This window comes from Rissa tridactyla, chromosome 14, assembly GCF_028500815.1.
Source record: "Rissa tridactyla isolate bRisTri1 chromosome 14, bRisTri1.patW.cur.20221130, whole genome shotgun sequence".
NCBI classification, from domain to species: Eukaryota; Metazoa; Chordata; class Aves; order Charadriiformes; family Laridae; genus Rissa; species Rissa tridactyla.
The window spans coordinates 6893263-7131794 of NC_071479.1; the positions used below are offsets into that span (position 1 = coordinate 6893263).

At 44.5% G+C, this 238532-nt stretch overlaps 15 protein-coding genes and 1 long non-coding RNA gene across 42 annotated transcripts; 7 read left to right on the forward strand and 9 right to left on the reverse strand.

Annotated features, from left to right (window-relative positions):
- Positions 1 to 248: 248 nt before the first annotated feature.
- Positions 249 to 11769, forward strand: KYAT1 (kynurenine aminotransferase 1). Of its 4 annotated transcripts, XM_054220309.1 has the most exons (15): positions 279 to 398; positions 520 to 655; positions 2394 to 2515; positions 4918 to 4976; positions 5736 to 5886; positions 6184 to 6333; positions 6705 to 6791; positions 6906 to 7034; positions 7377 to 7497; positions 8173 to 8249; positions 8496 to 8585; positions 8967 to 9153; positions 9379 to 9455; positions 9758 to 9844; positions 10247 to 11768. In XM_054220309.1, the coding sequence occupies exons 3-15, from the start codon at positions 2432 to 2434 to the stop codon at positions 10313 to 10315; spliced, it is 1368 nt and encodes a 455-aa protein (XP_054076284.1). In that variant the 5' UTR covers positions 279 to 398; positions 520 to 655; positions 2394 to 2431; the 3' UTR covers positions 10316 to 11768. The 4 variants fall into 4 exon arrangements, with proteins under 4 accessions (XP_054076283.1, XP_054076284.1, XP_054076285.1 ...); XM_054220308.1 differs by lacking the exon at positions 520 to 655 and having other exon boundaries at positions 249 to 398; XM_054220310.1 differs by lacking the exons at positions 279 to 398; positions 520 to 655 and adding an exon at positions 4652 to 4770.
- Positions 11770 to 12130: 361 nt separating this feature from the next.
- SPOUT1 (SPOUT domain containing methyltransferase 1) lies at positions 12131 to 17648 on the forward strand. The gene is made up of 12 exons (XM_054220315.1): positions 12131 to 12195; positions 12287 to 12329; positions 12541 to 12660; positions 13003 to 13162; positions 13802 to 13891; positions 14191 to 14240; positions 14495 to 14625; positions 15038 to 15110; positions 15480 to 15578; positions 16262 to 16364; positions 16929 to 17076; positions 17270 to 17648. Exons 1-12 carry the CDS (start codon positions 12154 to 12156, stop codon positions 17342 to 17344), a joined length of 1134 nt encoding a protein of 377 aa, XP_054076290.1. The 5' UTR covers positions 12131 to 12153; the 3' UTR covers positions 17345 to 17648.
- Positions 17649 to 18041: 393 nt separating this feature from the next.
- Positions 18042 to 21023, reverse strand: ENDOG (endonuclease G). Its single transcript, XM_054220317.1, has 3 exons — positions 20386 to 21023; positions 19476 to 19585; positions 18042 to 18775 (listed from the first exon to the last, which is right to left on the reverse strand). The coding sequence occupies exons 1-3, from the start codon at positions 20875 to 20877 to the stop codon at positions 18490 to 18492; spliced, it is 888 nt and encodes a 295-aa protein (XP_054076292.1). The 5' UTR covers positions 20878 to 21023; the 3' UTR covers positions 18042 to 18489.
- Positions 21024 to 21043: 20 nt separating this feature from the next.
- On the reverse strand, positions 21044 to 34226 carry TBC1D13 (TBC1 domain family member 13). Of its 2 annotated transcripts, XM_054220313.1 has the most exons (12): positions 33253 to 34226; positions 33062 to 33135; positions 32514 to 32554; positions 31974 to 32035; positions 31583 to 31682; positions 30177 to 30259; positions 29859 to 30018; positions 28843 to 29050; positions 28001 to 28164; positions 26283 to 26443; positions 26015 to 26072; positions 21044 to 25298 (listed from the first exon to the last, which is right to left on the reverse strand). In XM_054220313.1, exons 1-12 carry the CDS (start codon positions 33273 to 33275, stop codon positions 25233 to 25235), a joined length of 1200 nt encoding a protein of 399 aa, XP_054076288.1. In that variant the 5' UTR covers positions 33276 to 34226; the 3' UTR covers positions 21044 to 25232. The 2 variants fall into 2 exon arrangements, with proteins under 2 accessions (XP_054076288.1, XP_054076289.1); XM_054220314.1 differs by lacking the exon at positions 26283 to 26443.
- Positions 34227 to 34362: 136 nt separating this feature from the next.
- Positions 34363 to 55174, forward strand: ZER1 (zyg-11 related cell cycle regulator). 4 transcript variants are annotated; one of them, XM_054220306.1, is made up of 17 exons: positions 34364 to 34509; positions 37846 to 38004; positions 39235 to 39498; positions 40362 to 40512; positions 40803 to 41239; positions 42802 to 42978; positions 43435 to 43549; positions 44032 to 44178; positions 44444 to 44617; positions 45298 to 45513; positions 46200 to 46241; positions 46581 to 46700; positions 47144 to 47259; positions 47391 to 47579; positions 48544 to 48641; positions 49046 to 49148; positions 50239 to 55174. In XM_054220306.1, exons 3-17 carry the CDS (start codon positions 39341 to 39343, stop codon positions 50294 to 50296), a joined length of 2301 nt encoding a protein of 766 aa, XP_054076281.1. In that variant the 5' UTR covers positions 34364 to 34509; positions 37846 to 38004; positions 39235 to 39340; the 3' UTR covers positions 50297 to 55174. The 4 variants fall into 4 exon arrangements, 3 of the variants coding, with proteins under 3 accessions (XP_054076280.1, XP_054076281.1, XP_054076282.1); XM_054220305.1 differs by lacking the exon at positions 37846 to 38004 and having other exon boundaries at positions 34363 to 34509; XM_054220307.1 differs by lacking the exons at positions 34364 to 34509; positions 37846 to 38004 and adding an exon at positions 34568 to 34700.
- A 2398-nt stretch (positions 55175 to 57572) lies between these two features.
- On the forward strand, positions 57573 to 62942 carry ZDHHC12 (zinc finger DHHC-type palmitoyltransferase 12). Its single transcript, XM_054220318.1, has 5 exons — positions 57573 to 57708; positions 58015 to 58151; positions 59145 to 59231; positions 60679 to 60845; positions 61455 to 62942. Exons 1-5 carry the CDS (start codon positions 57624 to 57626, stop codon positions 61762 to 61764), a joined length of 786 nt encoding a protein of 261 aa, XP_054076293.1. The 5' UTR covers positions 57573 to 57623; the 3' UTR covers positions 61765 to 62942.
- Positions 62943 to 64640: 1698 nt separating this feature from the next.
- PKN3 (protein kinase N3) lies at positions 64641 to 84330 on the reverse strand. Of its 2 annotated transcripts, none has more exons than XM_054220304.1 (22): positions 84118 to 84330; positions 80410 to 80687; positions 79694 to 79842; positions 78057 to 78186; positions 77792 to 77943; positions 77213 to 77408; positions 76710 to 76901; positions 76354 to 76463; positions 75722 to 75865; positions 74581 to 74656; positions 73431 to 73617; positions 72290 to 72401; positions 71314 to 71390; positions 69911 to 69977; positions 69231 to 69322; positions 68680 to 68856; positions 68528 to 68590; positions 67883 to 67959; positions 67174 to 67316; positions 66823 to 66930; positions 66164 to 66244; positions 64641 to 65329 (listed from the first exon to the last, which is right to left on the reverse strand). In XM_054220304.1, exons 2-22 carry the CDS (start codon positions 80651 to 80653, stop codon positions 65117 to 65119), a joined length of 2790 nt encoding a protein of 929 aa, XP_054076279.1. In that variant the 5' UTR covers positions 80654 to 80687; positions 84118 to 84330; the 3' UTR covers positions 64641 to 65116. The 2 variants fall into 2 exon arrangements, with proteins under 2 accessions (XP_054076279.1, XP_054076278.1); XM_054220303.1 differs by having other exon boundaries at positions 80410 to 80692.
- Positions 84331 to 89606: 5276 nt separating this feature from the next.
- Positions 89607 to 97471, reverse strand: SET (SET nuclear proto-oncogene). Its single transcript, XM_054220316.1, has 8 exons — positions 97101 to 97471; positions 95722 to 95779; positions 94555 to 94697; positions 93748 to 93851; positions 93449 to 93562; positions 91700 to 91870; positions 91452 to 91598; positions 89607 to 90515 (listed from the first exon to the last, which is right to left on the reverse strand). The coding sequence occupies exons 1-8, from the start codon at positions 97468 to 97470 to the stop codon at positions 90492 to 90494; spliced, it is 1131 nt and encodes a 376-aa protein (XP_054076291.1). The 5' UTR covers position 97471; the 3' UTR covers positions 89607 to 90491.
- A 394-nt stretch (positions 97472 to 97865) lies between these two features.
- On the forward strand, positions 97866 to 100331 carry LOC128917389 (uncharacterized). The gene is made up of 3 exons (XR_008469263.1): positions 97866 to 97998; positions 98824 to 98995; positions 99295 to 100331. It is a non-coding gene; the product is annotated as an uncharacterized LOC128917389 (long non-coding RNA).
- A 12259-nt stretch (positions 100332 to 112590) lies between these two features.
- DYNC2I2 (dynein 2 intermediate chain 2) lies at positions 112591 to 120850 on the forward strand. 2 transcript variants are annotated; one of them, XM_054220944.1, is made up of 9 exons: positions 112591 to 112782; positions 113761 to 114015; positions 114775 to 114884; positions 116624 to 116781; positions 117312 to 117421; positions 118182 to 118349; positions 118789 to 119021; positions 119833 to 119990; positions 120579 to 120850. In XM_054220944.1, exons 1-9 carry the CDS (start codon positions 112705 to 112707, stop codon positions 120815 to 120817), a joined length of 1509 nt encoding a protein of 502 aa, XP_054076919.1. In that variant the 5' UTR covers positions 112591 to 112704; the 3' UTR covers positions 120818 to 120850. The 2 variants fall into 2 exon arrangements, with proteins under 2 accessions (XP_054076919.1, XP_054076918.1); XM_054220943.1 differs by having other exon boundaries at positions 113764 to 114015.
- A 139-nt stretch (positions 120851 to 120989) lies between these two features.
- Positions 120990 to 173441, reverse strand: SPTAN1 (spectrin alpha, non-erythrocytic 1). 11 transcript variants are annotated; one of them, XM_054220938.1, is made up of 58 exons: positions 173310 to 173441; positions 164460 to 164699; positions 163708 to 163833; positions 161242 to 161382; positions 159945 to 160091; positions 159188 to 159321; positions 158259 to 158403; positions 158010 to 158164; positions 156619 to 156754; positions 155972 to 156073; positions 155063 to 155200; positions 154499 to 154609; positions 153960 to 154037; positions 153637 to 153792; positions 153077 to 153281; positions 152766 to 152947; positions 151916 to 152159; positions 151476 to 151598; positions 150481 to 150698; positions 149649 to 149741; positions 149142 to 149276; positions 148503 to 148651; positions 147100 to 147159; positions 144635 to 144833; positions 143258 to 143362; positions 142474 to 142497; positions 142091 to 142126; positions 140200 to 140247; positions 139490 to 139581; positions 138952 to 139096; positions 138656 to 138837; positions 138382 to 138481; positions 138044 to 138241; positions 137773 to 137919; positions 137096 to 137199; positions 136796 to 136958; positions 136307 to 136321; positions 134441 to 134572; positions 133947 to 134084; positions 133481 to 133585; positions 133051 to 133259; positions 132110 to 132230; positions 131830 to 131951; positions 131145 to 131277; positions 130595 to 130693; positions 130133 to 130292; positions 129828 to 129904; positions 129454 to 129663; positions 128879 to 129175; positions 128286 to 128398; positions 127367 to 127384; positions 125510 to 125572; positions 124194 to 124248; positions 123509 to 123705; positions 123141 to 123194; positions 122508 to 122654; positions 122032 to 122179; positions 120990 to 121314 (listed from the first exon to the last, which is right to left on the reverse strand). In XM_054220938.1, exons 2-58 carry the CDS (start codon positions 164694 to 164696, stop codon positions 121189 to 121191), a joined length of 7497 nt encoding a protein of 2498 aa, XP_054076913.1. In that variant the 5' UTR covers positions 164697 to 164699; positions 173310 to 173441; the 3' UTR covers positions 120990 to 121188. The 11 variants fall into 11 exon arrangements, with proteins under 11 accessions (XP_054076913.1, XP_054076908.1, XP_054076906.1 ...); XM_054220933.1 differs by lacking the exon at positions 173310 to 173441 and adding an exon at positions 170158 to 170205; XM_054220931.1 differs by lacking the exon at positions 173310 to 173441 and adding an exon at positions 165437 to 165457.
- Positions 173442 to 175510: 2069 nt separating this feature from the next.
- Positions 175511 to 186245, reverse strand: GLE1 (GLE1 RNA export mediator). Of its 2 annotated transcripts, none has more exons than XM_054220892.1 (16): positions 186094 to 186245; positions 185357 to 185581; positions 184175 to 184300; positions 183824 to 183972; positions 183437 to 183497; positions 182941 to 183195; positions 181933 to 182161; positions 181456 to 181571; positions 181182 to 181251; positions 180691 to 180833; positions 179647 to 179837; positions 179047 to 179176; positions 178603 to 178707; positions 177543 to 177625; positions 177305 to 177368; positions 175511 to 176609 (listed from the first exon to the last, which is right to left on the reverse strand). In XM_054220892.1, exons 1-16 carry the CDS (start codon positions 186187 to 186189, stop codon positions 176541 to 176543), a joined length of 2112 nt encoding a protein of 703 aa, XP_054076867.1. In that variant the 5' UTR covers positions 186190 to 186245; the 3' UTR covers positions 175511 to 176540. The 2 variants fall into 2 exon arrangements, with proteins under 2 accessions (XP_054076867.1, XP_054076865.1); XM_054220890.1 differs by having other exon boundaries at positions 185357 to 185599; positions 186094 to 186241.
- A 512-nt stretch (positions 186246 to 186757) lies between these two features.
- ODF2 (outer dense fiber of sperm tails 2) lies at positions 186758 to 204858 on the reverse strand. Of its 6 annotated transcripts, none has more exons than XM_054220631.1 (21): positions 204644 to 204695; positions 202981 to 203065; positions 202144 to 202297; positions 200647 to 200772; positions 200255 to 200425; positions 199929 to 200095; positions 198792 to 198921; positions 198374 to 198505; positions 197432 to 197506; positions 196388 to 196459; positions 195694 to 195810; positions 194614 to 194799; positions 193691 to 193800; positions 192837 to 192972; positions 192044 to 192154; positions 191740 to 191844; positions 191006 to 191164; positions 190028 to 190128; positions 189359 to 189521; positions 188876 to 189001; positions 186758 to 188103 (listed from the first exon to the last, which is right to left on the reverse strand). In XM_054220631.1, exons 3-21 carry the CDS (start codon positions 202249 to 202251, stop codon positions 187930 to 187932), a joined length of 2469 nt encoding a protein of 822 aa, XP_054076606.1. In that variant the 5' UTR covers positions 202252 to 202297; positions 202981 to 203065; positions 204644 to 204695; the 3' UTR covers positions 186758 to 187929. The 6 variants fall into 6 exon arrangements, 5 of the variants coding, with proteins under 5 accessions (XP_054076606.1, XP_054076608.1, XP_054076605.1 ...); XM_054220633.1 differs by having other exon boundaries at positions 202144 to 202255; positions 204644 to 204667; XM_054220630.1 differs by lacking the exon at positions 202144 to 202297 and having other exon boundaries at positions 204644 to 204858.
- Positions 204859 to 206263: 1405 nt separating this feature from the next.
- Positions 206264 to 211997, reverse strand: PTGES2 (prostaglandin E synthase 2). The gene is made up of 7 exons (XM_054220636.1): positions 211762 to 211997; positions 210499 to 210693; positions 209776 to 209831; positions 208988 to 209140; positions 208226 to 208426; positions 207786 to 207903; positions 206264 to 207063 (listed from the first exon to the last, which is right to left on the reverse strand). The coding sequence occupies exons 1-7, from the start codon at positions 211981 to 211983 to the stop codon at positions 206935 to 206937; spliced, it is 1074 nt and encodes a 357-aa protein (XP_054076611.1). The 5' UTR covers positions 211984 to 211997; the 3' UTR covers positions 206264 to 206934.
- A 1204-nt stretch (positions 211998 to 213201) lies between these two features.
- Positions 213202 to 217609, forward strand: BBLN (bublin coiled coil protein). Its single transcript, XM_054220829.1, has 2 exons — positions 213202 to 213339; positions 216496 to 217609. The coding sequence occupies exons 1-2, from the start codon at positions 213255 to 213257 to the stop codon at positions 216687 to 216689; spliced, it is 279 nt and encodes a 92-aa protein (XP_054076804.1). The 5' UTR covers positions 213202 to 213254; the 3' UTR covers positions 216690 to 217609.
- A 376-nt stretch (positions 217610 to 217985) lies between these two features.
- On the reverse strand, positions 217986 to 237667 carry CIZ1 (CDKN1A interacting zinc finger protein 1). 2 transcript variants are annotated; one of them, XM_054220827.1, is made up of 16 exons: positions 237494 to 237667; positions 237054 to 237181; positions 235009 to 235124; positions 232359 to 232525; positions 231197 to 231332; positions 230213 to 230273; positions 227292 to 227371; positions 226840 to 226919; positions 225600 to 225782; positions 225116 to 225246; positions 224620 to 224704; positions 223900 to 224013; positions 223383 to 223562; positions 222659 to 222728; positions 221458 to 221579; positions 217986 to 218733 (listed from the first exon to the last, which is right to left on the reverse strand). In XM_054220827.1, the coding sequence occupies exons 2-16, from the start codon at positions 237152 to 237154 to the stop codon at positions 218128 to 218130; spliced, it is 2232 nt and encodes a 743-aa protein (XP_054076802.1). In that variant the 5' UTR covers positions 237155 to 237181; positions 237494 to 237667; the 3' UTR covers positions 217986 to 218127. The 2 variants fall into 2 exon arrangements, with proteins under 2 accessions (XP_054076802.1, XP_054076803.1); XM_054220828.1 differs by having other exon boundaries at positions 237054 to 237232.
- Between the last annotated feature and the right edge of the window lie 865 nt (positions 237668 to 238532).

The following is a 238532-nucleotide window of genomic DNA, read 5'->3' on the forward strand; positions in this document are numbered from 1 at the left end:
ATTATAGCCATACCACAAAAATTATGCCGCAATAATTATGCCGGTATGAGCCTCCATCTGAACAATACGCTGAGAAATTTTTCCCAGGCAGCCAAAATCCTCCAGCAGCTGTGGCTCCAAGCCGTGGGGAGGAAGGGACCTGCTCCCCAAAAGCTCTCTGCTCCCTCACCCTGGTGCTTTAGAGAAGGAACCGAGCTCTCCTGTTCCCCGGTACGATTTTCCCCATCTGAGTGTTGTAGCTCGACTCCTGCCTCCCTGCAGCCTCTCCGACTCCTCCCAGGAAGTCCCAGCTGCAGATGAAGCATTTCAGAGGCAGGGAGAGGGCGGCATGTTTGCAAACGCAGCCTGGGCGGTTGTGCCAGACTTTCGCAGCGTAAGGCAGTGTGGCCCAGCTTGATGTAAGTTGGTTTTACCCCCCATCATCCCTTCCAGCAGCTGCCTTGCGCCTATGTGTGTGTGCTTGCTCGCTGTTACTGCTGCATTCGCCCGTGCTCCCACTGTCGTGTTGGACCCCCACAGTGTGACGGGATCAGGAACACCCTTGTCCCCAAAGCCCTTTGGGGGACCTGCGAGCAGACAGGCTAGCCAGCACCGTGGAGGTGCTTGGGGAGCACCGGGACGGAGGAGAAAGGCTGGTGCCTGCAGGCTGGAGGTGGTGAGTGACCGGTCCCCGTGGTGACCTTTCAGCTGTCACCTCCAAAATCCTCAGTGTGTTCAAAACCATGCACCCCGCCAGAGCGAGAGGTGCCCCAGCTCCCAGCTGGGACCATGCCTACAGCACAGCCTGCAGCACCCAAAAATGTGAGATCGAGCCCTCCGCAGGCTTCTTGACTCTCTGGTGGCTGCCCCCGCTCCAAAACGTTGTCCAGGGCTGGGAGGTGAGGCAGAGCCCTCTCTCTAGCCCTGGTCGGCTGCGCCCACTGGGAGCAGCACCCCGACCCCAATATTGCCTTTAGCTCTTTGCAGGCACCTTGTGCGCAGCTCTTCCACCAGCTCTGTAGTTTTCTGTAATCCAGTGAAGCCCTTTTTACTGCCACACTTTCGTTTTGTCACCTGCAGCGTTACTCCCCCTCCTTCCGGCGCTCATTTGCTTCGCATCCCAAAGCACTGTCCCCCACATCTCAGCGCCTGTTCCTGACACACAGCTGTCCTGTGTGTCAGGGACAAAGTGGGTATTTTGCAGTCCTGAGCAATATTATGCTGTGGTTTCCTGTTTTTCCATAAATTGTGCTGGTTTTTCCCACCTGGGCAAGTGATGTAAAATCCCACTGGTCTCACCTGGCAGCCGCTTTGCACTTGTGTCAGAAATAACACAAAATGCAAACAGTGGGGACTCACATCCTGCATGTAAGGATGGGAAGTGCACCGAGCAGTACCGAGAACTCACCTGTGGGCTGGCCAGCTTCAAACCTGTTTTAATTTATTTTTCGGCAGCTGGGTAAATTAGTCCATGGCTGGTCAAAATAAAGGTGAGTGCATCCTCCAGACTCACAGCTTTTATCTCAAGTACCTGACAAAACATTAATTTATTTTAGCTTAAATACCATATGTTTAATCAGTGCTGTAGAATAGTTAAGGGGATCCAAGATGAAGGAGCAGGCTAAATCAGGCACAGAAATTAATTTGTTTGGGGCCTTGAAGGAAAAGTAAACACCAAAGTCACTTTGGAGATGGAAGCTGACATCTTGTTAATCAGAATAAAACTTGCGACTTTATTCTATTAATCAAAATAAAAAGAGCTTGGAGCTACAGCATCTGAGAGGACAGAAATTCTCAAAAATAGCAGCACTCTTGCTTTGATTTTTTTTTGTAACCTTAAGAACATGAAGGAAGAGGAAGGGGTGGGTTTGTGTGGAGTAGGTTTGCCCCATGAACATCAGTAAGGCCCCTAGTTTCACTGGCCAGCCCCAAGAGGCGGGGTGGCCAAACAGCCCTGCCAAGGCACAGCCCCATCGGCGAGGAAGGCGAAGGTGCTGCAGGGGAGGAAGGGCAGAGGCAAGAGATACCCAGGATCAATGAAACTGCATGGGAAGCTGATGTTGATACCGAATTCCCAGAGAATGTCCTCTTGCTGGTGTCTGCACTGCTCCCCCCAGTGCAGAGGAAGGCAGGGGGAGCCTGAAATTGGGGATAGAGGAGGCAGAAGCCATGGTTGCCCTTGTGATCCTGACTTTGTGTGTGTCATGGGCACAAAGTACAATCCTGGCACTGTTTGACATTGCAGTGACAACACACAAAGTGGCTCGCTCCCTCTTTTCCTTTCTGTGGCAGAATAACCACAGCTTCGGGTCTGGACCTGCGCTGCGTCCCCAGGTACACGGAGCGTTTGCTTTGCCCCTGCAGCCATGGAGTGATTAACTCACCCCTCTGCTTTGTGTCTGGGGGAAATGCAGGTCCGTGCCCACAGGAGTGAGACAGCAGGAGCCGTGGCATGCTCAGGAGAGCCGGACCGTCTCTGCGTCAGTTCTTGCTGGAGAGGAAGAGCAGCGCTGGATATAGCTCGTACTCCAGTGAGGTATTGAATGCCCAGCATGACTGTTTCTGGCCGGCAGCCTGGTCCCTGGCTCAGGCTGCAGCGGTGCGGAGCCCAGGGGAGCTCACTGCCCAGGACCCAGCCTTGGCAGCGATGGCAGATAGGGCACGTCAGGAAAAGCCACACTGGTCCAATCTCCTCTGTACCCACTTATTTCCAGGTAGCCTGTTTAAAGTGAACTTCTCGTAAGTGAGATTATACCTTTCATACAGGAAGAAAGCTCATTGTATGTGGGGTTGCCTTGTCTGATGGTCTCTTCTGCTAGAGCCTTTTGGGTTGCAAAGTACTTGGGAAATATCAGCATCCCTCTTGGAGATACAAACACGCAGAGCAAGGAAATCACATGTGTCAGGGAGTCAGTGGTGGAAGGCTGTGGCCGCTGTCTTCTACATTTGCAGTCAACTACACTGTCTGGCTGACAGGCAAATTGCAACTGGAGAAACACATCATTCCATTTGGGGAGCAGAACAGGCTGAATCAGATTTGGGGGCTGCGTGGCTCTGTGTTGCTCTCCAGCCTGGTGGGCAGCCGCCCATAGCAGCATCATGCAGGCTGGGGATAGGATGCGGGGGGGACATCAAAAAAAGAAAATATTTGTCATTTCCCTTCCTGAAAGGGCTGGAGCAGACAAGGCCTTTCCTCAGAACCCAGAATATCTAGGCTTAAATCACCTCATTCCCACTGACCCCCATCACATTTGCTCTTAAATTCCCTGAACTGTGGCCAGCAGCAGCCCCATCACAAGAGAGCAGCACTGGAGCTGTTAATACTTCACCTCCAGCTATCTTTTACTTCCCAAGCCATGAACCCTTCTACTCCCACCAAAATCAGCTCAGGCACCAGGTCTTGCTGACCATAATATTCACGAGCTTGTGCAGAAAGAGCAAAGCAGGAGGCTGAAGGAGAGGAGTGGGGCTCCCCTACACCCAGGGAACAGCAACTTCTGCTCGCCCTTGGCTACCTGCCCGGTACCACGGGGGAGCACAGAGTCCACCGGGTGCCCTCTGAAACACTGGGCTCCTCAGCAAGTGATTCGCAAAGATCCTGAGTGAGGGCTGAAGCTGTATAAAAATCCGGAGACCTCAATGCAAAATATCATTGGGGCACTTTTCAACTTGTGGTGCAGCCCTCAGGGAACAGCAGAGGTGAGGAGGTGAGTAGGGGGTTACTGCTGCAGCTGAGCCTGGGGAGGGGGGGCTGATCTGGTATCCCCCCCGCACCATCCCAGCCTGGCAGAGCACAGACCCTGTCTCCTTGCATCGCAGCTCTGCATCTCATATCTCAGCTGCTTTCACGTGCCCTCTTCATCCCTCTTCAAAAGTATTTCATTTGCCATGGGGATTATGATTTGCTTCTCTCATTCCTTCTGAAACAACCTCCTCACATCCCCACACTGGCTTTTCTTGGTGCACTGGGCATCATTTGTCTCCAGTTTCCAGTCCCTTCACTGACTGGTTACCTTTTCCCTGTGCTGTCGAGTTATTAAATTCTGTCTCTGCTGCTTTTCATCATCCTCAATGCTAAGTTTCCCGTCAAGCACAACTGACTTTCTCCCTGTGCTTATCCAACTGGAAGGAGGATTTTGCTCTGAATGTTTCCTACTGTCCTTCTTCCTACCCCCCCAGCCATGATGCACGTGGAAATTAGATATCAGTCAGGCAAGTGGTACCTTGGTGTCTCTGTACATCAGACTGACCTCTGTGCTACGGCCCCCCCCTTGCCTGTACCCAGCTGCTGCCTGGTTTTGCCGTGAACTTTAGGTGTAAAAAACAGCATTTTGTTTAGGATCTAGAGCAACTCCCTTCACCAAGGGCTCCAGTAGGAGAAAGGAGCAAATAGTGCTTCTGCTACTCCTTAGAGCAGCGTGGAATGAAAAAGTTTGTTCTTCTAGGAAAAGGGGATATATTCTGGCCTGTAGACAGCAAGGAGGTTCTTCTGATGGAGGACAAGAGAGGCTATGAAGGCAGAAGCCTGAGATCTGGGATCATTGGCCTGGCTGTTACAGCTTGGCTGAGCTCATTTGACCCCATGATTTATTCCAACAGAAAATGAGGTTTAAGGCATTGCCAACTCCCCAGTGAGTGTATGCACACTTCTTTTGTTCATCTGTTTTCTCAGTTCTTGTTGAAACTTGTAAATGAAACATCCTCCTGTGCCATCTCTCATCTGTTTGATCTTTCACAAAAAGTGTGTGAAACCTCTTCCAGAAGCCACTGCATCAGCATTACTGCTCTAAGGTTGGTCAGCAACAACCCGTGAAGCAATACAGAAGGGCACACCTTCTATTGGGAAACACATACCTGGGGAGGCCACGTCCCCATCACATGTGGCCCCATTGCCATTAGTGAAATCTTCAAACTCACTTTGTTTCTCTCTCTTTGCAGGCAAAGATGTCAAGGCCAGTGCAAGCTCGGAGGCTGGAGGGAACAGATAAGAATATCTGGTGAGTTAAGAAAATATCTTGTTTACCCTGGTGGTAGATGTGGTTTTAAGCAGACTAACGCCAGATAGAAACCATTGCAGCCACACAGCAGTCTCCCTCAGCTGCTTTGCATTTGTTCAAGAAGCACATCAAGGCAGGTTTGTCCCAGGAGACTTAACCCTGGCTCAGCTCTGTGCCTGCTGCTCACACTTTGTGCCCTACCAGGTGTCCTGCACCATCCTGCGGGAAGGCAGGTGGCAGCACCTTGTAGTGCATTGCACTCCATCAGATCCACCTGAATGATCCCAGCGGCACCCAAATCTGAGCCATTCACAGCACACCGGCTTCAGCCCTGTGTCTGCTTCGAGCCCAACCTAGGGCATTGCAAGCAGAGAGACAGGTGAAGGGATGCTGCAAATACCGTTCCCTGGTTTGAGCTTGAACTTGAGCTTGAAAACCTGCGAGTCCTCTCCTGCCTGGTTTGGTCTGATCAGAAGTGATGTGTGGCTTCACCTGTGACCACACAACCAGACAGCACAATGGCTGTTTCTTTCAAAAACAAATTAAAATCACTCGCCAGTGCCTCATCCTTGGTTTGATTGAAACAGGTCTGAAATGACCCATGCTTGGTCCTGTCCACCTGCGAGCAGCAGGATGGCTCTGCGGGAGGGACACCAACCTCACTCACTTCCAAAGGGATGCTGGCAAGCAGAGACAGTGCCAGCACGCTGCCCAGACCCTCTGTAAATGCTTCTCTTTCTCTCCCTTTCTTCTCTCCAGGGTGGAATTTGTAAAACTGGCTGCCACCTACTCCAAGGTGAACCTGGGCCAGGGCTTTCCTGACTTCCCCCCACCAGACTTTCTGAAGGAGTCATTCGTGAGAGCCCTCAGCGGGGAGAACCACATGCTGCACCAGTACACCCGTGCCTTTGTGCGTGGACAGACGCCCTGCTCCTCAGCAATACTCCCCTCATTCCCTGTTAGCCTTGGCCGCTTCAGGGCCCACCAGGCAGCAATAAACAGGGAAAAATACACGTCCAGGCTCAATGCAGGCCCCCCATGCTCAGGGCTGTAACACCCTGCTTTACCAGGGCATTTGAAGCAGCTGGGCTGGAAGATGCCCCACACGCTCAGTCACAGGGCACTTGGCTGCCCAGGCCCCTTCCGAGGGCTCATCTGTGCTTTTGGAGGCTTCTGCAACCCACCCACCTCTCCTCTCACCCCACAGGGCCACCCACCTCTGGTGAAGATCCTAGCCCAGTTTTTTGGGAAGCTGCTTGGACGAGACTTGGATCCTATGACCAATGTGATGGTGACTGTGGGCGCATACCAGGCTCTCTTCTGCTGCTTCCAGGCTCTCGTTGATGAAGGCGATGAGGTAAGCCAAGATTTGGACTTGTTGCACAGGCAGCCTTCCTCCGGCAGAGCCCTTCTTGGCTGTGGGTCTGCCAGGAGCAGGTTTTCATAGTCCTTTTGTAAAGCAGAAAAGTTTTTATCCCCATTCTCCAGTATTTGAGCTCCCAAAGGAAAAAAATTCTCTGCTACAAGGTACTGACTTATTTCTGCATAAGGCAAAATAACCTTTGTGCCCTGAGTGATGTTTTTCCCTGACACTGCTCACTGGCAGCGCATGTTCTCCATGACAGTAATCCAAGGATTAAAATTTCCTGTCCTTCCCATTGCTCTCTGCACCCATCAGGGAAGGTCTGAGCTGGGCCAGGAGTGTGCTGACATGTCCCTTTCTTCCAGGTGATAATCATTGAGCCCTTCTTTGACTGCTATGAGCCGATGGTGAAAATGGCTGGTGGGATGCCCGTGTTTGTCCCGCTGAGACCGGTGAGTGGGTGGGAGCAAAGCCATTGAGGAGGGGAGAGTCATAGCCAAGAGGTGAGTGATAAGCGAAGTGCAGAGGTAGCAGAGCAAGCTGAGATTCCCCTCTGTTCTCTCTAGAAAGCTCCAAAAGATGGCAAATTGATGTCTAGTGCAGACTGGCAGCTGGACCCAGCTGAACTGGCTTCTAAATTCAGTGAACGGACAAAAGCCATCGTCCTGAACTCACCCAACAACCCTCTGGGCAAGGTAACACTTCTGGCCTTGCTTTGGCTGGCCCTGAAAGCAGCTGGGGTGCTACCGCTCACCCAGCCACATTTGCAGCGTAGCAGTGACTCCATCTTCCTTGCACACAAGGGAAATGGGTGTTGTGGCAGCACCACATGCTGCGCTCACTCATCTGGCGTTTTTAAGCCTGGTCTTTGGTGCCAGCAGTGGCTTTGCCCTGCTAGACCATTGCAGGCAGCTCCTGCCCACCCTGGCTTGGGAGGTGTTGATGGCAGGACGTGGAGCCTTTGCAGAGAGACAGGGACAGGCAGGGGGTCAGAAATGCTGGTGCAGCATCTCTGCTCCATTCCCTGCCTGCTGCAGGTATTCAGCCGAGAGGAGCTGGAGCTCATTGCAGACCTGTGTGTGAAGCATGACGTCCTGTGCCTCAGCGATGAAGTGTACGAGTGGCTGGTCTACGATGGGAAGGAGCACATCCGCATCGGTACAGAGAATGGCTTGGCTGAGCTTGGGTGTCTTCTCTGGGTACAGCATCTTCAGGGAAGGAAATGGTGTTTTAACTGGGGTCCCCTGGAAATTACATGGGCTGCTCGCACGTGCAGCTCTACCAGGCACGTATCCCCATTAGAGGTATTTTGCTGCACTTCAGCCTCAGCCTCCAAATCAGGTCTTAAACTGGAGCCCTGACTTCCAGAGCCAGTCAGAGGAAACAGAGAGTTGGCTTCACAGTGTGAGATCCAGAGCAAAGAGCCCTTGGCTCCAGAGGAACTGTATTTTTTCCCCATGCTTTATAAAACCAGAGTTTTCTGGTGTCTCTAGTTTTAGGACATCCATTTCAACATGATTTTAGAGGTCTGCTCTTTCTGTTGCAGTAACATGCAATCACCTTGTTGCAAGGTGATGGTGCTTGGCACCTCTGGGACCCTCCGGGCTGGATACATTCGTATGAAAACGCTTAATTACAAAGAGATGTTCTTGAGAAACCTGGCTGCCTGGTTGGGATGTGCCTTGAGGCTCATCCAGGTGAAAGATGTGCTGTGAATACAAGAGGCCACCATGGGTTATGTTGGGCAAAGAGCTCCCACCATGTTATTAATGCAGCCCAGGAGCAAGCACACTGAGCTCTGCCATCAGCGTTTCTCTCTTGTTTCGTTGCCAGCCAGCTTGCGAGGCATGTGGGACCGCACGGTGATCATTGGGAGTGCTGGAAAAACTTTCAGTGCCACTGGATGGAAGGTGAATTCTCCTGTGTGGCATCTCATGTTCTCCCTGTCCCTGTCCCTTTGCTCCAGGGCACGGGTCCCATGGCGCTGGGGACACTGCTGCCGCACACTCAGCTTTGAACCTCAGGGTCTGAAAGTGCCAAAGCTGCTTTACAATATCTCTGTCTGGAAATACAATGAAGCCAGCACAGACAAACAAAGGGGAGCCCAAGCAGGCACACAGAAATTTACCACCTTCCTCTTCCTCTCCTGAACACAGGTGGGCTGGACCGTGGGACCCAACCGGCTGCTGCAGCACCTCCGTACCGTGCACCAAAACTCAGTGTACCACTGTGCCACCATTGCCCAGGTAAGGCAGCTCCCTGCAACTGTCCCCACAATTCCCAAACAAACCCCTGAAGCAGGGGCGAGAGAAGGTCCTTCTGCCCACAGCTGCCCTGAAAGGCACAGACAGGGTGAGGCATAGTGCCCTGGAGAGGCTCCTTCCCCTCTCCCTGCGGTCACCCCGTGCCTGGGAGGAAGGGAGAGTCCAGCCTGCCTGAGCTGTGCTCCTTATTTTGCACAGACAAATCTATTTGGCCATTTGGAGGGGCTGGAGGCAGAGAGCTCAGCTTGGTGCAGCGAGAAATCACCCCTGCTCCCTACTCACCTGTGAACTGCATCAGAGCAAACACTCTGGTTCTTAAGCAAGCCTTTACCATCTCCCCACCGGGCACCTCTCTCCTTGCAGGAAGCCGTGGCTCAGGGTTTCCAGAGGGAGCTCGAGCTCTATGGGAAACCAGACAGCTACTTTGTCCAACTGCCCAAGGAGCTGCAGCAGAAGCGAGACTGGCTGGTCCAGAGCCTGGATGCTGTGGGGATGAAACCCATCATCCCCGAGGGCACCTACTTCTTGGTGGCAGACATCTCCAAGTTCAGTGAGTCACGCAGCTGCGGTTTTGCGCAGGCAGGGCTGAGTGTGGGAGACCAGCTCAGAGTGGTACCACTAAGCAGGGACAGGAACCTGCATAAACCACCACCAAAGCAGGGACGGACAATAGTGTGTTCCCCATCCAAGCTCCCAGAGAACCCCGTGGGTTTGGGGCTTGGCTGAGGCACCCGGCAGCGGCCCCCACCTCCGCGCTGCTGTGCTTCTCCTGCAGAATCCGACGTCCCTGATGTCCCCGACTCTGATGAGCCGTACGACTCCAGATTTGCAAAGTGGATGGTCAAGAATAAGGTAAACGCACCTGGCTCTTTCTGCTGCGTCTGCCCTGAGTGGGTTTGTGTCCTCCCTGCTGGCTGCGCTCACGGGAGCTGGCAGCACACCACCACCACCGGGTCTGGCAGCTCCTCTGGGGAGCGCCCGGGGTGTCTGTCAGCAGTTGGCCCCAACCCTGGTAGCCTGAGCTCAAGCAGAGTGAGCAGACAGGGCACCAAGGGCATCTACAAGCCCATCCGTGAGACTCGTGAGCAATAAGTGGATGGCTTCATGCCAGCCCCGAAAGAGTAACCTCAGCTCCACCTGTTTCCCCTTCCTAGGGACTTGCTGCCATCCCGCTCTCCGCTTTCTACTCTGGGGCCCACAAGAACAACTACAACCATTTCATCCGGTTCTGCTTCGCAAAGGTGAGATGTGTGGCAGCACGAAGGACGGGGATGTTGAGGGCAGTAATCAGGGATGGTCTAATGAGACAAATGCTAAGAAGAAATGCAGAGCGCCTCGGGCATTAGAGCCTGAGCATGGCATCACAGATGATTCAACCCCTTCCTCCAGACATGCAAGCCGAGCTGGGGGCAGGAGGTGTGCTGGTGCCATTCCCAGCTTTGTCCCATCAGCATCGCACATTCTTGGTCAAGGCAGGGAGTCCTCTGGGTACGTGCTGAACCGCCCAGTGGCTATGCCTGCCTGAACACAGGGCGTTCGCCATGTTCCAGAATGAGATCAGGATTTTATATAAACGATGACTGCAGTGAAGGGAAAGGGGATTTGGCTGGAAGCCACTGACTGAACCTGCAATATTTGTTTAGGAGGAAGCTACACTGAAGGCAGCAAATGACATTTTGCAAAAATGGAAACAGGAGAAAACCAGTCCCTGAGCACACTGGAGACAAAACCACTCTTCTTGGTCCTCACCTGCCACGACTGCTCTTCCTCCTCTTCCTTTGTTTGGCTACAAACTTTGATAAGTCCTTATTTTTGTGCTTTCAACCACATTTTCTGTCGGATAAATGGGTAAGAGGTTTGCCAGGCCCAGGGTCTGGGAGACACCGTCTGTCACTGTGAAGTCGTTGCACTGCTCACTGCAAAAAGGGAGTCTTCCCATGCACTGACAGTATTCAGTGTTTCTTCTTATTATGTTTAAAGACTTTGATAATCAGTTCTGAGGTGCATCCAGCAAGACACAAGGTAAGGATGGCTCCTGGGGTCTTTTCCACCACCAAATTCTGAAAAGGTGTTTCAGGACTTACCTTTAAGGCCATGATGGGGTTTTAGTGTGGCTTCGCTTGCTCCACATACCCACTTGTGTACCGCAATGCATAGGATAGTGTTTCCACCAGCACTCATGTTCTCACGGGACTGCGCAGCATCACCACCCGTCAGTAGGTTGATTCCTATAGTCCTGAAATTTTTAAACGCAGTGAAATGCTGTTTCCCATAATTAACAGTTTTTCTGTTGGGTTTTTTTTTCCTGTGCATCTCTGGGGAAAGCAACCGCAGAATTGGTTACTGGCTCCGCCAAGGAAATGGGCTTTGATAAATAGCCCAGTTATTGCCGAACCTTCCCCCAGATCAGCCCTGGCACTTTGTCAGGGCCTGGCAGCATCGCCCACGCTGCAAAGCAAAACCTTAAGGCCCTTGACAAGCGCTCGCAGTGGATGGGGAGGAAGGGCATGGCAGCCTCAGGCTGCTCCTGCCGTTGGTGGCCCCCGCAGCCTCCCACCTGCTGCGCTGGTGGGTGGTGGGGTAACACAAGCAGCGTTTTGAAAGGTAATTCTTGCACCATTTTCGATTTCCACCTGGATAAGAATGTAAACCAGCATCATCAATCACACAGGGGTTACGCACAACAGACTGTGCGATAAGTATTTGTGACGGTTAAATTATTAAAGATGAATTACTGCAATTATTGAAGAATAAATGTCTCTCTAATGATTACAGGGCTGATGTAGCTCTCCTGGAGAGCTGCCCTCACGCATGCAGCACCTGCACAGTCCCGCAGCGGTGGCTGCTCACCCCACCCAGGCCGGTGGGTAGCGGCTCTGCAGGTTTTCTGTGTGGGGCTACAGTGGGTGGTACCGATCCCTGCGGAGCCAGAGCTGCGCCGACCCCCGGAGCGAGGGGGGAGGCAGACACCCACCTCCTGCCTTCGCCCGTGAGGCGAGATGCGTCCCATCTCACCTGCCTGCACAGCCTCGGTGGGCGAGGGTGCTGCTGAAGGCCATTTTGCACCCACATACGTGCCAAGTGCTGGGAGAGCTGCGATCACCGAAACAGATAAACGACTGTGAGATTAGATTATAGGAATAAAGATTACTTGCAACATCTCCACGTGTGTGGGCTCTTGCTCTAAGCCACGACACACCCTACAAGGGGCAGGATGCATCTCCCCATCCTCCACCATTCACCCAGCACTTGTGGAGAGGCCGAGCTGCGCCAGGGCTCCCACACGGCTCCCACACGGCTCCCACACGGCTCCCACACGGCTCCCACACGGCTCCCACACGGCTCCCACACGGCTCCCACACGGCTCCCACACGGCTCCCCCTAGGTCACCCATTCACCTGTAGAACGAAGCAACCCCTGCTTAGCTTGACATCCCGCCCCGGTGACTTAAACACTAGCCCCCGCCCCCCTGCCTGGCCATTGGCTCACGTGACGCCGGCCTCCGCCAATCCCCACCGCGGAGGGGCGGGCCGGGGAGCGCACGCGGAAGATGGCGGACGGCGGCGCGGCCAAGCGGCTCAAGGGGGTGCAGGTGTGTGTGTGGGGGGGGGGGTTGTCGCTCGGCCGTTACCGGGGGCGGCCCCTGAAGGAATCCCGGCGGTAACGGTCGCTGTCTCCCGCAGGTTGAGGAGAGGAAGGTAGACTGGCGGCGCTGGAAGCAGGAGAGTAAGGCCGGGCCCGCCGCGGGGGCTGGGGGCGGGCAGGCGGACCGGGCCGCAGCCGCGGGGGCGCCCGGCGGGGCCCTCGGACCGGGAGGAGCCGTCCCCGAGCGCTCCGTGCTCCGCACCGCGGGCTCCGGGCCCTGGTACTGCCCCCCCGCGCTGCTCTGAGCCGTCACGGCTCGTTGTTTCAAGCCAGATGCTGTTGTGCGTTCCAGGAAAAGCGGAGAAGAAAAAATGGAAGGAAATGAAGCTACTGAAGAAACTGGAAAAACAGCGGATGCGGGAGCTGGCAGAAAAACAAGCTGAGAAGCAGGAGGAGCAGAAGGAAGACAAAGGTGATGCCGCTGTGGCTGGATGGGGAGGCCTGGGCTGAAAGAGCCGGAACAACTTGGTCATTAACAGTCAGGCAGTTTTATGTATCGATAGGAAAGGTGACACTCAGCTTCATCGATCTGCTATAGATCAATCCACATGAATAACAGGTGTGAAAACAATGCAGCGAGCACTCCATGAGACCTTTATTTAAGACAAAACCTGTGGTTAAAAATCTAAGAAATACAGGTTGCTTTTTTCCCCCACCACAGCTGCAGTTGACGTAGTAAATAAACCGCTGTACGTGCAGCTGTCACTGTGGCCCTCTTCTGATCGTGCTCTTCTGATCGCACTCCCTTCCCCAGGGCGTCACTACACGCTGAGTGTGGCCCTGCCAGGCTCCATCTTGAACAACGCTCAGTCACTGGAGCTGCGGACATACCTCGCCGGACAGATTGCTCGGGCCTGTGCCATCTTCTGCGTGGATGAGATCATAGTGTTTGACGAGCATGGAGAAGATGTAAAGTAAGGAGGAGACATCTTGCTCTGCAGAAAGTGTTTCCTCTCTAGTTTCTGTTTCTTCCGTCTTTTATTATGCTAAGACTAGCAAAGAACTGCGTACATTGAGCAAATATTAGAACCTCGCTCAAATGCCAGGATTACAGGGACCCCTATACCACTGGGCAAAGATGTTGACTTAACTGCCCTGGTAACTAGGATCATTTATCCCAGCATGGGGGTGACAAAGCAGCAGGAGGTCAGGTTCTCCTGTACTCTTAAATCTTGCCGTGGAGGGACAGGGCATCCCTATATCTTTACAGAAGAGGAATTCCCATCCTTCAGCTTTTCAGCCTGGGCCTGCATCTGTGTTAATTGTCCAGGCCGTGCAATGCTGTAGCATTGGTTGTGTCAATACACAAAGATCAAAAACAAAACTAAAAAAAGATACTTGCCTTACAGAGAGAGTTCCAAGTATGATTTGTTAACAGTCTCTATGTCTGGAGTAGCCCTTCTATAATGTGGCCCATTTATTGCTTGGTGGTGTAAGCAGAGGGCTGCTGCTGTTTTCAGATAAAGGAGCAAGGCTTGGTCTGCTGGAGACTTGGCCGTTTGGGGGTGTGCAGTCTCACGCTGAGTTCACAAACTGATTTCTTTCTCTTTCAGGACTGTGGAGGGGGACTTCGAAGGAATTGGGAGGAAAGGCAAGGCTTGCGTGCAGCTGGCTCGGATCCTGCAGTACTTGGAGTGCCCTCAGTAAGTCCATCGTGGTCAGACCATGCATCAGAACTGACCACCATGGGTATCGCATGCCAGAGGCTACAGGAACAGGAGCCAAACTCTGTTTATGTTGCACGATTATGTAGATTATGTTTCATGTCTGGTTCAGCAGTTTAACTGAAAGAACCACAGTGAATGCAGGATACAACCGGCATGCCACATTAGAGGTAGATCAGGGACTTGGAGGAGCGCCTTTGATTCAATATGGGGATAGAATTGAGACTTGGATTCTATAGGAACAACTGTTTTCACATTTCAACCTTCTCTAATAACAGGTACTTGAGGAAATCCTTTTTTCCGAAACATGAGGATCTGCAGTTTGCAGGTAATAATTCAGTTGTCTCTGTCCCAAGCTGTTGGCTCCCCGCGCCCCCCCCGCCCTTCCTGAGCTCTGGCTCGTGTTTTGCATGGAATGTGCATGGAATGGAGTAACTTTTCTCCACTTCAGAGTGCAGGTGAGGTGCTGTGCTATGGTGTACTGGACCAGATAGGGAGGGCAGCAGAGCAGTTGTACTTACACCCGTATTCCCACAGTTTGTGTCCTCTCCTTAGCGGTTGCTTTCCTCTATGCTCTTCTAGGGCTCCTCAACCCCCTGGACAGCCCTCACCACATGCGGGTGGATGAGGATTCAGAGTACCGAGAAGGTGTAGTGTTGGACCGGCCAACTAAGCCAGGCAGAGGCTCTTTTGTTAACTGCGGGATGAGGAAGGTATGTCTGTTATCCACAGATCCCAAAACGGTTTCTTCTGGTGGATTTGAAGCAGGCAGGGTGGGTACTGCAGGGTTTCTGAAGGCCGTAACGGGCTGGCATGGGGTTTACTGCTGTTGATACCTTGTCCCTTTTGGCTCGTTAATGGTTGTAGCTTCCTGAGTCCTAGTGGGCCTGCCCATTGCAGCACATCACTGCTTTGCTGCGGGAGTCGAACCTTTGGGCAGCAAAATAAGTCTCAGACTGCTGACCTGAGCCACCCTGAGCCTGCTCTGCACTGTACGCACCACACGGGAGCACAGAGCTCCTCATTCCAGCTCCAGGCCAGGACAGACCCCCGCTTCCTCAGAGGGTTCCCCTCCTTCCCCAGTACTTCCAGAACGTCTGATGCTGATGGTGACTTTCACTGCAGGAGGTGCAGATTGACAAACAGCTGAACGCTGGTCTGCGAGTCACTGTGCGCCTGGAGGAACCCCAGAAGCCAGGTAATGCACTGCTCTGTTAGCATCAGTAAACCAGTCCTGCAGGAGCTGGTCCTTCCATATAACAGGCCTTCAGATTGCTAAGGTTTGAAAGTACCCAACGTCTCATACCCAACCCTTCACTCCGCACACAATTTTAATAACAGCCTTACCATACCTCCCTAGTTAACTGGAAAGAACTACCAGCTCTTTGACCAACAATAAACAGCCCAAACATACTTGCGTGCTTTCCAGAATGCGTTCAAAAGGGAGGTTCTTGGTTGTAGACCAAGTCGGTGCCCTGACCCAGGAGAAACTGCTGTATGTGGCTGGTCAAATCCAGCTCTTCCTGGGAGATCCCAGGGGTTATTAATCTCTTTGCTTCCCTTTCAGAAGCTAAAGTGCGGAAGGGCATTGTGGTGTCCTCACACCACCCTCGGACAGTCTCAGGCTTGTACTGGGGTTACAGCGTCCGCCTCGCCTCCTGCCTCAGTAAGTATTTGCAGGGGTTCTCTGCTTTTTGCCATGGCTTTGCCTGGGCTTCCACACCAATTTCAGGCCTACTGGCTGCACATCTGCAGCGTACATTAACTTCTCTGTCTGAGAAATCTCTTCTGTCTCAAAGGCAGCTTACACGTGCAGCTAGCAGCCATGCAGCAGTCAAACTGAAGGATTAAAGCTAGGGGTGTGAATCACCTCAGTCACCCACCAGTACTCTGCCCTGTACTGCCACTCACCCTTGTGCCAAATGTCCACGTTGTAGCAGGAGATGAGTTGGTGCTCTCCAACTCCAGCCAGTACATCTCCATTTCCATAACTACCTCCCGCTTATTCACATCAAAGCCAGCAGTGACATTTATGCTCGAGCTCTGCAAAATCTTTTTCCTGTTTTCCGATTGATTTGTCCTCCTAGGAAAATCCTAAGATATTAGTCAAGGAATGGCTCCTGGCACCTGTTTGAGCTTTGAGGAGATGGTGTTGCAGTTCGGATGGGTGCCAGAGACTCCCGCAGCAAGGGAATTATGTAGGAAAGAGGAATCATTCTTGTCCCCTGCACCGAAAAGCAATTCCTTCTGCTGCTGACACTTACCTGTGGAGTGTTTCAGCCTGTCCAGAAGGCACACCGCACGGGCGAGGGCACCACGTGAATAACCCCACGTTGTGTTTGTTCCCAGGTGCTGTCTTTTCAGAGTGCCCATTCAAGGAAGGCTACGATCTCTCTATTGGGACCTCAGAGCGGGGCAGCTCCGTGGACCAGGCCACTCTCCCCTCCTTCAGGTTTGTGTTGTCTCTGCTTTGTCCCACTCAGAGCCCCGAGGGAGGCCTGGTGCAGGCAGCGGGGCTGCACTGTGGTCTTGGTGTTCTCCCAGGCAGAAATTCTAGATAAAAGTGCAAGACTTGGCCTGCAGGCTCCCTCCTGTGCTCTGCTGCTCCCTTTTGCACCAAGGCACATTCCTCTGCATGACAGACGCTGGGGGAAGTACCCCAGGACAAGGCCAATTCCTTTCCTGATTCTCTGGAGTGGGTCCTCCCAATTCAGTTGGTAGCAGGGACTGTCACTTTGGCCAAGTGCTGTGGGGCTTTATTAGGGAGGCAGCTGCATTGGGCATTGTCAGCAGGGGACACAGCTCCCCTCTTCAGTGGCACAGAGGAGCTTGGAACACAGACCCAGATACCTGAACAAAAGAAATTAGTCAGCTTCTTGCAGATCAAGTTAAGAGAATTGTTTATGTGAAGCCAATTCTTAATCCACTTGAAGGCTCAGGGCACATGAGCAGCTCTCCTGTCTAAAGTTTGTAAGACCCGATCTCCCCCTCAGCCTGTCCCTGTGCTCTCCCCTAGGCATGCCCTTGTTGTGTTTGGAGGTCTTGAGGGCTTGGAAGCTGGACTTGATGTGGACCCAAAGCTGGAGGTCACCGACCCAAGCGTCTTGTTTGACTTCTACCTGAACACTTGTCCCAGCCAAGGCAGCAGAACTATCCGGACAGAGGTAGGGCAGGTGGCTAATGGTGTGGTGGGGCGCGATGCCTGTGTGCACAGAGCAGCGCTGTGTTTCTGCCTGTGGCAGCGACACATACAGCCCACGTGTTGTTCCCCATGGTGTCACCTCAGCAAAGGGTGGCTGGGTTGCCTGGTGCTCCTCAGAGAGCAGCGGTTCTGACTGCCACCTGGGTCTGTTCCAGGAGGCGCTGCTGATCTCTCTGTCTGCGCTGAGACCCCACATTGATGAGGCTGTGAAGACGCCCAGCGACAGCTGAGGGAAGGAAAGCCACTGACCTTGCCATCAGCTGAGGACTGCCTCAGGCAAGCGGCTGTTCAAACGCAGGCTGCTGGGCAAATCACTCCCAAGAGCCTGGCGGGGCCACGACACAGCGTGACTAAAGCTGGCATCGCTGCTTGAGCAAGTGTCTGGCTGCTGCTGGGACCAGCAAGTCTGCGCCCTCCTGCCTGCGTGGTGCAGCCAAGGGCTGGTTGCTGCCTCAGCAGCTGGGACAAGCCTCACAGCAGACTGTGTCCCAGGAATTCCCCCCTGGGTGGGGAATAAAGCAGTATGGAACCTCAGCTGCCTTGAAGTCCATATGCAAGTGTCTTGGTGTAGAGGATGGGCACTCTGTGTCCAGAGATCAGGCATGCTTGGTGCCTTGTGGTCTTCAGACGCAAAGGAAGTTGAAACTTAATCTTTATGCCAAGAAGCTGTTCCTGACTTCCCCCAGCCCCCCCTTCAACTCCAAGGCTTCATCCTTCCCAACAGCAGGAAGAGCTGGAGTTTCAGTTGAGCCTCATCACTAAAGCAAATCAGCATAGCTCGTTACAGTTTGGCTTCATCTGTGATGCCTTAAGCTCTGCCTACAGTGAGCTCAAACAGGAAAGCAGCTGGAAAAGTTGGCTCTGTCCTCTCCCCTCCTGCTGAGATATTCAGGGCTTTGGTATGAGCAGATAAGAAACAACCAATACTGTGGGTGTTCAAAGCTTTACTGCTAAAATCATCTTTTGAAAGAAAGCAATCATACAATCCTTTGGCCACACAAAGGCAGGAACCTCTCCTCTCCTCCCCACTGCACCCATCTTGCTCCTGTCCTTTCCTGCTAAAAGGCAGCAATTAAGTGACTTCCCTTTGTGTTTTAATGAGCCACACACAACTCCAAGGGGGCAATTACATGAGCACCTCTACTGCAGATTAGGGCAAATTCTAGAGACCTGCTACAATGTTAAGTACCTGGGAGCCTTCTGCAGGGCCTGCCCTTGGGACTTGCGTGTGCGTGTTTCACTGTCATGTGAAGTGAGGGGAAGGGTAAAGAGCATTGGTTTGATTCTTATTTCCCACATTAAAATTGCCCAATTCAGCAGGCGACTGCTGACAGTCCCTGAATCCAGAGGATACCTGGATTTGTCTCGTCAGAGTTCAACGCTTGCTTCCAGCTGTGATGGCTTTCAAGTTACTTGTTCTCTTCAAGATGTTTGGGACAAAGAGGAGCCCCGAGGCTCGCTCAATGCTCTCGATGGGAACCAGGAACCGCTCCAGCGGGATTTTCTCATCCACAGGGCTGTTGGGCATCACATAAGAGCGCAACTCGATCTCCCCGCTCTCCTTTTCCAGGATGAGCACCTTGAAGAAATGGGTGGGGACGGCCACGTTGTTCTTCCCAATCACCTGGTACTTGACGTACATCTTCCCATCGGCCTCCATCCTGCACCAACAGCAACATCCCACGTTACCTCCTAATCTGGTGCCATATCCATCCCCTCAGCCTTCCACCACCACCCCGGAGTGAGCCCCCACCCCACAGCATGGCAGGGAGCAGCCCTACTTCTGTGCTAGGGCTGTAAAAATGGTGCTGACACGGGGGCTACGGGACATGGTGAGGCTGAGCTGTGTATTGGGTCTGCTCCCCCCGCAAATCCCTTCCCCGCTGTCTCTCTTTAACAGCCTTTCCAAGCTATTTCCTGCTGCTGAAGAGATCTCAACATGAGACAGCTGCTCTTTGGCACCACATGAACATCTTTGCAAATAAAGTCATGGTCTTAAGAGGAGAAATAGTCCATGAAATAAAACCTAGCAGCGATACTCTGCAGGGAAGGGGTCTGCAGTCTAGTAATTTACTACCACTAGACTGTTAAGGACTACAAACAAAAGTGACTTCGTTATGCTGTAGCTCAAGAAAGCCGCCTTTACTCACGAAATAATCAACTGAATGGGAAACGCACAAACGAATCCTGATCCTAAGAACGTACCTTTCCACAGAACCCCTGCGCACAGCTGGTCTCACCTGCCTTAAGCAGATCCCTCCCATTTGGGAGCAGCCAGGTGGCCGCATGCCCTCAGCCTGCTTTCCTTTCCCAGCACGACACCTCTTTCGAGCACAGTCCCAGCTTGGCCCTCATGTTTACCTGGGCAGGTAAAGGGGTCCTGTGCAGACATAGACGTTCTTGTTGTTCCTTGCCAGGCTTCTGCTGTACTTCTCAAGGTTATTCCAGGCATTCTGGTTTAAATGAGGAACCTAGAAACACAACCAGGGTGATGCAGGCAGCAAAGTCAGTAGGGAATTTCTTCGCTGTTCAGAGTAATAACACACGCTTTTTCTGTAACACGTCTCACAGCCTTCCGGGCACCTTCCAGAAGAGATCTGCACTATCACCTCCGCTCTGGACGCTGCCTACAGCGAGGTCCTGGTTTGCACACCCAGGAACAGAACCCACTCGCTTCGGCCTGCGGTTTTTGCAGGTGTCTGTTGGCCTGTTTATCTTCGCTCCTGCAACAGGCTGCACTGAACGGTGTCTCTCACAGCTTCAGAGGAGCACACAGGCAGGTGCATTTACAGCATTGCTGTTGTTTAGCAGGAAATACAGCACCCCTGAGGGACTTTGGCCACTTTGGACCCTCTCTGCCTGAACCACTATAGGGACAATTTTTTTACAAAGGCATATAGTGATAGGATGAAGAGTAATGGCTTCAAACTGGAAAAGGGTAGACTTAGATTAGCTATCAGGAAGAAATTTTTCACTCTGAGAGTGGTGGGACACTGGAACAGAGAAGCTGTGGCTGCCCCATCCCTGGGGGCGTTCAAGGCCAGGTTGGACGGGGCTTGGAGCAACCTGGGCTGGTGGGAGGTGTCCCTGCCCGGGGCAGGGGGGTGGAACTTTAAGGTCCTTTCCAGCTCTAACCATTCTATGATTCCGTGATAAACACACGGAAGAGCCCCGAGGTGGTTTCCAGCGGGGAGCGGCGTCTGCCCTTGAACAGGGGCAGCTCCGCCTTCCCCCCTCGGCCCGGGGCCGGCCCCCCCGCGGCGGGTCCTACCTGCGGGGCGACGTTGCTGAGGTAGAAGGTGTCCCTCATGGCCTTCTGGCTCCACTTGTGGTTGGCGGCGGCGGCCAGGTGCCCGCGGTCGAAGCCGCTGCCGCGGTAGTCGGCGTTGGTGGCTCGGTGGTACTCGTGAACCGAATCGTCCTCCAGGAAGTCGCAGGCGGCGCGGTCGGAGGTGCCGCTGAGGGTCTCCCGGTTGAGCTGCTCGATGACCCACAGGGCGCTGCGGCTCCGCGGGTCGTAGCACAGCACGTAGGACTCGCGGCTCCGCAGCTGCGCCAGCCCGGGCAGCCCGTACTTGGTCAGCTCGCTGGAGCCCGGCAGCGCCGGCGGACCGGCGGCCGCCACGGCGGGCACCACGGGCAGGCGGGCCAGCAGCCCCTCCGCCGCATCGCCCCGGGGCCGGCGGCGGGCGGTGAGGGCCGCCCCCAGCCCCGCGCCCAGGGCCAGCGAGGCGCCGGGCAGCAGCCAGCGGCCCCGCAGCATGGCCGTGCGCTGCGCCGCGCCGGCGGCCGCCGCTTAAAAGGGCCGCGGCCTTCCCGCAGCGGGGCCCCTCCACTGCAGCGGGAGCATCGCCCCTTTAAGGGCCAGAGGGCGCTCCCCGGACAGGCTGAGGGGACGCCGCCGTCCCCCGGCGGAGAGCGAGGCGGCCTCGTGCGAAGAAACCATTTTATTCGGAGAAATGAGAGAACAGCGTGAGCCCGGGGATCCGGAACGTACGAAAATACAGAGCGGGAGCGGTCAGCGAGGCGGCGGGGACCCGCGGCTGCCCCCGGCCCCGGCTGCCCCCCTCCACCCGAGGGCGGCCGCAGCGGCACCTCCGCGGCGTTTTCCTCCAGGAAAGCGCCCCCGGCTCCCCCCATCCCGGACAAGGCAAAGCAAAACCACCTCGGAGAGGAGGAGGCGGCGGCGATGGAGACGGGCGAGCCCGCTCCAGGGCTCTGCTTGCCCCGGCTCCCCGGGCTCCCCCCAGCCGCTGCCGCAGAGGACATTGAGAAGACCGTGGTCAGCAGCAGCACTAACTCATCACCAACAGAGGTTTGCACAAAGCCACCCGTTTAGTTAAAGGAAACGTTATAAAAATAGTGTTTAAAAAGAAGCATAAAAGGAGTTTGAGAGTGATTAAGTGTTCTCTATACCCTGTTCTGGCAATTCTTTCTAGACAAGGTAAAAAAATAAAAAAAAAAAAAAAGAAAAAAGTGTTATTTGTTCCTCTTTTGGGGGAAATGGCATTTTTAGAAGAGTGCTCCAAACGGTTAAAACAAAGTCACTGACACTCATTAAGGGAAAACAACCTCTGCTTTCCCAAACACCCCAGACTCCCCCAAAGCAACTTTTCTCCATCATTCTGCTCACTGCCAAAGTGCGAATAATTCTAGGTTAGGTCACAAAATTCAAACTCAAAATCAGTGTTCTGAGTAGCCACCATCAACTTCATCCCTAGTATCCTGCTGCTTCTATCTCATTGGCAAAGCCACAAAGTTTCCCAAAGGCTGAATTACAGCAAGGCGCAGGCAGAGCAGACCTCGTCCTCCCAGGGAAAGCTCGTCTCTCCCAGCATCCTCCACAGTGTCCTGCTTTTCCTCCCAGATGAAGATGGGTCCCCCTTCCCCTGCCTGGCAGTAATTCTGTGTGCAAGGAATCCACTGTAAGAGCCATTTAAACATCCCCTTTTAGGCCCCTGTGAAAACTAGGGGTCCCCCAAGGCACCCCAGACTAACACCTCCCAACCCAACAAAGTGCCACTTCAGCCAACCTCGCTGCTCCTGCATCAGATTAGGATTGAAAGAAATCAGAGGTGGAAACGTCTCAAGGGTGGAGCAGTTGTTACTTGGCCACACAAGCAAGGAACCACTAGTTAAATACCATCTGACCTCCACAACAACAAAACCACCACCAAAAGCCTTTGAGGAATGAAGCCAAGGAAACTCACGAGGAGATTTCAAAAGCTGGTTACAAGTTAAGACTTTCTTTTCTCCCCTCAGAAAATCTGGTTTTGCTCTTAAAGAAAAGAGAAAGTCTTGGAATAAAGAACTGGATATCCCAAGTCATTGAAAAGTACAACTTCTTTCAACAGCCCTTTTCAACGGCAGGACAGAAGTCCTACCACATGGCAGGGGATAAAGAGGAATATAAAACAGCTTTTCATGTAAGAACCATACTGTCTGGGTGTATCAAAGTTGTTACAAGTTCTCCCCAAAGAACTCCTCAATCATTTTAAAGAATTTATCCCAGCGAATCCTTCCAGCAAAAGCTCTCATTGCATTCCACTAAACCACTGCAGACTCCTTTTTAAAAAGCATTTACCGTCACCCCCTAAAGAGAAGTAAGATGGCATAACGTAAGCCCTTCTCCCTATGAAGGGAGAAGACAGCATGACACCCGTACCCAGACAGCAACCTGCACTGCTACCTGAGTAGCCACCTCCTGTGTCTTCCTCGAGCGTCTGCAATGCTACAGATCAGTGCCTGGCTCCGAGCTGGGCAACGCCACTGCAGGAGGTCAACCTCAGGGCCCAAACGCTACTCTGAAAACAAGCAGAAGTTCATCTACAGTTAATGCTTTACTGCTCTCTCAGGTTATTTTAAGGAGACTTCTAGCTGTTCAGAGCAGGAACCCTCATGGATGCCCCTGTTACCAGTGAGAAAAGCATTAACAGAACCTTGCACTTGCCAGGGAGACCCAAAATGGACAGCCCAGGTATTCGGGGAGGTGCGAGCAGAGCTTGTGCATGGAATGTAAGAGAGCTACAGCAATATTTAGAGCAGCTCTGAGGCAGAAGTGTTTGGCAGACCATCTGGTTCTACATTTGTGCTACCAGCTAGCCGTTTGGCCATACAAGGTCTGACTACTGGCTTCTCTAGTGCAGGGTATCCAAGAGCTGAGACCGTGAGACCACCTGGAATAGGTCAGCGATACAAGGCAGGAAGAACACCCATCCAGTGGTTATAGCAGACAGGATGTTTCATCACACAGCTGTCCTGGTCTATTGATTCCATATTTCTTGGAGGAAAACACTACCCTCTAGAAAGGATTGCAGCAGAGAGGGATACTGTTAGCCACAGGTATTAATTACAGATTGTTTTAAGTCTTCAGTTGCTCTTGCTCCACCACAGCAGCAACACCCGGCTGCACCAGTGGTACTCGAGCATCTTCTGAAGAGACAGAGATTGCTTGGGATTGCCAAAAAGAAGGTAGGTACATGCATCAACCTGTCCTCTGATGTCCCCGCCTACCTTTGTGAGAATTACAGTAGCCTGTGAAGAACTGGCCTTCAGTGAAGGAACTAACACTAGTAAAAAAGCTGAAGGCTGACAACATCCCTCCTGCTAGGGTGATTCTAGGCCATCAGCAGCTTAAGCGGATCTTACAAAGAACACTGACCTTTAACAAATCAATACCCATAAATACCAAAAACTGCAGTGTCAAACAGCTATGCAGAGGTGAGCCAGCACAGCACAGAAAGAAAGGGAAAAGCACGCTGGATTAGTGTTCACTCAAGAGCTTCTGCACCACCCAAGCACCTGGGTGCTGGCGGTTTCTCCCTCTGAGGATTACGGTTTCTGCTCAGCCCGACACTGACAGCAGGTTAGCAGTTCTCTCCGTAGTTTGTCTTAGTTGACATTCACCTGAGCCTGCTCCACCGTATTTGAAATGCAGCAGTTCCCCTCTCAGGAGGGACGAGTGTCCAACTCAGGATTGTGACTCCAACAGGACCGGTACACAGAAAAGTGGATCAGCCCCAGCAGTCACCTAATGACTGAAATGCTTGTATGCCCACTGGTATAGACCAGAAAAGGACTCTTAATTGTAGGTTGGACCTGTACTATGTCTTCTTCAAGGTTACTGTGACCAGAGCTTACGCAGGGCGATATTATGCAAGCTACTGAGGCAGAAAACCCTGGTGCCATGCCTGTACAAGCCCCTAAATACGGCTGTCTTCATTGCACACAACTAGATGCCCATTTCTTGTATTTCAGAATCCTGATTGTAGCTGGATGTGCTCCAGTCCAGAGCCAGGAAAGCAGCTCGAGGCCTCCCTGCAGAAACAAGCTCCTGCTCTAAGGCTGTGCGTAGTAAGGCTTGCCTTCAAGCTACACTTCACTCATTGATTTAAAACCACCACAGTCTTGCTTTCAGGGAGACCTTGCTGATAAGGCAAATCTGGATTCAGGCAGTTTCAGTGCACAGAGCCACCAGCTGCAATAGTGTCCTCCCATCTCAGCTTCTCAAGATCTCTTTCCCAGGCAAAGGGGTCCAAACTGCCGGATGTCAGATGGCAATCACCAGAAGCTGATGCTGTCTTCTTTGCACACCCCAGGGATGGCCAAGTGCAGACACGAGGAAGAATAATCCAGAAGCTACTTGAACGGCAGGATGTGTGACTTCATTGGAATACATTCTATTCACAGGAAAAAGATCCTTCTATACTCACACACCAAAATCCACTGGACTCAGCCTGTCCCTTCCTCAGCAGAAGTTACTCCATGTGTTACATCCATGATGCAGCAGTACATCCCTTCAGGGATATGCAGACAGATGGTTTCTTTCTCCCCAAACTTAAAGTCATTAAAAAAGATACAAAGAACTGCTTTTAGCAGCAGAGAGGCATTTGAGATTTGAAAAATCTGGAGTGCAGGACCCAAGTGGATGGGGAAGTAGTCAGTCCTTGACCTAATAAATAGAGTAGAAGGAAGTCTTTGAAGTGGCCAGTAGCCCAAACATGAAACCTGAAGTCCTGCAGAGACCACTAGGAACTTTAATGCACCACACTGCATGGGGGCATCTCCTAGGATCCGCTGCCATACAGTTTCTCTGGCTCCTTTTGTTAGGCTCGTGCACTATTTGGAATCTTGAAGTTCCTTTGCCTTCTTCAAAATCAGATGGACATCAGAGATAGGATAATCCTGTGTCAATGAAACAAAGTGATATAAGTGACTGCCTAGCGTTTCTTGTACACACTGTTTCACTTAAGCAAGGCAAACCTTGACAGCAGCATTCCTTGCCTATTATAACATACTGCTGTGTTCAGTTACTCCCTCAACAGTTTCCTGTTTTGTAACTGATCAAGCCTCAATACCCTTCAAGAAGGTTTTTGTTGTTTGGTTGTTGGTTTTTTTTAATTTGTCCTCTAAGGGTACAGTAAGCTGGCCTGCTATAAGGGCTGTCTTCGTGCCAGAAAGCCTTATCAAAGCCAGTATCTTGCACAGCCCAAAGCAGGAACTGGCAGAATCAGAGACATCCTACTGTGCAGCGCAGGTGTTTCCAACCTTGGTCTCTCACAGATCTCAGAACTAAACAAAAGCCTCTGGCCAACAAATTTAACTTGTTACATAGGGTTTCACATCTTTGCTCAAAATTATTCTAATTTTTTGCAAACCAAATGAACATTACAAGCTTCTAGTCTATGACAATTTCTCTGTAGGCTAGAATGGGTGCACAAGCAGAAGATGCACACTTCCAGTAGTAAGCATACTGTAATATCCCTTAAGACTTTTCTGCACACAAACATCAGATATCTGGTACTTCTTTTCAGCCGGGCATAACCTCTCTCATTTGCTCTCACAGTACTATTTTAAGACTCTCCAAATTGCTCCCTATGCCAACCAAATTTAATCCTTACCTGTAGCAGCCTCATGTTCAGAGTGAAGTCTCCTTCCAGCAACTGATCCCGGATTAGTCTGAAAGATAGAAGTGATTCCAGCTACTTTTTACTCTTTAAAGAGGAACTTTAAAAGCAGGCTACACTGTGGCCTTTTAGAGACTTCCGTGAACAGTGACTACAACCTATTCACCAGATGCCTTAACACATGCCTACAGAAGACTCCTGGATTCACGTATTTAGGTAAAGGATGGAAAGAGAAGAGCAAGAAGGCTACCTATGTACTTACGTCAACATGGCACAACAGACGAGCAGAAGAAAATCAAAGCGCTTATCATCAGCAAAGAGGGAGTCCCAGATGCGGATGACGTCTGGCAGCAGAAACTCTTGGGACAAGAGCAGCGTCAGCCAGCGGAAGGCAAAGAACTGGGGTTTGATGTTCTGTTCTTGCTGTCAGACATGCACCAGGCAAAGAATGAATACATGCTCTCAGCCAGTTCCCTACAAGTAAGAGATGCACCCCATGTTTCCATCCCCATCTCCACCCCGACATTGCTCTAAGCTGCCAACTCATGCTGGAACATCAGCAAACCCATCGCCTCCTTTGAAGACTCTCACATTCAAGCTAGACAGAGGTTTCCAGTGCAGCCATGCACCACATCTACAGACAAGCCAGAAAATACTCCTCTGTCCACAACATGGACCAAAGGAAGCTTTTCTTCCTAAAGGCACTATTTGTGTTAGTTCCGTTAAACTTGCCAAGTAATTTTAATGTTCCCATTTGAACAACACTTTATCTCCAAAGCCGCAGCCCTCCCTCTCTAGCAGAGGCACTGTTTTGTCAGGATTTCCTCTCCTTTCCAGAAGCCCTGTTTTTATCAAAAAGTTTACTGTTCACAAAAAGAAACAAAGATGGAACAGAGTTCACACTGATGGTCAGTAAAACACACAAAAAAAGCACTTCTAGCCTGAAGCTTTCTTGTTTTCTGCTGTTAAATCCAAGGGACCATAAGTTTAATCAAGGTCAAACGAGTTCAGGATCCTGCTGATATTCTTAAGGACCAGCTGCTGCATGGCCATGACCATTTCCTGCCAGCCAAACAGTAAGCAGTTTTATTTTCTCCCCACTGAATCAGCCACCAGCCAATACTGTGGGTCATGTCACTGTGCAGACAAACCATCTTTTGGATCATAAAAGAAATATATCCTCATTTTTCTAAACACAAAAAAAAAAAATCTCAGTGTGATTTGGTGAATGTTGGAGTAACAAGAACAGCTTTCCCTTCCAAATTCTCCTTGGACTTTCGCACCAAATAGACTATAAGACCTGAAGATGTTTTCAACAAAAGTTGCCTTCTACGTGTTCTACAAAACCCACACCGACCCAAGGCACTCAGAGACCCTTGGATGAAGGAGAATGGTAGAATTAGGTGGGTGGGATGGTCCAGCCTGCTGGATTTCACTTTACTTGTGGAGTGATCTCCATGCAGTTTAAGTTCCTGTTGTCAGGGCAGCCAGTGGCAACTGAAGCATGTGTGCGTGGAGGGGGGGCTGTTTTTTGTTTTGTTCTTAAAGACAGAGACAAAATTCCTGTAATCTCAAATTCAAAGGAACTCTATACCAAAACTCATGTTTTGCCTGATGACTAAAAGAGAGTGAAGACTTCAGCTCCAACTAAGCCTCAGCCCAGCTGACATGGGATCGTGGCCAAGTCACTTCGGACTCACAGCTGGCAGCTTTGCAACAAATATTGTTTACTTTCACGGTCAGGCAGGGGAGGAAAGCCTTGCTGTGTCAGCTTGCTCTAGGTTTACGCCAAGGAGCAGTTGTTTCAGTTCACAGATAAGAAAGCCTCTATGCTGTACAGGCAAAGCCCTTTATTCGCTCTCTCAACCTTTCTATTCAAGCATAGTAACAATTTAACAAAATTGGCTGACGTTTAAATACATTATTAAGCTCCACTCCTCGCATTCCAACCGAGACTCAAAGAAACACATAGCTCCTCACCAGTTTCAAATACAGCTCCACATCTTTTTCCTTCAGGGTAGAGTAGACCTTCTCCATTTTGTAGGTAATGCCACACTGAGAATCATCCAGGCTCTTAATGAAGTTGTCCCGAATTTCAGCCATTAGATTGGTAAAGCAGAAAAACGTGTCTGCTTCAGCGTGTTCTGGGGGGGGGGGGGGGGAATAAATGGTATGGGAATAGAGGAAGCATCACTGACAGAAGCACAGAGACTGTTCTTGCTCCATAATCTGGTTGCTGTACTAGATGCAAGTAGTGGATCACACAAGATCTTGGCTTGCTTGTTGTGGGACAAGACTAGCCTCTTTTTTTAAAGCTAAAAATGTCTACTGAGTCACTGCAAATACAGACCCTGTGTGCAACACAAGGTCTTCGTGACACTGGGTCACACACCAGTTATCGATGCCCAAGAACACCATCTGCTCTTCCCGCCATCAGCGCGCGCCCTCAGAGCTCCCATGAAGTAGAAGCAACACGCAAAGTACTCCCATTCCATTCTTTTCTTACCAGGTATATATAGTACAAGTAAACAAGAGCTTCTAAACAGATTTTAAGTTTCATAAAGTGCAGCTTAGATCCATGCAAAGCAAACAGGAAACCCCTTGAAAACCCTCACTTCCCATATGTTCTCACCACTCACAGCCCATTCAGTTTCTATCAATCTGCTGCGGTCCCCAAAACTCCTCATCTCTTGCTGTATTTGCTTTTTGGCCCCGATCAGTCAGAACAGAGTTATTTAAAGAGAATCTCACTCCTTAAACAGCTTTACGCAGAGAACATGCGGTACGACAGCCGTTACTGAGCGGCCAAAAGAGTCTCTCACCTTTCCATTCGCTGTTAGGATCTGTAGCAAAGGTGTAATAAAGCGGCCCTACGATTTCGTTCATCCCCTGAACATACGCTATCCCAGGGTTCAGCTTGGCGTAGATGAACAAGATTCGCTCCACCACTTCCCAGTGAGCTTCACAGCCATTGGGCAGAACTTCGTACTCGTTTAGAGCATTCGGTGTCGTTTTAAGAGGGGAGCTCACCTGAAACGCAAGGAAAGATTAGGGCTGATTCAGGATAACCAACTGGCACAGATTATTTTGTACGTGTGACAAGCTTGGCTTTTAATACACATAGACTTCCAAAAGATTTGGGCAGCTTATACCAAGCAGGTAGGTTTTCACATAAAAAAGTAATTCGGGAGGCCCAAAGGCAGTGAAGTCCTAGTGCTGGCTATCCCTGAAGAACAAAGCAGTCTGTGCAGCAACAGAGAGATCCCCTGAATCATTACATGACCTGATCCCATGCAGTAAGAAACCACAGCAGTTCCACTTCTTTATTAGTAGTATGAGGAAAAGTATAGATCTGTTGTGGTAGCAAGCCACCTTCCCCAACAGCACATGGCACTTGTACTGTAACACTCGTGAAAGAGGAAAGAGACAACACACATTTCAGCAGATACTCAGCTCCTTTCCTAATTGCAGGTTTATGAGATCCCAGTTCTGGAAGATTATGTAAATTCAACTTGAATAAATTAACCCTTCAGTGTTTTGTTCCCATACAGAAAGGCACATGTCAAGCACAAAATAACTGAATCTTCCTCCAACTTCTGCCAAAAGTCAGTAAAAAAATAACCCTTAGAATTAAATACACCTATAATTCCCTACCAACCATCAGGCACATCAACTAATTCTACAAAGCTGTCCAGCCACCAGAATGCACAGTACCTGCTGGAGTATGTGTCCAATTTCACCATACAAGCAGAGAGAAATAGCAAAAAGCCTGAGAAATACCCTTCCCTTTATCAGCTAAGATGCCTTGCCCCATGGGCAGCCCCCATCTAGGTCTCACATTTGTAACCCCACTGCGGTTTCGTGCCACCGTCTGTGACTTGAGTGTGGTCTGCTCCACCCGCTTGCGCAGCGTCTCAAACTCATTTTGGGGGTCCAGGATTAAAAGGCAGGGGTAGTCTGTTGGGCGCTGGAAGAATGCCATGTCAGGGTACAGCCTCCTAGAATGGATACAGAAGGAAATCAGGCATAAGAAGAAGGAAGTACATGGCCCATGTTGAATGGGAGATTCAGTTTAATATTAAACTTAGTTTTCAAAGTACAAAGTGTTAACCAAACCACTTGGGTTCAGAAACCTGAGTCATTACGCCTCACACACCTGACATCTTTGTCTATCTGGAGAAGCACTTCGTTATCCTTGAAGTAAGTATTCCATCGACTGTCTGGATTTGGATTGAGGGGCTAAAGAAATAAACAACAGAAACAGAACAAGCGTGTTTCACATGTATCAAAATTCTCAGTAAATAAAGACTGATTTAACACATTTAGTGCTGCTCCTTCACAGTGTGCAGGAAGTGTATCAGAGCTCATGAAAACAAGCGAGCATGCAGGTTCACTTAGAGAGGCAGAAGGCAACATTTCCAATCTCTTTTCACCTGCCTCTTAATGACTTTGTTCCCAGATCAGGTATCCTGTCCCGTGTCAACAAGATTCCTGATTGCAGCTCCAACCTGTACAACAGAGACGGTCTTTGCACTTAGGGTAAGAGTTACCCACCCACACAGTACTTAGGCGCTGTGGTTATTAGTTACAAGTATCCCCCTCTATCTCAGCTCCGAGAAGGCTGATTAAGCACCACCATTGTGCCCAGGAAAAAGGAAATACGTATTACTATGAACAACCTATCATGTATCTGACCAGTTTTCCAATATGATAAACTTAACACCCCCTCCACACACACGCTTTCCTCTCTCCACATCAAGATCCATGCAAAGTTAACAAATAACCAAGGAAAAAAAAAGGGGGGGGGAACCCACGATGTTCCAAGAGATTCAAAGATCACTGTAACCTGACAACTTGTGGAGTTTTACAAGCACGCAAGTTTTACAGCACCAAAGCCTCCAGAGATCACGGCGGCACAGGTGACTGCACACTAGTAGAGAAGTTAACGTTCGGGACCAGTCATGGACGCAGTTGTATCATTTTACAGTCTCTTCTGATCAGTTACTTCACTCCCTCCCCTAACATATATACTCTTAACAGTGCTTTCAGAGAAGGAAAAAGCCAAGGGATGCAGGAAATAGTCAACTAAAAAAAAAAAAAAAGCCAGCATCAGAACTAGAAATGAGCAAATTTTCTGCCTTCCATGCCATAGTCTAACTTGACTCTCCTGCCTTTTTTATATCCTCTGTTCATATTAGCCAGCTCTGAGTCCACCACAGACCTCACGTCTCAGGAGAGCATCTCTTTGCTAGAGGTACCTCCCGTGAGCCTCTCCCTTTCCCTAGGCGACCCATAGCCTGGGCAGCTGGCCCCAAAGGAGGGGAAAAGGGATATGCATAGCTGAAAATAAGCTCTCTTCAGAACCATTGGTGCTTTGCCAATAATTCACACTGAAAGCTATTAAGACCCAAGTGCCAGGCTGGTACCTAGGAACCGTCCCTCCTGCTAGCAGGGAAAAAGAGTTGAGAACAGAGCCAAGAGCAGGCCAGGGGTCCAGACTCCAGAACAACGGTTTATAGCTCTGGGGAATTTTCTGGAGCCCAAAGGTTTAACAACACTTACATGATCTTCTAAGGTCACATCTTCCCTTGAAACACCCAGGTTGGCTTTGGCGATCCCAGGCTGGATAATCATTTCCTTTAGGAACTGGGAATACAGATCCCTTAAGGAAGAAAAGAGGAATTAACATTGAAGCAGAAGATTAAGTCAACACAAGCACCCAGACTGAGTTCAAATAGATCTCTCTGTACCACCCTGCTCAGCCAGAAGGCATTTGATTTCCTCTTGAGTTCAGCTGAAAAGGTCAATTCACCAGACCCAGGAGACAGCCTACAGAACACTGCATTCCACACAAGAGCAATTTATTTTATGAAGGTACTTAATTATTTAAGGAACTATTCTCCTTCTCTGCAGATATCATTAGAAATAAAGGAGAAAGCACCCGTGTCCTCACCTCTGTTTCTTCAGCAAAGGGCTCCATAAGGCTTTCTCTAAAGGGAGGTAGTTCAGGAGTATCTGTACAGAAGACAGATGCGCATAAATTAGGATTGGGAGAACGATCTGTTATACCTGTAAGAGGAGCAAACCAAACACAGTGGCTCTCTGAAAATACTGGGACCTTTCTCCAGAAAGCCTACTACTTTGCCAAGTGACAGTCAGGAATATTTCGGGGACTGGTTTTTAACACAGACCTATTTGTAGGATTGCTCAATAGCACACCTGACTGAAACGCACTGGTAGCTTAATACTGAGGGCTGTTCTCATGCAAAGAGCAAACAGCCACTTTCTATCATCCAAAATGATGGCCATCCTGTGCCGGTAAATGCTATTGCATCTATGCCAGAGCTGATCTCCACAAATTACTGTCAAGTTTGAGCAGCTTTTAAGCTCTGGATATTTTGTTTGTTTGTTTACAGTTTTAAGTGCCCCAAAATAGCATGCACTTTAGCAAAGCATCAACACAAGAAACAAAAGCGCCCCAAGCAAAACCCACCTTCCAGCACAGGCAGCGCAGCCCACCATCAAAGGGAATTCCTGTGGAACATCAGGCAGAGAGATAACTCCGTTAGCCCCAGCCTCCGCACCGCGCTTTGCTCACCACACCGACAGGCAGCGCTTTTCCTCCCCCGGGGGCAGGGAGCGTTCACAGGGACGCTCCGGGGGTTACAGACGGTGCCTCCCACGGGGATGGTGCCTGCGGCCGGGCCTGGGCAGCGGAGAGCTGGGGACGGCGCAGGTGAGGGACAGGACACGGCAGAAGCAATGGGACCCGCAAGGCTCTCGGGGAAGGGGAGAGAAGGCTTTGTGGCTGTGCTCAAAGGCCGGGTGGGGACCGCTGCGGCCTGGCAGAGCCTGGGCTTCCAAACACCCCCGCCCGCCTCGGCTTCCCCGCCGCCTCACAGCGGCTCCGGCAGGTGATCGCTTCGCAGCGGCCGAGGTGGCCTTCAGCCGCCGGACAGCCTGCGGCCTGGAACTCCGGGCCACCGCCGGGGCCGTGCCCAGCGCCCTCCTCCACCCCCCACGCCTCCCCGGGCCGCTCACCGCTGAAGCAGAGGTCGCGGAGCTTGGCCAGAGCCACCGTGGGTTCGCCGAGCACCTCCTGGAAGTCCGCGATCCTGAGGGGGAGCGGAGCCGCGGCCGTTATAACGTTTGTTACCGGCAATCCCCCGCACGCACGCACAAACCCCGCCGAGCAGAGCCCGCCGCGGCGGGGGACGGGCCCCGACACCCACCTGCTCTGGTGCAGCCGCGACATGGCGGCCCCCGCGCGCCCCTACCCCGCGCGCCGCCGAACCGCTCCGGCTGGAAACCCTGCCCGCGGGGGTGGGCGGGGCTGGAGGCCACGCCCCTCACGAGGCCTTGCCCACTCGTCGGGCATTGCCCCGCCCCTCCGGCCGCCTTCACGGAGCCATAGAGTGGTTTGGGTTGGAAGGGACCTTAAAGCCCATCCAGTCCCACCCCTGCCCTGGGCAGGGACACCCCCCACCAGCCCAGGTTGCTCCAAGCCCCGTCCAACCTGGCCTTGAACCCCTCCAGGGATGGGGCAGCCACAGCTTCTCTGGGCAACCTGGGCCAGGGGCTCGCCACCCTCACAGGCAAGGACTTCTTCCCAATATCCAATCTAAATCTTCCCTCTTCCAGTTTTAAGGCATCACCCCTCGTCCTATCGCTGCATGCCCTTGTAAATAGCCCCTCCCCAGTTTTCCTGGAGCCCCTTTAGGGACTGGAAGAGGCTCTAAGGTCTCCCCGGAGCCTTCTCTTCTCCAGGCTGAACCCCCCCAGCTCTCTCAGCCTGTCCCCACAGCAGAGGGGCTCCAGCCCTCCCAGCATCTCCGGGGCCTCCTCTGGACCGGCCTCGGAGCGCCCTCCCGGTGCGCTGAGCTGCCCGGGGGTTCTGCTGCACACCACGGCGTGCCCTGTCACGGCACCGCCATCCCGGCCGGGGCTGGGACACTCCTCTCTCCGGGCACCCAGCGCCAGCTGTGTCGTCCCACCTCAGAAGAGACTCCACAGCCGCCCCCGCCGGGGCTCCCCTGCCCGCTCGGCACCAGCCCTCACAGCACGGAGGGAAGCCCAGATGTGGTCACACTCGCCCGGGCGAGCTCTGGTGCCCGCAGAGATGGCAGCAGCCATGACCGTGTGGAGACGCGGGGACCGGGCGAGGCGAGGGGCCGCAGGGAGGCCGCTGCCGCCCTCGCGCGCTGCGTGCCTCGCGCCGTGACATCACGCAGCAGCACAACGACGTCACGGCCGCGAGCCCCAGCGTTCCGGGCCGGCCGGTGTTTCCGGGAGGGAAGCGGCGGCGCTTCCGGTGCGGGCGGCCCGGCTGGCGGAAGTGACGGCGGGGTTTGTTGACAGCGGAGGCCGCGGCGGGGGGAGCGGGCCCGAGGAGGACGCCGAGCCCCTGCCCGCCCCGGGGAGCGGCGCCGGGACCAGCCGGGACTCCCGCCGCCCCCCATCCGCCTCGCCGGGCGGGGGCCTGGCGCCAGGTGAGTGCCGGCGTCCCCCTCCCCAGTCCCACCCGCGGGGATCGCCCTCCTCGGGGGCACCGGGCCTGGACGCCGAGGCCGGGGGAGGAACCGGTGCCCCCCGGCGGAGCCCCCATCCCCTCCTCGGGACTACCGGGAGCAGCCGGGCCGCAGCAGCCGGGCCGGGAGGAGACCCAGCGTTGCCGGGCGAGGTGACCTCCGGGACCGGGAAGGGAAAGTCGCCCCGTGTCGGGGGAGCGATGGCGGGTTGGGGTTTGTGGCAGACTTGCCCGCAGGGCGGTGGAGCGGCTAACGGGGCTGTCAGAGACTGGGAGACCATCGCGGTCTGGTGGTGGCGGATCCCCAGTGCCTGGGGAATAGGAACCCTGGGGCTGCTGAGGGTGTCCTCTTGGGCAGGTGACCTTTTGGAAAGAAAATCCGTGATATAATTCAGTCATCCAAAGGAGCATCTTTACTGCGGGCAGGTACAAAGATCAGTGTGTTCCCCAGCGAGCACAAGTCGTCTCATTTACGATGTCGGTCTCGGCAGGCTGACAAGTTTGGCAATTGCAAGCTTTGCCAGGCCACAATCTCACACTACTTCAGTTTCCCTGCTGTAAGGCAGGGATGGTGTTTCCCTGCACAAGCAGCGATGACCCATCAATTAATAAAAACAGTGTTGTGCAGCTGCAAGATGCCAGCTAAAATGACAGTGCAGTTTTTCTTCAGAATGTAACCTGTGCCAAACTGTGCATTTACATTACATTTGTTATTCTGAAGTTGTTGTAATCAGGTCATGCCAGCGTATATTGTTTGCCCTCTCCTTGGACAAGCCCCTGATGCTGGAAAAGTCAGCTTTGCCAGTCATTTTTGTAGCAACAGCATCAACGTTATGTCGTTGGCGTGGAGCCACGGTGAGTCAGGCTTGGCTTGGGGCAGCTGCCTGGAGAGACTGGGAGAGAAGATCGATCTGAAGTCCAAGGTAGAGCGTATTGGCACGGGCAGCCCCAGGAGTGCCAAGAGCGGTCCCAGGCTTTGCATGCCAATGCAGCATGAAATGCCGTAACAATACGCATGTAGCCTACGTGCAAATGAGCTCCAAATGAGCAGTATTTGCCAAAGAGGCCGGACCTGGAAGGCTGGTGATGGGAGAGAGTGAAGCTGCATACTGGGGCTTCCCTCAGGTCCGTGGATGGTGGGAGGGTGCTGTTAGTTCACGGTGAGGGCTACTTCTAGGGGTAATTGGGTATACAGGCTTTTATATGCCTGCTCCTGTCTCTCCAAGGGACTCGATTCCTTCGTGCATTAAGATGGAAGCAAATCTATTAGAGGAAATAAACTGGAAAAAATATTGGGAGCTGTAATTCTAGTCACTTCTCAATTCCTGCACTTGAATTTTCGGCATGTTTCACATATCTGTCTTTGACCTTTCAAAAAGCACACATGCACTAGACAGCTCATTGCCCATCGTTGGGAAGCGCTGGTGACAGTCTGCCAGGCAGGCAACTTGCTGATCTATTGCCTGTGGAAAGCTGCCTGAGGATAATGATTAGGCATATGTTAATGATTTGTCAGCATCTCTCCTTCATTTACTTTTATCAACACACTGAGCTTATAACTGGAGACAATATTGATCGATGCAGCTGTTGACACTCCTGCTTCCATCCCCCTCTGCCCACACGTCATGTCTTGAGTCTGACGGAGGAGGGAGAGGCTGGCCTGGATCGTATCCTGTACAAAAGGTCGCACCAGCAGCTCTGGGTGCCACTCAGATATCCCTAATAAATCAGGAGGTTGAATGCTTTGCTTTGGTGCTGTTTTACTGTGACGGTTTAACCACTTTCCTCTGTAATAGCCTTCTGCATGGGATTTTGTTGGTGGATCACGGGGAGCTCAGAAGTTAGAGGGCAGCTGATTTCTCCAGGGCTGGCATCAACTAGCTACATTGTGCTGGTCTCAGCAGAGGGGGAACAGAGGATTGTCAGAGCCACAGGAAGGCAGTCCTTGCCCTTTAGTGCTCTAAGCTGCTTGGACAAGTCCCAAGCACTGGCCGTTTCCAGCTGCACGTGATAATAGATTGTCAATGGGAATTTGTTTTCGAGTTCTCTTGCCATCAGTAGTAAACAGTGGAAGAACACTGGCTGCGGGGACCTCCTGTCTGATGGCACAGGGGAACTGGTAGGGATAGCAGAACATGTTTCCCAACTGGTTCAGATCTTCCTGTTGATCTTGCCTTTCTGGAAAGATTTTCTCAAGCAAGCTTCAGGCAAAATCTGCGAGAGGGACTCGTTCTGGAGGTGAAGCAGATTAGTCTCCAAAGCAGACACAGTGCAGAGCGCAGGACAGCTTCCTCCCACCTGCATTCCCTTAGCTGGGACCTCAGAGCCAGTGAGACGATACTCTGCTCAGTGGCTCATTTCATCCTTGACTTCGCTCCTGATTTAACTGCAAAGGAGAGGGCTGGGGATTATGGATTTCCTTCTTTTTCAAAATTGAATACCTGCCATCTTACTCATTTTCGTTGTTTGTAGCACATGCATCTCAAAGGTCTCTGAGATATCGTGGCACCCTTGAGGAGTTGTAGTTTTGTGTTATTATGACCCCAGCTCAGGACTCAGTGACCCAGAAGAGCAAGTTACACCCTTTGAACTGTTTCTGATCAGGATGTTAAGTACAATTTTTGTGATTGCTGAGTTTTTGGGTTTGTTTTTTACCTCAGCATCTGCTTTTGCTTGAAGACCTTTTGCCTCTTGAGCCAAAACCAGCAGAGAACCTGTCTGAGATCCCCACTAGAAAGGCTGTTGAAAGCTGTAGATCAGAACACAGTGGGTCAGAAGGAGTTTGGGGTTGGGGCATGATCCTGCAGGTATAGTTCCCAAAGATGCTTATAGGAAGGAGAAACTATTGACCAAATTCAACTAAAGCCAAGAGACAAATCAAGTTTGTTATCTGTGCCTACCTCTGCCAGTAAGGTTTTGTCCACTGACACTAGAATGAGATTTGGGCCAGGGAGATGAGACCTGGGGTGGGTGTACTGCAGGAGCGATCCAACACGGCTGTTCCTCCATTGCTGAGCAAGAGCAGTTCTGCTTATCCGAGGTTTTTGAGAGGCTTCTTTCCGCCTTGGGTTGATTCCTTGGCCAACTCTTTGTCCCTGGCACTGAAGCACACCCTCAGAAGAAGAATTAACAAAACACAGAAGGAAGGAAGGAAGAAAAGAGTTTTGATTTCCAACTTGTGCTGCCTTTGTGTTTGCGTTGAAGTCCATTCTGCAGCACAGGCATCTGGCATCAGAAGGCCAGGAGCCCAGGCTGCCGGGCAGGCTCAGTCACAGCTGTGCTTCTGTCTCCCACACAGACCATTTGGTGCCTGAATTTGAAAGGTTACCTCGTCCACAGCCTTAACTGATCCTTCATAGGGGTGTCATCGCCCAGGCAGTGGCTGAACAGAACACGTGAAAGGTGCCTGATCCACCCTGGTGCCGTTGTGGACAGTGATTAAGATGTGGAAATGGAGGTAAAACTCTTCCATCTTGTACTGATGCTGCAGCAAGGAAGGAAAGAGAGATCACTGGAGACACAGACAAGTGTCCTGATCTTCACAGCTGCAGGATAAAGATCAGAAACGGAATATAGTTAAGGACATTTTGCAACAACTTCCCCAGCAATGGCTGCTCAGCTGTGTTGCAGGGGAGAATAACTGACTCCACAGCACCAGTGTTCTCACTCCAGCAGAGACATACTAATTGATAAGACACAGGTTTTACGTTAAAAAAAAACCACGTTTCCACGCAATTTTTTTGTGCCCATGGAAATATATAGAAGGGTTCACATAGGGTTGCTTCTAATGTGATATCATCTTTTGAAAGTGAAATGGCACTGTTGGTCTTCAGTCACTTCTGCTAAATGCTTCCGAGACTCCAGCGAGTCTCAATGCTAGAGCCATGAGATTTTTCAAATAAGAAAATAGACAGGAATAGCATCCCCTAATTATCTGCCTGGCCCATCCTTCTTTACCCTGTACTAAAAATTAAGAAGGACAAAGCATCTTGCCTTTTTCCAGGTCAGTCACTCATACTTTTTTGTGATAGATTTGAAATGGTTTGGGTGAGTGTGTCCCAGGGAGCTGCAGGTACAGATGTCCAGCATGTGCTTTACACTGCGCTCAAAGGGAAGCCAAACCAGTCTGTGTGTTTCCCTCTGGCTTCTGATCCACTTCACGGTCTAGTTCAAGGACTTGTGTGAAGCTTCTGCGTTGGCGCTACAGAAAAACATTTAGCTTGAAGATGAAATTTCACTTGGAACGATGGCAAGCAGAATTACAGGCACGAGATACGGGGCCACCAGATCCCACTGGGGCTATCCAAAGGATCATCCCAACAGTAAATTTTCTGGTGGCTTATCCAACCCGCCCTGAAGGAAACCAAGCGGTGTGGTTTCTGCCACTTCCCTTTCCAAGGGCCTTTGTCAGCCAGATAAGTCCTGAATGAGGAAGCATTTTCTTGCTGTGTAGCCTCACTTCCAAATACATTTCGTGTTAACTCATTCCCACAGTGTCCCCTGGGGGTGGGGATACCGGGGAATTAAGGGCATACTGCCAGAGAGGCCAAAATGCTGCAGGGTCTTTTGAGGTCAACAAGTGATGGGCTGTAAATACAACTCTCAGCATCCTGCTGTGCAGCAGCTTTGCAGGACACTTGCCAACGGACCTTTCTCAATGCATCTTTTTTCCCCCCACTGCTTATAGGTGTCCTGATGTCACTGTAAATTCATCCTGGAACTCCATTTGAGGAAAGAATCTACTGAACCAAAAGCTTCCTTCTGCTCTTCCCCTTCCCATAACTTCCCTCAAGATGGCATCTGACAGCCCCGAGTCGCTAATGACCTTGTGCACAGATTATTGTCTTCGCAATTTGGAGGGGACTCTCTGCTACCTACTGGACAATGAAACACTCCGGCTCCATCCCGACATCTTCTTGCCAAGCGAGATTTGTGACAAACTTGTCAATGAGTACGTTTCAGGCCTGTGAAGAAGCTGTTGTGTGGTTTGGGAAGGAGCTGGGAGCTCAGGGAAGGGAGAGTGTAGTTCTCTAAAATAGAGTGATGGGAAAGGGGGGAAAAATGGGGAAGAATTCGTAGGGCTGTGTTGTTGGTTTTTTCCAATTGATCTTCGTATTTGAAATAAGGATTTGCATTGCCTTCAGAAGGAAGTGTCCCCAGGAGGTATTGTACTGCTATGAATCATTCTAGTTTCTGCGGAAATCACCATTTCCACATAGGTAAACCCGAACTGAAACAGTCAGTCACTGCGTCTTCCAAGAACATCAATAAGCAACAAAGGAACCTTCCCATTTCCCGCCATTGAAGCATTACAACTCTCAAACCGTAGAACTAAGAGCGCAAAGTGCTAACAAATGTTAAATTTTAAGACTGCTGCTCCCATAGCTTTACAAAGCAACCTGTTTCCAGGGATTTGTAATTCAGCTATCACAGTCTCTCTTGGCTGAACTCCTGCCCGCAAAGTCTGGCGGAGAACCTTGGCCAGCTAATTTTCTGAAAATGAAAAATCAAATTACTAGCTTTAAACAGCTAGGGGGGGAAAAATCCCGGAGTCTGTGCTTGCCAGAATCCAGTTTGCTTACACACACACAACCTTGCACAAATCTTTGCCTGAGATTTTCCTGAGGATTGTTAGTTCTGCACAATAAGAGATAGTAGGGCAGTTCCTATTATCCCAAAGGCTATTCTGGATGATCAGGAGGGAGTCTGCATGTGCTTACACGCTTGGTCATGTTTTCTTATAACCAGTGAGGGCGCTAGAGCTGTAGTTGAGCCTTTGTACCATGCTGTGCTAATGCCATTGCTCCAATACAGGTACGTGGAGTTGGTGAAGACGGACAGTGTCTTTGAACCCCATGAAAGCTTCTTCACCCTGTTCTCAGACCCCCGGAGCACCAGGCTGGCTCGGATCCACTTGCGGGAACAGATTGTGCAGGACCAGGACCTGGAAGCCATCAGGAAGCAGGTGGTATTGCACTGACTGCCACTTCACATAGCAGCACTGCTGCACGGGCACCAGGTAGAATCCCAGGCACCCAGATATTCCCAAGACTCCATCCTTCACCAGCCAAATTTTCTTTGGGAGAACCTCAGCTTCTCCCTTCTCAGCTCATAAAGCCACAGTAGAGAACATAATGGGGACATTGGTCAAGTTGGGTGATATGTGGTCTCAAGCTGTCCCAGTGGGAGGTGGTGAAGCAAACAGGGTGGGAACTACCTGTGAAATATTTCTAACTTTGATTTCCCATCTTCCAGGATCTTGTTGAGCTCTACTTGACTAACTGTGAGAAGCTGACAGCCAAGAGTCTGCAAACGTTGGTGAGCTTCAGTCACACACTTATCTCCCTTAGCCTCTTTGGCTGTTGTAATATCTTCTATGAGGAGGAGAACCCTGGAGGCTGTGAAGATGACTGTTTGGTGAACCCCACTCGCCAGGTCTTGGTCAAGGACTTTACTTTTGAAGGCTTTAGCCGCTTGCGCTTCCTGAACCTGGGCCGCTTGATCGAAGGGGTAAATGTGGAGACGTTGCTTCGGCCTTTGGCCTCCCTTGCAGCTCTAGATCTCTCTGGGATCCAGCTGAACGATGTGGGATTTCTGACCCAGTGGAAGGACAGTCTGGTTTCCTTAGTGCTTTACAACATGGACCTTTCAGAGGAGCATATCCAAGTGATCGCACAGCTTCGCAAGCTCAGGTCAGCAGATCTGTTCTTCCTTGTTTATCCTTTTCCCACTGATAGGGAAAGATCTTTTAAGAGTGCTCTACTCGCCTGCTAATAGAGAGCCACCCACTGTTAGTTTCAAGTTACAAACCTTCTCATGAACAGGCTCACTCATTGACTGATGATATATATCTGACATGCCTAAAGCCAGCCTGCATTTTGCTTGCAAAAGGACACTGCTTAGCAGAAACTCCTTCTTGAAAAAACAAAAACCAAAACCCACGCACCACAACTGCACACAGCAAAGAAAGAAAAAAAAAAACCAACAAACCAACCACCCCTCTGCAGCCAAACAAAAAAGAATAGCTGAATACCCGGGAGATGGCAAAAAAAAAATACTACAGATGTGTACATACACTAATGTAGCAATAATCACACTGTGAAACTCAGTCCTCCAAACCACTTATCGAACAGGAATGTCCAAAGTTTAAGCCTGGCTCTGAGATAAAACTAGGAAAAACTCTGAGCTGAGACCATCTGCTCGCTGTGCTCTGTGGCAGCACACTGTGCATGGATGGTGCAACCAAGGGAACGAGCAGCGTAAATAAATAGGCACTCCTGACCTAACAGTGTTGACAGTGAAATGACTTCCTGAAACAGAGTTGAGACAATTGCTATTCAAACTGCACAGTGGTATCAGGAAAGGGATCCAGGACTTTCCTAACCAAAGAGCCTTACCATTCACACGAAGGCTGCTTTGCAATGGCTTTAGTATAATCTCTACTGGCTGCGGACACTAGGGGGTACCATGTTAACATATGAGCTGGGAGTCTCAGGGAATGTCCTGGATAACATTTTCTAAACCCAAGTACTTTAACTCCCAGGGACTTGCAGTGAAACTTGGTCTACAACAGGTGGAAGACACTTTTGTGAGCGGGATGCTGGCTCCTGTCTTAGGCAGTTTAGAAAAGTCTCTCTCAAGGGTCTTAGCTGCTGCTCGGCAGGCAAGAGCAGCCCCTGTCCTGTAAGGGACCCCACCTGCACACAATGGCTGGTCAGCGTGTCCCACCACTCCCGTAGTATCAGGGTTTCCCCAAAGCTTAAGCATTTAAATACCTGAATGAAATCAGGGCAGCGTGATAGCCTGGGGTGGAAAAAAAAAAAGGTAAGATGTAAGCAGACAAAAACTTGTGTGAGTTAATTTGTGGGATGAGGTAACATTTGTTTCTGGAGATGCAAAGATCCTCTGGTGCATCTTAATCACCAGGCAGAAATGTCCAGGTGGCTGCTGTGATGGAGCTTGGGAAAGGCAGTTCCTGAGCCTGGAGCAATTTCCTTTGTGATGTGTGGCCAAATGAGTCATTGTGCTCCATTCTAAATAGACCTCTACCAGATATCTGTGCTTCGGTTAGACACAGGGCCAGATTCTGCTGCCAGATCCTACAGAACCACATTCCTGTATCTTGTGAAGGAAATAATAACAATAATAAAAATAAAAAAAATAATCACACTTAGCTCATCATCTTTCTCTGGTAGGAAGGCAGAAGCCCCAGCTAATGTTTTCCAGGCTCTGAGCTGCCCTCTGTCATTTGCAGGCACTTGGATATCTCCCGAGACCATCTGTCCAGTTATTACAAATTCAAGCTGACCCGGCGGGTTCTAAACCTGTTTGTGGAAAACTTGGTAAACCTCACTTCGCTCGATATCTCAGGGCACACCATGCTGGAGAACTGCACTATCCCAAGCATGGAGGAGAAGATGGGCCAGACAAGGTAAGGAAACAGCAATTACTGAGGTTTTGGCAATAAAACTAGTGTTCTTGCATGATCACAGAAGTGGACTGGCACATCCATCAGATGACATACAGTCAAGTTTGCAAATACTTTGGATCAGTGAAATCCACAGCCCTTTTCTAAAAGGAAATGTTCACTCCAGCTAGCGAATTTCCAGGGCAAATTCTACCAGGGAAAGCTGCGCTCTGCCTGTGTGAGTTCTTACTGCTGTTTCAGTTGAACGCATTTAGTCCTTCACTCCGGATCGCCTGGGATGAACATCTAGTGTTACGTTTAGAAGCTAACTGGTGTAGGACTGAAGTGTAGCTGTTACTCTGGTTATGGAGCGGTACAGTCATAGTGAATGGAGAGCTGTTAGATGTCTCTGTGGCAGAAGACACCTGAAGAAACACGGTACCAACATGAGTGATCTCTTTCTTTTTTTTCCCCACTCAGTATTGAGCCAGCAAAGAGCAGTATTGCTCCCTTCCGGGGTCTGAAACGACCACTCCAGTTCTTGGGCCTTTTTGAAACATCTCTCTGCCGCCTGATGCATATTCCAGCCTACAAGGTAATGAAGCCGAAGAACATTGGCAGTAGGCACTTGGTAGAAGTTAAAAGACCATGAAAATTACTGTCTGCCAGTAGAGTAGGTTCTTAGGGTCTTGGGTGTGACAACTGAGCTCTGAACTTTCAATAGCTGTTTGATAATGCAGGAAAACTACCAGAAGGCAAGACCTGTGCCTCACATAGTTTTTACAAGCGTTAAAAAACATGCCTCTTAGAGAAGGATCCAGAAAAAACATCCTGGCTGAAGGATCAGGATGTAAAGGATTTAAGGAGAGAAAAGGAGTCTTACTTGTTAATAACATCCTCCTGCCCCAAAGATGCCATTTCTTGTCCCTGTGGGCTGAGAAGTGACTCTTTGCCCTGCTAGTAGGATTAGGCCCAGGATGAGAGCAGAGGGAAGTTGTACCCTTCTGAGTTCCCTTCTCATGTTGTTTTTTCTCCTTCGTAATTTATTCCCTGACTCTTTTTGTTCCCCCATGCCAGGTGAGTGGAGACAAGAATGAAGAGCAAGTCCTGAACGCTATTGAGGCTTACACTGAACACCGGCCAGAAATCACTTCCCGGGCCATCAATCTCCTTTTTGACATTGCCCGTATCGAACGTTGCAGCCAGCTGCTGCGAGCCCTTCAGGTAAGCCCCATGTTAGCATTTACCTCACCCTTACCAGGGAAATTTTGCAGTCCCAGTCTTTTCTTCACCCTGGGACACCATATCGGGCGATTCTGGAGAAAGTTCCAGTAGTGGGTACCTTCATTCCACAAGCACGTTCCTGCAACGCCAGGGCCACGCGTTCCTTGCAGGCCTGTAACAGTCTTTGCCCCACACAGCCATAACAGTCACTCCAAGACTCAACAGCAAGTCAGTGGCACTGAAGCTTCATGTTGCTTCTCTGCAGCTGGTGATCACAGCCCTCAAGTGCCACAAGGATGACAAAAACATCCAGGTGACAGGCAGCGCCGCACTGTTCTACTTGACCAACTCCGAGTACCGCATGGAGCAGAGTGTAAAGCTGCGGCGCCAGGTCATCCAGGTGGTGCTGAATGGCATGGAGTCCTACCAGGAAGTCACAGTAAGAGCAGCCCAGTTTCCTTCGGTTCCCATAGTCCTCCTTCCCCATATTAAGTTTTTAGCCTGGTGGTAGCATCTGGGCCTTCTAAGCCTCCAGCGTGTGAGCCAAGGGAGACACCAGAGGAGCTATTGACCAGATTTGCTCCTTGTCTTCACTCAGTGATGGGGATTACATGTTCTCCAGACGTTCTCCAGAACAAGGGGAAGAAAGTGATGTAGTAAGGCTCCTTTTTATCTGATGCTAGTGGTCAAAGGGTGTATATGACACACAACATGGATGTCCAGCACCAACTGTGGTGCGAAAAGGGTGCGGGCGTTGAGTCAACAGAAAGAAACATTATCCCAATGCACTGCACTGGAAGCTAGCTGACACTGTGATGCCTCTGGGCTGCAGAACAGCAACTGCTGCATAGAGAACTTAGCTTTCCCACTGGCTTGGAAAGCGATGGGCACTGGGTAATTGCGTAGCCCTGTGAGACTAGAGTGACAGGGAGAGAGAAGAGGGTACTGATAGAGCACGGCTAATGTGCAGTGCTAGATAGGAGGAGGGTAACAGGAATTTTAGTGGTCGTAGTCAAGCAAGAAGATGGTTTCAGTACAGAGCAGCAAGGGAACACGAGGTGATGGGCGTCCATGATTTTTGTAGCCACGTGATCCAGCGTTTACTTCCTTTTGACCCAGGTACAGCGAAACTGCTGCCTGACACTGTGTAACTTCAGCATTCCTGAGGAGCTGGAGTTCCAGTACCGCCGAGTCAACGAGCTGCTGCTGAACATCCTCAACCAGAGCCGGCAGGATGAGTCTATCCAGCGCATTGCTGTGCACCTCTGTAATGCTCTGGTCTGCCAGGTGGACAACGATCATAAAGAAGCTGTGGGCAAGATGGGGTTTGTCATGGTTGGTATGGTCCCAGGGTGTCTACTTATCCTTAACCCAGGCTAGCACAATTCCATTGCAGCAGTGCACCAATTGCATCCAGCCAGTGATCCAACTTTGCAGCATCACAGGAGGGAACTAGTGTCCTAGCAATGTCAGCCTTTCCTGGAACCTCCCCCTCCATGTGACATCTTTTACTGGCTTGCCAGCACTGGAAGTCATGATCTCAGAGAGACAGGTCTGCGAGAGCAGGGAAGCAGCGTAACCTTATACCTTACCCCTTCACCACACTATATCATTTCCAGAACCGGTACCACCTTGTGACTAGCTCCTTCTGATCTCCCCGAGTTTGCATCAGCTTCCCAACTCACGTCAACCCATACCCCTCACCTTTTTAAAGAGCTACAGAGGGCACCGCTTTGGTGTAGTTGTACCACATTCCAGACTTTGTCATACAGATAAGAACTGACTTGACTGCAAAATCACCAGCTTGGGGACTGTGACATAGTTCAGCTCTGTGAATACAGCATTAAGCATAACCCAGTCCCACTGGTTTAGAGAAAGAGATACCAAATAGGTTCTTTACAAAGGCTCAAAACTGCATATGCCTGCAAATTGGCTGTAGCAGCCCTGCAGTACTACAGCAGTTAGTTTTAGCTCTGTGGTTCTTGAACTGTTTCTCACTCTTCCCCTTCCTCTGCCCACAGACAATGCTAAAGTTGATTCAGAAGAAGTTGGCTGATAAAACGGTGAGTGTTTCCCCCAAAAACATATGCATAGAGCATTTTCTCTTCAGTCTGTCTTAGGCATGGACATCAGTACAGAGTGCCAGTTCAGCTTCTCTAACAAACACAAGACATCTCAGCAGATGCTGCAGAATTTCCCACCCCAGAGTGAGGGCAGGGGAACGTGACAGGGAGGCAAAAATATTAAACAAAAAAAACCACTTGCTGACAAGTTGAAAGCGAGTAACAAGTTTTTCTTACCTCTGGGGCCATTTAGGGTGATATCAGAGAGGAAACACAAGCAGTTGGTTTGCACTGGGCTCCCACATTAGCAAAGCTCTGTTTGTCTCTTTGGCTCTGTAGTGTGATCAGGTGATGGAGTTCTCCTGGAGTGCCCTCTGGAACATCACTGATGAGACCCCCGATAACTGCGAGATGTTCCTTAACTACAGTGGCATGAAATTGTTCTTGGAGTGCTTGAAAGTGAGTACGCCTGGTTTCCACTAGAGAAGTGCTGATATTAGCAATGGAGGTGCAGGATCCCTGGCTATGCTAATCCATAAGCAGTACTTCCTGTGTTGCACAAACAGAAACAAAAAAAGCTTGCACTTTTTCTCCTTTTTATCATCCACCCACCCAACCAGTAGAAGAACAGAGAAACTTACACTCAACTCCTCTTTCCACGTTTTGCATGCAGTCCCCCTTAAGTAAAGCAGCACTGAACAGTGCACCCTGGCCCCGAGTCTCTCATTTCACGCGCATCTTGAGCACTAGAGATCCCATTTGGTATCTGCTCAAGAACCATTAATGACTACTCAAAAATACCCAGCCTTTCTAGATGCGCGGTATGATCTTCGTCCAGGGTTGCTTGTTCTCAGCGTCACCACAGCCCTACTCTTCTATAATCCTGTTCTTTGCTTGCTTAGGAGTTCCCCGAGAAACAGGAGCTGCATCGCAATATGCTGGGCCTCTTGGGCAATGTAGCAGAGGTGAAGGAGCTCCGCCCACAGCTCATGACCTCCCAGTTCATCAGTGTGTTCAGGTGAGCACCTGGCTAACGAACAGCTGGGCTGGAGCAGGGTGAGTGCTCTGGAGCTCTGCTCCTGAGTCACCTGGAGACTTTCAAACCTTTAGTGCATCAGCATCTCTAAATGACCTCTTCTTTCTTGGCAGCAACCTGCTGGAGAGCAAAGCAGATGGGATTGAGGTATCCTATAATGCCTGTGGTGTGCTCTCCCATATCATGTTCGATGGTCCAGAGGCTTGGGGTATATGTGAGCCCCACCGAGAGGAAGTTGTAAAGAGGATGTGGGCGGCCATCCAGAGCTGGGATATCAACTCCAGGAGAAATATCAATTACAGGTGAGGAATAGAAGAGTTTGGTCTGCCCACCTAGGATCCAGGATTGTCACAGGAAGAAAGCACCAAGAGAGAGAACGGAAGAGGTATAGCCGAGCGCGGAGGCTCTGTTCAGAGTGAAGGAGAAGCACCCTCAGGGACGTACCCTTTAGTGAGGGTTTTACATCTTCCTTTGAAACATGTTACGTAGGCTGCTGAAGTTGCCTGGCAATTCCTATGGGAGAGGTGTGGGAGCCCAACAGAATTTCTCCTACGTGTTTCTGGTGAAATTGCATAGTTCAGGAAACCCACAATCTGACTATGTAGGACATGCCTAAGCATTTTCCTCTGAGGCTGCTGTCCTTTGCATCTCCTTAAGACTGTTTGCTTCTGAAAGTCACATGGATTGCTGTAGCTTTCACTGTCCTCTGGGGGATATTTACACACAGTTCCCAGAAATCCCTTCAAGGGTTAATGTAACTGGTGGAATCCTCCAAAGCCCTTCCTGTAAGAGGGTATCTGGTACTCTGTATTCCCATAGTGCCTGGCAGGGATCCAGAAAGAATGGCATTCCAATGCCTGACACATTATTGTTGTCAGAGGAAACACCGCGATCGTTGCACATGAGCAGCCAACTTTGGCTGAGTATAATTTTGCTTTGGCCCCTCTACAGAAAGATTGGTGCTGCCGGGTTTCAGCTGTTGTGAGGAAGTGACTGGCAGAGGATGGAAGTTGATTCCTGGACTCGGTTGCATTCGTTGCAGCTATTCATCTGGGCAGCATGTTTATGCTAAAGTGGCAGGGCTGGTAAGCCTGCCAGTACTGCCATGTGACACAGACGTAGTCTTTGATGTGCCGATCTTTGACATGCCAATGGATTTACTGCTACGGTATCTGTGAGCACAGAGTTTGTATTGCTTTGAGTGGCAAATGTGCTGAAAGAAGCAGCTCTTGGATTTTTAACAGCTTCTGCAATATTTCTTTGCAGGTCATTTGAACCAATCCTTCGACTTCTTCCACAAGGGATCTCCCCAGTCAGCCAGCACTGGGCTACCTGGGCACTGTATAACCTGGTCTCTGTCTACCGTAAGTTTCCTTTTTGAAATCACACCCGTGAAAACTGTAAAAGCTGAGGGCATGGATCTGAGCATGTTAGCAGAAAAAGTCTTCTCAGCTTAGCTGTGTAGGTAGAGAGAACCTTCTTTGACTGATGCAGGAAACGTCCAGGCAGCACAGCCAAACAAAAACCAATGAGGCTTAGCATGTAGGAAATCCCTTCGATGTTTTGATCCTTCTGGCCTTGTTCTTATGTTCTCAGCCATTTCGTGTCTGTTGTTTTCACAGCCAGGGCACCCCTAGCACGCTGGCTCCATAAAAAAGGAAAGTTTTGTGGCTTCTCGAGCCACAGGCTTCTCCTTCCCCTCCTGCCCCCACCTTTATACCATTCCTGTGAAGGTTCACAAGGACCTGCTTTTTTCTTTTCTCTGCAGCTGACAAATACTGCCCACTGCTGATCAAAGAAGGTGGGATTCCCCTTCTGAAGGACATGATTAAAATGGCCTCAGCACGGCAAGAGACCAAGGAAATGGCCCGGTAGGAAACCAATGCACTATCATCAAACATTCTATTTAGCTTCAGTTTAGTTTTTATTCTACTACATCAAGTAAGGCTACCAAAGAAAGGCCTGTACTGATGTGTATGATGGGTGAGAAGCAAACACCAGAGAAGAGCAGGAAAAAGAGGATGAAAACAGAAGACTAGAGAGGTGTTTACAGCTGGGCAATACACACAGATCATTCAGGGATGATGGATGCTGGGCACAAGTTGATTATAGAAGTGGGTGGTTGGACAGGGGAGCCATGTTGCTCATTGCGTCTCATGCCAACAGTTGCCAGTCATCACTATTCTCCATACTTGTGTGGGCTCCCTGTCCAGAATTATACTGGCCTGTCCCTAAAATTCCGGACCGCACGGTTACAATGAGAGGATTTTTCAAAAGGTGGAGAGACTCCATCGCCTTTGTGAGCTTCCCCAACTTACTCTGTGGCCTTTCTTTGGAGTCATTCTTTCAGAGTTTTAAAAGCCAGCTGCAGTTTCTAATCATTGGCAAGCTGAGGGCTGTGATTTCATACCTGCAGGATGAATATAAAAGAGAGGTAGAGACTGGCTGGGAATAGGTCCCTTGTGGGTGGGCAGCAGGCATTCCCCACAGCTGAAGGTGGCTAAATGCTGGAGGTGACAAGCCTGCGGAAGACTCTCACAGTTAGACAGGTTGCGTATGATAATGGGACGGCACAAGAATGGTAAACGGAGAGAACAGGAAAAGCAGGGAGAGATGACAGCAGAGCGAAGGACAAACATCTGTATGCAGGTGTTTGCTGATGTGATCCAAAGTTACGGGATGATTTGGATATGGCGGTGATGAATGAACAGTCACATATGGATCTGGTTGTATACTAACATGAAATTGCGAGTGGATGAACTGTGAGCTCTAAGCTGCTTTTGGGGAGAATACTGGTTTTGACACAAATATCGGTTGATGCGTATCTCAGAAGAGACTGCCTGCTGCAAATAGTGTACGTTTACATAGAGCTCAAGCTGTTGGACAGTTCTTACGCTACTGTCCCACAACTGTCATGCAAAAAGCTTTAAACTAAACCCTCTCTCCTTGTTTTATCCATAGGAAAGTTATAGAGCACTGCAGTAACTTTAAGGAGGAGAACATGGACACTTCCAGATAGAGGCAATCATCTAATGCCTCTTGCCAGCACTGTATCCAGCTTCTCTCTAATTCACTGTATATAGGGAGGACTCTTTCTTACCAACTCGCCTGTTGGAAGGAAACTTTATGTGTGTGTGTGAGACCCTCAGTAGATGAAGGTGAACAGGGGAGGGGGGAGGGACTTTTTGCACAACAAAATGCTTTCCTTAAATTAGTGGACTTTTTTGTTATGAAGTTTCAGGTTGAAGTTCTGTGTGTATGATTTCTGTATAAAAAGAAAACAAAAAACAAAGACAACTACATTATGTATCTTTTAACCTTTTTATTTTAGACCACACAGAGAGCCTCAAATGATCATGAGCTTGAAGACCTAGTTGTGTGATCGCTAGTGTGACATTTTTATTTCCCACTTTTTAGAAAATTCCCTTTTGCTGTATTGCATGAGGTCCTGTAATGTCTGCAAGAACACCAGTCCTGAATTGGTATTGGCTGCTCAATGGGGTTACAGGCAGCAACAAGTTATTTATTTGGTTAGAGAGGCTGCGGGACACGATACCAGAAAGTTAGACTGACCTTTTTAGTGATATTTTTAAATGGAGGAAACGGAAAAGAAAGATCCTTCAAGTCAATTCACTCCCGTAAGGTTTTTTTATGGAAGACTCACATTAATGGAAGCATTGCTAACTGTATGTGGGTCATTTGGAAGTAAGACGTTCCCAATAAAGTCAAGAGGTCTGTTTTGTCCCCTTTGGCGGTAAGGTAGGATCTGCCGTCCCACCCAGCCTCGTAAGGTCAGGGATGACCAGTAAAACCAGTTACACATACTTGCTAACACAGAGCCTGTCTCTCTAAGGGAGTCTGTGCAAAAAGGAACAAGGTTTGTTTACAAAGGGCTACACATCTTCATTCCAGTCCTTCACCACCTTTTTAGTTGTGTTCTATTTATGCGGAAGGACTACAAATGCCAGAGCGCATATTTCCCCTCTGCGTAATAAGCTCTACCAGGCCCCAGTCCAGAGCAGCTTCTACCCCTTGTGCAAGTCCCAGTAATGGACTGGAGCTGTTCTGCTCTTTTTTATTCTGTATCAGTGCAAACCACGCTTGGTGGCAAAGTAATCTCCCTTTATAGGAAGCTCACTGCAGCACAAATGCTGTAATTGGAAGTGCTAAAGTCCTCTTCTGAGACTGGGGAGTCTCCAGGAACCGTTTGGAGGGCGATCACATAAAATAGCACCTCTTATTCCACCACAACATCTTCCCCCTCTTCTGGGAAGCAAAAGACCCTGGTTTTATCTGACTCCCACTGGCACTTACAGTGCAGTCCTGCTCACATCAGCAGCATTGCTCCACTTTGCATGATGGAGTGAGAGTCCCACTGAGGTGGTCTTCCCCTATAAGACTCCAAACCTCTAAAGGCTCAAGAAGCCAAAGGCCAAGGTTTGCCTCACAGCCAGGCACTCAACAATATGGCGCACGGTCCATCCTGAGCCCTCTGCTTGCCACGGTTCTTTCACAATTCACAAATCTTCCCTTAGAAGGGATTTAGAAAAGATTTTATGTCTGGTAGCAGTAAGAGGAGACCATGGCTGTGTGAGCTGCGACATTTCAGGCCTCTGAGCACAGTAACTCTCGCTGCTCTCCCCTTGTATACATTGCTCTCAGATTTGACTCGCTGCTATGAGGTTCTTCTAATGCTCAGAGCTAATGTTGTCATTGCTGAGCACATTATAGACAGATCCTAGATACACAAACTGACACTTTAAATGACAGAACACAGCTGCCCTGGAGAGGTTTACTTTTTCTGCCAATATGGTGTTACTCAATGTCTTTTTTTTTTCTTTTTAACCATACGTCATCTGTTTTGATATTGTGAGATCTGTACTTTTTTCTTTAAGTATTTTTCAAACTTATATATATTTTTGTGTCACTTTTGAATTGTTTTCATACAGTTTGCAAAACTTGACGAATTATACTTTTTTGCAGTTGTTTGATTGAAATGTATTTTTCTCTCCCTTACTCCTGTTCCCCAAGAATTTGCGTCCCTATGAGCTTTGAGACGGGGAAGCTTATTTCAAGATCTGTTTTCTGTATAACATTTGCTACTCTTCCTTCTAGATGCAAAACTAAGAGAGGCTGTAAATACTGCCAACCAGCCTCGGAGCATTAGGGGAGTCAGGCTTTGCTTGTTTAGTTCTCCATTTAGTGCTGCTATCCCTTTGAGGTTGTTTCACGTGACAGTGCCACACACTAGGCTTTCTTCCTTTCTACTGCCCGTATAGTGAAAGCCCCTACCGCTAAAATCTTGAATCACATGACAAAGGCCACTCAAGATTCTGATTATGGTGGCAAGGTGGGGGTGAAGCAGAAGGGGACACATCACAGATGTGAGAGGTATCAGAAATCCGTGTTGGGGAGACAGCTGGAGCTCAGGATCTCCCGTCTCAGCTACAGCAGACCTCAGGCTTGCACTGTAATCAGAGCCAAACAATCAGGCTTTATGCTGAGATTTTGGCACAACTACATCAAAGTTAACGGACAACTGATGGCTTGGTTCCATCTGCCTCAAGACACCAAAGGTTTGGGTTTTTCAAACCCTGTAAGTTCAGCTGTTACTGAGGTCTCACCCGCTGCAAGCTGGACCATGGTATCCCAAACAAACAAGATCCAAGCTGCATCAAACCTTTGTTTCACACTGTAAAGATAAGCCCTGTCCTCATCGCTCACATATCCTCATCAAGCTGTACCTGAGCCTGAACCAGAATAAAAAGATTTCAAATTCCCAGCAACATGTAGATTACTGGAGACAGGCCAGCCGGCCACAAAAGCTTAACTTTCTGAAATCTGTGACTGATCCCAGGGGGAGGGGGAGCTATAACTGCCCTGTTACAGCTAGCTACACAGAAGATTTTGAGACAGGCCACCAGAAAGGTAAATTCCTGAGACAGCATTTTAAAAGAAATAGCATCCCTGCTAGAGTAACATGAGCTTTGGCTACAAGCTTCAATGTCTTCAAGCCAGCAAACTTTGTGAGCTGAAAAATAGCATTTCCCTTTCAGTAAGGGGCAAAAAAAGAGAAAGTTACCCTCTGAGCACCTGAGTGTAATCCAGGAATTCCTGTAATCGAGAGTTTGAAACTAGTTTGTACCTCAGTTTCCCTAACTGAAACAACAGGCATTGTTGCACCCTACGCAAAACGCATGTACCATGACCTGAAAGCACCTTCTGGAGGCAAAGGGGAGTTAATGAATTGCTGCTGTAGATCCAATGCTCAGGACAGAACAGGATAGCTGACTGCAGCCATCATACCAATATTCTGCAAAGGAGGGGTGAGGGAAGTAGCTGATTTTCTATGAAGGTCTAATGTAAAAGGGGAAGTTGGATATCCTGAAATGCTTGACTCTTACAGAGAAGCTTCTCAGGCCTTCCAGCTTTGCTGGAGCAAAGGAATGAACTGGGAGACCTCAACTCAGAACTGTAGAGCTAACGACCAATTCTGCCCAGAAAACTAGAACAGGGTTCTATCTGCCAAATGAAAGCCCACATGGGGAGAAGTTCGTAGTATGTAAAGATATGACAGAGGGGCTTGTTGTGCTCCCTAGCTGTTGCCCCATTCAGATTCTTATTTGTGTTTTCACTACTACATTTCCTTTAACATTCACAAGCTCGGCAAGCAGAGCACGAGCACAAGTCAGTAGTTCTCTGCAGAGACTGGGACACCAAAGGAACCCTCTACCTTGATTGTATGTAGTTTCCTTCCTGACTGGAGGATGTGTCCTGGTTCGGTGGCCCGTCAATGATACAGCAGTCCTCAGCATGCAGGCTGTCAGGTGTCTGCCGTTTTCTCTGGAATAGATAAGAGAGCAAATTGGTGGGCAACTTTCCACAAGTGCTTCCATTTGACAAGATCTGTGGGAGGAATTGCTTATAATAATTGGCATCTACTTGTGTGATGTTTAACACCCAGCAGCACCAGACTTTCTCATCTAGACCAAGCCAAGAAAGTTTAGCGCTGATATTTGTGTCAATTAGTAACACTGCAGATAATTCGTCTGCCCCATCTGCATGATGGCTGCTATTATCCTGCACCTACGTACTGGCTGAAATGATATCTGTTCAGTGCTGAATCCTACCCAGCTTGTCAGCTTGGTTGGGCTTCTGCTGCAGTCACTCTGGTCTCTGCAAAAGATGAGTGGGAAGAAAAGTCTTGGAGCTGTGAGCCTATTTCCCTCTCATCACTTGAAAATGGCAATTAATTACCAGTAGGACAAGAGCTATAGGGGCACTGCATTCAGGCACTACTCCATAGAAAATACATTTTCTTGAGACTGTTTAGGGAGGAGCCTGCCACAGCTCAGGTGTTGGAGGGTAGCTTGTGCTGGGAAAAAAGAGAATTAAAAGTAGGGAAACAGCTGGTCTCCATGACAACCATGTGTATGAAGCACAGAGGGTAATGGTCATCAGGAATGGATGAAAAGCAACATGGGGGCTGGATGAGAAGACAGCACTTAAAAAAAAAAAAAAAAAAGGAATGAGGGAGACTTCCTGCTGAACTGAAGCACTTCTGCTTTAGCAGACTATATTTTGATTTCATATAATTGTCACTGATTCTCTCTGTAATTCTTTTCTTGTTTAAAAAAAGTTTTTAAGCTAACTAAATATGTATTTCCTTGTTTTGCTTAAAGAAAATAACCTCAGTTATAATGAGCAAGCGTCTGCTTTTACTCTGTTCATTGACCTGCCTAATGTTGAGAGGCCTGGTTCAAATGTTAGTACATGGTGAAACCAAGCAAAAAAATAATAATGCACAACTGTTGCTTCCTTACAATTCTGAATGAATTAACTTTTCTGTTGTATCCATTGGATACCCGCTGTGTATTAAACCTAGTGCTTAACAATGTCTTCTTCCTTTGGTCTATGAATGTGGTTTATTTAGATACATTACTGGTCCATTTGCTGTCATATATTTCATTAAAAATGAAAGGAACTGCCATGTGTTGACGATGCAGTTCAGTGGCTTTTCCTTTCATCACTCCAAGGGATACAATACTGTTTGTCAATAGAAAAGAGGCGTGGAGGAAGAGAGTATTGTTATGAAATTATGTGAGAGGAGAAAAAAAATCCCAGAACAATATTTGACTGTACAGCTTGTCTCTGAACTCTGTAACGGATCTGCGGCTTGCATTCCACAGCCTAAGCTTTGTAAGCGGTCAGAAGCTGAGTACTCAAGAAAAGACTCTAGCTTAAAACAGTCAATCTGCTTTAAGGCCAGCGTCACTTTCTTCTTAAGACCCTGCTCCTGCGAGGGTTCAACTGCCAGTTAATTCAGTGGTCATTGTAAATTCTCTAAAGGATCAGACTCTAGGTGGCTGATGTAGGAGGAGGAATCATGTGAAACTGAACTGCCTCTAGGGAGCTGAAGATGTACCACATTGTAAGAGTACAGAGGGATACCTCAGGCTTCCAGCAGCATGAAATTCCTAGCTGGAATGCCATAAGAATCTAGATTCTCCGCTCAGAAACTTGCTAGTAGAGACTTTCTGGAACTAATCCTAATTTCAACCAGTCATTTAGGTTGAAACCCTTGAGACAAAGATGAACTCTGATCTCTGTAAAACAAGTTTCAAAGCTGTAAGAAAAGATAAAAACCGTAACATGCACCAAATTATTCTAATCACAGAGAGAGTGAGAATACATTCCTTAGGACAGATTATTCTAGAATACCAAAATGTTTCTACTTTGAAGTGGGTAATATTGTTACTACTCAAATTGCCTTAATTAAGCATTAAAATCTACACCCAGAATGGAAAGACACTACCCACCTTTTTTTTTTTTTCTGTTTGTAGACAGAGCCTGATGTTACTGTTCTGAGGTTCCTACTGTTATGAAAGGCTTCCTTTATAAGTCAAGGAACAGAACAATTTTCAGGATATTTAAAGCAGGCAGAGAGTAGCTGGCCCATCTTGCATATGTGAGCTTTGACAAGCACTGACGCAGTCTATGAGGTATCTGAGGGAGGATTTCTGTAGGTTTTGCATTTACCTGTAACAAAAAAAAAAAGAAAACAAAAGGATTTGAACGACTGTTGGAAATTTAGACTACAATTTTTATTAACATTTCAACACAGCTGCCTCAGGTAAACAATTTCAGTGACATGTGCAGCCAGGTGCTTTCCTGGAATCAGCAGGTGGCCACTAACACTTAACAGAGACTGAAATAAACAAGAACACCCCATTTGTGGTCAAACAATACCAAGGAATCTGCTACTTTTCAGGTGCTGGAGGATAAATTTGCAAAGAATGTGTTTTTTCTTTCAAGTTTTTACTGGGAAGGAAGGTAACAAAAGCAGCAAGATATATCTATGTTAAAACTGAAAAGGGATTAAAGAGAAAACACTGATTTAATAACTTTTACAGGCCTACAGTGAGATTCATCTCCCCTAAATAGACAGACACTCAAAGCGTAAATGCATACATCTAAGCTAGACTTCTTGGCTTTTTTTATTGTTAGCAAGAGACAAAAACACATCTAGGGTGCAATTCAACTCCTTTTAGATGTCTGCTTTCAGATGAGCAGGCCCATTCTCCAGACATGCCGGTTTCCCCTCTGCTGCTGCTGGGGAGTCTAATGGCCTGGCTCCGACACCAATGCCTTCGCTGCCACATCCCAAGTTCGATCAAATCCCACACCGCCGGCGGCTCCTACTGAAGTGATGTCAGACATTTTACAAGCTCCATTTGCACTAATAAGGCTGTCTGCATGCGCTCAGCCAGGCACAACCTCTGCGTTTCTCCCTGGGTGGGGGGTGTAAATCAACAGGTGAAACAACCAAATTGGCGAGATCAGCATTAACGCACGGCGGCCTCGCCCAGCCACCACCGTGAACCCTCGCTTTCCAACGGCGAGACCCCTTCCGTTCCTCACACGGACACTTAGTGCCATTTGCCTCGGGTGTAGAGGAGTTTTACCTCAGCCCTGCGCTCCTCACAATACCCACCGAAATGAGAAATGGCTGACGGCCCGGGGGACTCAGGGTGAGGGGACAAGCCGGGATGGGAGGCTGCAGGAAAGGCCTCTCTCCTGGGGAAGGCCAGCGTGCAGGGCAAAACACGGCTGGCGGCATGAGGGAAGGAAGGGGCCCGCGGGCCGCACCCAGGCAGGGAGGGAAGAAAACCCGGTTCCCACTCGGGGAAGCCGACTCTGAGGGGTCAGCACCCGCCCCGGCCCCCCTGGGCGGGCCGGGCCACCCGGGGCCGCGCTGAGGAGTGCAACGGGCCCTGTCGCCCCGCCGAGCCGCCACCCGCCGCGCCCGGCCCCGCCTCCGGGCGCCGCCCGCCCTTCCGGGCGCCATGGGGGCCGGCGGGCTGTGGGTGCGGACGGCGCACACCGCCCTCAGCGGGGCCCTGGCGCTGGGACTCTTCCTGCACCGCACAGGTGAGCCCCCGCCGGGGGAGGCGGCCCGTCCCTGAGGAGAGGCGGCAACCACCCAGGCTCGGGCTGTGCCGGCCGCCTGTGCCCGGGCAGCAGGGGGGAAACGCGGGTGGTCTCCCTGCCCCGGCGGTGGGGCGCTCGGGAGCCCCTTCCATGGCCTGCGTCTCCCCTTCTCACCCCACTCCCTCTCGCCGCCCGGTTTCTCCCCATTTTCTCCCCTTCCCCTTAACCCCTTGGTTAAGGCCAGAGAGAAAAATCCCAAAGGCTTCACCGGGAACTGCTGCGCTCTTTTTTTGGGGTACCTTTCAGATCTGCAAAAGCAAGAGGAGCGTGGAGAGCTGTTGCAGCCGCTGATCTTCGTCTTACTGGTGCTGTGCTCTGTCCTGCTGTACTTTAAGGTGTCTCTCATGGATCCGGGTTTTGTTAAGTCTGAAGAGGAAGTGGAGGTATTTCACTTCATGAATGGGAGAAAGTGGTGAGGCTGTAAAATCTATAGGCTTTTTTTCTTTTTCCCTACTCTGCTAGATAAACAAACAATCTGAAACAGTTTTTGTTGCACTTGGCATAAAGGAAGCGCACACAGACCCTTGGGGGTTAGGCCAGACAGTCTCTGATTCATATTCTGTAACTGCAGTAGGGTTCACAGACTTTAACTGTGTATTTTATACCATGCTCCTGTTGGAAGTGCACTGTGCCCTTTGAGCACAAATCCTCTCTGGCATCAGAGGCTGCAGTACCCTATGGAACGTGTACATGACCTATTTTATGCTAACCACCACTAAGTGCAAAAAACCTGAATTGAATGGCAAGCTTGGAAGAAAGTGCTCTCTGCAACTCTATTTATCGGACTGTTTATAGATTTAGTTGCCCTCTCAGAGGACAGATACGCAAACAACAGAGTGAGGTAAATGGAGATGGGGAGTTACAGTAACCGAGAGGTAAGCTACTTCAGGCCTTACAGATTGCATAGGACAAAAGAAACAGCACATTATCAATGTTAATCATCCACCATTAATGTAAATGTTGGCTGTGTTCTGAATAAGTAGCACTGCTTATACTGAAAAGACATTGTTGTGTTTGGAAGTGAAGTCTAACCTTGTTTATTTTTGTCCTAAAGCATAGCACTGGGATCAGTGTGGTATCTTGTCCACACTTATTTCTGCCCCTGTGTAAACGTTCTTTCAATGGTTACAGTAGCCTGTTCTCTCTCACTGTACCTTAACTGTCTGCAGTGGCATTTCATGCCACAGTATTTATATAGCAGGTTCTGTAGGAATTCTAAGGAATTATTTTAACTTTCCTAATGATAGAAATAGACAGCACTGTGTAACTGTAAAAGGATCCAGACAGTGCAGCCATGCCAAGTGGGCTAAAAGCTACCGTACTTCAGATGGCAGGACACAAAACCTTCTTAGTCACTTCCTTTCTCTATTTTACAGGCAGGCAATAGTGAAGAACAAAGCATGGTGATACCCCAAGTTCCAAGTAATATTAAGATGCGTCGTTGTGGTTACTGCATGGTGAAGGTGGGCATTCATAACACACTAGAAGGGAATGGGATGTGCGATTTGCAAGCTTACGTTTTTTGGCAACATCTTTGTTCAGCTGCTGTTGGCTTTGTTTTTCTGCTCTGTCACTGCTGCTCACTGCTCAGTGGTTCGGAGGCATGGCAAATCTGATTAATTCTGTCAAAGGGTCACCCTCCCGCTGAAAAACTCACAGAAAAAGTAAACACAACTAGCAAATTGAATTCAGATACAGTCCTGAATTGAAAGGTGATCCAAACGAATTGTGTAGCTAGAGATGTAGTAGTGATGGACATTGGCATGTACCTTAGTTTTCCAAGGTTGAAACAAGTCCTTGCTGATTCATAGAAAAAGTAATCATCTTTGCCATGGGAAAATGGTATTCTACATTCTTACTGCCACGTCAGTCAGACCTTACAGTATTGTCAAAAAGCTTATTTTGAAGATATCTTGATAGAGAGTTAGAAAATCAGTTGAGCATGACAAAGAAGAACTGCTAGTAGCTGTGAGCTTGTTCAGAGACCTGAAAACAACAAAACATTAGCCTGAATTGTAAAAGATAGCCTGAAAGAAAAATTAAAGCAATTAATTTAGCTCTTGAAACAGTTTGCCTAAAGCCTAGAAGTGCCTGTTTTCAGAGCAATCCTTATCAGTTTAATAAAATCCAGCATTATCCCGGCTTCCATAAATTCCCAAAGAATACCTATGAGGAGAAGTGAGCTTATTGCAAGAGGAAAAGCTGGCAAAACATAGATGCTTCAGGGAACAAATCCTAGGAGGCACACTCATACTACTTTGCTCAGCCAGGTCTTTCATCTTCTCTGCTCCTGGTACCTGAGCTGCTTTCCTGTGCAAGTGTCTTGTATTCCCACAGAAGTAGAGACACTTCCCTCCTCCGTGCAGTCCCCTGAAGACATCCCATCCCTGCCCACTTTCTTCGATAGCTGTGGTTCTAGTTTTTCACCTCAGCGCTCCACTCGTGGTTTACTTGCTAGACTGATTGGCTCTATCTCCCTTCTTTGCACACTGGGCTTCTTATAAATAGATAGATAATAAAGAAAATGTATAGATGGAAGTCGAGTGGGAGACTCATTTAATTTGAATCTCACTCATTTGGGTCTCTACCAGGGGAATCATGATCCCCTTTTAGTTGTCTTTAGAGTGTTTATGTTGTGCTGTTATCTCAATGTAAGATAGACTAACATAACAATAGAGACTGGATTGAGCAACCTGGTGTACTGGGAGGTGTCCCTGCCCACGGCAGGGGGGTTGGAACAAGGTGATCTTTAAGGTCCCTTCCAACCCAAACCATTCTATGAATATGGAGTGCTTTTGGGACAGTACTGCTGTGGAGGAAGACAGTATTGCATGGTGCTCTTTTCTACCAAAAAGGGAGTCGAACAGCAGTGCACTTTGCTAGTGTTTGTTTGCTTTTTCTGTTTTGCAGCAACCAATGCGAGCCAGGCACTGCCAGCTGTGCCAACACTGCGTACGGCGTTACGACCATCACTGTCCCTGGATTGAGAACTGTGTAGGAGAGAAGAATCACCCCCTCTTCATTGCCTACTTGAGCGTGCAGCTTGTGGTTCTGCTGTGGGGAGGTCACGCTGCTTGGTAAGGCCTGGAGTCAGCACTTTGACCTCTGAGATTGCTAAAAGTTTGGTGCTCCTAGAGCCCCACTGAAGGGTTTATAGCAGTGAGTGGACTGGCTTTGTATCTTCACCCTCTTTTGCACCCTGGAGATCAGCTCTTCTGAGCGCCCTGACCTGCTGAGGGACAACATAGCTGATCAGTAGTTGAGCAGAATCCCATAGTTTAGGTTTCATTGTTCATCTTTGTATTAAGCTTAAATTAACAGAATTAGCAATAGTAAAAAAGCTAACTAATTTTGCTTCAGTTAGTGTAATACGATCTTTGTTTACAAATTTAAGTACTGGAAGCTCCCATGGGGTTTCAGCTGTATGCCTGTGCAGGAGAGGAGTTAACTGAAGACGATTGTCTCTCTCAGCTGTCAGGGGAACCAGCATCTTTTAAACTTCTTAGATTTTAAGTCACTACTGGTGCAGTCTTTCAAGAGTTTATAGTATATTAATCCTAGTAAATGACTATCAATCAGAAGATCACTAGTGATGAATCAAACTTAAATATGCCATAAAGTTTGCTTGGCTTAAATAACTAGTTCTACATTTTAAACCATGAATTTATTTCTCTTTGAATTGAAAGGTCAGGCCTCTACTTTGAACAGTCCTGGGACTGGCTGCGGCACAACATTTTCCTCCTCATGTCCTTCCTCCTGATAGTCATATTCACCATTGTTGTCCTGCTGCTGCTTATTTCACACCTCTATCTGATCTCATACAACACCACCACCTGGGAATTCATGTCACACCATCGTATCTCCTACCTGCGACGCTCTGAGTTGGAGAATCCCTTTGACCAAGGGGTAATCCTCAATCTCTGGAGATTCTTCTGTTCAAGTCACCTCACTGCATGGGAGAACATCTACTTCCAGAGGAACAATGAGGTTGTCTAGTCCCAGTAGTCCCTACCTGGTAGAGTGCCAACACAGCTGCAGGTTGCTGGGTAAAGCTTTGCTAATGCAACTGCTGCTGTTGCCTTGCATGGAACTTTAGTACCTCACGAACTATGCAACCTGTTCCGTAGTCCTGCAAATTACATATTAAGGACAGTCAGGGTTATTTTTTATATATGAATAACACTATTAAAGGGGAGACACTGGTTCTGGGAAGGCCAGCGGGGCTGATTTCTGGACTGAGCAAAGGTATCTCTAAATTTACTTCCTTTTGCTAACTGCATTCACATTTCTCCAGAAGAGATGCAAGAGTAGTGTGAACATCCATGTTCACTTCTCTTCCACAAAGTTTCCCCCTCCGTTTGCTGCTAGAGAACAGCAGGTATTACAGACAAAACCAGTCAGAATCAATATAATTCCTGTGGCCTTTCTTCAACATAGTTCTCACTGTGAGAACCGCAGTGCCTTGTCAGTAGTGTTGGGCACGTAACAGAAATATTTGAGTAAATATTTGGACAGTCAAAAGCAAATTTCATTTTGACCCCATGCCTCAATGCTTTTCACAAATATTTGAGTGTTAATAGCGTTAACATGCATGAGAAACAGCTCTAAGGCACCAAATTCAGCTTATGAGATAATTAGCCTGTACTTTGTGATGCCCTGACCAGCTTTCTAACAGTTTTTTCTTTAAGTTGACGGTGCTGTTAACAGTTCACAGACTATTTTGAACAAACTCAGCAAAGAATGATACCACCCACTTTTCTTTGGACAGAAGAGTAATACTTGCCTGCCGAATTACTTCTGCAGATAGCTTCATGCTCAGTCCTTTCCGGTAGCTTGTGGTGATAGAACCAGTAGCAGAGGTTGGTCCTTTTGGCCTAGCTCAAGTAACACTGTTGGTCATACTGCTACCTCAACAGACTAGTAAAAGTTTAATAGAAGAATACAAAGTTTCAGTGCAAGAGGAAAGAGTCTAGGTCCTGTTTCATTGTGATCAGGGGGTGCCAATAGCTTTCCAGGATAGCAGCAAGCTTGTTTACCATTCTAATAAAAGGTCATACTTCCAAGTTTCCATGAGGAACTAAAAGGAAATTTGGGATGACCAATTCTAGCTTTAAAAACAGAAAAGGCTGTGGTGTGAATTTTAGTTCTGACACTTTAAAAAAAAAACAAACAAACACATAGATCAGCACCACAACAAAATCTTAGTTAAAATTATTTTGTGCCTTAATTGCCTTGGCTCGGGAATTAACACCAGCTCAAGAGCACATCTGGCTGGTAGGATGCACTCAGGGATTAAAGTTGATGGGCACTTATGAAAGGACAGTGTAGACACTAATACAGCACCATAGTCCAAAAACAGTTTAAAAAACATCAGAAGGATCCCTTTTTTGAACAACGCCAGAGTTTGTAATCTGTGTCCAGTCTGGTTTGTTCAGGGCAGAAACTCCTATCAGAGGGATATAAGAACACTAAGAATGGTTTTCATAAATGTTATACCATCCAGAAAGGATTCTGCAGTTTGTGTCAGCATGGTGCCTGCTAAAGTATGGCTCATCTGCCACTTAGCAATTTCTGATTCTTCATGTATCAGTCAAATAAAAATTTGTCAGCAGGTACTACAGCTCAAAACACAGTTTTGCTCTGTTTGGTAATTCTTTTTTAGAGGCATGAGGATGGTAATTTACAGTCTTTTTACTTTACTATAAACCTTAAATTAAAAGATTAAACATGCATTTTTAGTTCTTTATGCTTCTCTCTTTGAACCCAAGTTCTAGGTTTCACCTGTGCTAACAATCCACTGTGCTACTTACCACTTTACAGAGGCCTTGACCTTAAGAAAAGTCACAAAACGCACTAGGGGCCAAGAGCGAGCCAACCGTTACTGTTCAAACAAAGGTGAGGAAAATGTGTATCCTGCTTTAAATGGGGCATTACACGGCAAGGCAGAACAGGAGGTTGAAAGGATATTTGTATGTGGAAGTTTTCATAAGCAGTTCTACTTGGCTCTAAAAATAGGAAATCTAGGTTTAGTGTGAATTATTTCTGTTTTGCACGCACACAAAAAAAGTTCTTACCTCTCTGAATTCTGAAGCGCTTAGACCAGCCTTGATTTAATAATGATGACTCACTAGCTGCACTCAAACCTTATCTCCTGATTCGGCACAACTGTGTTAGTTCAACTTCTGTCTACCTCTGTTAAAGACAAACTGAAAGAGTAACAGCTGTGCGTCCCTATTTGTCATCGGTGTGATGCTTCATTTCTACATACCCTTCCTTTTTTTGCCCAACAAGCTAACATGAATTTAAGAGAAGAAAATATATCTTATCAAGTATAATTACAAAGTATGTTACCAGGCAAATGAAATCACCTTTAACTTACTGATTTTCCAGTATTAACACTGTCATTATTTAGCTATGCCAAAAAAGATACAGGATATACATGTTGATAAAATTTGTGGAGAGGCAACTTGACTGGAATCATTTGTACGTGACAGCTGATGACACCACGCAATATGTACGCAGACAACGTCAATGAGAAGGAATGAAGAAAAAAATATTTCTATTGACATTTACAAAGAAAAAAGAAAATCCTGCCTGTTGAGCAGAACATGGTCATTCCTGATCTAAAACATTCAGCCAACACCAAGGAGATGAAAAGCTGAAATTTAATTATATGAAAAGGTATCTTTATTTTCAAAAACCGAGCATGTGCAAAGCTGTGACTTCTTCATATCATTAAAAACAATAGCTAAGATTTAGCATCCTCGAACAATTAGAAAGAGACTCCTTTTCCTTAAGATATATCACTTGGGTCATTATCAAACCCAGACATCATTATCTTGGTTGTGTTAAAATACACTTCTTCTCTGGCATACACAATTATGAGTGGGAATGGGCATAAAATCATTACAAAGAGGGAATGCTGCATATCTTTTCTAGAGACTAGGTGAAAAGCAGCCATTCCCCCTGCTACTATTCAACTTTAAAAAGCTGTGCTACTTACTTAGGCTTTTTGCAAAGAGTGGCCTGGGTTGCAGAGATCATTTGATTTCATTAAATTAGGTCCAGCTTAAATTCCAAATTTCCATCTGTATTCAATGGCAGCAGAAGATACATCCAGTCAAACATTAATTACTCCATAAAAATAACTGACATCCAGTATCCCTCCAACAAATGAGGCTGAATAAAACCACAGTAGTTTAACTCAGCTTGCAGGGCACTCTCTTCCTGGGGTCATCAGCGCTACCAGTGCTATGAATTCTGTTGACTTTTCCATTGCCTGTGCGAAGTCCTCTCTACACTCTCTCAAGGTGGTAACAATCTGTTCATGTTTCTTATAGCACAGGAATCAAACATTTAAAAGGTGTCTGGAGACAAAGTCAAAGTCCTTGAAGACAGTCTGCTCCTTACGGGTTAGGAGAGCAACCTCTTCTGGAGGAGTAAGGATTGGCTTTTGTGATGTAAACTCTTCATCAAAGTTGCTAATGTCGGTGGGATCTCTTAAAGTGGGCACAAAAGGGGGCTTCAGAGTCCTGGCAAACAAGGCATCCCAATCAATTTCCTATAAGAGAAGGACATGAACAGATTGACATTAAGATTATTTATGAAATGTGAAAGGAAGAGGAAAGATTGCAGCCTCCCTTGCAACATGCCTTGTTTCTACTGAGAGAGAATTGAAAAAAGGCTAGCATAGTGGGTACGGGCCAGGTAGTACAGAGATTCCACAGAGCCTAAGGCCAAGAACACCAAGAAACAAAGTTACAGCTCAAACTATATTTAGGAGGGACAAAACTAAAGCGCAGCTGTGGCCAGGTGCTTCTGTGGACTTGCCAGCAATTTCTGCTGACATCCAAGTTCTTTTCTTACTCCAGTGCAAAGGCAGCCAGGGGCTCTAAGGCTAATAACTTCTGTCAGATGGGTAAGGACAAGGAGGAATGGTAACACCTTTGTCTGGAACCTTTGACATGAAGCAACTATGTCTTTAACCTCAGTTTCTCTTAGGATTCATGTATATCCTGCAAGTGCAGGTGCCATCAAATAGACTGACTGGCAATCACTGTCACCACTAGACAGCATCTTTCACTGCTGCAGTTTGATTTAAAAGGGATGTCTGTTGATGGCTCAGAAGGTAGGTATATTTGTACATAGAAGCAGCACAATCAGAAATAGCAAACTGGCTTTGGAAGCTTACAGATCCCAGGAAAACACACTTGGGGGATGTCATTTCAAACATGAATTGAAATCCATATTCCTGGATACAGCAATGAGATGCAACAGAAGCTACCACTAAGATCTCACTGATAACTAGTGGAAATATGCCTCAATACCAACAGAAAGCAAATCACTCTCAGCTCAAGCACAAGAGATGAGGGGGAGGGATAAGGCGAGTTCCTACCTTAAAAAAGGCCTGAATTTTTATCTCTTCTGCATCTTTTTCCCCTGCTCCCAGTCTACGCTCTGGACATTTCCGAAGAAGCTGCAGGAAATATCAGCTCAAAATTAAACAACTGAAACAAGGAAGGACAGAAATAATGTTCCAGAGAGAAAAATAAAAGGAAGGAGATGGACTGACCCCCCAGTATCTTCTCATTCTCACTTTGCAGCAAGGTCGTAATCTGATAGTAACAGCTCAGACCTATAGTTCCTTGTAAAAAACTTGCCAACATCAATACGATACCTGCTATAAACTGCATGAAGCATCTCATCTGAATTGTGCACCTGTGACTACTGGGTCACATTCAAAAACTGGATCAAGCCATCTCTGCTGAATGACTCTGAAATTCTTGCCTTCAAATAAACACTTCTTCATTTCAGAGTTACCAGCAACAAGCCTCAGTAAGAAGCCTGCTTAGTCATCCTTAGACAGAAGAACAGCATTCGTGTAAAGAGAGAGAAAGGAAAAATATGTGTAAATTGTAAATGTTTCCTTAGTCTGTGTAGGCAGCTCCAGATTACACACACAGATGCTATCCTGTCCTAATAGAGTCCCTCTGGATGCACTTACACAGTAAATGCAAATTCCTCAGGCTCCCAGAGACCCATCAAGCCCATTACCTTACGGATTATAGAAAGTGCCTCCGATGAAAGGAATCGTGGATACCGGACTTCATCATTGACAATACTGTCAAAGACTTCTTCCTCATCATCTCCAGGGAATGGTGACTGCAATTATAACATTTTATTATTTAATCCACATAGTGCCCATTCCTCACTATTAAATAGGGATGAGAATAGCAGGGAGTTGTGTGGATTAATTAGTGTTTGGCAAGCACTATCAATACGAAAAATGTAATTTAAGTGCTAAAAAACACTTGGCTACATTCAGCAAAATTTTATCTCTGGTGGTCAGGTACTACTCTCCCCAAGACTGCTTAGTCAGATCCTCTGAGAGGAAAGTGGTCTTACCTCACCAACAAGCATCTCATAAATGAGTACACCCAGTCCCCACCAGTCCACTGCCCGGGTGTACGAGATGTCCGTCAGGACTTCTGGAGCCAGAAATTCAGGAGTGCCACAGAAGGTGTTTGTGCGGTCTCCAAAACCTATTCCTGTAGGAAAAGAACACTTGCAAAATCCAGCACACATTACTAAATGGATCACATGCAATCTCACCTTCTGAAAGCCATAGATTATCATTTGATAGTTAATGTTTTCAACTGGGCAAGGGCCCTCATCAATGCTTGTAAATGCCAACAAGGAAGTGTGAAACCTGAGGCCTCTAAAAAACTCCAAATAAGAAATATACAGACAATACTTAAATAACCAGCAAAACCATGGAAACTTCCTGGAGATTCCATTGCTCATTTACTCAAGTATGTGTTTTGCAGTATCCTGTATTCTGGCTTCTTTGAGCAAACAAGCATGTTATAAATGCTTTTGTAAATTTCCTGAAGATTAAAGGACAAAGTACTCTTTCCAAGTTCACCGTGGCCAGACAGGTGAGGTTTCTTTGTTGTTTTGTTTGTTGGGGGGGTGTTTTGTTTTATTTTTAAGATGGGGACAAATACAAGTTACACACGGTCAACTCAGTAACGGTATTCGTGAATACATTACTAAAGCCCAGATCCTAAACCGGTTCTGATGGTTCAATTTTGGCTTCAACAAAGTCACTCACCTTCCTTACACAACCCAAAATCTGCAATCTTCACAAATCCTTCAGCATCTAAAAGTAGATTATCCAATTTCAAGTCTCTGCAGGCAAAGGAGAGTGAAGAAAATGGTGGATGAAGCCTGAGGACTGCCATCCAACATCTTTTTTTGCAAGAGGCAGAAACTGAATGTTCATAAAGATAACAAAATCTAAATTGAGTAAAGTTTACACTTGGTTTAAATAATGTATTATTTGGAAGATTCCCCTTAATTTATTGATATTTTTCTCTTAATGTAAGGCTCACAAAGCAGCTTTGAGCTGGGTGGAGCTTATTCCTCTGGAAAAGAGCATCCCACAACAGCATGGCTAATTACTTGACTATCACTGTAAAAAAAATAATAAATAGAACAGTGACTTACAGGTGTCCCCCCCCCGAATGCATTGACATGTCACAGAGGATTAATCACCTGCAACATGTCAGAAGAATAGCTTCTAGATGACTTTCTTTACTATAAGCATGATGAACATGATGATAGCAACAGGCGATGAGGAAAACAGACAGAAAGATTAGAAACCCCAACAAGATAGTGAGCTACAGACATATAGCTACAGGAAAAATAAACTTTCAAGTTGCTGAACTATCTTATACTTGATTCTTTGCTGCATTACCTATAAACAATTTTCTTCTCGTGCAAGAACTGGAGCCCCAAGACTACGCAGGCTGCATAAAATCTAAAAGAGAGAAATAGTTATCAGGAAATATCTATGATAATCAAGTTAAAAATTTATAATGCCTGGAAACTAGACTAATTCTAACTCACCGTGCCGTGTGCTCCGGAAAGACATCTTCATGTATGCGCATCATAAGATCACCACCCGGAGTATATTCCATCACAAAACAAGCATGATGAGGTGTCTGGAAACATGCAAACATGTTCACAAGGAACGGATGATCAGAAGAATTGACCACTTCAAATATTCTCTTCTCACAGTTCAAGCTGCCAGGATTCAAAGAAAGAAAACATCAATGTTAAAATTTGGCAGAAAAGCCTCTTTTTGAGAAAGACAGGATGGAAAAGAAAATCTTTACATCTTAAGTTAGAGAAATAAAAAGTGAGGGCTAATACATACTTATCTTACACGCTTCCAAACCTTGAGTTTTAGAGTGCTCTTCAGGTGTTATTCCACCAGAAGCTAGAAAGCAGTGCTGTTACAAGTTTCCTTATTCCTGATTTTAGTTACCCAAGCCTTAAGGTCACATTTTACCTTAGTAGTACCATAACCAGTACACGTCATACCTACTAATATTTGATTACAGGTGGGTTAATGTAGCCTCTGGCAATAGATGGTACCATCTCTAAACAAAGCTCACCTATCAATTTCATCTCTCCTAATAATATCTTTTTTCTTCAAGGCTTTGATAGCATACAGCTTCCCAGTTGCCTTGTATTGGGCCAGCAGTACCTGAAAGACAACAGAAAAGCTGTACTTCAAACAGATCTGTTATTTTCTTATTGGATTACTTTGACTCCCATTGACAAACTATTTCCATCCACTCCAGACAGTCATTCTCAAAACTAAGCTCAAGTAACTCCAGAAATGGAGAACATTTTTTCTGCTCCTTGTACTGCAGCAGTCCTGAAGGATGTCAGTGTAAGTTATATTCTTTTCACGAACAGTAGTATCGCAGCTGGCTGAGTGCTTTATGAGCACCTCGGAGCTCTCACAGCAGGCAACTATGCACACAGTTTTTGAGAATGGAACTATTCCACTAGTGATCACAATGACAATGGAAGGAATGGTAATGATGTGCTTTATGAAATGACTTAGCACTCCCTGGATAGTTTTTTCCAGGCTTTGATGCCACAAATCTTCAGGAGTTTTGACTGTTAACAGTAGTTAGCAGCTGCTTATGTCATTGGGTTTGTGTATCTGCACTACAACAAATCTCTTCCATACTGCAATGGTTTTATTCAGACTCTGAGGCAGAGGCCCATCTTCACAACCACAGTCCTACTGCCCTCCTCCACAAAGTGTACACTTATACACTACCTTCCCAAAGTGGCCACGTCCCAGCATGGCTATGCAGTGAAAATCCTCAAGCTGAACTGTCCTTTTCCTGCAAGCAAACAAAGAAGAATTGCTGAGACAATACCCAAAAGATCCTGAAAACTTACGCTTGCTGCTGCTGTTCTGCCACTGAAGAAAGCAGCAGGTAACAATAAGGTGAGGAAACTGCTTCCAGTGGCAGCAGTCTGACTTCCACCTGTACTGGCAACAGGAGTAACAATTCTGACTCTCCAAGGCTTGCTTGCTCTCTCTGTTGCTTCCTATAATAGGATTAGTTCCCCTCCAACCCTATCCTTGGGGTAGTAAAATTCATTTTTGCCTACACTCAGCAGGCTCAACAGCAATTGTGTTAATCCAGCATGAACGTGTATAGTGCTAGTAGGACAAGGGCATAAGGAGAAGTTCTTAAACAGGAATTGGAAATGAAACATGGGGAGACAACAGACATAACATGTTGCTCGAAAATAAGTAGCTGAATAAAGAGATGCTATAGAACATTGTGTCAGCCACAAGGTGTTACCAAGGAAACTAAGGCTGCAGAATTGCTTGGAAAGAATTTAAAAAAAAAAACCCAACAACCCACACCCTAAATGCTTTAAAAGAGAGCAGACACTCTGTACTCCTCCACTGAGTGAAATGAAGGGCTAAGTATCTACTCATGAAGGACTCAACGCCCTCCTTGGCCTTCTCAGAGAGAAGGTGGGAAGGTGCCTGACTACAGGGGTTTGAACATGGAACCCCTCAAAAACGATGATGAAGTTATGAACATAATTCTATGATCTGGCCTGCAAGATCAGCTTAGATAGATTTTGCTATTCATGCTTTTTTGGTCAGTATTAGTTCAATAGTATTATTATTTTTTTTTAAACTTGTCCTGTTTTTGTATACTTACTACTGTATACCCTTGCTACATACAAATTGTGTATATACAACTGTCATAGGCTATAAACAGCCTACTGTTTTATGCCTCCCTACGTAATGAAAGACAGTGTATCTTGCATATCAATAGAAATAGAAGAGTATGAGGGATGCCAAAAGTGTTACTTAGAATGCAGGCACGTCTAAATATACTACACCATAAAACTTCAAACACAAGGAAGCACTTGAAGACAGTTAAATGACTTTACCTTTTACTAAAGTCATCTATTACATTGTAGTGTACAGCCTATCAACAGGCTAAGTATTGGGGTTAATAAGCAGATAAGGCACAGCAGACATTTGGACAAGCGAAGTTCAGAGCAGACTTTTCATGGTATTGTCTACACGCAGCACTAAAAGTCTGCTGCTGAGAAACTTGAGCAGAATTTTAGACTGCATGCTCAAAAATTTCAGCCCAGTGCCTCTTCAATCTGTGACCCAAGACAGCCCATGCCATCCATAGTTACCTTGGAGATGCTGGGATTGGTAATTCTGTTAGCACAGAGCCGCAAGACTTCTCCTCAACATGCAGCCTCTTCAGACACTAGGAACAGAAAGAAAATTACAGTGTGTTATCCTCTGGAATCACCAAGTCAGATCTGAACTGACTGGCATCCAAATTTTCTCCTATGTCATGATCCAGCATAACCACAGACAACTTCTTGCAGTTGGTCATTGCCTCTGCTTGGAGGGAAACAGCCTGAAAACAGATTCTCTATGGTCACACAGAACTATTCCCATGTACAATATTTTTTTGATACAGTCAAATCCTTTAAAATAAAGGCTTTTAAAAATCTAGGATAAAACATTTCTTTTCTAGAAAAAAGGCATCTCATGTCCCAAAAAGAGTCACAATGATCAAAGAATGCAGTTTCCTCTATCACCAAAGCCAAATGAGAACGGGTAAGATGTGGTAGAACACAGGCCATTAACCATTATACCACTGAAAACAATTTTCCTGCTCCTTCCTGTCAGAAAAGTAGAGCTCTTCTTCGCTTTGCCCAGTTTCTTTAATAACAGAGAACTTCATCTGGTCCTAAAAGCGAGCCGACCCTCCTTCCCTGCTTTCTCTATGCAATCATCTGTTCTGTACTCTTGGCCTGAACTCCCAATGCTGACCTACCTCCCATTTTGCTTCTCCAAGAAAAGGAACTTATAATTTAAAAAAGGAAGGGGGAAAAAAGGGAAAAAAAAAAGAGGGGGAAAAGAAAAAAAAAAGAAAAGAAAAGAAAAGGGAAAAAAAAGAGGTGCAACACTGTCATAAAGACTCCATGCCAAACTAGCTCACTGGATTCTGAATCCCTGGAGATCAGCTAGCTAACGAGGAGGCACCTGCCTATAGTATAGTTAATTTATCCAGTAATAAACAAATAAGAAGAACAGGGCTTGAAAGAATATCAACAAAGAAAAGTCTCCCTATTAGCCCATTAGTTTCCCTGTTACCGGAGAATCTGCAGGAGACGGTGTTGATTCCTTGGAGTTGGCCATCAAAAAAAGTCGTGGAGGCTTGGGTGGTGCTTCATCAGCAAATGTAAGCTTAGCCACGGGAAAGTCGCTGCATTTGTAAGACAAAATTGAAAGAGATTGCCTTAGGGCAGAACATTGTACACAGACACCTTTGGATCACCTTTGCTATATAAGCAAAGTCCAGTCCACTGGACAACAGAACTCCCTGATTCACACCACAAGTCTGAAGTATCAACATGACATATGCTCTCCAAAATGAATGAAAAGAAAATGTGCTATTAAGTTGTTGATGGTTAGAGTCATGCTTCAACACTAGCTCTGAAACGTAGGTTTGTAGAAATAAGTCACTATGATCAAGAATTTAAAGGAAGTCTTGATTTTAATAGCAACACAGTAGTTGACTTGATTTTTTTTTCCCTAGGGCTTGTAAATCAGTGGGAATACTCTCTTTTAGAGAATGACTAATTCTCTAAAAATTAATTCTGACAACTTTAGAAAATCATTATCTAGAGAATTTTCTTCTACAGCAGATTTAAAAGCTTAGCTACGTACCTTCTGAACGCTACATTATGCTAGTGGTTGGGGGTACATGTAACCTCAGGAAAGAAGAGTCATTTTTACAACAATCACATTGTGACCTTGCATAGAGCTCGGTTAGTGAAGACATTTAATGAGTGGAATTTTCTTTCCTTTATAGTGTAGGACCAGTACATCTTTTTGTGTATATAAAATAACATTTGAAAATCTGCTTTTGTTTTTTTTTCTATATCATGGTGTTTACTTATCACCACTTTTATGCCCATAGTTCTCACTGCAGAGGAAAAGAAAGCTGCTGAAGTTCCCCTGACTCTGGAACACATTGCTCGTTAGGCCAGCAATTCCAGAAATCAGTCCAACTGCTAACAATAAATCAGAGCTAGCACAGCATATTGAACACCCCACTACAACCACATCGTTTCAGGCAGCATTGGCTTTTCTTAAAATCCTGAATTAAGTTCCACAGATACAATTTTCACATCAATATCTTCCTCCACTTTAGTAAGGTGCAACTTAATTTTAAGATCTATCCTACGCCCGTTCCACAGTGCCATCCAGCAACGCTCAGAACATGACTTACCGACTCAGTTTGGACATTGAATCAACATGACTTTGTGGGGGAACTGGAGAGAAGTCTGTGTGAACGGGATCATGAAGTGGGGGACTCAGAGTGCTCATGGAACTACACGGAGGAAGGAAACTCATCATCAGGCGACCCCAAGCAGCAACATTTATGTTCATTTGAGGAGCTCGGAGAAATTCCTTCCCTGGAGGAGTTAGAGTCAAAACACCAGTGAGATTACAATGCATAAATTACAATCTAATATACTGTAAAATTATCATTTTCACCCAAACACCCATGGGTTACTCAAAAAGGTAGGCCACCCTAGGGAGAATGTTGTTTTTTCAGGGAAGAAAGTTTAATAATGATGATGATGAAACAGACCTACTACTTTGCCTACATTCAGCTCTGTATAATAACAATCCTCAAACAGAAATTGCATAAAACATTAAAAATTTATTTTATTCTAAGTCAGGTTTTCCTCTATTTCAACACTGCATTTTAATCATGCAGCCTGTTAACAGAAAAGTTTCTGTTTAACAGAAAGTTTCTGAAAATATCTTTAAAAAGAGTAAAACATTTGGGATGTTTTCATTATTTTTACTACTTCCTGAAGAATATAAATACAAAAATCTCATTTATTCCTCCTCATTTACAGACCCCTCAGTGTGTAAAGTCCTACCTTATTCAGCTTCACAAGAAAGAATTTGCAGACAAAAAAAGAAAGTATGCAAGTTATTCCAGTCCCTAAACTATTAATCTGAGATGCCAACTCTAAAGACTTGACAGACAATCTGAAGCCTGTTCATGCTACAGTCTTCTGTAATTCAGAGTTTTCCAGAAAACCTTCCAATAGCTGGTTAAACCAATTGCTGGTTAAATTAGTACAGCTTGAGTCCTGGATCTTGCTGAGAAGTCTGTTAAATAACTAGTAATTATATCTTCCTAACAATGTTTATTGTGAATAGAAACACCGCAACAATATCACATTACACACCATGCTGCGGAAAGGCTGCCTGCACTCTTTGTGACTGAACAAACACTCACGTTCTAATAAAGCCCACCTACTTCCAGTAATTAGCAAGCATTTGTCTCACAAATTTGATGGGATAGGAGTGCCCTCACCTACACATGCTAGATAGCGAGCGTCAGTTCTCTAGCAGATTACCTTTCTGTTTGGGGAAAATGCGTTTCTGTCGCTGCAGTCTTGGCTTTCTCTCAATGACAGGATTACAGAACATCACCTGTCAGAGAAGCAAAGAGGATTTGTCAGGATACTTTGTTTACACCGTGAACACAAAAACTTTCACACGTGCCTGTTCTCTCATCAAATTCTCCATTCATATCTGTTTGGTAAGTTAGGAGTCACTGCCACAGACAGACTCCAGACTGCGTTATTCTAGCTTCAACCTCTAAACACCTGTTACTTCAACTGTGGTTTTAGATGTTGGAATTTTCTGCTACCTGAAATGCAGAAAACCCCCAAATTATGACCAATTCATATCCCAAACAAAATGAATCTAATTTGTAAAACCATACATAAAGAACATAGCCATTTATAGGGTAAAAAAAAAAGTAATGAACATAGCCATTTACAGAGTAAAAAAAAGTAGTAGTCCATGGCACAGAAGTAAAAAAAAACCAACAAAACAAAACAAACACCAACCTCACAAAAAACCCAAAACCAAAAAGCAACCCACACCATCCCCAACAAAACCAAACCACAAAAAAACCAAGAAGGCAGGGAGAGGAGGCAACTTTGGGTACATGAGGTCAAGATCCTACTTCTGGAAAGATAACCACAGGAACTTTCATCACAACACAAAGAAGAAAGTGCTGAGGCTTTTAAGGGATTATCTGGATGATCTCTTCATTGATGGTACTTCAAATTCTTTTTTATTAGCCTCAGAAAGATGATAAAATAAGCATACCCAAAGGGAATTTGGATCTCTGATTCTACATTCTCTGTGATTCAAATCTGACCATTAAGCCATACGCTTAATTAAAGTATCATCGATGAGTCATAATGAAAGCAAATAAAAACCAACGGATTTCACAGCACACACACATATAATTACAGAGGAGGAGCTGAAGAGTCACTCTGGGCTATGGCATGTGCACATCTACTGTATCATGTTGTTCCTTATTCTTATATGTGATTTTGATGCAAAAGGATTTCAGGTGTCATTCTACCCTTCTAGATTATCGTTCCTTCCATTCCTTGTATCCTGGGTTGAACAACTGCTTTCAGGGCAGGCACCCTAAACAGAAAGAGTTCTCTGAAAAAGAAACAAAGCTGACATTTATACCTCTGCAAAAAGCATTCCTTGGGGTTCGAGAGAGAGGCACATCCCGTGACGTTCGTTATCAAGGAAATCATCCAAACGTAAAAACTTCACTGCACATAGTTCTCTCCAGTCTCTCCAATAAATTGCAATTTCTAGCTCACGAGACTGGTGGGATGCATGAGTGGTGGGGGAGGAAAAAAGAAAACAGAAGAGTTACATACTGCCCCCATGCTCTGGAAATGGCGCACACATTGTAAAAAAATAAATCAGTAAACTAAACAGTATGCATAAGAAACTTCTTTAATCCTTCTGTTCCTGCTTTCTCTGGTGTTTTCTGATTTTCTTAGTTACTGACCCTCTTGGAGATGGCTGTCTTGGCTCCTCATTTCAGAAATCCCTGAGAGAGCCACTTTGCTGGTAAGATGAAATAAAACTGCTCAGATAAGGAGAGAAGGACAACAGATGCTGTTCAGGCTGAATCTTTGCCAGAGATGCACTGCCTTCAGGGGAAGACTAAGATAACTGGCACATAAAAGGACACAAGGACAGCAGCAATACACAGTTGAATCAAGTGGAATGGCAGCTAAGTGAGCAAATCAGGTAAGATGACATGAAAAACCAAAAACAACACAGGGAATCTGGGGCAGACTTACCCGGTCCAGCTCAATGACAAAGCTCTGGTCCCATGCCTGGTTATTAACTGGTCCCCAGTTTGTTTGGCCAACCACTTTATTGTCCACTTTGAGCACAGCAAGGACCTCATCTGGACAAAGGAGAAAACACGGATTATAATCTTTTACCAAAGAAAATCTCTCACGCTGAAGGTGAATACCCCAATCAAACGTAATTTCCAGGACAGTATTAGGAGGATGAGGTGTAATGCAATCCATTCTCTCTCTTCATTCTGCAGAAACTAGGTTTCTTATAATTACACTCATACCAAGCTAACCTAGTACCTTGATGAAAAACCACCGTGCTCCCATACGCCACTCACAAACCCCATACTCACTACATGGCTCTTCATTCCGCAGGTACTTTCCTGCAACACTACGGCCATGGATGCTCAGGCCAACTCGTGTTCGGGAAAGAGACTTCAAATCACTTGGGCTGCCACAGACAGGAGAAGAACTAGTCATTCGGGAACGTCCTGGAACATTTTCCAATAGGTCCTGACACCCCATCAGTCTCACTTCCAATGTTCCTGAGGAATTTGAGGAGAGTAAAGAATATTCTTACGTGAAAGATAAAGTGATTCCAGTCTGCTTGTCCTCACAGGTGTCCAAGAATTTCTCAGATTCGTGATTGCTTGGTTAATAGGTCAAATCTACCCTAGATTAATAGACTACAAATCCATATGATCAGAAAGCTCTGACTGGCCTAGAAGAAGTAAGTCCAATCCATAGAAAATCAAATGTCCATATAACAAGGGGCGTTACAACAATGAGAAGAAATGCAACTCATTTTTTCCCCTTTGTACTCCTCACAACAACATGCCATGCAGGATTTACGTACCTGTAAGGGCTGTAGGTTTGATGACTGAAGTGGGATGGATGCTGCCATGCTGAGCTCCCAGGGAGGAAGTATTTACTAGTTCCTGCTTGATGAGTGCTCTTTTTGGGTGATCAGGAGAAAGCTCACGAAGTTGACATTCCAAGGACAAGCGCAACAGGTCAATCTTCTGAGAGGACTCTTGTAAACGACCCTGAGCCTAGCAATAAGAAGCAAAACAGAAAGCAGGCAGAAATTTTCAGCGTACAGCCCCAGCCAGGCACTACTAATCCTTTATGAACTACTACAGTGAGCTTCAAAAAAAAAAAAAAAAAAAAAATAGACCAGATAACATCTTACTAATAAAGGAACAAGACAAAATACTTTCCCATAGATTCCGACCACTTCTGACATTCCCGAGAAATTTCACCAAAGCAAGGAATGTTATCCCTAGAAGGGACAGTAATTCCAATCAGTCTGTCCTCACAAAGAGACAGGACCTTCACAAATTAATAACTCTCGGTTAACTTTACTCATTCATGCTAAATCACTAATGTTGAGGCATGAAACGACCCTCTCAAAAAGGCCTGAGTAAGTGCTTACCTCAGCCAAAACCTTGCGATCCTGTACACGACTCCCTCCTAGGATCTTCAGAACATTTTTTGCCCCCTCAGCAACAGCAGCTTCAATGCGCAGGTGATGTCTCAGCTCCTCAATATGCAGCTCCAAAGCACTAATGGTGGTCCCCATCCTCACTGGCCATTTTGGAGAAAAAATATGGCAAGGATAAAAATTGGCTGAGTATTCTGGATCTTGGCGCTTTGGCCACATCTGTTCCAGGCTGTATCAGTTACTTAAAACACCTTACCTGTTGGATCTACTGTATCTTCCATCCCTCCTGCTGACTGAGATACTTTAACAATGTGCATGCGGATTATTTCAATCTTTGTCTTGCTGTCCTGAAGCATCTGCTGAGCTGTAGCCAGCAGTTTCCGCTCCTGCCAAAAAGAAAGCATGTGCAGAGAGAGAACTGTGCTCATTAAAAATGGATTACAATGATGTGTTCACATATGAAGATGAGGTGGTATCTGCAAAAAGGGTCATAAATGATTCTGAAGTGGCATAAATAAGCAGTTCTGTAAAGGAGACACGGCTGAGGCTCAAGGACTTTGAGATCACAATCTCCATCTGTAGAGGGAACGGGCAGGTCAAGGACATGTCCAGTTAATACCAAACCTTACAGTCACTGAAACTTGTGGTGCGCTGGTCAACCGTACTCACAGTGTTTGTGAGGAGAGGTTTTGAACAAATAAAAATATCACAACCCTCTACACTGCTGGTCTTACTGAATTAAGCTTCATAATAAGCTTGGATTTTTTTTCAATTATCCTTTGACTTTTAAATTTGATTATGCCAAACTCAAAAAGTGGGATGACTATGAAACCAGTAAACCTCTGAAACTTTTTTTCACATGAAGATACCACATGCTGTGCTCTATCCTAAAAAACATAGTGATATCAAAACATCACACCAACTCAGTGTACAATACCAACGCTTTTTTAACTTTCTTTCCTCAAGTCAGTGATTGAATGTACCTCTTCTACCACCCTCACTACCTTCCCAGGCTTACAACAGTTCTTCTAGAGATAGCACTTCTATCATGCCACTTCCTACAAGATACTTTCCTCTGGCTCGAATCTGTCTCTAGAGTCACTATGAGCATTGAGGTTAGATGCATTAACGCCTCTATGTTGTCATTCAGCCAGCTAAGTTAAGCATCTAGACCAAAGAAATGATGTAGAGTCTGTAGCTGGTAGGGAGAGGTTGGTCCTTCCAAAGGCCCATTCATCTGTTCAAGAACGATAACACAAGCTACTCTGTACGTACCTAGCACTTTCCACTGAGACTACAAAAGGATTTACATGGTTAAGTTAAAACAACTTGATTCCCAACTCTCTCACTAATACCACTAAGCAACAATCAAGAGAAGAAGCACAATCAGCATCTGCCAAGTAAGAACTGCCAAAAGGATCAAAACTGCCAGACTATGCCCATCTGTCTGGTCTAATAACTCCCCTCTAACACCAATCACCACCAGATGCTTCAGAAAAGGACATAGGCAACCACATCATGGGCCAAAGTGGAATAAACTACACTTTCAGAAAAGCCTTTTCCTAACATCCAGTAATTATAGATTGGCTTACGCTCTTGGCAAATGAAACGTGCGCCATCCACTCCTTTTTGATTCCTGATAAATTCCTGGAATCTGTAACAAGTTGCAGTAAGTAAAACGCACAATCACAATATTACTTGTCCTGTGCAGTAGCAAGACATGCTGTCACTACGCTGAGCATGAAAATGCACAGCTAGGATTCATTCAAGTAAGCTTTGTAAATGAATTTCTTTCACACACCGATTACCAGAGAGATTTTTTGTGTATGGACTTTAAATACAAATTTTGATCCACGAATACATGTTTCCAAATGGTTGCTTATTCTTGGTTACCTTGGATGTTGAATACATTTGGATCATGTTCTCAGCTCCTTGTTTCACTTTCATTTCAACATGCAGCTGCTTTTTCAGAGCTTCAATCTTCCTTGCCATGGGGTTTGGGTCTCTTTCCCAGAGACAAGGATCTGGAGATACAGATCCATCTGCACAAACAATACAATCAAAACCATCAGTCATCTTTTCTTGTGTCATTTCACTGGGTCATAGATGGGTGACTCTATAAAAGAAGGTTAGGCTATAAAATAAGGTACAAAAAGGTCTTGTCTATGAAACTGACTGCAAAAGACTTTCAAATGAAGCTCAAGCTCATAGCCATGAATATTTCTTAGTTTATCAGTGAAACATCCTAACAAGCACTCTGCCAATTTTACACTCATTCATCCTGTAAAATACCTGGATGTTCAACTGCCCAGAAACTCTATTCAAATCTCTTAAATTCACCTACAGCCTGCTCCTGAATACTGTCCACACCCAGCACTCTCAGCTGGTCTTCTCCCTCCACTGATCTCTCCTCTTGCCTCTTTTCACCTTTATTGTCCCATTCTCAACTGTTTGCTGCACAGATCATTTCATCAGCTAAATACCAACAGAAGAAACTCCCACTACTTGTAAGCCCTCAACGGAAAAATACACTCATATCAACTCAATATATATAAACACATTGAAGCACTATAACACAATTCTCCTGTCAATCATGACCTAAGACCTACCTGTCTTACTTTCCTCTTTGTCTGTTATTACAATCCTTGCATTAAGCTCCTGAAGTTCCCAATGCAGTTGCTCCAGTTTTCGGTTGGAAGATTTCAGCACATGCTCTATATGAACAAGATTCTTTCTGTCTGTTGTCGCTTTGCGCAGGTTTTCTGCTCCCTCTTTAATCTTCAGTTCTTTCTGTATTGCACGGCGAAGTAGTTCCTTCTCACCCTCCAGCTTTTGCTGGAAGCTTGGATCCATTAAGTTCACACCATTGCCCAGCTGCAAGAGACAGCTGCCCTGCAAACAAGCAGTGTTGGTCAAGAGGATTTCAGAGATAATGCAGTTCAACCATTTTTATTATATAGCCATAAGATTCCACTCCTTCATTTCATTTAGAAACTGCTTCACACAAATTCTGAAGCCAACCTTTTCACCAAATTTTCAAGAAGATGAGACACACACTTAAATTGCAGAATACAACTTTGATCTTAACATGCCTTAATTTGGTTTCAAACCATAATGGAGAAAAACCTTCGTCCTATTTGTCTCCTTGATATTTAATGTCTACACACATCTTTGTTCTCCAAGTATCAAAGTCCAGCCAGTATTTGCCCTTGTTGTGATCAACACTAACTTTTACTAGTATGATGTAGTAGATATAGATTTTTATCTGCATATGTCTTGATGCTGACTGTTCAAAGACACAACTAACTGTTAGGGCTTACGCATCTCAACTAACCGTCAGAGCTTTTTAGGAACGTCACAAGCATGCATTAACTCTCAGCTGTTACCCCTGAAGAAGAAAAATGTAAAACCTACAGCTGTTTCTACAAATGAACAAGCAAAAGAGGAAGCTTAACTTTCTGCTGTATCTGAAAAGGGAACCAAGCTGTTGACTCAATCTCTATTCCACTTGTGATTTACAGGATATAAGGCTGTTTTAAAGCACTGATTATTTTGAGTTGCATTAATAGCATTCAAGCTTGTTCTGGGCTTTGTTTTACACTTTGTTTTACACATTTGCAATATTACTTGTTCTAGTGATGTACGCCTCATCAGTAGCTCTGGACAGAGATGATCTGTTTATAGACTCTGGACATACACAGTATAGGCAGTAGCAGCAGAGGTATATCTCACTGATCAAACAAGCACTGAACTCAGACAGGAGCTGGGAAAGCTTTATCCATGAGGATGCTACCTAACACCGTAACTAACAGACCCAAGCAAGAGGTTATGCTTTTCTCTTCAACAGGCAGAGTGGCTTTAAGGCATTCAGAGCAATTAATATATTAATAATCTAACATTAACAACTCATCATACTCCCTTCTTAAATGCAAAAGAAACGGTTCACAGTCAAACTCCGCTACACTAACCAACTTAATGTCATACAGCACGGCAGTGACTAAAGACAGAACTCAGGAATCCCAACTTGTTTTCACACTCTTTCATCAGTTGACCACATTTCCAACAATAAACCACACTGGTTTTGTGTTACTTGTGTACGTTATTGCACTTTAAGAGCGTGCTGTGCATCCAAAGCCTATGTCACTCACACAGAAACAATTATTTAATCATATTAGTATATTTTGTTACACACCTCAAACATCTGAAAGACCCAACCAAACATCCTCAATCAGTTTTTGCTATGATTTTAGTCTAATAGCAAAATAAGTAAAAAAGAAGAAAAAAAGTATGTTAAAGTTGGCCTAAAACCAAGTTGGGTCTGCAACAGATACGCAATAACCAAAATAGGAGCTGTTCAGATCGGTAACAAAACAAAGAGGTTCAGATTAACATCCTGGTTCCAGGAAGTTCTCGCCCAATTAGTAAAGCCAGGAACTAAGCCAGAGCTTTGAAAAACATCCCAAGTTTTCTGAGGAAGAACTTGAATCATGGAGTTCCTGAGTCACAGGCAACCTTTACTAGCTGTAAGTTGGAAAATCAGAAAGCTCTTTATCCAGTCTGCAACAAGTGACTAAAAGCAGTTTGCTCTTGCAATTCTCACTTAAATAATTAGAAAAAAAGCATACAGATACATATCCAAACTATGCAAATGGATGCAAGCAATCCACCCCCTGGATCCACCCAGAGCAACGGAATGAGTAGTGATGCAACAGTAATACCAATAAAAAATGCTGAATATGGAGGCCTGGGTTTTGATTCAGAGAACAGGTACAGTCTGGGCAGTTCTCAGGTCAATTGTTCTACACATTACTCTCTGCTAAAAGCTAGTCTGAATGCTAGTTAATGCACCATGCTAATTTTCTAAATATATTTAGAATGTGAGCATGGTGTGCTTTATCAGATTCTTCTCCTCTGTGGATGAGAGCATGCCATAAGATTAACATTTTTGCAGCACCAGGAACATAAAATATTCTATTACTGAGGAGGATGGGAAAGCTGAATTTGCATTTGGGTTTTTGCATTTTGCATTCTGACCCAGGAATTTCAATAGGGTGTGGGGATACTGCCACAGTCCATGCTGCAGCTGTTCTTGGGTTCCCAAGGAAGGTCATTCCTTCAGGGTATACCTCCAACACAATCTCAAAACATGCTTACAGCTTGCAGAGACATACCCAAGAGATCTTAAATTAGCTTGCTTTTGGTACTTATAGTGGGGCTGCCAGAACTCACCCAGGGCTTCTGCCAGACTCATGTTGTACCAAAGTGTCTAGACTGCTTCCTAACTAGCAAAAGTTTCAGTAGTATCAAAGTTGTGCTTAGTCTTTTGGATTGCAGCCCAGGGAGGTCCCGTCCCATCCCCTCATTATACCCAGCCTGGCAACGAGCTTCACCTGCACAAAGCCCAGAGCAGAGCTGACCCTTATGGTTTCACCACTGACACAGAAATTGATTTACAATTTAATTTAATGAGCTAGCCATGAGAAGGCCATCCCCCCACAGCCCACACATGTTCACCAGGGCGTTTTAAATCACGTATTTCACAGCAACTTTGTGCTGTAGGGACGAGGCCTGCGTCGGACAGACTCACACTAGCCACATTCACGCTTTATGAGAAAAAGCCACTGCAAGGTTTGGAAAAAGGCAATTGCAATCCTGTCTGGAGCCAGATCCCGTTTCCAACTGGCATAAGGGCTGGTAAGGGCGGATAGCAGCGAGCCCAGGAGAGCCACAGGGCTGGCAGCGAGTGCTCTTTGTGCTGGTCTCTCCATCCCTTCTTTCCCAGATTAGGCTTGAAACGCCTCAAGGAAAGAGGGCAGGGCATCTCCTCCACTCCGGGGAGCTTATTCCAGAAATGAATGTTTTTCCCAGCACGGAGGCTGGCTGCCCTCCCCCGGCTCCCGTCTGCCAGCCCCGCCAGCCGCCTCGCCTCCCACACCCCCTCGGTACCGAGAGGGGATTTCCTCAGCGGGCACCAACTCGGCCCGAACCCCATTTCCCCGGAGGCGAGGAGGGACATTCTGAGGGGATCCCACCTGCTTCGCACAGCCTCTCCCACCTCCCCGGGGCGCGGCCACGGCGGGAGGCGGAGGAGACAACGGGAAGCCCCGCTCCCCCCGCCGCCCTCCTCTCCCTCCCCGGGGCCGGGGGCTACCGGCGGAGCAGGGAGCTGTGCTTTCCCGGCGGGAGAACGGAGGGGGCCCCCAAAAGGGCGGAGGGGGCCACCCAAGAGGGCCACCCAGGAGCCCGCTCGCCTGAGGAGAGGCTCGTCCCCGCCCGCCATGCTGGCGGACCCTCCGAGCCCTTGGCGTGGCGCTCACCTGCGGGGTCCCCGCCGCCATTGCTCCGTACGGCACCGCCAGCAACCGGCACTTTTTTCAAACTTCAGCCTTCCCGGGAAGCGGCCCGCCACCGCCAGCGCCCTCTCGCGGGGTGCGGGGCCGCGAGAGCTGCCGGCGGGCGGCCCTGAGGGAGCGGGCAGCCTCCCTTCCCCACACGCCGCCCGGCCCTGCCCCGCGGGGTCCTGGGCCAGCCGCGGCTCCCGCCCCCTCCTGGGAGGTCGTCCCGCTGCCTTCGCCCGCCCTGAGGGGAAATGCGCAGCCGAGAGCTGGCGGCGAGGTCTCGCAGCCCGCCCGGGATGGCGGCGGGAAGGAGAGAGGCGCGACAGGCCGGACGCTGAGGAGACTGAGGTACCTCCCGCTTCCCAGCGTGGACATCGCCCTCCGCCTTGGGCTTTAGGGGGTGATTGTCCGCTATGGGCATAAAAATTGTGGGTTCGTGCCAAAGGGATGGTGCGGGGACAAACACAGTAGCAGATCGCCGTAAGTCGGGCCCCACTCGGTTCCTGACACCTCCTGAGGGAGCTGAGCGCTGTGAGGAGAAATCCCTGCGGCTGGCCCCGGCCTGGGCTCAGTTTGCTGCGGTGGGTCGATCAGGTGGTTTCCAATTTTAGTTCTCCAGATTGACTCCTAACTGGCGTTTTTTCGAAAGGGAACGAGCAAGCTGCAACTTCCATTTAGGCAGTATGCTTCCCTGGAACGGGGGCCATGCCCGTCTCCAGTGCTGGTTTCTGACTAACTTCTTCTCTGCAGAACTGCCCCTCTACATGTAGGATCTGGGGTTTCAGCTGAATATTTGAGTGAAAAAATAACCCAAATGCATTGGCAAGGCTGGCAGTAATCCCCCAGCTATCATGAGTGAAAAAACACGATGCTGCTGTACTGCCGTCGTGTCATGCAAAACTGATATGCAGTGTGCCATAGGCCCAGTGTTTAAAACAAGTGAAAAAGATCCTGTTGCTTATTTCTTGGTGAAGACCGCTGCTTGTAAGACCTCTCTCAGAAATATTACATAATATTATTATCTCACTAATATGCTTTTTCAGTCCTGGAGCAATATACAGCTTTGAGTCAGAAGGCATGCAGAGGTAATAATAGTCTTCCCGCATACAAATTTAGAACTATACTAATAAACGGAAATGTTTTCCTTTTATTTAATTAGAACAGTTGGGTTTTTTCCTAGCATAAGCATTTTGTAAACGATCTGCAACTGAATAATTAGTAAAAGGAAATCACCAGAAAATGTAAAATTTAAATCTAGCTTCACTGAGTTGAAGTAATAAAACCTTAAACTTCTCTAAAACCTTTGAACATGCTTTTGTTGTTAATAAAGTAAGCGCATTAGATTTATACAAACTCTTAATATAAAGCTGTTGCTGTTTGTAACATGGTCCAGGACCTGTTTAGTGTTTAAGGAATTATTTTAATTAGCCTGATTGTTCAGTGGAAATACTGGAAGGGGGGAAAGTCAAAGCAGTAGGTGTGGATTGAGTTTCGGAGGAGCAGGGACACCATGGAACCTGCAGCGGGCACAGCCCGGTCCAGCAGATGGGGATCAGGGCTCCGTCAGCTGGAGAGGGGTTTGGTGGGAGACCTTGGCAGAGCTGGGTTTGTCCCTGCGGGGTTCACACAGCGGGTCTGCCTCTTTCCTCCAGGTCTGGTACCTTCCAGGTGAGGCAGGGGGAGGGTTGGGGGGACAGTTTGGGGAGCCAGAGTGGTTGGCTGAGGACCTTCTCGTTGAAGGAGCTCCCTCAGCCTGGGGAGGGGATCAGAGTGATCCCGAAGGCGAGGAGGATGCATCCTCTGGATTGGCAGCCCCCTGTCCCCTGGTCAGAGATGTCCCTGGCCTCCAGCATCCCAGCTAGGGCCTCAGCCCATCCCACGGGCATGGTTCAGCTGTCCCCTGCGGATAGAGGGGGGGGCCAGAGCGTGGGATCAGCAGTTCTTGCCCACCCGGCAACCTCTGTCCCACGGGAAAATGGGCGTCACAGCTGGGAGCACACGACGTGCCTGTCTAGCTCTTCCCGGATCCCACAGGGCACGACTCCTCCGGGTGCCGGGGACACTGCGGGGCCTGGGCCAGCCCCCCAGGTGCGGCGGTGCTGTCGCCGGGAAGGGGGAGGGTGTGAGCGGCCTCGGGGGCGGGCAGGACGCGGTTTCCCAGCCCCCCGGGATCGAGCCGTGCGGTCTCTTTCGGGCGCCTCCCGGAGGGGGTGCCGGGGGTGAGACATGCCCTGCCGGTGAACCGTCAGCCTCCGCCCTCCGCGAAACCCAAGGAGAAGGGACTTGTGAACGAATTACAGTTCCAGGAAAGCCTCTCGCCGTTTTGCCTGCGGGTATGCGAGCGCTTGAAATGGGAGGGAGAAAAAAGAGCAGGGTAAGGACGCCCCTCGCTTCCCAGGGCCCTCCGCCTTTCACCGTGGCCAGCTCTCACGTTTTACGCTCCTTACAACCCTCCCGGGTCAGCAGGCAGGAACACCTGGGGGGAAGCGCTGCTACAGCCCGTGTCGGGGGCTGCAGGAACCCTGCCGGTAGCTCCCGGGCGGCACGGTGCCGCGGGGAGCCGGCCCCAGCGGGCACGGCTCTGCCCCGGGGGAGAGCGAAGCCCCCCCGGCTGCGCTAAGCAAAGCTAAGGCTACTTAGCAGGCACCGGGAGTTATGTGTCTTACAGGACTCCCTTCACTAGAGTACCTTCACTCAGAGAAGGTGATGATCAAGAGAAAAAGTCTTAGAAGTTTCCATTTTTAATCTAGGAGAGGGAGGGCAAGAGATTAACCATAAATCTGTTCCCCGGAGGAAGCAAGCGTCTTGTTTCAGAGTCACTTGTGACCTCCTGTCATTCTTATCGCACTGGGCACCTGATATCCATAAGAGAAGTGAGCACTATCAACCTCACCCATCAAAGACGATGCTGAGTTTGGGACTAATAACTGCTTCTTTTGACAAAGACTCTTAGAAATGGTAACATCAAGTAACAGTTAAATGTACTTTAATTCCTTCAAACAGAAGGATATTGTGAAGGTACATCAGAGAAATTATTTCATTGAGTTCAGTCTCTTAAAAAAAAAAAACAAAACTCATGGCTTCAAAATTGAGGAACAGTATCCAATAAACAAAAGTAGTATCGTTATGCACCTGTTTTAGTGTGGTACAAAGAGAAGCTTACAGATTCAAATGAATGGCATTAAATGACTGAGAAATCGATTCAGAGAATGCTTGTTTACAGGGACAAAAACTATGTTGACAAATATGAATAAGCACACAGATAATCTGTTTTAAAAAACCAAACCTAACTGTATTTACACACACATGTACTTGCTCTCCTTCTGCACCAGAAATTACAGACAAAAGATTCCATTTTATAGCAATTAAACTTCAAACAAAATAAAAAAAAGCCTTTGAGTCATTTAAGTGATACAGCCCCAGCACAGTAGCTTCACCTTTATTAAACTGCTGCCAAGTCTACACTCTAACCCTGGAAATTCAGGCTGCAAAGCCTGAATTCAGCTTCCACCTCTTGGCAAATTTCACTTGGCAGGATTAACTGGACGCAAGGAGATCAAGCAGCTGTGGGGAATTAATGAGAGATACAGGATACAGATAGATATTTAATAAGAATGAATCTCCCATTCTTATCCAAGGTGGATGTCTACCTTTAAATGCTCTTTATGTGCATATACAAATTAAATCAAGTAAAAATGGACACCCATTAAATATATCAGCCAAATTAGAGACATTAAGTGAACAGTCAGAGCACATGATGGCCATCTGCAGTATTTCTTCAGTGTTGCAGAGAGATGTGTTACTCCCTACTCATTTTCACTGCTAGGAAAAAAAAAAATAGGATTACACTTAACAAATATGGTTTATTCTTTTAGCACATTAATTTACTCTTTAGCTGTTGCCAGGAGTAAGCCCTTAAGTTTCACAGGAAATTCAGTATTATCAGTACAGTAGCAAGAGTGTTTTGGCACCCTGTAAAATCCTAAAGAATGTGCAAAAATCTCAGAAGTAGCATTTCATTATCCAACTTCTCATTTCTTGTTCATGGTATTTTACTTTACAGAATGTGAAGCTTTGATTACTTTCAAAACAGTTTTTATAGGTTTTCTGCTAGTAACCAACAAGAGTGTAACAATGGCACAATATTTTTCCTAAAGCATTAAAGCCTAGGAAAATACTATTTTCCTTGAAGAACTACAATCAATTAGGACTACATAAAAATTAAGTAATGAGGCATCATGGCAAGTAATAGCACATCGACCCTCTACCACAACAGGAAGCGGTTTTCAATCTTAGAACAAAATGGAATCAAATGAAAAAGAATCTAAAATTTGTAGACTTCATAGGTTTTGTTCCTTCTCTCTCTAGATGGTAAGAAACCATTACCAATTAACATTTTACTTTGCCCTGCAAGCAGGATCAGGGTAGAAGCTTTTGTTGAGATGGAATAAAGTAAATGGTTGTCTTATTTTTGCATTGATCACATGCAGACTGGACATTGTATTGTCTCTGATAACTGGATTGAATCCAAGCTGGACCAGACACTAAAGAGAATGTTCACCCCACACGTTATTTGGGCATGTCTCAAATAGAGATTAATCTTGTTCTGCTAAGTGTATTCTTAAGCATCAAAAAAAGCTGAATTTGACTATAGCAAATTCTGTGAGGAAAAGGAATCAGCGAATATAACAGCAAGTCTTCCCAGAAGACAGTCTTTTCTACACATCCAAAGAGAACTAGCTGTTTGAATTTTAGATTAGCTGATACAACATTTTCTTAAATATTTCAAAAGCACAGCATGTTAAAACAACTTTCATTACACTTTGTGGAATACCAGTACCAACAACCTCTATGTGAAATTGTTACAAGCTACTCAGTCTCTTAAAGAGTACAGTATATCTAAAGCATATATACATGCTGCTACTGAGGAAAGAAAGCAGTGAAGTAGCAACTTTTTATACACGAGCTTTGCTAAGAATCTTGCTCTTTGAAATAGCCCAAAAATTAGCTTGCACTAAGATTTATTTTCAACTGAAAAGACTTACAAAAACACCCAAATCTTATTATAAGACCCCTTGGTCTTTTTATTTTGAGCTTGCATGATATTGTCATGCAAACTGATTTATTTGAGATACAGTACTGCACGTTATTACTTAAAAAAAATAATCTAAGAACGAAGTGATTTTTCTTTTTGCAAAACATGAATATAAACCTCTGTCTTCACACAAGGCATATGCACCCTACAGCCCTGTCTTACAGAGTTAGGTAATTCAAGAAATGGAGTGTGCAGTAGGAACTACCAAATGAAACGTGGAAAGTAAATGAACTGATTATCAGTCCATGCAACTACAAGGTTGCATTGCACTACATAAATACTGACCAATTGCCCACAAAAATGCCAAGAAGCTGCAGTCAAGTTCAAAAGAGGATATTAAAGCTGTTTCTTTCAGTGAAGACCAACCAGTCCCTTTGTGTACACATTTAGTTTTATTGTAACAAAGCAACTTGTACACTTTAACGTTTAAAACTGAGCATCTTTCTTTCCTTTCCAGTGAAACAAAAAAAAAAAAAAAGAATTTAAAAATAAACAAGAACAAAATTACAATAGAGAATGTCAATTCCAAATAAGATCCTACAGGCTCTGCTGATTCCCCATCAAGTGGCAGGGCTCAAAGTCATCATTAGGAGAAGATTTTATTTTAAAAGTGTCATCTTAAACTGCAAGGATGTTTGTTAAACATCACAATTAAACATGCCAAAGGAGAAGAAGCCATGTTGTCAAAATGCCCACTTAACCCACCCAAACATCTGAAACCCACCCCGGCTGACCTTCTATAACCCCATTTATTATTTTTTTTTTTTAGTTTTTTTTCTTTTTTTTAAACAAGAGAAAGTAGACAGATACATGTTGGTAAATGCTAACTGTCCATATTCACATAGAGACACAGTGTAATCTCTGAGCCCAATATACAGAGAAAGAAGGAAAAAAGCTAGATTCTATGCACTACTACACAGGGGCCTAGCACTCTTCAGCTTCCAGCAGAGTGAAGGGAGCAGAAGGTTTTCTTTTTTCCCACAGAACATGGTGTGTTGATTCCATAAACAGTTTTTGTTTTGAGACAGAAAGGGATAAAAATGAACTTGAAACAGAAACTGGTAGATTCTTTTCCACTGTATTCTGCTCAAGGTATTTCCCCCAAAATAAATTGTGAACCATGGTGTAGAGGAGAGAAAAAGAGACCTCAAGAGACCAAGGCGACTGAGCACAAGAAAAAAAAGACGGCAACTTGCTCCCAGGGACTGGAGAAAAATTAAAAAGGTAAAAAGGGGGTTTGGAATCCATCAGTGTTCAATTAGTCATCTTCTCCTTCATCCTCCTGTTGAAAGATAAGCAACAATTAAAAAAAAAAATCTAATCACTAAACTTCAGATAGCTGCAGACTACAGCCATACAGTGTTACTTGTAGCACGCTCTGTGACGGCCTCTCTCTCCCTCTTCACTAAGGAGTAGTAACACTCCCCATGAGTACCTATCTACATAGAAATCATTTAATAATCAGATGTCCCAATGAAAAAGCTTCAGGTTTGAAAAACTACCGTGACTCAGAATCACCTACAAACATTGACATAACTTTAACATTTAGAAAATGAAGGGGTCATCTTTCTTTTCTTTCTTTTCCCTCATTTTAAACTCTGAAGAGCAACATAGTAATTTCTAGATTACATAATAGATCCCAGTACTCTGGTGCCCACAACAGCCCTACCTCAATACAATTAATTTTTTGCTGCTGAAATTCAGACACACCACGCCCAATTACCAGAAACAAAGACAGCCGAAACTTTAAGTTACCAACACCCTGCATGCTGTCCTTGGAATCCCACTTCCTACTAAAGGAAATTTATAATTCCTGAGCCTTAGCTAAGCTGGCCATAAGCAGAAGTAAACCAACAGGTGCGAGGATAACAGAACTGGATGCATCAACAGAAGTAAAGCCTTGCTAGAATGTTCACTAATTAAGTCAGAATTTTGTTATGCTATATATATCTCCAAGTTCTTCTAGAGCAATTCTTACAAATTTACTAAAACTACTTATTTGTACTGTTTCTCATATACACAAACATACTTATTCCTACACTGAAACCACTCTACAAGTTAAGGTAGTAACAGTTCTGCTTCTCCCCTCCAAACGCTTTGTCAGAAAAGAATTATTTTACCTTTGTAACAATGGCTCAGTATTCTTACAAGATCCCTCTTAGAAATTTCTTTTGATTCTCCTACACCAGAGATGGAAGGGGTAAGTAAGATTACTCACCTCTCCTTCCTCTCCCTCATCGTCATCTTCATCTTCCTCCCCCTCATCTTCATCTCCTTCTTCATCAATATCCTCCAATCCTTCTTCCTCTTCATCATCATCATCATCCTCCTCTCCCTCCCCTTCTTCATCATCCATATCAGGAACCTTAAAGACACATATGCAACATTAACAACAGCGATTGAATTCACTTCTGCTTGCACAGTGCCATTATGGGTATGGATCAACAGCTCAGTGCTATACTTTACCAAGTAGTACTGTAATGGATTTGGCCAGATGTCATCCTTGATGACTTCTCCTAGTTCATCAGCCCCTGCATCGGAGTGGTCAGTAAACCAAGTAAAGAAACTTTCTGGCTCTTCATGCTGCCTCTTCCTACTGGCTTTGTTCTGTGTCTGGCTTGAACGTTTTGTCAGATCCTGAAAAGAAAGTTAAGAAGTTCCTTAAATAAGTGATCTTTATATGACTTCTATTTTTTTACTAAGCACCATTTAGAAACATACTTGTCTAAACAGCTACAAGTCACTTACTACTCTCTCTTTCAGGGAGAGGTCTTTAAGAAACACTTGGAACCCAAATGACTTGCAGAAAGAGATACCACTCAGCCACTTCCATTTCTCCTGAACATGAAAAAAACAGTAAAACCACCTGTTTCTTTTAATGACCTCCACTGAAATACTGAAAATTCACAGGATCTTGTATTTAATTTATGCTTCCATATCATGGGGAAGCACAAGCATGACAAGTGCTTAACGACATACTGAACCTAGAAGATCTCACAATGGCTAAATGCTACTCTGAGAATAGCTGTTATTGTAGTTAAATGCTATGACTGCTATATACACACAATTTAAGAAACAGTCCGTCTCCACACCTCTAAGCTCTGTCTTTAACTTGAGATAAAGAACTGCCTAGCCTTCTTATCCTGAGATTTCCCACTTTGAAGTCTCCAGGCCATTCTTTGTAGTAAAGTGAAAAAAAAAACTACACAAACTCCTAAAACATGTGGTCACAAGAACATACATATGCCTGTATCTACCACCTTACCCTACAAGTTTAGTAAGTTTTCAACGATCTGTTTGCTAAGTCTAAAAAGAAAGTTACTATCTGCTATTTAAATGCATTCTTTCTCTGATCAGAAGGTAATTCCAAACTTTAGTATTTACTTTCTTGATAGAATCACAACATTTAAAGGTTTGGACTGTTTAATGAGGAACACCACCAGAATTCACACTGATTTTGTGGTATGTTGTAAAGATCAAATTCAGTTAGTTTGTACTGGACTGTAACTTCTTGTACAAGAGGAAAAGTTCTAGTTCTCAATGAAAAAAGATTAAGTTTTCTTCTCAACCCAAGGATGACGAAACAAGCAGCAACTTAACTGCAACCCTCAGTTCTACTTCTAAATACTCGTTTCAAAATCTCCAGGATAACATGAAAGCGCTCCCAACTTTTACAGAAACTACAGCACATTAATTATGTTTCAATACTGTCTGGAGGAAAGATGTGCCCACATTACTGTGTGGCTGTAACTTCTACAAAGATGTAGCGTGTCTGGAAATGAAGCTGAGGAAATAAAGAGGAGAAAAAAAAAAAATAATCACCCCCCCTCTATATGATCCCCATCTGTCCTTGTAATTCCTTATTTGAAAGTTATCTTAAGAAAAAAACCAAAACACAGAGTCTAGACCACGCCAAAGAGAGACAAGCCAATGCACTTGTTAATCTCTCCACGTGGTCATACTTGTACTTTCACAGTTTTCATGGTGTTGCTCAACTGGGCAAAAGAATTCACTACAGATCTCCATGTAAACAGGGTATTCCAAACCCTGCAAGACGGGCATGAACTATGCCGAGAAGCAGCAAGGGGGTTGGGAGGGGAAGAAAAGGGAAGACAAGACAGCTTCGATACAGAAGAAAAAAGTAGAAGGAACATAATTCAAGTGACAGTATCACATAGGGCAGCAATTATCTTTCCCAGATGCAGAGGTACATACCTTCCCAGATTTCCATTTGATCTCAGTTGATTTTGAAGATGGGTCTCCACTTTCATTGAGGTGAAACTCTTTGGAGAGAACTTTATTTTCAAAGTATGGATTCTCATCAAAATACTGCAGAGTCAGAAGCAAAGAGTTAGAACCCACATAATGTAAACACACATACCAAGTCAAACCTGGTACTAAATGGATAACTGAAGAGATTTAAGTTACAAACTACAACCCGATACGCAATTGCATTAAAAAAAACCCAAACAAACAGAAAAACCACAAGCGAAGGAATTATTTCAAGTACTTACAAAATCTATTCTGTAACCTGATTTGATGTCTTCAAATTCTGTCACCTCAACTCTGGTCAAATAATGCAGTGCTTCCTCATCTTCTTCTCCCAGCAGTGCAGATACTAAGACAGAATTAGGAATCCCACATTAACAAAGCTATGAAACATGTTATCGTGCAGGTGAAATACAGCAAATTGACAGTAAGAAAGATTTGAAAAGCAACACATCTGTCCAAGCCAACTTCTCACAGCCCATTTTTTTTCAAGTTACCAGCCAACAGACTATTAGCATTTGTGTGATTTGCATTTGCTGAGGAGAAAACATTACATTTGCTTGTTATAGTTCCACGTTAAAAAGTAGCAAAAGCTGTACTCATGCATCTGCCCTTCTCCCTGAAGCAGATTATCACGCATGTAGTTTGCCCAATCTAAGGAGTCTACTAGAAACAGTTTATTGTGAAGTCCTAAGGAGCTCACCTCCAATTAAAAAAAAAACCCCAAAGCAACTAGAATCCTTTTTTTTCTCCTCTTTAAAGAGCGCAATTAAGTGAAAAAAGTGAGAAACTTGTCATTTAAAATGCAGAAATAAAACTACCATTGGATTTTAGTGAATGAGATGCTCCTTTGGTCAACAAGTGCAAGAAATAAAAAGCTTACAAAATATACTCTAGGACAAAATGGAAGCGTTTGCATATGAAGCAGGCTTCTGTTAAACGTATGCACAGCAAAAATTCTAGAAAACCCTCAGAGCTGCAAAGCACATAACAAGCAAGCAAATGCTGAATTTACAGAAAAAAAGAAGAAAAGAGGGCTATTAAGAATATACCTTGTGGGTGGTTGACAAATGTTGTTACCCAGAAGTTTGGGATTTTGGCGATCAATTCTGACCTCTTCTGGAAGAATGGTTGGCGGAGTTTGTTGTATTTCTGTTCTACTTTCAAAATTTCCTCACTGGCTTGTTCATTCAGTCTGTAACAGAAAGAGCCACATTAACCACAGGAGAGAGAACTGAAATTTAAAGACGCATCATCAGTAGTTAGCAAAAAACTGAATGGGTGTGATTAGAGTAGTCTGCCATATTCAACAAATGAGGTATCACCAACAAAAAACTGAGGCCCAAACCTGTAACCACTATTGAGAAACACACTACCAGAAGCAATCTCACTGATCTTAATGAAACGTTCTTAACAGATTGTATGTTTTGCAGCATTACATGAGGGACGGTCCCTCATTTATAGAAAGCAAAGTACTATTTTACTTCCTAAATATCTTGTTTGCAAAAGACCAGAAGACAGGTAGCACAGAACACTGTCACCCACTCTTTGTAACTTTTGGGCAGGCAAGCAAGCTACAGCAAAGCAATTTTGCAGCCGACACAAGTAAAATCTGAAGACGTCACATTTAATTGGTTTTGTAAACAGGCAGAGCCCTGATACTGCAACAACTTGACCAGCCAGAGCCTCAACAGTCACCTGTAGGCTTTGGAGGACAGGGTGCATGGAAGTAAGATCCAGGCAAATACCAACAGCGCCCAGAGTTTTGGCATATGAAACTAATGTTTCAGTGACACTTTCTATACGTTATTCTATAAACACATGGATATATAACAAAAAAAGTATAATAAAAGCTAACTTTTCAACCAAGTTTTTGGTTCTGCTTACAGACACAAAAATACTTTTGTAAGACAGCATACGCATTAACTTGAAAAACCAATACGAAACAAATTTCTATTATCAAAGCCACCACAATTAATTTAAAATTTTAAATTCAAGTTCTACTTTTTTAATTATACACAATTACACAGGAAACCAGCATACAACTTCATTTTTTTTTATCATACACAAATACTTCTTACATCTAATCAAGTCAGAACACAAGTGTATCTTGGCGGAGTTTAAAGAGAGTGAGAACTACTATGGAGTGCTTACTTTAGTACATATTTTTATTTTTGAAAGTTACGTTTTAATTTCTGCTACATTTCAAGTTTCTTTACCTGTCTATTTCATTCTGTACTTCATCAATGTGTTCAATTGCTTCCTGTTGCTCTTTTTCTGAAAAACAAACGAAAATGCATCAAAATCCCTTCATTCTGACAAATCACCTGGGATTTTCCCTTAAGACCTTTTCTAGTCATCTACTTCAAAAGCACGCAGATATTTCTATTAAATGTCATAAATGTTACGAGGCCTTAAAGCTTCAGCTACTTCCAGGGTGTTTTACGGCTGAAGTGCAGAAAAGTTTGATGAAACGGCACTCAAAGCGTGTTCACCCCCAGAAATCGCAGCTTACGTTCCCCTAACGCAGTTTTACAAGTCAACTTAAATGATAAGTCAATCACGAGAGATTAACAACAATTTAATTGAAAAGTCGCAAGCCGTATCTGCCAAGAGCAACACACTTGAAGGAACGCTAAATAATTTACAGAGGACAGAATATCGACAGAAATAGCATAACCGGGAACGCGCCACCGAAAAAAAAAAAGAAAACCCCAAAAACGTTTGAAAGGACGGTTACGAGCGAAAAAAAACCACCTTCGAAGTCGCCGTTTTGCAGGTATTTTCTCGGTGAAGCCCGGGTTACCGGAGCACCGTCTGTCCCCCGCGCCGGGCGATGAATGAGCGGTGGCGGGACGCTCCCGCCTCCCCGGTAAGGCCCAGCCCGCCCTCGGAGACAGCTCTGCCCGGTGCGGCGGGTGGATGGGCCGCCCCGCTCCCCGCCGCGGGGTAACGGGGAGAAGCACGTGTGTGACCGAAGCCGGCGCGACCCGGCGGCAGGAGGAAGGAGAGTGCTGCGCCCTTCCCGCGGCGGCCGGAGAAACCCCCGCGGCTCGGCGACCTTTAAAAAATCCCAGAGCTACCGCGATCGCACGTGGGGACGGGGCGGGCGGGTGCCATCGCCGGCGCCGCCCGAGCACCGCGTGGCTTCCCCGCCCGGGCCGACAGGCCCCGGCGGCCGCCCCATCCCCGCCCGGCGGGGCAGCACCACGCGGCGGCGGCGCCGAGAGCGGGAGGCGGCGAAGCATCATGGCGGCGGCGGCGGAGCACAATGAGGCTCCGCGGATGCTGCTCCGGGAGGGGGGGGCGAGGGGGGGTCCCGCTGCTCCGCCAAGGCCGCAGCGCCCCCCGCCCCGGCCCCGCCTGCGCCCGTGGGGAAGGAGGCCGGGCCGGGGAGCGGAGACAAAAGGGCGCTAACATGGCCTCCTCCTGCTGCTGCTGGGGCCTGCACATCCGCCCGGCCGACCCCGCGCTCTTCCCGCCTCCGGCCCGGCCGCGGCCCGTGTGGCTGGGGAAAATGGCGGTCGGTGCGGCGCGGTGCGAGGCGGAGGCCGCGGCGGCTGCCGCCATTCCCTTCCCGCCCCCGGCGTCGCCTCACCTGAGGTCTCGTCGGCCCCATCGTGGTTGGAGTTCAGCTCCTTCTTACTGACTTTGGCCGCCGGCGCCGACATGTTGGTGGCTGCGGAGCGGAGCGCGGAGGGAGGGGGGCTGTAACGGGACTGAGCGGGGGGGGGGGGGGAGGGGGGGGCCGGGCACAGACTCCTCCTGCCGCTGCTGTTGCCACCGCCGCCGCTCTGGCTCCCGCCGCCGCCGGGGCGCTGCCGCCTCCTCCGCCCGGACCTGGAGCTGCCGGATAACAGGGGGCGGCAGTGGCGCTCGCACTGCCTCACGCTCTCCACAGCCAGAATCACCACCGCCGCCGCCTCCTCCTCCTGCTGCTGGCGAGGGGCGGGCAGCGCGGCGCGCATGCGCAGCAACCCCCCCCTCCGGGGCACGGGGGGGACGGCGGCCGCAGCGCGCAGGCGCGCCGGGCCCCCCTCCTGGGCGCTGGGCAGCGGGCGGCGCGACGCGCAGGCGCGCTTCGCTCCCCTCCCCCGGAGAGGGGGAGCGCGCCGCTCTGCGCAGGCGCCGGCACCGCCTCCTCGCCGCGGGCGGCCGACGCGCAGGCGCAGAGAGGCGGCCGGGCGGCCCCGCCCCCGCCGGGCACGCCACGCCGGGCGCCCATTGGCCCTCGGGGGGGAGCGGGGGGCGGGACTCGGCGCGGAGACACAGAGGACGGCGCGAGAGGCGGGAGAAGGGCGGGGGAGTGGGGAGAGTAGGGCGGCGGCGCGCGCAGGTGTGCATGTTGGGGGGAGCGCGCATGCGTGGCCGCGCGCGCCGGGGCCGTTGCCTGGTGCACGTGGCCGCGCGCGCCCTCAGGGCGGGCGCCGCGCTCGAGGCTCGCGCGTCCCCTCAGGGCCGCCCCCACCCCGTGAGGAGCCGCGATCGGTGACAGGGTCGGTCCCTCGCCTGGCGTGGGGGTGGGCAGGGTCCTCTACGGGAAGGGGGTGAGGGGGGAATGGTGGCATTTGGGACCACCGATCACCAAATGGCCCCGAAATGGCTGCCTGAGGTGGCCCCTGCGGACCAGCCCCAGCGCCTCCTGTCCATGAGAGGCTGTGTGAGGTGAGGTCGCATTTCCACCATGGCTCGCTCAGGGGACGTGGCGACCCTCATGTCACTGTACTGCCTCCGTTGGCTGGAACATGACCCAATGCACTAACTTCAGACATTACATTTTAAGGGCACAGAGGCCCTGTCAGTCACATCCAGCCCACACTCTTAATGTGGGAGCACAACTCTAGAAGGTCATTGAGCCCAGCCGTCTGCCAGCACACCTGCCACTGCACCAAGAGCGAGCAGACTTTAAATAACCCTTTTTGTCCCCTTCCTGTCCACCTGTCATGGAAGAGCTCATTGCAGCTTCACAGCTACAGCTAGCTCTGTTTCCCTCTTAAAGTAACAGCCGAGCCACTCTTTTCTATCAAAACACACAGCATATTATTCACAGATTAATATTACGATATACATCAGGCTAAGAAACATGTACCGCTATGATGAAGTAGGAACTTGCCTTTTGCATTTGCTTTCCAGTCAGACGCTATTATCATATTCTCCCCGCTTGTTTCCATTTTTGTCTCTTTAAATTGCCCTTCCAATGGACTTATTCAACAAGGCCTGGATTAGTTCCTGTCTCCGCAGAGGTCTTAACTGTAGTTTTCTGATTCCTGTTCCCACCTGTTGCTTTCAAATCCCAATTGCTTTTTCTTTTGTATTCCCAGCTGTCACTTCCCACCAGCTATGTCCTTGCTTCCATTGCCACCCACAACTGCTGCCGCATGTCCACAATCTATTGTGCTTCCCTCTGCAAACAGCAGGAGAGAGGAGCTGCCATCCATTAGTCCTCTGCTTTCACGTACAGCAATGAGCTTTCTCAACTGCTGGGCATAAAAGGTAAGGAAAGCATTGCAAATTTATAAATGCAAGATTATGAGATCCTTCCCAAGAGGGATGTTTCAAGGCCTTTCTGAAGCCCATCACAGTGAGGATAACTTCCCTTATATTCTGTCTGCATATCCCAAGATCAATTAATAATGGATATCTTCATATTCAGACAAGGTAAGCTCATGTGTCTGGCTTGATTTTCTTCCTTCTGTAGCCCTTAAGTCTCTTTACTACACAGTTGTATCTGCTTGATTGTTTTCCCCCTCTTTTTCTCACCTGTAATTTACTATTATATTGTCTTTCTCTAGATTAGCCTTTGAAGATCCACAATTTGAAATATGGGACATATGTGTGAAAGCCAGTTCGAAGCAGGAACATGATGATCCAAACAGCATCTGCCTGCTCCCTACTAGAATCCCTTGTTTAGTCCACAAATTACTAGGTATTCCCGAAGTACATGATTAAGGTGTTCCGCTGATGTATCTAAAGTCAAGTCATTGTAAATTTTAACAACTGTACTGTTAAAAACATTTCCACGATCTGTTTATCCTACCCTAAAACTAGCTAATATACAAAAAAGAGAGTATATATTAATTAGATATATTAATATTAAACTCCCCACTTTTTAAATATATTTAATTTTGAGACACAAAATACAAATCTATGTTTTCATGTGAAAAGAGAAAGCAAATCATTAATTTTTTTTTGGAGGAAGTAGTGTTCTTTCACATAGTTACTTTCCTTTCTTTGTTTGCTTTCTTTGATTTAGTGCTGTTGATGTGCTGTTCCCAGCTTCCTAATAAACCTTTTGTCTTAACTCTTCCTCAGTTCTCTTCCTGTTAGAAAAGTTACATTAACACAATACTTCTCCAATTATACATCCTTTCACTCCAACGGACCAGGTACAATTGTTTTAGCAGCCTTTATTTTCTGCTTTTCGAAAGAGAGCCTCTCTTATACAGTTCGACAGTGGTCTAACTTCTGGATACGTTTCATAAAAGGTCACAAAACAATAGGTGCTTATGTGCTTCTGCGGCTTAGCTCAAAGAATTTGACAACAATTCACAGGATGATGCTCTCTCTGCACTCCTTGCTTTATAGAGAAAAGAAGAGGTAAAACTAAGCCCCTGAGTTAGAGTAGCTTTGAGCCCTAGGAAGGGTGAGAGGAGAGCACCCAGTAGCATTTGCAGCTGAATTGATTTACTGTTTGTTCTTGCTGCACTGTTAACGTGTACGCTCAGGAGGAACATGACTCAAATATTTGTGAAGAAGCAAGTAGCGGCAGCACAACTCTCAACTCCGTTTGAAACTCTTCCTCTGTGCAGCTACCCCAAATCCTGTGTAGTTTCATTACAAAGAGAAAAAAAAAGGCATCTAGGTGGTATAAAGCCTTGTCGGTACGTGAGTTACCTGCTGTTACACAAGATTTTCAGAAATGACATCTGATGCTCAGACCTAATAAGCAACTGTTTACTATCCCTGATACTATAACAAAAAATAATAAATACTTAGAGGTTTAATTGATAAGTAGTCAGTTAATTGCCGTAATTTCTTTCTAATGTTTTTCATTATCTGTAAGTAACCTCTAAGGCAGTTTTAGTCCCTGCATAACTGTTGAGGGGTTAAAATATACCGTTATAATCCTATGATATGGGGGGCGGTGAATGTATTTAGAGTAAATGATGTCCCTCTCTCATCTTCTTGTAAGACCTTTCTCAGCTCTGATTCCATCAAATATAATAGAACAGTAACATTTTTTCCCGAACTATACTGTCCAATTAGCTATGCTGCCTATGTTACAAATAGCTCTTTTCCCTCTGTAGAACAGAGTTAGTATTCCTGCTTTTGTTTGAACTTCAGGTTGCGCAGTTCAAGTTGCAAAAATATACTTTATGTGGCATCTTTCAAACTCAGTGTGTGAGTACTCTGGTGTTGACAAATAAAGGAGTTAGATCTTTGCAGCTTTCCAGATGGCAATGACTTTGTCAGACAACTGAAGAAAATTTGTGTTAGTTTTCCTTTATGTATATTTGGATATATGGGGGGTTTGTCAGCAGCTGATAATGATTAATGGCTTTACAGTTTACATAGAGGGTAGCAGTAACTGCACGTTTTTCTCAAGAATTGTACAAACAGAGCTTCTTCGTAAGGATAAAATCATATTTGCTCCTTGATGTAAAAGTTCAGATCTCCTAATATTTCTTTCCTTAGTTAGGTACGTTACTATAAGACAGAGACATAATTGGTAATCATGCTTAGTTTCTGGAATGTCAAGTCAGCTGTAAATTTTAGACATGAACGCCCGATTTGGCAAGTGAAATCAGAAAATGTGCTAAATCCTCTCAAATACAATGTAATGATGTGTGAAAAAGTAAGAAGAGTACATTTCCTTCTAAGTATTTCTGCAGTGCAAAATGGGCATACATAAAATCATGCAAGTCAATATAATTAATAGCAACTTATGTTTTTATAGCCTTCCATCCCAAAGAATCTCACAGCCTTTACAGAAATTATTGTAGAGAAATATAAAACAAGGATCATTTTACCACTGCTGAAATGCAACCAACTGCTTAACAATTGTACATCTATGCTGGGAGCCTTGTCTTCCACAAAGAACTTGCAGATTTGGGCTCTGTATCAGGAACAAAGATCCCCCTTGGAGCGCAAGACAAAATTTTTTTGAGTATGTGAAAGCTTTTAAATTACTGAGTACACCAGCGAGCTAAAGGCTGCACAACATCTCAAGTACACATAAGCTTGTACTTGATAGTAAAGTCTGACTAGCATATCAGTGCTTATTCTAAGCAGCAGGCAGAGAAACACCGGCTGGTTTGCTGCGTGTAATCAGTTTGACAGCCCCCAGGAACTGCCGAGTCTCCATGACCCTAGAAAGACAGTTTGGCACATATATTAAACAGTCAAATGCCTCCCCCCCAAGTGTTTATCCATTTCCACTAGTCGCAGACCTTCCCAGTCGAGCACTCACATTAGAACTCAATGGTTAGATAATGACGGAAGAATCTTCCACGTGTCCTCACAGTTGTTGCAGTTTAAACCCTTGGATGAAAATATTTCTAGGCTGATAACTGCCTTTGAAGCAGGATGGTGTTCAGTAACACAGACGACAGGGAGTGACTAATAATATGTAGTTGAATAAACCCAGTGATTCTATTTGGAGATATATTTCCTTATTTTTGGTAGTGTTCCCATTAGGCATAGTTACTAAACCTGATCTTTTTTCCCTATACCAACGTTTTTAACTCACCAGAGCACTTGCTTGTAATCTATGAAGAGATGGATGGTCATTTATGTTTGTGCTTGTTCCCAGATACTAGAGACAAAGAGACAGTCAAAATATTCTTAAAAATCTTAAATGAAATTCAAAGTCAATAAAACCTAAGACACTTCTGAACATGAGACATAAGCTTTTCAGACATGTAGGTGGTTAAGAATGTTTTGCTCATATTTTTCACATAAGGTGCACAGTTGGGAATTTTGTAGGGAACTGAACTGACCTGTGCCTTCCAGAATATTAAGGGAAGTTGTTTATTGGAAAATTCTTTTTAAGTTACATTCCGCATTGTGAAACTAAGAGTCCCTGCGAAAGACACATTTGATTGGAGGAGTTTCTTGCCCTTCTTTACTTTCATTCAGATTTTATATCTCAGACACTGATGTTGTCCTGTTCATTGGCTTAGATGGAGCCCTGTGGCTGTTAACTACTGATCAGCTGTGCCAACAGACATGTATATAGATGATGTTATAAATCCAGAACTACTGGATTGCAGTTTCTAAAACCAAAAAATGTTTAAATATCAACTTGTCCAGATACGCTGCTACTGCTTCCAGATGTGAATATCCATCTACTCTTGCCTGAGGAGTTCACAGCCCAAGATAGGATCTGAAATGTACAAAAGTTTTGTTTGAAAACATGTAGTGGCATATGCAAACGTGTCTCTTCACTATCTGCAACACCTGCAGGGTGTTACAAAGGCAGATATTTAGATTTCATTGATGCATTTACACCAGTCGATATTCAAAAGCTATCTGTAGCAATACAAAATTATTAGTTTTGCAGGACAGTATTAGAGCCACTGCATCCTGCACTGAGGCAATGGAAGCCTTCAACCAAGCTTAATACAGCTACAGTTTCACAGAAAATGTCTGAAAAAACAAATGTTTGTTTGAAATCTGGTGATTAAATGATACATGTTGTGGTTGGCTTTGTGTTTACGTTTGAGGCTTTATTTCACTATGTAGACTCCTGCATAATGAAAGCTCTAAACAGAAGTTGTTGGAACTTACAAGAAGTATTCCTAGGTAGAATCAAACACAAATAAAGCCACTTTTGAATTGGAATACTGCAGTATTAATACTGAGTGTTATTCTGGAATAGCTGTGCCAACCAAATTTTTATGTAGAAGGCCCTGAAATAATTCACAGGGAAAGTAGCTACTAGTCTTCGATTTCCTTCAGTGGTGCTCTGTCTGAAGAAAACCTACAGCTTCCTTACAGCTAGGGCAGAAGCTCTAGTGCTAGATAGAGTCTTTCTAATGAGACACAATAGATATAGATAAAAATCCCTGGAAGTTACAGTATTATAAATTCAAATGAATGCTGAATGGAAGTTTTAGGATAACTAAGCAGCGGGGGTAGAGCACTCTTAAGGACTAGGAAAAACTATACTTCGTGCTTCTGTGGGTTCTCCTGCAAGGAGACTTTCAGATGATCCTCCTCTCCACTCATGGAAAAATTAAGAGGGACCCAATATTTTTACAAAGACCATTTATAAACATTTGCTTTCCAGGATTTTACCTCTGGCCAGTTCCTGAAACTCTTCTTTATCATCTCCTCAGTCCTACAGCAGGAAAATGCTTGCTGAATGCTAAACAAAGTTGAGTAACACTTCAAGATTTGGTCCCTCAGGAATAGCAGTAGAGACTCAAATTTTACATTTTGTGTATTCCATCCATTGTCTTGTTACCAAGTAGCAGCTGTTTTTGTGGGAATCATTAAAAACTTCCCTTGTTATGTGGAGTGCTATCGATATTTGAACTCTCAGGGGGAGTAACCTCTGTTTCTATCCGGAAAATATCAGATTAGAATAAACACATGCAACATTGCTCAGCAAAGAGCAAGTATGTTATTTACAATTATGTAGTTTCAAGTTGGCATTATTCAAATACTTGCGGTGTCTTGAGTCTCATGTAGGAGTATAGTGACAGGAAAGGTGAAACAAAAAAGAGGAAAATATGTAGGGATCTGTCATATACAGTTTTTGCTATAATAATACATTGCACGTATTATTCCTTTCATCTGAGAATGTCAAAGCTCATTAAAAAAATCTGGTTACATATAAAAAGCTCTGTGAGAAAAGTAATTATTTTATTGGTAGGTTAACTGAATGACAGAGTTATTCCTCATTAGAGCTGGAGACAGAACTCAGGAATAGAACTAGTCTCCAACTTCGGCTACATAAAATGCTGCACGAGTTGCCAACAATGAAGATCTGCAAGTGGAATTTGGTTAATTGTGTCAGTCTGTAGGAACGCTTATTATTTTTTGGTATTACAATAGCTCTGAGAGTCCTGAGAGTTCTGCGACTGTGATCCCTTTGTGCAAGGTGCTGTCTGAACACAAAGCAAAGAGGTGGTTCTGGCCTGGAAGAACGTAAAGTCTTTCAGGACATAGTTTGACAAAGTATTTTTTGGTAGAAGTTCCTATTTATGCATTCCCCACCACACATTCCTCCCCTCTTCCCCTTCACACTGTCCCTGAATTGTGCCAGTGCTGGGTTTTTTTCTGTAGCCCCATGTTAAATTGAATCAGGAAACTGATTTCAATTAGAAGTAGTCCCCATAAAAACATTTATTTTTAATTCAGATTAGTACTCTGATCTGGTTCCCTGGTGCAGATGCATGAACAACGTTACAAGAAAGAGGGTCCCGTCAGGGCAGGAATGAACAAGGAAAGGGTAAGGAACAGGTTGCATAAATCTTGCTTACTTGCAAGAGGTGTTTGTCGAACTGTGCCCTTAACTTAGCCTAACCATGACAAGGTTGCAACTGTAACTGCTGTGAAAAAAACAGAAATATTTTTATGTAAATTTTGTTTAAATTAACACAAGCAGGTGGAAAACATCGATAAAAAAATGGCAGCTCTGCCACCTGACGTGATACAGTAAAAGATTTCAGAATAGAATTTGAGATCATTGACAAAAAGTCATCCTTCCCCTTTCGGATTCCAAAATGTCTCTCAGAAACACACAAAGGAAATAACCTTTAAACTCCGTGTTTGTTTTTGCAGTGGTATGACTGGAAAATAATTTAATCTGCCTTTACAAAGGCTGGGGGGGGACGGACATAAAACAAAGTAGAGACGATTTCCCTCCCACCACAGTCGTACATCTATTATCTGACTCACCACTTCTGGGATTCCTTCTGGCAGCACTGGTTTTATTGCACTGAAAATTCAAGTATGTGAAAATATTCCCTATTTTCAGGTTGCTTTGTTCACTGTTTCGTTCAGGTCAGTATTCCTTCCTTTAGAGGTTTGGAACTCAACATTCAGAAAGTGCTGGATATTGCTGTTCTTAAGCCTTGTGAGAAGGACCAGCACAGTGGAAAGGAAGGGGGGAGGGAAGGGAGAAATGAAAGGGGAGGAGAGTCCATATCTGAAGAGAGATTCCAGACTAGAGAAATTTTACTGACATCCATTCAGTATCCAGCAGGGTCTCCTTCAAGGGCTTTTACTGAGATCCAAAGGCCCTTGCAATTCACAGAGGCATTTACATGCAACGTTGCCCTCTGGGAGCTAAGGTATAACTGTACTCCTGGATAATAATAACAAAGAATACTACCAGACTCCTATTGAAATGTCAACCAGGCACTACTGTTGTAGAGAGTAACAAAGAGATGCTAATATAATTAATTATGAAGCCTCAGTACCCTCATTAACACATCTTTAGTGCCTAGATCTTTGAAAATCAGCTGTATAAAGTGACTGTCAGAGTTAATTCCTTATAAATTGCCTCCTGTCACATCCCAGAACTGCAGCAAGTTCTCTCAGGCCTTGTTGATGCTAAGAAATCTGGGTGGGTTTTTTTTTTTTTTTAGTACCGATGCAGTTATACGGGTGTTATTAAAGATATAAGCTGTTGCATAAGCAGGAGTTTTTCAGTCTAGAATAGAGCAAAATAAAAATGCCTTTAGTCAACACAGCTTCCCCAATTGGTAGCATAAATAGGAAAAGTTTAAATCAATTACATGGAAAACTAAGCACAAAAGAAAGACAGGAATGAAAGGTGCCTCATAATTTGGCATTAAAATGTTTCTGGACCTTTTTTTAAATCTGAGGATCGCAGCCGGTTTATAGCTCTCCCTCCTCCTAGTGCCTTTACGACAGCTTTTCAGCTCCAGGCGTCATTCCAGGGCAGCCTCCCTCCCCACCACTCCCGCTTACAAATATATATTTCAATAGACTCAGGCTACATGGAGTTCCAAAACCAGCATGTAATTGGTGCAATTGTCTTTTACGCTTTGCCACAGAGCACCACATTCATGCCTTCTCAAGCCCTGTTTTGTCATGTTCCCACTCTTTTTTTTTTTTAAGTTAGACCAACGTCGATACTTGTATTGGGAACCCTACATAAACACTAAAGAAAAAAGTTACACAAACTGGCCATATTGGTGGTTCATTCTGTTTTTTCTGAGTACCAGACTACTATCCTGTCATTCGCCTACAAGATAAAGATAAAAGTGCCGTCTTTTAAAGGTGATAAAAAGAAAGTGATCATTACAAATCACTTGGCATTTTCTGCAGCAGTTGAAGCACTCACACTGACAGATCCAATTTGTCTATACAAGATACTCTGCTTCCCTTAATCTTCCATGTGCTTTTGAGAAGACAATAATTTTTCTGCAGTGCATAATTTTGAAAAGTTACCTCTGTGTGTATTTGTATAATACGTTCCAGGATCCTTTGGGATCCTTGTTGTACGTGGGATAACAGACCAATCAAAATGGGATATTTTTATTTGCCATTTCAGAAGTGGCTCTCACACTAAATGTAAAATCATTTTGCAGGTCTGGCTAAACAGGCACTATGCAAACTCTCTAAATTGAGGTGAAAGTTATATCTATAAAAGAAGTCCTTGCAAATCTGTGTTTCTTACTGTATTAGCTGACATGGAAGGAACATTATTTTATTCTCCACTCTTAAATTACATATCCATACCCCAGTAAAGCTATGATGCATTTATTGATCATTCAGCGTTCGTAGAAATCACGTTTAAGAAATGAAGTAGCATGCTTGAAATTAAATAAATATATATATTTCTGAAGAGCAATCAAGAACTATCATGCAAATTCTGCTTGCTTGCTTTACATAAGTACAAATCTGATGGTACTGAGTGGAATGTAACGACTTATTTCTAAATGTCCTTTTTTGAAACAACGCTTTTGCAAAGAATAGCCAATTCTATTCAGATGAATAATACCTGTCCACAATGCTTTTTGAGGTAGCCAGCTGCTTTACACATATCAATTAAAATTCCAGCAACTGTCTGAGGTACTGTAGACACAGTATGAGTTGATGAAGTGATACACAGAACAGGTAACTAATTTTTAGTCATACACTGTTACTGAATATGGGATTAATTTCAAGGATCTCAGCGTTTTATTCCATGTTATCTGCACTCCAAAGGGCCAGCTACCTTTTAAGAGTGGCGTGCCAGATTGTACTTTTATTTTTGAGATTAGCTGGTGGGCATGCTGGTATCAACTCAGCAGGAACTGGGGGCTGCTGAGTCTAAACTGAGAGAGACACTGCCAGTCACCTTGCTGACAGCATCAAGCCTCTGTCCAAGGCAGAGGCTCCCAGCTGCCACCAAGTTCGGAGCACTGTGACAGCCAGGAATCGGGATCCTGAGCCCATCACAGATGCCTTTTACGATATTCCATGGCTCTTGGCCCTGTGCCAGCTCTTGCTTGCCATTCAGAACCCGCCAGCACCGTGTCTTTGCGCCCCTGCGGTGGCAGCTTGCAGACACCTACAACAAAGCAAGCTTTCCCCGTGCTCCTTCCCATTCTAGTTACAACGGACTAAAATCTTTGTCTTATTATCAATGTAGGAATGAATACGCGATAAGCAGTACCTGTACAGTGCAAGAGCTCATACCCGTAATATTTAAGGACTTCATTCTCTTCAATAACTCTTCATTCTACGAAGCATAATAGATCTATGATTTTAATGGAGATGGATTATTTGTATAACACGTCACGTCTCTATGTGTAACAGAACTTCAGAAATGAGGCAACATGTTTTCTGCCTGAATTGAAAGTATGGTTTTCAAAGCAAAAAGGACAGAGCATTTGCAGGGACATTTGGGAGGGGAGACAGGGAAAAGGAGGTCAGAAATTAGAGAAAATGCGTGAGCCCTTTACGAATGGCACTGGAGGTGTCCTTTTAAGTAATGTTGCAGATGTAGGGGCCTTTCCAATAATTTTCCTTTTGGGTAGCATCTCGATTGTTTTTCTCTAGGGATGTTTCCATTTAACCTAAAACTCTGAGCCTCAGTGAGACCAACTTCCAGATCAGTAGAGCCAAGAACATCACTCTAAAGCAAATGACACTTAAGACCTAGTTCAAAGCTAAACAGTATAGGAGTAACTGATCAGGTATTGTCTGTACCCAAGTAACAAGCACAAAATGTCAGCATAAAGCCACTTCAAACTCTGTGTTACATTCTCAGGTTAATTCAAAGGCAATGCATTTAAGTACCCAGGCCTCATCCAAACCTGATTTGTCATGCTAGGCAAGAGAGCAGCGCACAGGTTTGAAATGAACAATCAGGGAAACAGAATTTGGTCTTGCCTGGTTATACTCGTTGGGGAGACAAGTAGGTTCTGGTTGATACAAACCCCTTTTATTATTTGAAGAGTTTTGTTGTTTGGCTATGGGTTTGTTTGTTTGTTTTTAATAAATGAGACTATGTAGCAAGTTCTGTTCCTCTGAACAGAACCATCAGTCAGTAATAGGCAATGCCTTTGCTCCCCTCTTGCTGCCAATCTAAGCTCCAAGAGCTCTTTCCCATGGTCCGACACTGCGTTTTTGTTTGAACCATGTATGTCGTTTTCTTCATCCTTATTTCCATCTGTTTGGGGTAGAGGGAATGAGGAGGCGTAAAAGAGGAAGGCTCAGTTACGTCTCTCTATTTTTGGGTAGAGACTGCTGTTTCGGTTCTCTGGAGCGTCAGCAGAACTCAATTGTTTCATTTATCACAAATAGAGGGCAGCTACTGCACCCACTAGTGGGTGAATTTTTACTGAGATTCAGCTTAGAGCATTTGTTTTGCTCCAGGTCATAGAAATCATACCCCCAGTGTGCACACTTCTTGTTATATCTCATTCTTTTTTTCTTGATGATTTCCCCATCAGTGCTTTGTCTCACACTGCTCTCTCTTTACCTCAGTATTCTCTTGTTCTTGTTTTCTGATGCTGATTTGCTCTACTATGTGAAAGTGAAAACTTATTAACACTTTGTCCCATAAAGCACAAGAAAGAAAAAGCACAGATTGGCACTGTGATAATAGTTACTTTAGAGAGACTTAGTAGCCACAGGCTACTAACAACCCTCCCCCAATTATCCCTGATTTTACCTTATTTCTACGCAGTGTTACTATGTCAAACCAAAAATATCTATGTATCTGATACTGCCATGCCAGAAAGAAAAAGCAAGATATGATTTATTGAAATACTGTTGATATATTGAAACCTCAGCAAATCAGAGCTATCGGAATAAAGAAGGATTAAACTACAATTTTTTAGAAGAGTCATCTTCTGTAGCTGTTTGTTCCTTTCTTATCCTCAGGGAAGAAGTCCAGGCATGCACCACGTTACAGGGAACATGTACTACATTTGCAGTAACTTCGCATATTACTTGCTGAAAAACATGTTGATTTATTTTTGGTCTGTTTCACATATTCAAATTCCAGTTTTCTTATCTTACTTCGCCATCTCATAAAACACAAACTTTTCTCCATAAATTCCCTCTGACAAGTTATTTAAAATTTTTAAATTGCAGTTTGCACTTTGCTTTTTTTTTTTATGATGCAGACTGTATATAAATTCACACTTGCAATATTTACTCTACTTCCAAACAGTAATATTCCTTGTCAGTTCTAATCATACCAATTAAAGATAATTTAGTGATGACTTAAGGTCATCTATTTATAGATGATAAATATTAAACATTAAGAACGTATTAAAAACACTCTGCTATTGGGTTCAAATATTTAGTAACAGTTATTCAACATAAAGTAAATTGAGATAAAAAATCCCCCTACTTCCTGCATTTAACTATTTGCAGTAGAAGCACTCATACAACAATGCTCAGGTTGCTGAATTTGAATAGAATATATTTGTTTCCCTTATTAAGGGACAGATTATCATGTCACTGTTTTGCATCTTCAAGCGGGACAATCTGCTGATCTGTTAAAAAAATAAGCATTTCTCAGTAAATGCTGTACTAGGATTTTACCGATAATAGCAGCAGAGCGCTGTTTCATGATATATCAGCCGAGTTCTCGAATGAATGCACTGAGGCAGAACACCAAATACTCCCTCCAGAGAAGGGACTGTAATCCTGCTGGGACAGAACCAGTACATTGTTGCCAATACTCTTATGTCTTTTAAAGCTGCTTTGTAAATGGATGTTTAAAACGAAGGTGGAAACCAAACTAGATGAGAAATAAAGTCGCCTGAAACCCATGGCTACAGACACCTGGTTGAAAAAATCTAAAGAAGAGTTCTACAGCTGTGGCTTTTGAGATGTTTCACTTGTGTTAAAAATGGTAGAAAAGGACAGCGGGGTATACTTTGTCATTAAGTATTGTAATTCACATCCTGACATTTGACCTGATAAAAAATAAGCCATACCATAAAAAAGGACATAAAAAAATACCCTTCTTGGTCAAGCCAGTGGTCCATCTAGTCCATTACTCACTGTCAGTGGACAGAAAAGAGGTGCCAGGGGTCTGTCTACAAGCAAGTGGACTATGAAAGGGGTCAGACACACACCCTGTCACTAAAAAGCAGTCTCTTGCCACTGTTAGAGCTTCCACAGCTAACAGCTACCTCCCACTGCAGGAGATGCCAAACTTGAACTCTGGAAATTCAAATTAACTCCTGTGCTAATCAGACTAGAGCACCATCAGTCCAACCCAAGAATGCATTTACGTTCTTAGCTGTACTATAGAGTATCACGAAGGTCCGCACAAACCAGGGGAAGAACCACAGCAGATACACAGTGCAGGATTTGAAATCCAGAGGCTTCAGCTCCATCGGGACTTGTTTTCCCTGCTTGTGAAGGGGGTGCCACTGAACCTCTTTCGGCTCCAGTTTCACTATGTGTGACATGGCTGTAACAGTTCCTTATCGTGAGTTCTAGAGAATCTTATTTCACTACTATTTGTGAAGTCCTTTAAATCCCTTAGAAGAATCGCTGCACCCGGCTCTGACATAAACAGATTCGCATGTGCTGAAACGGCGCTATGGCCATTCTCACAGCGCCTACTCTGTGTGCTCTAATTTTGATTTTTACATGCAGCCCAAACTCCTTCCCAGCAGCAGCAAGAATAACTCCGCTGAAGTTCATGCATCTGTGCCTGCTGATGCCAGCGCTAAATTTAGCTTGTGCGTTCATCATGAAGTTATTCCAATGGAGTTACAATTAGAAAAAAAACCTGTAAGTAATTGCTCGTAACAGATATGACTGTGCTTAAGGAAGCTGCAACGCCAGTAAATGCAGCACAACCGTCATCCAGCTGCAGCCACACCGACAGTATGTTGTGCCTGGTTCCCTACGGCTCTCCGGTGCTCCCGGGAGGAGCTGCCCGGCTCCCGCAACCCAGCTCGGGGTGAGGTTAAACAGTCATTCAGCCACAGCACAAACCACCACCATTCCCTCATCAACACAAACGAACATAAAACGCACAGAGGTCAAAATGCACGCCAGGCTTTTTTTTTTTTTTTTTTGAAGTTGACTCCCCTACCCCATTTCCTCAACAAGCGCATGCCGCACATGCTAACCAAAGCCCCGTGTTTAAAATTACGTTTCTAGCACTGCAAATAATTCCTGCTCCGAGGGCAGAGGGCTGGGGAGCAGAGCCCAGGCCCGTTTCCCGCCTGCGCCGAGGCAGCGGCTCCGCAGCAGCCGCGGGGGCCGCAGCTGGCACCGCTCGACGCTGCGGGAGTTTTGCGCCGCCAGTCGCCAAATACCGCATTTCTGCTCAAACATCGTTTTTCTCACAATGCGGCCCACCCTTCTCCTCCCCTCCGCGCCCGCCGCCGCCCGTCCCATCTCCCCACCCCCCTCGACGCCATCTTAACTCCTGGCAGCTCCCGCGCCCTCCCACCCCTGCTGCCCCTCGTGCCTCCGGCGGCGCGGCGGGATCAGCCGGCGCCCCGCGGGGGAACGGCTGGGGCGGCCCGGCGAGGGCTTTTCCTTCCCCTGCGGCCGCCCCCCGCCGGGGCCTGCCCACACCCCTCTCCTACACAGACCCCCGAAGCCCTTCTCCAATATGGCACCTGCCCGGCTCCCTTTACCGCCCGCAGGCCGGCGGCTCCGTCGCTCGGGGTGGCGTCATCCCGCGGCGCCTCGCCCGTTTCCATGGGAACCGGCGGTGGGAGCCCGTCGGGCCGCGACCCCCGCTCGCCGCCATGTTCGCGGACCGGACGGCGGCCGGCGCCGCGGTGGAGTCGCTGTGGAGGAGCGCCCGGAGCGCGCGCTGCGAGGCGGTGAGAGACCGTGAGGGACCCCTGCGGGCTCCGGGGCGGCCGTGGCCGCGCCCCGCGCTCTTATACCGCCGGAGGGGCCGGGCCGGGGGCGGCTGTCGGAGGCGGCCCGCACCTTCCCTCCCCCTGCTCCTGCTGAAGGGGCGGCCGCGCCCCGGCGCGTCCCCTCCGTGCCCGGTGAACCCCTCGCAGGTCCCGCTGCTCCGGCGCGGCCTGGACGGAGACCTTCCCCGCAGGGAGGTCGCATCCCTGCCCGTGCCCGGGGCAGAGCCGGCGGCAGGCAGGCCTGAGGTACCGGTGTCTGTCTGCTGGCTCTGCAGCGTCTGACTAATTTAGGCCCTTGATACAAATCGGCAAAGAAACACACGTGCAGCTGCCACAAAACTAGTAGTTTGAGAGCTGGTAATATTGTGCTTGTCACCGTGTTTGGTGATTGCGATTTCCTCTGGGCGGTCTCTGCTTTTTTGCTTTCTCTTGTCCAGCCCATCCCATGCTGTAGAGCACCTGGCCTGAATTTGGCTGGCATTCAGGCATCTCTGCCTCCTGTCAGATCGTGTGTCGCAAATGCACCACCGACACCCCGACAGTTGCAGACACACCCTGCTTTTAACCATGAACCAGAGGTGTGCAAATGTGCTGGAATATCTCTATAAAGTACCCAAAAGGGGAAGATGCTTTCTTGAGCATAGGAGGTTCCACCTAAACACAAGGAGGAACTTCTTTGCTGTGAGGGTGGCAGAGCCCTGGCACAGGCTGCCCAGAGAGGTGGGGGAGTCTCCATCTCTGGAGACATTCCAAACCCGCCTGGACGCGTTCCTGTGCCACCTGCTCTGGGTGACCCTGCTCTGGCAGGGGGTTGGAGGAGATGATCTCCAGAGGTCCCTTCCAACCCTATGATTCTATGCTTTGAATGTTTTGTGCAACACTTTTTTTTTTTTTTTTCCCTGTTTGGATTATGGGCTGTGTGTCTTTTTTTACTAGAAGAGTTGCCAGACTGGGAAAATTTCAACAGCAGAAGCTGCAGTACAATCTCATAGTAGCCGAGATGCCGGTGTGCAGACGGATCAAAGTAAAGATGCTGTCCAAGACTTCCAGCAAGAAGTCCAAGTGGACTACGCTAGCCTTCTGTCATTCCTTCAGAGAGTGGAGGATGCTGTTATCAAAGAGCTAAATAAGAACTGGGAAAGCCGTGCCTTTGATGGCTTTGAAGTGAACTGGACAGATCAGAATGAAACAGTAAGTTGACAGAATTCAGATCCTTGTCATTACCCAAGCAGACCTGGTTGCAGCTGCTCTAACTCGTTAGTTCTATCTCTTACTGCTGTGATGGTTCTTGCCAGATTCTAGTAATTAGAAATTACTGGTTGTTTTTTCCTCTGGCTTCCTCCCTTGTTGGTAGCCTGGCCTTGCTTGGTAAAACTGTTCTTCCTACTAGTGACTGTGTTGCAGCAGCTTTGTGAGAAGGAAGCCTGCAGTTGGTGTCGGCTTATTTTCAGCTTCCAGTAGCCCCTTTCAAGCATCCTAGCCTAGCAGTTATCTAGGAACAGTTGAAGTCAGTGATGTGGCAGCTCTTCCTACTTAGATTGTATTTGTTTAGTGTACAGCGCTCAAGAGTGGGAGCAATTTGTATCAGTCAGTACGTGTCGGTACAGTCATTTTCAAACCATTGCTTGTGACACTTAGTGAGTGCTAGACTTCTACTGGGGGCTGCTGTAAATCCTTAGGGCACAGCCTTCCCGAGCTGTCACGCAGCCCCTGAAGTGTGCAGTCTGTGAGAGGTAATTATGAGGTGACGGTTGGTTTGTTAGGGTCATGTGTTGTGGGTTTTTTTTTTCCCAGTAGGAATTCAACAACATTTTACGTGTATCTATGTGCTACTTGGAGAGAGGGGAAGCCAATGCTGTAACCATAGGATCGTACGCAGGGGCATGCACAGATTTCGTTTCTCTGTGTTTGGAGGTTATTGCTTCAGTGCTTGAATTTGATCTCTTCCAGGTGTTGTGTTTGCATACGTTGTCATACCCAGAGGCTCAGGATCAAAACCTACAGGTTACCAGTGTCTCGTGGAACGCAACCGGATCCGTTGTTGCATGTTCGTATGGCCGGTGAGTACCTGAACAGATTGAGAGCACAGTGGAGGTTGATGTGACATCTCAGGCTGACCTGAGTTTTACATATGTTTGTTATCTCTCTAGTAATAAACTAGATATTTATATACACCTTATGCAAGTTAACTAATTCATATTCAAAGAAAGGAAATCTTAGGGCAATCTTAAGTTATGGCTTTTATTTCTTCTACCTTCCCTCCCACCCCGAAAATGGATGTATATGCTCTTACTGATTTGTTTCTAGATAGATTCTATTTGGACAGAAAATGTAAAGAGCAGATGCACTTGCAAATGTATGTGGGTGAGGTTTGGAAGTACGTACTTATCTTCATTGAAGATCGTGTTGTTTTAATGTGGTCTCTCTTAGCACCCCGGATGAACCTGGCACCCATTCACGCGTGCGCCTGATGCCATGGACATGCACTAACAAACACTTAAGAATTTCTAAATTGAGGGTTGGACAAAGCTTTAATCCAGTGACTATCTGTGGCAGCCTCTCCTTTCTGTGCCCTACTGCTGCCCTTATTCCTTTTCCTTTCACTACCATTTCTGTAGATTAGGAGCCCCAGCAAAAAGGAGATCCGTGAGTTGAATGCATAGGGAAAAGCAAAACAGGGCAAACCTGTATGTTACTTGCTCCTTCTGCTCTCCCAGTCTACCGCTCTTCTCGGATTAGAATGTGGTTTCTGTGTCTGTGATTACTCTCGGTAGAATTCCCTTCCATGAACTTACACAGTCTCTGTGAATCTGGGTAAACTTTTAGCATCTACAACATCCTTTAATAAGGAGCTTCACAGATCAACTACATGTTGGATGAAAAATTGCTCCCTTTATTTGATAATATCTCTTCCAATAAAAGAATTAAGAGCATCAAATAAAGTCAGTAGAAGTCAGGTTCAAAACAATTGCTTCCTGTCCTGGCCACTGACTGTTCTGTAGATCTCTGTCCTCGAAATTGTCTTCTTGTAGCAAGACAGGACATCCCATTCGTCGGTGTGGTGCTAGTGACAGAATCCGTGTAACGTTTTGGTAAACGTGCGATGAGTGAAACAGACAGAAGTAACAGAGGGAGTAGGGTGGTAGGTGTCTTTTAGCGTCCCAGACTAATAACTCATGAGCCACTTGTGGCAAACAAGTATGATGGGCATAGGACTGGATTGAAATCTCTGGAGCTGGAGCGCGTGGCCTGATTTGTGCAGGCTCCTCAACACCATTTGGTGGTTGTGGAGAATGTTCTCTGTTCCTATGGAGGCACCTGGACTTCAAATCGTGCTGCTTATCTCAGGCCAAGTAAGACTCAGTAAGTCTTTTCAGGTCCTGTCAGTCCTCCAGGTAATATTTCCTCACTGTGAATTCTCAGACCCTGGATCTTTGAGTGCTTGTTTAGAGGAAACATGGTTTGCAACTCAGCAGCAACTTGGACTCTTTAGATTTTTCATTCCCAAATACTCATAGCAACTTTCTGTATGTGCCCTTTAAAATGTTCCCATTATTTGAGTGGTTAGTAGGTCTTGGAACAGGGACTCATATCCAAGATTTACTTGCAACCTCTTTGTTCGGTAAGGACACTGACATGTGCTGTACCTATACTAGGCTGCGGAGAACTTTTGTCATCTTGGTTTTCCTTCAAGCCCCAAAGCAGCATGTTTAAATGATGAGTGGGGCACACCAGAGCCCCGCTGGACGGGGATTCTCTGCGCAACAGACAAGGCAAGACGTAGCTTTCTCCTCTTCAGGTTGGATGGTGGGGACTGGAGCACAGAAAAATCCTACGTCTGTACCTGGAATCTGCACAGAAGGGGATTGAATCCGCAGCGCCCTGACCTAGTGGTGGATGTTCCCAGTTCTGTCATGTGCCTGGCTTTCCACCCCTCCCAGCCTTCACTGATAGCTGGTAGGTTGCTCTTAATTTGGATCCTATCTGAAACGTACCCTTATTTCCTTCAGCTGGGATCATTTTTTTCCTCTCTCTCAGCTCAGCCTAAGATTTCTTGCAGAAGTGATGGTGCTGCAGCTCCTCGCACTGAGGAGCTAATGCTCACAACATTGACAAGTGTACCCTTGCTTCCGAACTGGGACTTGCTGCTCTTTCAGTGGCATTTTCTCAGGGAGCGATGATAGAAGGAAATGCAGCCCTGGGTGTAAGTAGGAAGAAAGTACATATTTTGGCAGAGCTGTATTCTCTTACACCAGAGCTGACTGTGCCCTGTATATAGCTGCCAGTCCTCTGAGGCTGGGGGGGGCTGTGAATTTGTCACCGTTTCTGCTGAGGACTGCTTGTCCCGGAACTCTGGTCATACTCGGTGACAATAAGAAAAGTTACCCCGAGTTCTGCTGTAGTAGCAGCTCCGGCTGCCCCTTGCATTACTGGTGTTTATGCGCCGTTAGCCCTTAGCTGGTTTAGTGGTTTCTTCGTCCTTTCAGGTGGCCTGTTCAGTGGGGAGCTGGTGGTGTGGGATACCAGCAGAACAGAAGACCCCGTGATCTGGAGGACGGGGATGACAGATGACACTCACACCGACCCAGTCTATCAGGTAACGGAGAACATCTACAGCAGACACGGCTGGGGGAGGCGAGAGTTGTCATTGCTGTATTTCATCCCTTCGGTTCTTATTCACCTTACTGGTGCTTTACCAGAAGCTCTTAGACAAGTTGCTACATTTCAGCAGTTATGTTCTCTTTTGGTTGGCTATTTTTGCCCAACTCTAGCTATTGAACAGGCATTTGCTGAACTGGACGCGGACCCTGTAAAAAATAACTTCTCGCTGTTCAGGATAAATGAAGAGTAGACCCGTTCCCAGGTTGTTACTGTTTATTGATGCGGGTGCAGCCAACAATACCTGTAGTGGTTTAAAAATGTGAGCAGCAAAGCGTCACTGATCCTTAGTTGGCAGCTTAAAGCTACAGGAGGGGGCACAACCTGTCATGCAGTCTGGCGTCCTACTGGTTTTTGACCTTCTGGGGTCTTCTGACACTGGGCAATCTGTGTATTTTCTCAGCTAAATGTCAGGAAAATGCTGCTGTTTGTAGCTGGGCAAAAGCGTTACAAATACCACATCTCAAAGGTTCTGGCAAGTGAACCATGGAAACTGCAATACAGAATTCATCCCTGAATTCTCTCCTGGCATCTGTGTGCCAGTTCCCAGCAGGAGCTGGTTTGGTACCACGATCACTGGTTGCTGCCTGGCTCTGCTCCCGTGTTGTCTTGGCGGGTCAGGGGACTGCAGGCTGCGGAGCACAGGCTTGGCCGTTGAGACAGTCCCCTTCGTCACGACCTTGTGGCATTTGTGACAGGTTAACTGGTTACCTGCCGCTAAGCACAGAAACCACAACCGGCTGTTGAGTGTGTCGACGGATGGAAAGATCCTGGTGTGGCGGGAGGAGCGAGATGGTCGGCTGGCCTTGGCCGAAGGATTCGCCGTGGTGTCTCAGCAGGTCCCCCGCAGCGCTCAGCTGAAGAAGGTGAGTTCAGCGGTTCAAACAGGACCGATTTGACAAAAACAGTCTTAACTCTGGAGCCCGTGTGGCAGAGCTCGACCTTCAGAAGTGAAGGAGAAGCCCCATTTGAACAGAGGCACTAACCCCTGATTCCCATCTCCTTTCCCATACTGAAATCGCTCCTCAGAAGGCTGGCAACAGCTGAGGTTTTGCCATGCTCTGAGGAGAAGTTGCTGGGATGGAGACGAGAACCTGCTTATGACAATACTAACTCACGTGAGTCCCCGTGTAGGAGGATGCTGCAGAGGTTAAAGGCTGAGCAGTGCTACAGACATCGTAGCTGGTGCAAGTCGTGCAGTGACCAGCTCGTTGGGTCCCTGTCAGGCTGGTTCCTGCTGCTCCAACTGCGTGTGTTTCACTGGAGCCGCGGCTCTCCCAGCAGCTTTGTCTCTTTTTCTCCCAGCTCACCTGGGGAGAGGCAGCCGTGGGTGTGACCTCGCTCTCTTTTTCACACTTCGATCCTCGCGTGTTCGTTGTTGGTGTGGAAGGCGGCTATTCCCTCAAGTGCTCCACGGCAGCAGAGACACTGGCTCTCCATCGGACAGGCAGTTCTGTTCCCCTCAGGGCACCGGCGGAGCTTGCCTTCTCCCCGCAGGGTGGGCCCGTCTACTCCGTGAGCTGCTCGCCCTTCCACAGGCAAGTGCTGTGAGTTAACACCGGTGCTGCACGTCAGACATAATCACTGCCTGACTCTAAACATGCGTTTTTCAAATAGTTTCAAAAAAAAAAAAAAAAAAAGGGTCACTGGCATTGGGAGCTTGATCAAGGAACTTCCCATCGTAGGAGAAACAACATCCGTTGGCTTGGTGAAGCTGCCCACTGGAGCGTGCTGCATGTGGGCACAGTATGAGTAATGCAAAATAGCACCTGCCCCCAGGCCAGCACAGAACATCAGCACCTTCCTTTGATCATCCCAGGCGTTAATATTAAAGATCAATTTAAAGACAAGGGGAAGAGCTGAAAAATTCATTTACTTATTAGTGCTTAAGTGATCTGGCCATCACAAATCTTACCAGTTGCTGCCTCAATTTAAACGAGAAGCTCAGACCGCTGCCTGCATATACCCACCACTCGTGGGGGAGGTCCCAAGCCGTGTTTCTATGAAACGTGCTGATGGCCCAGGTCTGCATTTAATTTGCATGAGACAAACACAGCTCTAACAATGCCCGTCTCTAGATCAGCCGTTCTCAGGCATCCCTGGCCCACAACCCCCACCAATACTCAGTGGACAACACGAGCCCTCATTAAATTAATTACGGGCAGTGACAAAGCTGTGTCTCTACAGACACATCCCAGGGTACGGCTTGGAGATCGCTGCCTTAGGAAATACATTCAGACCTTTGCAAAGCAGTAATATTGTCCAAGGTCACGCTCCGTAAGTGATTTTTGTTCTATGTCTTTAGCAATAAAGCCAAAAAAGTTGTTTCTTGCTTCCTCCCTCCCCCAGGAACCTCTTTCTGAGCTGTGGGACTGATGGACAAGTTCACTTGCACTCCATGCTGCAGACACAACCCCTCCTTTCTCTTCAGTTATCAAAGAAATACCTCTTCTGTGTCCGCTGGTCTCCGGTTCGACCACTGGTCTTCGCAGCTGCATCTGGGGAAGGTAAGTAACAGCAGGCGCCTATTCTTAGACATAAAATTAAGATCATGCTGTGTATTAATTAGTACAAGTCAATTGTATTGATTAGCACTTCCCACAAGCGGAGAGAGCAGTGACCATTGGTTGTACTGTGCAGTTAGTGTAACAGAGTCATTTCTAACTAGCAAGATGACTTCAGTCCTGGTTATTTTTCACTTTTGATGATAACTCCTGTTGCCGCAGCCATTCGCAGGGATATAACAAGGCAAGACTACCGTGGCTCAAAGTTATTTCCAGCTTCCTTGGGTTTGACATTTACTTCTCGAGCTAATGGTTCAAAACAAAAACTTTTTCCTTAGAAAACTGCCCAAACATTTTTTGAGTTAAGGAATGGAGATTTCACAGAATTTGGTGAGCTGGTTTCAGGTCTCTGACAGCAGAATAAATCCGCGCTGCCTTGCAGTGATGCCAGCTGTCTGTCACAGCCTGGACACCATCAGAGGGAAGGGAAACAGGTTAAAAAGAACAACTTCCAGACTAAGGAGACACTAACCAGCTGTTAAACACAAAGTCCCTTGCTATAAAGCTGCAATAAGTGTTTCTGTTTTACAGGAGATGTGCACCTGTTTGACTTTGAGAAGAGCTCGCAGAAGCCTGCCCTTTCCATAAAGCAGGCGGCGGGTGAACACCCCGTGTACTGTGTAGAATTTAACACCAAGCAAACTCGGCTCTTGGCAGCAGGGGATGCTGCCGGCGCAGTCAGAGTCTGGCAGCTGAGTTCTGACTTCACTGAGCAGGGACCCAGGGAAATGAATCATCTGGAGCAGCTGGCAAGCGAGATCACAGACTAAGGCAGCAACACAACCAGCTGCATGAAGCTCGTTACCACCTACGCTGACCCCAGGAAAAGTTGCCCGCTCACCTCTTCCGCGGTATTGGCCTGTAAAACCCACATAACTATGACAGCCGGAGTTTCATCCACGTAACAGTTACATTTGCATTTAGCCATTACACACAAGATGATGTGGTTCGATCAGTAACTTTTATTGAAGCACACTGCAATATGTTTGTTTTCCCCTAAGAGGTTTAAGCTAAGCACTTTAAGGTTACATCATAAAGTAACATCGATTATTGTAGAGCACAAAGAGAGAGAGACACATGCAGAGCTACAGTCAGCAAACGTGAGCATGTTCTTTGCATCTTTTGGTACTAGTGTTTCAGATCAATTCACAAAGAGTGAACGTGTAAATTCTATGTAGTCGTAGGCAGAAGGAAGTTCTCTGCCCTTGCCGTCCATATAGGGCTTCATGTGAGAAATGCAGTAATCGGCTTGTTCCCGGGTCAGGTTCTGAAAGACAAGGAGACAAGGAGGTGGAGGCTGCGGATGGGGCACTCACAAGCAGCGCTCCCATCCCCAGGGGCACAGCTCGGGGCAGAAGCCAGAGCAGCAGGACCAGACCCGGCATGGAAATGCTCTGGCTGTTCACAGTATTTGGTTAAGGGTTGGAAGGCCTGACCTGAGTCTTCCCACCAGAGAAGGCAGAACAGGTAACTGATACGAGGAAGCCGTGCAACCTCTTTATTTCTCTGCCAGCTGGTGGGATTCAGACAGGAAAAACTTGCTGTGTTGGCAGGGCCGTGAGAGGGAGGAGATGTTCATACTGTCTAAGCGTAGGCTTAAGTTTCTCCTTTGAACCGCTGTCTGGAGAAACATCTCCCTCTAGTCTCCCAAGTGATTAAAGGAAAGCATGAGTTTCTGAGGACAGACACAGTGAAGGCACCCCCTTCCCAGGCCTTTGAGAAGCTCATTTTACTCAACCCAAGTAGTTCTTTGGCAATTAAAGCTTTTCCCCTTCCCCTGTAGAGCCAAGAAAGCAGCTGGATAAGGCTGTTGCCATCATTCGTGTTTGCTGCAGAGGATACCTCGCCTCTGCAGGTTCAGAACTGACTCAACTACAGTGACACGAACCTCCAAACATCTAGTGCTGGTCCTCGTTAGCAGTTTAAGTCTAGAAACAAAAAGCCTCCGTCTGTTTTTCCCTGGTGGGCCATAACCAGTACTCACTTGGTAGAGCTCCTCCTTGGTCACGTAGGGCTTCCCCTCTGAGCTGAGGGCGCGGAAAGCGCTCTCGATCTCCTCGCTGGATTTCACATTCTCTGTTTCCCTGCTGATCATAAACGCCATGTACTCCTGCAGCGAGACGTGTCCATCCCTGCCGGTGAAACACAGCGTGTGAACTCCGCTGTCCATTAACGCCTGATCACAGCACTTCCAAACTTTAACTTTTCTGAGGAGTGACAGTCTTAACGCAGGAGACTGTCAGCACCAGATCATTTTCTAAAGTGAATTTCTTCTTCACGAGTGTCAGTCTTACCGTCATAAAGACTCTTTTACATGAACTGTTGTGAAAACAACCATAGCCTCTCCACAATAGAAGGAAGCACAGCTCTCAGAGTGTGTGGGAGACCTTCCAGCCAGCTCCCCAAAGAATACTGGTACAATATTTTGCCATATAAAAATAAAAGGTCCAACCCACTTACCTATTGGGATCTACAGTGTCAAGAATAGACTCAAACTCTGGGTCTGGCTCTCCTTCCTCAACCATGGGCAGGTCATAGCCGAGAGAGCGCAAGCAAGACTTAAACTCCTGGTGATTAAGTCGTCCAGATTTGTCCTTGTCAAAGTGCCTAAAAACATAAAAACAACCCCCATATTTTTAAGTGTCAGTTGTTGAGTATCCGATCGCAAGTTACACAGCGGTCTGAAAACCAGAAGAGATTATAACCAGCCCACTACTGTGAGCTTGACTCAATAAACAGTTCCTATCTAACATGAAACCTAAGGACAAGTTCTTCACTTTGGTTGAAAAGCATTTCAAAAAATGGCTATATTCCCAGCTGGAATTCATTGTCATTCCCAGTTCCTACACCATTGTGCCTGTGAGTGAGCATGCCCAGGAGAGGCTCTGGCGTGGCTGTGGCTGCACCCAGCCAGCAGCGGGTGTCCCTGCAGGCTCCTGCCATCTGGCAGGGATCAGAGCAGCTCAGCACAAAACTGGGCAGAAAACAAAGGAGCTACAAATGGATCGGTCAGAGAATCCTGTGAACAGGAGCCATCCACGTGCCAGACATATCTCAGGAGCATTCCTCTGGCACACGTTCCCTGCCACTCACTTGAACATCATGCTGAACTCCTTCAGGGCCTCCTCGGTGACTCCAGTTGTGTTTCTGAAAAGGAAGACACAAAGCTCGTGAACAGTTCCTGACCTGCAGAACTCTGCTAGAGTCCACCTGCCCCAAGCCAGCATCTGCCACGGCTCAACAGAATCAATCAATTCCTCTAAAATCTCGCCATTGCTAGTGGCCAACAGGAACTATTTCCAAAACTGGTAACTTTATCCCTCTGAAGAGAGCCAGGAGGTGGTGGGGATTTACAACCTCACTATGCCCATTCGTCACAGCACAGGAGAGACTCATTAGCCCAGGCAGACGCGTCTCCCATCTTTTATCCCCTTTTACACTGCAGGAAGAGCAGGCAATACCGAGCTTGGATCTGCTGTTCCAGGTTGTGCTGCATTCTCATCCCCAGCTGGTCAAGCTGGTCCCACTGCTGTGCCAGCCCCACGGTGCTGTGTTCTGTGTATTTGTTGTCCAAGATAAGTGCCTCTTCCATGGCTGCCCCAAGGTCCTCAATCTTCTTCAGCTGGCTCCTCATAGCTCGGATCTCCTGGTGCTTACGCTGTTAGGAGGGAGGGTAGAGGGAAAAATCAAGGAGTGCAGACAAACCCTTAGAAAGTTAGAACACAGGCTGGCAGGGGAGGAAGGGTTAAACTCTTCTTTTTCTGCTGGGATTTTTAAAATAGTATCAAAACAATGTTTCTCTTCATGCACACTACTGGAAACCAACAGGGCTTTCCAACCAGTTCTTTTGACAAAAAACCCTTCTTATTACGAAATGTGCTGAAAACACTGTATCCTCTCTGCCCGACCCCGCTCATTTAGAAAAAAAGAACAAAAAGGAAAACTACATCAGATTGTAGTTTAATGGCTTGTGATAAAAGTAGACATCAGATAGGTAAACTATAATCCCAAAGGTCTCTTTAGTACTCAAAATGGGTAAAATCAATTAAGATTTTACCATATAATTACAGGCATTTCCACTCCCACCCTGTGTTCCCAAGTCATCAGTTGGGAAAGGTGTTTCAGCAACAGGTGAGAGTCGCTTACTTTAGTAGCTTCCAGCTGCGATTCCAGTGTTCCCGATTCTTCCACCATGCAAGACCTAAACACAGAATCACAGTGAGACCATGCACGTATCCCATAAAACAATGGCAGGTGGGGCTTGAAATTAACAGTCCTTCCTTGAAAGTAAAAATCCTGACAGCAGTATTATTCTCCTGTAGATATTTAAAGACTGTTTTTTATGTTTTGTTTATTCTGACTCATCCTATTTCAGACTGACACGTGTACATCTTGTTTGATTCTTATTTCTTTATATAGTTAATTTCTAGCCCCATTTGAAAGGCAACATGGTCAGCAGCCACACTTCATGCCAGATCCAAAGCGCCCGCTTTACTGGACCTCATGAAATTAGAAACGTAGTGCAGTCCCACCCCACCGTGCCCAGCACACACACGCACACACGAACTACAGGTGATTCACTGGAGATGGGCGCTATTTGCCAGGAAGGTACAGAGGTGTGTTACGTGGGGATAAAATGGGGGAAAAAGACCTTGAAAACTACTGGTTTGTTTTAAAAGTAGTCTTCATATGGCATAATCTCTGCAGAAAGACCTCTCCTGCGCAGCAGTGGCTGGTGGACAGTTGTCTTTCCCATCCCACCTCGCCCAACCTGCGCCCAGAGAAACTGAGGCACGGCCACTCCTCTCAGTCCAATTTCCACACTGGGCTTCTAGGCACACTGCAGCCCCCACACCACCACTGCAGCAATCGTCTCCAAGACCTACTGCATATGGACTAGCTGTGGGAAGTCTCTGGATGCTGCTTTTCCACCCGAAGATCCTAAGCAACCCTTAAGCAGCAGTGTTTAAGAACCTCTGTCCTTCCAACACGTATGGGGAGGCTTCGCTGCGCGGACGCAGCGAGTCTGGGCGCTGTGCAGGTGGGCTGTCCTCATCTTTCACTCGGTGGTATTTAAGTTCCTAAAACTTAAGTTGCTGGTATTTAAGTCACTAAAACTGTGTTTTCATCCCCACTGAAATCTATCCTACACACGTTTGGGCTTCTCGAGAAGGGGATTTCAAGTGCTGAATCACTCTGTAGCAATGAAAACGCACCAAACGTCTGGGTGTTTCTCGCCACAGGGTTAAGGCTCAGGTTCAACGCACATCTAAAGAGATGAAGCGCACGCCCAGAACCCTGCGCAGGAAGCTGGGAACCAACCGTGGCAAGGAAAGAGTCAACAGGGAAACAAACCTCCAAGCATCTCTAAGCCGTGAAAGTTAGTTGGAAGGAAAGCGAGCCTTGGAATTAAAGAGTGCATTTGAAAACCAAAGTGAGGTAAGAAAATAAGAGGAAAAAACCTTCCAGATAGATCATCCCCAACTTCATACTGATAGACACGAATGACACGACGATATGCTATGCTAGTCAAAGAAAAGAAACCAAGTAAATTCCAAAAGGGAGAAAAAGAACAGAGGAAAGAACACACCCAAACGCGGCCACTACAGTGGAGCCACACTCCAAGCCAGCACCACCTTGCAGCAAACGCACACAAGTACTTAATGAAAGAAAATTATTCAAATGCTGGTTGCACATACGCAAAAATAATCCGCTATTATTTTCATGTAAGTCACAAAAAAGCAAGTCTCACTAAGAGATGAATTGAAGTCTTGCAGTTAACTCATCTACAGATTCTTTAAAGGCATTCTTCTTCCTAAACTCCAAATTCTTCTTCCTCCCCTCCCCACAGAAAACCTCCTCCAGGCAGCGCTGGGCACACACAAGCAGCTCCGCCACACCAAAAAGCAAGGCGCAGGCATGGCAGCTCTTATCTTGAAGCTTCCCTGAAGCTCTGCCTGCCCTCTTGCCAAGGAAGGCCAAGCACTGCCAATGCCTGAGCTAAATCTGTGTTTTTAATCTATTCACGCGGAATTAAGGACAAACTCTGCCTGGCATATCAGCAGCCTTCTGGTAATTTGTTCAACAAAAGAGCTTGGCATGGTGATCTCGAACTCTGACCCTACGTCTTTTAGTAAATGGCTCCTTTCTGTTCACTCGTTCTTGGATACCAGAACTAATCTACAACACTACTTTACAAAGGAGCAGAGAATTCAGCATCCGTTCCAGGAAAATCTGCTCGGTTCCATTAAACTGTATAACAAAAATGGGGCAAATTATTTTTATCTGGCAGAAACAGCAGAACACAAGACACTGTGATCATTACAGAGCAAATAAGATGCAGTTATCTGCAAAGATTCCACCCTTTTATTATGAAAAGCCTTTTTTCTCTCTTTGTGAGAAAGACTTGGCCTCCTCTCCCGCACTTTACACAGGGCTGACACACAGCCCTCTGCACCAGCGCCATACACTATTTGTTAGCATTTTACGTTATGCCTTATTACAAAGCTCCCATTGTGCCGCAGACTTTTAATGCTGAAGAAATTTAAATGGACAGACACACTCTCAGAGGGTTTGGGTAGTCTGGAGACATTTAAAGATCTTATTATTTCTTGACAAATGACCAGCCGGCATCCTCATCAGGAACTATTCCGTGCACACAAAGTGGACTTAGAACAGCAGGTGTTAAACCGCCTGCAAACTCAGGCAGGTCTGTGGGTTCCTGTTGGCAGGTTTTGTTTTCTGCTACCAAGAATATAAACTTCGTGGGGTATGGTCACAAAGCAGATTAAAAAAACGGGCATTTCATCTTTGCATACTACAGAGTTTTAAGACACATAATTTCAGGAAAGCCTCTTCATAGGACTCCTCCCTCCTCCTCACCAAAAACGGTCAATGCTTTGGAGCTTTGAGAACAGTTATAATGGAAAAGTTTATTTCACTAAGGAAGTCTCTGAATGCTGGAAAACTAGGAACACCAGCTCTTTTCCAAAGGCAGACTATTCTATGTTCTTACATATCAGATTAAGAGCCTTTTCTTGTGCAAGACAAAACAAGAATAAAAGTTAGGACTTCTGTGGTATGCTAGTGGCTACCCATTAGTAATTTCTTCTGCGTTTAAGTAGGAAATTATTATGTTTCTATTGGTTTATACTGCAAAATTTTGTTTCCTGTGTCCGTGCCTCTCAGCCAGAGATTGCTCTTTTCAAATAAAAGGGGTTGCAGCGCAGCTTTCAGAAGCAATATAACGACAGAAGAAAACACACAGACAGAGCAGAACACGTCACCAAATGTTTAAAGATATAAAATTCAATACTAACCCATCTAGCAGGTAAGTCCTGTAGAATGTGAAGATCCAAACATCAGGCAGCAGGACAGAGACAAGACAGTAAGAGAGGGACAGAGATTTGGGTGGGAAGCAAACATCAAAAAGTTAAAAATCATATTTATATTTCATTATTTCATGAAGACACATACAGAACTATCTGTAAACACACAGAGACAGAGAATCACAGGATTACATGAAAAAAGAACTCACCTCCTCTGAACCACAACCAGCGTGCGTCAGCACTGGCTAACAGCGCTGACTGAGCACCGTCACCTCTGTTGTCTAGAAACATGCTCTTCAGCTCACTGCAATTCACGACCTTGAGATTTTTTTATTTCTAACGCAGTTGTTAAATCTCTTGCTGTTTTGTATTGTATCTCGAAACAATCTTAAGTTGTAAAAACTCCCTCTCCCTAGGCAAGGATATTTTTAGACAGCACCATGGGTAAGTGATTAGAAAGTAGTGTTAAGCTTTTTTCACAGCTTCTCTGTCTATTGGAATTCTAGTGAGATTTCTAATATACTATTCCATACAAAAGGAGCATTAACAGAACCGCCGCTGGCATCTTGCACAGTCTGCTTCGAGCTATTTGTTCCCCACCCCCCAGCTGTACTGCAGACTAGCTCAGGAGTAACTGGAGAAGAGCAAAGTCCTGGATAACGGGAATTACTGCAGGAAAATTAATTCAGAAGCAGAAACATTGTTAAAGTCTGGTGTTTCAGGGCTCTCCTCTTCCTTGTGGCTAACAGGGCCTCCCTCAAATCCCAACTGCAGGAAATGAACAAGTCCTGAATAGCTGTTTTTCAGCAGGAGACATTTACAACTCAGACAGACCAAAGAGATGGAGGATGGATACAAATATTAGCTGAGGAATTCTCCAAGGGCAGCTCCTGGGAAGACAAAACTATACCTGGTCTCCTGAATCCACTGATGGAAAGCATTAGCATGCTGAGCAAATTCCTGGCGCAGTTTGTCATTTTCTTCCTGCCTTCGCTGTTCCTTCTGCAGCTCCAGTTCACGTTCCTGAGAAATGAACAAAAACAATTTCAAACCAAGAAATAATGTGATTGACCTCATCCTGTAGTAAAACCCAAAAACTAAGGGCTGCATACCAGCACAGGTCTGATGCTCAAAACAAGACTGACGGCTCAAAGAGTGTCCTGGATATCTAGACAAAATCATCTAAGATGACAACACAGAACACTCCTACTGGAGTTTTGAGAACTGGAATTGAACCAGCAGTGACTTTACTGCTGTCCTTTACATGGACATTAAACATTTTATAGTTAGGAAGTGAGGGACAAGGGCTTTGTCTTTTGAAAGACCACAAATGGAAGACAAGTTTAAAGCTAACGGAATTTTTTCTTTGCTCCCAAATTTTGAGATATTTCAATCTGTAATATAGTGACAAACTCTTGTACTGATTGTCTTGGAGGACAACTTCCAGGGAAGACTCCAGATTTTGTAAACTATGAAGAGAGTCTCTCTTTCTCTCTGACTTGCCTTGATAATTTTCTGCAGATTCCTCCAGGTTTCTTCAAGAGCCTCCATAGTAAACCACGTATATGGGTTGGAGGCTACACGGAAGCTCTTGATCTGGCGATCAAGCTCTGCCAGCTGGTTGAAGTCAGCTTGGGCAGAGCTAAGTGAAGAACGGAAAGCATCATGAGCTTCTCGCAGGGCTTTGATTTCTTCCAGCGAGTTACAGCGCACAGGATCTGTCAGGTCCTCTTCAGCGTTCTCAAACCAACTGTTGAAGGCAGACGCCTTCTTAGCAAAAGTCAGGAACAGATCCTCAACCTTGACAAGAGAAAACAATCTTGTTATTGTACTGCATAACAATTCAGTTATGCAGTAATGCAAATAATTCTATATGAGTTGATCTGGAATTAACTTGCATCAGCGAAGGTTTGCCTTTAATACTGATTTCTTGCAAACATTTCAAATTCTTATGACAAGTCTCCAGGATGTCCATAATCATTAGCTGCAACTGAAAAAGCTGCAGAAGTTGCAAGCACTGTATGTTTTTTTCAAAGAGAACAATTAGATTTTTGTAGCCCCGTGGTTTGTCCACTTACCTTTCTGAAATGCTCCTGAGCCTCCAAGAGTTTCTTTTTCCTGGCAGCAGAATTAGCAAGTAGCTGATTCCAGCGTTTCATCAAGGACGCGTGCCGAGCCTCAATGGCCTTTGACTGGATATGTTTGGCTGCCAGCAGCTGGTCTTTCAGCGCAGTGATGTTTGCAATTCCCTCCTGCTGGAAAGCCTGAAGTCCAGCATCAAAAGTTTCCTGAAGCATTAAAAGAACAACAAAATATTTTATATTGTATTTTTATTTAACCATTCCAATATCCTGCGTATATTTCAAACATAAATACTAGATTCTTCTGCATTCCAGAAGAGTTCACCTGTTCTCTCCACCACTTATGGAGAGGAAGCAGCATTAGCACTAACCTGTTTGGTGAGTAGCGTTTGCACAGAAGAGAGGTCACGTCCATAATCATCTGTCTTTAGACTGTTTTCCTTCTCACCTATAAAATGAAACAAATTCAGTAAAAACGTCAACCTCTATCTCAAACGTTCCCTCTATTCCAAATCAGCTTACCCCAAAAGCATAAATCAGTTATAGCACTGCTAATTACTTTGGGTTTAGGTCAGCTCGTTACAACAGCAAGCTAGAAGCTATTTGAGATCTTTCAAAATGAAGGAGAATTTCAGTTTCTTTGCGCCAGGGTACTGTGCCCCAATATAGAACGTACCTATCCATGACTCCACTACATCTGCTTTCCAGTTGAACTGGAGGAAGGCAGAGTTCTCATCCAATTTGGCTTTCCTCTGAGCTGCTGCTTTCTCCAGATCTGATACCTTGCCTCTGAGGCCCTTCATCTTGGCAGTAATGTTCTCCACGTGGTGATTGTTCTACATTACAGGAGAAAAAAAAAATTCACACCACGTGATATTAAGCTCTTCCAAGGCATCTCATAGTTGGTGACAGAGCAAGGACTTCAACTGAAGGATTTTGTTCTCAATGTACAACCACTGTCCAAGCAATAGCTCCGAAAGCAGTTAACACCAGCAGCTTATTCAGCTGCAAAAAATGAGTAAGGGCTCTTTTCAGAGAGATGACAAGTCAGTCCTCAAAGAAGAGTAAGTCTACTTTGACATGAAAGTGTCCTGGGTAGCCTTTGAAGGTTTATTTTTCTTTACCAGTTTATGCTCACCTTTTTAATGAGATCCTCTCCGTTAGTACAAACATCGTTCACTCTGTCTTTGTGGACAGTAAAATCAGTCTCAAATGCTTCGTGCTTTTTCAGCAAGCCCTGCAAATACGAGACACAGTCACTTTTAAAAATAATTTCTCAGCACTTATTAAAATAAAAAAAATGAAAATAATTTATTGTTATAAATCAGCCAGAAGAAACTTTTTCTGACAAGAACTATTAATCTTAGCTGGTTGGCACAACTTGCTGGTTTTCTGTGGAAAAAAGGAGACTGATATTGACTTCCAATATAATTCAGCCATTCGGTTTAACCAGGACTGTCCATCAAAGGTCAAGAGATGCAAAGCTACACCAAATTGTGTCATTTCTACAGGAAATAATACACTTGGGATGCTTTTATAAAATGAATTTTTGTTTTTTATGATGTAGGCCTTCAACAGGAGCCAACAATAACCTCTAAATTGGAAAGACAGTTAAAGAAAAGGTTTGTTATGCTCTAACCAACAATAACGCAAGAAGAGCAACGAAGAGCTGACAACTTTCTCCATACCTGGATAGCAGCAAGGGTGTCCCCATAATCCTCACTGGCTACCAATGTCATTTTCTCATTGATCCAGGCTTCTTCTTCCTCAACATTTGCTACAAACTGCTGGTACTCCAGAGACTCCTCTAGACGCTGACCCCTGTGCATGGGAAGAGAAAGGTAAAATTAGCCCCATTGTTGGCCTATGGCTTTAAGATATAAAAACAAATTACAGCAGCAGAAAACCTAAGAATGTACAGAGACTGAACCCTAAAGATACGATCATTGACGCTTCACTCCTCCAGCCACAGACTGCGGTATCTCCAGCTCTAGAAATTCACTAGGCCACAAAGCCTGCAGCCACTGAAGGACTAAAATGCATCATTTTCACCCAACAGCTTCTGTTCAGAAAACCATCCTGGTAGCGGATTAAGGAAAGTTAATTTCAAGTCTATGGTTTCCAACTGGTGTGAGAAAAGGCTAAACACAGCACACCTCAAAAAAAGACTCACGTTTCTACTGAGGACCATTATCACTAAAACTCTTTTCAATAGTCTCCTAGAGCCTGTCATCAGTGACATGTGCTATTACATCACATTACTGACTAACGGACCCATACCCTAAAAGCCTGAAACTCAATAAATCTGGTCATTACAAGTCCATGCAATGCTTTTAATTAATATTGGATTTTCAAAAAATACATCTCACACACCTAGCAGCTGCCAGCTGTTTCAACTCTTTCCAGTGATCCACAAACTGAGCCAGTCTCTGCTGGATCTCCTCCTTTCCAATCGTGTTATCATCCGAAAGCTTCTTACCCATGTCTAGCACACCCTGCAAAGCAGAGAAACACAAAGTTAGTGGAACATCACTTGCTCGCTTCTTACGCGCTCTATTTGGATTCCAACAAAACCTTTTACTGGCTTTCATATTTGCCACGAACAAGCAAGATGTTACTTACAGAGAAATCTGCCAAGAAGAGAGGTGTTTACCTGGATAGCAGGTTCGTGGGCAGCTAATTCTGCTTCTAAGCGCTTGTGTTTTTTCCTAAGGTTCTGCACACCGGTTAGGTCTCTGCCATAGTCCTCTGAGCTAACCAACAGTTTCTTCTCTCTACGTTCAAGAGAGAAGAAAGATAAAATTTGAAAATTACTTCTATAGGGCAAACCTGACAAAAGAAAAAAGACTGCAGATAAGGAAATGCTTCACAGAGCACAAAAATCTTGTATGTAAAAAATTGTGTACATGAGTTATCAGCAAACAGCAGCTGCCTTCCGGCAGCATGTTCAGGGGTAACGTGTGGGGGAAAGGAAGAAGGCAGCAGAGGGCCTATCATTTCACTCTGAAGGACAGAGTTTCTCTGTACTGTTTGCTTTCTATGAAGATAGATGCCTTTTGTAAAGCTTACCTGCTTTTGTCCTTTTTTTTTCTATTTATTTATTTTACAAGCTGACCAAAAAGCACTCTAATTTGAATGATTTCTATCAGGCTCACTTCTTTTCCTCCTCCCAAGATACTAAAACCAACATGGAAAGAGCGTTTGATTAATTACTACAACTGGCTAAAACACAAAAAGTACTTCAAACTGAAAAAGTAAGGTTTGAATTTTTGCTAGGAGCTTTCCCAAAAAGACTAGAGTCAAATTTCAGTTATCTGGTCCGGGTCTAACCAGCATTGCTTTTTCTAGTACAGACCTTTCCTTCTTGGGGTTTGACCAAAGGCAATTGTAGATAAGAAGCCACACCCAAACTAGTGCTAAAGCCACTTTGAGTACAGTTTTCCTTGAATGGGGGGCAAAGGTGATTTCTTGTAGACACACAGACTCATGGAAAAGGCAAGTTATAAAACCACACTACAGACTATGAATGCTGTTAGCAAGCTGTCAGTAAGCACATGCCCCCATGCCAGAGCCTTGAACTTCCAAAATACACACTTGATCCAGGACTCCTCATCATCCATATCGCGGAAAAACTGATGCAAACGGTGGGACTCGTTCAGCTTCGCACGGCGGGCAGCTGCCATACTCTTAATCCTCTGGAAGCGCCCATTAATGGTCTCACGTTTGTCTTTTACTTGGGATGTATCGAAAGCACTGCTGGTCATCAAACTGTCAGCCTGACTGTTCAGGTCCTTCAGACGATCCTGGAAACGTGGGTGAGAAAGTGTGTGAATTGCTTGGATCTCATTTCTGTGTTTGCTACGTCAGTATAAAAATCACAATCTGACTGCTTGTGCAGAGTCACAGTTTTTTATTAAGGAATCATGTTTCAACAGGTATATGACTGCAGCACGTATTGAAGTGGTATCTGTAGGATTTGCTATTACTATGATTTATCTTCCAAAACTAAAAGAGAAAGCAATACCTCATGAGCAGATATATCAGCTTCCAGTAACTGGTGTTTCTTCAGAAGGTTGTTAACTGATGCCAAGTCCTTCCCATAGTCTTCAGATGCCAACAAAGCCTCCACCTGGGGGTGGGGAAGGAAAAAGGGGATAGAGAACGAGTTGTATTCTCACAACAATGATAACGTCTTTAGAACTGTGCAAATTAATTCTCTCCTCAGTTTTCTACAGCGTGGATAAACCTTTGCATCATCACCTGTTCAATTCCTAACGTATTATATGCAAATATGCTTCTTCTCACGTTATTGTTTATAAATAATAACATAAGAACAGCCACAAGATTTTTAGTTGTAAAAAAGATTTTTTCAAAATAAATCTAGACTTGCTCAAAGGCGGACTGTGCTCCACAAAAATCTAACATCAGCAAAGGGAATAAAAAAATTAGAAAAACAAGTCTTACAAGTAAATAATCCCAATCTCGGTTACCTCTGAAAGCCAGAAATCAAAGTCCTTAATTCCAGTATTGAAATTCTGTTGCTTATTAGCTTCTTTCAGTTTCTGACTCTTCTCTGCTGATTTCTGTACCAGGAATTGCCATTGATCAGCCAGGGCAGCTAGGCGTGCCTGTTATAAAATGGAAAAGATAAATGCTACAAATGAAAAACATAAGTTCTGATAAATGCAAAACCAGAATAAGGTAGAAGTTTGGCTGCCGATTCCAGGTACGCAAATTACACAGTCACTATTTCATGCTGTCTGGCCATAATTCAGTTCAACTTTTACATCCTGATCACAGGATCAGAAAACTTCTCACCCTTGAGAATGAAGCAGAATGAGTACCCTGATTTCTACTGCATAGTTGAAATAGAAGAGCTTCTACAAAACAAGATTTGTTTTTGAGGGACACTCTCCTCCCCCAATTATCCGAACAGTTCTCAAAGCAAAAACTAAGCCAATCTTCTAAGACTTCTTGTATCTACCTTCACAGCATCCTCACTGCCAGCACATGCTCCTCTTTCAATCAGCGAGTTCCCCATATCGATGACTCCGCGGATCCGATCTGCATTGGCGTGGAGCTCAGCTTCGAAGGCTTGGTGCTTCTGGTGCTTGCTCTGAATATGACAAAAGCAAAACTGTTAGAGGCTGGACAAAGGGCTCCTAAATTGTTCTCATGTGCTGAGAGGACAGCAGAAGAGTTGTGGACATACATAAAGATGTTTTACATAGCCTGATCTAGAGAAGTTCTCCCTCTCAGTAAGAATACTTACTGCTCACTCAAATAGTAACTCTCATTAATCTGGGTAACCATCAAGCTTCGACCTAGCAAAACCGTCCGTGAGCTGATACGTGTAACTCAGGCAACATCTCCTGCATTTTAGAGATGCCCGTGCAGCATTCCTTGCATTAAGCTTTGCTGTTACTCGAGTCAAGCTTTCTTGTTTTCAATGCCATCACCTTTGAAAAGCAGCAGTGTTACATACCCTACTCAGAAACACAGCAGATCATCCCTTCTACTCCTGTAATAATTTCACAAATTTCTATTTCCCTTCCTAATCTATAGGTAATTAAATTAAATCACTGCTGCAGCCTATCTGCTTTCTGCACAGTTTTGGTATTAGTCAAAGTTATACGTGGCCACATTGTATATTAAAATAATGAATTAACAACCAAAAATCTCTACAAAAATAACTGAATTTTTTGTTAACAATTTTTCTCTGCGGAGTTGAGAGCACCATGAGAACAATAGGAGCCTTGGTGTGGGAGGAAGTATGCAGTTCTCTCTCATATATACATGATCCATCCACCCACCAGGAAGATAACAATAGCACAAAAATGACGAGACAGAATTTACAAGTATTAACTGGAAGTGCTAGTAACAATGGACATGGGTATACAATGCCCTGAGAGAATAGAATGAAAGGAAATGTTAGATTAAAAAATAAAAGATGGAAAATACTATAGCGCTGGCATGAGAAATTCTGCATGAACTGCTTCATTTTGGGAACTGTTAATCCCGAATGCTGAGATCATAAAAACGTATCCTTCAAAGCTACATTTACCAACATGTAAAATTCAATTAAAAAGCTGCCAATTGCACATCTCCATATAATTACCGTGACAACAAATCCCAGGCAATATGAATGGGTTAATATAAAATTTGGATTTTTCCAACAACAACAAAAAAAATTTAATATACCACAGCCTAAAGTGACAAACAATGACTCTTTCTTTTTTTACTCTAGTGCACTTCCCCCTTCTTTGTTCCATCTTCTCCTTCCATATATCCTCATTTTATTCATCTTCTTGGATTCTTACAAGTCCTGTCAGCTTTCCATCTGGTACATATCTCTTTATGGAGCGTTCCTTCTCTATTATTCCCTTCTGTGCTGCAAGAACTAAGCTATCTAGTTCTATCATTTTATTGAATCCCCCATCTTCAGCATTTGATTCTATAAATGCAAGCTAACAGAATTGGCATTTTGTGTTGTGTTAAATCATCGGCACGCCCGATCCAAACAGGCCCAACAGCCACATTTCTGAAAGAAGACAGAAACCCAATTTTCTATGGGCTAACTCCTAAAAAACCCACAAATTAAACAGATCATGCAGAACACCTGCAAAACGAATACATAAATAAATGATGCTGAATAGGCATTAACAAAAAAGCCACACCCATAACATGGAGATCAATAGCTGTACCTGGATGTAGGTCAAGAACTAATAGAAAACAAAGAGATTGCATGAACTGATGGACGGAGCAACAGAGTGCGACCAGACCTTGTGCTCACACATAAGCTATAGAAGGAAAACAAATTCACATACCAGTGCTAGTCCAAACTACTTACCAGCAGTTTGGAAAGCTATAAAACAGATTGAGAGAAGTAGTTCAGTGCATTCATACTACTTCATAAACCAGTATTAAAACGTAAGAGGTAATTTTAATTAGTTATTCCTTAATACTGAAAAATAAATAAGATTTCCCATTTTAGAACATAAGACAGAGATGAGACCCAAGAACTCCATTTCCTTATTTTATTATCTAGATGCTGGGAGAGAGACAGAATAGCTACTCAGGGGTTTCTTCAGGAAACTTGCTGCTGCAGATACCACATATCTTATTAATTATATGCATCAATAATTACGAAGTGAGTTCTATTTTGGGTCTCCTTTCATGCATAATGTAACTTCCATTTTCTCCTTGTTAAAGGGAGACCATGTCCAACATGGTGTATAATTCTTTATCACTGAACAAGAATTCCTGAGCACGTTTTCAGAGTATGGCTTTGCAAAGTTAAAAATTATATTTTCATTTTTGAGCCGAGAATCATATTCACCTGAATATTTGTGGGATCCTTATATGACTCATCACTTGCAGTTTGGAGCTTTTCACTGATCCAAGCTTCTATTTCATCCACATCACGACTGAACTGCTGGAGTGTCTGAGACTCTCCTAGCTTCGATCTCTTTTCAATCATTTGAGCTTTCAGACGAAGCCACCTGTATGGAATTAAATATATATGTTGAACGAAAAACTAGGACTGCACATGGCATCACGTTTAACAGCTACAACATGTTGCCAAAGAGCATTCTCTTTCAGTCAGGATCTGCATCCCACCTAACAGGGCAATACTGACCTGTCCAGAACCTCATTGCGTCTGTTAGCAATGACTCCTTTCGCATAATGATCAGCAGAGATCAGCTGGTCAGCAAAAGACTGTAAGACAGCAATTTTCTCTTCCTATTAAAAACAGAAGCCATAAATTAGAAATGAGATTCCTTAAAATCGAGTGATGAGCAGGGTGTGAAATGGAACAAGACTTTTTTTCTTCTTTAAATATACATTATTGTACATGTGACTCTATGAAGAAAGTCTATCTTCCACAGGACTGGAGATTCTAACTTCAGAACATCTTCACCTGTGGCATTTAGGAAAAAAGTGTCTTTTGGACCATAAGCTACAGCAGTACTATCTCAATAAAAGTAGGCAGCTTTCTTTTACAAGAAATTGAAAAGATACCTTTTTCTGTTGTAAAAAAAAAAAAAACAATAAAACAAAACACACACCCCCCCCAAAAAAAATTTCATTTTCAAATCAGTAAGAGATTTACACAAATACTTGCCACTGTTCCTACAGTGCTTGTAGGCAATACGTCCCTGTCTGCATTAGCCACTTCTAAACTGCTGCTGCACATCCCAAACAGCTGAATATTTAGAACTGAATTTTACAGTTCTATAGTAGTAACTTCTTTTGCCAACAACCTGCATAAGAAAAACTAAACTATTTTCGCCTTGCTTCAGCTACCCTCCTCACCTGGACATTGATTGCCTTATCAAAATCTTCATGTTTCTTGATGAGTGCCTCCACACTGTCTAAGGAATCTCCTTTATCTTCTGTATTTAGGAAAGCCTCTCGGGCAGCCATCCAGTTTTCAGCTTGTTCACAGTCCCGATGAAACAGCTAGGGAGAAAAAAATCCAAAGCATGAGAAAGACAGAGCAAGAGCACTGCTCATCGTTATGGAAGAATAAACTTTCTTATAAAAGGAATTATTTTTATTTTTTTTAAGAAATGCAGCAGAGTACCTGTAGTTCTAGGCACTGGTCTAGCATCATTCTGCGCTGGACCCAGGCCTTCTCTAGGTCTGTTCGTTCTTGATCTAGAATATCCAGTTTCTCCTTGATCTCCGGGCTGGCATAGTGTCCATGAGCCAGAAGTTGTTGCCCAAACTGTTCAAATGCCTGGAAGGTGCCAGCCCTTGCATCTATTTCAGTGCGGTGCTCCTGCAAGGTACAGAGACGCATTATTAAATAATTAGACAGCAGAGCTGGAACTGATTTATTTTTGGAACTGTAAATGGAAAGCGTGAGAAAAAGAAGCATTTGTTGATGTTTACAATACACACTTATCGTCTTTCACATACCTGGTGCCTTTCCAATAACGCTTCAGCTCCAGTCACATCCTTTGCAAGTTCATCTGAGGAGACCAGGCCCCGGATTCCATTGATCCAAGACATAAGGTCCCTGTGAACACACATTAATAGAGAATTTTTTTCTCCCTCTCTCAAAATAAGTCAGAACAGGAAAAACAGTCTTTTTTTTTTTTGAACCCTCTCCAGAAATATCCCTGTGGAACAATAATACCACTACTAATATACCAGACAGAGGAACTGGGGAGGAGGGGGATGGCAACTTTACCTGAAGTCACTGAGGAAACGCTGCAGGTCATGAGAATCTCCAAGCTTCTCTTTGCGCTGGTCAGCACGTTTTCCCAGACTATTCCAAGCCTGATTCAACTCAGTGCATTTTTCCTGGAGATCTTCAGCAGATTCTGGATGTGACTGGATCAGACGCTGGGCAGTTTCACCAAGAGAATTCACCTAGAAATACAAAAAGGGAAATAAACACAGTGAAGGCAGAAACAATCTTTTCTGTAGTTCGATTATTTCTGATAGCTAAAAAGCAAGCTTTTGGTTTTGTCCTCGCAATCTCACCTTGTCTCCAAGAGCTGCCAAGTCTCTCTCAAAGCCTTCATGTTTGCGCTGCAGAGCCTGCACACTGGCTAAGTCATGTCCATAGTTGTCTGTATTTAATGCTTGATTCTTCTCCTCTATCCATTCTTTTGTTTCATCAGCATCTCTGATTTGAGCAAAGGGAAGGCAAAAACAGAATTAAAATGGAGGTCATACTAAGATCTCCATTCTCTAGCAGGTCCCAATTTACAGAGAAGCTCACATAGTTGATGGTTCTATTAAGTAATTTCCCAAGATAACGCAAGCAAACTTTGGCAAAATAGGACAGTAGTCCAGACCTCCCAAGCCCGCAGCAGTTCATGCTTGTGTGCTAAAAAAAATAATATTTCTTTTTCTAGGAAGAATATAAGGAATTCTTGTTGGACCACTGGTGGTCTAACTTCCACTGAACAAGCTGGGGGTTGAAGTATAACTTGTTTAGAATAGGTCCCACTGTGTTTTAGAACTCCTGTAAAAGTATTTTACTGAATTAAGACCAAATATGATACAAACACCTCACCTGTGGAATCTCTGGACTTCATGGGCACTGCCCAACAGCTGGCTTCGCTCCTCTGCTAACTGCTGCAGAGATCTCCAGCGTTCGTTCAGCTCCTGCAAAACAAAAAAAACCCACTGATACTGCAGACCACAGTTTTACAGCACTTCCATTTACTCAAGAAACTCTTGTGCTGGACTCACTGACCTTTTAGGATGTCAAATAGGAAACTTTAGTGGACAGTACCATTTTGTTCACTACGCTTATGTGCACCTTCTTCATTCTGCTAACATTTGCAAATATGCCAACAACCCCTTCTTCATCTCCATTCTTATAGGCTTTATTTCAGGGGTCTATTGAGAATACTGACAGCAATGCTGGAAGATTTCCTAAAATAGCCATGCTTCTTTCTAAATGAAAAGTCAAGACTGGCCTATCGCTACAGGTGAAGGTTACCATATTCTGCTTAATTCCAGAAGAATGCACAAATTCAAGTAGCCTAGTTAAATAAAATCATTTTAAGAGTTTCTCCTGAGATTTAAAACCAAATGATTTTACATATATAATAAGATATTGGTATAACCTGAGAAGCAAATGCTGTATATGTCAATACTTCTTTCAATAAGTTGATTCAAAAGGGTTTGTAAAGAGTAACGAAAGACAAAGACTATAGAAAGGGAAGGTAAAAAACATTCTCAGCTTTAAAATTGGCTCAGAAAAAGTTGTATTATTACCTTGATTGAGTTAAAGGTTGCCACTGTGTGTACCATCAAACGTGCAGACTGTATGAAAAGGCAGAAATAAAAAAAATTTGCATTAAAGTCAGCTCTAAGCAATCTGAGCCAAAAATCAGATGGAAAGAAAACTCCTTAAAAATCCATAACGACTTTGCCTAGGTCAAAAATACAGACTTTGTAACATACAATTCTACACAACGCAAGAAGAGAGAAGAACCTAGATTTTAAAGGCTTCAATGAAAACTGCTGAATTCTTTAATTTTTATACATGTCTTTAGAACAGTGTTTTGAATACACTGTTGTTCAAGATGAAAGAGAGAAGCAAACAATAAGAAATCAATGCAAGTAAATTACAAAAGCAACTACGAATAATTAGTTGCAATACCTAAGGTATTATAGATCAGGGTAAGAATAGTTAGAAATTTATGAGTGTGTACTCTTGTGTTAGTGTAAATTGAAACAACCAATAATAGTCTTAATAAGGACAGAAAAAGAGAAATTTTAAAGGCGACATTCAATAAGTGAATTTAAAAACCCCAAACATAGGGGTCATAGGGACAAAAACCCCACCTCCTAAATGTTTTAACTCTTCGCTGAGTTTTTGGCAAAATCAGCTTAGCAATTAATTCAGCTATTTCTAGATCATCATGAAAATTGGCAGTTAATTAGAAAAATAATGACCAGTTCCCTCCAATATGCAATCTACTTTTCTGACAATGATGGATTACTTGCAAAATTCATCCCTTTGCAGATATGCACAGAGAAGAACTTATAGTTTGCTAAGTTAACTCTGAAACTCCTAGGATTCACTGTACATGTGTACCATCTGCGCAAAAAAAAATATTAACAAAATCACCAATTCTTGTTGACATGGCTGCATTTTCTACAATGTAGTCAAAATATTGCACACTCATCTGTTTCTCCCACGTTCAAACAGCTTAAAAGATGTACAAGCAGCTTTAAGTCTAAGAGGGTGGATGTAAGACATGAAACATGGGAATGAAATATTATAGAGAAAAGCACAGCGTTGGCTAATGTCAAAAATATTCAAGATACTTTTGTGCATCAGCAGGTGACAGCTATTCCATTGTAAGCCACGAATGAATGGAGAAAGGCTTCTTCTAACTAGTGTGGAAAATGAGATAGAGACGAATAACTGAAAACAACGATACTGCTATACACATACAACATATTCCTTACTAAGGGAATATTAACATAAATGGCTTTGACTTTCAGGAACAAAAACATTTCTTTCTGCTGGCTACATAAAAAAGAGAATTCATGTCAAGTGAACAGGGACTGTTTCACATCTACTGACCATGTAATGCCTAAAACCATTGGTATAAAAACTGTAATCAGTCTTAAAGTACAAGCTCAAAACAAAAGAGTTTCGCAGCAGGGAGGTAATAAATGGACTGTTGGCAATTTCTATGGCTAGAGTCATTCTGCCAGAAACGTCTCTCAGTTATTCTCATTATCTTACCTGCAAACAGAGAGCTGACACAGTTACTTGACTTCACTTAGATGTCTTTTATTTTTAAAACAAAGACTAGTGCCTATATGACATTTTCATATATTGAGAGAACCTGCATGCAAATATATGAAGGTGAATTTCTGCTGAATGCTCAACAAATTTTTGTAACGTGCTTGTTGAAGTAAACAAGCAAACTGAAATAAGAAGTCACTAACCCTAAATCAACACCAATTCAAACACTTGCTGAAACTAGGACACCGTTAAAATCACTTTTTCAATAGTCTTTTAAAAAAAGGAGGGGGGGGATAAAAAAAGAAAAAAGGGCATATGAGAAGGTGCATGCTCTAAAAAAGACGATGTGTTGTATTTTTTGTTTCACTTTCCGGTTGTATGCTACTAAGTAATGACACCTACCTTCCAAGGAGAGGCTGTCTTAGAATCGGTTTCATCCTGTTTGAAAATGTGAAGAAACAACTTTAAATAGGAAGCAAAATCTAAAACCATCAGAATATACTAAAAATCTTTCAAAGTTCGCAATGTTCAATCTTTAACAGAATAAATAAATTTTTACAAGGAAGTATTTCTGTCATTTTGGGTTATCCTGCTCTGCATTGATTTGTGATGTGAGGTAGGATGCTCAGGAAATAAAGGGATCAAAGATAAGATAATCTTTTTACGTCCATTCAAAGTCATTATTGAGCTCCTTCATGGAAATGGACTACAATTAGGGCCGAACTTCTACTTGTACATCCCAAACCTGTTATAATTGCCAGACTATTTCAGAAATCAACACTTACCCTGGGCATCATACCATAGACTTCCTGCAAAGGAAAAAGGACAAACAGAAACAGCTTGTTATTATTTAATATAAAGTTTTTGCTGTTTTTGAGAATGTTTCTTCTATAAATTGGTTACCAGCAGGTCATTAAGCTAAATAGTGCTCACAAAACCTAAACGTGTAGCAGAAATGGGAGTTTGACTATTCAACCATCTGCAACACATCATCTTACGGCTCAGAAAATACACGAGCTACTTCCATACTGTGTTGGCACTGGATAAAGTTATTTACAGAAATAGCACAAGTATGTGAAAAGCTGGAAAAAAAATAGGTACATTACTAAAAGGAAAAAAAAAAAACCACAAAACTCCTCCACTGTAAACTGAGCTCTGTTTTATTCTCTTTTTCCCTAGCATTCCTCAGCATTTTTCCTGCAAAGAAATAAAGGCTGAAATTTCTAATTTATACGAAGCAAAGCTAATGCATGGATTCTCCATGACTTTTAATATTATTTAAAGACTTTCCGTTCCTAAAAAAAAAAAGGAAAGAAAAAAGCTCCAAATGGTGCAATTTGCTATAGCACTATTTAAAAAGAAACAATTCAAAGGGTACCCTTGGGGTGGTCACACTACAGAACAGGCATTAAGTATCTCAGGTTAGAATACCAGTATTCTCAGATCAGAGAGCAAAAATGAACAGTTAGAATCTTGCAATGACAAACAAAGCGGAAGACAACAGACAAAAGAAAGGAAGAAAGTCTTTTGCTTCTCAAGAGGATTGTAATAAGTCAGAAAAAAGTGGACCTGTTGCTGTACTGCTTGCACTTCATCTGCCATCAACCCTTCTGACTCCAGGTCATTCGCAACCTTGTTTATGTCCTTCAGACGTGACTCGTTAGCTTTTAAATCCTGCACAGAACAGTAAAATATCACAGCATTAACATTCACACAAGCAAAACATGTGGAACAAGTTGGCACACCAGGGGTGCCAAAAAGTACAGGGTTTGTAAACAGCAGGAATTCAGCACACTTGACCTTCACAGTCACCAGAGACTATACAATGCATGAGAATCTCTGCCAAGAAACCACAGCTGCCAGAACCGAACATAAATGGATTAAAGAAACACGCTATCGGAGTTTTCCACACAACAAAGTTAATTAACAATCAGGAATGGGATAAACTTTCAAACTGTCAAGTATATAACATTACCAACATGAAGTTCAAAAGCTATCATCCATATTACTGCATGAGTAAGCTAAAAGGCCAACTTAAAAAGTAATTTTACTATGACACTTAAATGCTTCCAACCAAACAGACTGTCAGAGAGCTTTCTATAAGGCAGAAAGGTAACCTCGTTAAAAAATTAGTAGTGGAGAAGTTGCACTTAAATTTTAATAGATAACACATTTTAATTTCAGCCATCAGCTTATTTTAAAGGAACTCAAATCCAGTAACTCCTATCATCCTCTCACCTACATTATTAGGGTGGCTCAAATGGTTTGTTAGCCAACTTTTAAAGCTGTAAACATGATAATGTCCACAGAACTGTCAAATCACTATCTTTTCCAACGTATAAAGTCAGGCATCTTTGCATTTCAGTGATCACTATCTTACCAAAGCAGACAGAATAAACATTATCTGCCCAAGCAACTCTTTCACACCTCATGCAAAGCAAAAAAATAAAACCATAATTAACCAGTGTTGCAAACATATGGAGAAAAAAATAAAACTGAAAGCCTACCAGCATTTTGAAGCAGAGAATTACTTTTCCGTATCTTGGGGAAAAAAACTCTACAGATGGAAACTAAAATGCATCTTTCCTTTCAACAAAAAGGAAGAGGAACAGCTTAACTGAAGGTTATGCTTTACACAAAATGCAATTCCTCCAAAGCCTGGAAGGTTCTATATTTGAATGTGTTGAAAGAGGGTTTCAGTTCTCTGGGAGCTGGGAAGCATGTAGCAACCCAGAGATTGTAACCAAACTGAAGACTTTTGAATGTAGGATTCTCTCTATCCTCACAAAACGAAATAAAAAAATGCATATATACCTTTTTATTTCCAAAGCTATACTTCCTTCTCAACTGTACTCAGCTATGAAAAATTATCACAGACGTATGATCAGAAAGCCTGAGGGCAGAGACCAAAACCAAACACACGCACTATGCAGCATTACAACATACCTTCTGAAAATCATCAAATTTCTTCTGTAGCACCTCAACCTGCTCCAGATCAGCACCTACTTCCTCATTTGTGAGTGCAGCTTCCTTCTCATTAATCCACTGTTGAAGCTCATTAGCTTCACGGAAAAGCATAAATTTTTTGCAGCTTTTTTCTAGCATGCCTTTACGTTTTTCTCCCAGCTCAAGAAGAGAGTGATACCTGGAACAAGCAGAAAAGGAAAGCAGGGGGCAGTCAGATTGAAGTGAGCAGAGTCACAGTAATTTACCAAGTACTGGTATCACCAAAGATGTGGGAAATCCCTGCAGTCTACACACTGTTCTTCTACAGAATTATATACTTGTAGGTGATTAGGTAAATGTAAACTGTGCGTGTTTCTCCTCTACGTGGATATGCACATCAAAATGAGACCTCCCACATGCAACGCTTCACTGGGCAAAAGCAAATCCAAATGACAGCTTAGGTCAGGGTAGGCTCTGAAACTACAGCACCACTCCAGTGCAGGAACGACCCCATAGGGTCTTACTTTCCGAGAAGTATTTTCCTACAGTGCATCAAGTTTGCCATCAGATTACTAAAATCCAACTAGCCTCCCAGCTACTATCGGACATAAATCGCTAGGTCTTACTTAGACATTATTCAGTGCAAAATATGCTGAATGTTTAAAAATAGGTGTTATTTCTTTGATGACACAACTATATTCAACTGGGAAATCCATAAACTTATTTCACGTACGCTGTTTTTATACCCCTAGAGTTCCCAAAAAATTTCTGGTCATTTACCTTAGAATAAATGCAAAGTAGAACCTCTAAAATATTTAAATCGGTTTGAACAGGCAAATAAACCTCAAAAGAGTAGCCATTTATTTAAAACCACACAGAAACTGATGACTCCTGTTTAATTCCTGGTAACCAACTAGACACAGACAATCCCACAAGACCTCTCCCAAGCTATTGCTGAAAAAAGCCAACAGCAGTTTTACAGTCATTTATACTGAATTACAGATCTCTTTAGCAAGGTATAATGACTGTTTTTAAAAAACCTGCATTCAGAAAAGCCACACCCTTAACACTAATTCTTACTGTTACCCAATTTTAAGTCTTCTGCAAGATGAGATATTCTGGCCGTATCTGGATGGGTTTTTTATATCCTGAATCAGATTGCACATTGGTCTACTACAGTGATCAACAGCAACAACTGATTCTTATTAAGCCATGAGGATATCCATTTTGATGTTATTAAATCAAACAATGTAAGACACCGCTGAGATACCTGCAGGGTCCTCAAGTGGGGAAACGTCAGCCTTACAGTGTTTTCATTTCCCACATTGGAGCACACAGACAAATGCTGAGCAATTACACCTCCCAGCTTGAAGAGTTCAACGAAGTAGTATTTTCCTAACCAATAACTCAAGAGATGACCAAGTCTGTTGAAGAAAATCCTTGATACCTGGGCTGTAACATCTATACATCAAACTGATAATCAACTCTAGATCTTTCCATGGAGGCAGAGACTTGTGGTTTCCTGCCTTTCCTGGTTTAAAGGCAGGACAGAAAGGAGCTAGGAATCTTTCGTATTAAGTTTGAATGGAAACATCTTACCCTGACTTGAATGAGCTACTGCATGCAGGAAAACACTGTTGTGATGCCTGCCCCGACTGCCGATGTTTGCCTCAGCGTACAATTTTAGGTATTAAATACTTGCGATGCTCATAGAGGATCGGGGGCAAAATTCCTTTAGAAGCAGACCTTCCCTCAAAGTTGCTTTGCAACACTTCAGAGATTAACATAACGCTTTCACTTTTGATTCTCAAGAAATATATTCTCTATGAAAAGACAGTCAGGCACAGGCAACTAACACTATTGCTTTGGATCTCCCAGCAACTTCCAAGACCATAATGCAAATTTGGTATTTTTTCCAGGAGATATGAACACAAGTTTGAAAATTAAGTTAATGTTACAATAAAAAACAATCATCCTATAAACTACTGCTTTTTAACTACCCATCACGAATGTTACTTTATATGATAAACTATGATAACCCCACCCTTCCCAAACTCTTAAGACATTCATATGTGACATAATAGTTGGTATATATATTTATATAAACAAACTAGTATTTCTACCTGCACCTCAGAAAATGCAAGATCTACTTTTTAAAGAAAATAGTCTAGATATCACTAAAGCCTACCTATTTGGTAAACAAAATCAGCATAATGGAAAATAACACCATCAACCAATTTAGCAGCACGGAGGTGACCCACAAGATAAGCAGCTGGCTGGATGGCCGGCTATAAGAACACATGAAACACATACCACGACACTCATCTAGACTAAAATAATTCACATTGCAGAAATTGCTTCCTTCATGTCTCTTTGGAGCAGCTTTACCAAAGAAAGAAACAGAGGGAGAATGAACAGTGACAGTATGGAGACAGCATGGTTTAGAAAGGGCTAATCCTACTCACAGTTCTTCGACCTGTTTCATACGCAGAGATACACTGCCGACTTCCTTAGTTATGAGAGTCCTGCACAGACAGAGGGAGCACAGCAAATGCATGCAAAAAATTAGTCAGATTAACAAAAATAATGAAAGCAGCAGCTCCATCCATGGGTTGTCTGTGGTAGGAGATGGTTAAGAGTTCACATTTAAATGGAGAAAATTAGGTGTCATTCAGAAGCAAACAAAGCAAATCAGACCAGGAGTACAATTCACATAAGGAAACCTCAGCAGTACAGTTAAACTCTCTCTATAAGGTCTCCCCATTTCCTGACCGTTGTGCCATGTGATTTTAAACTAAAGGGTGGCCCCCTCTCCTTGGCTCTAAAACAAAGCACCCCTGTTCTAGTTCTTAAAAATCAGCATCCAAACCCATAGAGAAAGTTACACATTAATAAAATCCTGAACAATGTGTCACAAATTTCCAGCATGCTTTCTTCTCACTGGTACAAGCTTTTTTTAATTAATTTTTGGGGTTGTTTCTTTTTCTTAATTCTAGAGCTAAAGCTAGTAATTAATTATTGTATGTCACTGTAATAACTGGTGACTCAAAACAACTGAGTGGGAAGAAATTCTGATGTAGAACAACAGTGTAGCTGCACAAACAGATGGGAGTATGCATAAAACTTTCAGCTTTGGCTTCCAAGTGGCTTGATAAGATGAGCCAGCAGCTCACAGCTATCACCCACAGCCCTTGCTTGAACTAATCTACAACTACCATGTGCTTTAGGAGGTTGTTACCAAGCAGTCATGCAGTTTTCTCTGTTTGCAAGGGTATGTTCCCCTTTTAAAAGGGAAAAAGAAAAAAAAAAAGAGGAAAAAAAGAGGGGGAGAGGGCACATTTCAGGCCATGTAATGGAAATAAATAATGGCACCACATTTCAGGAAAAAAGTAACATGCTAGCACCAAAGCAGTGGCAGCTCCTAAGGAGGTCACCTCCAGAGGCAGCCCTATATAGGGAGGGTACTGTACTTCATGTAACCAAATTTAAGAAAGCTTTTCAAAACAGATCACACATTAAGAAGTGACAACTACAAATACAAGAGCTGCTTAGGACAGATATAACTCACAAACAAGTTTAAGTAGTTAGGTACAACAACAAAAGGAACACATAAAATACTGAAGTCAGACAGTAAGTTGAGCTCTAGTGTCATGAGTTTTACAGTTAAAAAATGGGAAAAGCAACAAGAAAATTTAGAATAAGAACAAAACAACTCAATATGGTGCCCCTTGTAAAGGAGCCCCTTGTTTTGCTCCAAGTAATTACTCCCTAGTGTAAGAGGCATCAACCTAAACTTCCAGCATATGCAAGGCAAAGGCCAAGCCAGCAAATGCTGGATGGGTGTCTCATCTCATCAGTTAGATCTTACTGGTTGTCAATTTGCTCCTGTCGCAATGCTATGCTGCCTTGCTCTTCCAGGAGATTCTCTCGGGATGCAGACTGGGCAGGATCTAGTTTTTTCACATAGGCAGCTGGTACAAAGCCCTGACGGTCATTAACTTCAACCTTCCACCAGTCCTGGAAAGAAAAAAAAAAAAAGCAACTGCTGTGAGGCAAGCGCCAAGCATAAACCATGCTGAGCAACTGAAAGTTGCAAATTACAGTCTCTATTAACACAAGAAAAGCAGTGATGCTCACAACAGTTTGCTCTTTTTATGGAGATCATTTCAAACAAACTGTCTCGGAAGACGTCTAAGGTCTTACTTCCACTCTCCCCTTGTGTTTGGGTCAAAAATTCCTCAAATGTAGGGAAGTAAGTTTTCTCACAGACACATGCCCTATAGCGTATGTTGTTTATTTAACTTTGAAGAGCTGGCAGTTACAGAGGAGTCATGAAAATGAGCTGAAGAGGTACGCTAAAGTGCTGAATGGGAACATGGACTAAATGTGCAAATACTTTTAACTTCTTTGAATGCTTTTATTCAAAAAAACAAAACCAAAAATGCTCCGCAGAACACACAACACCAAGTGAGCCAATCAGCTCAGCAAACCAGAGGCAAAAGCATACCTTGTTGGTGCTGTTGAGTAAGGTCAGGATATCTCCCTTTTTCATTGTCACCTCCCGGGGACTCTTCTCTTGGTAATCATAGAGGGCCAGAACGAGCTCTTTTCCAGTTTCATCATCTGTGGGAGCAACTTGTTGCTAACAAAGAAGGAGCCAAGAGAAATTAGTTGTTAGATGTTTATTCCAATCAATGTAGTTGTCCTAAAAAATACTTCAGCCTTAGTTAAAGCTACTGTAGTGCCTTAAAATTATTCTTGTTGAAATAAATGTAATGCATATAGACTTATTTTAGGTGCTGTCTGGGCTCAAACCTTGAAAACCACCACATTATACTGTTTTCTTCCAAGGCAACACAACTGCCTGTTATGATTATAAAAACAGACCACTAAGTTTTTTGAGAAAAATCAAGTACAGTCTGCAATAAGTTCTCAAAACCAACTGTTATTAAGCTTTGTCTTTACCTTCTGCTGACCCAAGAATTTTACCAACATGATTAGCATCTTTCCTTACCCTGCATGACTGGGCCTGTTCCCTTAGCGCCTGTATGCTACTGCCATAAGCGGAAAGATCAGACATCAAAGCTTCATGTTTCTTCAAAAGAGCCTGAAAGCGAAAGATAAAACCAACATGTACACTTAGACATTTTACAAATACCACTCTGCTTGAAATATATACTTTGGCTCCATACACAGGGAATGTGGGGTTTTCAGAGCTGCCAGTCTTGTGATGCTCATGAGAATAACCACTTCTATTTATTCACAGGCTAGATAGCAGTCCAAATGCTTCTGGTGCTTTTCCTCTACCTTATCTCAGACACATTCCTTTGCTGTGACCAGGAATACCACCTATCACTCTGGAAATAGTGTTAAGTTTGAAAGCATGACTTTAAACTGCACTTCATTTTGATGAAATGTCAGTCAGCAGTGTCTGGGGCACGATGTTTGGCCACAGAATGATACTAGTAAAATAACTCCAGACAGAAAATTACTTCCAGACCAATGAACTGCTGAAAATCAGACTTGCACTGAAACACAACATCAAATGAGGAATTTGCTGATATTAGTCTCATTATACTTTACAAAAAGCCTATATAAAAAAAGAATGCAAATATAAAGTTTCCTCACAATTGGTTTAATATACCGAAGAAAAATTTTCATGTGCAGTAACTAGGACATAGGAAAAACTCATCTTTTGACCCTGAGCCAAAATGCAGCTTGATGCAAGAATTTTCTGCCTTTTTTGTTAAGAATCCCGAAATTAGCAGAGCTCCTTATTGTTATTATCACTGGACAAATCCTTGCTGTGTTTATGCAAAGCTGATTCAAACAACAATCTCAAATACCTCAGCAGAGTCTTCATCTTTTCCATAGTCTGTACTGCCTACAATGGGCTCTTTTTCCCTCATCCAGGATTCGGCCTCATTAGCATCAGCGAAGTACTGCTGAGCTTGCAGGGAATCCTCTAAGTCTTGTCGACGCTGAGATGCTTTAGCTTTCAGAGAGTCCCATTTCTGGTTTAGCTCATTCAATTTGATTTTCACATCCTCAGCCGCAAAATGTCCTAGGTAACAGAAACAGAGGGAACTGGAGGACTTAAGGAGACATTAAAAATACACACTAAAATCTTGAAAGTCACAGAAATTAGATCCGTTTAAACCTATGTAGCCTATTCTGACTAGAATAATGAAAGCACAACTCAGCTTGTCCTTTTGCCTCGGACTGGAATCACTGTACCTGTCAATCAAATTGTACTAGGAATGTTTGAATCATTAAGCACAAAACAAGGCACATAATAACATTTCCTCTCAATGAAGAAACAGGAAAGGTCTTCCCAGTGTCAGAGTTTTGATAACAGACAAATATTATTTCAGACAGGCATTCTGAATCCTGGAATCAGGGGAATTTTTTTAGCATTCTGGTGTTGAGAATACCCAGTCAGAAATAAAGATACACGCTTATTTAAAAGCAGGAATGACTCTTACTGTCTTTGTGGAGGATCATCTCTCACATCATGATTATGTAGCTCAGATACAAGCTTTAATAGATTTAAAAATGGAGAATAAATATCATAGGCACAAAGCTGTTGAATACAGGGCTCTCATCTGTTTGTCAAGAGCAGATGGAGATCTGTGAAAATAGTGACAGCTTCCCATCAAGGAATCTATTTTTATTTTCAGGTAAAAGAATGACCAGAAGTTCATCCTGCTAGCAGTTACCTCTCTATTGCTTGGATAAAAGCAGGCAGTAATTCTTAATTGTACAAGACCAGAGAACAAAGTCCAGCACAAAGACTTTTTATTTCTGAAAGAGAAAGAATTAAAAAACATCCGAGACATACCCTCTTCCACCATAGCATTTCCTTTCTGTGTGACTGCTTTAATGCGGGGCTCATGGCCTGCAATTTCTGCCTGCAAAGCCTGGTGCTTCTTTAGCAGATTCTGGACACCAATTAAGTCCTTGCCTGAAAGATATAAAATAGTTAATCTGCTAATTCAAAGTCACCAGACTAAACAAAAATGTCAAGGAAGCTGCAACCAGTGCTAGACAAACTTGCAGAGTAAGTACTACCACAATGGAGACAGAGCACTATGAAAACTAAGCTACCCATTGGAATTGTAGAAGTAACATAACAGTTAAAGAATGATAGGTGATGGCAAATATGTAACTCCAGGCAACGTTAATTACAATAAACGTTTCAGAAATTTCCAGGGAATGTTTCATAAAGAGAAAAGTTATAACAGAGCAATTCTGACATCTAAATTCTGAAGATGGACCAACCTCGGTTTGTTGAAGCTGCAATAGGTTCTTTTTCTCTAATCCAGGTCTCTTCATCCTCAATGTCACGGAAAAGCTGCTGCAGGCGAAGAGAATCTGCAAGCTTCTGCTTGCGAGCTACCATAGGATCCTTTAGAGCTTCATAACGAGCTACTAAAGCTTCTTGTTTCTTCTTGATATTGTCAGCATCAAAGTGCCCAGCATCTTGGAACTGGCGTGCCTGGATGGTAATGCCATCTATACGATCCTAAAATTAATTGCGCAACAGCATTATGGCAGAATTTCTGTAAGATGCCTGTGACTGAAAACATTTTCAGGTCTTAGCTGGTAAGTTATATTGTGACAGAAGAAGAGAAACTCAGCTGCACACTGCCAGTGCAACAATTTTTGGCAAGAGGTCATTTGCAAATGAAGGAACCATTTGCTGTCAATTTCTATATTTAAAAACGGATCTGTTCTCCCTTCCCTCCCATTTCTTAAGAGTTATATGAAAACTAACTGAACAAGAATAAGCTGCTTGCAAATGGAGAGGCTAAGGGGGAATTATTTCCAACGCGAAGCGCAGCACGTCTTTTTAAGTTGGTATTCACAGCACAAAACAATGCTTTCCTGTCAGCAGGTCACACTAGAGAATCATTTTACTTTTTCAAAAAGCTTATTTTTGTCAAAGTCACGAAGTTATTTTTCTTAGAGACATACAGATTATGTTTCAGTTCAAAATTATTTCTGATAAATAAACTGTAAAGCCCAAAGCTACAAAAATTATGAAAATGCAGACCTGCTAAGGTCTCTGGAGTGAACACTTTTGAGTGAGCTGATCTAAAAGGGCAGGAAGAAAAATTATTTCCCTTACCTGATGGGCAGCAACATCTGCCTCTAGCAGGGCATGTTTCTTCTGAAGATTCTGAACATTAGTAAGATCTTTTCCATAATCATCAGAAGCCAAGTGTCCCTCTACTTCATACAGCCACAACTCAATGTCTTCCACATTGCGATTAAACTGCTGCTGTTGATTGGCTTCACGCAGTTTTATACCTGACCGAGACAGAGTGGCAAGAGGAAAAGAGGACTTAAGCTTTCTACTTCATTTATCTCACTTCCTGTGTTCTCCCAGCTGAACTCTCTAGAAAAAGAATTGTCCGTATTCTTCTGAGCAAGTCATACCTTTGAGCTCAGTGGCCTCCAGAAGTTTTTTCCACAAGCTGATAACTTCATTCATACGAGCTGCCACTTCATCAGATGCATAGTGATTGACATCAATCAACTTCTGGCCAGCTTTCTCCAGTGCATCAATACGACTCTGATTAGCAGAAAGCTCTGCTTCAAAAGCCTGATGTTTCTGAACTTTACCTTGCAAGTTTGACGGATCCTACAGATGAAGAAAGAAAAAGAACCTTTCAATCCAAAATTAGTATCTATAGGTCTCTGAAGAATCTTTAAAATTAGACTACATTCCAAAACATGCCAAGATACCACCAGAGGATTTGATGCCAAATATATGCCTTAAATCAGAATATTTAAGCTACTGAATAACAGCTTACACGATTACAGCGTGATAGAAAAAAAACCCCTCGGGGTCAGGAAGAAATTACAATTCCTCCTCTTGCCATTAATACTGCCTACTATCAGCAACATTTTGTCCGACACTGCTTCATATCATTAGACTGACTACATTAAGCCTGGTATTGCCTTAAATTTATTCTAACATTCGTCTTTATATTTACCTTGTATGCCTCATCTGTTGCAGTTTTCATTTTTTCATTAACCCAACTCTTTAGCTCATCAGAGTCTCGGAAAAACTGCTGCAGATGGAAAGAATCTGCCAGTTGAGCACGACGGTACATAGCTCTTTCATGAAGGGCATTTCGGCGGCTCAGCAGCTGGAAAAAAAAAAAGAAGTAAAGGTTTTTAAATTCTTCGAGCTTGTAAGAACCTCCACTGTATCTGTACTTTTTGGAGAGATCTGCTGACTTATCCTATACCATTTCAAATAATAAAGCAGGACATGATTTAAAGTCTACAGTCCAAATCTGTTTTAGATACTTACAGCATCTCTGCGTGTAGCAACATCATCCATGGCGTAATGGTTATTCTGAATCAATTTAGTAGCAAACTCATCCAATGCCTAAAGAGAAAACAGTTTTCCATTTATTTGGTGTAATAAAAATTGTTTGTGCAAGTTTACTTAGATGAATTCTCAAAAGTTTATCACAGTAAAACTAAAAGAAAGCCATTAAGATAGCTATTGTTACACCCTTTTTCATCTGTACTACCATCTTGCATGTGTAAGGAGTGCAGATTTTTGGCAAATCTTTATCCACATGTATGCTGGCATAACATGCAAGCACTGGGTTACCCAGCTCTCTCAGGCAGCAGTGGATCCCTATCCTGTCTTTTCTCACTATTTTCCATTTTAGAGACAGTACGTGCCATTTAGAGATAATACATCCCACATAACAGTGGATCATTCTGCAAAGTAAACCCCATCCTTCTCTGTCATCCTGCAGCAGTGTCTCCTCCCCAGTCAACAAATTTACTTGCTTTATTTCTTGCCCATTTAGCGATCACCTAATGTAGATGTCTTACTGTGATTTTCTCCTCTTGGGCACTTAGGGATTTCTCAAAGTCTTCATGCTTCTTTAGAAGAGCCTCCACACTATCCAGAGAATCACCAAGGTCTTCATTCAGCAGAAATGCCTAAAGTAAGGCAACAAACACATCATTGATTTCTACGTTTCCATGCTCAGCTGCTCTAAGTTGACTCAAGCATGGCCAGTGATGCTTCTTACCATATCATATTATTGCAAAGTAAAGGATTATATACTGGGATGGTGTTCCCTGTATGCCTCTAATATCCAAAGGTTCTGAATAATTCTTTTCAGCTTCTTATTCAAACAGCATTTTACAAGAGTTAAACATACATAAAAGCAATCTCAAGCCAACGTGTCACAACGAACAGTTTCAGCATTAGATGGAAACGGTCATAGCAGCTTGGGCAGTCAGATAAATAACTCTGCACAGCCCCCTGCTCACTAGCGCATGTTTAGTGGCAGTCACTGCCACTAGTAAATACCAATTGTGTAAGTCTACAGAAGACTAGCCAGAAATGAAAATCAACCATATCTGGAGAGTTCAAAGATATGCACTCACTTCTTGTTTGCTCATCCAGTTGTCAACTTGTTCAGTATCTCTGTAGAAAAGCTGCAGGTCCATGCACTGTTCATACTGCTGTCTACGAAGCTCCCATAGCTCTAGCAAGGCAGATCTTTCATCTGAGAGGATGGTCAGCTAACGGATTGGGAAGAGGAATATATAATAATTTTATTTAACAGTCTGGTTGATTGCCATCTCAATATAAAGTCAAGTTGTGACTCCAAAGAAGTGGTTGACACTGGACTGAAAACAACCTCCGGTGTAAAGAATCATTTTCCTGTTACTGGTATCATCCTCCTCATACAGGGCAAGTCTTTTCTCAGCTTACGAAGCTTGAGTAGTGGCTACAACCTTCTGACTTCAGTCAGAAACCTCTCCTTTTCCAAATTAAATCTACACAGAGATATTTAATAGGCAACCATTCTTTTTGCCTGCAGATCTACTTTTAAGAGAAGCTCTTCAGCAAACCATCCTGCTCTCTCAGCCTCTGAAATCTCTTTGGCCCACTCTCACAGCATTTGAACTGTCTGACTGACCAACGTTTCAATACACACTTCATGAGAGGCCCATCTAGTTTGAAAACTAGAATTTAGAAATACTAAATATTTACTGACACTTCTGATAGTGCACCCAAACTTAGATAAGCCATTTTTCCTTTGGAGGAAAGATACACTAGTAGTTCCTAATAGATAGTAATAATAGTCCTAATAGTTCCTACTAATAGATAGGCAGAAGCTGTCAATTTCAGAATGAAAAGCACATGTTACTTAAACACATGAAAAAAGCCCTGTAACCTACAGGGATGATACTTTGCAGCTTAGGATCTTAAGAAGAAATTAATTTTTAAATTAAGGGACACAAAAGAAAGAGACAAAATTCTTCTAGGAGCTCTTACTCTCAACTTACCTTTTCTTTAACTTCATCAGAAGCATAGTGCCCAGCAGCAAGCAAAGCCTGGCCGGACTCATCAGCAGATTTGAAGCTATCTTCATGGGCATCAATTTCTCCCTATGAAAGAGGATGCGAATAAGCTTTTACCAAAATTTATCTTAGAATAGAGTGTGAGAATATGAAAACTGCTATTGAAAGTAACACAGAGACAACAGTCTGGACACCTGAATGATAAACATTCCACTATCTTTAAATATGTTACACTTCGCATGAAAACTAGAATGAAACGTATTACAAGGTAAGTATAAATTCACATGTTAAAATGAAACTAAAGGCTGGTTTTAAGCTGCACTCTTTCTGCTTACTTACAGCAATTCCTCCTGATGGAGAACTAAAAAAGTTGTTAGTCCAACTGACTGATATCAGGTCTAATTATTTTTTATAAAACATTATCATAAGCGTTCTTAAATACTCACTTATTAGTGTATCTCTACTATCAAGAAACAAAGTAAAAAAATTAAATCAGGAGAGCAATCTAGTACTGTGTTGCATGATCAAAGGATTCTAGCGATACATCAGCAGTTCTGACTCAGAGACTGTGTTAAACATACAAATCAGTGCTTGAGTGCTGCTGACTGGATTTGGCTGTATAACCATGATACCTTATGTTCCTGATGTCTATCTAGAAGGGCTTCTGCTCCAGCCACGTCATTGGCGAGTTCATCAGCATTTATCAGAGCCTTCATCTCAGTCACCCAGCTGGTGAGGTCTCGGAAGTCTGCAAGAAAGCGCTGCAGCCTTAGGAAAGCAAAAGAAAAAATGGTTGGGAATAATTTATTTGCATAGTTTCTCCATCTTTACCCCAAAGAGAGGGTTACAAACATAAAAGCTGTTCCTCAGACAGAAATAAAACAAGACGATACCAAAATGCAATCACAATATTAAATAACTAAATATGCTCTCAATCAAAAAAAGAAGCCTTTTAAAGTTAGGAAAATGCTAAGTTCAAAAATCAATTTCTCAAAGACGCGTTTTGCATATAACTTATATTGAAAGTAAAAGGAATATTCCTAACTACAAGCCTGTCTGTTGAAGACAACAGAAATCAAAAGATAGTTCTCAAGCAGAGTGTTTCAAGATAGCCCACACGACTGCTTCTGTCAACCACAACACAGTATGTGTGGGGGGGAACTGACAGAAAGTTTCAACTTCACATGCCTCAGCATTAGAACAAACAAACAAATTCTCAGATTCCTTTCAGCATGCCTTTACAGCTAGTGCCTTTGGCATGTGCGTAACACTTATCAGCAAAAGTGATCCGTTTCTGTTTCCCTTTTAAATTTGCTGTTGATTGATACAAAGAGATTATGATAGGGAAAGCAAATGAACAATGATTACTTGTGTGGGTCTCCACCACCATAAATCTTGCATCATGGGAGGGAACAGCAGAAAAACAAAACCAGAAAAGATGTAAACTAACCACCATATTAGGATTAGTTTCTTTTTAGTATGGCTTCTCAACAGATGCCTTTTCATAGACAACCAGGTTAGTATAGAAACAAAACTACACAAAGACAAATCCTACAGCAACAAAGCAACTATCGCAGAAACAGGTATTTCATTTACTCTAGAGAATACATCAAACAATATACCATAATTCTGTCTTCACAGATAATCTTAAGGAATCTATAACGAACAGATTTGTAGTATGTGTATTAAAAAAACCCACAAAAACTAAAATATAGTCAGATAATGTACTTCAAAATGCAGGTATCAACTCAGATGGGAAAAAAAGCAAGTGTCCTAAAACATCAAGGTGTCTATTTTCATAATTGAGCCACATCCAGAGAAAGACTAAAAGCTGCAAGTGCTTATTTATCATATAAACATTTCTTTTACTACAAGAAGTTATGATTTAGTAAACGAGACTGCTTCTGAAAACACCAGAATCATCCCCAAATTTTGGAAACAGCATCCTTTATTCTCCTCCCAAGAGCCCTCTGTCAAATTTGAATAAGGAAGAACAGTAATTTTGGTATGACAGCATTCCTACCTGTAGGAGTCATTAAGGCGAGCATGCCTCTCTGCTGCCAGAGTTCGGATCTGTTCCCAGTTGGCAATCAGCTCCTCCCGTTTCACTTGAATTTGAGAAGCATTTATTGGGTGAGATTGCTGCAAACGGTCAGCTTCTGCACAAAGGGCCTTAACCTAAACCCAGTCACAAACAGTGAGTAAGCTTCTAGCCTTTTACAAGCAGGTTACCTTGTTTAAATTGTAGGTGAAATGCATCTTGTTTAGGTACCTTATCTTCCAGAGCTGCAAGATCTCTTTCCAGGCCTTCGTGCTTACGCAATAAAGCCTGCACACTGGCTAAGTCTCTGCCAAAATCATCTGAGGCCATCAACTGCCCTTTCTCCTTAATCCAGCTGATTGTTTCATCCACATCCCTTCAAAACAAAGCACAAATTGAAAGCAGTCTATCTTGTATGGAAAAAAGAAGAAAGCAGTATGTTTTCCTGCATGTATGCCAGACATACTGGCACATAAATGCATATATATAAACACTGCAGCCAACTACAATCATCCCTTTAAAAAAAAAAAACAAAACCAAAAACCAAACAACACAAACCACCCCCCCCAAACCCCTAAAAAATCAATTTATTTTTTTTAAATCTCAAAAAGCTTTGAAGCATATTGGCAGGCCATTCCTCAGATGGTGTCACCAGATGTGAATAAGGAATTACAGCACCACTGAGCACTATCACCTAGTAGTACCATTTCCTACTTTGGACCCTTCTCTGACTTAATTACAGCAAATCTCAAAATGCTGTAGATAAAAATGAGGATGCAGAGACACTGCTCAAAGATCTCTGGAACATTTGGACTGACATCCACCTGACAATAAACAAACACTCCTGTCCTAGATGAGCCTTAAAAGAATTGGGGCAAAAAGCCCTCAGAGGAAAGAGAAGCAAAGCTGCCATTGGCAAGAATGAACAAAACTGCCAAGTGTTGAAAAGCTGAATCAGAATGACTATTCTAAGGTAATTCTGAACAAGAAGAATCCATTCAAGAACAACAAGGTCCTCATTCTACAAGTCATGAGGAAGAGTAAAGCAAAAACGTAAGAGACAACAGTAGCTCTTCTCATAATGCTGTATGCAGCTGAATGCGTCATTAAACATCCACACAAACATTACACCACTTCAGCAGATCCAGCCAAGATCATACCTGTTGAAGCGCTGAACTTCAGCTGCCCCAAAGAGTTTTCCTTGCCTCTGAAGGGCAAGCCCCTTAAGTCGCTGCCAGCTTGCATTTACTTCATCCTGTTTGGACTTAATCAGTTCCTCTTCTGGGTGTTGTTCCTAGCAAGCAAAGAAAAAATGCTGTTTTCATATGTTCTGTGGTTTCACATCCATTAACAAAAAACTTGAAACACTGCTGCTTTTCAGGAGATCAACTTATAGTAACTACTTTCCAGATGATCACTCAATTTGACAGTTTTCCTGAAACTTCACTACATAAACATTCAATACTCTTGCAGTAGTTTAAGTTTCCCTATGCACTAATTAGTCAACGGGAAGAGGGCTGTAAACAGAATCTTTTTTTGTCTTGGAACGCAATACTTCCTGCACTGTCTCAGTCCTTGATCAAGCCCCAGATGACATACCAGCAGACACATTAATCCTGGTTGTCCAAGGGGAAATACATTTAACCCAAAATATCACATTTTCTCTTACTAATCACTACTCCCCACATTTTCAGGTACATTCTCAGCTGGGGCAGTTACTCAAGCTGTTCAGCAGAAGAACAAGTGAGTCAAGTGATGACCATTTAAGATTAAGATAGCCAAGGATCTAGGCACATGTACAGTGAAGCTTGAAGGACTGCTACCAAACCAGGGGGAAAAAGAGGAAGTTGCAGACAAAAGCTTGCTGTGTTATACCAGACCTGCCAAGAGTGATTTTCAACACATGGGAATGCTTACCTGGATAAGTTTGCCAGCAAACTGGTTCACTTCATTTACTCTCTCCTCATGAGCTGCAAGGTCTGTCTGGAACTCTTCAAACTTCTTTTGTAAAACCTCAACATGCTCCAAGTCCTGCCCAAGCTCTTCTGAGGTCACTATTGCTTCCTATCATATTGAGAAAAAAAACCCTCAATTTCAGTATAACATATGGAAAATCACTACTAAAAATGAGGAAGCAAACCGTCCTAATTTTGAATAGGTCAAAGACAGTTACTCTGTCTAAAGTCAGATTTAAAACCACAGTTTCCACCATTAAACTCCACTACCCCCCACTCCCCTCCCAATGTCCTTCCATTATTGCAGAAAATATGCAAGATCACTACAGGTATTATTTTTTCATCTTGCTTGCTTTTATTCATTTTTTAAGTTATTGAATATAACCAATTATACTCTCCTGTTTTCTGTTTTGAGCACGATGATCACTATTACATCAACCTAAATTACTGAAAGAAAATATGCACAGAAGAAATGATACTTTTAAAACTACAAAATAATTGCCCACGCTATTTCAGAGTACACACAGTGACTAGAATTTGTTTACATTTTTAGATTTTTTATGGACATTTGCTGTAGGCTTCTGATGCAAGATTTCTTTATGAAAAGTGCACCGTCACACTCAGTAACAGTTATGCAGGGTTTACAGTTTGAACCCACTGTGACACAAAATAGCAAACCATCATTAAGAAAACCTGTATGATCATTTTGTGGCTTTTTTTTCTTGATAGTGTGGTTTGTGGTCTGTTTCCTCAGAGTTCAAAGAATCAAGAGCCAACAGCTCTCTTGCAGCAAGTGTCCTTACAACGTATATCTAAAGATATTCCAATCATTAAGTAATTACGTACACACTGCTTACTGGTTAGGCCGACCACTTTCTATAACAGATCATTTAGAGCATTTATAAAAACATTTGCTTGTACATGTTGTAGATTTCCCTTACAGGAAACTTCAATTTGATTACCATGAGAAATATGAAGGTCTCCTCAAAGCAAAGAAAGAATTGAATAAGTTTAACTATGCTCTCCAACATGGAGGCTTCCTCCCTTAGTCTAGAACGTTGGGTTTTTTCAGGGCAGCAAAAGAAAGAATAGTAGTTTGCATACCTACTGCTTACACAAGATGAATAATCTAAATAAAACATACAGGTGCCTTTAAAAGCTCTCTGTGACTACCTGAACTCAAGCAACCATCCGTTGATAGAAAATTTCCACAAAAGCACATCAAATTTCCCTTCAAGTAAAGGCAGGTAATAATATACCTTGTCATTGATCCAGTCCAAGACATCTTCACATTCCCGTAAGTATTGCACCAGCTTCTGAGCTTGCAACAATTTGACTCCCTTCTCCCTCATCTTCTCCAACAGTAATTCCCATAGTCGGTGCAGCTCCTGCAGCCGAGTCTAGAACCATAGGATGTTGTTATTAAAATCCAATACCAGAGAAAATTAGATTTATTCCCTTCCTGACCTTAACAAAAGATATCTTTTTCCAAAGATGTATATCCTGAACTTTACTTTAGACAAAGGGTGGACAAAACTCATAACAATTTCATCTCCAGTCATTAGTTTTCATATGATGTAAAGTGATGTAACAGCACAAAATTAGAAATTACTGAATGGAGTATTTACATACTTGTTATTAATTAATGAAGCTATCAAATAGTTATGTTTACACAACTGTTTATCTCAACTATTTTGAGATAAAATTTGATTTAAATTCTATGCTAGTGTGAAGTCAGACCAAAAGTTTGCTACTATCCTCTTCAAATGTTCAGTCTTTTACATGGAAGTCAACTCCCAATAAGTGAATCTCATCTTTATTTTGGGATTTATTTTTATTTAAGACCACACATTTTGTTTGAAGTCAAATTTGTGACACTTTACAGTACTTTAACGATTTCTCTTAGCACTAGTTAGTTAATATATTTAGCCAACATTGTTAAGTAACATAATACTGAAATACTAGGAGTAATTACTAGTTTTAATATTGAGTTTCTCTCTGGCTGCACTTTGCCTTTCAAAACTGTTGGGTGCAACCATAAATTTTATAGACAATTAAAAGAACAACCACACTCCCACACAGAAACACAACTTGCAAAACAGGAAAGTATCTGCTCCACCCATCATCTATAACACTTTGCTCATCGAGATCTGAAACTTGAAAGTCACGCTAGAGAAGCTTTTGAACATCCAGCATGGGTGGATACCCATTTAATCCCTTTAGAAAGTTCAGTTAGGTAGGTTTCAAGGGAGGAAAGGGCTCACACAACACCACTTCCTAGCACTGCCCAAAAAGATAGTGCAAATTGTCAACGAAGGAAGAAAGAAGACGTTGCAGAAAGAAGTTGCACTGCACAGCCAGAAGTTTCACCTACTCGTATGTGGAACCCAACTTGGGTAGCTGTTACTATTGGGCGCTGTGCAGTCCGGTATGGCGTGAAAGACTGAACCATTAAAAGGCAAATTACCACTCCAAACAGAACACAAATAGCAACTTATATTGAGAGGCTAAGACACAGTATTATTTAAGACCACTCAACTACAAAGCTTTTTTTTTTCCCCCCCTATTTGTGGTAAAGATTATAGGATTACAATGAGATTTCTAAAATAATTTCTAAGATTACCTTAGGGTTTTTTTATTATATAATGTATTTTTAAAAAATGCTGCTTTTCCTAGTTGCAATGAAATAATGAACATGTCAGTTAAGAGTTCTCCTTTTGCCCAGAAACAGCAGATTTAAGAAAGTGAGTCCTAGAGAAGAAAACCCAGTGTTTACTGGTGGGATATGCGCATGTATGCATATACACTAACATAGCCAGAGAAAAATGAGAATACATAGGAGTAAAACACAAGTCAAATTATTGCTTAAAATTTTCAGTTTGCTCAGACTTTTTAAAACATTAATAATCACTCAAATACTGTAAAATGTAAGCCTATCTAGTATAGCAGCAAAGATTTTAAAAACACATTTGTCATTGCATTACACAGGTTGGGAGATTTAGAGAGAAAATAAAAAACAACAGTAGATCTCGGAAAAGGATTTGAAGAAAGCTTACTGTCTGTTACTGAGGAAGCAGCTGTCATAAGAGATGTTCATTGCTGGATAAACAGAGCAGACAGAGCACTGCATTTGGAGCTCACAGAAAAAGCCATGGAACGTGAATTAGAAGAGATTCAAACACATGGCCAGCACAACTTAACCAGAAAGTAAAGATCACTAGAGACCTGATCTGACCCAGAGCACACAGAAATTAGATGTCCGAAGTTTACTGGTATGGTTGCTTGTGTTACTTATAAATATTACTGCAGAAAATCTATATATCAGAAAAAAAAAAAAAAGCAGTCAACATCCCTGACACCAGGCCTTGTGAATTTGCTGCTTCTTAATATCACACCATCCTGGGAAGAACCACAAATATAATTATTTGCCTTGTGACTTTCAAACATTTTTGAATTACTGGTGATTTTCCAGTCCAAGCTCCTGGACTCCACTGGCAGATAGTTCACCTCAGAACTGGATCCAAAAAAAGATATGAGCTGGGTGCTCGTGAAATAAAAATATCTGCAGACTTTACAAATACTAATTCTTTTGTGATTTCACTAATCAAATACCTGTAGAATTTTAAAAAGTGTTTTAGCATATAGAGCTATCTGTGCAATCTGCACAAAGTGTTTAAGGAAAAGCCTGTAAGAGGGGAAAAAAAAAAAAAAGTTTTAAAACTCACTCTTATGGTTTCGGATGCAAAATGGCCTTCATTAATCATCTGATTTCCAGTCTCATCCAGTTTAATGATAGCCCCTGAATTGGCCTGCACCTCAGCTTCAAAGGCTTGGTGCTTCTGCAGCTTCCCCTACAAGTAAAACATCAAAGAACGTGACTGAGATTTGATGCACAGCCCTCCTCCACATTTCGCAGCATCAAGATTTTTAGTGTATTTTATCCATATTCAGTACCAACAAACAAACAATAAAAGAGCACAGTTGAAATCATAGCTGTACCATATGTTTCACGGGTGGATTCAAACATCTCCATTTTAGTTATTTCATTATTGTGTTAGCTCTTGTACACCGGAGTGTCCAAACATCTGAGAACCCATCAGCTAGTTCCACCCACACAAGTTAATTTTCTACAAATATCATTTTTTGTGGAAGCAATGAGTTAATTCACATTTATTTAACAGAGCCAAAGCGTCCAACAAATTCTAGGATTGAGGAAAGTCGGTTTTATACTACATTGCACTGAGTAACTTTTTCTATGCTGATTTAGCATCTAATCCATTACTAGAAATATTCCAATTATATCAGCAAAGAAACCAGGCTTTTGAAGAACACTTTGCAAGGCCGTGCGTATTTGCATACATCTTTCTTCACCACTCTTAGATCAAGTTACATTTCTGTGTTTGTTCTGTCTATCCCAGTTGACCTGGTACGCCCGAATATTAATAGTACAAGAACATAAAATGGCAGTAGGACTTGCCTGTAAATTGCTTGGGTCTTTGTAATTTTCATCAGATGCTATCTGCAGTTTCTCTTGGATCCATTTTTCAAGCTCATCTGCATCACGCTGGAAAAACTGGAATCGATAGGAATCTTCAAGTTTTTGGCGCCTTAGAGAAGATAATTCCTTGAACCTGTGGTAACGGTCCAAAACTTGTTGACGCCTTTCTTGGATATCTTCTGCCGTTTCCAACACTTTTACACCGCTCGGATCCATTTTCTGAAAGCCAAAAAAAAAACCATTTTGTTTGTATTATAAAACAATGGTAGGGTAGGAAGGGATCCATGAAAGAAAAACCTGCTTTTTTAAACTTCCTGTGGTTTACTTACAGTCTTACTCTGTGTGTGCAGGTATGTATATAAAAATATAAATATTATGCATATAATGTATATGTTTACTTACAGTCTTACTCTGTGTGTGCAGGTATGTATATAAAAATATAAATATTATACATATAAATAAAGAAATGCTCACTTTAAGAGAAAATAATGGGAAAGGAATATTTACAAAGACATCATTTAACATCTACTTGTTTTGGAAAAATATGGCTGCAGTCATATAAAGGCCAAGTCATCTCGAACTGTAGCATGCAAGTGTCTAATACAAATGTTAAAAACGTGTTTCTGTGCACATAAATATATTTAGATATACAGACATAAAATGTTTCCTGTACAACATATAAGATCTGGAAACATTTTATTTAAAATACTCAATACAGATCAACTAAAGTAAGAATATTACTATTCTTTAAACAACAGCTACCTGGTCCACATAAGTACGTATATCTACATATCTATATATATTATATACGGATGCACATGCACACTTCTGTCTGTGTGATGCATCTGCCCTCTGTTTTCTCACACAATTAAAAGAAGGTACAACCCCACCCCACCACTCCCTACATAACCTTTCAAAAGCCAATACAAAGGCTCACAGTGCTTCACAGTTCTGACCTTGGACAAGGTGGTCAAGGAGCATTTCGTGTAACTGGTGATCTTGTTCTGACCACTTTGACCGAAAATCCTTATGTATTGCATTATATACTAAAACCTGTTATTGTTACCACAGATAGCAAAGAACTGACTACTGTTCTGCTTTATCTCCTTTCCATTAAAAATTGGGATAACCTTTAATTTTCAGTTCCTAAACTTTCAACAAGCAATCTGATTTTCAATGAGATCTGTGCATTAGAACATAACTGCAACACAAATTTAAAAAGTAGTATCATTATTGTCATCGGAGTTTGGATATTTACCCGTTTATTTGACAACTCACTCTGCATATCAAGAAACTGTTGCAACAAACACTCCATGCTTGAACAATTATGCAATTAATGTCTTGATGTACAAGTGTTTACATGTATAGCTCCCTAAATGCTTTTATTATAAATTCTGTAAGCATCAAGTTAAATGTACTTCCCATCAATTCTATCAAAGATAGGGAAGAAACCCAGCCTACAACTGCATACTAAAAGGCACAGGCAATCTCTTAAAAAAACACTGTTAAATATTAAATTGTTATTTAGTCATTGGTTAGCCACATGCTTTAATTAGACATGTATCTTGCATAATTGTATGAAAAACTCCACAGGTTGGAAAGGGATCTATATGGCCATGTTTTCTGTTTGGTTTCCAAGCACTTGTAAAGGGACCATCTGATAGAAAGGAACATATGGGGGCGAATTCACACATTCCTGAGCTCTCTTCCAACAGTCCCACCCTGCGAGAGCTCAGCCGTTTCAGCAGCAGTTGTTACTCCCGTGAACTCTGAGCCCCAACTGCATTGCGGCAATTTAAGGAAGGAAAGAAAATTCAGCTTTGCTTTCTCTTCCAGGCCTGGGCGTTGCGTTCATTACCGTCAAAAGAGGGCAAGAAAAAAAAGAAAACAAACAAAACAGCCAGTCTGTGTAGACTGTATTATATAAATGAACTCCAGGTTTCATCTGGCAGTGGTACCAAAGGCTCCACTTGATTAGTGTATCTGAGTATTAAAAGATCAAAACCCTGAACATAACTTGAGCTCAACTGCAGATCCGTTTGCCTGAGGAAGCAGCTGTTTTCTCAAGCCCTGTTTCAAACAGCTTTTCCCCACCAGGAGAGCAAGTTATTGCTAAAACCTCCCCTTCCTGTGCTGTCACACTGTGTTTGAATTCCAACAACACTTCTTTTAAACCAAATTGTTTTCAGGAATAACAAAGCGGCAGTTAGTCTAAATGTACCACACCACTGTAGCCTGTCTCTATGCTTATTCTGGTTATGAGCATTACCAGGAGAAAATGCAATCCTAGTTAGTCTCTGGAACGCTGTACAGTCTTTTGCTGTCAATTATATTTCAGTATCAGAAATAACCTCCACAGCCCAAGTGATTTTAAATCACGTTAAATTATTAAATTATTTAAATTATTAAAAAAATTAAATTATTAAATTATTTAACATTAAAAAAAAACCCCAACAAACAGAAGACCTGCTGTAATTTAGCCTAGTAGCTGGTTTGCCTCTCACCACACAAGTCATGCAATCTGGCTCATCTTTTTGCTAGAATTCGTTAAAAGAAAGGCTCCTTTTATAGCTACAGTAAGTCGAGCTAGTCAATTGTAAAAGAAGTGCTTTGGTCTAGCAATAATAGACTGTTCTTTCCTGCAGCAGATCAGCTGACGTCAGCAAGTCTGTGCTCTGCCAGAGCGCCATCAGCAGTCACCGGGGAGCTCTGAACTCAAAAGTCATCGATGCTGCAGAATGATGCAGTCCACCACCGGCGCTCTCACGCTCCAGCTGCGGTACCCCCCTTGAATACGAAGCAGCTCCCCGAGACAGTTGTAAACCTTCTTGGTTCAACTACATCACTGAAAGGCAGCTACAATACACCCCGAGCAAGAGAAATGCCAACAAGAAGTTGCGCTTTATGTTTTTAACGTGAAAAACATAGCTTATATTGGGACATACGCAAATGCCCTGATAACTGGCCTCGTCCCCAGCCCTGTGCACATCGCTGCTGCCGCCAGCCCCTCCCAGCGCAGGCTGTGCCGGCTGATAAGGTCGGACAGAGCGAAGCTTCCAGGCGGTGCTGGCAGAACGACACCGTCCGGCTCTGACCCACTGCCTCGGCCCTCCCGACAGCCCCAGAAGGCAACATCGCCAACACGGCCCCAAACCAGCACATCTTAACTGTCCTGAAGGCATTCAATACTGTACTTTGATGTTGTAAGACTAACTTTAAAAAGCCACTCATCAGCTTATGTCTAACTAAAAAAATAATCAGAAATGCTTCTTCACACTGTACCGTTGTGGTGGTATTTTTTCAAAAAAAAAAAAAAAAGCCAACAAAAAGATGATATACATTTAAGACAAAAAAAACCCCAATCTAAAATCAACCTAAGAAGATTAGCCTTCCCCAGACAATACAAATTATACAAAGAGTACACTAAAATTTGCATGGGAATATACAACTGCAGATATTTACAGACACTGCAGTGCAACAGCGATGATGTCAGCAACATCATTCAAGTTCGGGAAACAGCAGTATCGAGGTGGGTTAAACAGGAATTACAGTGCTGCCACCGGGGCGCACACACATAAGAGCTGTCAGCATTTCCCTTACCAAAACGTGTTATCTGGGATTTAAAAACTTGAATGTAAAATACACACAGCACTGTACAGAAGATTTTAGCATATTTTTAAGAATAATTCCATGAAGCTTAAAGAATTAAACTACTTTGCCTGAAAAGCAATCAGATATCAGTATATAAAGATCGCTATCTTAAGATGGAGTAAAATAATGACTTTCTGTTAAGATGAGTCCTGATGTGTGTTACGTATATTCAGCATACGTGACCCTAGTAACAGCCTGTAATATGAGCACTTTCCCTATCAAAACACTCCCTGCTTCGCAAGTGTACACACACGACCAGCTTGATGCGTTTTTTTGCATTCATCAATATTACACATCCTAAGCCTTGTCAAAAGAGCATTTATTGGCTGCTTTTTCTCCTGGGAAATGGGAATGGATTTCTGATCTTTTTTCTTTAAGCAAAAAAATTTGAATTCTAATATTGGATGTGAAAATAACCTTCAAAAGGGAAGGACATGAAAGAAAAAAAACAACATACACTTTTCCTTCCAACTTTCATTTCTTCCGTTCACAGCTTCCTCAAAAGGCTAGGGGAGAAGTAAGCCACTATGTACATCTCAAACACAAAAACACGACTGCTGAGTTTAGAGCTAAGTTAGTAGGTGCTAGTATTGCAGGTAAATAAAAGACAACCCTTCTGAAAGGTATGCACAGCACTGGCTCCTGCTCCTGTGAAGGGAACTTCATGAGCATATTGTGTTAAGAAAAAGTAACGGAAAGATGTCACATCATGTACCCTACACTAGAGATTTAAAACTCTACTGAGACAAAATTTAAATCTACAAAATGAAGAAATATTAAGGGCGGACTATGCGCAGCAGAACCCTGCGTCCAAATACTCCTGGTTTCTGTTAAGGAAGGTCACCTACAGCCTCAAGCCTCTACAAATTCCAAGCCAGAAAAATAAGTCAAGTGCTGCAGTACAAAAACCCAAGATGTGTTGAAGTCGCTGCTTAATGCCGTAGTCTCATACAGACTAACCGCTGCACAGGTAAAATACAAACCCACCCCAAATTTAAGTAAGTATTGCAGGGACACAAGAAACTGCAGCATTAAAAGAAAAAAGAAAGGTAAATTATTTGAACTAAAACAGGCTGCCAAGCTAGTGATTCGGGCTGATGTTTGTGCAGAGCCTTAACTGTGCACTTTCAGAATATGGAAGACGATTAAAGACCTGTTCATTTTTAGGCATTTAGTCTTAGAATTTTAATTCCACTATTCAAAGAAAAGCAGCTGAATTGCCGATCTGAAATTGGTGCCTTTATGTACAAGGGTTTTTTTGGCTTTGTTTTGTTCTTAATATCACCACAGACCTTTGATAAAACTATGCAGTGCTGGCAAGGGCTGCACTCTGCCGAGACTCCTGAGAAAGCAAATTACCTTGACTGCATTGCAGAAACGCAGAGTTTACAGGTAATGTGATATTATATAATGAATCCCAGCATTTTCCATTCTCATTTGCTATCTTTTCATCGTAATTTTAATTGTAGTATAAACATTTACATTACTATAATTTCCAAATAAAATCTAGTTGCTTGTATTACCTAGTTGAAGTTTGATCCATATATCCTATTTATTTTACCATCCCTGAACGGAAAACACCGCAAATGTATAAACAGTTACACCACAACAATATGAGGATTATAAATTTGTGCAAGTGGATGGAACAGGAACCAAAGCCCACTTCAAATGCATAGTATTCTGCGATGTAAATCACATCATCGTTGATTTTTAGATGCTATAAAGTAAAAACATATTGCACAACTACTTTTTAAAACAAAAATCTCTTAGAAAATTAATCCACATCAAAACCAAATCATACTGAATTATAACAACTACAAAATGCTCACACATCATGCATCACAGACAGAAATTAGGAAATTCAAAGTATTAAAGGAAAGACACATCAGACTCAACACTGAAGTACAAACAAAGCACCTGCTAGATAGAACAAACTCTCAAATAGATGTTTTTTTGTTACAAATAGGTCATGGCAATAAAGGCAGGCAAGTATGGTGATGACACTTCATGCATTACGTAAAAATACCTGGACTTTGACTTTACGAAACGATGACAACATGATGGAGGAATGTAGAGTCTAAAAGGGAGGGGGAAATCAAGATAACATTCAACTAATGACTAGCGTAAGGACATGGCTTCATTCTTTTTTTTTTTTCCCCTAAATACATATTCCATCACAGTACATGTTCCATACTTTCCTTTTAGTTCCTTGCCACATACAGCAATTTGGCATTATTGTTGCGCAAGCTACTATGAGCAGACCTCGCCATGCAAAAAGGGTTACAAATATCAACAGGAAAACCTATATTAATTTGGTATGTACTAAGCTTTCCAGTTAGTCTAAAAAAAATACTACCATAATCTGAAGGTCAAAACAGAAAGAAAGTTATCTGGACTTGGCAAATGACACTTCCTGCTACAAAGTAATCAAGTAGCATGGCTTAATTTAAAGACACAAACTCAATAAGGTTTTGAATGTAATTATCTACAAAGATTTTTACTTTCAATTACCTCAGTAAAAAAAACAGACAAGTAGCAGTTGCGACAGAAGGTATTTTTTTGAGATGGCTAATTATCCATCTGTTAAGTGTATCTAACCCACTGAATTTTTAACTGAAGATTTCCTTGCCTCCCCTAACGCTACATTTTGCCCATGAGTATGCTGCAAACCCTGAAGCAGCTCATGGACAACCGCAGTTACGTGCCTTTGTGCCAGCTGAAGCTAGTGCGTATCTCTGGTGGCATTTGCATAGCTTAATGTGTATCAATTGCAGCAGTGAGAAGGCAGCTTGCCACTCCATTTGATCCATGGTCAGCTATGGAGCACAATGCTGGACTGCGCTTGGCAATCTCCATCCACAGCATCTGCAGCCTGCTCCACCCCATTTTTCTACTGCCTACACTCCAGGGACAAATGGAAAAAACAAACTCCCACACTATACTAACATGCAGCGGAAAAAAGGGAGGAATTCATATTATTTCCTCCAATACTAGGGAAGCAATTAGTTGCCCCCCAAAAGTAATGCATTTATGAATAAAACAATTACAACCCCATAAATGCATTAAGTAGATTAAAAATAAGGCAGCAAAGATACTAAGATATTTCCTTGAAATTACTAAGGTTAGTTATAAATGTAACAGTTGAGAAATAGGAATTTCACACCAAGAGGTACCACCCTGTCTCAAGAGACTGAAGGCTGCTCCTACCTTTCTGCAGGAGAAAAATATGTAAAAAACAGTTAAAAGTCAGTCTTTGACATTGACCATTTTTGTTATCGTTGATACCTTTTTTTTTGTTATTAAAAAAGCCCAACCACAAATATGTTTGCTAACTTCATCAACTATGGATCTCATAAAGCATAACATCTAAATCTGATTTTAAGCTAAAATTTCTATTTCAATCCGACCAGTATGGATGTATCTTTTTTTCAACAGGAATGAAGATAAATTACTTCTTGCGAACAACATAACCTGCTATCTCAGTTCAAGCATTTTCCACAGCTTAACAATTTCATTACTACAGCTACAGATCCTGCACACAATGCAGCAGAAAATATCCCATTTTCAATCTTTTCTGGATTATTTTTCTCTGCACAATTTATAAGGAAGGACAGATGAAGACTTCACAGAAGAACTCACTGCTAGTTGTATTTAAATGCATAAAAATCACACGGTGGGATTTAATATTTGTTTTGAACAAATCTAAATCCCTGACCAAGGCCTTTCAGTGAATACAATCATCAGAATCTTCTGGCACTTTGCTGAAAACAAAATACCAAAAGAAAATGGATTATGTTTTTTCCAGAAAGAAACAGAACCATTTCAGGCTGAGTTAGGCTTTTTTGGTTGCTTATTTCCCCCCCGCCTAATGTGTTCATTCGCCATCTCCAGACAACTGCTCTTAAGAATCTATTTAAATATGTATGAAAGACTGCTCAATAGTCACGTACATTTTTGACTGGAACACGTAGCTGTTTTATGACAAAATAGCTACTAAAAATCCTGAACAGTCACCACGGATCTGCTGAAAAAATGTAGTGGTAATTGCTTATGCTTTTCCATAAATGTCAGGGGAAGTGATTACCCTATTGGTATATGTTTATGATCTAGCAATATGAATTTATATCACTGTAAGCAGATAACGTGTATGCAGGAAACAAACTGAGAAAACCCTGACTGTCATGACTGTGATTTATGTTAAATTAAAAAAAAAAAAAAAAAGTTAATCAGGGGAGGAACAAATCCTGAATCTTTTACAAAGGAAGGAAAGCGTAGTGCTTGACCTATATACCAAAATGACACATTTATGAGAGGCACACAGGTTCGGAGGATTTCTTCTAAATGTCTTCCTGCCTGGCTGGACAACTCTGCTATGCAAGCTATTGACGTGTCCGTCCTTTCACACAGCTATCTCTCTCCTGGAGGAAGGGTGTCTCCAGCCATCACCGAGCACCCGGCCCCTCCATCGCTGCCTTTTCTCCTCTTCCCGCACACACGCTCTTTGCTGCATCTCCTGACCTTGGACAGGGCTGGGGAGAGCTGAGGGAAGCCATTGCTGTGCCGGGTTACCGCAGAGACACGGGTTCCCCGTCTCCCTCCCGACATTTTTCCTCAGGGGATGGGGGGCGGCAGGGTTTTACCGCAAACCCCACTGGACAGGGACGAAGGGAAGGGCGGGCAAGGCGGGGTCCGCTTGCTCTGCCCCGCAGGGACGGAGATCCGCTGTCACTGCTATTTACTCGCCTCTTTATCCCCTCCCCAGGGCGCTCAATGAAATTCCTGCCGCGGGTCCAGACTGCCCAGGGCGGATCCCGCCGCTCCTCGACCGCCTGCCCTTTATCCGCGCCGCGCCCAGGGCAATTCCCCCGCCCCTCCCTCCCCTCCCTTACCCCGAGGGCCGCGGGGGGGACCCAGGCTCTGCGGACGCGGCCACCCGCGATAACAAACCCCACGGCCGCCAGGGAGGGCGAGCGGTCGCCGAGGGGAGCCGCCTGAGGCAGGGCCCTCCTCAGCGCGGCGGCCTCAGCCTTCCCCGCGGCTGAGGGGAGCGCGCAGCCCTACACCTGTCTCCGCAGCGGCGGAAGGCGGAGCGGGTGCGGGGAGTGCGAGGGACTCTATCTACCCGAGCGGGGTCGAATGAAGGCGGGCGCGGCTCCCCCCTCCCGCCCGCCGCCTCACCGGGTCGGTGCGCAGATCCCCGCCGCCGGCTCCGCGCCCTCCGCCACGGACGCCGCGCGCCCCCTGCGCCCGCCTTTTTATAAGGCGGCCCGGAGGTGACGTCAGCGCCGCAGAACGGTGCTGCCGGGCGACGAAAAGGGCCGAAGGGCTTCGGGGAGAATCGGGAGCCGGGGGGGGCGGGGGGAGGGAGGGCCCCACCCACCCCAGCTGAGGGAAGCGGCGCATGCGGGGAGGGCTGGAGCGAGCCGAGGGGTGCCGGAAAGTGCCGAGCGATTCCGGAAAGAGCCGGGAGGGTCCGGAAAGAGCCGAGGGGCACGGCGGCCGTTTTCCCTTCTCAGCACACCGGACTACGGAGACAAGCCTTGGACACAAAAAAAAAGACAATATTACATCGGGAATCAGTTACAACGTCCGTGCAGCATGGCGACAGCTGGGGTTTCCGCCCCTTTCTCCTCAGCCAGGGTCAGTCTGGGCTCTCAAAGACCCGAGCTGCTGTAGCAGGAGAGGGGCAGGTTTTACAATTTAAATCAACAGGCCAGACTTAAAGCAGCAGCCTCATTAGCTTTACATTATTAAAAATATATGTGGGTAAGTCTCTTCTTTTGAAGCAGGGTGCAGTGTCACAAGCACAAAGAGGCCTGGCAAGGACCGAGCATCAAAAGGCTGTAAACATTTGTCAAGAGAGATGTATTTTTGAAAAGCCAATGCATAAATTCAAAGGAAAATGAGCCTTTAGTATAAACTAGATGTTTAAAATAGACATGACAAAGAAGTTCTCCTCTAATCTTTTTTTTTTTCTTTTAAAAAGAGGCCTTCTAAGGCAGCAAGAACTTTATGGGATCAAAGTGGTGAGTGGGTTTGAATGATTTTTGAGTTAATAACACTGTAATAAAAGTACTTAAATGGAAAAGTAACATTGCATGGCAACCCGCGGGACTGCCTGGAACTATTGTCTCCAAGGAAGAGTATGACTCACGGCAATTTTAAGGCATCTCGTCCTGAATGCACAGTATTTTCACATCCCAGATGCTCTCCTTTGGCATATGCATATTTGTATCAGACACGACAGTACGATGAATACATGCATAAGACCTTACTTGCACTGTACCTTCGTAACACCAAATGGCTAACATTTAAAACTGCTAAAATGACAAGAAACAGAATAACGTAATACAAAAGTTAACCATCAGTTGAAGCAGTAGAAGCAACCTTAAGCTACATCTAAAAATAAATACTGATTTCTTATGATTCTTTTCAAGTGCACTCATTATTCGATTTGAAAACCTTATTAGGGTTTTTTGAAATAGTATGCCCTTACTGAGGCAGAAAAGGATACCATGTTTGTTATTTATAAGAATATATACTTATATTCCCTCCCCAAATGTGAGAAAACCCTAGTACCTGTCAGCAAAAAAGAAGAAAGCTATTGTATCTTATATATCCATCATCAAATCACTCCTTGTGTTTTGGCACAGGCAGACAATTGTTTCTAACAGACAGTACCAATTACTATCTTGGCAAAGTCAGTCTCCAACATAATTGTAGACATGCAAGATGTAATTAAAACATCTCCACTCAGTATAAAAAAAACCCTGAACATTTTCAAGTATACTAATGAAAGTTGTGTATTGCTTCAGTGTTATCTGGTAAATGGATACTGGAAGGAGATTTCCAGTACCCCAGAACAGCCACCAGTAACATCAGTCTAAAGAATTCCAAAGTCAGTTTACAAAAATACATAAACCAAACGCTAATTTAACTTATTTACCAGTTAATTTTAAAGCCAAGGTTAAAGGTTTTAAAGGCCTGAATTCCAAAGTACACGTTACAACCTTTTCTCAGAAATCTCAAGGGATATATAAAGATCAAACTCAGATTCTCATATGGCCTCAACTCCGCTTTCTACAGCTTCAAATTGCGGTGCCTCTACGAATAACAAAACCTGATCTGGTAAAAATAATAGTAGCTTTTAACTTGGCTTTTAACTTGCAACAGTATATTGCCAAAATAACGTACTGCCTTCTAGAACTCAGAATCAATTTTTCTCATCTTAGAGAATACCGAAATAGTCAAGGACAGTGCACCATAAATCAGACAGATCTCCCATCACGCCCATACTATCTATCTCCTGTCTTCACCATGGAACTGTAGATTTTCTTGACCATCCCTCTTTGATAGAAAAAAACTGCATAAGCTTCAGATTACAAAGAAAAAAAATTATCAAACTTTAATATCAATTTAAACAGATTTCTACAATGAACTATTCTCAGAATAATCCACCATTGGTACAAAAGTATTACAGTAGCTGGTACATAAAATACCATAACATTTATAAGGAAGAAATCCATTTAGATAAAAAGAGCCCTTATAAAATGCACCTTAGGTAACCCAAGCGTACAATTTCCCCCTCAAACGATGGCAGAACATCATCAAAAGTGCTAGAATGAATGCACCATTTTGCCACTCTTTTTTTCTTTTAAATAAGAAAATGGACTATTAGCTTCCATCCATCTGATGGATAACAGACACAGAAATTCTGTAGTTTCAGGAACTCTGCTCTTCCCCCATATAAACCTTTTAAAACTGTGAGTCGATCTCTCTTAACTCGAGAGTACTGCCTCTGGGAGCAAAGTCACATTCAACAGAGAGAAGTGTCAACACCGCTAGGCTAAATGCCTTCATCAATCTCCCTGTCGTTTCAAGATGTTGAGACAAAGAGGATGCAAGTACATCAGCATAATTAAAATTGAACTATAAAAGACAGATGTAATAAATACAAAAATAAAGTTCTAGCGGTAAATTTCTGAGATCAATTACTCTGTTAAGACTTCATAAAGCTGTGAGGTATTTTCATTTCCATGAACAGAACAGCACCGTGCAAATTTTCATCCCAAGAGTCTTTAATCGCTGAAGCCCAGAGGTCATCAGGATACTATATTTAAAACATCTTCCGCATGTTTAAACATATGAAGGAAAAGTCTTCAATTTTCCATAATTTACTATACAAAAACTTATAAAAATCCAAAGCAAGAGATGGCTTCCAATTATTTGCAACAAATGAAACACAAGTTTGTTCTGCCCAACATAAATTGTGACAAATTAAACAACAGGCTGATGGAATATTTTCTCCTGATTCCTCTATATACAAAATACATTTATTTTGCCTTTACATATAAACAAGAAGCCAGGTCTGAAAGCACTGACATCCGATGGGAAGAAATCAAAACTGATTTATGATCTCCAAAAGGAAGACTGCAGAGCGCCCTTTGGTAATGGAATTTCCTTCTGCTGTAGACATTTCTAGTGGAGAAAGACAAAGGAAAAAGAAATGTGTATTTTAATTAGTCATCTCTTCTCAGGAATTTTGATGGCTCTTACTGCACACATTCAAGGCATTGCTAAATAAAGTGTACCAAAATTAATTTTGAAATGAAAGTACAAACTCTGAGAGATAATATTTTAATATCATAATCTAAGTCAACGTTCACAAAACAATTTAAATAATCAAGTATTTTACCGTTTTGCAAGCTTTCTTAAGAAAAAAAAAAAAGATGCAGAATACAATGCTAAACAAACCTTACAGAGAGTGGTTCAAGATGTCTACTTCCTTGTGTATCTAATCAAGACAGCAGATAAAGACAAGCAAACCACTTACAGCAAATAGCTGTTACAGAAATGACTCAGCAGAATCCTCCTCAACCTGTACATCTTCTCTCACTGCAACTAGTCTCACTGGACTTCATTTATAATCAAAATACATTTTCACTGAGAAAAAATTAGACGTGAGGCAAGAAAGCAGCGAGGTGTTTGACATCATAACTATCATTAAGGTAATTCAGTAACTGAAAAGTTATAAAAGGGTTATATCACCGTGATGGGTCTGGACTATCAGGTGTGCTGCGAGCAGCACCAGCCTCATTAGCAAAATGATGCATTTATCAAACGAAGGGGAAAAAAAACCCAAAACACTTGAAAAATGAAAAAACTTGCTTTACCTCCAAGAATTGCTTGAAACGCATTAAAGAGCCCATCTGTCCAGAGGTGGTAATTGCTTCAATTCTGCAGAAATAACAGCATGTTTCAAAATCTATTTAGAAAGTTGGGTTTGATTTACAAGCGGGTGGGCAGGGTGAATGGCAAGGATTGGAAAAGATGGACAAGTCATTTAAGCGCAAACACTCATGAAGTACCGCACAGCGATTATTCCACATTTCCTAACCAGAGATATCATACCTTGGGATGTAGTCTTCTCGGATAAGCAACATCATTTTCCAGAACTGAACCTGATACTGTTTCATGAGAGCGTTGCCACACACCTGTGGTACAGAAATCCACAAAGAGCAGGTTCTGGAATTGGGTTTCAGACTAGCATGACAACTTCAATGAACCTGTTCAATATCAACCACTTTTATCCAGACATTTCAAGAAATATACCTACAATAAAAGAAGCAAATCCTCTAAATGCCATTACTGCTACCACAATCACCTTTTTTAAACCTCTTGACTGCGTGGTGGCCACTGATACCAATCTTATGTTATTCTTCCTCTCACTCCAGTCTCCTTCCAGAAAGAGAAGCCTTCCCTAATACCATTTGATGGGGCACGTTATGGTCCCCCACGTTGGCGACTGCAGTGTGGAGTGTGGAGTCATCAGCTTTCTTCACACAGGGAGTTTACAGGATGAATGTTCCTCAAACTTCACCACTGCTGACAGAATCCCCACGGTGTATTTCACTTTGCCCTTTCTCATTTCTACTTTTAAAGTTCTTCAGAAGGCATTTGACAAGCACCAGAAGCTGCTTGCGTCCAACAGTTTGCCTCCCCTGCCTTCAGCCTTTAACTTTGGCTCTTATTTAACATATGCCTATATCCTAGGATATGGGATTAATTAATCAGGCTCTATTCCTTTTCAACCTAGTTCATCCTGTTTTATGAACTAATTCAGCTGGAAAGGCCACGGAACCTCATTGCATTGTATGAGCTGATGCCAAGCGCTTAGCAGACCTTATAGGACCATGAAACTATCTTTAAAATACGATGAACCTTAAAAGGAACCAAATACAACAACAGAAGTTGCATTTATAAAAACTTCCATTTTTTAAATCATTCAGCTCCGAAGATATATTTGCCTGAATGTGGAAATATTTACATTCCTTTCTGAAGGAATAAGGACAAGTTAAAAAAAAAAAAACGGCTGTTAAAATCACAATGAACCTCACCTCAGCAATCTCTTCCGAAACTAAAGTGTCACCAGTTTAGATTCCTTTAGCTACCAGTAACCCATATTGCTTACCTCCAGAAAATCAAGCAGCAGCGTAGCTGTCACGTCTGCCAGAGGCTCCATATTCAACATCTGAGCAAGCCAGCGCCATCCATAGTTCAGCCCATGAGGATGTGGCTATAAAGCAACAAAAAAGCTACCCACCACTTGTTTTACAACTTGCAAAATGCTATTATTAAAACTGGCAGTTTTCTGATTTACTTTTTTTCTTTATAAAGATATTTTACAATAACCTAACATAAAACTTTATCATGAAAATATAGAGAAAGGAAGTAAAGGTCTACACTACAAATTACTTTGCATTGCTTTGTCCATTATGGTTACGAACACCTCCCTTCAAATATATCACGGGCTGATTTAAGTTCAGCACGCCTTAACTACAAATCAAGCTTATAATACATTAGTAGACTCTCGTGATAGTAACTAGGTCTTAATTATAATGCCACACACGCATACCCCTTGTTTGTTTCCATAAGGCCACCGGAGTTGAATGATAGCAGCATAAAGACGAATCAGTCCTGACATCCGTTTAAGAAAATGATCTTGCTCTTCCACTTTAGAATCCTTAACTTGATATCCAAGCATCCTAAGTATGAGAAGACGTTCCAGTATTAGTACAGCAAAACACATTCACTTGAGGCCCTGCACTCCTCAGCTTACTTTAAGTCAACTGTACTGAGAATAGGGATACTCCAAAACCATACAAGAATTATTGCAAAGGCTGATCATTACCCTCTGGATCATATGTTCCACTATTTCATACCATGTAGAATATTTAGGTTCTGTACTGGGTATTTTCAAAGTATGGCTATCAACTGTTCTTTGAGAAGGACAAGGAAGAAGAAGCAGAAGAGCACTTCCAAAGCTGAAGGACACAGCATCCTCCAGGGAAACAGGGTCAGGGGAGCTGCACAGTTGTGAGTGAATCTCCAAAGTCTATGCCAGCACGTCACAGTGCCTACATCATCAGAGATGGGGAAAGGTGGAGTTCACTCAGAAAAATAGAGTCTTCACCCTTGCAGGGTTCATGCTCAAGAAATCCAGTAATACATATACCTCTGATACTCTTCCATAGAAGTCCCCTCTTTCAATGCAGGGTAAAATGGCACAGAATAGGGGCACTTTTTGTGCAGATGAGCTAAAAAGAGGTCTCCAACTCGAGGGTGTAATTCCCAGATTCCCGAGGCCACCACGGCAATTGGGAAAGCTGCATCATGGTGAGAAGCTACTTCTTCTTCTCCTTGGTTCTGAAGGGGGAAAAAGGAAAGTCAGTCCCTACCCCTTCAAGCCCTTTCTCAGACAAAAAAAAAAAAAAAAAAAAAAAAAATCCTCTTTTTTGTATCATTAGCCTCTACTAAAGGATCCTAACATTTCCATGGCTCTGTAGCCAACCACAGAAAAGATGACGAAGCCCTTTGTATCCTCTGTGGGAGCGGAGGACAATAAACTTTGGCTCAGGACAGAAAAAAGGAGTTAGCAAATACAGGCACAAAGTGCAAGGCTGCACACATATTTTCACGCCAAACAATCGTTCTCAAACGTTTACAAATCAGTCAGTTTTACTCCATGAGATAATTTTTGCATATATTTGTCACTGCAAGGACAAAATAAAGTTTCAAACAGCCCAAATTTAGCAAATAAAGAAGAGAGACAAATACTGCCAACTTAAACAATGACACTTCATTTCTTGGGAGATGTTAACTACACAGAAGTTTGCCTCTTCGGCCTTTGCTCCCCTCCCCCCAGTTCTGCCAAGTTTTGAGCATATATGGGGTTTTGTGATAGATCATAAATTAACTATCAACCTGTTTTCCACTAACACTGTACCTAGCTAGTTCAGAATATATAACATGTAAGCCTGGAATTGAAAATAGTTCTTCCTCCTAGAATAAATAGGGGATGGCAGGGAAAGAGAAACTAAATTCTTTCACTTTTTTTTTTTAATCCAAAAGGCACTTTCTTTAATCAATATGAACATTAATACATGCAAGTATGCATGCAATTTTGTTATTAGCAGTTGAAGACAGAGGACAGAGTCCAAAAGAACTTCTTAAAGCACTAATTACCTTTGCCACCCCAATAAAGAGAACATTTTCTCACCACAAATTTCTCCGCCAGTTTGTAATAAACAAAATCCAGACCCTGTGGATGCTGAGTCACAGATACAGTTCGCCCTCCACTCAGAACAGACTTTCCAGACAGCAGGTTATTGATCTTGTCAAATATCTCTCGCAGCTGAGAGCCTGCAAATATATAAGGAACGTATGGAGACAGAAGATTACGAAACAGCAGACAAGTCTTAACCAGATGACATCACAAAAACGACCTACACCCTGAAGGGCAAGGCACCTCCAACAGCATGTTTGCTACATCTGATTAAAGAAACTTAATCATGATGAAGCAAGATGCCTCTGAGGGAAGCAACAGACCTTCAAAACATAGCAAACACCGTGCTGCAAAGACCTGGACTGTATGCACACCAGCTTTCTGCTGTAGGGATAATTAGAGAAACACTGGATATGTCGTGTCCTACTAAAATCTTTACACCAAAAGACATTTCAGTTGGATTGGGTTCTTGGCATTTTCCTGACCTGCTATTCTAGAGATCTGGCTCACAGGGATCGTAGCTGCTTTCTGCAAGTCTGTTTTTATCTTCTTAACCTGCAGAACAAACAAACAAACACACAAACTGTAAATAAAAACAATTCTAACTTAGCAGCCTCTATTAACAGTCTACTCATGCAAACTATCACGGTAGTCTCCTTGTCTGTAAAGGTTTTTATTTTTTTTTTAAATGAAAGCTGTTCCATTGCCCCTAGAAATCAAGACAGTCACTCTTCAGCAGTTTTAATCGTTTGTTCATACCTCATTGTTGTCTTTGCAGTTGCTGATTTCACTGAAAGAAGCAATGCACTGCTCAGCAGCATCTTGAAGCTGCTGGTACCACAGCATGGTACTTTCTTCTGCCTTAACTTGAAGTCCTGATATTAAAAAAATAATAGCAGAAGACTAAGACAGACCTAAAACTCTAGAAAACCCTAAGAATTAAAAAAAAAATAAATCACAAGGCACTAACAACTGCATGAGCGCTTTTTTCCCCAAGATAGAGGAGCAGGTTTTGCTCCAGTTAATACAGTCGATTTATGCTGCATCAGTTTCATTCCAAAAGTTTGCTGCCAGCCGTCCTATACCCATTTTGCTAGTTGTGCTAAAAGTAAAGGCTACAAGAAGGTGTGTCATTCCAACAATAAGATTCCAAAGTAGTATTCACCCTAACAGTAAAAGAGTGTGTAAGAAGGGAAAGGAGGGGGAAAAAAACGCCCCCAAAAAAGCCATACCAACCTTCCTTCTGCTGCTTTCCACCCGACTGCTGTGCAGGGGCAGGAGTCTGAGCCTTCACCTGCTCTTTTTTTAATAACTCTTTCTGCTTCTGTCTCTCTTCCTCTTCATCTCTCCTCCTTTTTTCTTCCACAGCCGCAGCGATTTCTTGCTGCATGCTGGATATCAACCCTCGCATCTCCTGCAGTGCTCGTTCAGTATTGGCCACATCTACTTGAGTAGGGAAACCTCTCTGTCAAGAATCAGAGGGAGTAATATAGCATCAATCTTTTGTTCCACTATCTGTGGACCAATGGCAAGAGCAAGGAGCCTTTGAAGCATTAGCCTTCAGATAATCTGGGAGCCAGCTACACGTTTTATCCTCTTTTGTGAAAATATCTTTTTACCCTTTCTTTGAACATTAACATTGGTCATAACATTTGTAAATAATGTTAGTCCACGACTAGATCTCACAAAATCTTGGACAACAAAAATTAATAACGCACTTTGACAAGTGTACCCCAATGCAAAGCCTAGACAATTTCCTCTGCAGAAAGCCGCTGTGGCAAGCTAGAACAGAAAATTAGCCTTATTATAGTGTTTTTTCAGTTTTTCAAGGTTTGTATCCACCTTTACATAGAGAAAAAAAAATTTCAAGGAAACACAGTTACTGTAAAAAGGCTTACAAGTATAGGAGAATGTGTTTAGTATTAAACAATTTATGAACCACTCTGCTTCCACAGTTGTCTCAAAAAGGAACTTTAAAGCATCAAGAGTTTACAGTATTTTAATATTGAATCTTTATCCTGTAGAAATCCTCATGCATTTTTATAAGCCATTTTCAAGAGAACAGCTAAAGTGCCATAGAAAAGAATTCTCCTTTTAAATGAGATGCTTTATAGGACGAGTATCTAAAAACATTTCTGTGACATCTTATTTAACGGCCTCATAACAAGCTGCCTTTAAAGACAACTACAGGAAGCTTTATGAAGGAATGACAGCCAAAGTCAAGAACAACCTCAGAGCCCCCACCTCACTCGTGGTGCGGATGAGTCCTGACACCAGCCCACAGATCTGGTTGCCACGATTACTGTATGCAGAAAGATCAATTCTTGGCAAGTCTTTTTGTCTATAATTGGGATCAATCTGCTGGTTAAGCTGCAGCACTTCCTCCTGGATGGAATAAAGGCGACGCAATCTTTCCTGGCCCTCTTCCTTACGCAAACGCTCCAGCTCTTCCTGACGCTGCCTCTGCTGCTCTGCCTCACGCAGTTTTAGGTTTAATACCTGAAGAGAAAAAGACACAAAATACTTAAATAACTCCAGCTTTCCAGGTCCTTCCTGTTCCTACAACACATGTGATTTTACTGTATTTCCACAGCAATGCAGCAGGTGTCTAGAACAGCACCAGAAAATAGATTTTCACTCCAGGGGTGCCATGTAAATACAAATAAATCAATCGGTCTTTCCAGTTTCCCACCGAGTAGTAAGAGTTATCTTTCATAAAAGACCATGACAAGTCTCAGACCTTTGCTCTGTGTCGGTGTTCTTCCTTCAACTTCTCTTGCTGCCCCTGAGCCTCCTTTGAGCTACAACAGACATAAAGACAGAAAAATTGTATTCAAGACATGCACAAGACAGAATACAAACAAACACACAGGAATTTCCTTTTAAAATAAGCCAAGATAAAGGAGCTTTAACTGTCACAAATAGGGTGTTTTTCTAACAATTGAAACATCAACAGTAGCCAGAGATCTACTCCGAAAGACAAACACTAACAGGACAGATAATGTAAGAAAAGCAGCAGGTGAGATTTTCAAGCACAAGTGACTAGCATAGAATTGTCAGGCATATGAATTAATCTTCCCATTGATTAAATGCTATAATATTTTAAGGATACTAGAGCTAATCTCACCTCTTCTCCATTACTTCTTGCAAATCTTGGAATTCCTGATGTTGCTTTAACTCTTTCAGTTCATCAAAGCGCTTCAGTTGTTCACTTGCCAGGTCATACACTGCCCTCACCATCTGCTCTTGCTGCTCCTGCCGTTGCCTCAGCCCCTCCTGCAGATTGCAGAGGTGCCAGAAGCACCACAATATATCAGTCACCAGAATTTGGACAGAAGAAAATACAAACTCAGTTGCCCAAAGTGGGACAACATTTAGGATAACTTACTGTCCTGCTACTTTTACCAGAGCATTGCTACATCTGGTTATGTAGCTCTCCTCCGATTCACATACACCCTCAACTTCTTTTGTTTTTTACCTTTCCTTTCAACCTGTGCATCTCTTCGTACATCCGAATGCAGCCTTCAACTTCTGTAACTTTAGATGGCAGAACTGCTGAAAAGACTTCCCGATCCCTTTCCAGCAGACTAAGATCTTCATTTCCCTGCGTGGTCAGCATATAAGCAAAATCAGTGACTGAATACAGTATCAGCAACTCATGGACGAAACCAGGTAAATCAAGTCTCCTAAACTGCACATTATTTGTAGAAAAACAGACAAAGGAGTCAACAAATGCACAAGTTTTTAGAGTAGTTATATACCCCAGTAGCATAGCCTCACCATTTTGAGTATCCTCCAGCACCTCTATAAGGTTGGGATAATTACTTCTCCCAATTACTAAAATTAGGAGCAGAGATACCAAGAGCCTATAGGACATTCAAGAAGGCTAACCGTCACCTAGAAAGGCTGGACAGAATACCCACATTATCTTAACACTTAACAGTGAAGATGTTACACTGGAAGAAGTCGAAACAGGTTTATACTTTGAATCATTCTTCAGGAGGAGTCTTCGGAGTCTCTCTTACAACTTTTATCAGATCTTGCAGCTTCATTAAGATGTTTTCCTCACAATATATTTCTTAAGTCTAAACAGGACCAAGATGATGCAAAACTTTGCTGCTCTGTATCATTGTTAAGTGGTGAAGTCATGATTTAATGCATAGCAACAGACATTTGTTTTCTTTTCAGGTGCTTCATCAGCTTCATTACCTGCACAACTCAACTGCTCATTGCCCAGATTCCTACCCTTTTGCCTTGCAGAAGAGAGCCATGGCACATCTACGTCACTCAAAGACTCCAGAGAACCCAAGGGGGTACTCAGACTCTTACCAACAAGCCTGATCCTACTCTGTGACCTTCCCTCCACATGGATGAATCCCATGCAGCTAATCCATATAATCATATGGCTCCAACTAAATTTTCATTAATTATGGTGAAGACGGGAGTTTGCTTTTGGCCTACTAGGAAACATTATTCTATGAAAATCGGTGTTAATACCAATTTTATCATTACCCACTTATCCTAAAAAGTGGAAACTAAGCATGTTTTTCCCTGCAAATGAACAGAGCACAAACCAACCTTTATCAGACAATTTATGGCAGCATGTTAGCGTACTTTTTTCTCACAGCTGCTCACACAAGGATTATAATCAGAGAGCTACCTTGGTTTCGCTTGGCTCTGTAGACAAAAGCGGTGAAGAGCCCTGGCAGCTAGCAGACGTGATCTTCTCCAGAGAAGGTGACTGGTTTGTGAGAAGAGGGGATTCTTTAGGCGTTGAACTTCTGGAGGGTGCGGTTTCAGGGGCTGACTGCCCAACCACTCTGTCTAGGACCCAGCCGGAATAACGGGACAGCACAAGAGGAGACATGCATCCTTCCAAGATATCCTGAAGAGAAAACATTTTCTGTGAACGCGAAACATATCAAGAAATCAATGAAACATCAATACACGTTGAAAACATTTGCACAGGTCAGCACATGCTTTATAACTGCAGCTCAGTACCACGTTTACCCGTTTCGTCTGTCTTTTCAACACTTTTTCCAGCCTCCCCTACTCCTGAAGGGCTGCCACGCTTCACCCTTCTACTGTCACTCCTCCTCCTCCCCAAGCCCCGCACTCATCAGTCAGTACGGAGGGGCCAGGGCCCGGCCCGCTGGCAGGGGAGCGGAGGAGCCCAGCCGGTGACAGGCGAAGAGGAGCGAGCAATAGAGCTACCGCAAGGACGATTTATGCGTTTCAAGCCCTGACTGTTAACGAGACAAGGAGCCGATGTATCACCGCTGGAGGGACGAGTCACGCTTTCCCCCCTCATGCGCGCACAGAACCCCTGTGAGGAGTAAGGCGGGAAACGCCGCGGCCCGGACGTCCCCCCACCGCCCGCCGGGAGCGAGCTCTCACCTCATCCCGGAGCCAGTGTCGGCAGTAGCTCAGCCGGCCCTTGCTGGAGGTGCGCAGAGCCGCCAGAGTCTCCCAGCGCAGCTCCCGGGGCTGCATGGCGACGCCCGCTCCGCCGCGCTCGGCACCGGGCTGACCCGTCCCTGCACTTCCGCTTCCGAGGCGCCGGCGGCTCCTTCCCGCCCTGGGCCGAGCGCTCAAAAGGGCGGTGGCTGCCCCCGGCCGGGCGGGCGGGGCCCCGCTGAGCACCTGGGCGGCCGGTTCGAGTCCCGCCGCGGCTAGCTCCCGGGGCGGCTGCGGTGGGGAAACGAGCAGGGCTGTGAAACACCGGCAGTTTCGTCGCTTTTTCCCTTATTTCGTGTATTCTCGCGGAGGAACCCCGGGAGGGAGGGAGCGCTACAGCATTTATCCCGGTTCGCAGGGGCAGGGAGAGGCCACCATCCATATGTATCACATCACTCCTTTTGTGTGTTCTTTTACCATTACTACTATTGTTTTCTCTTCCATCACTGTTCTATTAAACAGTCTTTATCTCAACCTACGAGGTCTCTTTTTTTTCCCCCCAATTCTCCTCCCCTCGCCCCCTAGGAGCGCACTGCTGCAGGGTCCCGTTGCCAGTTAGGGTTAAACCACAACACAGCACACAGAAGAGGAAATCCCCAACACAACCACTTAAAATGCAGTTTATTATTTACCATAGCACCTTTAGGATTTTTAAAGTGTTAAACACACACACGCAATTACAGAACTCTCAAAAAACAATGAACTTAGAAAACCTTTATGACAAATACTGCCTAATGACCACATCGCACATAAATAGGATACAAAAGAGATAAAAACTGTTTATTTTTGCCCCCATAAGAACCATTTACTGGAAAGAACAGGGACTCAGCACAACGAGGACCTGATTTTCCAGGAGAAGGTGCAGGCTGGTTTGATGAAGAAGTTGAGTATCCAGAGCTGCTCTTTAACTGGCTTAAGAGCAAGTCAGTATTTCATGCACACTCTGAACTGCGTGGCATACACAGCAAGAGCCCAAGTGAAGCGCCACTGAGGTTAAACTGCAATCTTTCCTTTGAATTCAGATGTTTTTGGCTCAGTCCTGGGGACACTCAGGATCCGGAAAGCTGGGTGAGAGGAGTAAAGCAAGATTAGCATCACACTCAGAAAAAAAGGTAAGGATCAGAGAGTATACAAGAATCAAGTAAAAAAAAAACAAAACCCCAAAATCATAATTTCTGTTATAAAAATGTTTACGAACGCTGTGGTTGTTCAGGAGATAATCTCTTCTAAGTATAGATCCCAGGCACTTAAGTTATTTTCAGCTTCACACATCTGGTGGGTGGACCCTCTCCCACCATTCTATCATCCGATGTATCAATACAACATTCAATACTTTAAAAAAAAAATAAAAAAAACCCCACAAACAAAAAACTCCACATGATCTCCCCGACACAGAAAGAGAACGAAAAGAGAAGCATGAAAAGAAAAAGAGCTCCTATAAACATTAACATGCTCAACAAACTGCTGACAGGTGTTAAGAGCAGAAACCGCTGGGAACCGTACAGGATGAAATGGACCTTTTCCATCATATGCAAAACCATCCGGTTTTGGGGCACAGTTTATGGTGTAACGCCAACCTCCAACACCAAACTGGTATTGCTGATACCCTACACTTAGCACATATGCCACCATCATGTTATTGTCTCATGCTGCAAGAAAAAGAGGAAAACTTCTAACAGTGACCCTGAAATGCCAACCTATTTTCTAAACACCATATGGCTTTAAAATAGGGTTCCTTTTGTGCTTCGAAGCAGAGGTGCAGGGAGAGCATTGTCCTCATGGAGAAGAACGAGAGCGGCTGGGAGAGCCCAGCAAGGCACTTTCTCCAAAAACGTTGGCATAGGAAGACTTGAGGAACTGGACGTAGTTTTGCATGCTGCGGTTGGTGCTCTCCGACTGCTCCAACCGATCCTTTAAATCCTGTAGGCGGCTTTCATACCGGCACTCTGCCTGCGTAAAGAAGCACAAATCACAGGCTGAACGACAGCAGCATTCATCCTATTCACGTTAAACTCAAGCTGCTCCCAAGAAGTGCTGAGGACAGCAGGAATTAGCACAGCAGCAGATGACATTACCCTAGATGGTGCTGTGATATTTATGATTTGTTCTGCTCATTTCCAACTCCATTCAGCAACCCACTGATAAAAACAAGAGACAACGCAGCTAATCAGCTGGGCTTTTAAAACTGATTAGCTGTAGTTACGGGGAATTAAACACTTTCTTTTCTGAAAAGCAGCTTGACCTGATCCACGTGACAACCCAATTCCAAGTAAAACTCAAGTAAACAAGTACAGCAAACAGGACATTATGAAAGACTCCACTTCTTTCTTCTAGAAGAAATCCTTTCCTCTAGAAGAGAAACTACATTCTCTCTCAGATAACGAAGCCCGATAAATGAAGTTGAAATCTGTCCGTGATATCCACTGCGAATCTCATGTGAATGTAAGAAAGGTCTGATTCTTTTCTTATGCACACCTAAGTTTAGAGCAAGTTCATTCAGATCGTTGCTATAAGTAACAAGCAAAAGAGTCTGCATTCCTGAATTAGTGACATAACAGACATGTCACATCACACATCTGTTATGGACACACGTAACAGAATGTCACATTCAGACGCAGCTCTGTGTGACTTCTGCAGCAATCCATAGGACCTTGGTCTATCAACTCCAGTTGCTACCAGGACACCACCAGCACAGCAAGAGCGTCCCTTGGAAGTCACTCACATCGTCTTTGCTCCGGCGCAATTGGTTCAGCTCCGTTTTATTCCTACTCAGCTGGGTCTCCAAATCCAACACCTTGGACTGGGCTACTCTCTCTCTAGACGCTGCTCGTTCTCGAGTTTGTTCCACCTACATGTCAGAACAGAACAACTTTGTTAAAGGACATCTACGAAAGAATGATTTTTCCCTACCCCACTGCCCTCAGAAGCCCTGTAAAGTTTAATTGGACACATTCTCATACGTAAGCAACAGTTCAATCTTGTGCTTTCCTCTCTTCTGTTGCAAACTGGAGCATGGGGTTCAGTTTTTCAATGGTTTAAGTGCTGACAAACGGCACCAGCACATTTTCTTATTTGTATTTCACCAAACATGATGATTTTGATGAATTTGGTCATAGGCTGAGGAGGTATTTCCAGCATCCTTGCTGTTTCCCTGTTACAGTCTGGGTAGTTTTGGGAAAATTCACAAACACAAGAAATTACTTACTTGTCTTTTGGCATCCTCAATGGCCATCTCCAGCTGACGTGCCAAGGAGCTACATTCACGGGTCTTCTCCTCTAACCGCAGCTGACACTGGTGGATCGACTCCTCACGTTTTGCTATAACCTGAAGGAATTCTATGTTCTGGGCGCTCGTTGTCTCTAGTTTTCTAGGTTAAGACAATACGGGAAGGAAACCTGAAACCATCAGGTCCTGACTAGTCTGGGAACAAATTCTATTCCCCCTTGAAAGGTGAGAGCCCCAAGAAACACTTCTCCATTTCTCAAATCAAAATTTCAAAGACTGAAGGACACACAGAGTATTCACAAACCCGCATTTTCCCAGACATTGTCACTAAAGGGAGTTTATAAACACGGGTAAAAACACTGTAATATTCAGCAACTTCAAAATTGTCAGGCTAGATTGGAGCAGGAGCTGGCTTATCTGCTGTGTAAGTCATCATCCTTTCTAACAACATTCATAAAAGGTGCAGCAAAAAACTGTAACTCTCTCTCCAGTGGACAGATGGTGATTACAGATCAGCAAATGCACAGAATCCCGGAGGCACATGGGAGACTGGAAACAAGACTGAAGCTGTTTCAATCCCCTGAAAAAACAATGGGAAGAGGATGGAAATGGAAGGTTAAGAGAGCAAGACAGCCTAATATTTCTAACCTTTCCAGCTCCTCCACCTTCAAGGTGAGCTGCTTTTTCTCCTCCTGGGCAGACTGATACCTCTCTCTTGTCATCTCCATTTTCTCCCCCTGGAGCTCAATCTAAAAATTACAGTAAGTAGTTACTTTACAGAGTAGTCACTACACACACACGACCAACCATCTAAAATGTATGCAGCTCTCCAGAAGGAAACATTCAATTCATAGTTTCCAGAGAGCCCCAGAAAAGGAACAGTGGATAGAAAAGCAAAGCACTAAACATCCATTTTGCCCGTGCTTTTAGTTAATGTTTGGAAAGGCATGAGAAAATTCTTCCGTACTGCAAATGAAAAGCTAGGTCTGTAAATGCTGGTATGCAGAGCAGCCACCTGTAAGCACAGCAAAGCACATACATTAAAAGCAGCCATATACATGACAGCAGCCCCCAAAGGCACCAGAGCCAGGAAGGTTTATAATTCCAAGCCAACGAGAGTAAAGCAATCAGATAGGATCATTTGCTGTGGGTCTTGAGGCACGGTTGTAGAAGTCACGCCTGTCTATAATTGTCCTGCAATATCTATGCAGTCATCCTGGGGACAAAAACCAGGAACTGGGAAAACAACCTGAAATCAGGGTGAGAAAACAAGGTTGGGACAGCACTATTAGCAGAAAACCACAGGAAGGAAAGCTGACAAGATGATGGAAGTAACAGAAGCGAATGCTGGCATTAGCAAGTGCTGTCACTGTTGCCATTCAAGTCCCAAAAAGGTTCTGCATCAAGGGATGAGAAACCTTTCAAACAGCAAGGAGTGCTACTAGCTACGCCACTAACTTCTTGCACAAAGACATAGCACACACCTTTATTTTGCAGTGCATGTTTAATCTTTTCAAAAAGAGACGAGAACAGAGACGAAGTTTGAACCTTCCTGTGATTAGAAATTCATCTTGGTCTCAGACTTGTGGATTGCAGTGCTGAAGGTATTTTCTGCCAGTCCCTTACCCGCTGACGAAGATCTGCGATCATGACAGACAGGTCCACGTTCTTCTTCTCATAACTCTGAAGCTGGTCCTGACATTCTGCTAGTTGTGTTTCTGTGATCTTTAGGATCTCGGGCAGCTTTTCCAGTTCAGCAAGCTGGCTCTGGAACTGCTTACGTGCCTACAGTCAAAGAAGAGAACATGAGGAACTTTCAAATGTTCATAAGGTCAAGACTAAAAAAAATTTCTCAGCTTCAATGAAGCTTTGCTAGTCTGCAACCATGACGACACTGTGTGGATATTTGGCCAGTGTTGGAGTTCAAAGCCTAAGCTTTTCTCCTACTCCAAAAGGCTTTCTCTTAGGATGTGGCATTCCCTATGGACGGAGTGAAAATGAGGAAGTATTTTGGATCCTGGGCTTCAGTTTTACTAGAAGTACAAGCTCTTTCTTGAAGACAGCTGTTCCACAACAGACAATGGTGTAACCTGCTCAGACCACTGTTCTAAACTACTATGTCTGCAGCAAAGGACACACTAAGCAATTTAAACACCTCTGAAGAATGCCAGATAGTAAAAAAGAAGCAGCTGCTAAATGTTCAGTAAATTTTTCAGAATGAACAAGTCATGAGAAAAAGTACTGGAAAAGGCAAACTCAGATAAGACTTTTATTTCCTATTCACAGCCATTTTTCACTACATTCAGAACATTAAGATCCATGAATATCTACAACATATCAGTCTTTAGAGGAACAGTTACCAGTTCAATCTCCTTGTTCATTTCATCTTTTAGTGTCTTGTTCTCTTTATCATACTTCTCCAGTTGTCCTGCCACTTCATCTGCTTCCATTCGGGTCTTCAACACCTGGACATATAAAAAAGCCCACATACTTCAGCCGTTATATACAGTTCTCAACAAATGTGCAGTGCTTTGGAGTAACTAAAACTGCTCAAGGATCAGCAACAAGAGCAAACAAAGGGTTAAGCTGTTACAGAATAAGCCACAACAGTGAAGGGAGAAAACATGTTTGTGCGAGGGCAGAAGGTTTTGATAAAAGGCCTACCTGTGACTTGTAGCTTTCAATCAACCCTTCATAGTTCCTGACAGAGCTCTTGAGCTGCTGCACTTCCATCTGTGCTTGGTTCAGCTTTTCCTCCATTGGGACCACACTAGCCTGAAAAAAGAAAATATCTTCCATTAAGCGCTTGGAAGTAACTGCCACACTAGCTGTCTCACATTGTCTAGATTAAGAAACAAGGACTTTTGTCATTGTAAGTTGGCAAAACTTTCCAGACTTCAGCGGATTGCCAAGTTTACACCAGCAGAGCACAGAGGTTTGGGATAGAGTGCAACCTTTCCATTTGCCTGAGTGGGCTGTGCTATTTGGATCAGGGACACTTCTTATTTGGATCAATGCCTAACTTTCCAAGAAAAAAATTACGTAGGTCACCTACAAGATCACCAGTGATAAGAGAGATGACAGGAGAAATATGTCAGGGATTTTTTTTTATTCTGGAGATTACCATTCTTTCTGCATGAGCTAGTAGTTAGTTCTGTGGCCAGCAGCTTAAAGATGTAAAGACAAGATGTAAGATCCCAGCTGGATGAAACAGCACTTGGATTGGAGATACTCCGAGCCAAAACATGGGAGAAACCCCGTCCTCCCAGAATGTTTACTTTCTTTGTCTCTCCACAGTACACTTGCCTGATCATACTCAGGTTATGGTAAAACTGGTTTGAAACTAAACAGCAGCAATGGGTGCAATTCAAATCTGTCCTCAGAGGTCAAGCAACTTGCTATAATTTCTCCTTTTTTCCCCCCAGCATTTCAGCTTCAAAGCCCTAGAATCACCGACCTTTAGCCTTTCATTCTCCATTTTGAAAGAAGTGGTCTCTGTAGTCTGTTGATGCAATCTATCCACCAAAGCTTCTCTGTCCTCCCGCATCTTGTCCTCCAGGGTTGTCTGCTGTTCCAGCAAGTCTGCAACACGGCTGCCACACAGAAACAAAATTAATCCTTAAGTGACAAGAAAGAATAATACTCCTAACCCTTGAAAATTAGATTCAGAATCATGGCTTTTCCCTGTCCTTTCATCTTTCTCCTCCAGTCATGTATGCACACCTCTCTGTTACACTGTTCTACTACCTCGATCTTCTTAGCCTGCTGGAAATTAACTTGAATTGTCCCCCTGGAGCTCAAATGCCTTGCCTCCAAGATACACAGGATAAAGAGTTACCTCTCTCTTGTCTTGTACCTACCTATTTTTTCCTGCAGCAACAACTGTACTGCAGTGATACCAACACATTTATTTACCTTCACAGCAAAATTGGCATGAACTATACTGCCTATCTCTTCTCATCCCTTCCATTCAAGTTTCTCAAACAGATCTCAAAAGAAGAATAACCTTAATTATTTCAAAGCATTACAAAATGTCAAATGAATAGAGTTTTAAGGGTCAGCAAACCCTTAAAAAGCTTGCCTTTGCTGTGGCAAGTCATCAGCAGAAGCCATCTCTCTCTCTTTCTCTCTCGATCTCTCAAAACTGTGCTCTAACCCTTAGGCAGTGCTGGTTTTGCTTGGATATTTACAGGCAATCCAATCAAGTTATTCAATTTAATGCAATTATTCAATTAAATTGAATTAAATTATCCATGAACTTAGAACTTATCCCTGGTTATGCCAGTTTCTCCACAATAATTTTATTTTAACCTGTTCAACGTAACAATTTCCAGTTCAAGGTCACTCTTGTCCTTTACTACTTTGTTGTAGCGACTCCTCCAGGACTCCAGTGTAGACACCGCATCAGCAACGTAACTTTCCTGTCAAACAAAAGAAATACATGAGGAAAAGAGCCAAGGTGACAAAAATGTCACTGGACATGGGATATGCAGACAACACACAAAGATGCCAATGTGGGCAAGCATGGTACGTGCAGAGACTTCACTGAAACTTAAAATATTGATGACAAGTATTTATTTTTATTCTTCCTAATCCTTCAGAGAGAGGTGTTCTCCAACGCTACTGTCAGCCAACAGACGTAACAGCGGTGAAAGAAGAATCAATCCTCTTTGAAGGCAGATGAACTATCAGAAATACAAAGGATTATAAGATTCAACTAGTGGATCTGGTCCCTGGAACTCTAAAAACAAGGGAGGAAAAAAAAAGTTTCCTTCTGATTTGTTTTAGTCTTAACTTTTCGACTTTTTCTTGATATCCTGCAGTCATTTTTCAACTGGAAATTCCAGTACACCTCTAAGTCTTTGTACTTTTCTGCTCTGACTAGTTTCTTGATTAACAACCATCTCCATTCAGAATTTTCAGCCAAAACCACAAGGGTTTATTTTATTTGCTTTTGTCAGCCCTCAGATGGTTCTAAAGAGCCAGGCGAAAAATCAGATCTGCTGGTGTAGAATGATCTAAGTTACTGCATGTCCTAAATTAAGGACGTGCAGTGAATATAGTGACAGAGAAAACTGGATTTGTTCTAAACTTAGCATAAATGGGCCAAAGCATCAAGACAGAAATAAATCTCATTAGTTGAAATCAGAGACTCTCCCAAGGGCTGCTACCAGAAGGCAAAGATTTAGATGCATGATCTGAAATGAGGTCTCGCCTCCTGTATTATTAGGTACCTTTTCTGCTAGCTGGGCAGTCAGTTGCTCTGCATACGCTTCACTTCGCTCTGCCCGCTCTTTCTGTGCACGGATGGCTTTCTTCAGGGCTTCTTTATCACGATCTGCCTTCTGCCTTAGTTCTTTCATCTGTTCCATGGCATGTTCCATCTCTGCCTTATGCTGAGCTTCATTGCGCTCCAGATTCTGCAGGGAGGGGGAAGTAAACACACATATGGAATAGTGCCCTTAAACCTGCACACTCAAATCAGCAACTAATTTCCTAGAAACAGTGGAGAGAGCTGGGCATAAACCCCCAACCTTCAGCCTGGAGCTCCTTGCAATCACATTTCACCTACACAATCCTGCCCTAATGCTGACAGACATGTTGGCATGACATGTCTTCCTTTCCTTCCAAGAGTCTTCCTTTCTTCTTTCATAAGCTGCTCTCTAGAATACTGATTTCCTCTCCTCTACTATTATTTTGGTCTACCCAAGAACATTGTCTTTATTAATTGAAATGCTTGCATATGATAATGTTGCTTTATGCAGCTATATAGTTTACCAGAATTAAAGCTCTTCTAAACCATTAACGCACATATGTTCATCATAACCATCACAACATCAACAGATATGTTAAACATAAGACTTTCATCAAGATAAACCAGGGGAACTTTCCCCTCCTCATTAATACTGTAGAAAGCATGCATGACTGATCAAATACAGGAACCCATGGCACCGCCTTTTTCCCAGAAAGCAAATTAAATAGTTTATGATCTGTCTTGATGCTTGACTAAACCAAAGCCATCTTTTAAATAATTATGTAGTAATTATCTTTGAAAAAAAATGTTAATAAATGCACACAGATCTCAAGGCTATGATTTTGCCTCATGTATCAAAACTGAAAAGCTTTTTTTTTTTTTTTTTTTTTTTTACTTCATTTGAAAAGTATGGTGTGAGTTAATGGCATAAACATCATCAGACAACATTTCAGTCTACCGGACACAGCAGAATAGTTGATGAGTGCTATTTCCCCTGTCAGACAATTCAGTTCATAACAGTAAATGAAGGGACAATCCTCAGGGACCACTGAAAACATACCCGTATCTGTATAGTCAGCCGGTTGTTCTCAGCCTCTTTGTTTCGCAACTGCGCTTGTAAATGGCCTTTCACAGCTTCCATAGATTTAGAGAGTTCGCATGCTGCCTTTGCCTGGTCCTAAATAAGAAGCAACAAGATACACACCTTTTTCCTCAACAAGCTAATAGAAGGAACACTTTATAATGTGTAACAGTCTCAGATTTCTTCGCTGAATGATCTCCAGCCACCTCCACTTTCCTCAGATGGACCCTCACAGCTCTTCTACTCCAACAAAATGGGGAACAAATGAGTAGCCATTTATTTTACATCAGATGTGAATGACTGGCCTGAAAGATTTGTTCTAGGGCAAAACATCCTTCATATCTACATTCCCCTTTTACTTCCTAAAAAGAGGATTAAACTGGAATATGACATTAGGAACCAACAGGACCTTCAACAGAAAGGCAATTCAGTGATAAGCCCAAGCAAAGAGAATACCACCTAATCAACCTTGTGATGAACATCTTATTATCAGGATATGGAATCCAGAACTGTGTGGGAATAGGTAGCTGTCTTTCTAGTTTTATAAGCAAGCCAGTCATCTGGTCCCTTAAAAAGTAATTGTCTGCAAATACAAACCCATATTTTGGACTATCTGTGGTTCTCCAGAACTGGAAGGTGAAGCAGGGAGGGGAAAACAGAAAAAGGAAACTACCTTTTCTGCCTCTATCTGAATGGTAAGACCGTCCACTTCTTCTTCTTTCTCCTGAAGCCTCATCTGAAGTTGCTGGAAAACAAACACCACTCAGATTTTATGTACTAAATACATTTAGGTTGGCAGGTGGAGGGAAAGAGGTGTAACTGCCTGCCTCCCAAGACCCTCTGATCCACAGCACACTCTGTTTGGTATCCACAGCAACAGCATCCTCAGTCCCAGGAAAACAGTCTGCATTCTCCTCAAGCAGAAAGCAAAACAGCTACACGTACATTTGTGTAGCAGGGCACGGGATACTCAGTGAAGAATGAGGACCTGACAGGACTATATACTCCACAGACAAAAAGGGGCATTACTTATGTCTCACAGCAAGTTTTATAGCTTCTGTCAATGTAATAACTCCTTTCTCAGTTTACAGATAAGGAAATGAAGACACGGGCACCAAGTCACTTTCTCATTCAGTAACAGAAGCAGATACAGAAAGCTTATCCTCTTGGTGCTTTTCTGTCTCTAAGGATAACATGATAAACATACAGAAACAATAAAATGATTTCCAAACTGAAGAATACTATCCTGACTGTCAGGGATACTTTGACGGTAGATTTTTTTTTTTTCTCACCCACCCACAGAGTTTTCTTTTTAAAGAAAAATGTAGTACAATTCTTGCTTTGTACATTCAGTACCATAAGAAAAAATAAGCAGAATCATTTGTGCTCGAATTGGACAACATAATTCTGCTCCTTTGTAGCTGAATACTGTAAATCCTAATGCTGCTTTTATAAGTAGGTCTCAGTTGTGCTATCCCCATTCTAAGCCTCCACATTTCAAAGGCTATGAAAATCTATCCACTTCAAAATATAGGTTGTTAACAGAGGGGCAATGTAGTAGCTCTGATTACCACAAAAGACAAAATATTTTTATTGGTCTAAAAGACAGTATAAGACTTGATAGCTGAATACAAGACACAGAAGAGTTTCCAATTTTATATCTTTTTGCTTTATCAGAGAGAGAAAGAGAGAGAGAGGTATATTTTGTTTTGCTTACTATTTTCTCTGCTTCTGAGTCAGCCAGCCTTTTCAGCAGTGCTCCTTGCCGCTCCAATATCTTCTGAGCATCCTTCTATAAAAGAAATGCATGAGAAAAATGGTTAACGGAAAAGTCAATTTTATACAGATTCTTTAGATGGAACTAGGCAGATCAATCATTTCTCCCCAGTTGCAGCAGCAATTCTCAGAAGATACCCAGAAGTATCAAATTTGCTAAATATTTCACATATCACTCATTTCAGAAAGCTTTTCCACTTCTCAGTCAAAGATAATAAAAAGCACGATGGCAATTTAAGGTCTTTCAGAACTCTCACTACTCAGTGAAAGTTAGGTGGAAGAACTGCGTCCTTTTATCCCATCTTACTGGTGGCTGAAGTAACTGTTACCATCGGCCTGCTTTTGCTCAAATGGAACATAAACTACAGGAAGAATAGCAACTTCATTCATGTATTGCTATTACAAGTGACATAGAATTGTTCCGTACAAGCAGTACAGATTTGTTTATGATTTCTCTGTTATTGCTCTTATAGCCTACAAAAATAAATTTGTGAACATCCTTAGGCCCCCACTAGCTAAGGCCACATCTAGTCCTCAGACTTCAGCAAATGCGACTGTGCAGTAACATTTCAGACTAGCATGAGCAGCAGATACAGCTGCATCCAGATGAGAAAGAGTTCGTGAAACAGTAGTGCCTACACCTTTTCATACAGTCAAAGGCTTAAGATGCTCTGACATCCCCACAGCAGAAAAGTCAATCTTACTCTACTGAAGTAGGCAGGGATAAACAAAACTATCCATCCTTTAACACACAAGGTCAACAGCAGGGTTAGGAAAAAAAAAAAAAAAAAAAAAAGTTAAAAGCTCTCCAAATTCCATTTCAGTTCACAAGACAACATAGCCTCCTGTAGTCATCCAAGTTCAAGCACACAGCACTGCTCACCTCCCGGTTGTGCTGCTCTCTGAGAAGTTCTCGTAGTGTTCGGTTGGTTTCTTCAAAGGTGCTCAATTTCTGGAGAAGCAGCTCTTTTTGTCTTGTCAGTGTGTTAATGTCTGAACTGCTCATGTGTTTCTCCTAGAGGAAAAACAACCAAAAAAGACAACTGTTCACATGTAATGAATGTACGAAGCTGGTACGAGCACGAGCAGTGCAATAGTCAGCATCATAGGTGCAGAAGGTGACTGGAAGCTGCAAGCAAACACCCCACTTCCAAACAAAACTACCAAACACCTTAAGCATGTTAGATCCCTCCACTTTTCTTTATATTTTTCTGGATCAGCAATTGTAACATTACATTTTTAAGACAGCCATATAACAGGACAACATAGTAAAGGCAAGAACAAAAAAGGACAACACTTACAATGTTGAGTCTCCCAATTGTATTTTTCAAGGCATGGATCTGCCTGGCTGCTGCTGCTCCATCCCTTTCTGCCTCACTCAGCTTGGACATCAAACACTCTTTCTCATGCTGCAAGTACTTTTTCTGTAGCCTGTAACGAGAAGGCAGCCCTCAGAGAAACAAGAAGCTTTGATAGCTGCACCAGCCACTATAGATTACAGTCGATTGGATTAAAATGTATAAAAAAACCCTCAAATCAGAGAATAAAAGCTCCAAACACTTAACTACTTAAGATTCACCCTGTTTCAGTGTGGAAGTTGTTCTGATTGAAGACAGTAAGTAGACACCAGGAGCTCGCTAGGCCCACAGCTATGAAACAGGAATTTAGAGGGGACAAACTGGGCTTATGCCAAAGCCTGCACACACTACTAAACCCAAAACACAATGCTGTGCTTTTCCTGGGCACTTAAGCCACACGAGAAATAAGACTCCAAAAGGCTGAATACAAAACAGGAAAGCACACCAAGACACACAGCTTGAAGTTTTTAGCCAGAGCTTGTAATTCACAATGTTTTCTGAAAAAGGAATACACAGGATTAACTTCCAAGTGATCTTTCTTAAGGAAAACATAAAACTAGCTCTCTTAAAACACAAGCGTCCCCCTGGAGACACAAGCTTCCCTAATTCTTTAGACACAAAGCAGATGCAAAAACATCGGACTTGGACCCCATGATTCAGTCCTCTCAGGGGCTGCCACTCCTGTCTCAGTATGATTTTCACAAAGGCCAAAAATTCTCCTCTAGTTTTCAGCTCCATGTTTATTCATTTGTTTTTGTACCAATATCATCACAATTCAAACAGCATCTCTTAACCTTCAAAATATTAATTGCAGATCTAGGATGACCCTCCAGTAGGTCACACAAGCCAACTGCTCTCAGGTTCCCCTCAGTAGTTTTATCCATTCCAATAATCACACTAGAGCTCTTCTCTGATGTCCCCCTTCTAAAAGGTGACAAAAAAATCCAAGAACATCGTTTCTGCAGCAGCACTGCAACCCAGGTACAAACTGCAACCTCAAATAATATTAGCAATAAGAGAGGTAGGTGCCCTGTAAATACCACTACTTGCAGTAACAATGGAGAACTGGAGCTTTCTTACACAGTCAGATCTTTCTCTTCCTTTATGCGCTCAATATTGCGCCTGAGCAGTGTATTCTCATGTTCTGTTTCTACCAGCTCTTGCGTGACCTCATTCAGCTCTTCTTTCTGCTCCTCAAGGAGACGCTTTGTCATTTGCTGCTGTTCCTCCTTTTTCTGCAGCTTGGCCTGATGAAGATATTTAAATAGAACTTAAGACAAACCAGGTGCTTTTAAACTGATACACAGAATCCACATCTCAAACCAGTGAATCAGCTACTCAGCTGAACCAAACAACAAAGGGCCATGCTTTTTTAAAGACAGCAGGTCTTTACACTGTCTCCTCACCTCATTCTTCAGTGTTCCCACCACATTCATCAGGCTATCGATCTTCTTTTCATATTCGTTCATTTTGCAGTGAACAGCATCCTCCTCATCTGTAGAGAGGTCACTCAGGCGCAATACTGACAGCATTTTTTCTGAATCTGGAGGTGTAATTTCTAGGCGGTGAGTCGGTCCCTGGTAGAAAAGCAATAATGAGCTTCTAGAGGCAGAAAGGCATGATACAGCCATAGGCTGCTAATTATTTTCCAATTTTTCTATATTAAGAAGTGAAAGACATTTATAGAATACACTTAAAATGGATGGTAGGTGACAGTAGCCTTCTTTCAGATCAGCCCAGCTCCCTCCAACCTCAGATAAACCTGAAAGTTTGTTTTAAAGAGCAAAATCAGGCATACCTCCCATTTGCAGGTGGACTCCCGGACAGACGTTTTGCCTGGGGGCACCCAGGGGGCCTTAGTTTTCACACGGACAGATCGGCACATGTTCACAGTATCCCCTTTAATTTTCTGTTTGTGCTTTTGCTAGACAAAGAGAAAATAAAATAAATCACAGACTTTTAAAGAACTATTCACAATTTTTAGGGCTGCAAAACCAAATAGAAGTTAATTGATACAAAAATATCACATAGCTTTTCACATGATATATCAGATGAGCCAGCAGCCATCAGAGGAGGCTGACACCAGCCAGAAGAAAAGGTTATTGCACATTCAGTTGACAGTATGGCTAGATGTAGTAAATTCTTCTTGTTTATCATGTAGCAACTCTGTTATATCACTGGGATACCTGCACTTGTGATGTGATGAGAGCCTTACCCCGCAGGGCAGGGATGGGATATTGGGGTGGTGGGGAAGGAAGTCTCCTCTGTGTGGAGATACACAAAAAAATACCACAATACAACCCATTCACGTGAAGCAGGAAAAGCCTGGGAGATCCCTTCTCCATTACAGATTCATCTCACAAAAGAGCAGCTCTATCATTTGACGACAGCACTACTACAGCAAAAAAGAACACTGCAGTGTGGTTGGTTATGAAAAGCCCCTGAAGTGTTTTCCCTGCTTTGCAGTCAACTAATAGATCTGCATTTATTTGTATGGGACTGGAGGTGCTCTCCCTGAAAGAAAGTTAGTGGGTTTTGCACAATTCTAACCTTAGAGAAAAATCAGATGGCAATTAATTAACAGAAGTCATTGATTTCAGGCCCTACCCCATTATGATATTTGCCATTAGCAACAAACACTAAATCAATGGAGAACTCAGAACAGGATGTCTGCATATAAGGAAGAATGAGCAAGCAACTTCCATCACCTTTTGAGAACAACTTTACATAAACATCCAACCACAAAAGAGGATATGAGATAGCTACTCACTTCAGTATTGCCTTCTACCTACTGTGGATAAGACTATGAAGAGATCCTCTTTGCTCCATAGCTCAGCGGACCAAGAAGGTGATTAATGCCAGAAGATGGTCTGAATCCAGACTAATTTTTTCTAAACGCGTTTATTTTAATATAATGAAGATGGAATTTGAAACGCCTAGATATTACCTTTCCCCAAACCCTTCCTACAAAAATAGCAATGAAGCCAAAGAAAAGCCATTATCAAGACACAAATACAGGAAACAAAAGGAAAAAAAAAATTCCCCCAAACCACATCACACTGGAAGCAACACTCCTCACAAGCACACACTTGAACATGAAAAGTAACTTTCTATGTAACACTTTAATCACCTTAAACACATAAGACACATTACTGAAAATTCACCATTGAATACGAATTCAAGTCTTATAGTTCTAATACAACAGCAAAACAGACCTTGAAGATTTTGTGGTGCTTCCAGGACCGTTCACCTTCCTGTCTGTAGCCCTTACAAACACCCAGCTACACACTCCTACCTGGCATTTTGCAGGTGTGGTTTTCTGACCCTTTTTAATATGGACATGGACAGGGGTGTTTTCATCCACATGGACGTGCAAAGGGGGAGATGAGGAACGGTTCTTCATGGCTCTTCTCCCACAAACGGGAAAGGGCAATACAAAGAAAGGAAACCTGTGAATAAGGAAACTGGAAATAACAACATTTCCCTCTGTGCCACAGAGCGACAATGGCCAGCCTTGATTAAAGCCTGAGCATTCTTTCAGTAGCATCTGCCATTTTGAATTGCACAATATTTTGCTGTGAAGTTAGGATTAATGCAAATAATTTCTCTGCATCTGGTATTTTCTGCTTTTAACATGGTTATTAAAGACCAAATACAGTTAGATTGATAGCAGGTGCCTGTAAGAGTCATTGGTGTTCAAAGCCTTAGAGCAAGCAAGGAAATCAACCAGTAACCAACACAACCAAGAGAAATTCAAAGTGGGCAGAAGAGCATTAACAGTTTAGCTAAGAAAAATCAACAAGAAACCATCAGATCCTTCCATCCTAGAACACTAAACCTGTAAACTCTTTCTTATGTGCTTAACTTTAAGTGTCTTTTTGAAGTTAAATAAAAGCTTAAAAGCTTTTGGATCACAGCATTTCTTTAATCCTAGGAAAAAAGCATAACCTTAACCAATATCTAACACACCATGGAAAAGTCTAGAGGTGCGAGGTTAAAGTCATCACCATTGAGCTTGATACTTCAGTTGAGGTCATGGTATAATGCAATTGCAAATCTTACAAAAATACACGAGCAGCACTAATCTGATTCTGGCAGAAAGGTTTTTGTCAGCCGAGGTAAAATTACTTACAGTTATTCTAAAGTTTTTAGCTCTTCTTGACAGCGTGCTCTGTGCAGAGACTGAAGTCACTTCATTGCTGATGGATGAGGGACACCTGATACAGAAAAAGGAAAATGAACACTAACAGGAAAAGGTACCAATTTCTGAACATCCTCTTCCTTTCGATTTAAGGCAACATGTAGGCTTGAACATATCAAATGTACACACTCAGACAACAAAAGTTGATGTGTCCTGTCTTCCTCTGACAAGCATGGAATGAGGGAAGGACCAAGATTATAATTCCTTACATACTGATGATGAAAGTTTGTTTAAACAATGGAAAGTGTTTTGCAAAATTATACATGATGGCTTTACCCAAACAGTTAGAAACCTTCAAATTCTAACTGCAATTTTTAACCAGTTTCATAAGGAAACAAGGTTTGAACAGTTCCAGGGTACCTGTACACCCCCTCCCAAACCCCACACCCTCCCTAAACTCTGCCATCGTCGACAAATCCTGTAAAACTTGAGAGAAATGTTGATGTTCTAGTTTTATATGGTTCTGCAGACTGAAGAGATGCATCCAAATTAGTCTTTGTGCTGAAGGAAACCCAGCACCACACAGACTTGTGTTGCAGTGTGGTTGCTGCTTGCCCAGCAGATACATGTGTACTAGTTTGCTAACCAGTAGCATGCGCAGAACTGTGAGTCAGCTACAGTGTGAGCAGCTTTTTACCTGGTGGTACCTGGGGGACTTGAAGAAATGAGAGCAAGGGAGGGATCCCCAAAGGACTACTGGGGAGTGATGAAGTACAACCGTTAGAGTGGTGGCATACCAGGGTTAGTTAGCTAACCTTATGGTAACACTCCTTCATAATTTGCCACGTAAGAACAAGTGTTACAAGTAAAGTGTTACTTGTAATGCAGTAGAGCAGGGTTTTGTACAATACTTCTGCTAGGCTAGAATTTAGAACCCTCTTTACAGCTCATTGGTTAATTTGTCAGCTTGCCAAAGCTCGTGTAATAATTTACTCTAAATAAAACTAATCATACTGCATCTGTTTTTAAGAAGTGCGTGCTTAAGACAAAACACAGCTGTATATCATGTGAGATTTATGAAAATTACAGAGGGGACGACACAGCCGCACATCCCTTGATCAGGAACAGGAAGGTTTCTGTAGGGACAGGATTCCCCGGCTCCGAGCTATTAACAACTCCAAACACCGCGGGGCGTTTTAATCCCCTGCCTTCCCAGGAAGGTTTCAACTCTCCCCAGACCCGAACGTGTGCACCGGCCTGAGAACCGACAGCACTCCCCGAGAATTTACAGAGCTTCGAAATCACCGCAAGTGAAATTCGGATGCTGTCATCCCGCTTTCCCTGGCAACATGGTTTATTTCAGAAGTTTTAAGTAACTTCTCCCGCGGTTTCTCAGAGGACCCGCGGCTACCTCAGGCCGCAGGGACCTAGCCCGGGGCCAGCCTCCTGCTCAAGGCGGGACCAGCCCTGAGGGCAGAGCCGAGCTTTACCCGGCTGGGGACCACACCAAGGCAGGAGGCGCTTCTCACCACCGACACGGCGCCGGAGGAATCGTTCCCGGGGGCTCGGACATCCCCGGGGCCACACGGCGAGGGGACCCCCGCCCTCCCCGGCCTCGCCCCCTCACAGGGCCCAGCGGCCCCGGCCCCCTCACCATGAAGGACCGCGCAGGGTCCGCGGCCGCTGCCGCCTCAGGAGGTCTTCGGCGGCGGCGGGGAAGCGGCAGGAGGCGCCGACGCTGCCATGGAGACCCCGCGGCCGGGACGAGGGGGGCTGCGGGAGGCCGCACCAGGGACAGGAGGCGCCGCCGCACTTCCGGGGCCGCCGCGCCGCCGCCGCCCGCGGCTCCCCCATTGGGCGATTCAAACCCTCTTCGTGACGCGCTCCGCCGCCGCTCGCGCCGCAGGGCCCCGCCCCGCAACCGGACCCGTCGCCATAGTGACGCGAAGCGGCCCGGAGGGGCCGGGCCTGGCGGCGCCCGCCCCAAGGAATCCAGGCCGCGCTCCCCGGGAGACCCCGGCGGGGAGTCACCCCCGGCCGGCCTTGGGGAGCCACCGGCAGCGACCCCTCCGGGAGGGACAGGCATCAAGCAGCAACGCTGAACCCCTGAGGAAGCACCGCTCCGACCAGAAGACGCCGGCGGATGTCCACACCAACAGGGAGGCCTTCTGCATCTACCTCAGGGACCGCGTCCCCACGCTGGTTTTGTACTCAGGAACGTGACAGTTCTCCAGCCATCCCCGCAAGAGCACGCGGAGTTTGACCACCCTCTCGAAGCCCACACGAAAGCAGGCTGCTCCCAACACCTCCATCCCTGACTAAAGCAGCCCTGGACTCGCTGAGATGTCAGGGCAGAGATAAAACCCTCTCAGTCAGCTTCAGCTGCTGTCACAGAAGCAAGAAAAGCAGTTTGACTGTTTTCATTAATTCCCAGCCCATTAGTTTGCTGCAGGATCCCATCTCAGGCCAGCGGAGCATGGATGTGAACAAGTTTCATACATGATAAAACCCTAAACTCACTCAAATCTCAATTTAAGGGTTTCTCCAAACTCCTGTCGATATATGTTCAATACATTTTTTTAAAAACAACATTACCAGCTTGAACTTTGTTCTTTTGACACCATGGAACACAGGTTTCAGTACAGAACAGCTTTAACAAACAAAACCAGCGTGTCACAGACCAGCAACCCAGCTGGGCTTGCTGTAAACATTTTCCTTCTGTGTGTCAGATCATAACTGAGTTTGTATCCAGTCTTACATTTGGGAAAAAAATAAAACAAAACAACCCCTCTATCACACCCTATGCTGTCATACCTAGTTAAGGTGCCCACCCACCTCCCCCCCAGCAACACCCACACCATGCCAGTGGCTGCATTACGGACTAACTTCAGCTGCACCCAAAACACCTCACCACACGAGCACTCCCATTCAGACCTGCATCCTCTCACTACAACAAATAATCTACCAGGCACAGCTCGGCATACTTAGTATTGCACAACATTACCTGCAGCGATGGCTCCTAATCAGATTTCTACGACGACAAATCCTTTGTTACTCTTGCACAGCAGAAACACCTAGAGATCCCCCAGGCATGCAGATCGCTCTTAATCCTTCTTTTCCCCAAAACAAGAACAAACTGACTTTCAGAGGTATTCCAGAGAGATTTCATGCAAGATAAAGCTTTCAAATAACGGCTCGGCATTAGTGATTTCAGTGTGGGGTGTGCTTTCCAGGTGTAATGGGTAAGGTAAGAACTCACAGATCTTGCACAGGGCACAGAAAGAAGCAAGCCTTTATCCTCACAGACGGTACAGAATCAAGTACTGAAAGAACCGTTTACATGGAAGAGTAAAAGCATAGGATCTGCTGAGTGCAGCATCATTTCTGGCATAGGAAGGATGCCTTTCCCAGTACCATGGATTCCTCCAGTTCCCTCAGCACTGGGTTTTACAGGATTCTATTGCAGGAAAATTTGTCATTTAAAAACTACTATCCAGTGTTTCAGTCAGGAAAACACTTCAGGTGACATAGATGAGTAGCGGAAGACAGCCTGAAGCAAAAGCTGCTCAGACCTACTGTATCTGATATGGCTGTAACATTTACTAGCCAAGAGCTGCTTGCTTTTACAGTAACCTGCTCCGAGAATGGCTCTCACCTAAAAGAAGCCTATTTGCTGCACTCTTCAGTTAAGAGCTTCTCCTTTCCAGCAGCGTCCGAGATCCCTTCCTTTTACCTGTCCCCATCCTTCTAAATACCATGTTCAAATACACACCTGGCTGGATCCCCTCTGCTCACTGCGCCTTGATATCCTGAACGGGACAGTCTCTGTGCCTGCATGTCAGTCCATTAGGCGTGAGCAGTCCACTCAATCCTTAAAAAATAAATGCCATTCCTTCAGAAATTTTTTACCATGCAAATACTTCAGGAAGGCAGCTGCAGCTGGCATCAGACTGCAGCTTCAGCTTTTTTAATGACTTCTTCCATACGCTGGTACCAAGGCTGAATCTTGGTGTGAACCATCATGTCGTCAAAGGCTTCCAGCCCTTCCATGACTCGGAGGACCCCATACACTGCCTGTGACAGAGGAGAAAGATAAGAACAACGCTCAAAGTCAGTAGCAGAGAATGGCTCAGGGTACCAAAAAATGTCACAATAGACTACCCGTTAAGGCTCTTCCCTGTCCTGCCATCTACTCCACCGCTCTGACTAGCGATGAAGACTGAATGACAGAAAGGTAAGTTAAAAATATGCATGTTTTCCCATGACAAAACAGGAAGGAAAGATCAGGATCTACATGCAGTTATGGATCAAAAGTTAATCCCATCTTTGCATCAAGCCCTGGTGTGAAACGCTTCACTTGCACTCCACGGAGAACTGCTGGTGCAGGGGATGAATCCTGCTCCGCTCCACACTGCTGCCAGCAAAGGAAACCCCAGCAGCACTGAATGCAATAAAACCTGTGCAGGTGTGAGGCTTTACTCATGAGCCAGAGCAGTGTCCTGGCTTGTAACCTGCTTTTATCATGCTTCCACACAATCAGTAACATCCACCTGCAGATGGGAACTGCAGGTTCCATCTCAGGAAACATTTCTCTGGAGAAAAACAAATACCATCCTGTGTAACAAATATTTCTAAGTCCTCCTAATGTGGGAATTGTATTACTGCAGAAAGGACATGGCCAATGTATCTCATGTAACTCACATTCTCTCTCTGTATTGGTATTAACCATTCCATATGGATAAGCAACTGATAATTTGTAATACACCTAACGGTAAATCCAGGAATTAACCCCTTACCAAATCAGCAAGGTTCGGCTGGTTTCCACCCATGAAGAGTCGATGTTTGCCAATAGCTTTTACCCACTCATTAACTGCTTCATACAAGTCTTCTCGGACATTATCTTGAAGGTGATGTCTGGATAAAGAAAAAACCACAAACCTAGTCTAAAGACACTGGTTTGCTTCTTTCTTTACCTTTTTATTGTCTGTCATCTTATAGGCTGGTCTTTGCCTGGAAATTAGGAACATATCTGCGAGTGAAGGGAGCGGTTAGTGATTAAATAGTAGATGAGCAGAGAGGATTATTACCTCCCATTAAAGAAGTACAGCTGTTACCCACATTGGATTAAACGGTTTGGTTTAAAACACTGAGGTTCTGCCCTTCGACATTTGGGGTTCACAGCTGAAGAGGTTAAGGAGCTATTCCTCTTGTGTACTTCGTGCTAGGTGGTACCAACCTTTTCTTCAGCCTCTTGCTAACGAAGAACATGGCAACAGCCCCCATGTACTTGGCAAAGAAACCTTCCACAGTGCCAAACTTCCCCTCACGGACAATGTAATCAAAAGATGCCAAGGCTTCTCTGGGGGTCCGGTAAACATTGGGGGAGATGAGGTGAACAAGCCAATCGTCTGCCCATTTTCTCCACTTCATTTCTTCCCTGCAAGCATTCAAAAGAGACCCTTCGTTGAACGAGGTACAGATTGCAGGGCTACAGAAGGCAGACAGAATCACAGTGGCATTAGCCAGAGGTTCTGCCAAGGACGAATGTGTCAAAAACTCCTGCCCAGCCTTGTGCTCTGGTGACCCCTCTGAAATGCACTCAGGATCATTAACTTTGGCAAGGCTCCTCCAATCTCAAACTAAAATTAAGACTATGATATAGCACTAGCTTCTCCTCCCAATATGAGAGCTAAAGCAGAAAGGGAAACTAGCACTCCGTAACATTACTCTGTGACACAAAGGAAATGCCAAGAAAGAAACTGGAGGCAACTGAAGGCTGGCATGACCATGACAGTGGGAACTAAGCCATCTAACAGCATTGTTTCAGATTATGTAAGGAACACAGCAAAACCACTCTAACTACTGAGGTTTTAAACAACAAGGAGGGTGTGACAGGATTTGTCAGCACCAGTGGGATTTTATATCTGCACCATTCCTGAGTACACCTGGAGGAAGCTGTGACGCCACTTGGAGAGCCCGGAAATTTAAGAGCACTTACACTCTCACTTCTTTGACAGGATAGACTCGCTTTGTCTCCTTCTCATCCAGCATGAGCCAGTACTTATTCCCATACTCAAATACCTCCTTGCCTTGCTCAGTCACAGTTTTCATAGGAGGATAAAAGGACACGATCTCTTCTAAGCTATTCCTCCTATGGACAGAAACACAGTTAGCGCTGACCTGGCTGCTACAAAAATGAGCAAGAGCAAAGGACAGATCAAAAGATACACACTTTAAAATATATTATTCTAAAAATAAATGCACACGGTTTCAAATTCTATTTGAAATAAGTTTTGAAAAGAGACTGGAACAGCTACTTGCAAATAACTATTATTAGTGCACATACCTTTCTCTGTGTCAGAATAGAAAATTTTGCAGGCATAAAACTTCCTACCATTCTCAAATGCTTTGTAGCATGGACCTAAAGGACAGGCCACAGGCACAGCAATTTCATTTCATTCTAGATATTGTAACTGGCTAAATGTAAGCTTTGTTCCAGGACTAATGCTAGTCCTTGTTTAAGTCGGTTTTATGCAAAGAGATTCTCACAGACGAAAAAAAGAGTTGCTCTGAAAGGTAAAAGCTCTGCTTCACTGCACACGCATGACAACACACATCGGCACCATCCACACCATCACAGCCAGGGTCAGGTCTGCTGGGCTAAAAGCCCAGAGCTTCAGAGACCAAGGTGAGCAACTTATGACCGACTCTAAGAGAGCCTTCTCAATCTCTAGTTCGCTAGGGCCACTCACATTCAACTCTTCTCCCATCACCCCATTTTCTTACTTGGAAATGAGATAGGTTTTTATTGCACTGATGATCACTGACGAGTCATTCAATTGCTGAAAAACAGAATTAAAACAAAACTTTTAAAAGAGGTTGGCAAAATTGAAAAGGGAATTCTTCAAAACCTTTTTCCCTGCATGTGGAGGCTTCAAGTTAGTACTGCAGTCCCTTTTCCCCCCATGCACTTCCATGAGTCCCTGCACATCTAAAGACAGCCCTACATTCAGATCTCTTTTCAGAGTATCACTTCAAATTTGCCTTTCATTCTGACAGCAGAGGACCTGAGGGTAAGGTACACATGCAATACTTGTGGGTTTTGAATTTAGGCCCTTGGCAGCAAAGGAGGAAAAGCAATACTAACTTTAAAAAAAAAAAAAAAGCCAAGTTGAATCTTCAGTATTCTTTTCCCACAAGATATAAGCAGCTCCTGTTACCGCTGGTACAAATGACATGTCCTGCATAAGGGCTGATAGAAGCTAGATTATCACTGCATTACAGAGTCACTACACAAACAACATCCCTTGTAAGAACGGCCAACAAAAAAACTCTAACAAGGCCAAGGCATAGGAAACTGTGAAGGAAGAAATAAATCTCAGGCCCTTGAGAAAATAAAAGATGATCTAAAGGTTATACTGTATGTGATAAGCCACAGAGACATGACACAAACAAAGCCTCCAAACCACAGCTTGCGGGAAAGTCAAGCTTTCAAACAGTAAGACTTACCAGAGGGCTTCCAGCATTGGCTAACAGGATAGGCACCTTTCTGTAGGAAGAGAATTTGATCTCTTTCCTCATTATTGGGTTCACTTCCACAATTTCATAGGGCAGTCCATGATAATCAAGAAAAGCTCGGACTTTGCTGCAGAAAGGACACGTTTTATACTGGTAGAGAGTGAGCTGGAGCCTCCCTGAAGGCAGCTGGGGAAGGAAGAGATCAGAAGCTTCCATTTTCTACTAAAAATATAAATGTTACCCTCTTCCACCCTTATTTTTGTCATGAAGTCATGGTCATTGACCTTCAGTTTCAACATCTGATCAAAAGATCTTGGCGAACATTCTTTCTTCAAATGGCATCACAAATATTCACCTTTCATTGGGACCAAATACTTGTTTTTCTAAACAGCTATTTAATCTGCTGGAATCTCCCACTCATAACCAGAAAAAAAGAAGTTAAATCCAGACAGCTTACCCCTCTATACACAACTCTGAAATTAAAGAAAAGCATAACCATATTTTAATTATCTTTAAATCAAAACCAAAATAGCCTTTTAAATCCATGTTCCCCCCACAATAACCTCTATGGAAGTCACAGGGTGGGGAAAGTAGAGAGAGAGTTTGCTGTTGATTTCAGGCACGTGTCTGCCCAAATTCAGATTCCTGGCATTAATCAACCTGTGCACAACTGAGACAAGGCAGGGAGAACCCGTGCGGCACAGGCAGCAAGGCATGGGGTGAGGGAAGTTTCCCAACACTGCTTTACTCCAGCGATCTGACAGACCGTGCCAATCATTACTCATACACTGTAAAACAAATACTTCGCATATAAATCTGTGCTTCTCATTAGCAATGTATCGGGTTACACAATCCTCCGTGGGTGCTAGGGAAAACCATAAGAAATGCTGCCTCACACCCCCAGCAAGCTCTCACTTTCTCACAGGCATTCCCTACAGCTCCTCAAGGAGACCGCTGCTGCCGGGGTCGCTTTTATACAATTTTAAGCTGCTTCCTTACTAAAACCGGACCAAAAGCGACTGCTTGGCCCGCAGAGCCAGAAGACCCTGCTCCGCACCCTCCGTGGAGCTCTGTCTCTGGGGACCGTCCGCCGCGGCCGTGCCCGGGCCTCGCTACGGCTCAGGCGCTCGGGCCGGGCAGGGCAGGCGCCCGGGGAAGCCCGGGGGGGACGGCGGCGGCCGAGAGGGAAGGAGAGCGCAGCCCACGGCGGGGGGAGCCGCCTGAGGCGGCGAGCGGGGCCCGGCGGCGCGTTACCTCAGCGGCCGAGTGCTCCCGCAGGCGCTGCCGCGCCGCCAGGTAGAGGCCGGCGCCGCCGCCCAGCGCGAAGGCAGCGCCCAGCAGCAGTCGGCCCCCGCCGCCGCCCCTCGCCACAGAAGCAGCGGCGGCGGCAGCACCGCCGTAGGCTCGGCGCGGGGCCCGCAGCCGCCAGGGCGGCAGCAGCGCGGCGACACGCCAGGCCCTGCCGGCGGCGGCCATCTTCCCGGCGCGGCGCGGCGCGGGCGAGCGCCGGAGGGCGGTGGCTAAAGGGCCCGCCCCGCCCCCCTGCGCGGCCCCCGCCCCCGAAATGGCGGCGGCGGTTTTTCCCTGAGGTAAAGAAGCACTCCAGGGGTGTTGAACTCCACATGAGGCTGTCTCGGCGCAGCCCTCTGGCTGCAAGGAGCCACAGCTTAGGTAATTGTAAACTCCGGGCTCCCTGAAGAGACGCCAAAGCATAAAGTGGAAATAAAATAATCTGTTATATGAGGGTGCGTCCTGCCCAGTGAGGGTTGCTGCTTCGGACCGGCACGTACCCACAGTACTAGCGCAGAGCTTCGAACTGAAAGTCGTCATCTTTTTCATTAAAGTGTGGTTACATCCATTAATTACACTAATGTTCAATTCCCTGTCTTGAGGCGCATGGGCCCAACTCGGCAGTGTGCAGCGGGGTCACCTCACAGAGAGAAGAGCTGGCCGCGATGTTAAATGAGGACGTAACCTTTTCTTTCTTCTTTGCCCCAAATACCCACTTAATAACAGTGCTCAAATCGGGTTTAACTCAGGAGCACTGATTGAATTAATACTCTAATTGCAAGTTAATTTTATCCCGGTGACATCTCTAGGGGATGAAAAAAACACACAGCCATTAGATCTCAGGGCGCGTGAGGTACGACCGATACTGGGCCAAAGACAAAGAAGGGCAGAGCAAACAGTGCCCATTCCTGCAGGGACGAGGAGGCCTGAAGGTGACCTGAGGCTGGTTCAAGCCGCTCAGGGGATGGAGTGGGGCCGGTGACGTGGCTGTGTTTTGGCGTTGAGCAGCAAAGCTCTGGCTGCTGCAGCCTCAGCACCCACTGAAGCCTGGGGGCTCCTCCCGGGCAGAGGCGCAGCCTGTCCACAGAGACCATCGGCTGCCTGGGGAAAGAAGAAGGGCGGGGTGCTAATGGCAGCCCCTCAGGACAACTTCACTTTGTGCCCAAACACACTTGTGCGGGTGTGTGCTGTGGCTGGTCCAGCCCAGGGGACAGGGACACCTTGGGAGGGCTAAGGACACCGCGGGGCAAGGAGACAAAAACCCGAAGAAATGGGGAGCACGGAGCTGCGCCCTGCCACCCCGCTGCCGCCGCTCCCTCCCGCCCGCTAACCACAGGCTTTACCCCAGCGCCGACCGGCCGGCTTTGCGTGACGCGGGCGGCGCCGCGCTTTCCCATTGGCCGACGGCCCTTGCGGGGCGCACGGCGGCGGCGCGCGGCCAGTTGCGGGTCGGCGGGATGTCGGGGCCGAACGGGGAGCCGCACGTGCCGGTGGGCGCCGAGGAGGAGGAGGAGGAGGACGGGGACAGCTTCGGGGAGGAAGGTGCGTGGGGACGGCCCGGGGCAAGGCCGCCTGCCCGACCGCCGGCCGCCCGGCGGGCCTGGGTGGCCCGGCCTGGTCCCGTGGGCCTGTTTGGCGAGGCCCAGATGTTCCCAGATGTTTTTGCCGCTTCTGCTGGGAGCGGTGCTCGGTGCCCCCACGGTGAGGGGCTGCGGGGGGTGAGTGGGTTTTGAAACTGGCTGGTCCGGCGATTCCAGCCCGGTGATGGGCACTGAGCTGGGGCACACTGCTGCTGCCGCCGTGGGGGGATTTGGGGTTTCAGCTTCCCTTGTGGGAAGGTAACGCCGTGGTTTTTTGGTGGCACATGGGGTGCGGCTGGCCAAGGAGAAAGAGGACGTTTGGAGCATGAAACTGCAGGACAGATCACGCGGACAGATCTGGGAGGAGCAGTCATGCATGGAAAAAGTGAATTTAATGCGATTAGCTTGGCAAATTCCACTTTCGGGCATTTCTGCAGCGCCGAGGTGTGACATTTCTCATACTGCCCTGTCCAGTTAGAAAAAGCCGATGGAGGAAATGAGACAACGGCAGAGCTGTAACACTTATGTACGGATCATTCTTAACATTGGAAATCCTTCAAAGAGTAAGCACTTTGCTACTCTTCTCTCAAAAATGGTGAAGAGCTGGTTTATGCTGTTTCCCAAAGACCATTCAGTTTCCAGATGTGACCAGCACTGGTGAATCTCATCCTTGTGGCTGTGATCTACCTGCAGTGACAGCAGGATCGTTTCTGCCCTGAAACACCCCAGAAGTGTTCACTGCTTTGCATCATTACAGCGATTTGTGTTTCAAACTTTTTGAAGAGCTAAGAGACACATTGGATGTGATGGAGAAAGTCACTAAATCTGATCGACATTGAGACTCTGCATTAAGTCATTCTGCTTGTAATTAGCCAGGGCTTTGCATGCAGCAGCTAGTCATAAAGGTCTGGAGTTGTTTCCTGGTCTCATGGAGCTGAAGCTGTTGATCACTTCCTTGATCTCAAATAGGAAACCTTATTTTTGGCAGCTATTCTTGTAAGAATTCAGAGGAGTAACCAATGTGATTGCCATATTCCTGGTCAACGTTTTCATTAGGGGATGTGGTTACATTTCCACAAACACCCAAGCTTGCAACGAACAGAAGACAATTAAATAAAATGTTTTAATATCTTATTTTAAAATTGTTAAAATTCTTTCACTTCCTAAAGCTGCACAACTTATATAGCCTTCGCTTGAGCTCCAGCCACTGAGAACAATTAGGCTCCTGCTGTGATTACAGACTTGCCCATTTGATGAATAATGTTATTTGTCAGAAGATGTTGCCATATCTGCTCGGGGTACGCTCATGGTTTAATTGGAACATGGAGCATCACACTTAGATCAAATATGAGGTTGGCGTAAAGAGCTCTAACTCGTGGACATTCAGGTATCACATGCCTCAAAACAAGGTTTGCAAAATACTGATACTGGATAAATACTTTTTGGAAAAAATGTGTTTATGGAACTGGTTTTTAAACGCAAGGACATCAACAGTGCTCTTGCTCATAATGCCACTTCTGCATATACCTGCAAGGCCAAACTTTTATAAACAAGCTTAAATGCTACGCATACAATTCTCCAAGGGATTAAAGGCTGCAACGCTGCTGTGAATGGCCCCAAAGTAGTATAAGAAAATTAGGATAATTTTTTTTTTTTTTTATAATGAAACTTCTCCTTAGCTACTGATAATGCAAATGACTGCAATATTTAAATATTCACCATTCATTTAAAGCTGCTGGTAATGCCGGCGCCTGGGCCCAGTGTGCTGGGGCATGGGGGCACCCTACCTACAGAAGTGTCAAGGGGGCAGCCAAGAGGGGCACAGTTGGGCTTGTGAGGCTGGGGAAATTCATCACAGTGCAACCCTCCTCCTCCTCGCTTCCTTCTATATTCTCCGCTAGCTCAGAGCAGCGTTCCAGCCAGGCACTGCCTGTGTCACGTTTGGCTCCAGCACTTCCCCAGCTGCTCAGAAGAGGTGGGCAGAGAGGAGCCAGCCCCAGCTGGTGAGGTGTGGGCTTGTGCCACCCACATGGGCATCTTTCCCTGTCCTACAGCCCACCATCCTCACAAACATCAGCCTGTGGGTCACAGCTCAACACCTGCCTCCCTGCCCTCGCTCAGTCCATGCAGCTTCAGAAAGGAACACAGGGCTCGCTCTGCCTGGGGTCTCCTGTAGCCCCGTGGTTTTTCAGCTGCTGCGAGGCTTCCAGTTCCTGAGTAACTTTGTCAGCAGAGGTTTATCTTGCCTGGTTTTTCAGTTTGGATTTTTTGTTATTCTTTAGGATTGTGTGAATACTATTTGGAACAGTCCAAAAGCAAGTGTTTCATCACAGTAGCACAGCAATCTTCATCTGACTAACAGCGCTAATACGCATCACTGAAATGCCATTGTACTGAGGCCAGCACTTCTGCACGTGAAACAAATGCTGTGAATAAGAAACCGTACCTAGGGAACCAACTGTCTGGATCATCCCAAATGAGTTCGGCTTTAATCTGAAGTACCCAAAGCCTTAATGGCGCATGAAAATCCTGCAGTTGAACTTGGTGCCCCACACTTTGGGCTCATCCCTGCTCCTGCCACAGCAATGGCTGGGCTGTTTTGACAGCCTGACCCCAGCCAGGCACTTGTGAAGCACATTCCAGTCTGGGAGCCTTACAGAAATAATTCACAGGATGTAGTAAATACTTCGTCACGCTGCGAAAATGCCTGCACCCTTGTCAGGAAAGATGATCCCTAAGGCAGCTAAAAAGGTGGCTAACTTGCCCTTGGGGTTTATTTGGTACTGTTGCAATGCAGATCACCGCACGCCAGCACTCCGCCTGCGGTAAGCTATTTATGTGTGAGATCAAAGGCTGTTGGATATGCCCATAATGCATTTGGAATGCCCAGGTAACTTGTCTTAGATCTTGTTACCAGTCCTCCAGCTTCCCATTGCTCTTGTTTGATCGGTGAAAACAACACATGCAGGATTCAGTTGCATTTTACTTCACCCACCCAGTGGCAGATAGGGCACGGCCAAAATGCCGTGGCCATGTTTTGCAAGAGCTCACACTGCCTTCAGTGACTGCAGTGACAATATACTTACGTTATTCAGTCTCTCATTTCCCTTCCTTTTAGAATATGCAGCAATAAACTCCATGCTGGACCAGATCAACTCCTGCTTGGATCACCTGGAGGAGAAGAATGATTATCTACATGCCTGCTTGAAAGAACTGCTGGAGTCCAACCGCCAGACCCGCCTGGAGTTCCAGCAGCAGAGCGAGCAGCAGAACATTGAAGCTGATATGCAGGGATCACAGCCTCCCACCTAGTGTGCTGGCCACAAACTCCCAGTTGGTATTGCTAAGGTGACATTTACCAGTCACCGATTTAACGTAAAACTTGAATAGAAGAGGTACCTCGTGCCTGTTACTTTTTCCTTCCTGTGGTTGTGTCCTGCCATTCATCTCCATGTTCTGATTTTCTTTAGCTGTGTCATAGGTGCAGAAGCCCACAGGTGGATGTAGGAGAGTTGGTTCTTTTTGCTCCCCACCATGAGCCTGGCACTGACACTTGGTTAAAGCCGGCTGTAGGAAGCCTGATGCGACGCAGGTAGTTTGCCAGCAGGCCCTCTTCACAAAGAAGAAAAATGATCTCTGTGCTGTTAAATCCAAGCAATGAGTGTTATGGCTCTAGCCTCTTCCCTCAAAAAACACAGTAGGCAGGGTCTGTCCTGACTCCAGGCTTGCCCCTGAGTGTAACCGCTGACAGACTTTGAGAGGGGGGCGCTAGGCCAGCTCCTGCCTTGAAAGTACAGCTTCCCCATTTTTCACATTAACTGTGATGTAAGAAATACTGGCAGATGGTCCCAGATCACTGGACACCTCTCTTCCCTTCCAAGCACAGGGTGATGTTTTTGAGTGTTACAATTGGAAGCTACCTAACTCCTTGAGCTGCCATTAAGGACTCAGGTGTTAGAGAGAGGCACGGCAGCCTGGTTAGCCCACAGTGCAGCATTAGCTCTGCACAGCAAAGAGAGAGGGGTCTGCCTGCTGTGGGCTGCAAGCAGAGTCCTCCCCTACGTTTTTACAAGAGAACACATGAGCATAGAATGAAACTTTGTGATCCTGTCAGGATGGCCTGGGGCCAGCACCATGATCTTCTACTTCTGTAAAGTTAAAGGAGGTTTTGTTGAAAGTTAAAGAGGTTATTTATAAGAAAACTGTTTTATTAAAATCAATTTGAAACAAAATTTGTTCCTGAGAGTCTCCACTATGAGAACTGACTGTATTAAGCTTTGTAGTATCAACAAAAGACCAAGATGCACATTCTTGCCTAGCTTAGGACACAGCATGTGTCCAGGAGGGTGCATCTTTGAAAGGAAACTGCTCTGAGGAGCAGAAGTGAGCACAAAGTCTCCCAAGAGATAAACTTTTCCTCTGCCTGAAAAGGAAATGAGAGGAACTACAAAGAATTCTTAGTGAAAAGTAAGTCCATCTATTTAATGAACTTTGTCCCCTATGGAAATCACATTACCATCGTTTTTCAGGTTCAACAATCCAAGCCTCAGTCTTTCCACATAATTGCTGTATCCCAACTGTACAAGTAATAACCAACACCATCCTGTATTAGACACGCTAAAGCCAGGCTTATTTTATTCTTAAAATAAAAACAGCAGTAAAGTTGAAGGTTTTTGCTCTATTAAAAGACTCCGAAAATAAACATTTCCAGCAAATATCATATGTAAAGGGCTCTCCCTTTAAGGCCACTCTATCTGGGTTTGCGCCTAGTAGAGCGTCTGCACCCAGCAGAGGTAAGACTGGCTGTCTCACCTTTGGCTAGGGAGGAAGGCTCTGCCTCTACCTCCTGGCCTGTGTTTGCTGCCTCGTTCTGTCCTAAACCCCCTCCATTCCCTGGATCCTGGCAGTCGTCTGTGCCTTCCCTTTGCCTGGCTGCATTGGCTTCCTCCTCCTCAGACACAGTGTGTCCCAACAACTCCCCTACGGTGCGGTTCTCTTCAGGGAGCGGGCAATCGGCACTAGTGGTAGTGGATTTGCTCTCTTCCTGTAGATTTCCTTCTTCTACAACCATGATTCCACATACGTCATCAGTCACGCTGGCTAGGCTTTTGCCCTCTGCTACAGAGGTGGCCAGCTCACCCTTACCCTCCGGAGGCCTCAAAGCTTGTTCTTGCAGGGCCAACAGCTCTGTACCCTCCTTGTCTATTCCACGATCATCATTCATCTTCTTGCTGGGATCTGCTGTTGTAGCAGGAGGCTGTTTCGGATCATCCAGCAATTGGGAGCTGGAGCCCTGGGAATGCAAAGGAGCCTCGGGGTAGGCAGCTGTGGCGCGATGCCTCGCTGCCTTGTATCTCTGCAAATACAAACAAACCAACGTGAGAGACAAGCCCAGCTCAGCTACCGTCACTGCAGCAAGTAGCAGCTGGTCCAGGAAAACCTGTACAAAAACAGTGGTGAGCGGCAGCTAGAATCTGCAGGGGCACGGCTTGTCTCAGCAGCTCTCCTGGCCTGGCTGCTGAGGCTTTCAGAGAAGGGTCAGCTCCTGTGAGGAAAAGTGGCGATATTAAAAACTGAAGTCCCTCTCGCATTACTTAACACTGAGCGAGTGCATGGCAGACCTGTGGCTCCTGAGACAAAAATCAGGTTTTGGCAACTGTTAATCTCAGTCAGACTCAGGACTTTGTAGATATAACAGTGCAAGTGACAGCTCTTGCTTCAGCTACTGCCAGGACGTAACTCTGGGCATGTACCCTGGATACATGAGGCTATGCACCGCCCTCAGCCACAGAGGTGTGATTTAATGTTTATCAGCCAAAGCAAGACTTAATTTGAAAGCTTAAGATTTTTTCACTCTGTTGATACAGTCTGTGCAGTCAAATTGTTGACAGGAACACTAAGATATCAAGAATTATCTTCTTGTTACAAGGCACTGAGGTTCTCTACAGAATAAAGGTAAGCATATCATCAATAAAATGACTCATTTGCACTTGCTATCATGATGAACCAGTAGAGGTCTGTAAAGAGATTAAAATGGCTACTAGCCATTTTCAAGACTGGATTTCAGAAAAACAGCAACTCTGTATAGCTACCTAACATGCAGCAGGAATCTGGTCTTCAAGACCCAGACAGAGCATGAGCTATAGGAATAAAACCAAAGCTCCTCCCTCTTTTCCACAGCCGTTCCCTCCACAATCAACTCACTTTCAGCTTTCTGCTAAAGGGTCCCTTGAACTGGCAGTAGCATCAAACCTGACAATTTAAGGAAACCATTTTGAGCACATTGGCTTTCACCACTGCCTTAAGCAGTGCTACTGTAGTCTGCAATGTGGAATTACAGCACATCAGACAGGCAGCTTCACATTGTAATTCAGTTTATCATTGCAGGCTTGTTCTTTCTCTGTCCTCAAATAGTGGGATACGCACAATATCATAACGCATTGGAGCTAGATCAGTCACGTCATACCACTGTACCTGAAATAAACCAGGCACAGGCACGCCAGTTTGTTTTCAGAGTGCTGCTGTGAACTGCCTCACCAGCAGACAATTCTCTGTTTTGAAACCCTCTGCTGAGCTACTCTTATCGGGGTACCCCAGAAATGCAATGATTTAACTCAGACTGTGACAAACCCAAGACACCTAGGCAGCCAAGAATAACAGTTATCCACCTGCAGATATTTAAGGTTGGTCTCTTGTCATAAATAATCCCTCCAGGTCACTATGGCATCCATTTGAAGAGCATCTGATTTCAGCTCTAAGTGGGCCAAAAGGGAGGCATACACACTGCTGCCGCTGTTTCTCTCTAAGCTGATATAAAATAAGCCAGGAAAACTGCAAGGCAAATTCCTTCATTCCCGAAATTACTAACTGCAGGAGTGGGAGAGGATGAGCAACCCTGAACAGCTGTGGTCTTCTCCTGCTACTTGCCATTCCAAATCTACTGCTGTAAGTGCTGGCTTCTGCAGCACGCCACCCCTTTCTGGAGGCAGTGACTGTTGACTAGGAATAGTTAACCTGTCTGAAGACTAGCAGAAAAACAGTAAAATCTTTTTTTTTTTTTTTAAAACACTAACAAAAGCTGGATACATCTGTGGTAGGGAAGCACGCCCGCTACTGGAGCAGGTTTTGGGTGCAGGCCGAGGACAAAGTCAGTGTGGGAGCCTCCCTTCTTGTCAGGGTCAGGGAATACCGCTCTCCTGCACAGGCAGGACCCAGGCAGTGGTCACGGGAGAGGGCAGAGACAGTGCAAGCCCTGTGTACCCACCACAAGGTGCTAATCCAGGCCCCTCACCCCCTGGCAAGTCAACAAGGACAGAACGATGGAGGCAGATTTCAGGCCAGCCCAGTAGGAAAAGCTTCTAGATACAAAAGCAGCAGGGGCAATACGGCTTCTTTAGGTGGAGCCAGTAAAGCAAAAGGAACAGCATCAGCTGGCAGAGCTTTGTGCTAAGGAGTTTCTAGGAAAGGGTAGCAGACAGACAGACAGACTGACTTCCTGTTGCAGGCTGACCCTGGGGACCAAATGGACTCTCAGCAGCTTGTAGCTTCCATCACATAAAGAGTCTGTAATGTTACATTTCCAAATTTCCAAGGTGAATACCTCGTTTTACCAGGCCCCTTCATGGATGAATCACACCCCCAATTTTGGCTAAGGAGCTGTTCCCACAGTATCGCATGAAAAGATGCAAATGTACTATCCTTCCTTAAAAGGAACAGCCTCTGTCTCTTGTTCTTTCCCCATCTTGACCCACCTGTAATCTATCTAACAGAGAAGAGGCCTAGACTGAACAACAGACTCCACAGGTTCAGCAAACAGAATAGACACTCTGAGAAGATTTCCAGCCAGAAATGGGCAACAAGATGACAGCAGCAGTAGCCAGGAAGCAGGACTGGACTGGTTTGACATCTACAGTGGTGATGGGAGACAAACACAGAGCACACCAGGAGAAAGCTATGGCACAACGGACACCAAGGATGATGGAAATGAACTGAAGACAAGACAGCTGACGTGGTGGATTTGCTGAAGAGACACGCATGGGGGTAACAAATGCCAGGCCATGCAATTGCCAAAGGGTCTAACCTGAAAGTTCTCAAAATGCATCAGGGACTTGCAGTGTGCGAGCCGGGCAGCAGAGTCGCTATGGTAGAATTTGTGACACAGCCTGCAGAGGTAACCTGCGACGGGGACCAGAAAATCCAGGCCTGCGAAACGGGAGGGGAAGGGAAATCACAGATCACATTGAATGGAACTCAAATAATGAAAGCATGTTAAAAGGGAAGGGAGAAAAAGAAAAATGGAAAGCTTTGCTTCTGTTAATCAGGGATTTGCAAGATGACTTGCTGAATATCTCATCTTACCATAGAATGGCTGTGTGGCCGATATTCAGAGAGAAATCTAGCTGCCAGAGCAAAGAAACTACACAGAGCATTAAGGGGGGGGGGGGGGCGGGGAAGGAAAAAAGAATACAATGGAAAACTACAGAGAACATGTGATCTAATGTGATGGGATCAAACCAAGCAGAAGACAGCAGGCGCGCAAGAGGAACACGCAGAGAACATTCACAGCATGAATCATTATTCCATCTGCCACATGATAGTGGAAGGTTACAGCGATATGGAAGATCGGTGTAAACAGAGCTCTCCTTGGGCACAAAACAGCCTCTGCAGAGCTGCCCTCCTCGCAACACGAGTGGCCGTTAGACATGTGAAGTCAGAATCGCTTACAGGGTGGGGACCAGAGACAGCCATCTGGAGGCAACGCTGCCCACCAGTCCAGCAACATGTCTGAATAACCGCTAGGTAGAGCGTGGGGGTTCTGAAGCGGAGGAAACATGCACAGTTTGGGCTCTGGCAGAGAATGCGATACTGTCAGTACTGCTCAGTATCTCTATACAAGCTGCATTTCTGTTGGAAAGCATTCTAATCAATATGCTTTCAGGCTCCATCTTTCCAGAGCATCCCTCATTTGCTACCTAATTTCTTCAGTACTCCTACCCTACTTACTCCAATTCCTACCTTAGTAAGGTATCTGGCTCTCTTTCTTTCTTCTTCAATGCAAAAGGCAGCTGACAAACATCAATCACATCCGTATGTTTTATCACACAGTAATAAAGCAACGTTTGGCTCTTTCTCCAGGCAGCAGTGACTTGCACCAGTCCGATGCTGAGCACTATGGCCCAAGAACTCATTACAGCAGTAGATAGAGACCGTCCTCTCTTACAGATACAGCACGTGGCCAGAGAAGGTTCTGTGGGCCTTTGTGCTCAACTCTGCTTGCTTACCATAGGCTGTGTCTGGACAATACTTCTCGCTTCCTTCGTAATCCTCCAAAGACACTTCCTTCAGCCCAGTCTGGAAACCAAAAGAACATTAGCGCCTACGGTATCTATGCCAATTCCCTTCCTGGACTCTTACACTTTTCTGCTAAGCTTGGGAGCAAAACAGAGGATTCACATACCAGAGAAGGAGTTGTACAGCATCCGGTTAGGGCCAGATACAAAACCCAATGTCAGGAGGACAATTCACTACAAGGGTTATAAAGGTCCCTTACGCTCCAAGCTTGAAGCAGCTTAGCCATGTACCTCCTTCTCGGTAACTGCTCTCTACTGGGAAAATTATATTTATCAAGACAAATCTCCACACATTTGCTATGAGATCAAGCTACTGCTGGGCTATTCAAAGAGACTATGGCAATGTCTTTGTCAGAAATTCTTTCCCTTGAAAAAACATTGCTTATGCTCCTCAGCAACAAGGTAATGTTTGAAGACACCTGTCAGAGCTGTATGGCACAGCAGAAACACACTCCTGCATCCCACACGTAGTGCCTGATTCTTTTGCATTGTCCTGTGCTCTGGAACAAACCCAGAGCCCTCACCCTCCTGCTGCAGGGTAGAAGATTGACTGGGCTCTTGAAACCCTGAGCTCAACCAGCCAAGACCAACTAAGTCAGAGGATCCCACAGCAGATTCTCAGATAGGTCATTCTTTCTCCTTTTGCATAGCATACCTGCTTGGCAGCAGAATCTTCATTCTCTATCAGCACTACATCAAGGTCTTCCTCCTCACCAGCTCCCCCCTCCTCCTCCTCCTCTTCATCATCATCATCTTCAAAACAGCCAACAGCATCCACTGTGATCAACTCCTCTGAATCTTCCGGGCTGCCCAACTCCTTCTCCCCTAGCCTCACCTGTCAGGCACAGAAAACGAAGATCAGATCCACTCTGCACTCTCCATTTAACCAAGGAAGACCCCAGACTCTGAACAGACTGCATCTGAGGAGTAGAAAGCACTGCAAGAGAGGCACAAAGCTGTCTCGCTTCTAGACATATCTAAGTCCTTGTCCCTTTTGCACTCAATTTCTTTAAGCTCTAACAACCGAAGACTAGCAAAAAATGAAAATTAAAACAGGGCTGGAAGAACTGCAAGTCTTCCATCCCTGCAATAGTCAGGGAAGCAGAAAGTTAAGCTGTTCCACAGCATAGCTGCCTCCAGTCCTGCAGAGCTCTCCACTCAGGCACAATTACCTCTTTGGCTTTCTGTTTGTGCTCAGGGGACTTCATATGTTCCACAAACTTGCGAGGGGTCTTGAAGTGTCGGCTGCAGACAGTGCAGAAAGGACGAAGCGAGCGTTTGGCCAGCTAAGGGAAGGGGGACAGTTCAGTAAGTCACAAAAGGCACCACTTCGGAGGAATGCAGATAGAACTTGAGCGAAACAAAGTCAGACCCCTGCATCTAAAACACGCAGACCACAGAGAGAGTTGTATTTTTATCAGAAAGGACTCCCTATCTCTTATCCACCAAAAAGATGGAAAACATGCAGAGCAAAACAAATGCAGCTTATAAAAGGTGTTCTGGCACTTCTCCTTTAGGAGCCAATAAATACGATGTCCCACCTAATCTTTAGCTTGAAAATTTACAGGCCAATCCCTCCATTCAATTCATTAGCTGAGTATGATAGGCCATATGTATTGAGAAAAGTCAAGAATTACAAACTAGAAGTGCTTCAGGCCATACTGACATAGCATGAAGTTCTAACTGGAAGTTCTAACGGTGCTGGTGTTCAGAGGCAGCAAGTAGCACGGTGGTGCCCTTAGACAGTGAGGATGTTACTGGCACAATTTTATGCGCATCCCTCCACTCCATCACTTTTCCTTTGCTGCTCAGGGAACAGAAGATGCTAGACACTTCCACTCAATCCCTGCAAAAGGTCAGTGCAAAGATGAAATCCATGCTATGGTTGTTACCTTGTGTTCTTGGGTCCTGCGATGTTTGATTAGATCCCCTGTGAAGTGTATCTGACAAGTGTTACACCATCGCTGCTGGGTCTCTCTGAAGTGACAACAGATATATCTGTAAGTCACACCTTTTTACATTCTCCATGGAATACCACAATCTGTTCTTGGCATTGTCTTCCCCAGAATTCCTATCTTTACAGGCTCAGATTTATCTTCTCCCCTTCCCAGCCATTTATATAGGTTGCTTTAGCTCACACTGACAGAAAGGCGCAGTTAAAACAAGTGTCTGACCTGATCTACTGTATTAAAAACCACACAGCAGGTCAAAGTCAACACTGGGATCCTTCATCAGGAAGAAAGTTGCCTGAAGGAGATTAAGGCTACTGAAACCAGAGGGATTTTGTATCTTACCTAGAACACAAGGGCACTCTGGTGCAGTGAGGAATTTTAGAATCCATGTGGGTCCACATTCAAATTGTGTTTTCTAGCACAGATCAACACTTACCCATCTTTCTCTGACAGCACCTTCTGCTCCTTCACCATGGGCAGTAGCGAAACAAAGCAAACATTGCTCATGTGCTGAATCTCCCCAAGTCGCTGCTGGTGCTGAATTCCAGCCATGTGGGACTGGAAATTCTAAGAGAGAGGTTAGGAGAAAAATCCATTTAAATGTATTCAAAATACAGAAAATAATAGGTATGAGCTATGCTTTCCATTCTCTTGACTGCTGTTTAACAATGAAATGGTATAAAAGCTTAAGAGCATGGCTGCCTGTGGATCCACCCACATTCGCTCTCTAGCAGGTTGCTTGCCAGCTCCTCAGGAGCGGTTTATTTTATCTGCATGCTTGTCATCATTTTTTTATGTTCCTTGTTCCTGAAGCACGAGCCCTTGCAAACAAGTCTCCTGCTGCACCTCCCCACAGCAGTTGGCCATCAAATTCACTTCTCTTGACCACCCATATCACAGACCGACCTGTGGATTTTTACCTGCTGACTGCAGCAGTTGGTCTTGCAGATGTAACAGTAGAATTTAAGGACTGATTCAGGGCTGGGATCAGCTGTGCCCACCTCACAGGTCCAGTGCCCTGGTTTCAGAGCCGTTGTACTGATAGCTCTGCTCTCACTGCTCTGCTGGATAGTCACTTTCAGTGAACCTCCAGAGCTCAACACCTGCCAAAAGAAGGAGTCAAGATTAAGTCCAGTCTCTCAGTAGAAGACACTAAAAATTACACTTGCTTTTTGTATGCGACCTAAGCTCTCTACCCCTTAAGAAAACGCATTTAAGCTTGAATCTACAGGAAGCTGATCAGAAAGACTCTCGTACACACGTGTTCTCCCAGCACTGCTAAATCAGCAATCCCTGGGTCATAGTACCAGGCCTATTAGTACAGATGGTTGTTTCTACAGCCTCTGTAGACATTTTGTGGTCCAGTGTCTGGAGACTGGAGCAAACAACAACGCGCTGGTAAGGGACACAACCAGCTCACGTTTCTCCACTGCAGAACTAAAGGCAACTCAGCACCACAGCCCATGGACTAAGGTACTCAAACAAGGGCAGGACGATACTTTCGATCACATCAACTAATATATCCGATTAAGGAAGACTATCAAGTCTGATTCACACCATGGGTTAAATCTTTGTCTGCTTACAGATTTAGCCAGTGTAAGGGCCTGGCTTAACTTCTAGCATGTGGGCAAGGTATTTCATGCCAAAGACTCTCAGGTCGCTGGCTTCACCCGTGTCTTATTTTTCCAAGCCACCTTTCAAAAGGCTCCCACTTTCTGCTCTTGCCTGCTGTGATGGCAAGTGCCACAGCAGCTGCATCTTTACTACCATCACCTGAATCTTTTTACATCTGCTCTTCAGCAACATAAAGGATGCATTTAGCTATGGCCCTCAATACATGTATTTTTCAGTGGCTCTTTCAATTCAACTTTCCATCTTTCCAGATGAATACTGAAATCTTAACGAACCCCAGCATTCGCAAACAGCCAGCAGTAGGTAAGGTACAGGCTAGGAGAGGTACAAAAGCAGCGAGTCAGAGCAGACTACGCACTAATTGCAGACATATTATGCCTTATTGCCAGGGACAACAGCTTACAGCAGGAGACAGAGCTCCAGACGTGGGTGCCATCTGGTTCCCAGTGGCAACGGGTTTCTCTGGGATGGAGGGGGAGGCTGGATGTTCTGCACCACCCCAGCCTGCATGGAGTGATGTCTACTCACCTCAGGAGCCTTTGGTTCCTCAGAGAATTTCCTCTCTTTAGAGAGATCTTCAGCTGTGTACTGCTTTGCATTGTCTGTACCTAGGAAGAGAGCGTCCTTTTAGCTGCCTTAAATCAAAATAGCAATGACTGAAAAAAACAAAGCAGCAGGTCAATGAAGTCAGGTAGCTTTCCTCGCAGTGCTGTTGGCCGTAAGCCCAGCTCGCAAACCTTTCTCCAAAGAAATCCTTATTAAAGAGGGAAAGTTCCCATCATTTGCATTTGGTAGGCAACAGGTTTTAGGGGACTGATGTTGAGATTTTGTTCCTAAATTTTCTCCTCCTCTCCCCATTCTCTATGACTGGAGGAAGGACATTTCTGACAAGACCCACAGGATCTACAGATGCTGATCTACAGGTGCAGTTCCAGCAAGGAGTGCCCTAGAAGTGCAAATCACAGTGCCCAGCAACTCACCGTCAGCTTGGACACGGGTGCTTGACTCTTCTGCGTCCTTGCTGCCTGTTGCATCCACCAATGCAGACTCCTCAGTTACACTTCAAGGATATCAAGAAAATAACCTTATTTGCCATGTTACAGACAAAGAGATTCAAAAGACACACCAAGGCACAGGCTGGGATCTACACTACTACACTCTCCACTAAACCCTCAAATCAATAAGCTACTGCAAGTGGTATTTCAGGCAAGGATTCAGCAGAAATAAATAAAAACAACAAAGAGTGGGCATTCTAGAATAGATTCAGAAACAGCAGACAAATAATCTGGACAAGAATGTTAGAACTGATTTTTGGATCACTGCCCTCTCCTGCAAGAAGCCGGCAGGGAAATAAGTTGATACAGGAAATATTCTTAATAAGAGCTCCGAGAGCTCACTCCTGTCTTGACTGGTGACCTGCTGGGAAACTGCAAAACCTGGACAGCACTCCAAGCTGCTCTGTGCATGAGGCAACATGCAGAGACCTGTCAGAGCTGAACAGGTTTTCAATGGTGTCTTACAGGGACTTCATCATAACTACCTGCTCTATTCATATCAGTCGTGTTTCATTCCTACCTTCATCATAACTACCTGCTCTATTCATATCAGTCGTGTTTCATTCCAGAGTCCCTACAGTTCTGCTTGTGGGGGAAGTGGAGTTGTACAAGACACAAATAAAAAAGACTTTGCTTTGTTTTATTTGGTACTGGTGATCTGCTAAGGAGAAAAAAGATCCTGAGGGGACTGCTGTGAATAAATGGTTGACTTGCAGAGGGCACAAAGTGTACTTTACAATGTCTTTCTCCATCCCCCCATTTTTCCATCAGGGCTAACACTTTTTGCCATGGCTTGAATGTCTTCTGTCTCAGGCCAGCTCGGTATCCCACCCGCTGGTGCCCTTCTGCCAACAGGGAGCAACACATTCTACACAAGCAAGAATACAAACTGTGCAGGTACTGCATCCAGGGATCCAAACGCACACCCCCCCCCCCACATAATTTACCAGGCTGGTAAGTGATAATGTAACTGGGTTACATGGCTATAAATATGCATCAGGGTTTGGGCAGTGCAAACACGAAGAAAACAAGAGTGGCTGGCATTAACATTATTTGTCAAGTGCTGCCAGCAGGCTCAACACTATACCACACACAGATGGTGACAGCACTCCAGGGCAAGGGTTTGCAGGCTAAACTGCAAATCTAAGGAGCAATCTAAGGGAGCAAAAGCCATCACGAGCATGATCTAAGGAGGAAATGGTATTATATGGATACTTGTCAGGCCATGCTAGAAGTGGGTGTTCAAGGAGAATTTGAAGATGATGAGTGCTTTCTGCACTGGAATGAGGATGTTGTTCCAGGCATTACAGATGGTACATAGGAGAAAAGGCAGAAGTGGGAAAAACCTGAAATGAAGAAGGAGGCTGGTATTCCTGGCCAAAGGTAAATGGAACAATGAAGCATGAAACAAAAGTCTGTGACATGGATGGGGGGAGTGCCCTTCTCATCTATGAAGGACAATATGAGAACAGTAAACTATTTTTTTTTCAGAGATCCGTTATCTGTTCATTGGAAGTAAACAGAAATATTTCAAAAAAAAAAAAAAAGCTAAGGAATTAGCTATTCTAAGTAAATACCAGCCATAATATATGCATCAAATCTAGCAGCCCCCAACTACTGCCTAGGAAGGGATTTTACTAATAGCAGGCTTGCTGCAGTGAGATCTGTCATTCCTCAGACTTGATTCTTTTTTCAGTGTATGTAACAGGACTTTGATTAATACCTTACTAAATATTAATGTAATTAAAATTAAATTAGCTTTGGCAAACAGATTAACAAAGCATATGCTCAAACGCATTTGACTTAGCTTTAATTGAATTTATTCACTTTCTGGCTAATCAGAGTTCATAATTCACGATAGTCCCTGCTCACATAATATTTATCACTCTTTAATGTTTTACATGATCAAGGTAATATCTGAACATCAAAGTAATCTTGGAATATTCTCCCTAAAGCTAGCCATTAATCTCTAATCTACAGATGGGAAACAGAGAGGTGAAGAAACTTCTCTGAAACCATGCAGTAAATTGTTAACAGGGAAGATAAGAGGACCCAGGAGTCCTGACTCATAGTCATTAACATATGCTGGAGAATTCTCAAATCAATGCCTCCAGAAATCTGTATTCACTCCCTCCTCTTCTCCCTCTGCACCCGCTAACAGTGACAGTTCTGGGAGAGGTACGGCATGGCACCATACAGATGGCACCAGGAGCTCCATGATGTGCCTTCCCACTAGATGGCAATACAGCCTTGTCTGTTCTTTCCTGCACCTGGAGAGGCAGGCAGCGCCAAGATGGACCTGCCATGGCCAGCATGCCTGCACGCTGCATCCCTTGCAGATAATAGGATTGCCTTTGTCTATTTTTACCCAACAGACAGGAGTACTGGCGAGACAATCTTTGCAGAAGGGATACAGAACTCAACACTCGTGGATACAGGCTTGGATATATTCCAAGGCTTTTCCTCTCTGCTGATACGTGGCTGCTTACTTCCCTTTTTGACATTTAGGGAAGAAAATTAGAGAAATATATCAGAATAGAAAAGAACCTCTCTGCTTCTTACAAGAATCCTGGCAGGAGAATACATGAGCAAACTCCACTTTCTTGCGTGTTTACATGAGCTGCTTCTCTTATTTTTCATTCCCATAGTTGGATCACCCACAGAAGAGACCCTACAACACCCGGGATCTCAGCACTATGAGATTTTCTGAATTGTCCACAAGCATCTGAAATACCTCCTACATGCTAGACATCAGGCCAGTACAGTACAGCCCTAATTATTAGAAAATAAAAATAGACAATAATTCTAAACCCAGTAACTATTTCAAAACCCCATTCAATAAATACCTCTTCAGTCTTTTTGCCGCAGGCTCAGTGTTCAATACAGATTCCGTTGGAATTCTTGTCTCTGCAGGAACACAGAAGGAGATCTCCTTAGCAAAGCAGATCATGCCACCTTCAGCATATTCTCTAACTGAATGGCCAATGGCAATAAAACTCTACTAGAGCAAATAATACCATACACTTGGTTATTCTGAATTCGAGAATTGTAGCGACAAGGTTAGATAATGACCTAAGAGATTCCAGTTTTATTGCAGATGTCACTGTATGAGGTGTCGTCCAGAAAGAAATCTACCTTTATGTCTACTAAGCGGGTCTTAGTGCTAGACCTAGGTGACAAGAACACAGATCATAGGAACATTAATATAAGCCAAGGTGGCATACCTACCCGACAGCAATCATTTAATCAGGTAGTTTTCCCCACTGCATATACACTGGTCACAGCCTCATCATACGCCTGCATTTTTAGATTAGGCACTCTTCAGTCAGAAATAACATTCCCAACGTTCCCACATCTGTATTGTATCTGACACTGCAAGAGATTCAGTGCCAGCAGTTTCTGTTCTGACAACTGGAGTACAAGTACTCTTTCAACTCATCTTGTTCTTAGCATGTTGGTTGCAACTGATTTTGCTTCATGTGTTTGACTCCATGAGATGCTGAGTTCAGCACAGGTAAGACAACATGGAAGCTTTCATTTCAAACCACTTTTACTTTTTTGCCCCCGATCTTAAATGGGGCTTGCTGTCAAAGTGACCTCCGAGAGGCTTCCATGCAAGAGATATGGAGCTAGCTTATAAAAACCAAAAATATCCAGGAAAAAAGGATATATGAAGCACATAGCAGAGGGCTGCCATAGGCAGTTTATTCACAAATAGAGAGAAATGTAGCTGATCAATACTAAAGCCCCCTCCAGTCTTTGTTGCAGGAGTAGCAAAGAGAAGTTTATAATGTCTAGAAGCATTTGTTTCTCTACAGGCTCCCCCTTACCTGTGGATGGCAAGGAGTTGTTCTGCTCTGACCCTGCTCGCCCTCCCTCTGGGATTTCCATTTTCTCATCACCTTGTGTCTGAGATGAAGAACCAGGATCTAGTTCCCGCTTCCTGTCAGGGACCCTCTGGAAGTCCTGCAATGGACAGAGAGTCACTGCCAGCTCTCGGTCCTTCCTCAAACCCAACACACTGCCCAGAGCACCAGACTTTTACTGTGAGACAGGAATAGGAATTCCAGCTCATGCAATGGAAAGGAATAGATGGTTTACAATGGACTGTCTTGCTTCTTGCAAGTTTACATGGTAAACAAGGCACTGCACTTTAATTCCATAGGCAGCCCATGACATTTCTTCAGTGCTTTAAGTAGCAGCTGTAAAAGACCCAACTGCTTGCATAGAGTAGGATCACTTTAGAGAGACTCTGGCAAGACGCCCAAGGGGAGGGAAAAAGAATAGTCACAAATAATCCACCTTCCTTTCAACTATGGAGAAAAGTCAGTCCAAGAGTGGAAGTCTACCTTATCCAGCACATCTTTTTGACAGAATGGGACCAAATATGCAAAAGCTAATCAAAGAGGAGGGATGTACCAGACAATTAAACCAAGAACCATTTCCAGGACACAAGAGAGAACTTAATGGTGGAAAGTGAGAAAGATTTTTACAAAACCAAAATTGTTGATTTTACAAAATCCATGATCCTGATCTTAAAACGAGGGAGAGCAGCCCAAAGAGGCAAAGTGACATGTCCATGGTAGGAACAAGTCATTTGGGAACAACAAACTGCTTTGGAAGGCTAATGGGGCAGAACTCTGGCCTCTGTGAAGAGCAACACACTCAGACAGGATTTCTTCTATTGCAATTACTTCGAAGCTGGTAATTTTGAAGGCCCCTTTTATATCTTAGGTTTAAACAGTTCTGCTACGAGGAATTCTCTCTTGGGCAAGTGACAAGAAACCTTTGCATCATATATGTAAACATGCACCACAAGAACCTTAGGGATGGACTTATTTCTGCATTTCTGTGTCAGCAACATGGTGCAAAATGTAGTTTTCATTGTAAGGCTCTGTCCTTTCTCTTTTGCTCTCCACGTACAATACAGTCAACTGCCGCAAGTGCAAAAGGAACACGAAGCTCCCGAACAGCTGGAAACTACAAGCCCACCTTACGAAAGGTCCGGTTCTGCCGCGGGAAGGGAAGGTTGGGGAAGCCCAGTCGAGTTGGCTTTAATGAGACCCCAACAGGTGGTGGCCCCAAGAGGGAATGTCTTGTAGCCTGAGGGAAAAACTGCTGCAGTGCCGGCGCTGTCATGTTAAATCCACGCAGGTTTCCTATAAAGGCAAACACACAGCATATCACCATCCTGCAGTGTGCGAATGCGAGAGGAAATCTTCCACCTGTACAAACAGCAGATAGAGAGGGGAAGGGCTCCTCCACATGAGACCCTGTACTTTACTGGGCACCATATGGGTGCTCTATGCTCTACCCTCTTCAGCACCCGCCAAACAGAATTTGATGTGATAGCAACTATTACTATGTATCAGACTATTTAACTGTAATTGTCACTGCAGGCTAAAATCATTAGAGCAATTATTTGATCTAAGCACACTAGCACTTGTGTTTGCAACAAACAAGGTCTCGCTTTACAGAAATTCTCTGTAAAAAAGGAAAATTCATCCCACATTCGTGCAGCTGGCAGCTCACACCAGAGTACGGATGCTGTTTATCACAAGCCAGTAACAGCATTTCATTTAAAACAACACTGGACTTTTCAAACAAAATATTCCACAGTCCTCTCTGCCACCTGGTTGTCATGCAAGTTCAACATGTCAGCCTAAATGCCGACACTTGAGAGACTGCCATTTCCAATTATAATGCTCTGCTTTCTGAACAGTTCTTTTCAGCATCCACAGACTATTAACTAAGTCTCAACAATTTCTTCCGAAGGCCGTCCTTGTTATCCCCACGGAAGTGACCAGATGCTTCAGCCACACCCTCAGAAGCTGTCCACCATTCTGGAAACCTGGATTCATATTCCAATTTTTTTTACCTCACACTTGAATTAGCACATACTCTGGCTTTTTAGAAGCTGTCAAAAGAGGCCAGAGAAGTTTGGAGAAAGGCACTCCAAAAGCTGAAAAACCAAGCTACACTGTTTGAAGCCTGCAACACAATAGGAAATACTCCCCGACATTTGTCTTCAAAAGTAATCTAATCTCTTATTACTTACCATAAATAACCTCCTGCTGTAAAAAGCCATAGCTGTATTAAAAAGATATCTATAAAACAAGAAGTTATCTTCTGCTCTCAGTTTAGGGCCTTTAAAGAACCATACATCTATTTCAACTTGAAGTATTTATATTTTCCTATTCCCATTGCTGAAGCCACATACAGTCAATTAATTATTTATGCTGATGTTTTGCAGGTACAGAGGTACACAGCATGAGATATTCTTACACATAACCCAAACCTGAATGAACAAAAAAAATTCATACCCCTAAGAAGGGCCACACCAGACACTGCAACCATATTACATGTTACGTGTGGCTAGCTGATGTAGATTATTGAAAGAGACGTCACAACTCAACTCTGCATGTAGAGGTGAAAAGAAGAGGAACAACGCGAAGTCAAAGTGCACGCAGAGCGTTCATTACACACACCTTATCCTGCTCTCGTATCTCATTTGCCTCAGGCCCTTAGCATACTATTTAAATACAACTTCTCAATAAGAGATTTTGCTTTAGGGAAAAGGTGAGCCCATGCTAACATCAAACATATCTGAAAGGAGTATGGCTGACTCAAGTGGAGTCAGACTTCTTTCCTGACACAAATACATACACCAATCTTCAGAGCGTGGCTTACCCTTTTTCACTGCCAGCTTTCCTACAACCTGACAGAGATCTGTAGAGAGCCACTGGAGTCACTAGAGAGCCCTCTCGTTAAATGGGCAAGAGAGAACAAAAGGAGCGTTAACAACATGCAGAATAAATCTATTGTCTTCACATCTGGGCATGATTCACAGGCGAGATTAAAATTGCAGGCATTAATCTAAACTAGGCACTTTAAAACTATCCCAGGTACTGATTTTCTGTGTTGAAAAGAGCTGACAGGTTAAGACATGAGCAAAAATAAAAACACAGCTTTATTCCCAATATCTTTATGTCAGCAATGCTATTACTAAGGCAGCTTCATGACTTTGTTTTGAAAACATCACATCTGGCAAAAAAATCCACTTGTGGAAACACAGTGATGGAAGAACAGTGATATTATCCACCACACAAATGACAGTCATTTCAGGGGATAGAAATTTCACAAAGTAATTTAAACCCAAACCATTTTCCACCACAATTTACTTCATTTGTTTGTACTGCAGGAAGTTTGGGCAAAGACAAGCACACACTGCAAACAAGGTTAGCACATGTGTAACAGACAATGAAATAAATTGTTGTAACTTTCCAACCAAGACAAACAAATAATACAAATCTAAGTATTTTATCTAAATATATTGATGGCAGAATACTCTCTCCACCAAGTGTATGAGGGAAAGCACATATTTAGTATCTAACCCGATACCTTCTAGTGCTATTCCCAGTAGTGAACAGTTGGGCACATGGGATTTTCAACAATTGAAGAACCTCTGTGATGTGGAATAGGGACAAATTAGAAGATGAGGAAAAAAAAAAAAAAAAGACAAACAGAACTGCCAAATACAAGGACTGCAACGGTTCGGCACGAAATAACCATACTATGGTTTCAGTCCATGAAGGATGATTAAATAACTCCAATAAGCAAGCGTCTCCCATAACGACGGTACCTTGCATCTGCTGCATGAGTAAGGCCCGCTGAAGCATAGGATTGGCATTGAGCAGCGATGGTTGATTTGTTGCCCGTAAGCTCAGCATCTGTTGCTGTTGCGGTGGTGGCAAACCCCTGGAAAAGAAGGCATTAATCATAAGAACCCAATAAAAACTGTACCTTTCAGCTCCAGGCATCTAACAAGTATAAAAAAGAGGAGCAAAGAACAGCTGAAGTGCTGATATACATGCATTAGAAGATACCATACACCGGCACTGTATCCTCTTTCTTCCACTCTCCTGGAATTTCCAAAGCTGACAGATTGTCTATCAAGGAATTTGAGGTCAGAGAGAACTCCTTAGCACCAAGCCCACATAAAGCCTGTCAAGCAGCATAAAAAAAGCCCAGGAGCTGACTGCAGTTCTACAGAATTATGCAGCACTCGTCAGTAGAAATGAGCGATCTAGATCAGCAGCTACATTTAACACAACAACAAAAAAAGAAGTTTTAAAAACCAAGGAGTTTTCTCAGTAGCTTAAAGCACATTTTTCCAAAACCGATGCCTCCCACACAGAGCCAGACAGGCCATAACTGTAAATGGTGCCCCCTAACTGCAAGAACTGGATGGAAAAATAAGGCACAGCCTTCATATTTAAAACACGAGGAGGAAGAAGCGAGCCGAGGAGGACTCTCCGGTGCTAAAGGAGGGTGGAGCAGACATGAGAGAAAAGTCTGAAGAAACTGGCAGGCACTTCTTCAGGCAATTGCAAGGTCAGGCCCACCTCTAAGCATGACTGCTGACACAGCTATATCTGTTAGGGCTGTAAAGAGGGACAAACACGGATCAAAATATCCGTGCTGACAAAAAAACACAACCCTCTTAACAGCATTTACAGCAGCTCATCTTCACGTTTGCTGCTCCAGATTGTTCTAGTCTCAGAGCCGAGATATTTATACCAGAAAAACCATACTTTTAAAGGTGTAAGATGCATCCGTGCTCTCACAGCCAGTCCCATACTGGCATTTTAAGGGCAGCTTTGTTTATAGTAGAAGACATAAGAAAATGGTAAGAAAGACTGAGAGATTCGTATTTCCAGCAGAACAGAAAGATTCCCACATTCACCTCAGAGACATATGCCTTTATAAGGATAATTACTATAATTTATTAAATAAGGAATTAACTTTCTTCTTAAATTCACATCCCATTGCTTTGACTTTCCAGAGGCTTTACAGAGAACAGTAACTGCAAAAAAATGCATCATCTCAGAGAATTCGTGTTAGTTCTACAAATCTCAGCTCATCGGGGACAACTGCTCCTATCTAAGACAGTTATTTTCTCTCTTGCAGTTTTTAGGAAAGCCTCGTCTATTTGCCTTTTTATTTCTGTCAGTTATCATTTGTCTTTTAACAAACAAAACATGGTTTTCTCCATACCGCCCCCATCCCCCAGTGCTCAGTCACATCCTCAGCACCGGTGCCACCGCAGAAATAAGTTCAATAGTCTCACCTACGCCAGGAAACACAGCCAGAGAAAGAAAAATAAATAAAGAAGTGAAGTCCAATAATAAAATAAAGTGCGTGTCTCTACTCAGGGCGGCTCGGTTCCGTGCGTACGAGCATTTCTGCGGGAGAAGGCGGTTTTCCCCCCAAGCCCCCTCCTCGCCACCGCCGGGAGGAGGGTCGCCCGGCCCCGGAACATCCCCCCTCTCCTGCCCGGGGTCGCCCTCGGGGACTCCGCTACGGGAGCGGGGAGGCATCTCCTTGTGGGGGGGGAGAAGAAGACACGAACAGCGGCAGCAGCCCCCGACCCGCCCGGCCGCCCCCCTCAGGCACCGCTCCGCCGCTCCCCGAGGCCTCCAGCCCCCCGGCTCTGCCCCGGCGGCGGCCTGCGCCCCCCACGCCCCCGCCTCCCTTTGTCGCCATCCCCGCCGCGGCGGCGGACAGGCCCGCAGCCAGCCCCGACGCGGCTTCGCCGGGGCGAGGAGGGACGGAGGGGAGGGAGGCGAAGGAGAGCGGTCCCCCGGGACAGGCCCCAGATCCCCGGCCTCGCGTAGCGGCGCTTACCGGCCTCCCTGCTGCGCCGAGGGGTGGTGGTGGTGCTGCTGCTGCTGGAGGAGGTGCTGGAGCTGCAGCAGCTGCTGCTGGAACTGCTGCTGGTTGAACATGTCTGGGGAACTGCGAGCGGGGCCAGCCTGAGACAAAACACGGGAGGGCGAGGGAAGCACCGGCTGCGGGGCTGGCGCCTACCAGCACAGCAGCCATTGAGCGGGGCAGCCGCCGCTGCCGCCCATTCATTCACTGAGACGATCCCCCCCTGCCTCCTCCTCCTTCCCCCCGGGGTCATCGCAAGCACCAGCCTGTGGAGGAGGCTTCCAAACCCCACCTCCCCAAACCCGTTCCCGACCCTCCCCTGCCAGCCCAGCCCAGCCCGCCCCGCTCCCCGCCGCGGGGACGCACCGGGCCACCCGCCGCAGCCCCTTCTTCGCTTCCCCGCCGGCACTCACGGCGTTCACCGCTCCCCGCCGGCCGCCTCCATCTTCCCGCCGGGGACAATAACCACCTGCCCGGCTCCCGGCAGCTCCTCCGGCAGGGCTGGAGGAGCCGGCCGCCCCCGCAAGGTGCGGGATCACTCCCACAGCCCCCGCTCGGGTCGCCCCATCTCGCAGCACCTCCGCGTCTCGTCCCCGGCACGGCAAGAGGAGCGGGGTCCCCTGTCCCTGGAGAGGGCTGGGAGGGGACGGACACCATCTGTGCAGGGGGAATGGAATAAACGGCTGGAGAGGGGGAGCAGATGGCTTTCAACAGCGTGGGTTTTCTGCTCTTTGTTGGGTTTGTTGGTTTTGTTTTTTTTTTTTTTTTTTTTTTTTTTTTTTTAAATAGTCCAGGGGAATCTTTGGTAACCATCTCGGCGAGGAGATGGAAAAAACCCAGCACAGCCTCTGGCCATTCGCTGTGGTCACATCCCGGCGAGTCTGCCATGAGAACCTGGAGGAAAACAAACAGGGACTTCTGCAATATTACTCTGTGCTGTAGACTGGGATGACTTTTCTAGCAGATCCATCCCTTTTATTTTTTGTGAGTCTGCAGCAAAACCTTTCCTGCAGCACCTGCTTTCTGTAAGTGAATTAATGTTAAGGGTATTCAGTACACAGCCTCTGTAGGAAAATATACCAAAGCTGTCATTTTTTCTTATACTAAACCTAGCAAGGGTAAAGATGCATTTGTGCTCTTTGCCATTCCAGAGAATCCATCCTGAAATAATTTACTTTATAGTCTTATTATTCATGCCAATAAAGACAATTCATTAAAGGCCTCAGAATTGATTTTTAGCTGAGAGTATTGTAAGCTGAACACAGTTACTGGTGATATACAGTTAGTGTTAATAATTTTCAATGCAGCCGCATATGTTGATTTTTCCTTTGGGCAATTGATTTTACAATAATCAATTTGGAGATGACCATCCATATTAATCAATGACTGGCCATGTTAACGACCAGAGTCCTTTATCCAGTCACAGCTGTCTGCACACAGAGAAAATGGTCT

Bases quoted from the DNA above. Each gene is read 5' to 3' on its own strand.
- CIZ1 (XM_054220827.1), bottom strand. From the start codon at position 237,154: ATGTTCAACCAGCAGCAGTTCCAGCAGCAGCTGCTGCAGCTCCAGCAC. The intron at 227,372-230,212 runs GTATTTATTGAA...ATATCCTTGAAG, and splicing joins GCGGCAAAAAGACTGAAGAG to TGTAACTGAGGAGTCTGCAT. The intron at 222,729-223,382 runs GTATGCTATGCA...TTTGGTTTCCAG, and splicing joins AAGATTCTGCTGCCAAGCAG to ACTGGGCTGAAGGAAGTGTC.
- KYAT1 (XM_054220308.1), top strand. From the start codon at position 2,432: ATGCTCAGGAGAGCCGGACCGTCTCTGCGTCAGTTCTTGCTGGAGAGG. The intron at 5,887-6,183 runs GTGCGTGGACAG...CTCACCCCACAG, and splicing joins ACCAGTACACCCGTGCCTTT to GGCCACCCACCTCTGGTGAA. The intron at 9,456-9,757 runs GTAAACGCACCT...TCCCCTTCCTAG, and splicing joins AGTGGATGGTCAAGAATAAG to GGACTTGCTGCCATCCCGCT.
- BBLN (XM_054220829.1), top strand. From the start codon at position 213,255: ATGTCGGGGCCGAACGGGGAGCCGCACGTGCCGGTGGGCGCCGAGGAG. The intron at 213,340-216,495 runs GTGCGTGGGGAC...CCTTCCTTTTAG, and splicing joins GGACAGCTTCGGGGAGGAAG to AATATGCAGCAATAAACTCC.
- ODF2 (XM_054220630.1), bottom strand. From the start codon at position 204,843: ATGGGGGAGCCGCGGGCGGCGGCGGCGCGGCGGCCCCGGAAGTGCGGC. The intron at 203,066-204,643 runs GTGAGGGGGCCG...TTTCTGTATCAG, and splicing joins ACCCTGCGCGGTCCTTCATG to GTGTCCCTCATCCATCAGCA. The intron at 194,800-195,693 runs GTATGTTTTCAG...CCCTCCCTGCAG, and splicing joins GGCTGACTATACAGATACGG to AATCTGGAGCGCAATGAAGC.
- SPTAN1 (XM_054220933.1), bottom strand. From the start codon at position 170,190: ATGTTGTCATCGTTTCGTAAAGTCAAAGTCCAG. The intron at 130,694-131,144 runs GTATGGAGAAAG...TCGTATTTGCAG, and splicing joins ACACCCTTGCTGCTATCCAG to GGCTTGCTGAAAAAGCACGA. The intron at 122,655-123,140 runs GTGAGTGGCAGG...TTATGTTTTTAG, and splicing joins GAGTTCAGCATGATGTTCAA to GCACTTTGACAAGGACAAAT.
- ZDHHC12 (XM_054220318.1), top strand. From the start codon at position 57,624: ATGGGGGCCGGCGGGCTGTGGGTGCGGACGGCGCACACCGCCCTCAGC. The intron at 57,709-58,014 runs GTGAGCCCCCGC...GGTACCTTTCAG, and splicing joins ACTCTTCCTGCACCGCACAG to ATCTGCAAAAGCAAGAGGAG. The intron at 60,846-61,454 runs GTAAGGCCTGGA...TTGAATTGAAAG, and splicing joins TGGGGAGGTCACGCTGCTTG to GTCAGGCCTCTACTTTGAAC.
- PKN3 (XM_054220303.1), bottom strand. From the start codon at position 84,138: ATGGCGGCGGGGACCCCGCAG. The intron at 75,866-76,353 runs GTAAGTCTGCCC...GCATCCCACCAG, and splicing joins TTGTCATTGAGCTGGACCGG to TCTCGTGAGCTAGAAATTGC. The intron at 69,978-71,313 runs GTAACTATGGAT...GTTTGCTTGCAG, and splicing joins CCAATCCCAGCATCTCCAAG to GAAAAGGACAGTTCAGCTTG.
- ZER1 (XM_054220305.1), top strand. From the start codon at position 39,341: ATGGCATCTGACAGCCCCGAGTCGCTAATGACCTTGTGCACAGATTAT. The intron at 42,979-43,434 runs GTAAGGAAACAG...TTCCCCACTCAG, and splicing joins GAGAAGATGGGCCAGACAAG to TATTGAGCCAGCAAAGAGCA. The intron at 44,179-44,443 runs GTAAGCCCCATG...GCTTCTCTGCAG, and splicing joins AGCTGCTGCGAGCCCTTCAG to CTGGTGATCACAGCCCTCAA.
- SET (XM_054220316.1), bottom strand. From the start codon at position 97,470: ATGCGCGCCGCGCTGCCCGCCCCTCGCCAGCAGCAGGAGGAGGAGGCG. The intron at 94,698-95,721 runs GTAAAGAAACTT...TTTCTGTTACAG, and splicing joins GTACAGAATGAAATAGACAG to ACTGAATGAACAAGCCAGTG. The intron at 91,871-93,448 runs GTATGTACCTCT...CTTTCTTTTCAG, and splicing joins TCAAATGGAAATCTGGGAAG to GATCTGACAAAACGTTCAAG.
- GLE1 (XM_054220890.1), bottom strand. From the start codon at position 186,189: ATGCAGCCCCGGGAGCTGCGCTGGGAGACTCTGGCGGCTCTGCGCACC. The intron at 183,196-183,436 runs GTCTGAGACTTG...TTTTCTCTTCAG, and splicing joins AACACCGACACAGAGCAAAG to GTATTAAACCTAAAACTGCG. The intron at 181,252-181,455 runs GTATGAACAAAC...TTTGTTCTGCAG, and splicing joins ACTGCAAAGACAACAATGAG to GTTAAGAAGATAAAAACAGA.
- ENDOG (XM_054220317.1), bottom strand. From the start codon at position 20,877: ATGCTGCGGGGCCGCTGGCTGCTGCCCGGCGCCTCGCTGGCCCTGGGC. The intron at 19,586-20,385 runs GTAGGACCCGCC...TTGTGTTTCTAG, and splicing joins TCAGCAACGTCGCCCCGCAG to GTTCCTCATTTAAACCAGAA. The intron at 18,776-19,475 runs GTAAACATGAGG...CTGTTGGTGCAG, and splicing joins GGACCCCTTTACCTGCCCAG to GATGGAGGCCGATGGGAAGA.
- DYNC2I2 (XM_054220944.1), top strand. From the start codon at position 112,705: ATGTTCGCGGACCGGACGGCGGCCGGCGCCGCGGTGGAGTCGCTGTGG. The intron at 114,885-116,623 runs GTGAGTACCTGA...TCTCCTCTTCAG, and splicing joins GTTGCATGTTCGTATGGCCG to GTTGGATGGTGGGGACTGGA. The intron at 116,782-117,311 runs GTAGGTTGCTCT...TCGTCCTTTCAG, and splicing joins CCAGCCTTCACTGATAGCTG to GTGGCCTGTTCAGTGGGGAG.
- PTGES2 (XM_054220636.1), bottom strand. From the start codon at position 211,983: ATGGCCGCCGCCGGCAGGGCCTGGCGTGTCGCCGCGCTGCTGCCGCCC. The intron at 209,832-210,498 runs GTAAGTCTTACT...TCTGTTTTTCAG, and splicing joins CCAATGCTGGAAGCCCTCTG to CAATTGAATGACTCGTCAGT. The intron at 207,904-208,225 runs GTTGGTACCACC...TTCTTTATCCAG, and splicing joins AGCAAGAGGCTGAAGAAAAG to ACATCACCTTCAAGATAATG.
- TBC1D13 (XM_054220313.1), bottom strand. From the start codon at position 33,275: ATGTCGCGGCTGCACCAGAGCAG. The intron at 33,136-33,252 runs GTGGGTGTCGGG...GCTCCCCCTCAG, and splicing joins TCGCGGCTGCACCAGAGCAG to GATCGCGGACTTCCAGGAGG. The intron at 29,051-29,858 runs GTGAGACCTAGA...CTTGCGTTTCAG, and splicing joins ACCGCAGTGGGGTTACAAAT to GTGAGCTCCCCTCTTAAAAC.
- SPOUT1 (XM_054220315.1), top strand. From the start codon at position 12,154: ATGGCGGACGGCGGCGCGGCCAAGCGGCTCAAGGGGGTGCAG. The intron at 12,196-12,286 runs GTGTGTGTGTGG...TGTCTCCCGCAG, and splicing joins AGCGGCTCAAGGGGGTGCAG to GTTGAGGAGAGGAAGGTAGA. The intron at 15,111-15,479 runs GTAATGCACTGC...CTTCCCTTTCAG, and splicing joins GGAGGAACCCCAGAAGCCAG to AAGCTAAAGTGCGGAAGGGC.